The sequence below is a fragment of the Mastigoproctus giganteus genome, unplaced genomic scaffold, assembly GCF_048544385.1.
Source record: "Mastigoproctus giganteus isolate SK-2022 unplaced genomic scaffold, ASM4854438v1 scaffold_15, whole genome shotgun sequence".
Taxonomy (NCBI): domain Eukaryota; kingdom Metazoa; phylum Arthropoda; class Arachnida; order Uropygi; family Thelyphonidae; genus Mastigoproctus; species Mastigoproctus giganteus.
Genome location: NW_028328292.1, coordinates 6851395 through 7139752, shown reverse-complemented (window position 1 = coordinate 7139752; position 288358 = coordinate 6851395). Strand labels below are relative to the sequence as shown.

General features: G+C 36.5%; 3 protein-coding genes across 9 annotated transcripts; 1 reads left to right on the top strand and 2 right to left on the bottom strand.

Annotated features, from left to right (window-relative positions):
- The first annotated feature begins 7139 nt into the window (after positions 1-7139).
- On the top strand, positions 7140-45498 carry LOC150074931 (TP53-regulated inhibitor of apoptosis 1-like). 6 transcript variants are annotated; one of them, XM_090389344.1, is made up of 4 exons: positions 7366-7410; positions 17914-18207; positions 33108-33344; positions 45272-45498. In XM_090389344.1, exons 3-4 carry the CDS (start codon positions 33138-33140, stop codon positions 45380-45382), a joined length of 318 nt encoding a protein of 105 aa, XP_090245470.1. In that variant the 5' UTR covers positions 7366-7410; positions 17914-18207; positions 33108-33137; the 3' UTR covers positions 45383-45498. The 6 variants fall into 6 exon arrangements, with proteins under 6 accessions (XP_090245472.1, XP_090245469.1, XP_090245473.1 ...); XM_090389345.1 differs by lacking the exon at positions 7366-7410 and adding an exon at positions 14661-14700; XM_090389346.1 differs by lacking the exons at positions 7366-7410; positions 17914-18207 and adding an exon at positions 7140-7222.
- Positions 45499-89953: 44455 nt separating this feature from the next.
- On the bottom strand, positions 89954-152498 carry LOC150074930 (voltage-gated hydrogen channel 1-like). The gene is made up of 5 exons (XM_090389342.1): positions 152245-152498; positions 140349-140519; positions 124638-124742; positions 109033-109264; positions 89954-90268 (listed from the first exon to the last, which is right to left on the bottom strand). Exons 2-5 carry the CDS (start codon positions 140505-140507, stop codon positions 90030-90032), a joined length of 735 nt encoding a protein of 244 aa, XP_090245468.1. The 5' UTR covers positions 140508-140519; positions 152245-152498; the 3' UTR covers positions 89954-90029.
- An 18943-nt stretch (positions 152499-171441) lies between these two features.
- Positions 171442-281557, bottom strand: Zdhhc8 (zinc finger DHHC-type containing 8). Of its 2 annotated transcripts, XM_090389390.1 has the most exons (7): positions 281115-281557; positions 265064-265185; positions 234085-234242; positions 197257-197429; positions 187937-188039; positions 184700-184936; positions 171444-173669 (listed from the first exon to the last, which is right to left on the bottom strand). In XM_090389390.1, exons 1-7 carry the CDS (start codon positions 281273-281275, stop codon positions 172437-172439), a joined length of 2187 nt encoding a protein of 728 aa, XP_090245516.1. In that variant the 5' UTR covers positions 281276-281557; the 3' UTR covers positions 171444-172436. The 2 variants fall into 2 exon arrangements, with proteins under 2 accessions (XP_090245517.1, XP_090245516.1); XM_090389391.1 differs by lacking the exons at positions 234085-234242; positions 265064-265185; positions 281115-281557 and adding an exon at positions 209048-209135 and having other exon boundaries at positions 171442-173669.
- Positions 281558-288358: the final 6801 nt, after the last annotated feature.

The window sequence follows — 288358 nt, the reverse complement described above, 5'->3', positions numbered from 1 at the left end:
TTTGCTGCCTCCTTTAATACAATTGGACAGATCCCGTCCACCCTAAGTGCCTTTTTTATATTTAACTTCAAAAATTTCTCCTCCACTTTACTCTCAGTTATTACAAAATCACTTAGCTCCCTGTTCGGATGCCAGAGAATAACTCCTCATGTGTGAATGTAGATGCAAAATAAGCATTCAGTTTTGGAGCTACCTGAGCAGGACATTCAGTAGTCAACCAATCTAGGTTAAGTGGTCCAATCTGATTCATCCCTTTCCTTCAGGAATTTACATAAGTAATGAACTCTTTGCATCCTTTGCCAAAGATTTCTGGTAATCTGCCTTCGCCTGCCTAACCTCCTTTGTGACCTGATTACAGACAAGCTTATATCTGCCATAGGCTTTTGTGTCACCTGATAATTAATATGCATCCCATACATTTTTTTCTCTGCCACGCTCAATTCATTTCACATCCATTTAGACAGGAACTGTGATCAGTATTTCTCGGTTGGAATAAAAACCCTAATAACCTCCACGATTAAGTCGCTGAAAGCTTCCAATTTAGAATTCAACGTTGGTAACATCATCAGTTGATCCCATTGTACAGAATTTTAAAACTGCCTGAGACCCCGTAGTCACCTAATGAAAGCAAAAGCTCTTCCCTTTAGCCTTGATGGTAGTTACATCTTTAAGTAATTCCCATATCAGTACATTGTGATCACTGTCACCTAGTGGTTCCTTTATCTGCAAATTCTCAATGCATGAATAACTGATAATCAGATCAAGAGTATTACACCCTCTGTTTGCCTCTCGAACATGCTATTGTAGAAAACAGTCATCCAATAAATCCAAAAAAAGTCTTTCTAGTGTGCTCGTGACCAACCCACAAGTTCCAGTCAATATCTGGAAAGTTAAAATCCCCCATTATAAGACATTCTGATGTACTGGTCTATTCTATTTCTCTGCACAGTTGCTCATTATACTCATCAGATTCATTAGGTCTATAACACACACCTACTCTCATTTCTCCTTTGAAAGTGATTATGTCACACCAAAGAGACTCAACATTGCATTGTCCACCAACATCAACTGGATGCACTTCCTTAGATTTTATGTGTTTCTTAACTAACAGCATAATCCCTCCTCCCTTCCTGTCCGTCCTGTCTATCTTTTTTGTGGACATTGTACTCTCCAAATTCCAATTGTGCACTACTTATATCTGTGTGACACCACGTCTCTGATATCCCAACAATATCTGCCTTTGGTGTCTTGACTAGCATTTCAAGCTCATCAAATTTATTTACTATACTCCTAGCAGTGGTGTACATGCAAGTATACATGCACCTGTTTCTACTCTTAGTTACCCTAACAGAGCCTATGTATTAATTTGTTTCATTATGACATCCAACCGTCCTGGAAATCTCCATTGCCTTGCTTTCCAGGCTTGCTGCTCATTCTAATAGAAGCAGTGCACGAATCACTTTTGCCTCTGCCTGCGGCCACTGGTATCCTTTTATTCTGTGTATCCTCCCCCCAAGCTAGCAGTTTTCAGATCCACCTAACACTGCCTCGATGGCATCAGCAAATAGTCTTGCACCCTTTCTATATAAGTTTACCCCCATCCCTGTAGAAGCAGTCTCTCCTGTCAACAAGCACAGACCAGAAAAAAAAAAAAAAAAACAACCGGTCAAAATTCACATGTGGAAAAGCCACATGTGATTTTACGACGATGATCGTCTTATATCTCATCTCCTAACACAACAGTGGCGAAGCACCGTGGCCCAGCTAACCACCAGTACAACGCAAGACCAATATCCACATGGAGTGCACCAGTATTCATACTTAATGCGAACACAGAACTGCACCTGCATGGGCATTGTCAACACCAACGCTGGATCATACACCTCTGATAGAGGTGTATATAAAGGCTTTATGGTTTGAGCATGCTCAATGCCGATGGAATTCTACGTCTTGCTCAGAGTAATCACCTAAGAGGGCATAAATTCAAATTGAGGAAAGACAGATGTAGGATAGATGTGCGGAAATTTGCCTTTAGCCAGCGGGTAATTGGTTGGTTGGTGGAATAGACTTCAATCCTTTGTTGTGGAAGTTGATATCCTAAATAAATTTAAGGCTCAGCTGGACGGGTATTTCGAACGAACGGAGGGGTGAAATGGGAGTGGTTGTTTTTTTTTTTTTTTTTTTCTGGCTGATGCTGCATAAGCCTGCTTTCTTGCATCATATGCCTCTACTAATGCGGCTATTTGTCAACTAGTGTGATGAAACCCGTTTCCAACTCTATCGTGCTGATGGGTGTTTCTGCATTTGAAGAAAGCAATATCAGGTATATGCTGGCACTGTTAGTATTCGGCAGGCTGGAGGCGATATGCTATGGTTTGGAGACTGTTTTTGTGGCATGCCCTGGTACTCTAATCACATTAATCATGGCTCAGTGGGAACGCCTACCTTTCTATTGTCTCCGACCAAGTAGGATCTAGGACAACTGGGTGCGGGCGATCATTATAAGACATTCTGATGTACTGATGTACGACTATAGTTAGTATTAGAATTCGACTATAGTTAATGTTAGTATTAGTGGAAAATGATGCAAGAAATCAAGCTTATAGAGCATTTGCCAAAGAACAACTTCTTAAATCCGCTGTCCATCCTTTCTAATAAAAAAAAAATATATATATATATGATATTAGGGTGCCCCTGTGAATGGTTACATCAACTCATGTATTTATTTTGTCTGTAAGTTGCGTGTTTTCTCTGGTCAATTTGCCTATTTGCTTGACGAAAAAACCCCTGTTTCTGGGAGGGGGAACCTTGCTATCTACGCCTGAGACCGACTAACTCAGCACGGAGTGAAAAAAGTCCGCTACAGTTCCTTGCGTCATCGACGAGATTCGAACGCGGGCCTTATTCCACCTGGTCTGGGGACGACGGTGACGATACCACTGTTCTACCGCGCAGACTCCATCCTTTCTAATAGCCTGTTGGTTTCTTCTTTGAATTTATTCAAACTTCCGACTTCTGTAACACCAGATGGAAATTCGTTGCAACAATCAACTACCCGCTGCTGACAGCAATCTTCGACCTATCTATCCTGCAAACGTAATTCCTCGGTTTGAATTTATTTCCATTCACATGCGTAGTCTGAGCAAGAAGAAAGATTCCATCAGCATTGAGCTTACTCAATCCATGCAAAGCTTTAAACACCCGAGTCAGATCTCCTAGCAGATTACTAGTCCCCAGACACTGCAATTTACAGAACCTGGCAAGAGCAGCCTTTTGTTTCTCTCCCTAATCTCGTTGCTGCTCCCTGCACCCGGTCTAACAGATCGAATATCCTTCCCAAAATGAGCCTTCCAGACTTGCATACAGTACTCAGGAAGTGGCTCAATTATTGCCTTATGCAAAGAGATTATCACCTTATATTACCTGATGCAATTTTTCTTGGCTGATGCCATATAAGCTCGTGCTCTTGCATCATTTGCCATTACTACTACTACTTCTACGTGTGTAAAACTTAAGGACCAACTATTTCTAAAGATTACAACCGCAAAATTGAACGAAACAGCCTGTGGCCGTTCAGTAGAAAGCTGGTGCACAAGCAAAAATTTGAATCGTGATGAGAAGGCTCACATAAACACATAAAAGCAGCAGTTCAGCAGTTAAATGCAAATTACCGAATGGTGAGCACGATTGTTACACACATTCGATTGGTTTCATGCAGTACTACCGACAACGAAATGGCCAGTACACAACATCTGGTGATTTTACCTGGAGTCGAATAATTGGGAAGCTCGAGGAAAGTCGAAGTGCGAGGAGTGTGGCTGCAGAGTTCGGTATCGCCCGTAGCATCGTCTCACGTATGTGGTCGGCCTTCAGAACGACAGGTACAGCTGTTCGAAGGACCAGTGGTGGTCGTCCACGAAAAACAATCCCCGGTGATGACCGCTATATACTCCTACAGGCCAAGATAAACCGACACCAGACAGCCCGGATCCATTGCAAACCAGCTGCACAGGACGCAGGATATTATTATTTTATTATAATAAATATTAGCCACATGGTGGAAGGAAGCCTGAGGCTTATGCTGCACCAGCCAAAAAAAAAAAAAAAAAAAAATTGCCGCGTTACCCTGAGAGAGAGAGAGAGAGAGAGAGAGAGAGAGAGAGAGAGAGAGAGAGAGAGAGAGAGAATTAGAAAGGAATCACCAAGAAAGTGAAAAATGATGATATCCAGCTCAGGACCCTGGGTGTGCCATGCCCATTCTCACCAGATGTGAGCCCCTGGGTATATCGCGGTTTACTGTTACTGTGGCCAGGCGACTCCACAAAGGTGGACTGTTTGCCAGACGGCCAGTACACTGGGTCCCTTTAATACCTGCCTATCGGAGACACCGTGGTGCACTGGGGTTTTTCGTCCAGCAAACAGACACATCTACCGTAGAACACACACAATTAACAGATATAAGACACAGCATAACAGATGAATTTAATTATTCGGGTGGCCTAAATATAATAGTTTAGTTTGGTGCCTCGAATACACGGACTGGACATCAGCGTAATGGGGTAAGGTACTCTTTACTGTTGAGAAAAGATTCAGTCTCAGCAGCGATTCTGGACGTCAGCTAATCTGGCGAGAGGTTGGCACACGATATTACTCCGCAAACATCACTGAAAGGGATCGATATGACGGTCGAGGTGTTCTCGTCTGGGGAGGCGTTATCTTGGATGGATGTACACAACTCCAGATTCTGGACAGCGGTATTGTATCCGGTGCACGCTACTGTAATGAGGTAATCCTTCCACATGTGCGTCTGTTCCGAGGTGCAATTGGCTCCGAGTTCGTGTTTATGGATGATAACGCCACTCCCCATCGCACTGCAGCTGTTGATATGTTTTTGGACAGTGAGAACATTGTTCGTATGGATTAGGCTGTTCGTTCCACCGATCTAAATTCCATCGAACACACATGGGATGCTCTAGGGCGACGCCAACCGCACGTCCACAACCACCAGAAAATGTTCACCAGCTGAAAATGGCCCTAACAGTGGAATGGACGATGTTATCCCAAGAACTTATCAACAACATTGTGCTAAGTATGGACAGGCAGTGCAAAGCCAGCATCGACATTAGGGGGGCAATATCTCCTGCTGAGGACCACCTCCTCCCTTTGTTCCATCTTTGGCAGTGATACATCTGTATCATGGCAGCCAGTGTTATGTTGCCATTTTTGAATAAATTCTTCTGTACCGTTTTGTTTCCGTTGTTGTTTCCTTCATCATTTCTGTACCTCACGAGGTTCCTTTGGTATGCTTATCCCATATCCATGCCACTCCTATGAGAAGCTACAGGAAAACCTGACTAGTCGTTAAGTTTTGCACACCAGTGTACTACTACTAAAGTTCCTGTATATTATTAACAAAACCCCATGAGCTGTTCGGGCAGCCTAGTTGCACTGTTCAAAGAACTTCATATCTCATTGCACAATTATCCCCAGGTACCTTTCATTCTCCACTACTCTGAGTGTGATATCACAAAATTGTTACATTAATTTGAGGATTACTGTGTTCACGTGCAGTACCTTACATTTCTCCATGTTGAAATTCAGTTGTTGCTTCTTAGCCTATGTGCCTAACTTTTATAGTTCCTGTTGCAGTAGCTTACTGTGATTAGTCATTAATAAACCTGCCAACCTTCGTATCATATGAAAAATTACACATTAAACCTGATATGCCCTCCATCAGTATCGTTAATAAATACAGAAAATAACAATGGGACCAGCACTGTGCCCTGAGGATTGGCTAATCACAATTGTTCAAGAAGAACAGTGGCCATTTATAACAACTCTCGGTCATCCTTACTCAACCAACCCTTTATCCATCGCAGAAACTTGCCCCTAATACCACATCGCTCCAATTCATATTTAATTCCTTCAGGTTTAAAAATATCAAACTTTTCTGAAATTTAAGTATGTGATATGAAAATTGATTCAGTCTTGGCAGACTCTTTACACCACAAAACAGGAGCACTTAATAATGTTGGCTGTTGTCGAGATACCGTTACTTGTTCTTATCTCACTAATCATTCCGCGTTCGAAGTGGAAAAGACATTGACGCTTACGCATTCTTTCCCGGAGACCTAAACGCCCGTCGTATATCCAAACAGGTTTGCGCCAAATAAAAAAAAACAATGCATCTGATTTACATCGTTGATGAACGTATTCTTCAAACAGTTGCATTAAACAGGCTAAAACAGTAAATGAATGCATGACTAGACGAGCAATATGAACCTTTCAGCACATTATTATATGTTTTCATTAAATTTTATAATTGAAAAAATTGCTAACACGTTTCCGAAAATTTGTAAATTGATGTAAGCTGATTAGATACATAGAATTTTATCTAAAATCTGTAAACTGATTAAATACATACATAGGAATCAAAGCAGCCCAAGTTAAAACGAGGAATCAAATATTGAGATAAAGAAAAAGAGGGACTGTGATTCAAAACTAGATTAAATAAACATATCAAATTTGAAGTCACATCTTAATTTTCGTTCCTTCATAACTCGATTTTTTCCGTGTTGCGTTTGGTACAAGTATTTAATCATTTATTATGGGTGACTTCTACTAGCAAAGTGCTAAGAGAAAGAGAGAGAGCTGAATGGTACTCGCGATCCTAGTGACTTCTTTAAAGCCTTGAGTTGTGAGCATGGAGAGTGCAAGGGATAGCATCTGGACTTCAGCTGCCCTCATACCAGACATGATTAAAGCGAGAGAGAGAGAGAGAGAGAAAGAGAGAGCAGTAATAATTTTCTTTAGGTCAAAACTGTGGTTCTGATCCACGGCAATTCCCAAAGAAAAACCTTGGTTACTCTTCTGCTGGTTGTCATTATCCAGGTTAATACCTGCTCTTAATTTGTGACAAAGCAGTTACAATCACATATACATTTCCAATTATGAGAAAGACAATTCGCTTGTATTTTAAAACGTGTGCATAAAAAGGTTTAAAAATTCGATTAAATCCTGTACCTTCATCAAGCTTCACAAGATTTGATAAGCGACAACCCCCAATCACACCAAACTTGGGTTTGGAAAGTTAAAAAACGTCTATTCTTCAAACCCAACCACTTACAGTTATGAAAATTTTTCATATTTTATTTTTCAACAGTCGGTAAATCGCAGTGACAAGTGCCCGTGTCCGTATCCTCAGGTTGGACTTGGGTTGGAGGTATTATTCAGTGGTTTTTTCAAGTACTATTTTGTTCTTTAATTTTGATGATAGGTGGCCATCAATATTTGTAAACTATCGATGGTATTTGCGTTTTTTTTTTTTTTTTGAGTATTGTGGTTTGATATGTGTATTTATTATATTAAAAAAGGTAGTGTATTAAGTAGATGGTATGGAGCTGTACTTAGGTAACACATGCCGATTTATAAAGAAGGCACATTTTCGCTACGGTTTGATGTCCAATGTAGCGAAAACATGCTTTCTAATGTGTTTCATGCGCTATTTAGGTAACATACCAATTTATAAAGAAGGCACATTTTCGCTATGTTTGACTGTTGGTAATGTGCATTATTTTTTAGTAATATGCAACTTAAATGGAAATATGGTAGTTGATAATATGCAACTTAAATGAAAACCGAAAGGAAATAGAAAAAAAATTACACGTTTCATAACTGACTCAATGCCACGTAGTATTTGCACGTGTTGGTCGGAAAAAATTGTGTAATTACCCAAGTTATTTTATTATTATTATTAATTATTATTAGCCATATGGTGCAAGCAAGCCTGAGGTTTTTGCTGCACCTGCTAAAAAAAAAAAAAAAAAAAAAATTCTGAGTTACCCTGAAAGAGAAAGAGCAAAAATCAGAAGTAGAAGGGAATCACCAAGAAAGAGAAGAATGATGATATCCAGCTCAGGACCCTGGGTGTGGCAAGCCCATACTCACTAGATGTGAGCCCCTAATGAGGATATGGGAAGTGGTTGAAGTTGAAATGTAAAACATTTTTAAAAATGTTACTTCCCTTTTCTTGGGTTGTTAGTAGGGCGACCAATCGTCCGAATTTCCATATTTACTGTAATATTTATTTATTTATTGGAAATTTAAGATGTTTAAACCTGTGTTAGCAATTTTATTTGGTTTCTAACTTTTTTTAGTGTCTTACTTACCAGACTGGCCATTTTTTTTGACTGCTCTACCCCTATCCCTGTTTTTCCCATATGCTCTGTTGTTTTTAATGCTCGAAATACCATAACACTTGGTTTTTAGGAGCATGTGTACTGTGTTATAGCAGAACTGACTGTACTTCTCTTTAACCAGTGACTCCATTATTTTCTCTGAAACAGATGTTAAGCTACCAGGTCTGTAATTACTCATTTCACCTTTTGATCCTCCTTTATGAATTGGGGGATACATTTGCACAACTCCAGTCCATAAGGACCTCCCCTGAATACAAAGGTTTGCTCATCTGCCTCAGGGGCTCACATCTGGTGAGTATGGGCTTGCCAAACCTAGAGTCCTGAGCTGGATATCATCATTCTTCTCTTTCTTGCCTTCTTGGTGATTCCCTTCTACTTCTGACTCTCTCTCTCTCTTCTCTCTCTCTTTCTCAGGGTAACATGGGGAATTTTTTTTTTTTTTTTTGGCTGGTGCAGCATAAGCCTCAGGCTTCCTTGCACCATATGGCTAATAATAATAATTTCCTTTGATGGCCTCCCTTACTATGATTAATAGATACTATCCACCCCAGCTGCCTTTTTTTTTGTTCAGCTTCAAGAATTTCTCTTCCACTTTTCTTTATCACAAAGTCATTTAGCACCCTGTTGGAGTTTGATAAATTTCTGCCATCCCTTCCATAAAGAATTTCTCATGTGAATGTAGATGAAAAATATCAATTTAATTTGTCAGCAACATGAGCAGGGTCATCCACAATTAAACCATTGACATCAAGTGGCCCAATGTGCAACCCCATACCTACTACTGTTAATATAAGCATAGAAGTCTATTGCTTATCCTGGCATTCTTCTCCAGAGACTTCCCATAATCTGTCCTAGCTTGCTTAATCTCATTTGTGACATGATTAGAGACTAATTTATATCTACCATATTCTTCTGTATCACCTGATAATTTATATGCATCTCATGCACTTTTCTTTTCTATCACGTGTCTCAGTGGTTCATCTGACATTCATTTAGGTCTAAGCCTTGAAAAGTATTTCTGCATTGCTTTGAAAAGACTAGTAGCTTCTTTGCTTACTTCCCTGAATGTTTTCCATTTAGAATTTCTGTTGGTTACATCATCAGTTGCTTCCATTGCATAGAATTTAAAAACTATCTGAGACCAATGTAGTCACTCTTATGAAAGCATAAGCCTTTTCCTTTACCTTTGACAGCAGTTGTCTTTAATTAAATTCCTCATTAGTACATTGTGATCACTGCTACCCAGTAAGTCTTTTACCTGCAGATTCTTCATGCATGTAGATCCAAGTCAAGTGTATAGCTTCCTCTTGTTGCCTGACTAATATGCTGTTATAGAAAACAGTCATCCAAGAAATCTACAAAAGTCTTGCTAGTGTGTGTGTGACCAACCACAAATTCCACTCAGCATGTGTTAAGTTAAAATTCCCCATTATAAAACATTCTGATTTACTGGTCCGCTCTATTTCTCTGTATATCTGATTGGTATACTCATTGCAGTCATTAGGCCCATAACACATTGCTACCCTCAGTTTTGTTTTTCCAGTGCTTATATCACACCAGATTGACTCATTAACACTGGTGGTCACCCATGTTGACCGGATGCCTTCCATTTAAAATGCTTCTTAACTAAGAGCATAACCCCTATTGTATTTTCTGTATACATTGTACTCCCCATATTCAAATTTAGCATCACTTATGTCTGAGTACACCATGTGTTTGCAATTCCTACAGTGCTACCCAGAAGTCTTTGATGACTTAATCAGTACTTCAGATAATGTCAAATTTATTTACAATGCTGCTAGCATTAGTGTACATGCACATATTCTTACTCTTACACAGCCCATGAATTCACTGATTCCATGATGACCCACAGCAGAACCTGAAATCCTCGACGCCTTGCTTTCCAGGCTGCTACATTTTCTAGAAGAAGCATTGCAAGAATCATCTTCACCCCTACCCTGCTACTCTAGTTAATCTATTAGTCTGTCTATCCTCCCCCCAAGCGAGCAGTTTTCTGGCTCACCTATCACTGCATAGATAGCATCCACAAATATTCTTGTACCTCTTCTATTTAAGAGTATCCCATCCCTGTAAAAACACTCTCTCCTATTAACAAGCACAAATCATCCTGAGAAAAATGCTACCCCATGAGCCTTGGACGTTCTCTCCAAGGCTGAATTGATTGACAAGGCTCTCATCATGTACTCTCTCCTATCGTGTCTGGGCAGAATTGCAGACACTTTAAAATTTAAACCTAACTCATGATCCTTTTCAATATTGACCTGCACTTGTTAAGTAAGTCTGCAGATCTCCTACTCTTAATATCATTACAGCAGGCCCTTGTTATAACACGGTTCACTCTACACTGAATTGCTATAATGCTGTTTTTATATTATAACCCATATCTCACTCTAATGCAGTCACAACTCACTATAACGCTCTTTTACCTGCGTACAGATTGAATTTTTGGCATGTTTAACGAAAATGTTTCATCTGATGTAGTCGATAGCTTGAAAATGAATAGCAAAGTTTCCCATGCTGACTTGCGAAATTTTCCCACGCTCAGTGATTTTTTCTCCCACGCTAATTTAATTGCACTATGATGACTTGTTACGATCAACATTTTAAAAAAATGATCAAGTATTGCTTGTAATATTTGCTTTATATATATTTATCCGAAGTCTAGTCATCACTCGGTACAGTGTTAGACATTGTCCGTAACGAACAGTTTACTCGAACATTGTATCATAATTAATGCAACGGAGTTACATTTTCAAAGATTAATAATGGTGGATAAGATTTTAAAAAAAGGAACAATGTCTGGACGTGGTACGAAGCCTACTAAGGTAAGAAAAATATTGAATTTGAAAATTAAATTATAGATTTTGAAGCAAATCAATTCCGTTCAGTGACAAGTGGATATGTGCAATTATTTAGGACTGGCAGGTTCAACTGTAAGAGCAATTATAAAAAATAAAGAATTAATTTTAGCAGCGGGAAAGACAGCTGTTCCACTGCAAGCAACTAGGCCGGCTATTATAACTGAAATGGAGAGACCTCTAAAATAATTTTATTGAAGATGATATTCAACGCACAATTCCGTTAAGTTAAACATTAAAGAAAAAGTGATTAGCCTATATGATAATCTGAAGAAAGCTCACCTTTAAAAAAAACATAAAAAAATGTGGAACCATTTAAAGCTAGTAAGGGCTGGTAAGATAGATTTAAAATCCAGGGAGAAGCCACAAGTGCAGATCAAGAAGGAGCCGAAACTTTCAAAAAAGAACTTCTAAAAATTACTGAAGAGTGGTGTTAAACATCTCAACAAGTTTTTAACATAGATGAAACAGGACTTTTTTGGAAACAAATGCCTAAAAGAAGTTTCATATTGAAAGAAGAAAAAAAAAAAAAAAAAAAAAAGCATGTCAGGCTTCAAAAGTGGCGAAGGATCGGTTGACTTTATTGTTGGGTGGTAATGCTGCGGGGATTTTAAAGTAAAACCCCTTTTAGTTTACTAGGAAGACGGCCAAAGTACAACCCAAAATCGGCTAAAGTTACGAAAACTCGACAGCCCAGGGCCATCGGATTAATAAATTTATGATTTTCAGTTGATACGTAATGTAGTTACTTACCACATAATTATATACGTATGTAATGGAGAATATTATAAGTACAAATTTTTAATATTAAATATTTTGACCAACATTTGTGCGTCTTTTCGCTACCATTTATTATTGATTAGAAAATATCCTATGGCATAGGCCACGACTCACAAATACATATGTTACATTACGGGAATATGGCGCTCGCTTACCACTGATTCGCTTAGTGCTCTGTTTTTCAGAACGAATTATCAGCGTTAAGCGGGGGCCACCTGTATTGCCAATGTGTATGACAATATCACCTTTTATGCCCTTAAAAGATGATATCTGCTCTGCAATATCATCTACTTTTGTTCCTCTCAGATGTACCCAGGTCCTATTACACCCATCCTTCTTGCACAACATATTTCCCATTTCCCTGACAATAGCGTCACCGACAATATTCACCTCCTTTGGGACTAGTACATTCTGCCTTGGAGATTGCCACTGTATTGCCTGCTGCACAAGTGTGAGCTCTGTCATTGAGTTGGGAGAGCTTGGTGTGCTCCTATTTTAAACCTTCGAGGGCATCTACCCTACTCTTCAAATTCTCTTAAATGCTAATCAGAATGCTGAGCCTAATTTCTTCACACTCTCTGCACCGAATGCACGCATGCACACACACACATTGGCTGTATCATGTCCTGTTCCAGAAAGATTGGCAAACATTGCACAAGTTGCTCATTTTGTTAGTCTGTGATTCGTAGGAGATCACCACCTTTGGTTCTCCCCTGAGCCACAGCATTCCCGCTACTTTGTGGCCGTTGCTTTTTGCTGCTCTGGTCTGGGGCATGATTTCTGTTTAAATTCAGTTTAATTGATCAACAATGAAAATAAATAAAATTAATCAATTAGATGGCACTAATAGATTCCTAAATGCAGTGATAAGTATTATACTATAAAGTTTTACATTATACTTTGTGCTATCAAGTTCAAGATATATGTATATGTTACATGATACTGTTATAATCACAATGTTAAATTAACTATATCCTTACTGAAAAGTAAAATTTCTTAGCTAAAAACAAAACAAAACAAAAAAAAAAAAATATATATATATATATACCTAACAAGTGATTAAGAACCTTTGAGTTACTTATTTATTACTATTAGACTCTACTGTTCCACTGAACTACTAGTTACGTGAAGAAATTAGTTTATGCATAAACTAATTTCTTCATGTAAAGTGAACTGTGTTTAGAGTAAAGTGTGTTAGTTGTCTGAGGGCACCAGGAGTTTTCCCCCATCTCTGTGTTGTATTCTTTGTGCGTGTGACATAGAACTCTGTGAAGGCCAGAGATTTAAAGATGTATGGAGGGTGGATGTGTGGTTTAATCTAAAAATATTTCTTGGCTAAATGCTAAGAGATAATTTAGCATTATCTCTTAGCATTTAGCCAATTAGCATTTAGAGATAAGATATTTTTAGATTAAACCACACACATACCATCAAGCATCTCTCATACTGTGGACCTGTACTTCATAACTGGGTTGTCACTTTTGCAACAACAGGGTACCTGCCTATCCACCGATGAATATGCCAACAAGCTTCAAAATGGTGCCATCTGAGTGGTGGTATCCACCGAGAATAAGTAACGTTAGTCTTCTCCACTTATGAAGTGTTACTTATTCAAAGCAGTGCAATATGTCGGCCACTCATTGTGAAGGTATTCACAATATATGATATAATTAAATGATGCATTCATACTACCTGGGTAGTAGAAATTTTTTTTTTTTGGTAGTTGTTGGCGCATCGGCTTCTGTGGCCATAATGCACCTCCCAAGGTTTTTGAAGTACTTTGATCCAAGCCCGAGGCAGGATTCGAACCCGCGACCTTTGGGTTGCTGTTATGTTGTTTGGTTTTTTTTAGGAGCATTAGCAACTAAGGCCCTATTGCTCCGCCGGATATACGGTGGTCATTCCTTGACCTTTCCGCATCCTCCATATTTGTTGGTTACGGGCTCGAACCCCAGTCTAATCAAGAAGTGTGTGCACGCACTGCTGCTCCTGCCCACCTGGCTATGGAGGTACCCTTTGGGTTGCCAGGCAGGCACTTTACCCACCTGGCTAGCCCGGTCGGCGGTAGTAGAAATGGTGTATGTGCAGTACCCATGTAGAAACCAACTTCTTCTTACTCTTAGCATTCAGCCAAGAAATATTTTTAAATTACTAGTTACATGTTACAATATTTGCTGCAAATTAGCGATACAATAGTGATATGAATAATAAATCATAATTTACAAAACCACTAGATAAATTTAAAAATAAGCCAAAAATAATGCCTAAGTCAATTAAACTATTTGTCAAACACAATTTAATATGTTAATTAATTAAAATTTCGATAAAAATTTCCAAATAACTTATCCCTACCCACGAGCTTTCTCAATGTCAAGACAGATTATGACAGATCATTTATGAATGCATTCCTGATGTTTGCTATGGCTTTAATCAAATGCTGATCGATTCAGTATTAGTAGTGGCAAATGATGCAAGAAAGTAAGCTTATAAAGTATCAGCCAATAAAAAAAAAAAAACCTTTTCCACATTGCCTGTCCATCTCCTGCAATAATTTTTCTAATTCATCCTTGTATTTATTCAAACTACTCACTTCCACAACAGATGGAAGTTTGTTCCAACAATCAACCACCCGTTGGCTGAAGGCAAACTTCCGCACATCTATCCTGCACCCATCCTTCCTCGATTTATGCCCCCTAATGTGTATGTAGAGTCTGGGCAAGAAGAAGAATGCCATCAGCTTTGAGTTTGCTCAATCCATTCAAAGCCTTAAACACCTCAATCAGATCATCTCACAAGTGCCTAGTCTCCAGGCACTGCAGTTTCCAGAACTAAAGCCTTTCTTGGTAAGAACACCCTTTTGTTCTCTTCCCCAATCTCATTGCTTTTCTTTGCGCCTGTTCCTGCATAACTACATCCTTCCTAAAAGGAGGCCTCCAGATCTATATGCAGTACTCAATTTAAAACATTGGGATACATAAAAAAAAATCTGGGATGCATTAGCTATTATGGTTACAGGGAACATTCTGTCCCACCAAAAGATTGATGCCAAGAACTCTGTGCTATAACTTGGGCTTATGTCCAGAGCCGGATTTAAACTTGTTGTGACCCTAAGCTGCCTCATACATGTTATACCAGTTCACTGTGACAATAATAAAAAAAGAATTTTTAAGGTTGAGCGAGGCCCCTTGTAATATGAGGCCCTAAGCTGTAGCTTGTTTAGCTTATGTGCTTATGTCCAACTTAGAGGACATAAGCCCAAGGTCATATGATAAGATATTGGAACATGGTTCCACCTAAGTTCTAATATCTTTTTAAATTTTATGTTATCACCTGAATAGATGAATCTGCTATGCATTAAAAAATGCCAGGACAGCTGTTTTGAAGCTTACTGGCTTTGTAACAGCCAGTAGGTGGCCTCAATTAGCAAACTTATATTGAACCAGAAATAGGCTGCACTAATTCTATGTGATATAGTAATATGGGATTGCAAGGGGGAATTATTGCATTGGGTGCATGGTCCCAGGGAATGTTCTGTTCCCCTCAAAAGATCAATGCCAGGAACTCACTGCTGTTAACACTTGCACAATATCTAATGTTTCGCAAATTTGTTTGATTTTGACTTGTGTTTATTAACCCCCTGCAACTGCAATCCTATATTACTATATTGCACCTTGGGGGGGGGATGCACACATGTTTTTATGTGTTTAAATGGAGGTTTTCTTCTATAGACAACTTAGACAAAATACATTATTCATATACATTTGCTAATACAGGCCACCTGCTGGCTGATGAGGTCAGTAAGCTTAGAAACAACTGCCCTGGCAGTTGTTTCTGAGTGTCTGAGATTTTTAAATGCATAGTGGATTTGTTTGTTCATGTGCTGTACAGTTTAAAAAATATTACAGTTACTGTGGATAAGTGGTATTTGTGTGTAGGCCATAGTACCAAGTTCTCAGCATCAATCTTTTGAGGAAGCAGAATATTATCCCTGATTGAATACTTAATGCAGTAATGCAACTGTGATCTGTTTGATTTTGATTTCTGCATTTAATTATCCTGCAATTCTATATTATTATATTGGTGACATGATATAAGGTATTAAATAGTTTTGCAAATTATGTACATTCTAAAAATAAAAAGAATATGTATAATTATATACAATAATATCAAATTTGCATCAAAACAGAATGGAAATTTTATTTTTCTTCAGTTGCTTTGTAATCTGGAGAAATGGCAGATTACAAAGACGACCAAAGATTACCATCGACGTCCAAAACGCCTGTTCAAATGGTCACGAATACACACCTTCCATAATGAGCAGGCACTCCATGTTGAAACCAAATGTTGTCTCTCACATTTGCTGGAACATCGTCAAGTAACCCTTGTAGAACTTGTTCAAGAAAGATCCGATATTTAGCGGAGTTCATGCGGGATGGTAACAGGTATGGGCAGACAAAGCAGTCACCAACCATACCTGTCCACACGTTTATTGCGAAGTGATGTTGTGCCACATGGGGACACACAGTGTGGGCTGTCGTGAGCCCACACATGAGCATTGTGCTGATTAAATAAGCTTTCCTGACTGAAATAAGCCTCATCCATGACCAAGACATAGGCTGGAAAATTCAAGTCTTGAACACTTTCTTGGAGAAACCATTGCCCAAAAGCCACACGTGCAGGATGATCTTGGGGGAGTAGTAACTGAACCCTTTGGAGATGAAAGGGGTGTAAGGAATCGTCGTGCCAGACAAGCTGTGCACTGCAACGAGACATTCCTAAGGCAGAGGCAATGGCACGTGTGCTGGTAGTAGGATTATTCTGGATGGCATTCAACACACTTTCTTCCATGGCGGGAGTTTGCGTCGAACGTGGTCTGCTTGCACTACTCCTGTTACCTCTAAATGATCCATAATTTCACAAATTTTGATGCACACGCGCAAACAAATGGTGGTCCGGTACATGTATGTCTGCGAAGCGTTCTCCATAAATTCGTTGAGCGGCTCGTTCATTGCCCTCTGCTAATCCATACACTAGGTGCATGTCTGCCAGCTCACAGTTCGTATATCGATGCATGCTCTTCATGCGGCGACTACTGCTTGAATGAGTAAACCAGAAATTTTCCCTCTCGCAAACTGATGAACAGTGCCGTGTACCGACTTATGGTGACGTTTCTGGTTATGGGTTCCTATGCGATTCACATTCCTTTAGATATTACCTACCTCCCCTAAAAATTTGTACCAATATCTTTGAGACACCCTGTATTTGTTGGATGTTGTATTTAATTAATTATTATTATTAGTTTTTGTTTATATGAAATAGTCACAATAGGACTTTGAAATTCAATGTGAACATCTTGTGTGTAAGTTGTAAGAGTGGAGTTGGGAGAAGGAGTTCACACGAATAAAGAGATGATTAAATGGAATAAAAAGGCTGGTTATAAATAGGCAAAAGTCTGTGTGGATTACCATCTTGACTGGGGTTCTCTGCTTGTGCCATAACACTATTTTGTACATACGTGTATCCCAGAGTCAAGGGTGGCTCCTAGACAAAAGCCCATCTCTACCTAGTTATTCTGTTTTGGCGTAGAACCTCAACAAATCTAGCCTAAAAACATGTGCGAGGTATTTTACCACCGCCAATATAAGACATCTGTTTCCCGGCGCCCTTCTCTATGTCTGGGTTTATGTATTTGTGCTGAATGCACAAGTCCCGCACCCACTGGATGTAGTGCAATACCAGTGGGTGTCAACAAATCAATTACTAGTGGAGAACTTCCACAAATTATCCTCACTTATACCCACTAATTATTATATTAAATGGATATATATAATACTTTTTTTTTAAAAATATGCTCAGAGTCTCTGAATTAGCAGCAAACCCTTGCCTTAAGGGACTATGGAGATAAGGCCTGTTTGCTAAATCCGATTGTCCATTAAACTTGAAAGAAATACATTAATGTTTTTATGCTGTATTTTGATATACTTACAAGTTGTGTGGAGTAGAAGAGCTTGAAATTTTGTTGTTGTATAGTTTTTTTTTTTTTTTTTTTTTGGTAGTTGGCGCATCAGCTTCTGTGGCCATAATGCACCTCCCAAGGTTTTTGCAGTACTTTGATCCAAGCCCGAGGCGGGATTTGAACCCGCGACCTTCAGGTTGCCAGGCAGGCACTTTACCCACCCTGCTAGCCTGATCGGCTGTTGTATAGTGGCAGTGGAAACAGTCTAAAGCTTATTCAGTCTGAAGAGCTCTGAAGTATCCTCACTGGAAGGTGATAACAAGAAAAATACTGGCTCCCTGGTACTCTGCTTTGTTGTGAAAATATAACTGATGGTAAATACTATCGGACTGAGGTAATTAATGTCATTGTATCCCATATAGAGATAGCCCGGTTGAGTGGATGCATTTCTCAATTGTGGACTGTATCAGAATCATAGCTTTATCACTGAAAGAAGTAAAAACCGTCAAGGTTAAATGCGCGTGGAAAAATGTACGGCCAGAATCAGTTCATTCATGAACTGACTCTTGCTGTACATTATTAACATTAGTAGAGGCAAATGATGCAAGAAATCAAGCTTATATAGTATCAGCCAAAATTTAAAAAAAACCTCCCATTTCACCTATTCATTCCTTCCAATAGTTTATCTAGTTCTTTCTTGAATTTATTTAAGCTATCAACTTCCACAACTGATAGAAGTTTGTTCCAGCAAATAACCACTTCCTGGCTAAAGGCAAACTTCCGCACATCTGTTCTGCAGCCATCCTTCCTCAATTTGAATTTGTTCCCCCTTGTGTGTGATCTGAGCAAGAGGAAGAATCCCATCAGCATTGAGCTTTGCTCAATCCATTGAAAGCCTTAAACACCTCAATCAGATCATCTTACAGATCCTAGTCTCTGGACACTACAATTTGCAGCACTGAAGCCTTCCTTGGTATGAGCACCCTTTTTTTCTCCTCAACAATCTTGTTGTCCTGCTCTGTACTCATTCCAACAGCTCTACATCATCCCTGAAACGATGTCTCGACCCGTATGCAGTACTCAAGATGTGGCCTGACTGTTTTCATATACAATGGGATAATCACCTCCTTATCCTTGCCAGCAAAATTCCTTGTATTTCATTGACAAAACCCTATGAGCTGTCGTGGCAGCCTGTCTGCACTGGTCAAAGAACTTCGTATCTGCACAATTACTCCCCAGATCTTTTTCATTTTCCGGTACCCTGAGTGTAGTACCACTTAGTTGGTATATTGCTCTGGGAATACTGCTACCCGTATGTAGTACAGATAACCTTCGTATAACATGGTTATTAGGTTCCTGTAAAATGTCATGTTGTGCAAAACCGTGTTATACGGGATTAAGAGAAAGTACAAAAAGGGGGTTACATTCCAAAAGCTAACAAAAGAAAAAATAGACTGCTTCGTTAACAAAATGTTAACAAAACTAACAAAAATACACATTCTGGATTTTGTGTATCTTCTGCTCTCATAAAAAATCAGTAATCTGTGTTTGTTTGCTTTTGCTTGATTTCACTTTGTGAATTTCATTGTATGGAACTAAGCATTTTTGAAGCTCCCTTTTGAACTTTGGGCTCCTTTCATGCAAGAATCTGCATTCAAAAAATAAGATTCTAATTGCTTGGCTAACTTTATGCCTTCCCTTGTGCTTTTTAGTGTAAAATTTGGAGGTTTAGAATTTTCATCTGCAGTATCATCATCTGAATTGATTTGATTTTATTGCCAATGCCATTTGCAAATCTGCTACGCTGGCTTCTTTTCTACTAGTAATTCTTGAACTTCTTCAGTAATCATATCTTTTTTTATTTTTTAGGAGCATTGGCGACTAAGGCCATGTTACTCTGTGTATATTGTCTATAAATTGCGTGTCCTAAGGTTGATTTTCTGTTTTGTTGGATGAAAAACCCAAGTTTCCGGGAGGAAAAAACCATGCTACCCTTGCCCAAGCCAACTAACTCAGCCACGCTGTGAAAAAGACCAATAAAAATTCCTCCCTTCATCGACGGGATTCGAATTTGAGTCTTTTCCAGCCGGTGTGGGGAGGAGAACCCACGAGGGCTTCAGTAGTCATATCGTCAAAACCTTCCCCTCCTACCGACATAGCAAGTTCTACTATCGCACCGATTCCGTTTTCTGCCTCTTCAATCATATTTCCTGAATGAACTGACTCTGGCCATACATTTTTCCATGCGCATTTAACCTTGACCGTTTTACTTCTTTCAGTGATAAAGCTATGATTCTGATACAGTCCACAATTGAGAAATGTTTCCACTCCTCCATTACTTCAATAGATTTGTAATAAATTTTTTCCAAAATCCATTGTAATGATTTTCTGAAGTAATGAATTTTAAAGGTGGATATAATGCCTTGATCTAACGGCTGAATGAAAGAAGTTGTATTAACCCAGTACAACTGTGGTGGTAGGAACATAACTTCAATGTTTGGATGACTTAAATCTTTCGGATGGCCTGGTGTGCTATCCAATAGTAATAAAACTTTGAAATCTAGATTTTTTCCACAAGTTCAATATCACAGAACGTAACACTGGAATTTCCCAACAAAATAAAATACAGGGATTTCTCAATAATTTTTTTTTTTTTTTTTTTTTTTGACTAGCGAGTCATCAGCGGGGATTCAAAAAGAGTGGAAATGTTGAAAAATTACATCTAACATAATAGCAGGGTTTTCCCCACATAAAAGCTCAAAAATACCCTGTTATGCAAGGTTTACCGAAATTCTCTAACCGTGTTATATAAGTACCGTGTTGTGTGAGGATTGCTGCAATTTATCAATTGTGTTAGAGCGAAACCGTGTTGTTGAAGTACTGTGTTATATGGGGGTTGCCTGTATTTTGCATTTGTCAATATTAAACTTCAGTTGTCATTTCTCAGTCCATATGCCTAACTTTTCTAGATCATGTTGCAGTAGCATACAACCTTGGATATTTTTGCGCCATAAAAAATGAAAATCAAATCAAGCAGTAGCATACTGTCATTACTCACCCTTCCAACATTGTATCATCTGTAAACTTGGGCATTAGGCTTGATATGCTTTAATGAGTATCATGATAATATGGAAAACAATGGGTTGAACCCTGGGGACTCCAACAATAACATTAGTCTATAAAGAGCAATGTCCATTGATTGCCACTTTGTCTTCTCTCGCTCAACCATCCTTTTATCCATAGCAGTAACTTGCCCTTATACCATACTGCTCCAATTTGTACAGAAGTCCTTTATGTTCAGCAGTATCAGAAGCCTTCCCGAAATCAAGTATATGATATCAAAATTATTTTTTTCCACCTGTTCTTTTATGACCACATCATAGTAACCAATGAAATTGGTCGGACAAGATTTCCCCTTAACAAACCATGCTATGTTGGAAGTATAATTGCATCCTTGTCTAGATGATGATCCTGCATTACTTCTTTTACCATTAACTCCATTATTTTCTCTGGAACAGAAGTTAAACTAATAAGTCTGTAAGTACTTGTGCCACCCTTTTATCCTCTTTGTGAATTGGGGGTACTTTTTTGCACATCTCCAATCCATAGGGGCCTCCCCTGAATCCAAGGATGCTCTAATAATTATGGCTAAGGGTTTGCTTACTTCCTTCGCTGCCTACCTTAGTCCAGTGGTTAGGTATGAGAGTGCATAATGCCTTGAGTGATGGGGGGTTCGAGCCTGTGACTTCTAAATATGGTGCTGTTTATTATATTTTCTTTATCTTGTGAATTCCTCTGACCGTGTGGTCTTCCCAGAGTATAAACGGGAAATTTACTTATTTATTAACCCAGGTGCCTTTTTTATGTTTAACTTCAACAATTTCTTTTACACTTTCCTCTCAGTTATTACAAATTCATTTAGCTCCCTGTTAGAGTTTGATAAACTTCCGGCAACCCCTACCCTAAAAAATTCCTCATGTGTGAATGTAGATGCAAAATACTCATTAGTTTGTCATCAGCCTGAGCAGGACCATCAACAGTTAGCCCATCGATTTGAGTGGACCAGTTTGATTTATCCCCTTCCTCCTCATTCAATTAATACTCATTCAGTTTGTCATCAGCCTGAGTAGGATCATCAACAGTCAGCCCATCAATTTGAGTGGACCAGTTTGATTCATCCCCTTCCTCCTAGTGTTTACTTAAGAAAAGAAGCCTTCTCTGTTTTTCTTTGCATCCTTCTCCAAAGATTTTGTGTAATCTGCCTTCGCTTTGCCTAACCTCCTTTGTGAGTTGATTACAGACTAGTTTATGTCTACCATAGGCTTGTGTCACCGATAATTTATATGCATCCCTTGCATTTTTCTTTTCTACCGCAGGTCTGTTATCAGTCTATCTGACATCCATTTAGGCGAGGCCTTAACTTTGAAAAGTATTTCTTAGTTGGTATGAAAATCCTAGTAGCTTTTATGATTAATTCCTTGAATACTTTCCATTTAGAATTTGCTGAAGGTAATATCATTAGTTGATCCCAATGCATAGAATTTAAAAACTTTGTTATATAAAGGATTATTATCTGAAGCAAGCATTATCTGAGACCACTGTAATCACCTTTACGAAAGCAAAAACCCTTTCCTTTACCCCTGATTTAAGTTACATCTTTAACTAAATCCCAAATCGGTACACTGTGATCATTGCCACCCATTGGTTCTTTTATATGCAGATTCTTAATTCATGAATAATCACTGCTGATGATCAGATCAAATGTATTACTCCCTCTGGTTGCCTCTCTAACATGCTGTAGAAAACAGTCATCCAATAAATCCACAAGAGCCTAGTCTGTGGTTTATCTGGAAAGTTAAAATCCCCCATTATAAGACACTCTGATTTACTGGCCTGCTCTGTTTCTCTGCACAGCTGTTCATTGTACTCATCAGAATCATTAGGCCTATAACACAATACTACTCTCATTTTTGCTTTCCCAGTGCTTATGTTGCAGGAAACCCCCATATAATATGGTACTTCTGCAACCCGGTTTTGTTCTAACATAATTGATAAATTGCAGCAATTCTCATGCAACATGGTACTTATATAATACGGTTAGAGAATTGCAGGGAATTTTGTGTGGGGGAAACCCTGCTATTATGTCGGATGTAATTTTTCAACATTTCTATTCCTTTTTTGTGAATCCCTGCTGTTGACTCACTAGTTGTTATGCAAAAAAAAATTATTGGGAAATCCCGTGTTAGGTACTGTGCTATTAAACTTGTGCTTGTTGAACTTGTGGAAAAATCTAGATTTCAAAGTTTTATTACTATTAGATAACACGCCCCACCATCCAAAAGATTTAAGTTATCCAAACGAAGTTTCTACCACCTAATAAAACTACTTTAATTCAGCCATTAGATCAAGGCATTATGTCTGCCTTTCAAAACTCATTACATTGGAAAATTTTTACGCTGGATTTTGGAAAAAATTAATTCCGAATCTATTGAAGTGATGGAGGCATGGAAACATTTTTCAGTTGTGGACTGTATCAGAGTCATATTTTTATCGCTCAAAGAAGTAAAACCGTCAACATTATTTGCGTGTTGGAAAAATGTATGGCCAGAGTGAGTTCATTTGGGAAATATGGTCGAACCGGCAGAAAACGGAATGTGTGCAATAGTAGAACTTGCTAAGTCGGTAGGAGGGGAAGGTCTTGATGATATGACTACTGAAGACGGTCAAGAATTACTGGTATAAAAAGAAGCTGGCAAAGCGGATTTGGTAGAAATGACATCGAAGGTAAACCAAATCAATTCGGAAGATGATAGTTCTGGAATTTGGAACTTCATGAAACTTCCGAAGTTCCAAATTTTACACTATAAAGCATATGGGATGGCATAAACTTAGCTGAGCAATTAGAATCTTATTTTTTGATTGCAGATCCTTTGACTGAAAGGAGCACAAAGTTCAAAAGGGACCTTCAAAAATGCTTAGCTCCATAACATGAAATTTACAAAGATCTATCAAGCAAAAGCAAACAAACCCAGACTACTAATTTTTTTAAAAGGAACAGAAGATACATGAATGCTGCAGAGGGAAGGTGAAGATATTCTGCAATAGAGAAAATATTCTTGTTTGATTGTGCTTAGCAGCGATGAAGAGGAAGAAAATTAAATGAACATACATTATCTGACATTCATGTATCACAGTTTGTAAGACGTTTGTTCAGTTATTACTATTTTTAATAAAAATTAAGTTTCCAATAATTATAAAAAAATGGGTGTATTTTTGTTATCTTTTGGAACATAACCTACCCTCCTTTTTATACTGGTTCTTAGTCCTGTATAACATGGTTTTGCACTACACGAGATTTTACAGGAACATGACTACCATGCTATACGAGGGTTACCTGTATTAGTTTAAACAATGTTAATTAAGCTTTAATACTGATAAATCTAAGGTTCTGTATATGGGCAACAACTGGCCCAGATTTAATTATCAAGTGGCATTACACTTGCTACAGTCAAAGATTAGAAATATCTAGAGGTGGTAATTTATTCGTTCTTTCGATGAAATGAAGGAATTTTCCCACTGTAAACAGGTATTATCCACTGTACAAAATGTTGGTTAGACCACATATTGAATATGATATTTAGACTTGGAATCCTCACTTCAGTATAGAAACTATTAACTTGTTTTGAGAGTACAAAGGAGGCAACAAAACTAGTTCTAGATACAAGTTATTCTTATAGAAGACACCCACTTCTGTGGCCTGAAAATAGACATTATAGACATTTTCTTGGAGTTTTGCAAAGTATGTCATATTTCTACTTTAGAATGCTAATCTATTTATCCAGCTGGCAATAACACATATTACTTTTCTTGAAATAAAAAGTGAATAAAATTAATCAGGACTGAGCTGACATTCCGAATATTCTCTAATCAATTTTTGCATAAAGCCTTGACATTTTAAATTTATATGAATATTTCCATTTTCGAGACAAAGGACAAATGTCATCAATGAAATAAAAGCTATATCATGATTAGTTTTTGTCACCAAGCAGCATTTTCGGAATTGCTTTGTTTCATTTGAATGTTTGCTGATAAAATCATTCCATGAACTTTTGCTGTTAATGGACTGTTGATTAAAATCATTTAACAAATATTTGCTGTTAAAGAACTGTTGACAAAATTACTTAACGAATATTAATATTTTATCATACCAAATCATACTTGTTCTTTTATCTAAAATGGTAATATTAACTAAAAAATGGATAATTTAGAATATATATTTCTTAAGGAAAATTGAGTGACAATAGTTGTGGTATTAGTGAAAGTGATGGTTTGACTGAGAATGAAATTGTGCTTTCTGATTCACATTTGGAGTACATACCATCACTTCATGAAAGCTCAGTGAAAAAGTTATAAACATGCCAATGAAGAAATTGAAAAGAAATTTTAGAGATATAATCTATAAACAAGAATACATAACAGCATAAACGAAGAAAAATTGAAGACAGTGTTACTATTAGTATTAATAGTGGCAAATGATGCATGTAAGCAAGCTTATACAGCATCAGCCAAAAAATTATCCATTACGTTTGTCCATCATCTCTTATAAGTTGTCTGTTCTTCCTTAAATTTATTCAAACTACCTACTTTTGCAACACCACATGGTATTTTGGTCCAACAATCAATTACTCCCTGGCTGAAAGCAAATTTTCAAACGTTGTTCTGCAACTATCTGTTTTCAATTTATGTTCCGCTATGCAGGTCATTCCAGTAAGAGTAAGGATGCCATCAGCATTTCAGTTTATTCAATCCATTTAAAGATTTAAACACTTTAATTGGTCACCTCACAGGTGCCTAATTTACAAGCTGCAATTTATAGAACTAAGGTCTTTCATGGTCAGAGTACCCTGTTTGTTTCCTTCACTAATCTGGTTGCTCTTCTCTGCACACATTCCAATAGATCCACATCCTTCCTGAAACGAGGCTTCCAGACCTTGTGCAGTACTGAAGATGTGGCCTAACTATTACCTTATACAACAGGATAATCACCTCCTTATTCCTGCTGGCAAAATTTCTGTATATCACTGACAAAACCCATGAGTTGTCCTGGCATCGTTTCTGCACTGCTCAGAAAACTTCATGTCGGACTGTACAATTACCCCTCCTCCCAGGTCTTTTTTATTTTCCTTGAGTGCGGTACAACTCAATCAGTATGTTATCAGACAACTCAGAGATGGAGTATCCACTGCTAGTCAGAGAATTTTCAGCTCCAAGAAATGATAATTTTTTGAAAAATTTTGCCGTTTTATTGATCTAATCGTCAAATTAAATCATACTCTATAAGTAGCTTTATAGACCTAGTCACACTTGTTATTTTATTTTTAATTTAGCTAGACATTTTATAGGCTACTACTTAATATTAGTAAAATAATAAGAGGAGTATACCTTAATATACATAGAACCTTTGTATCGTTCAAATCTGCTGCCATTGTTATAATTATAGAGTGAATGGTAGAGGAATTCAAATTTTTTTAATTGTGGTAAATAGGTAGCTCATAGGTTGGTGTTAGCTGGATAATTTTGTTATATATTATAATTTTCAAAGCATAACTGTATAGAATAATACAATTAATGCAAACTTGGTAGCATGGTAATATTATTGCTGCATAATCAGTGTATTGATAAGAACATTAAAATTTCATTTATATTTAATTAATAATATAAACTTTTAGAAAAACCGGTACACAGTGTTATTACAGCATTACATATATTTGTTTAGTGAAGTATTTTTAAATACAGTAGACTCTTGATTTTCAGGGATAGATGGTAAAAAAAAAAAAAAAAAAAAAATTCCGGATAATCGATTTCCCGGTTAATCCAAAAATAGAGCAAGTCCCCGACATATGTAAGAGATACGTTCCAGGACTTTTTGAGTAAGTCGAGTTTTACGTAACTTGGGAATGACTAATAAAATATTGCTACTACTATGTTCACCATTGTCACTGACAAATCTGAATTCCGCACGATACTCATTAATGTTTGACCATTTTCATACATCCTTATTATTTTAATTTTCTGATCCAAATCGATCGCTTTCCTTTTCTTTGTAGTTTTACTAGTGCCACTGTCACTTATTCTCTTAGCACTGTGATAATGGTCAAAATAATTTTCTGTAAAGAACTTCACAGGATTAAAGTGAAAACTCACTATTATCACTCCACGCAAGCTTACGTTTTACTAAAGCACATTTCTGGAGGTCACTACCATAAAACAATAAAAACAAATCGCACTTTCCAGGTTTTTGGGCTTTTCTGTTAGTGCAATTCATTATAAATGGCTAGTAAACTTGATCTTATTGCATTTGCGATAATACCAATAGCTGGAATTCTGTGAGTTTTTACATTATTATGGTAAAATGTGTGTCCCCTTCACTGAAATCTTCAGTCATATAAAAAAAAAAAAATAAATTTTAAGAATCTTCTCTTTTAAGCTTGTTACTCCTATTTCACTTGTGCAATATATGATCGCTTATTATTATTATATATATATATATTTTTTTTTACTGTTTTAAATTTTACAATCCTAAAAAAAAAAAAAAAAAAAAAGCAAAAAAAAATTTACGTTAGTTGGGAACTTACTGAAAAATGTTCAGCAACCTATGTAAAAAGTATAACAATAGATAAAAAATGAAAAAACTTACCACACACTATTCTTGTGTCCAATACAATGCTTCCCTTTATTTTTTACAGTGTCACGTATGGTTTGATCACCAACATTATAATGGATTCCTTAAAGATTTAATGGACGCACTGTTTTCAAACTTTTGAGTAATTTAAAGTTTTTGTTTAAAATGAAAGCACAACTCTTTTGCATTTGCCCATCATTTTCATGATTTCTAAACAAAAATATTTACTATACAAAGAAATTTCGATATCCCTGACATAACGAAACAAAATTTTGTCTTTTTGGGGCGCACTACACAACAAACTAAATGTTTGTTCTCATTTTTCTCACTCACAGGCTAGCAAGACTTTTGTGGATTTATTGGATGACTGTTTTCTACAGCAGCATGTTTGAGAGGCAACCAGAGGGAGTAATACTTTTGATCTGATTATCAGCAGTGATTATTCATGCATTAAGAATCTGCATATAAAAGAACCAATAAGTGGCAGTGAACACAGTGTACTGATTTGGGAGTTATTGAAGATGTAAATACCATCAAGGGTAAAGGGAGGGGTTTTTGCTTTCATAAAAGTGGCTACAGTGGTTTCAGAGTGTTTTTAAATGCTATACAGTGGGACCAACTGATGATGTTACCATCAGCAAATTCTAAGTGGGAAGCATTCAGGGAATTAATCATAGAAGCTACTAGGCTTTTCACGTTAACTAAGAAATAATCTTCATGGTATAGGCCTAAATGGATGTCAGATGAATTGATGAAACTCGTAGCAGAAAAGAAAAGTGTATGGGATGCGTATAAATTATCGGGCAACATAGAAGCCTGTGGTACATATAAACCAGCCTGAATTCAAGTCACAAAGGAGGTTAGGCAAGTGAGGGTAAATTACAAGAAATCTTTGGCAAAGGATGCAAAGAAAAACATCAAAGACTTCTTTACTTATGTAAGCTCTAGAAGGAAGGGGATGAATCAGTTTGATCCACTTGATATCAATGGTTCAACTGTTGATAATCCTGCTCAAGTAGCTGACAAACTGAATGAGTATTTTGCATCAACATACACATGAGGAATTCCCTTAGGCATTCCTCATGTGTATGTTGATGAGTTCTGAATGGGAAGCATTCAGAGATGCAGTCCTGGAAGGTATAGGCTTTTTATACCTACTAAGTGATGCTGTTCAAGGCTTAGACCAAAATGAATATCAGATTGAACTGATGAGACTGGAGTCAGAGAAGGAAAATGGGCGAAGGTAAAAAAGCCCACACGAGAAGTACGCAAAAGTTTGATAAATTTACTGGTAAAAGTACATTGCCGTAACGGCATTTGTATTGTTGCTCGCTCGGTAAACATACAGTGGGTGTTATCAGTCAGGAGTAGAAATTGAATCCCACGGGAGACTGAAACCTTCCCGAAGTGGAGGGGGTAATCTGACCTTTTTTCTTTAGAATCACTGGTAGATTAGTGGATAAATTGTTTATTTAGAAAAAAAAAAAAAGGTTGCCGTGCTTCTCGGCAAACTTCGAAAAAGTTTACCAGTGAAACTACGTTACGAACATTTTTTACGATGCCAGAACTTCCAATATGACTCTGTTCGTGATTCAATTAGTGGTTCCAAAAAAAAAGATCAGGTTAACCCCCCCCCCACACACACACACACTTCAGGAGGGTTTCAAGCTCCCATGGGATTCAACTTCTACTTCAGACCGATAACACCCACCATCTGTTTACCAAGCAAGCAACAATACAAATACGGCAAAGTACTTTTACTGGTAAATCATCGAACTTTTGCCTACTTCTCGTGTGGGCTTTCTTTACTTTAGCCAAAAAATGTATGAGATTTGTATAAATTATCAGGTTATACAGAAGCCCACGAAAGATATAAAGTATTCTGTAATCAAGTCAGAAAGTAGATTAAGCAAGCTACGGCAAATTACAAAGAATGCCAAGAAAAGCAAATCCTTCTTTATTTATATTAACGACAGAAGGATGGGTTTGAATTACATTGGTCCACTAAATGGAAATGGTTTAACTGTTGATGATCCCAACATAATGAATAGGTATTTTGCATCTACATTCACACTTGAGGAGTTCTTTAGGGAGAGGAAATCTAGAAGTTCATCAAAATTTAACAGGGAGCTAAATGACTGTGTGATAACTGAAAGGAAAGTGGAGGAGAAATTGTTGAGGACCGACATAAAAATGGCACTTGGGGTGGATGGAATCTATCCAGTTATATTAAGGGAGGCAGCAAAGGAGGTAAGCAAACCGTTAGCCATAATTATGAGAGCATACTTGGATTCAGGAGAGGTCCCTATGGACCGGAGAATAATATTAGTGGTATATGAATCAAGGAAGCAAGCTCTTTCCCTGCAAGAAAGAAAGAAAGTAAGATGTGCAAATGTATTCCAAATTTACAAGGAGTGTCAAAAGGTGATATGATTAATTAACAGACCTGTTAGCCTAACTTCTGTTCCAGAGAGAATAATGGAGTCCCTGGTTAAAGAATTAATGAAAGACATCTAGACAGGAATGCATTCATACTGCAGTCACAGCATGGATTTGTTTAGGGGCAATCTTATATAACCAATCTGATTGGATATTACAATGCAGTAACAAAGGACTGAATGCAAAAAATTATTTTGATATTATATAAAGTACTTGGATTTCAGGAAAGCTTTTGATAGTATTGCACACAAAAGACTCTACAAATTGGAGCAGTGTCTTATTAAGGGCAATTTACTGGTTTGGATAAAGTGGACACTGCTCTTCGTGGACTAATGTCATTAGTGGAGTTCCACAGGGTTCAGTGCTGGGCACATTGTTGTTTTCTGTAATTATTAATGGCATGAAGGTATATCAGGCTTAATATCTAAGTTTGCAGTTGATACAAAGGTGACAGGGTATAGTTAATGACAGTAATGAAGGTATGCTGCTGCAACAGATCTAGAATTAGGCAGATGGGCTGAGAAATGACAGTTGAAATTTAACATTGACAAATTCAAGGTACTCCATATGGATAGCAGTAATCCCAGAGCAATGTACGAACTGTGTGGTACTACACTCAGGTTAGTGGAAGTTGAAAAGGATCTGGGTGTAATTGGTGCAGTCAGATATGAAGTTCACTGAGCAGTGTAGAGTGGCCCAGTACAGCTCATAGGGTTTTTCAATGATATACATTAATTTTGCTAGCAGAGGTAAGGAAGTGATTATACAAAGGTTACTAGGAAAGTTTTGCAATATGACGCAACAAGAATCACAGGAAGCTGCTTGTTGCTGCATGTTGAGACATGTTTATACGTGCATAGTAACCGCCGCGCCAAGTCGATGGGCTCAGTTATTCATTAGTAGTGAGAGTGTAAAGTGCTTGCGATGGCATCGTGGTCACGAAATGAGATAAGGACAGTTTTGCGGTATAATTTCGTGTGTGGTTTAACCATAGACCAGTGCTTAGAAGAAATGACTCTTGCACTAGATGATGATTGTCCACATCGTACAACGATATTCAGGTGGTATAGAGAATTCCAAAGGGGAAATTTCACTCTGGAGGATTCTGAGAGGCCGGGAAGGCCACGAACGTCAGTTACGGAGGAAGACGTTACTGCTGTGAGGAAAATGCTTGACGAAAACAGGCGAGTGACCTACCAACAGATAGAGGATACTTTGGGCCTAAATGCACCAGCAATTCATTCGATTCTGCAAGATCATTTGCACGTGAAGAAACTTTGTTCTCCCTGGGTGCCGCATCAACTGACTGAAGAGCAGATGACACAACGTGTGACTTGGTGCCGGGAGATGTTAAAAAAGTTTGATAAGGGACAATCTCGGTATGTGAACAACATCGTGACAGGTGACGAGACTTGGCTGTACTATTACGATCTGCCGACCAAGGCTCAAAACAAAGTTTGGGTCTTTGATGATGACGACACACCCGTAATTGTCAGAAAATCCCGATCTGTAAAGAAGAAAATGATAGCTGTATTTTTCAAATCGAGTGGAATTGTGGAACGTGTCGTTTTGGACACGCAGAAGACAGTCACAGCTAAGTGGTATACTGAACAATGCCTGCCTGAAGTCATTGGATCTATGAAGAACCTGCGGCCAAAGTCAAGAATGGAAACCTGGTACCTCCATCACGATAATGCTCCAGCTCACCGCGCCAAAGCCTGCACCGAATATTTGACCACGACAGGACTGAAACTTCTCGAGCACCCTCCCTACAGTCCAGACCTTGCTCCCTGCGACTTTGCACTGTTCCCGCATGTGAAAATGAAGCTAAAAGGGAGGCAGTTTTCCAGTGATGAGGACCTTCTACGGGCTTGGGACAACGAGTGTGCTTTACTCCCTAGTGAAACTTGGCAGAACTGGTTTAAAGATTGGTTTCGGAGGATGGAGAGGTGTATTGAATGTAGAGAAAATTACTTTGAAAAAATTAAATAAACAAAGCTGTATTGCAAAACTTTCCTAGTACCCTTTGTATAAGGTAATGGTCAGGTTGCAACTTGAGTACTGCATACAGGTCTGGATGCCTCCTTTTAGGAAGGATGTAGATCAGCTGGAACAGGTACAGAGATGGGCAACAAGATTGGTGAGGGTTACAATGGGTGCTCTTATCAAGCAAGGATTCAGTTCTGCAAATTATAGCGCCTGGAGACAAGTCATCTGCAAAGTGATCTGATCGAGGGGTTTAAAGCGTTGAATGGATTGAGCAAGCGTATTGCTGCTAGCATTCTTTATCTCACTCAGACTACACATGTGAGGGAGCATGAGTACAAATTTAGGAAGGATGGTTGCAGGAAAGATGTGTGACAGTTTGCTTTCAGCCAGCGGGTGGTTGATTGTTGGAGCATACTTCTAAGTGGTGTGGAAGTGGGAGGCTTTTTTTTTTTTTTTTTGGCTGATGCTTTATAAACTTGCTTTCTTGCATCATATGCCATTACTAACAATATTATGTAATTGTTTTTAGTATATGTTTATGTATTAGGTGATAATCTAAAATTTGTTGATGTGGGATACCTGCTGAAACATGATGATATTGGATAAATTTCTCTTTATACTCCCTACAGCCCGTGAAATTTACAACTTTATTTTAACTATTTTATTGTATCATATCAATCAGCACAACAGTTATTAAGTTATTATGGTCTTGAACTTGTATAAATGCCAGTGTCTGCATACATTACCTTAGAATCACAGCCAGCCCTCATAAAACAATCATCCAAATAATTTCAAATGGGGTATGCAAACTAAAATTTTTTTCTTGTTCATAACAGATAACGATCAGCTTTCCGATATCAGAATTACTAAAACTGTTTTAGAAGTTAACTTCTAAAACCACTTTTTGTTATTTTGCATAAATTGTACCAGACTTCAAGTACTATATTGTGTATAACATCTCATATTTTTGAAATGAATGCAATACAGTGTATGTATCTGTTTGATTTTTATAAATTTAAATTGAACATTTTTATCAAACAAAAGATTTTCAATGCTTATAAATTTTATTATATTAATTAATATTAAACTGATTGAAATAATGTGTTATTAATTAGTATTAATGAAATATATATTTATTTATTAATAGTTTTAGATTATATCTGCTCATATTAAATTTTTGGCAGGTAAACTGCAAAAATAAAGGGATCCTTGTAATGAGCAACTTTGGTTCTCATCCTTTAATGACTCACCAGCTGGACCTGAATATTAAAGAACCAGAAATGAATAGTGTAGGCAAAGACTGCACAGAGTTAAAAAGAGAATATGACCTTTGTTTTAATGCATGGTTTTCTAGGTTCTTGAAAGGAGATAGAGAAGACACCTGTGGGCCACTATTTAAAATATATCAAGAATGTGTGAAAGTAAGCTTTGCTTTGTTCATCAAGTGATAAGATACTTAATGGAAATACAGAACCTACTTTAAAATTTTTTTAGTTATGTCCAAGGATGTGCCATCAGTTAGTTAACAAGGTACTTTCTTGAGAAGAATTTCAGTGAAGGATCATCTCTGATTAAAATATGTTAAATTTTATCAAATTAATTTTTTTTAACAAGGGGATGCTCCTCTGAGCCCCTAATATTCAAATTCCACATGTGAACAATTGGCAGAAAACCTGTTTAAGGTCTGGAATAGCTCATGAGATAGGCTGTGTATCAAATTAGCTACAGAAGGCAACAGGCATATATCGACCTCTTTGTTTTGAAGAAAATTTTCAGTTTTATACTTGAGTACAGATTAAATTAACTCATCAGTTGTGGTACCACCATTGTGACAGTAACATGGAGGCTGAGAGACCCAAAATTTTAATTTTTATTAAAAAAAAAAATTTTTTTTAGTTTTTTGTGTTATGCTTGCAGTAGTGCAGTGCTTGACCTTTTATTGATGGATTGCATTACTTAGTTTGTAATTATTATATATGATTTTTGTCATTTTTTAATGAAAATTTTGAAAATTTAAAATTGTTTTAATTACAATTTTTTTCACCTCTTCATTTTAATTAAACAGAATTTTTATTAATTCTGCTAAAACAAAAATAAAATATAAACACAAAGTTATTAGTGTTTTCCATTTTCAAGTTTATAAGATTATTAAGCATACGAAATCAGCATTATGCATGCACACATATTTCTATGTTAGAATATACTGTGTATGTGTTACTGTAACATCCCAAAATCCAGTAATCCCTAAGATATACAAGTTCAATTTGATAAAAGTCTAAAATTTGGACTTTTGCCAACAGAAAGTGGTAAAATTTACCACTTTCTGTTGGTAAATATCAGGCTTGAAATATTAAAAAATGTTCCACCTCAATGGATCTTTCACTTTTCTTGTAAACGAGGTCATGGAAGATATTACTATTAGTAGAGGTAAATGATCCCAGAAAGCAAACTTATACAGCATCAGCCAAAAAAAACACAAAAAAACTTCCCACATCATCTGTCTGTCCCCTCCAATAATTTTTCTAATTCTTTTAATTTATTCAAACTACCCAGGCAAACTTCACATATATCCTTACTCCTTTTGAATTTATGCCCCCCCCCATGTGTGTAGTTCAAGCAGTAGTTCAGAGAAGGAATGCTTTAAGCATATAAATCAGATCACCTCACAGGTGTCTGATCTCCAAATGCTAAAATTTGCAGAACTGAAGTCTTTCTTGGTAAGACCACCCATTTGTTTGCTTCACCAATCTTATTGCCCTTCTCTGCACCCATTCCAGGAGATCTATATCCCTCCTAAAAATGAGACCTCCAGACCTGTATGAAGTACTCATGATGAAGCCTAATAATGACCTTATACAAAGGGATAATCACCACCTTATCCTTGCTAGCAAAGTTTCTGTATATCATTGACAAAACCCTATGAGCTGTCCTGGCAGCTTATCTGCACTGCTCAGAGAATTTCATGTCTGACTGCATTATTATTAATAAGATCCCTTCTCCATTATTCTAAGTATAGTACCACATAGTCAACACATTTATCTTGGATTACTGCTACCCATATGCAGTACCTTGTATTTGTTGATGTTAAACTTCAACTACCATTTCTCAGCTTATTTTTCTTAATTTTTATAGATTTTGTTGCAGTAGCTTACCTTGATTACTGTCATTAACCACCTTTCTAACCAGTGTATCATCTGTGAACTTAGACATTAAGCCTGATATATATGAGTATCTATAAATATAGAAACAACAATGGACTGAGGGCTGAACTGTGGGACTCCACTAATAACATTAGTCCACAAAATAACCACTCTGTCTTTTCCCACTCAACCATTTCTTTATCTATACTAGTAACTTGGTCTTATTGCTACACTTCTCCAATTTATATAGCATCAAATGTTTAATGTGCAACAGTATTAAAAGCTTTCCTAAAATCCAAGTACAGTTGACCTCTATAAAATGAAATCGATTGTTCGCTTGAAAAACTTGGTTAAACAGAAATTTCGTTATAGGGAAATATGACCTTTTTAACAATGAAAAATACTGTAATTAAACATTCAGAAATAAGTGGGAATGAATAAATTTTCTAACATTTTAAATGATTAATTTATTAATGCATACATATTAAGAAATAACCATGTACATGATGGTGCACAATATATTAGTACACTTCTAAGAATTATTTTGTAAAATATTTGGTTATTTTTTGTTGTACACTGGATTTTACAGTTCATTGTTGATAAAAATGTTCGCATTTGTTTAAAGAGTCAAATATATTTTCTGACACATTTTCTTCACATTGAAGGCCTCGACACAAAGTTCCAAATGCTGCCAATATTTGATGTTTGGTAGGTTTAATATTACCCTAATTTTCATCCAACTCATTGCTAATATTGTCACTAGTTCTTTGAATACTCTTCAGAATGTTGGAGTCACTCGGATATTCAGGTATTATGACATCATCAATTACTAAAAATTTGTCAAGAACAATTTCTCCACTGATCAAACCTCTCGCTTGGAGTTCTTCCCAAAATTGCCCAATGTAGTAGTAGTTCATCCCTCTCATGACTGTTAATTGGCGCTTTAGCAAAACCTACTTTTGTGAAACGATTCTTAATTGTTTCTGTCACATCTTGACTCCACACTTTTGCTAACTCTGATATGTACATCCACAAATCTATAAAAATATCTATAGGTTGGCTGGTTTCTATTCTCGGTATAATTTTTTTTCAGTATGCACCTTCGGTAGTACATTTTCATATTCTTGATAATGCCTTGGTCCATTGGCTGCAGTTTAGACGAGATATTCGGAGGGAAGAAAACAAGCTTCACACGTGTAAGTTTAGAAATTACCAAGTGAAGATGGGCAGGGCAGTTGTCAACAATCAGTGTGATTTTTCTGTTTTCTTTCATCTTTCTATTGATATTTAAAATCCACCATTCAGAAATTTCACTTGTCATCTAAACTTTTTGTGGTAGTTGTAGTCCAACTCTAACAACTTTGCTCCTTTGAAACATCAGGGTTTTTTACTTTTGCCTATTACCAAAAGATTCAGTTTTTCATTACCAGCTATGTTTACACCAACCAAGACATAATTCTCTCCTTACTATTTTACCACCTAAGCATTTATTACATTTAAAAGTCAGTGTCTTGTTCGGCAAACATTTGAAAAATAGACTTGTTTCATCAACGTTGAATATGTCTTTGGGCTCTTAGTCCTCCATATGTTTTTAAAAATTGTTTCTTTCCAATGGGTACAGTCTTCTTCCATTAAAACTCCACTTTCACCATAAATAACTTTTTCAAGTAAGCCATATGGCATTTTTTAAATTTGTCCAGCCAAATAGAACTGGCTTTGAATCTTTTGTGTCCCAGAAAAGATGCGTACTCCATAGCCTTTTCTTTTATTAATGGCCCTAATAGTGGCACGTTTTGGTCTTGAATCAACTTCTTCCACTTAATAACTACTTCATCTACATATAATAACCGTGTAGGCATAATTTTCCATGCTTCCATCTGGGTCTCATTTCTTCAAACAGTTTGAGAATCGAAACACAGTGTTCAGAATGGTTGACACATTACTTGCAGAGATACCAAATTTTAAAGCGTGTTTTTTTTTTTTTTTTTAATGCCCCGATCTACAAGAATATGCCTTAATCTGTGCCAATGGCTTTGGATACATAGATAGCAGTTGACCAGTGTGGCTTCTCGGTAGAGTAGAGGTTGTATAGGTTTTACGGGAAACAGTAAATTATGGAATGTTTTAGCTCTTAATTCATGCTCTTAAAAATTAATCCCTTCAGCTCTTAAAAGCTGAAGGGATTAAATTTTAATCCTTTTAGGTATTAATTTGTGCTTTCTACAGCATCAGCCCTATTGCCTAAAGGCACGAGGTGCGAACAATGCATACCCAGGTCTCTCGAAATTAGTTCATTATATGGAAATTATTTTCGATGTAATGATCAAGGGGAAATCAAAAAAATTCGTTATATGGAAGTTTGTTAAAGAGAGATACGACTGTATGTGATGTCAAAATTATTTTTTGCATCCAGTTCCTTGGTCACTATATCATAGTAACCTATCAGATTGGTTAGACAAGACCACCCTTTAACATATCCATGCTGTGACTGCAGTATAATTGCATTCCTGTCCAGATTATTGTCCTGCATTACTTCTTTAACCAGTGACTCCATTATTTCCCCGGAACAGGCATTAAGCTAACACGTCTCTAATTAATCATGTCACCTTTTGTTCTCCCTTTGTGAATTGGGGATATATTTGCACAGCCCCAGTCCATAGGAAGCTCCCCTATCCAAAGATGATCTCAAAATTATGGTTAAAGGTTAGTTTACTTCCCTTAATATAATTATAGGTCTTCACTACCCTGGGCAGCTGTTTTTGTTTAGCTTCAACAGTTTCTCTTCCAATTTTGTTTTTGGTATCACAAAATCATTTAGAGTTTGATAAATTTCTGACGCCCCCTTCCATAAAGAATTCCTTGTGTGTTAATGTAGATGCAAAATGTCTATTCAATTTGGTAGCAACCTGAGCAGAATCATCAAGAGTTAAACCATTGAGTGAACACATCAAGTGAACCAATGTGATACAACCCGTTTTTTCTAATGTTAATATAAGTAAAGCAGTCTTTGCTGCTTTTCTTTACATTCTTTTCCAGAGATGTCTCTTAGCTTGCTTAACTCTCTTTTGTGACCTGTTACAGACTAAATTTTATCTACCCTAAGCTTATGTATCACCTGATAATTTGTGCATCCAATGCATTTTACTTCTCTGATGCCGACCGGGCTAGCCGGGTGGGTAAAGTGCCTGCCTGGCAACCCAAAGGTCGCGGGTTCGAATCCCGCCTCGGGCTTGGATCACAGTACTGCAAAAACCTTGGGAGGTGCATTATGGCCACAGAAGTCAATGCGCCAACAACTAACTAACTAAAAAAAACAAAACTTCTCTGACACAAGTCTCATCAGTTAATCTGATATCCATTTAGGTCACACAGTATTTCAAGTCAACAGTATTTCAAGGCTTAGACCTAGGCTTTTCATAGTTGGTATGAAAAGCCTAGTGGCTTCTATGATTACTTCCCTGAATGCTTCCCATTTAGAATTTAGTGTTGATAATATCATCAGTTGGTCCTACTGCATAGAATTTATAAACTGTCTGAGACCACTGTGGTTGCCCTTATGAAAGCCAAAGTCCTTTTTACTCTTGACAGTAGTTATGTCTTTAAGTAAACACATCAGTACACTGTGATCACTGCCACCCAGTGGGTCTTTTACCTGCATGTTCTTAATGCATGAAAATTACTTCTGATTATCAAATCAACAATACTGCTTCCTCTTGTTGCCTCTCAAAAATACTGCTGTTAAAAACTGTCTGTAATCCAATAAATCCATGAATGTCTTGATATTGTGCAAGTGCCCAGTCTACAAGTTTCAGGCATATCTAAAGTTAAAATCCTCATTATAAGACATTCTCACTTACTGGCTCACTCTTATTTCTCTGTATAGTTTTGTTATACTCATCATAGGCATTAAGCCTATAACACACCCCTGCTGTCATTTTCGTTTTCCCAGTGCTTGTGTCACATCAAACTGACTGAATATTGCACTGGCCACCCTTATCAACTGGATGGCACTGCCTTAGGTATAATTTGCATCTTAAGTAAGAGCATAAACCCCCCTCCCTGTCTTTTCTGTATAGGAAAGAGAACTGGTCTGTTTACCATTTGTTAGCTTATTAGCTCCTGGCTATCTTATTTGTTTTGTGTTTTTGAGCACCTCCCCCTAATATAAAAGTGTGCTTTAGATGCTGGAACATGTGATGAGTCTGGTGGTACTGTTTTTGTCCTTGGCAGGTCAGGAGTTGCCATATTTTAAGCTATTCTAAAAACTACCTTAATTTGGTTTTATATTGTTGTAGCCTGTCGTTATACTTATTGTAACATGGTGACTCTTAAACTTGTATAATTTTCTTATATATTTTTAGTAGTGTATGACTTTTACTATCCCATTATTTGTAAGGGTTGGTATTTGTGTGATAGCTGATCTTTTGGAAATTCATGGCTGCTTCAAATAGCCTGAGGACACTTTTTGCAGACTACAACTCCTGATGGCAGATTTATTTTTTGACTTTAGCATTTGCCTTTTTACAGTGACTGTTGTTTTAGTATGGCCACAGCTGCTGCTTCCCTCACCACTAACTTTTTTGGTGGGAAAACTACCTCCCTCCCTCTTCTTTTAGAGAGAAACATTACTTGTAATTTGCTGTTTTGCTTATATTTGGTACCACTAGTGAACTAGAGTATTAGTAAATTTTGTAAAATCTTAAATACACTGTATTTTCTGTATTCTTGTTGATATGTTGTGGATGTAGTTCTTTTAAGGATAGTCAAGATGCCTAATAGATGGGTTGTTTATTCTGTTTTTATCTATAAATATCTTATTTTTCATTAATCGTCTTCAAGTTCCATTATTGGGCTACTTTTGGGCTAAACTCTGTCAGCCTGGAATTAAAGTAGGAAAACCTCTGATTACAATTTAAGAAAATGTCAATTTTAAAGAATTTTTTTCCCAGAGATGTCGGGTTAAGGGATGACAAAAATGTAATAAAAATAAGCAGTCTCTAGTAGTCTAGTCATTTAATTTTAGAATTTTGGGTGGGGTGGTTAGAGATTATTCATCTAAATTTTTCATCAGATTATTCATCATTATTCTCAACATCTCCCCTTCCCCTGTAACTTGAAATTATGGCCCCTAGTTCTAGAATCATTTATAACTGTGAAAATTTCAACCTCATTCATTTTACTTATGCCTCTCAGAGCCTTAAACACCTCAATCGAGTCTCCTATAAGGGGCCTCATTTCCAAGCTCTGCAACCCACATATTCAAAGTCTTTCCTCATATGGACTCCCTTTTCCCGATCTCACAAAGCAAGTTACTATCTTTGTACCCTTTCAAGAAGCACAATGTCTTTCTTTAGGTGCGATCTCCATACTTGAACACAGTATTCCAGGTGTGGTCTAACAATAGCCTTATATAATAGAATTGTGACATCCTTATCTCTACTAGTTCAACTCCACTGAATGTATAAGTTATTTTTGGGGTTACTGTTCCTCAGGTGTTGCTACCTTACACTTTGCTGAATTAAAGCATAGCTGCCATTTTTCTGACCATCCCTGAAGTCCATCTAGGTCAGTGTTTCCCAAACTTTTTCAGTCACAGAACACTTTTCATGTCGCAAATATTCATGGAACACTTTTCATCCACAACATATTCACAGAACACCTAGGAAACACAAGTTTAGTGAGAGCCAAAGAACTGTTGCTAATATTTTATTAAATATAGTGCACTGTGCTTCAGGAGCATCTTTATTTCCAACATGTAAAGGCAAAATTCAAATAACTGTCATCACACTTTCGTTTTGGCCTTTTATTAGTTGGTTCCTGTTTTTTCACTTCGGATTTCTGAGGAACAAAAGGCTGCAATTGTTCATCTTCACTTTGAAGTGTGACAATATTGTGTTCGTTTTCATCAGGCAAGTTGCACTACTAGAAGTACTTTGCTTCTCGTTTTAAAGTTCCTTTTTTCAACCACAAATCTCTGATCACATATTTTAGTAATAATATTTCGAAATATTAATAATTATCAAAAAAAATTTATACCAGGAAGTGAGTTTAGTTATGATATCGGTTTGCTTCCTCTTCTCCTTCAACCCGTGTATACATACGAATGGCATATTAGATCACTATATTGCTACTTTTTCATAGGTATCATTACCTCTATGCATACTTCTGTATGCAAAACCCGCCAAAATAGTGTTCCGTGGTCTATTTGATTATTAGTCTATGCCAGTGTATTAATCGAAAAAAAATTATGTTAAATATTATAATGATGCAAAAGTGGTGAACGCTACAAATATGCAAAATTTATTTATTTTATTTTTTTAATTATTAATTACGATTTTTCGTGGAACACTTGTTCACATCTCACTGAACACAGTTTGAAAAATGCTGATCTAGGTCGCTCTGAAGAAGCTCTGCTTGGTGGAGATCATTAACTACTCTACCAATCTTTACATCATCTGCAAATTTAGACATCACGCCCTCTATCCCTTCATCGATGTCATTTATGAAAATCAAAAACAACAGTGGTCGTCCTAATACTAATCCTTGGGGAACCCTACTTCTTACTATCAATCCAATCTGGGAAATAACCATTTATCACAGGGAAATCACAGGGAAAATCCTTTGGATAAAAGGATTTTCCCTATGATTCCAACCTGTTCCAGCTTATAAAAATTGCTCATGTGGGACTGAGTCAAATGCTTTGCTGAAATCCAAATAAACAATGTCGAAATTATTCCCAAAGTCCAGCTCTTGAGTGATTAGTTAGTTAAACATGATTTTTTCTTTACAAAACCATGTTGTGAGTATCCTTCAGAATTCCATTTCTATCTAAATGATCCTGAATTCCACCCTTGATCATTAAAAAATAAATTTTTTATTTTCCCTATTATTGAAGTTAGGCTGTCCGGCCAGTAATTTCCCACTTCACTTTTAGAACCACCCTTATGTATTGAAGATACATTGGCATTTTTCCAATCCAACGGAATCATTCCCGAGTCCAGTGTGCTCTCATAATTAGCCTCAATGGTTCAATGCACTCACTTGCTGCCTCCTTTAAGATTATAGGGTATATGCCATCAGCCCAACTGGTCTGTAGGCTTGAAAGTTTCTTCATTAAATAATCATGTGAAATTTCAACATCATTAATTACATTTTTTTCAACGTCACTCCCATAATTTCTCATTGACACAAAGGGTTTTTCTTCTGTAAATATCGATGCAAAATAACTGTTGAGTTCATCTGCAACTTCAGCTGGGGTATCTAATACTATCCCACGTCCATTACATAAGGGTCCGATCTGGTTTGTCCTTCTCTTCTTTGCATTTATATATGTGAAGAATTCCTTATCCCCACACTTTGCCAGAGATTTCTCATTATCTGCTTCTGCCAGCCTAACCTTTTCTGTGGCACTATTACAGATCAATTTTTAGCTGTTATAGGCTTCAGTACTTTTTATTGCTCTGTAACATTTCCACGCCATCTTTTTCTGCTCAAGTAATCTGGCATCTTCCTTATTCATGCAACTTGGAATCTTTCTCGTGGAGTATTTTTTTAATGGTATATACACATTCAAGGCTTCTGTGATTAATGTTTTAAAGATATACCATAATTCAATTGTATTTGCTCTCTGTGAGATATCTACCCAGTTAATGGAGGCCATGTAGAACCTTAAGGCATTGTAATTTCCTTTTCTGAAATTATAACCCATTCCTTTGCCTTTAACTACTGCTACGTCTCTCTTCATTGTCTGCCGTAGAACTCCGCGATGACTTCTTGCTACTGATTCCTGTACTGTCAGCCCTATTATGTCATCTGGTTCATCGGTGATGATGAGGTCTAAAATATTTTTTTCCCTGACATGCTGCTATAAATAACAATCATCTAGTTGATTTAAAAATTTTGAATCCCATGTAGAGTTTCCTTCCCATTTGCTCTAATCAATTGGAAGCAAATTAAAATCACCCATAAGACATTGATGCTTACTTGATCATAATCTTTAATCACCTGGCCTGTAGATTCCTCCCACTCTCATTATACCTTTGCTTCCAACTATCTCACACCATACAGATTCTTCACTAACATGCAAAGCGTCTGAATCTGAGAAAGCTTTCATTGCACAAGGGCTGCTTTTGATAAGAAGCATGACCCCACCACCTCTTCTATCCTTCCTAAATACATTATACATACCGTACTGAAACTCATCATCCCATCTCCAGGTGGCACCATATTTCCGTAAGCCCTATTATGTCAGCGTTACTTGTCCTAACCAGCAGTTTGAATTAAATCATTTTATTGACGACACTTCTGACATTACTGTATACAATTCTTGTATATAGTTAACTACCCTGACACACCCATTAAAGTTATTTTTAGTTTGTTTCCCTGGCATTAGCTACCTGCTCATTTGAAACGTTTCTGTCCTCAGAACGTCTTACTAATATGTTCTGTTGCAGTAACAAATAAGAACCCTTGAGGTATGTGCAAGCATTACTTTGACCAATATTATCAGATAAATGTGTATCTATATTACCCTTGTTCCACATAACTAGCAGTTTCCCTGAACCCTTAAGGTATCCTCATTAATACTGGCAAAAACTGTTTCACCACCTTTTTTTAAATGTATCCAGTCTCTACAAAACAGATTCCTTCTATCTACAAGTGTGGGCCAAGCTAATAGAAATATCCCCCCGAAAGCCTTGCAGAATCCTTCAAGTCTTGAGTTAATCCACAAGGCTTTCAGCATATAATCCCTCCTATTGTGTCTGGGCAAAATTGCAGACACATAGACATTGTGACCTAACTCTCAGCATTTCTTCAGCATGGTCCTATATTTGTCTAACAAATCGTCGGATCATGTATGCTTAATATCATTAGTCCCCAAATGAATAATAATATTCTCTTTATCCCCCATAAAATATGACAGTCTGTTGGTAACCTCATAAATAGTTGCTCCCGGCAGACATACCCTCGTTCTAGTCCACCTATCCTTATTACAAAAAATATTTCCTGTTTTCCTGACAGTGGAGTCTCCTAATAGAACTAAGTCCTTTTGAACCAGAGTAGTTTGCACTTGGTTATTCTGTTCTGGGGCCTGAATTGTTAGTGCATCACTTGGTAGGCTACTAGAGTCTTGAGTCCCTGATGAGCTCCCAGTTACAATATTCTGCGGGGCAAGCACCTGTTGTTTCAGTGACTCATTGTACTAGCAATGCACCAAATTTTAACTTAAGATCAGTACACTCCTTACAACAGTGACAAAGAAAAGAATTTGCAGGTGAGCTAGAATTGTCCACTAGGTCGACCTTGGAATACATGCTACAGGTTCTGCAAAGGATAAAATAATGACTCACCCGGAAATCACCATCGACTATTTCCGTATGAGTCATGGTACTCTCTGACGAAGTGTTCAAGGTGGATCTTGTAACAACCATTGTAAAATTTACTAAATATTAATAAAAGACTTCCAAAAAATTATATTTATAATATTAAAAAAATCAAACTATTACAGGGAAAAAAAACCTTTCAAAATAAACTTTACAATATACTAAATAACCTCTGAAATTCTTCTCTACTCCACTAATCCTGCTCTAATCCCTGTTAGTATACTTCTTTGCTATCGCTATGAAGAGCTCCAAAAGGCATGTCTGCTCGCCACGAATGCCAACAGTATCTGGATTGTCAGTGGTGTACTGGTGCAGTGCCTAGCCTGCTACTGATGAGGTGCCAACAAGCACCAGTGTGGCTGTTTTTGGGGTTGCACCACATTACTAATAAGTAACACTTCTCTCTTTAGAGGGTTATTGCATATTAGAAATGCAGTGTAAGGCACTACTGATTGGCAACTCGGGGTAGCAGCAGTCTTAAAATTTGAGAGCAATGCCTTTCATTTTCTTTGTCTAAATATATATTTCTTTTTCGTACTGAATCTATAATTATCTGAGATCTCAGAGAATCATAGATTAAGTATGAACTGGCAATTTGTAGTTGGAAGGGGGGGGGGTTATATAAGCTATTTAATGTAATTGTTAGGGTTTTCCTTCCTTTCTTTTGTTTTCTCTTTTTTTTTAAACTATTTGTAAAATCCTATTGGAATTCGTAATTGGTATTTCTTATTTTTTATGTATTGATGTTAGGTTCTTATATTGGGAGTAAAAATCATCATTATGTATGTATAGTTTTTTATTTTCCCCTCTCTCTCTTTCTTTTAGAAAGCCATCAAAGAAAAAAACATAGATTTGTGGGAGATAGAACAAGATATTCTTGGAACGGAAAAAGAACACAAGCCCCCTCCTAAGAAGGATGGAGAATCCAGATCATGATGACCATAGCTATTAATTTTGATCATAAAAGATAGTAAAATATATATATAATTATTTATTCTTGATATATAATGGTCTTAGAAATAAAGAGCCAATCATTATTTCTTGTCTTTTAATTATATCTTTTCAGTGATACTTTTAGAATTTAAGTTAATTATTCTTTCTTAGCAGAAAACAAATACTCTTTTCATTTTCCTGTTTAGATTTCATGATCATGAAGGTGGATCAGTCTGTTTGCTAATTCCCCACCCCCCACAGCTCTCACTGTTTTTCTCAAGGTATTTCATTTAGCTTGATGCATAAAATGAAATGCCTTGTGTTCTGAAAGTTTTTTTTTTTTCATTTTTTAAAAATTAATTTTTCTGTACTTTCTTTAATCAATATTCATGTCATTCTGACTTGTACTTATAACAAATTAGACACTTTGGTTCCCCCCTTCCTTCAGTTACTTTGTTGTTCCTCCCAACTAGAAATTAAACCATTAACATAATACACGTCATCAAAAAAAATGCAACACTTTTTGAATGCCTATATTTTTTGATGGAGAACAATGGTGAGCTTGGTGTAATTAAACATAATAGGATATGGGAGTTTATTATTAAAAAAAAAAAACATTTAGTATGTGGCAACTTCGCATCTAAGACAGATTTCTTTAGAAATGGCCTCCACAGCAGCTGTTGATTTGACATTTAATTTCTTTGTTGGCATGTGGATTATTGTTGTAGACATTTTCTTTCAGGAATCACCATAATAAATAATCACAGATTCAGACAGAATGAGTAGATGGCTCTAATTATATAAGCCCATGTCATCCAGGATATGTTTTAGACATAGCCTTATGATTAAAATATTCTTTCAGGACAGTTTAGGTCTTGTTAAAAAAAAATGGATGCTTTTTTTTTTTTTTTTTTTTAATTCATCTGTTATGACATTTGTTACACAAATTTCCTTGGGTTATGAATAATTACTTCTTGTGCACCTGTAATATTTTTAACTCTTGGACTTCTTTCTCTCAGAAACACACTTCTTACTGTATATCACAGAATCACACTGTTCAAACTTCTTTACTAAATCTTGAAATTGTCGATCTTTTTCTATCTTTTCTGTAACCCAGACCTCACTGTAACAAACTGTCCTTTTCTAACAAAAAACACTACTCAGTAGCATACTCTGGAGCTCTTACGTACAGAATTTTCTTGCTAAGAAAATTCTAATTTTAATGACACCACACTCACCTATGTCAGTCCAATATGACAATAAATATATGTATTCAAAGCTGTTGCATCTTTTCTTGATTCCCATACATGATGTATTCTTTAGATGTATAATTTTCTTATTGGCACTGACCAGATGGGGAAATGACACTGGAATAGTCAGCTGAGGCTATATATATCTGTATGCTGACAGTTTGGCAACTACATGCTAATTTAAAGAAAGAAAATAGAGTCTGCCTATATATCAAGTATAAAGGTAACTGGAAGAAATTTCAGACTTGAAAAATTGAAATGTCTATCACATGGTATGTCTCCTCAACTTAAAACTGAAATGATAAATTTAGAGAAAGAATAAAATAGGGGCTACGTGATGACTGAAAAACCCTTGTAGATCAGGAATTGGATACATGAATAATTCTTGACTGCTCTGACCAGCTTTCAGATTATTTATTTATTGTTAAAATATACAAATAAAATATAACTTTGACTAAAATGTACTATAAAATATTACCACATAATATTTAAAATATAATGAATTATAAATAAGTTAAAAAAATAACAAAATAAAATCTAAAACACAGGAGCTTTTGGCATCTGCATGCTGCCCTTATCAATTGTTAACATTTGCAGGGAGGCAGTGAGTATAAATACACGGAAAAAAAGGAAGGAAAGCAAAGGATAATTCCTGACTGTCCAGGGGTTAGTGTAACCTCTAGTTGCTCGCAAACTACTTGAAAGAAGGGGAGGAATGGGGAAGAGAAGGGGGCAACGTTCTTCTAATTTAAGCAGCACTACAGATTAAAAGGTGGGGGTGTATTTGCATACCATCCTTTCTGTTTGAAGTGTGTCTTGTGTGTGCTGCATATATGGGTGGATTACAACCAGAAATGGATCTTGAAATCTTGTGCACTATCAATAATTTGAACATCATTTGGCTGGAGGTTGTATCCCTCCTGCCAGTATTACTGATTGGTTAAAATCAGCATTGTCAGTCAGAAATAGAAAGACATAAAGAAATAGAATTGAATGGCCCTTCAGAGATGTGACTTTATTGAAAAAGGTTAAATTACTGGTAGTTGCTTTTAATCCAGAAACATGTCACTTTTTCTCCATCATACAACCCTATGTCTGACTCGAACCATGCTTCCGGTATGGCTTGCATTCTTTTCTACCCAGTGGCTCTCAGGGTATTGCTAGGATTTTGTACAGTTATAATATTAGCATTGTACAAGTTCCTGGTAAGAAACTACAAAATGTGTATCCCCTTTAAAAATTCCTATATCAGTTATTCAAAGAAAGTGGGGTGGTTTACAGTATACCATGTAAAGACTGAAATGCAAGCTACATCAGTGAAGCTATTCATTATCTGGAGAACTGCTCAGTGATAGCTGTACACTATTGGCAGGAGGGACAATGACCTCCAGCCAAACAAGTTCAAGTTATTGATAGTGCACGAGATTTCACGATTGGTGGCTGGTTGGAATCTGCCCACATATGCACCACTAGACACACTTTGATCAGAAATGATGGTATATGAATACATCCCTTCTTTGAATTTGTAGTGCCATGTAAGTTGGAGAAACAATGTCCCCAGTCTTTGATTCCCCATTCCTCCCCTTCTTTCAGGTAGTTTGTGAATGACTAGAGGTTACGCTAACCTCGGGATAGTTGGGCATTTATTCTTGCCTTTCCTTTCTTTCCCTTCCTCTTTTTTTATTTATTTATTTATTTTATTTAATTTTATTTATACTCACTCTGCCTCCTGCAAACGTTAATAGTTGGTAAAGGCAACATACAGATGGCACGAAAGCTCCTGTGCTTTAGATTTCACACTTTTCAACACTTATTTTAACACTTTTCATTCAGTATATTTTAAACATATATTAGTAATACTTTATTATACATCTTAATTGAAGGTATTATATTTTATTTGCATATTTTTAACAATAAATAAAACTTGTCACAGTGAACAATTATTCATGTGTGGAAGTGTGCCATATGAAAAAGAAAGAGAATACCCGGGGAAAAAAGTAGAAGAGGAAATTCAACTGACAACACCTCATCTCTTCAGGGGAAACTACAAGCATTCCACAGATGAAGAAAGAACATAACTGCTCAGTCCAGCTAGGATATAAGTTGGGTGGCTATAGCCACTCAACTTATGCTACAACAAACAGTTAGTAAACACATTGCTGGCCAGCAAAGCACTTAAAGTTGTGAAAAACAAACCAAAATGTGTATTGATACAAATAGAAATACAGCCGGATCTCTATACAGGTGACCCCTGCTTAACGCTGATAATTCGTTCCCGAAAAACAGAGCACTAAGTGAATCAGTGGTAAGCAAGCGCTGTATTCCCATAATGTAACATATGTATCTGTGAGTCACAGTCTATGCCATAGGATATTTCCTAATCAATAATAAGTGGTAGCCAAAAGATGCACAAATGTCAGTCAAAATATTTAATATTAAAATTTAGTACATATAAAATATTCTCCATTACATACGTATATAATTATGTGGTAAGTAACTACATTACATATCAAAATTAAACTTAGGATCATGAATTTATTAATCCAATGGCCCTGGACTGTTGAGTTTTTGTAACTTTGGTCAATTTTAGGTTGTACTTTGGTCGTCTTCCTAGTAACCCATGTTTAGTCTCCAGAGCTAAGTTCCGGTCAACCCTTCCCCATCTCTTCCATCATGCAGTATGACTGATGACTTTTGAGGTTATGATGAACATCATGGTGAGATTCAAACTTTCTTACATTTCGAGGGTTCAGCTGTTTGCAGGCTGGCCGCTAGTTAGTACACCGGAACAAACCTATTGGTAACTCTTTAGGAGGCTTCTGAATCAGCTAGTGTATAATCTTGCTACCTCTACTCTGCCAGATAGTGACTGAAGGGAGTCCTAGTAGCGAGTATGTTGGGGGGGGGCACTGTGTCAAGGCGTCGAGGCCACATTATGTCAAGGATTTGGGTATATTCTTACCATGTCTACTCCATATCCAAAAATTTCTTTACTTCATACAGCATGTCACCCCCACTTTTTCTTACTATTGAATACACCATGAATCGTCAAACTAATAGAGTAAGCTTATCTGCAAAAAGATCTAAACCTCCCAAACACTTCCTAGTTCATCCCTAGACCACAAATATACATGATCTCAATTTTAATCTCAACAATGTCCATATCCACTTGCAGTCTGCCAAACACCATGTACTTTTTCTGACAGAATCTCAGTTATTGGTTGATTCAATTACTGCTCATCTCAGTTGCCCAAATTATTCGCTGTATGATTCCTTTCGCCTCAAAGGTGGTACTTGTGCATATGTCCATTCTGATATTCCCTGTCAGAGACTTGGTAATTTGGAATCTCCTCTTTTCAATCTTCTCTGGCTTAAAATCTTTTTACCTCATTCTGTCAAATTCACCTGTTGTCTCTACCGTTCTCCCCAACTCCACTAATCACTTGGAGCTCTTTGACTTCCTCTCTTTGCAATTTGACTTTCTCCAGTCCAACTTTCCTAACAGTGAGGTAATTTTCCTTGTGATTTTAATGTTCACAACTCCAGCTGGCTTCCATTCTCTAGTTACACCTACCCAGCTGGTCGAAATGCTGAGGCTTTTGCAATTACTAATGACCTTGCACAGATTGTTCATTTACCTACAAGAATACTGGACAATCCTAACCATCAGCCAACATGCTTGATCTTTTTCTCACAAACAACCCTTCTAAGTATATGGTCGAAATGAGTGGTCCTTTAGGCACCTCAGATCACAACTTGGTGATTTTCTCTTCTCCAATGGAGCCTTTATCTCATGACAGTTCCCAACCTTGTACTGTTTCAAAACTTCTGATGTCAAAGTTTGCTCAGATCGTGTCAGTGAAATTATTCTTGCAGGAATGGAATCTTTTATCCCACACTCCTCTTTAAAATCTCGTCCTTTATCTAAACCTTCCTTAAATGCCAATCTCCAGATAATTCTCCAGCGGGGCAAAGACAGCTGAGCTGATTTCAATCCTTCTAAAACTGTGTCCTGTCTTATATCTCACAAAAAGGATTCTTTTGGGGATTATCTTGATTTATAATCTCTCTTGGCGCAAGTACATTACAAATATTGCTTCCTCTGCATCTAAAAAACGGTTTTCTCTTTAGCTCTTGGCGTTACTTTTCTTCCAAACAGTCTGTACAAATCGCAAATCCGTCCTACCATGGAATATTGTTCCACATCTGGGGCAATGCCCTCAAAACTTCTCTCAGGCTTCTAGATTCCATTCAGAAGAGGGCAGTTAGGTTAATTAATGACTCCTCTCTAACAGAGTCTCTCCACTCGCTGTCTCATAGACGTACTGTTTCTGCTGCATGACTTTTCTACAGATACTTCAATGGGCACTGTTCTTCTGAATTGGCTTCTATAATTCCCGCTCTCTCTTTCAAAACAGTCCAAACACATGCCGCCATCAGCCAACATCCATTTACTGTCCAACTTCAAACTCACAGAACCAGGTTTTTATCTTCCTTGATTATTCATTCAACAACCATCTTTCATGCGTATTTCCTGAAAATTTCAGTCTACAGAAGTTCAAGTCTAATGTCAACAAATATCTTCTTTTGTCTTCTCAACCTTCAACCCAAGTGCGGTACTAAGTTTCTAATACCTCTCTTGTTTTGGGTTTTCATAAAAAAAAAAAAAAAAACTATAAGGGGTTTTACTTTAAAATCCCTGTATCCCGATTCGTCACCACTTTTGAATCCTGGCATTTTTTTTTTTTTTTTTTTTCTTTCTTCTTTCGATATGAAACTTGTTTTAGGCATTCGTTTCCAAAAATGTCCTGTTTCATCTATGTTAAACTTGTTGAGAAGTTTAACATGGACTTAAATAATTTTTAGAATTTCTTTCTTGAAAGTTTCGGCTCCTTCTTGATCTGCACTTGTGGCTTCTCCCTGGATTTTAAATCTATCCTACCAGCCCTTACTAGCTTTAAATGGTTCCACATTTTTTTTTTTTAAAGGTGAGATTTCTTCAGATCATCATATAGGCTAATCACTTTTTAGTAGTATTTAACTTAACGGAATTGTGTGTGTATTATCTTCAATAAAATTATTTAGAAGTCTTTCCATTTCAATTTAATAGCCAGCCTAGTTTCTTGCAGTGGAGCAGCTGTCTTTCCCACTGCTAAAATTAATTCTTTATTTTTTATAATTGTTCTTACAGCTGAACCTGCCAGTCCTAAATTATTGCACACATCCACTTGTTGTTGAACAGAATCGATTCACTTCAAAACGTATACAGTGGGGCCTCGTACGGTGAACGCACCATACGACGAACTTTTCGTATCACAAACCTGGGTTTTAACCTCTTCCCTTACTATTTTTCACTATTTTCATGTCAAAAAAATACTAATTTTTTAAATAACAATTTTTATTGCTTTTATGCCGTGTAATACAGTGCTTGATTATGGAACAAATTGAAGTATTCAGTGTTGTATATTCTTAGAATTATTATCCCAATCAGAACTGCAATATTCTTCAGTCATTATCCATAATTAATTCTTCATTATTAATTATCCATAATTAATTCTTGAAAATGAAATAGACAACCTTGTGCAGCACAGTGCTCTGGAAAGAACACCAAGTGACAATGTGCAAGGTATCAGCAGGCGTCATCTGACACTTGTCTCAGATAAAAATATTCCAAGAAATGTGCCCACCGGCAAATGGACACAAGAGCCATATTGTGATGAATGCACTACTTTACCACATGCCAACGGCTTCACTCAGGTGACCCTTCACTGCTTCTGACGGCCTCGGGTAAGTATTGAAAGAAATTTGTACATGACCGCGAGATATCTCGTGGTCGTGTACAAATTTTTGTACGAACAGTGGGAACCATGAAGAAGAATAAATAGTGTATGTAAATGCCTTTTTTTTAGTGGAGGGTCCCGTACCAATTAATTTATTTCCCATAGAATACTATGGGAAATGCACGAACTAGCTCATGGTACGAGGCCCCCACTGTAATTTAATTTTCAAATTCAGTATTTTTCTTACCTTAGTAGGCTTCATACTGCATCCAGCCGTTGTTCCTTTTTAATTCTTATCCACCATTATTAATCTTCAAAAATGTAACTGCGTTGCATTAATTATGATACAGTGTTCGAGTAAACTATCCATTATGGACAATGTCTAACACTACAGAGTGATGACTAGACTTGGGATAAATGCCATATAATGCAAATATTACAAGCAATATACTTGATCATTTTTTAAAATGTTGATCCCAGAACTACGTAACAAGTCACCATAGTGCAATTAAATTAATGTGGGAGAAAATTTCACTGAGCGTGGGAAAATTTCGCAAGTCAGCATGGGAAACTTTGCTATTCATTTTCAAGCTATCGACTACCTCAGATGAAACGTTTTTGTTAAACATGCCAAAAATTCAATCTGTATGTTGGTAAAAGAGTGTTATAGTGAGTTGTGACAGCATTAGAGTGAGATATAGGTTATAATATAAAAACAGTGTTATAGTGAATCAGTGTAGAGTGAACTGCATTATAACGAGAGCCTGCTGTATAATGAAATTGATGGTTCCCTTGAAAAAATTCGTTATACAGAAATATGACCTTTTCAACAATGAAAAATACTGTAAATTCAGAAATATAGTAAAAGATGGGAAAGAAGTGGGAATGATTAAATTTTCTAACATTTCAAAACATTATTAATACATGCATATTAAGAAATGAACTTACATGATGCCCACAATATATTAGTACAGTTTTAAGAATTATGTCGTAAAATATTTGGTTATTTTTTGTTGTATACTGTTCTACTGTACACAGTTCATAAAAATGTTCGTATTTGTTTAAACTTGAACACTCGGATATATTTTCATTTGTTTGGAAGGTTTAATATAGCCCTCATTTTCATCCAACTCATTGTCGATATTGTCACTAATTCTTTAAATATGCTCCAAAATGTTGGAGTCACTCAGACATTCAGCCACTATGACATCATTATCAACTCCTAACAACAATTTCTCCACTGATCAAACCTTGCTTGGAACTCTTTCCAAGATTTCTCCATGTCTTCCAGTAGTTCATCCCTCTCATCTCTGTTAATTAGCATTTTAGCAAAACCTGCTTTTGAGAAACAATTCTTAATCGTTGTTTCCATCACATCTTTACCTCCACACTTTCGCCAACTCTGATATGCACATCCACAAATCTATAACAGACTCTGTAGGCTGATTGGTATAATTATTTTTCAGTATGAGCCTTCGGTAGTGCATTTTCAAATTCTCGATAATGCCTTGGTCCATTTGCTGCAGTCATGGCCAGATTTAAACTTGTGCCCTAAGCTATAACATGTATGAGGCCCTTCTCCCTTACTGTTCACCTCTGACAATATTAAAAAAGGATTTTTTTTAAGATGGAGCGAGGCCTCTTGTAACGTTAGGCCCTAAGCTGTAGCTTGTTTAGCTTATATGTAAATCCGGCATTGGCTGCAGTTAAGACTACATATTCAGAAGGAAGAAAACAAGCTTCACACTTGTAAATTTCGAAATTACCGAGCAAAGGTGCGCAGGGCAGTTGTCAACAATCAATGTGATTTTTCTGTTCTTTTTCATCATCTTTCTATCGAAATTTAAAATCCACTGCTCAAAAATTTCGCTTGTCATTCAAGATTTTTTGTTGTAGTTATAGTCCAACTCTAATGACTTTACTTCTTTGAAACATCGGGGTTGTTTACTTTTGCCTGTTACCAAAAGCTTCAGTTTTTTATTAACAGCCATATTTGCAACCAAGAGTGTAATTCCTTCCTTACTGTTTTTACCAGCTACACATTTATCATCTTTAAAAGTCAGTGTCTTGTTCGGCAGACATTTAAGAAATAGACCTGTTTCATCAACGTTGAATGTGTCTTTGGACTCTTAGTCCCCTATAATTTTTTTCAAAACTTTTTCTTTTCAATGAGTATAGTCTTCTTTGATTGCAACTCCACTGTCATCAGAAATAACTTTTTCAAGTAAGCCATGACGCTCTTTAAATTTGTCCAGCCAGCCAAAATTGGCTTGAAATATTTTGTGCCCCAGAAAAGATGCATATTCCATAGCCTTTTTTTTTATTAATAGCCCTGATATTGGCATGTTTTGGTCTCGAGTTAATTTCATCCACTTAAAAACTGCTTCATCTACATCTTCCCAAAGGCATAATTTTGCACGCTTCCAACTGGGTCCCATTTCCTCAAACACTTTGAAAATCGAAACAGTTTTTCAGAATGGTTGACACACTACTGGCAGGAATACCAAATTTTAAAGCAATTTCTTTTTCTTTTTTTAACGCTCTAATCTACACCATTAAGCACTTTCACTTTTTCACACTACACTCAAGGATTTCCTCTTAGACTATAAGGTTACTTGCACAGCAGCTAAAACAAAGCTGAAATCAGGGTTTACTTGTAGCTACCATGTAAACAGACAAGTGAAATTTAGTGAAAGTGTGGATGATTCATTTCTTGGAAACAACAGATGAATTTCCAAGATAAAGGAAAATCACTCGCTCCTAATTCTCTAATAGGATGCTTATGGTAGAAAATAGGTTGACCAGAGCCAATGCCCGCATCCGGAATATGTATTAATCTTTGCCAATGGCTGTGGACAGCTGACCAGCGGGACACCTCGGCATAGGTTTTACTTCTTTTTAGCCATTGCTGGCCCCCCCCCTGTTGGGAAAAGGCCTCTCCCAGAACCTTCCATTGCTTTCTATCCCGCACCGTGGTCAGCCAGTTTCCTCCTGCAGGGTTTTATAGGCACCATTAAATTGTAAAATGTTTTAGCTCTTAATTCGGGGAATTAATGTCTTTAACTATTAAAAGCAAAAAGGATTAATGTTTAATCCTTTTAGCTCTTAATTCATGCTTTCTACAGCATCAGCTTTATTGCCTAAAGGCCAGAAATGCGAACAATGCGGACCCAGGTCTCTTGAAATCAGTTCGTTATATGGAAATTTTATTAGTTACACGAAAACTATTTTTGCATAACGAATAAAGGGGAAATCAAAAAAGTTCGCTACATAGAAAATTTCACTCTATGGAAGTTCGTTAAAGAGAAGTCCGACCGTACCTCCAGTCTCTGTGGTGAGGATATATAAAATTCTGCTTAACATTACGTATGGTAAATATTAGAATATAAATTGACTAAAATGATCTTATAATTTATAAGAAAGGTGAACAAAAAAAAAAAGAAGTTTTGAAATATGATGAAAAAAAAAAAGGCAAATAGTCCTGGAAGTTGGGAACCAAGCAAAAGGGCAGCAAATCTAAAAAGTAGAGGATTTGATCGTTTCCAGTGTCATTTCCCTATTTTTTTTCAGCACCGGCAAGAACATTATACATTTATTTTACTTCTAGCCTCAAGGGCCTTTTTTAGTTTAATAATTCTTTAGCATTGGCAGAGGCATACAATGTAAGAAAGCAAGCTTATGCAGCATCAGCCAAAAAAAAAAAAAAAAACCCTCCCATTTTACCTCTCCATCCATTCCAAATGCCTGTCCAGCTCAGCCTTAAATTTATTTAGGCTATTAGCTTCCACAACAAAAAGATGCAAGCCTGTTCCACCAATCAACTACCCACTGGCTAAAGGCAATTTCCCTACATCTATCTTTCCCAAATTTGAAACTGTGCCCCCTCAGGTTCTTAGTCTGAGCAAGAGGAAGAATTCCATCAGCATTCAGCTTGCTCAACCCATTCAAGGCCTTATACACCTCAATCAGATCACCTTGCAGGTGCCTACTCTCCAGGCAATGTAATTTGCAGAACTTAAGCCTTTCTTGGTAAGAGCACCCCTTTGTTCCCCTCACCAATCTTGTTGCCCTTCTTTGTACTCGTTCTAGCAACTCTACGTCCTTCCTAAAATGAGGCCTCCGGACCTGTACACAATACTCTAGGTGTGGCCTGACCATTGCAAAATATATAGCAAAATTCCTATATATCATTGACAAAACTCCATGACCTGCCCTGGCAACCTGTCTGCACTGCTCAGTGAACTTCATATTTGACTGCACAGTTATCCCCAGGTCTTTTTCACTTTCCACTTCCCTGAGTTTAATACCACACAGTTGGTACGTTTCTTTGTTTTGATATACTCATTACTGTGAAAAGACATCACCTTAAAACATCATAATAAAATAATTCAATAGAATGTTTGAGAAATACACACGAACAATATATTACACAGCATGAAATCAAACAGCCTTCACTTTTTCCATTCTCAAAATGAATATTTCTACTAATTAATCCATTTAAGAATAAAAATGAAAAGCAGCATTTAGGTAATTGTTCTCATTAAAACTATCACTGGTACTCAGTAATATACCATATTTCCCCATGTATAAGATGCGGCTTTTTTCGAAAAATTTGGAGTCTAAAAACTGGGTGCGTCTTATACAGTGGTTGTAGATTTTTTTTTTTAGTTGCATTTTCCGCTTTTTCGCGCTTGTTGTCTTTGCGCGCATTGTTTCGCACTTGTTACCGGTGTATTAGGTTACGTTTGGCCACGTTCTGCCCAGAAATGGCTCAGAAAAGATTTTCGTACAGTGCTGAATTCAAGTTAAAAGTGATCCAGTTTGCAAAAGTGAATGGAAATCGTGCTGCTGAACGTAAGTTTGGTCCTCCTCCAACTGAGAAAACAATCCGAGACTGGCTATGGGAAGAAGAAACCCTACTGAATATGCCACGGCAGAAGAAGGCCATTAGAGGCAAGTCAGCAAAATGGCCTGATTTAGAGAGAGAATTGAAGATATGGATTGAGGAGCAAAGGGCAATTGGAATTCCTGTGTCCACAAAGATGGTTCAGCATGAGGCAAGAAGAATTGCTGATGAAAAAGAAGTTACTGATTTCAAAGGAGAACACAATTGGTGCTTCAGGTTTATGAAACGGAATGGATTAAGCATGCGCACACGCACCAGACTTCCCCAAAAGATGCCTGAAAGCTATGACCAGAAGGTCCTTGAATTTCATTGTTTTGTCATTCATTGTCGGACGATACATCAGTTTGAGTTGGGACAGATTGCAAATATGGACAAAGTCCCCCCTCAATTTGATGTCCCAAGTAACAGAACTGTTGATAAGAAGGGGGTGAAAACTGTAACCGTGAAGACAAGTGGACATGAAAAGAGCCATTATACAGTTGTTCTGGCTTGTTGACGGAACCAAGCTGCCTCCTATGCTGATTTTCAAACGCAAAACAATGCCAAAAGAAGATATTCCTTGAGGAGTGATTGTCCACATTCATGACAAGGGTTGGATGGATCAGGATGGGATGAAGATCTGGTTTGAGAAAGTTTGGAGCAGGAGACCAGGTGGGCTCTTACGCAAACCTGCCCTATTGGTGCTTGATCAGTTCAGGGCACACATAACAAAAAATACAAAGAAGAATGCTGCAGAGCAAAAAACAAAACTTGCCATCATACCTGGAGGATTGACATCCTAGCTCCAACCACTTGATGTCAGCATTAACAAACCCTTCAAAGCTGCCATGAGAGACGAATGGAACCAATGGATGAAGTCTTCTGGGGACAATTTGACACCGGCAGGAAGAGTGAAGAAACCAACTATAGGAGAAGTTTGTACCTGGGTGAAAAGATCCTTGGGATAATATCAAGTTTGAGATTGTTGTCAAGTCATTTAAGAAGTGTGGCATTTCAAATGCCATAGATGGAACTGAGGGTGAGGCAATATATGAAGGCAGTGATTCGTCATCAGACACAGATGAGGACAAGCTAATGGATGGGAGTTTTGACAGTGATGAGTTGTATGAATTTTATGATGAATAAAACTTGAGTTCAATAACTTTATGTAATACATTTTTTTTCAAATTTCGGGCCCCAAAATTAAGATGTGTCTTATATATACATGGGGAAATACGGTAAATTCTTGTGCTTTCCCCAGTGCAGTTTAATTCCTTGTTTCTTGCTGACTTCCTCTGTAGGTTAGACATTTTCAAAGTACTTCCAGGTACTTCCTTTCAAAGTATCATTTGCTCGATTTTGCTTTCAGTCAAATTCTTTGTATAACATAATTTCAATGTGTAACATGAAATTTTTTTTTTGTATCGTTTATCTCTTCTATCATTTAAAGTGATAACACTGGCCAACAACATGACTTTTACCTGTACTAATATAATCAGCTGTTTGCAGTTGATTTCTATTTATAGATGTCAAAAATAATTCTTAATTTCACATCACATCTCAACTTCTACATGTACAGGTTTTTACGATTATCCAGAATACATATATCTTACTACAATTTAGGGAGATACGAGGGGCATTCATTTAATTATCTACCTAAGGTACTTCCCATAGCTATATTTCAATGATTTACCATATTTCTACATATCTCAACTTGAGTCATACTAATTTTGATCCCACTATGTTTTTAGGTTATACTGCTGTAACAGAAAGGACGATACCTGTATCAAATTATGGATTTGCTGAAATTGGATCATTGTTCAGTCATCGAGTTTCTCACCAAAGAAGGAAATGGGCAAAGGCCATTCATGAAATGGGCCAGAAATGGTGGCTGTGTATGGCAACAGTGCATCTTCAGAGTACCAGGTGAAATTCTGGTCAAAACGATTCAAGTAGGGTAGAGTCCATTGAAGGTGATCCACATTCAGAAAAGCCTGTGAGAATAGCCACTCCAGAAATGTGCTAAGCTGTAGAAACCTTTGTACTGAATGTTTAAATACTTAAATGCTTACAGATGTTTAAAGGCTTTCCAAATCCCTAGGGAATATGACATATCTGAGAGAACAGTTATAACCATCCTCCATTAACAATTGGGATGACTAAGGTCAGTGTAAGGTGGGTCCCCAGGTTTCTGACCTCAGTGCAGAAGCAATTCAGAGTATGGTGTAAAGAGAATTTAGAGCTTTTTGGAAGGGATCCTGAAACTTTCATCTCCAGAATTGTTACAGATGATGAAGCATGGGTTCATCACTGGGATCCTGAGACCAAGCAAGAATCAATGCAGAGTGCAAAGTGTGTGTTGTCTGATGGCAACAGGGGGGTTCCCCCATCTCTGTTGTGTACTCTGTTTATGTAGTAGAGAACTCTGTGTAGGCCAGAGATTTAGTGTGTGGGGGAGTGGAAGGATGTATAGTGTTGTGCACTGTTTTTCTGACCATTTAGCAGTTGGGCCCCTGTCGGGACCCACTGTTACCACACTTGGCCCCAGGGGGGGGTCAGGTCAGGTACCCAATCGATTTTATTTGGTACTCTGTCAGGCCCTGCCACCTAGTTTCTGAAGATTTCAGTGGCAAGGGCCTATGTGAAAAAAAAAAAAGAAAAAAAAAGGGCATTAACACTAGAATATAAAAGGCCGAGAGAGAGAGAGCTTTATGTAAGTGGCGCCTCCGTAGCCAGGTGGGAAGGAGCAGCAGCAGTGTGTAGCACACGCTTCTTGATTAGACCGGGGTTCGAGCCCGTCACCACCAAATACGAAGGATGCGGAAAGGTCAGGGAATGACCACCGCATATCCCGGAGCAATATGGCCTTAGTTGCTAATGCTCCTAAAAACCAAATAACAATCAATTTATGTAAGCGCAGTTTAAATTTGGACGTTATTAATTGATAAATTGTGTGGAGTGTACACTGGCGAGTTAGACAGAGTAGGGGGGGAGACTGAAGGCTGGGGGGAAAGACAGAGGTGATCCCAGAAAGTTAGTGAGGCTGGCCCCACATTGATTGCCAATGTGACTTGCGGCAGTGAAGCTGCTGGTGTCTCCAATGTCTGGGTTTGGAGTCTCGCATGGGATCAGGTCCCATCTGGGATTTGTGGTCACTTCCTTGTTTCTTCTAATTATGGTGACAACTCGGTTTCATGAGATGCAGTCCAGTCCATGGTTGTTCTTCTTTTATGTTGTCTTATATTTAGGATCCAGATATGTTGATATACTTGGGACAGAGTCCCATCCAGGGTTTGCCATCATTTCCTTGTTGTCTCATTACATTGTAGAGCCGGTTTAGTGCACTGTCTTTCCTGGGACATAGTCCTGTCCGTGATCGTTGGTCATATGCGTTTTGGCATTGTAGCGATCTAGCTGCCTGATGATTTAGAAGTCTTGCGATAATCAAGAGCTGTTGTCGATTATTATCTCAGTCAGTATGGATTTTCATTATGGCTTTGCTTAGTTATACTAACAGAGGTTTTGGGGATGTAGATAGAGGCATCCTCAAAGAAACAGTGGAAATGAATCCATCAGGTGAGTGTGGTCCAGGGATAAGGGGTAAAAGTACACTGGGCAAGAGAACCCAGTTTAGACCAAGAAGTCAATGATCTGTCATGATGAGTTGAGGATTTCTCTTGAAGGGAGTTTCCCGGGTGTTGATGTTTCCGAAGTCCAAATCGATTCATGTCATAATGAAAATTGTTGATTCTCAACCTAGATACTGGTTTTAGGTATGTCAATCTGTATCTTCTTTCCTGTGAAGGGATAGTCAGGTCCCTTGGTTTCAAAGTTAAAATCAGGTAATATTACGGCCTGATTGATTGATCTTGCCTGCAGATATCATCTCAATGAAACTTGGATGCAAGAAGTGAATCTCAGTTCAGTTGAGCTTCGATGAGGTTGGCGGTTGATGCTACTGGGGAGGGGTGCCCAGAATCTGTCTCAAGTGATTGGGCTTGGTGGTTTAATAAGCACCTTAATGTTCTTCGTCTGTTGAAGACATCCTGTGCAAATGTTGTAAAGTATTTACAGTGGCGGACAGAAAAAACTGCATCACCTTAAAAAAAGTAACATTTGTAGTGAAACTTAAGATATTGTTTGATTACAGTCATTTTGATTGTCGTAAAGCAAAGGTATTGCATCAGCCATTTCTATAAATACAGCATTTGAAGGGTATACACGCTCATTAGTATCCTGTTTTGTGGAGGTGTAAGCATGGCTCCATATGTTCAGTTGACACCAAGAAAAAAAAGTGTAGCTGTTGCTCTGTCCCAGGAAGGGCTTTCTATGCGTGCTATTGCTGATAATATAGGCTGTCAACAGTATCCCGGGTGCTGAAATTAAAGCATGAAACCAGTGATGTGAAGAGAAGACCTGGATCAGGCCATAAGAGAGTGACTATGCCTTCCTAAGATCGATATTTGAAACGGCTATGCCTTCGTAATCGTCATGCTAGTGCTACTGATCTAAAACTGGACTTTGAGGTGGCCTCTGGTGCTGAAACAAGTGCACGAACTATTCAAAGGCAACTTTTGGAATGTGGTCTGCATCGGCCCAAGAAGAAGCCTTTGTTGACCCAACAAATGAGAAAGAGCAATGGGATGCCCTCTTTTCTGACGAATCGAAATTCAACCTGCATGGCTCGGATGGGAAGCGATACGTCAGAAGACAAAAGTCGGAGGCATACCATCCTGACTGCATAACACCGACTGTAAAGTTCTTCTGATTTGTGACAATAGTTGCCCAGTGATACCAGACCCCTGCAGCATATGAGATGGCTGGAGCACAAGGGTTCTCCCCCACCCAAAAAATTTCGGACACAACCTTCAGCTGTTTTATGGCTATCCTTTTTTGGGATGGTGAGGGAATTTCATACATTCACTACTTGGAACACAAGCAGACAGTTCCCAGGGAGTTATATGCATCCCTACTGTACAACCTAAGGGATGTCATAAAGGATAAATGCCATGCAAAACTTTCCAGAGGTGTGTTGCTTCTTCAGGACATTGCACCAGTGTACAGGTCACAATTCTTTTGCTACTGCTTTAAGAGACTGTCACTTTACAGAACTTATCCATCCACCATACAGTCTGTATCTGGCCTCCAGTGACTATTTCCTGTTTCAAAACCTCAAGAAAACTTATGTGAACATCGCTTTGCTGATGATAATGAACTGAAGTCTGCTGTTTCTGCATTCTTTGATGGACAGGACAAAGAATTTTATTTATCTGTTAATTCCTCATTGCCAACAAAATGGAACAAATGTATTGAAGTTCAGGGGAGTTACATTGAAAAATAAAAAAAGATTTTTGCCTATATCTCATTCCCTTCATAGGTAGGTAGATAATTTATTGAATGCCCCTCGTAGATATGACACTGATCTTGCACTACCTGCAAGTAATAATGTATGTTTGCATGTGCTCACAGATGGCAGTAATGTTGAGGGGGTTTAACAAGTTCAACCTTGTCTGGCCCTCACCTCTCTCTTTTAATAATGAAAAGACAGTTGCGTGAGTACGTGTGGAGTTTATATGTCTATCTGTTGCACATTGTTTGTTTCTTCTGTGTCTTACTGGGTAGTGGAGTGTTAAAATGTTTACAACAAAAACTCAGTGGAAGAAAATCTACAGTATTACTAAATGTGCATATTCTTTGTACTTTGCAAGACTCCACATATGTGCTGTATTACCTGCATCACAAATATGAGAATGGGAAAATTTAAAAGTATGCCTTTTACTGTTCCAGTGGTGTGGCAAGAACCACACAACTACATTGACAACTGCTATTTCTACATGGTAAAAATATCAGGGATGTCTAGAAAAAAAAAAAAAACAAGCACAGCATCAAATATCCCAATATACAGTAAACCCCCGCTATTCGCGGGGGTTGCGTTCCTGAGAAATGCTGCGAATACTGAGTTATGGCTCCCATAGTAATAAAGGGGGTTCCATTCCAAAGTATGAAATATATAAGAAAAACTAGTCTAAAATTTTGTCTATGTATGTATTATATGTACCTTCATAATATGACTATGTACATAGACATATTATGAAGTGAAAAAGACATATTACGAAATGAAAATAAGAAACAATTTAATATTAACTGTAATATTTATTAGAAATTTCAAACCAGCAGTGCCTTTGCTAGCTAAAAAAACTTATCCCGCCAGTGCTATCACCAGTTTCGCTAAAGTGTTGATAAAAGAGTTTTGCCTTTTCACGAATGATGAGTGAACTTAACAAAATTTTATTTTGAGTTCGGTCTTCTATCCACAGATTTAAAGCTTTTTCCATTTTTTCTAATTTAACTTCATGAGTTACAGAGCAAATTTTTGAAGCAATTAGCATGTTTTCACGGACACTACGGCGGATTTTTTCTTCAGATTTTTTGATTGATCATACCGTTGACTCATTGATTTTATAATGTTTTGCCACTGAGGAGACACTTTCACCATTAGAAATTTTGTCTAATAACTCAATTTTATTTGCTAATGTCATCATCTTTGATCTTTTCACATTTCCCTTGTTATTCATAGCCATATTTTTGTACGGGTTAGAAAGAACTTGTCCACAATAAAGTCACTTTCTTCCGTTAACACACTCGAAAAAGTCTATTTTACACTGCAAAACGGTAGATTTATCACTTTTGTAAGCATATCAATTTATAAATTGATAAATTAATTCAATTTATAAGCATATAAATTAAATGCAAACGACGAAACCTTCCATGACAAGCTCATAACACATACTGAACAAGGATTAGCGAGAAACATCCATGCTCGCGATTTTGTCACCCCCCTCCCCCCACCCACTGAGCGCTGTTTTGATTGTGAAAGATAATTTTAGCCACGCCCATGTATTTTTATGGCAAAAATGTTCACGGTGCTTTAAACTTCACATTTTTTTAGGTTTCATTTTATATTAAATCAGTGACCGTGAATAGCAGGGGTTTACTGTATCTGCAATAAGGCTTGTTCCACATGATGAGGATCTGCCAATATCAGATCCCCCAAAATCATGGGATAAGAAAGCAGTGATGAATATAGCAAGGATTCTTGTGTTGCATATTTTGCTGGACCACGCACTTCAACAAATTTGGACTGCCAGTCAGAAAATTCTAATTTGCTGCACTTAATCAAAGCAAGTAGAGTTGAATGACTTAGTTGTGATTTAAACTTAACCTAAAGAGCAAGAACTCCTTGGCTCTAAGTTACCACAGTGGAAGTTACTTGAAGCGGGAACTAAAATTAGTGTATCGAAAATTTCACAAGGTGCTTTCAAATATTTCATTATGAAAGACAGTATATCTTTCTGTAAAGATATTAGTGTTCTTCTGAACAAATTGGGCATCAAACACAATCCTAATTAATGGTCTATATTTATTGTATTATATTTAAACATAAGAGCCCTGTTGATCAATTTGGCCCTGGAAAGATTGTGCAGGGCTCAAGGGGTAGAATTTTTTTCAGCCTGGTCTGTACTTGTTAACAGGAGAGACTGCTTCTACAGGGATGGGGTACACTTAAATAGAAAGGGTGCAAGAATGTTTGCTGATGCTATCGAGGCAGTGTTAGGTGAGTCGCAAAACTGCTAGATTGGGGGGATACAAGGACTAATAGATTAACAGTAGCCACTGGCAGAGGAGAAAGTGATTCTTGCACTGCTTATATTGGAATGAGCAGCAGCCTGGAAAATAAGATGCAGGATATTTCAGAGACTGCTGGGAATCATTGGGGTACAAGTAAACAAATGGGTTGTGTTAGGGTGGCTAAGAGGAAGAGCAGGTGCATGTATACTTGCGTGTACACCACTGCTAGGAGTTTAGTAAATAAATTTGATGAATTTGAGGTATTGCTCAAAACATCAAAGGCAGATATTGTTGGGATTTCAGAGACGTGGTGTCACACAGATATAAGGAATGCAGAACTGGAATTTGGGGAGTACAATGTCTCCAGAAAGGATAGACAGGATAGGAAGGGAGTGGGGGTTATGCTATTAGTTAAGAAACACATAAAATCCAAGGAAGTGAAGCCAGTCGACATCGCTGGACAGTGCAGTGTCGAGTCAGTTTGGTGTGACATAAGCATTGGGAGATCAAAATTGAGAGTGGGAGTGTGCTGTAGACCTAATGACTCTGATGAGTATAATAAGAAACTGCACAGAGAAATAGAGTGGGCCTGTAAATCAGAGAGTCTTATAATGGGGGATTTTAATTTCCCAGATATTGACTGGAATTTGGGGGCTGGTCACTCACACACTAGCAAGGCTTTTGTGGATTTATTGGATGATTGTTTTCTACATCAGCATGTTCGGGAGGCAACTAGAGGGAGTAATACTCTTGATTTGATTATCAGTAGTGATTCTTCATGCATTAAGAATCTGCAGATAAATGAACCACTAGGTGGCAGTGATCACAGTGTTCTGAAGTGGGATTTACTCAAAGAGGTAACTACCATTAGGGGTAAAGGGAAGGGGCATTGCTTTCGTAAAGGCGACTACGATGGACTGACACAGTATTTAAATTCTATACAGTGGGATCAACTGATGATGTTACCAACAGCAAATTCAAAATGGGAAGCATTCAAAGAACTTATCTTGGAAGCTACTAGGCTTTACATACCAACTAAGAAATATTGTTCAAGGTTAAGGCCTAAATGGATGTCAGATGAACTAATGAGGCATATGGCAGAGAAGAAAAATGCACCGGATACATACAAATTAACACGTGACAAAAGAAGCCTATGATAGATACAAGTTGATCTGTAACCAAGTTACAAAGGAGGTTAGGCAGGCGAAGGCAGATTACGAGAAATCCTTGGCAAGGGATGCGAAGAAAAACAGCAAAGAGTTCTTTACTTATGTAAACTCTAGAAGAAGGGGATGAATCAGATTGGTCAGATTGGTCCACTTGATATCGATGGGTCAACTGTTGATGATCCTGCTCAGGTAGCTAACAAACTAAATGAATATTTTGCATCGACATTCACACATGAGGAGTTATTCAGCGAGGGGAATGCCAGAGGTGTATTCAACTCTGGCAGTAAGCTAGAGAATCTTGTAATAACTGAGAGTAAAGTGTAGGAGAAATTGTTGAAGATAAACACAAGAAAGGCACCTGGGGTGGATGGGATCTATCCAGTTATATTAAAGGAGGCAGCAAAGGAAGTAAGCAAACCCTTAGCCATAATTATGAGAGCTTCCTTGGACTCAGGGGAGGTACCCATGGACTGGAGATGTGCAAATGTGACCCCAATTCACAAAGGAGGATCAAAGGCTGACACAAGTAATTATATACCTGTGAGTTTAACTTCTGTTCCAGGAAAATTAATGGAGGCACTGGTTAAAGAAGCACTGCAGGATCATCTAGACAAGACTTCAGTTATAGCTTGGACACAGCATGGTTTTGTTAAGGGGAAGTCTTGCCTGACCAATTTGATTGGATACTATGATGCAGTCACATAAGAACTGGATGCAGGGAATAACTTTGATATTATATACTTGGATCTTAGAAAGGCTTTTGATACTGTTGCACATGGAAGACTGCTGCACAAATTGGAGCAGTGTGGCATTGGAGGCAAGTTGCTGCTATGGATAAAGGGGTGGTTGAGGGGGAGAAGAGAGAGAGAGAGAGTGGTAATCAATGGACACCGCTCTTCGTGGACTAATGTTATTAGTGGAGTCCCTCAGGGTTCAGTATTGGGTCCTTTATTGTTTTCTGTATTTATAAATGATATTGATGATGGTATATCAAGCTTAATGTCCAAGTTTGCAGACGATATGAAGGTTGGCAGGGTTGTCAAGGACACTATGCTGCTGCAACAGGATCTGGAAAGGTTGAGCAGATGGGCTGAGAGGTGGCAAATGAAGTTTAACATTGACAAATGTTAAGTACTACATATGGGAAACAGCAACCCCAGAGCAACGTATCAACTCTGTGGTACTACACTGACAGTGGTAGAGAATGAAAGGGACCTGGGGGTGGTTGTGGAGGCAGATATGAAGTTCTCTGAGCAGTGCAGACGGGCTGCAAGAGTAGCTCATACTATATTGTCAATGATATATAGGAATTTTTCTAGTAGGGATAAGGAGGTGATTATTCCATTGTATAAGGCAATGGTCAGGCCACACCTAGAGTACTGTATACAGACCTGGAGGCCTCATTTCAAGAAGGATGTAGATCTGCTGGAACGAGTACAGAGAAGGGCCAACAAGATTAGCGAATGGAACAAAGGGGTGCTCTTACGAAGAAAGGCTTAAGTTTTGCGAATTACGGTGTCTGGAGACTAGGCACCAGCGAGGTGATCTGATAGAGGTGTACAAAGCCTTGAATGGTTTGAGCATGCTCAATGCTGATGGGATTCTTCCTCTTGCTCAGAATAATCACCTGAGAGGGCATAAATTCAAATTGAGGAAAGACAGATGTGCGGAAATTTGCCTTTATCCAGCGGGTGGTTGGTAGGTGGAACAGACTTCCATCCCTTGTCGTGGAAGTTGATAGCCTAAATAAGTTTAAGGCTCAGCTGGACAGGTATTTCGAACGAACAGAGGGGTGAAGTGGAAGTGGTTATTTTTTATTTAACTTTATTTTTTTTTTGGCTGATGCTGCATAAGCTTACTTTCTTGCATCAAATGCCTCTGCTAATGCTAATAAGAAAGGCACCTGGGGTGGATGGGATTTTTCCAGTTATATTAAGGGGAGCAGCAACAGAAGTCAGTAAACCCTTAGTCATAATTATGAGAGCATCTTAGGATTCAGGGGAATCCTCACAGACTGGAAATGTGTGAACGTGTCTCCAATTCACAAAGGATACACTAACAAGTAATTACAGATCTGTTAACTTCTTTTTCAGGTAAAATAATGGAGTCGCTGGTTAAAGAAGTATTGCAGGACTATCTAAACAAAACTGCTGTTATACTTCAGACACAGCATGGATTTTTTTGGGAGAAATCTTGTCTGACCAATTTAATTGGATACTATGATGCATTCACAAAGGAACTGGATGCAAAAAATAATTTTGATATCATATACCTGGATTTCAGGAAATCTTTCGATACCATTATCCATAAAAGACTGCTGTACAAATTGGGGCAGAGTGGCATTAAGGGCAAGATACTGCTATGGATAAAAAGATGTTGAGTGGAAGGAGACAGAGTGGTAATCAATGGACACTGCTCTTCCTAGACTAATGTTATTAGTGGAGTTCTTAAGGTTCTGTGTTGGGCTCGTTGTTTTCTATATTTACTAAAAAGGTTTTAAGCCTAAAAGCCTCAGACTATGGAAATTCACTAATCGAACAAGTTATGCAGTTCGTAGTAAATCACCGAAGTAGGTGAAATGGCATCATTTTTGTTATATCTCATATTGTGTATGCCTTCACAAGTTGCTCTGATATTGCACTACCTTGAATAAGCAATGCTTCACCAGTGGAGAAGGCTAATGTTACTTATTCTTCTCGGCAGATACCACCAACCAGACTTCACCATTTCAAGGCTTTTTTTAGTATTATCATCATAAACATTTTTGAGATGCATATGGATTTCGATAGGCATCACTTCTTCCTTAGTAAGAAATTCAATCACCACTCTTTTCTTGATATGTCTATCTGTAACATCCACCATTTTGAACTATCTGTGTGCTGCACTCACGAGACCGATCAAGCACTACTCAGTATGGTGAAAACAGAGGCCTATAGTGATCACTCAGTGACACGAAATGATCTATGGCACCACATTTGAAAGCAAAATATTAGGAGTTATTACTTTCATACTAGTCCTCATATTAATGATACTGATGAAGGCATTTCAGGCCTTAACATCCAAATTTACAGATGATACAATGGTTGGCAAGGTGGGTAATGATGGTATGCTACTGTAAAAGGATCTAGAAAGGTTAGGCAGGTGGGCTGAGAATTGGCAATTGAAGTTTAACATTGACAAATGCAAAAGTACAACATATGGGTAGCAGCAGCCTCAGAATAATGTATCAACTGTGTGGTACTAATGGTGCTATACCCGGGGCAGTGGAAAATGAAAGTGACGTGGGGTTAATTGTATAGTCAGATGATGAAGTTCTCTGAGCAGTGCAGCCAGGACAGTTCATAGAGTTTTGATAGCAGCGATAAGATGACAATTATCCCATTTTATAAGACAGTGGTTAGGCCACATCTTGAGTACTGCATACAGGTCTGGAGGTCTCATTTTAGGAAGGATGTGGAGCTGCTGGAACGAGTACAGAGAATGGTAACAAGATTGGCAAGAGGAACAAAGGACTCTTACCAAGAACAGCTTCAGTTCTGCAAATTGTAGTGTCTGGACACTAGGCACCTGTGAGGTTATCTGATTGAGATGTTTAAGGCTTTGAATGGATTGAGCAAGTTCGGTGCTGATGAGGTTCTTCCTCTTGCTCAGACTATATTCACGATGGGGCATAAATTCAGATTGAGAAGGATGGTTGCTGAACAGATGTGCGGAAGTTTGTCTTTATCAAGCAGGTGGTTGATTGCTGGAACGAACTTCCATCTGTTGTGGAATTTGATAGCTTAAATAAATTCAAAGAAGAACAAATTATTTGAGGGAAATGAATGGGTGAAATGGGAAGTTCCCCCCCCCTCTTTTGCTGATTCTGTATAAGCTTGCTTTCTTACATCATTTACCACTCCTAATACTAAAATAGGAGAGAAATACTTTGATGAATTTCTTTCAAAGTGACCATAGAAATCATTGAAAAAAAAAGCAAAAGATTGAAATTGAGAAAATTTTGAATGCTGTCTATTTTATCATTAGCAAGGGCACATGATGCAAGAAAGCAAGCTTATATAGCATCAGCCAAAAAAAAAAAAAAACGTTATTTCACCCATCCCCTCGCTCCAGATGTTTCTCAAGTTCTGTCTTGAATCTATTTAAGCTATTAACTTCTACGACAGATGGAAGTTTGTTCCAGCCATCAACCACCCACTGGCTTAAGGCAAACTTCCACACATCTATCCTACAACCGTCTTTCCTCAATTTGAATTAAGCCCTCTCAGGTGATTATTCTCAGCAAGAGGAAGAATCCCGTCAGCATTAAGCATGCTCAAACCATTCAAGGCTTTATACACCTCAGTCAGATCACCTCGCAGGTGCCTAGTCTCCAGACAGTGTAATTTGCAAAGCTTAAGCCTTACTTCGTAAGAACAACCCTTTGTTCTGTTCACTAATCTTGTTGGCCCTTCTCTGTACTCATTCCAACAGCTCTACACCCTTCTTAAAATGAGGCCTCCAGACCTGTATACAGTACTCAAGGTGTGGCCTGACCATTGCCTTATACAAAGGGATAATCACCTTATCCCTGCTAGAAAAATTCCTGTATATCATTGACAAGACACCATGAGCTACTTTTGCAGCCCATCTGCACTGCTCAGAGAACTTCATATCTGCCTGCACAATTAACCCCAGGTCCTTTTCATTCTCTACCACTGTCAGTGTAGTACCACAGTTCATACGTTGCTCTGGGGTTGCTGTTTCCCATATGTAGTACTTTACATTTTTCAATGTTAAACTTCATTTGCCACCTCTCAGCCCATCTGCTCAACCTTTCCAGATCCTGTTGCAGCAGCATAGTGTCCTTAACAACTGTGCCAACCTTCATATCATCTGCAAACTTGGACATTAAGCTTGATATACCATCATCAATATCATTTATAAATACAGAAAACAACAATGGACCCAACACTGAACCCTGAGGGACTCCACTAATAACATTAGTCCACTAAGAGCAGTGTCCATTGATTACCACTCTGTCTTCTCCCACTCAACCATCCCTTTATCCATAGCAGCAATTTGCCTCCAATGCCACACTGCTCCAATTTGTGCAGCAGTCTTCCATGTGCAAGTATTTAGGTAGGATAGGTCAAGTGTGGAAAAATTGTCAGTTGTAGATGAAATTGGAGCAAAACTTCTGAAAGCTGGAGAGGAAAATAGCATTACAGTGGTTATATCGCATTATCCAAAAGTCACTTTCTAAAGGACAAGCACCAAAATATTGGAGAAGGGCATCAATTGTACCAATATATTTAAAAAAAAAAAAAAAAAAAAACAATGCTGAATATGAAAAATTACAGAAGAATTTCACTCCTTGAGGTACTGGATAAATTCTATGTAAGTATCTTGTAAAAGAGGGTTAAGATATTATTGCAATAATCTTGAGAAGAACATCAGGTTTTAGGTGAACCAGGGGATGTTAGGATCAAATATATTGGAACCAAGACAAATTATAGAAAGTTATGGGACAAAATAAAATCCTATTTTTAAAATTTGTTGATCTTGAAGGAAAAAAAAATCGCGTGTTTACCCTGTACACACAAAAGATGTTTTATGTGTAAACATCCTTGATGACACCTACTAAATTTCGAACAGCTAGAACCGAAACCATGAACAATGTAATTTATGCTCACGCCCTCTACTTACTCTACCGAATCAGTGTTAGTGATAAATAGGATACACTCACTCGCTGCTTACTCTGCTGAATCAATGTTTAGAAGAGCTCAGGCCTCTTCCAAATGTTGATTAATTAAGGTTGCGACAAAGCATGACAGTAACATGATCCAACACTTTACTCTGTCATCCTTTGTCGCAAATTACACATGCAGCGCTAATGAGATCTGCAAGAAACGACAGTATCCACGCATAATACACTATCGAAACTATAACTTTGCTCAGGATCTCAACTAGTGCAAGATGGTAACGATGCACATTCCATTTCACGATGAAGAAACAGATACTGTCAGAGATGAAATATGCCAAGATTTATGATGACAATGAAGAGCACGGAGATAGGGAAAACTTCTGGTGGCGTCAGATAAACAACACAACACTAGATCATAAATTGTATGAATCAGACGTGGACATTAGCAAAACGATTGAAATATGTAAGACAATGTGGCAAGACTACGACAACGTTGACCCTGACAAACCATGTGGTAATGACCTGCATAGTCTTGTAACTAGATTGCAAGAAGCCCTTTCAAAACTTTTACAATCATTCAAACAGTGAGATGAGGATTCTAAAGCTTGCCACACTCAACTGACTCAGCACCATTGCAAAGAAACATGAAAACTTGATGACCAATGAGGACTTCTGCAACTTAAAGAGAATGGCAGATGACAAGCAAAAGTTTCTACTCATACATGTAATTTGGAGTCTGTTACCTCCCAATCGTGAACTGATTCAAATATTCTTGACCAGCCCAGCTGGTTGCGGAAAAACATTTATGATTCACCTCTTGGTGGAAATATACAACCACTTCAGTAATACAGACGGGTACTGCAATGCCTACATTACATGCGCTTCAACTGGTAAGGCTGAAGCACATGTATTGTAATGATCTTGGATGTGCTCAGAGCTGGCATAAACCAGCTCTGAGCACATTCAAGATATCCATTTCTCTGTTTATCGGAAGGTTTCTGCCTCGGTTGTTGTTTATTTGGTTTTTAGGAGCATTAACAACTAAGGCCATATTGCTCCGGGATATGTGGTGGTCATTTCCTGACCTTTCCGCACCCTCCATATTTGGTGGTGACGGGCTCAAGCCCCGGTCTAATCAAGAAGCGTGTGCTATGCACTGCTGCTCCTTCCCACCTGGCTACAGAGGCACCCCATGGCTGTGTAGTGGATTTTCCACTGGTTTGGGGTTCCTGGGCTTAAGTAATACTCGAGGCAGAAACAGGATGCCTGTTTCTGCTTCTGATGGCAATGGTTAGCCCAAATCTGCCTAAGTGGTATGCCCCGAATCAAACGTTTTTCTGCAACCAGCTGGTTTATGCCAGCTCTGACCAAATCCAAGATCACCTCCCATGATCCGTTGTGCGATGTCCTCTCCTGACTGTTTTTCTTTGTGACGAAACGGAATTGATGTCAAATTATGTCATTTTTGCATCGCAAAATTGTGACAAATTGATTTTACTACCATCTGAAATTTAGTAGGTGCTGAATGTACTCTCTCAAATATAGGTGGCAGCAAATGTGTTATGATTTTAACATTGTGTATTTCTGGATGTTAGTTGGAAATTGTTGTTTTATTGCTTTAATCCTGTATATATAGGATAGGCCACATTTTTGGAATTGGCTGAAGACGAAAAAGGAAGTTCATATAAATGTGTCCAGTTTTGAATGGTTATTTAGCTATGACTGTTTGAATTTAAAAAAAAAAAAGCTATGGTGTTTTACAGTAGTAAAAAATAATAAAAAGTAAAAATAAGCAAATATAGACATTTATTTTATAATTTTTTACTGTTGAAAACTCCATGGCCATTTTTTAAAACTGACAGTGGTGTTTTCAGTTCCATTTAGAAGACACATTTATATAAAATTTTTTTCATTGTTTATATAATGCCTTAATATATTTTGAAAGTACAGCTCATCACATTATGAAATGGCCTGTATATACATATATTTCTTATATAGCCACTCCTCGGGCTTACGTAATACTCGACTTTACGTGTTTTTGCCAGCCTGTGCAAACTTAAAAAAATTGAATCAAAAATGCATGTAGCTTCTAATTTTGAGATCAACACCTTCACCCACTATGTCACAAAATTACACTGGTGTGCAGATTCTGTGCAACCTTCTTCAAGCATGACCATTAATTACTCAAACCTTATTGAATGATTAATGTACATGGAGTAGATGTGTTCATATTTGTTAGCTCCTAAGAGATTAGACAGAAGGGAGAACCCAAACAAAGGCTTCCTGTTCATTTTGAGATTGCATTCTTAAAATAAAAAAAATGTATGTGGTGTATTTGTGTTCCATTAAATACATGATTTTATAAGGCAGAAGAATGCGGGTCCTCAAACATTTTATACCAATGAGGAATTGCACCATATGCTCTTCACAGATGAATCCAGGTGCAGGCTGCAGTTGGATGCTCATTGGAATTTAATGCTGCTGCATACCATAACAACCTAGTATGGGGCAGCATTATTCTGTCATCACACAGACTTCCACATCATTGGAACGGGACCCTGATTGCATTCAGTTATAGCGATGAGATCTTGTCACTCAGACTTTCTCTGTGCTGGTGCTGTAGGTGAAAGTTCATTATGATAGTCGACAACAGTCAACCCCATAAGGCACAGCTGATGAACAACATGTTGGAAGATGATGGTATTGTACACAAGAATTGGCCTGTCTATCCCCCCCCCCCAAACTGAATCACATTGAGCACATCTGGGACATTTAATCAGTTGGAAAAATCACTTATACAAAGGTAGCAGATGATTACACAAAACTCATCAATACTTTTGTTTTTATCAAGGCATCACATGTATGAAACATGGCTTGTTTTGTTTGTTGTTTGGTTTTTAGGAGCATTAGCAGCTAAGGCCATATTGCTCCGGGATATGCGGTGGTCATTCCCTGACCTTTCCACATCCTCCGTATTTGGTGGTGATGGGCTCAAACCCCGGTCTAATCAAGAAGCATGTGCTACGCAATGCTGCTCTTTCCCATCTGGCTACGGAGGCACCCCATGGCTGTGTAGTGGATTTTCCACTGGTTTGGTTCTAATCATGAAAGATTCATTTGGAAGCAGAAGGTAAAGGACATCTCTAAATATGTATGGGTAAGATAGACTTGTCAAATAATTTTTGGATTTTTGAAAGAGAGCTCCATTACAACCAGTCAAATACCTCTCTCAGTTCTAGTCATTGTAGTTATATTAGGAACTGAAATGGAAAGCAAGTATACAACAGAAAGTCACAACAGAAATTTTTTCAAGCTGGGCTGGAACATGAGTGCTGCCAAATCAGAAGGAAGATGCTAGCGCAAAAATTTTTAGTGAAAATATAATTTGCAGATTTGTTTGCCTGAGATTTTTTACTGATTGAACAAGTAATTTCTCATCTGAATTACTACAGGTATGCAACCTGTTAAATATAAAATTCTTCACAACACCATATTATATACAGTAATGAAATAGTAGATAGGCTGAAAAAATTCTAAGATTCTGTCCAAGTTGGGGAGAAAGAAGACAAAGACCATGTTACTTGCAGCCATGTTTCACGTACAGCCCAATCACTCCATATTTTATTTTGTACCAACAATCTATTTTTTCCGCCAGACATAGCCATAAATCATGACAAAGGATAAGAAAGTACTGATGTGTATTTGGAAGACATATCTAACAATTTCAACAACATAAATAAGATCCATTTATGAATCCATTTAAAATTCTTTGGGACAAAACAGAAGATATATTATTAGATTTCATATAGTAAAGCAAACGTACAAAGTCAGACTGGTGTTTCAGTATTTTTGAGTAACAAAACACTTTGAAATGGGTAAGAAAGAAATTGGTGAAATGCCTAATTTATATTGTGAAACACTGACAATATAAATTAGATATTGAAGTGTGACTTAAAATCCTTCAAAGACTTTAAATATTTTACTGAAATTTAATTACAAATTATAGTATATTTAAAGAGATTTAAGTGTTTAAATAGCTTTGTATAAATAATTTATGGTTTTTCAGTTTTTTTAAGGCACAGGCAATTTCTGTAGTTCATATATAAATAAAAGAGATGTATGACAAGCACACATTGTTGTTATTACTTACCTGAGAAAACAACGTTCTACTGTATCACACTTGACACACGTTTAATAAATACTTATGGCAAGCTTGATTGAGAGAATTTTATGGGAGTACAAGTTGGTAGTGGTATTATTTCCTTTCCTTATACAAATGTGCAGCATCAAGTTTCTAATCCACTTGGGGGGAAGTACGCCTGACTTTTAGAACTTTTCCTTCCAATTTGACAGAAGAAAGACTGGATATTTCTGTTAAGCGACCTTCACTAGAGGCTGATAGATTCAGTCATAGTGAGAAGGAAATCAAAAAGTATCTCTGCCCTTTCCAGTCCAGATTGACTCAATCCCGTGGTTTTCAATAATGGGTCAAAAAAAGGCTGTCAGAAAGCCAGGCAAAGTTTTAAATGGTGAAGAGTAAAGGCCAAAAATATATTTTGTTTAGAATTTAAAAGGTAATCCCAAGTTAATGTTTTTAGGTAAACATACAGTGTGAAAACTGCTAATACAGTATTGAGTGGCTATTTTTATAGAAAGAGGCAATTAAGTTAAATGCAAGAATTTGAATATAAAGCGATTAGGATAAAATGGAATGTTCAGAATCAAAGGATTTCTGGATACATACATATGGCAAATGCTTTAATATTATTATTTTAAATGATAGTCTTTAATAGGTGGCCACTAACTAGCTGTTTAATTAAGTTGGAAATGTTGATTAAAAGGGCTATTTATGTAGAAAATAACAATGACCATTCAAGGTTTCAATATTGTTTGATTTTCTGAAATCCATACTCTTGCTCCGTACGTATTTACAGTAGAACCCGGATAAGAAATTTTCTCCTATACTAGGTGTTTGGTTTCTTAAGTCCCAATTTCAATTGTATACATTGTAATGTATTATTTTCCTGTGCAAAGAGTTTTCCCACATAAAAAGTTCGTGATAAAGAATACATAGTGTATTATTATAATGATGTTATCCCACTTAATGTTTTTTAAATATAGAAATTCTTTATTTTTATATTAAAAAAATATAAAACAATATAAACATTTTGGTAATTGAACAAGTTAGTGCCAAGCATCATTTTAGTTTGTAGTAAATCACCGACACTGAAGTAGGTGAAATGGCATTGTTTTTGTTACATCTCATATTGTGAATGGAATTGCCTGATATTGCACTACCTCGAATAAGCAACACTTCACCAATGGAGAAGACTAATGTTACTTACTCTAGGCAGATACCACTACCCAGGGGTAATGGTGGTCGTATCTACCAAGAATCCACTGTCGAAGCGATATTGAACTACCTTATTCGAGCTAGTTCAGTATCAGGGCAACTTGTTGTGAAGGCACTGATAACAGAAATGACGCTTGGCACTAACTTGTTCGATTAGTGAAATTTCCGTAGTCTGAGACTTTTGGCACTAAAACCTTTTTAGTATAAACATTTTAATATAATGGAGGTGACATATTGCAATTGTTTTCATTGATAACCATAATTGGATAGCGTCGACCATGTGAAGCATTTGCTGCTAAGTTCTACACAGTTCTGAATTACTTAGTGGATTGCTGCTCTGTCTTATTGTAATTGTGACCTTTCAAGGTATGTTGAATCTTCAAAGGAGCTCATTCTTCCAACTTGGTAATGAGTTTAATGAACAGAATATTAAGCAATTGGAAATTCCCAGTTTAATTTCACATAGGCAGAGTAAAATTTTTATAAATTCTGAAATAGTACTTAAAAATCATCTTAAACTTACATATGTGTATCTTTTAATTTTTATTTGTGTAGTTAATATTTCATACCCTTAGGTCATTTGCCCGTCTTTTCTAAACCTCCAGTCCCTTTGAAAACTTCTTATCTGGGTTATACTGTAATTTATTTGCTCAGGTATACTTCACTACTTAATTTTTTTTTTTTTTTTAAAGAGTCTCATCATTTGTCTTTAGGTATTCTGGAAAATTCAAAACAAAGCTTTACTGAGTTAACCTGGACCTGTGTTAGTAATAGTGAGGAAACCACAGACTTGGCCAAACTGTTCAAGTCTGTGGTTTCCTCACAAATACCTTTTCTTAGAGTTCTTCCTTAAGTTAATTATGTTGTTATTTGGTTTTTAAGAGCATTAGCAACTAAGGCCATATTGCTCCGGGGATATGCGGTGGTCATTCCCTGACCTTTCCGTAGTTGGTGGTCGCGGGCTCAAACTCCGGTCTAATCAAGAAGCTTGTGCTACGCACTGCTGCTCCTGCCCACCTGGCTACGGAGGCACCTCCTTAAGTTAAGAGAGGCACAGTTTTAATTTTGTCTGGCATATTAAAGTAAGACTACAACCAAAACTGTATTAGTAACGTTCTACATTAAGAAAAGGGAAAATAATTTTGAGTGTTAGGTACGTACACAGACTGATAATAAACTTTATTTAATTCATTCAATTTGATTATGAATATTATTCTTATCATTCGATTAGGAATGATTAACTTTCTCATTCAAATTTTCTATACTTATACCAATGAGTATAATAATACGAAAAACATATAAACAGGGTAGAGAATGACAAATAGACAAAAATATTAAAGAATTGGAGACTTGCACACAAAGAAGTAGAAAGGTGATCTGTCCTAAACCTGACAAGCATTCTGCTTGTTGGGTTTAGGATAGATCATTTTCCCATCATTTGAAACAGAAAAAGGAACAGGATATAGGAAGAAGAGCATTTCTGAAAATAATATGTACCAAGCTGTTTTTATTATTTTTTTTAAAGTTAAGCATATGTATAGTGCTAAAGAAATGCAACTGAAGTATTCTATCCTATTCAGATATAAGAAGACAAAAGCAAATGATGAGGAACAACTAAAATCCAATTAGCATTGAACAAAAATTTTAATCTTTTAATTTTTAAATCTTGCACACCAAAACACATTTAGCATAGGAAATGACTAGAATTCATTCAGTTCCTTGTTGAAAAACTTGGAATAACAATCAACTAGTGGAAATTGAGTATTTCTGAATTTTAATGTTCATATCAATAAATACACAAGTACAGAAAAAGGAATTACAGTTATATACTGCATTATAAGTGTAATTTGCAACCATCCTTTCAGCAATGGCCTTCAGGGAGTCCATTTTAAATAAAAATAAATGCATATTTAAATCAGTTTAAGCCTGGTGTAATCAACTAGTGAAGTCTCAAATTAAACAATTTGATACAACATATGATAAACTGCAGTAAATACAAAACAGGTAAAACTTGCAACCAAATAATTAAAATCAAGTTAGAGAGAAAAAACAAAACTCCATAATGAAAACCCAAATTAATAAGCAAGAGACAGTACTCACCCAGGGAAGTACAGTAAGAATGCACAACTGCTGCCCAAAATAATGTGAGGAAACCCTACTCATAAGCAAATACAGACAATAAGAGAAGAATAATAAAAGAGTTTCAGGGATTTACAGTGATATCATCAACATGAAAACATATGTGACTGAAAATTAGCAAATTTTCTTTGCAGTTCTGTTAGCACTCAATACCTCTTAATTGTAATTTGTTGTATTTAGCAGCAATTTTCATACATGGTATAAAAGTATTTAATTTCAGACATCATTAAATATATTTTATTGTGATATATATATATCAGCAAAACTGAGGTATACAATTCCCATCATAGTCAGAGGAAATACTAACTCTAGACAAATATATAAAAAAGGACAAACAGTAACTAAAACCTTCTATACCCTCATCGGCTCCTCTAGAGTATGTTGTAACACTCTCCACTTCATCTAGTATTAATTAATTAGCCAGCATATTAACACGATACTAGCTTAATTAAAATCTGACTTGCATATAACTGTACGTATTCATGCATTTGCAACTTGAAATTGGTATACTTAATAAAACTGAGGAACATTACTGTGTTACCTGTTAATTAATGATTAAAAATCTGAATTTTTTTCCCTAGCTTCCTAAATATAGTCAAACTTTTACTGCAATGGCTTTGAATTTCTATTTTTAGTTTTCACAGAGTAAAATAAATGCTGGCATCTGTCAAGTGCCACATCACTGTTTATTGTACTTGGGAGGAGGTAAAATGAAATAACTGATAACAAAGTGACCTAACCTAGCTTACTGCTAGGTATGATTTGAAAGCACTACCTTGTATATGAATTTAAAAAAAAAAAAAAAAAACCTAAATTTAACATTTACCAGCACACATTCTCAAATATCTAAAAATCGAATTTTCAAAATATCACAGATATTAGTAATAAAAAGGTCAAAAATAGGTTCCACTTTAATGTTCAGTAGTTGGTTTATTTAATCAGTAAATTCAAGTCACAGTAATGTTTTTTTTTTATTTATCTCTCTGTCATTTATATATCACTTCATTCGCTTTTTCTCTTACAAGAATCAAGGAAGAGCTAGAGGAGGAAAAATTGCCTACATCTGGATTTGATCATGTATACATGAAGTAATAAAAACATGCATGAAAATCTTATCCACTGCACTATTGGCTCAGCTGTCATTATTGTGCTTATAATATGCTAATTTATAATTTGTGCAAACATATCAATTACTTATTGTATTTAAAAAAATTAATTCATTAAATTCTGGTTAATATAAACTCGAATGATATGTTTTCAAGGCCAGTAGTATTTATAGACAGTTGGCAGTTTCATTGTGATAGCAGTGGTATTTAATCCTGCAGTGGTGGTGGGGGACCTGACAAGCTCGTCTCAAAAATAATGCTCTGGCATTACCTTTTAATTAATTATTAAAAATCTGATTTTTTTTTAGTTTTTGCAGAATAAATCAATTTATTAAAAAATGAAAAGTTATAATAAATATTGCAAGCCATTCAAAAAGGATGAAATATTGAAATAGAATTAACACAAAATATTTTTGGATTTTGTTTTAATTAAAAAAAAAAAAAAAAAAAGTACTGGTCAGATGTTGCACCACTGCTGCCAGGTTAAGAAGAGTACCCTTCAAAATAAGTGCACCCTTAGAAGAACATGATTTCCCCTAGAAGAGTGTTTATTTTGGAACATTATCTTGCAATTCCACAAGACGTTCAGTAATAATATCCAAATAGGCCTGTGCTAAATGAGGCAATCATTCATCACATTATATGGTGGCCTTAGTTGCTAATGCTCCTAAAAAAAAAAACCAAATCATCACATTATATGGTGTTTTCCACGAAACAAGTAATATGAATGATTGTGACCATAACTGCTAGTCAGTAGTTTTAACAGAAGATAAACTGCAGGAAGTTGAAGCATTTTTAGGTCCAATGAAAAATCTCTACTGAAGCTTTAGCAAAAATTCAAGTTGCCACATAGGAAAGTACATAAAGATGTGAAAAAATTTAATATTCATGCATATCAAGTTGAGATTGCAGACAAGCTCTATTTGAGCTTGTGTGCAAGCTCACTCTTGATTTTAATGATGGATATAATGGATTTTATTATTTGTCAAGTTGTATCAAACACTAAAGAGAGCAAATGAGTAGCTACATGAACAAGGTGAATACTTTCAGCACATAGTAATAATAGTTTTAATGAAATTTAACTTGTTTTGAACAAAATTTGTGTAGCAAACTGGGTTACATTTTAACTGGATAACCCTATACATATCACACAATTTATATATAATATTCCACTGTCATTCTAAGACAACAGTGAAATTTATTAACCTGAACTCATGTTCTTACATGACTACATTTCACTACTTGCCCAATCATAAGGAATTTATTTATTCTGCTGGAAATACAAAGAAAATTTTATTTTTAGGTGTGTGTGTGTGTGTGTGTGTGTGAGAGAGAGAGAGAGATATGAACAGTTTTCAGCATCTGGATATACAGGGTTATCACAAAAGAAATTTGTCTTTTTAAAATATAATATCTTGTGAAGTAAAAGACAGAAGTTATGTAATTATTATAAAATGCTGGAAGAAAACAAATACCAAGTTATCCATAATGTTTAATATATTGATGTTGGCACCATCTGTAGCTTTATAACTGTCCATCCAACATTCAATATCAATCTAAATGCACCTGAAACTGTCTGATAGGATTACAATGATTCTTAGATGATCCAAATCAAATTTTCATAGTACATTATGTTTTATGTACCTCCAAACAAAAAAATTAACTTCTTAGATGACAATAACTGGACCAACTCTTTCAGCCCATTGGTTCTATACCTTCTTAAGGTACCATGAACATGGTACTTTTTATACCATGTCAGTAACGACGTGGAAAGACAAAAAAACTTGGGAGTTTTACAGCAACGTACAACTACTTTTTTAATCTCATTATCAAAACTGTTCTTGAATATATATACACAGTGGTCTCAAATTTTGCATCTACAAAGGTAAATCATATACCATTTGAAAAGTCACAACCAGGAGTAGTTTATATTAACCAGAATTTAATAAGTTAATGTTTAAATACAAAATTAAAATAATTGATGCATTTATGCAAATGACTAACTGACCTTTTAATGGATAAAGGGTTTTGTGTGTGCTTTTATTACTTTGGGTGTATGTGACTAAATCTAGAAATACACTTTTTTTTTCTCCTCTCCCTAAACATTCTTTGATTCTTCTGATAGAAAAACTGAACCAAGTGATATAAATGAGAAATATAAATAAAAAAGCATGTCACTGGGATGGGAATTTACTGATTAAATAAACTAACCAATGAATGTTAAATATTAAACCTGAATCTTAATTTTTAAAACAAAATGCCACAGCATTCTGTGATACTTGGATTGCAAAAATCAGACAAGTTGATCACAAAATTCAACATACCTCTGGGTAAAGTAAAATGACTACTTACTTGTTCTAGAAGTGTGCTAAATGTGTAATCATAATATTAACTTACCATTTATAAAATACATTCTCAAATATCTTTGAATATAGTTGATTTTTCAAAAACATTTATTCCCAAATAAAGCATCACAAAACAGTGCTTTAAATCTTACCTGGCAGTATGCCAGATTAGGTCAACTCATAATCCTACATTTTCTCAAAATATTGAGTATAAAAGATTCATGAGAAACTAAAATTGTTCAGTGCACTTGACTCAGATTTTCAAGGACATATGATTAGAAATGACTTTAGCTGCTGTCACAGCTAAAGCCTTGTTTAATCAAAATGAGTAGGTATGAAAATTATCCTAGAAAAGGCCTCAGGTATAAAAATACACTGCACTTAACTGAAACAAACAAACAAAAATAAGTCAAAAATACATAATGAACTATACAGATATATAAATATATTACTGATCATCACTTACAAACTGAGCATTATCAGTGTTCAACACTATAATCAAGTTAATTTCAAATATTTACATATAAAAACTTCTCTATACATGATAAAGAAAATGAGTAATAAATTGTTCCAGCTTAATTAAATATATAAAAATATATATTTCTGTTACATAATTCTTATTCACTTCTGGGTTTCAATATAAAATAGCATTTAACAAAGATTGCAACTGTTCTGAATATCAAAAATTCATCAACAGGATTGTCTTTCCAAATATCAAGATTGCTGTCCTCTTTGATGTTAATGAATATAATTTGTTAGTCAAAATGTTCACAATAATATGCTTCAAGATATATTCAAGAAAAAATTTTTTTTCACTTAACTTTTTTTTTTTTTTCAAATACAAAAATACACTAATATTAAGAATGACAGGATACATTATAAAAAGATGTATTTCTGGTGTATATTTCTTATTCAGTATTATATACCAGTATAAAATAAGTTTAATCAACAGATCATTATTCTAAATAACAAAAAGCTTAACAAGATTACTATTTCCAAAAATTATTACTCTCTTTAATATCAATAAATATAATTTGTTAATCAAATTATTCATAATCATATACTTCCATAATCAGAGATATTCATTCCCTTTTCTTAAAACTTTTAAAATATAAAATTACATTAGAATTACAACTTCCATAGACATATATTATAAAAATATATATTTACTATACATATTTCTTATTCAATATTGTATATATCAATATAAAATACAATGTTTAATGAACAGATCATTATCATTCTGAATAACAAAAGTTTATAAACAAGATTCAAATATTATTATTCTCTTTGATATCAATAAATACAATTTGATAATCAAATTATTAATAATTTGCTTCAATAACCAGATATATTCATGAAAAGTTTCCCCCTTTACTGGGTTACATGTAACACTTTTAAAATACAAAATTACACTAAAAAATTCCTGTGTTAAAATCTTCACCTTGGACTGACTTGCTTAGTCTTAAGCATTTTGCATGCCATCTGTGGGACACTGACAAATTCATTATTTTCAAAGATCATTCAAATGAAAACTGCAAAACCAACATAAAATACACATTACAAAAAACTGATGAAAATGTCATCACTGAGCATTCACATGCACCGTTTGCCAGTGTTATTTGGAAATAATCAATTTAAGATGGTAGCACCCTTAAAGTCATGCAGCAAGGTACAGATATAATTTTTTTTAATCTAATTTTTTTAAATGCACAAGAAATAAAACCTGCTGAATTTTATTGCAGAATATTGGCTCAGTATGGTGAAGTGTGAATGAGTCAACAGCAAGTCTATGGGTGGGTGAATAAATTTAAGAATGATATTGAAAAGCATTGAGGATTCTTCTTAACTAGGGGAGGCATGTCACAATTCCAGAAGTCATAGTTGCATTGGAAGAACTGATACAAGGAAACTGCTGCAGTACTATTGATGAAATTGCCACAATGCAAAATTGTTGTAGGTTCAGCAGATACTATCATTAGTGCAGAGCTGACCTTTCAAAAATTGTGTGCTCCATGGATTCCTCAGCATTTAACATCAAAAATGAAGGAACAACGTGTGTTCCATGCTTCTTGGGTTGAGTATGAAGAAGATGCCTTCCTAGAACACACAGTGAATGGAGATGAACCCAGGATGCGACAATTATAAACTAGAAAGCAATCGTGCAATTTCAGAGTAGCACCATACAGGCTCACCCTGACCAAAGAAAACTCTTACCGAAGCATCGACTGGAAAGTGTTACTCGTATTTTCAGATTATAAAGAGTGATTGTGGAACATTATCTAGAGAGAGGAGAAACAGCTATGGATGATGAATACTAATGAATTCTGGACCAATTAAAGTAAAACTAGCAATTGGAAAGAAACATTGTGCGCTACTGTCTTCAAGTATGTGCCTGCAGAATAATAATGTCTGTCCTCACACTGCCCATTCTGTGAATCTGATACAGGAGATGAAGTTTGAGGTATTACCCTGCATGTTCACCAAACTTAGTTCCATGTGATTATCACCTTTTTTGGCCATAAAGGATGCACTAAGAAGACATTACTTTTTGTCAGACAAAGAGGTTAAGACAGCAGTGTGTGAATGGGCTTCAATACTAATCACAAAACTTTTCTTGAGGAATCCAGGCAATAGTGCAGCATTTGAGAGATTTTGTTATTGTTATGTTTGTTATTAGGGGCATTAGCAACTAAGGCCATATTGCTCCGTGAATATGCAGTGGTCATTCCCTGACCTTTCTGCATCCTCTGTATTTGGTGGTGACGGGCTCGAACCCCGGTCTAATCAAGAAGTGTGTGCTGTGCACTGCTGCTCCTTCCCACCTGGCTACAGAGGCGCCATTTGAGAGAGAGAGAGTGTGTTGAATGTAATGAAGACTACACTGAAAATTTACTAGCATGGTTTCTTTGTTGTTTGTGAAATACAACTTATTAAACTTTTGTGGTTTTCATTTGAATAACCTTTTTATGAATTACACGAGTTGTATAACTAGCTTTCTAAAATGTTAATTTTATTACCACAAAGTGTTTTCACTGATGTTCTTTTAGGTTTCACTGATGTGTTTTTACTGATGTTCACTGATTATCTAGGCACCTCCATAGCCAGATGGGCAAGAGCAGCAGTGCGTAGCACACGCTTCTTGATTAGACCAGGGTTCGAGCCGGTGATCACCAAATATGGAGGATGCGGAAAGGTCAGGGAATGACCACCACATATCCCAGGAGCAATATGGCCTTAGTTGCTAATGTTCCTAAAAAAAACCAAATAACAACAACAATAACAACACTGATTATCTGCATGGGTAAAATGAAATGAAGTGGAAAATTAAGCACTTCAATCTGCATAAAGTAAAATAATTTCTATGTAGAACAGATAATCAGATAAATATCAGTGGTCAAACATCCAAAAACTCTACTTCCCTAGAAATTATGGATGCCCTACACAAGCACAGATATGATAGTGTTCAAAAAATACAAGTTCCTGTTACACCACAGAAAAATTTCACAGCTTAGATCAGATAGAAGCATATACATCAATAAACCGAATGAAGGGAAAATATAATCATGAGTAAGTCACTAATAATTTCACAAATATTAATCTCATGGCTTTTTAAAAATTTCCCAGTGAAGCTCAAGCACAGTAAAAATGTTTTTGGCTCTGAGGTGAGATTTTCTTCCCACACAATCAATTCAATGTGCTGCTTGGACAAATTTCCAATCTGACAAAAAATTTGCCAATTCTAAAGTGGTTTGCTGAATTCACCCATTTTTCTAAAAGTACTTTGTACCTGATGATGGATTGCCAGATTTTGGAGGTTCAATCATAGTTCTACCAAGTAAATATATCTTCTAAATACTTGAAATAAAAGCACTTTACTTGTGTAACATTCAGAATCTGTTCACTAATAGAATCTAACAATCACACTTTTTTCCAGATTTTTTCCCCCTCTGCTGTTAACAATATCAAAAAAAAAAAAAAAAAAAAGACACCTCAAGGGAGAAAACATCTACAAGGCACATGATCATTAGATTCTGTAAATGTATCACAAAGTTTATGAATTAAAATAAATCTAATCCCAAACCATTAAGAGGCTTTATTTTGATTAAGCAACACAAATATTGAAATACTACAATTTGTAGTTTGTTAACCAAAACTGCCAGAAGGGGTTATCTTATAAAAATTCATTTTCAACAAAAAACTAGAGGAAGTCCAAAGAGGATCCCATTTTCATTTTTATTCTTTATGACATAATGAATATTGTTTATCAGTCAATTGAGTTCTTTTATAGAAAACTGACTTTATAGGAAAGTGATAGGGATGGGGATTATATCTGGGAAGGCAGCTTAACAATTTGGCAGGAGCTTTACCCAGGTGATATCTCCCCTCCCAGTAACAATAGTGTCTGGTGAAAAGGCTATCCTTGTGGACTTTAATGTTAGCAAATATTTAGAGATTCTGAATTACTGGGATTAAGTCTTATAAATGCTATGATCTAATTTGTTTGCTTTTTTTTTTTCTAATAGATTTAGTCTAATCGTTCTTCAGTAGGCCATAAGTGTAAGTGTTTTTTTAACAGGGTTATCTTTTCAGAGTGTATTAGCATTAACATTATTAGTGGCATATGATGCAAGAAAGCAAGCTTATACAGCAAAAAAAAAAAACAAAAAAACCTTCCCATTTCAGCTATCCATTTCCTCCAATAGTTCATCTAGTTCTTCCTTGAATTTATGCCCCATTGTCATATGTGTGTAATCTGATATCTCATTATCTAGACTCACAATTATCATTTCCTTTATCCACTTTGAGGTTAACATTAACAGCCTTCCTCTCACTATTGTTAAAGGTTTTTAACCCATCTAGTGTAATCATTCATGGCATCCCTACTGAATTTATGAAGTGCTTGTATTAAGTCTAAACTCAGAATTTCTCTAAACGAAATGTTTCTTACAGAGGTACCAAGATGATGCATGCTGGGTGACTTTACTTCTGACTCCACTTGAAATTTTATTTACAACAAAATGTCAAAAATTGTGAAGACTCAAATTTCAGATGCTAACCACAAAATGTCAGGCCCTTTTAATTAAAATGCACCACAAATTATGAAGTAAGTTTTTCAGATTGATTTCCTCCCTTGTTCTCTTTAACAGATATGGTGGCATTATCTATTAGAACTTCAGAAGTTAATGCTAATTTTTTTTATTCAGGTCTTACCATCTTCTCCACCCTAAATGATACTCTGGCACTGATATCATCTCCTTTTGGTGGTGGTGGTCCTATGAGGTGCCATTGTAAGCTGGTTGTTCTCTACAGGAGCTACTTTCTATCATTTCAGACATCACTTACAACTACAGTAGTGGGTTATTTTGAAAGCCGACATTGTCATTCTTTGCAGGGATATTCAGTTTACATCCCCAAAGCCTCCCTTACAGATATTATAGTGCATATGGGGATCTTGAAGAGGAGTTTTGCTGAACTACACTACTGAGCCCTAAATTTAGAATGAGTGTCCATTGATGAGCTGTTTCCAATAAACCTTTCATCACAAAAAGTCAGCGTGCAGCAATGACTGTAATGGTGTCATTAATGAAATGGAAAAGGATTAAAATGCACCACAAATTATGAAGTAAGTTTTTCAGATTGATTTCCTCCCTTGTTCTCTTTAACAGATATGGTGGCATTATCTGTTAAAGATTATCCTGTTATTTGCTGTTTTCATTAGATGGAAGAATTTTGATGTGGCATCAATACAAAGAACATTTTGAAAAGAATTTCACCTTACTATCTTAAGAATGGTACATTGAGCAGTATGATGACTTGAATCCACCCTTCATGTTATGGTGTTGGAATGATGTATTTCATGGATGGTACCTTGTAGAAGTGGCAATAATATGACATCCTTGACAATGTCATTCCCCCAATACTGATGTAGTTTTATGGGAATGGATCTTATATTTCTTAATTGGACAATCACCCTCTCCTCCCCATCACAAAGTTCAGTGTATGTGCGTTGGTTTTGTCTGGGGCGAGTAATGTGACAGTGAAGGACTGACCAGCTTACAGCTCCAATTTCAGCCCAACAGACCTACTGTGGGATAAACTGAAAAAAAATACAAGATAAGTGATTATCCGTGGAGGCCAACATCACTTGCCTAGTTAAAAACTGTTCTAATGGGGTAGTGGAGAAATATTTCTGTCAACACATGTCAAATTTATGGAAAGTTCTCCTTAAAGATTCAGTCTATATTATAAGACAAAAGAAGCCCTACACTGTATTAATATCTGATCTATAAGCTTATCTTTTCTCTTATTTCCCCCCAATACTTTTGGTAATATACTGTACCCTATCCTACCTAGATTACTCAGATCCCCAATGTAACACTGAAGAAAATAACTGTGTTCCAAGGCAAAGGTATGTTATACTTGTATAACTTAATTAGAAATAAGCACTTTGTCAGAAAAGAAAAGTTTTAAATTTCATTAATCAACAGAGCTTTTTAAACACATCTAAGAAGTGAATCTAAAAGAAATTAGTTGGTATACTATTAAGTGGCAAAGTAAGACTGCATCACCAAACAGTGGTCAAGCAAGAGCTAATAAAATTCAACATTAATTCATTGGCAATTTTTTTTTTTTTTTTTTTACAGAACACATTATTATTATAAAATTTTCTGTAAATGAAATTCCATTCTTTCTCGATGGTTTTTTTTTTTTTTTTTTTGACATATTCCTGTTCTAATTTATAAGAAAAATTGTCTAATCTTCCTTAATGTTAATAACAGTATTAAAATAATTTTAATGAGTTATTTTTTAAATCTAATTTCTCATAAGATGGAATCAGTTATCACAATTATATGCAGCATGCTTAACACATATTGCAACCTAAGAGCATAAATAAAATCATCAAAAATCAGACCTTCACTTTGTTATAAGCATATGTGCAAGACATATGTACTATGTATTACTATAAAAAATGATGGAACCAAACTACCAAATTTTTTTTTTATGTTTAAAAATAGTAGAGTCCTCAGTTATATCCATACATTCTAAAAATATATTAGTTACTTTCCTTTCTTGTATTTCAAGTTAAAGTGCGTTATACTACATCTTGGAAAAATCAATAACAATGATAAAAAATAAGGATTTGGCACAAAACATACATACACACACATATATATATATTCATTACATGATATATCAAAGATATATTACTGTACAGATTTACCTATTACTCTACACCTCATATCATAGCATCCATAATAAACATATGATATATACAGGTGTTATATGTACCTCATAACAATGCTTTCAGTTAACATGATTTACTTCTGCTACAACAGTCAAAGGCTGATTTTTGATCTCCACAACAGTTGGAGGCAGTCTTTTTATGCCATTTTGTATTAGTAATAATCGCAGCGACTCGACTTCTTGCTCCAAGGCACAACTATAATCTCTGCACTTTATCAACTCTTGTTCCACTGCATCCCGATGTTGTCTTTCCTTCAAGAGCTTATGCTCAGCTTGTGTTTTTACAGATAATACTATGCCTGTTTTTTTTTTTTTTTTTGTTTGAAAGGAAAATAACAATAAAAAAAATCAATATGCTTACTTGAGAAGATAATATTGTTCATAAAGTTCACATAACATATAATATACATGGTACTGTCTAAAAGAATAGTTCCCAAACTTGCCTATTAAATGCAACTAAACCTAGATATTGCCATTCTCAATGTATTCTTTTCAAACCGTAATGCACTTTTACCACTGTTAGTACAATTACTGGTAGCCTCTCTGGAAATGTTTTGGCTGGATAGTGTAGAGAGCTTGAGTTGCATCAATAGCCTCCTGTTCAGCTAAGGGAAGTGATGACCTTGTAAACATTTCGTTTTCAGGAAAATGGAGGGGAAAAAAAAATCACATGGTGAGAGAACATGTGAGTAAGGAGGATATGGTAGCACAACACTATTGTGGGAAGTGATGACCTTGTAAACATTTCATTTTCAGGAAAATGGAGGGGGAAAAAAATCGCATTGTGAGAGAACATGTGAGTAAGGAAGATATGGTAACACAACACTATTGTGTTTAGCTCTTATTTCATGAGAAATGTGCACTATACAGCTGCACTGTTGTGCAATTTCTAATCTTTTGCCATTCTGTATGCTTTTGCTGAATTTCCTCTTGCAGCCATTGCAACATATCTCTCCTTATTCACAGTGACAACCTGAAGAATGAATTCATAGTATGCAATACCATATTGATAAAAAAAAAAAAAAACTTCTGACATCACTCTCCCTTTTGACCAGTCTTTCCCAATTTTTTTTTGATTGTGGCAAATGAGATAATTTCCAAGTCTACAAGTATGATTCTCACTTTGTGAGCTGCAAAGAATGGCAAGTCACAATGATGATGAACTCTGTGAATAATGAATGGACTGTTACTTGATGTCACTATCAGATTGGGTAATAATTGGGTAGTAATACTGTGATTGGGTAATAATCCTTCATTCCGTGCTTTGATTGCAGTAAGCATCTGAGGCACATGCTGAATGATTCATGATACATATTCAAATCATCACTTAAAATTCCTTGACAGCTTCTGTGTGAAATGTTTAAAGTTTTTGCAAGTTTATCAACAGTCACAGAGTAGTTTCAACACACAATTTGCCTAGCTGTTTTATTTTTTTGGCATATGAGCAGTCAAAGAGTAGGTAAAGACTAATCTTTCAAAAAAAAAGTCATTTGCTAAATTTTTCTCTACCCTCGCTGAATCTATGATGCCATTCAAACATGGGAGTACAAGAGGAGACTCCTTCCTTAAAGCTGACATTCTTTTAGATGCAGATTTCCCCAGAGCATATAGCAATATTTGATATTTTTCCATACTCAAGCTGATAAAATAAATGTATACAATGAAACAGTTATTGTATGATTAACTGCACAGCAGTCTGGGAACTTTGACTGTACTAAGTATTATAATACCTATAAAAATATACTACAATAAAACATTTATGATTTTTTAAATTTGTTTATTTTTATGGTGATACTAAATATGAAGGGTATCGGGACCTTAGTACTCTAGAACTGTATATGAGCATAAAGGTTGAGCAGTCAAAAGATAATTGTTCATATGGTCTTGAATTTCAATAGATTGTATTTTTTAAAAAATACAATGATTATTTTGTAATTAATGCAGAAAAATATTGCAATATGTTTTTATGGTTATTATCAATAATAAATGAACACAAACATCTTAAATGTATGTACAGACACACATTTAAGATGTTTTATGATTTGGACTGGTAAATACAGTATTATTTATTATCTCGCCCATCTGTATTACAGTTTAATACTGGATTATAATATAATTTATAATATTGTTCCTGTGAGAAAATGAGTTTCATTATCTGATAAATAATCATCCAACACATAATGGAGGAGCATTAGCAGAGGCATATGATGCAAGAGAACAAGCTTATACAGCATCAGCAAAAAAAAAAAAAAAACATCCCATTTCACCCATCCATTTCCTCCAAACGTTTGTCCACTTCTTGGACAAACTTTTGGAGCAAATGAATTTATCTAAGCTTTCAACTTCCACAATGACAGAAGGAAGTTTGTTCCAGCAATCAACTACCCACTGGCTAAAGACAAATTTCTGCACATCTATTCTACAACTGTCTTTCCTCAATTTGAGTTTATGCCCCCTCAGGTTTATAATCTGAGCAAGAGGAAGAATCCCATCAGCACTGAGCCTGCTCAAACCGTTCAAGGCTTTATACACTTCAATCAGATCACCTTGCAGGTGCCCAGTCTCCAGATGCTGTAATTTGCAGAACTTATGCCTTTCTTTGTAAGAGCACCCCTTTGTTTCCCTCACCAGTCTTGTTGCCCTTCTCTGTACTAGTTCTAGCAACTCTGTATCCTTCCTAAAATAAGGCCTTCAGACTGGTATGTAGTAATCAAGGTGTGGCCTCACCATTGCTTTATACACAGGGATAATCATCTCCTTATCCCTGCTAGAAAAATTCCTGTATATTATTGACAATACCCCCCCACGGCCTGCTCTGGTAGCCTGTCTGCACTGCTCAGAAAACTTCATATCTTACTGCGCAATTACCGCCAGATGTTTTTCATTCTCCACTACCTTGAGTGTAGTATCATTGTGGCAAATACCTGAAACCTTCCTGTACTTAAAGAATAAACTCTGGAAAATGTCAATTTCCTGTAATATTAGTAATTACTAATGCAAAATGATGCAAGGAAGCAAGCTTATAGAGCATTAACCAAAAAAAAAACCCACAAATCATTTGTTCATCTGCTCTAACAATTTGCCTAATCCTTCCATAAATTTACTATTCATTTCCACAACACAAGATGGAAGTTTGTTTCAACCATCAGTTACTCTCTGGCTGAAAGCAAATCTCCACACATCTATCCTGCAACCATCCTTTTTCTATCTCAATTTGTATCCCCTTATGGTATCATCCAAGACAGAGTATGGAGGCACCTCCGTAGTCAGGTGGGAAGGAGCAGCAGTGCGTAGCACACCTTCTTGATTTAGACCGGGGTTCAAGCCCGTCACCACCAAATACAGAAGATGCGGAAAGGTCAGAGAATGACCACTGCATATCCCCGGAGCAATATGGCCTTAGTTGCTAATGCTCCTAAAAACCAAATAACAAACAAACAGAGTATGGATGCCATCAGCATTTAGTTTACTCAATCTATTTTGGATATGGGCATATACAAGAATATGCCAAGCTCTTTGACATAACATGGCTGCAACAATGCCTCCCACATACACTACTTGAACTCAATCCAGTCACTAACTGGCAGAATAGAGGTAGTGAGATTATAAGTTAGCTGATCTCGATGCTCCTATAGAGTTACCAACAGGTTTCATCCTGTGGACTGCCTAGCAGCCGGCCTGCAAAAACTGTTTTTGATCTGTATCCTCAAAATGTCAGAAATATTGCATCTCGCCACAATGCCCATTATAACTTCAAAAGGCATGACTTACACTATATGAGAGAGAGGAGATGGGGATGTGGAAACTTTGATCTCACCACTTCAAGTCTTCAATAAGAAAAAAGGCGATACTGCACCTATAGAGTAAATCTATGTGGAAAAATTCCAATGTTAAACTTGTGGTTGGCTATATACTTGGAGTCCCATGTTTACAAGTCTGTGCAGCATACGAGATAGAGTCATAAGCTATATGATACATCTACTTATATTCATAAATACAGACAAACAAAAGTTAAGTAATCCCTTCTTTTCTTTACATGTACTTCACTACAGATTTCCTCCATATCACATTTTCTTATTTACTTATTTATTGCACAACCGAATAGAGTGATATAATTATATTATATACATTTATAAAGGATAAGGTATTTCTTGAATAACTAGTTTAAAAAGTTTAAAGAAGGAATGGAAGGAACTGAACATCTATTTGATGAAACGAAGATGGATGAAGTGGGTATCTATAACTCAACTCAAAACACTGGAGATGGTCAAAGGGTGAGAAATTTGGTTCATTAATACATCTAATGTCATAACATCAAGTTAAATAATCAGAATAATTTCGATGGAAAATGTGAATGTGAAGAAATTTCTACAAAAGTTCTACGAATTTTAATCAAAAACCAAAACAGTAACAAAGAGGAAATGTTTTTGATCTTTAAACATTAAACAGTTAAAGAAGATAGCAGTTCACATAAAATTATAACTGGCATCATAACATAGGAGTTTAAATGTGATCCAGAAACAAAATGTCAGAGTTTTAATGAGAAACTCCTCAGTCAAGGAAACATGTAAAGAAAGTGAATATATAAAAAATTATTTTTGATATTAATAGAACTGTTCGTTCAGAATTTATAACTGATGGTTAATCAGGCTTATTATTTGGAAATTCTGAATAGTTACAGGATTCTGTTCAATGCAAAAAGATTTTTGGTTAAATGAGCAAGTTCTTCTTTATTACAATGAGCTAGTTTAATGTGCCTTCCATAATACAGTTTTTATTAAAATGAAGAAATCACACAGCTTGAGTGTGAAAAGTGCCAAAGTAACTAAGGCTATAAGGTATCGATTTTCCCATTTTCTGAATGAAAAACCATAGTTTTTGGGAGAAGAAACATGCAGTCCTTTTTCACACTGTCTGTGAGGCTGACTAACACAGACAGTGTGAAAAAACCAACCCAATAAAAATTCCTTGTGTCACTGACCGGATTCAAACCTGGGCATTTTCTACTGAGTATGGAGAGAACAGTGATTATATTCACTGATTACTTGTGATAATATGGCAAGCATTACATCAAAATGTATAAATATTTGAATGAAGGCCTATTTCCTTCAATTTGGAAATCCTCTCTGCTAAAATTAATTCCTAAATTATCTAATGCAACTGCAATAAAATCTACAGACCTATTTGCCCTTCTATCCCATTAGGCAAATTTCTTGAATCATTGATCTCTATGAGCCTCATTTCTATTTTCATAGACAAATCACTTACCTTTGTTGGTCAGTATGGCTTTCGCCAGGGTGTGGCACTGAGGAAGCTCTGGTTGAGCTTCTCTCAGGTGTACAAGATCATGACTCCAAATATGTCTTTACCATCTTTAATTTTACCAGTACCTTTGATCATCTTTAGTGGCCCAGTTTACTCGGATCATTCCACATTTGCATCAAGCTCCTTGTCTAGTCTCTTTATATAATCCAACTAAAAGCTGGATTATAAAGCAACTTTGCAGGCCAATCTGTTACTGTTCTCCCAGATTCCAACTCCATCATTAGGCCTGTCAGTCATGGTTTTCCACAAGGTTTGGTGTTAGGTCCACTAGTCTGGAATCTTGTTCTTGATGAGTGGCTCCTTAGGACTGCTCATAACATTTTTAGGGCACCTCAGTAGCCAGGTGGGAAGGAGCAGCAGTGTGTAGATTAGACCGGGGTTCGAGCCCGTCACCACCAAATCCGCATATCCCGGAACAATATGGCCTTAGTTGCTAATGCTCCTAAAAAAAAAAAAAAAAAAAAAATCCCAAAAACCAAATAACATCTTTAAACTGGCATATGCTGATGACCTCACACTGCTTGTAAATGGATCTTCTTGTTCCTGCAAATGCTATTATGACCACTCTATCTCAATGGTGTATCATCAACAAGTTGTCAATTTCATCAACCAAGCCTATAACGATGATGCTAAAGGTATTGCTTGATCCTTCCTGGTCTCCAGTGGTTAAACTTTGAAATAATTCGTTGTCTTTGGTGGCCTTTCATAAATTTCTCAGCATGATCATCAACTCCAAACTCAATTTTATTAAACATTTGGAGTATCTTAGTGAAAAAAATAAAAAAATTATACATCGGTGCCAATTTTCATTTCCAAACAATCTTGGAGTTTGAATTCTCGTTCTCTGCATCTCATGTATAAAGCTGTATTTGTCCCCAATGGTACCAATGGCACTGGTGCCTAGTTTTGGCATGCCCATAAAATTGGTGTGCAGAATAAGTAATCTTCCATTCAGTGGTCTGTGCTTATGGCGATGTGTCGGGCCCGCAGAACTTTGTCAACCCCAGTCTTGCAGATCCTTAATGGTTGTTTGCCCCCTTGCTTTACTGCCTGTTTCCTGTGATATTAGTTTTTATACAAAACATGGGACCTCTATTAAATTTTTTGGTTTTACAGTTAACACTGCCACTGATACTAAGGTTGAAAAGTCACATTGTTGGGAGTTTTTGATTAAGTGGTGGCAAGATAACTGGAATAACCCCCACTTAAGGGATGGGCAACTTACAAATTCGTTCCAAATGCTCTTTTTGCATCTGTGGAAAATAATTCCCATTGGTTTACACAAACTTGTATATGTTATTTGTAATTTCTGGACTCAAGTTGCTAAATGCCAAACTGGCTGAATTCCATCTTACCAGGGCCAGGTTTAAATTTGAGGACCCTTTAATATATATATAATGTATTAATAACAAGTGGTTGTAGTGAAACAGTAATGGCTTGAAATGAATGATATTAAAAAATTTGGGATGGTTTATGGACAAGGGGCATATGGACATGGGTCCTACTATTGGTATAGGTTTTGCAACCCTGGACTGCCCGAGTACTCCTTCTTCCAATTACTTTTTACTGTTCTTATATCCTTTGTTCTTTATTTCCCGCAAGCGATTAGGTTGACCGAAAGCAATATTCGAGATGCTATTTTTCTGCTATCTCTCACTTTTTCGTCTCCAACAAAGTTTCGAGGTCTCTTTACGCTACTTTGTCAGTTTTATATTTCTCCCCTATACTGGGTCGATATGCTTCATTTGTTTAATTGCCGACCTCCCTACTACACTGGTAAGGTTAACATTGACCTATTTACACCTCCTCCCCTCCCATACTTAGGGTTACTTTAACATGTTATAAATACACCAAGAACTAATTTGCTAATTTTTTTGGTTCACTGATACAGCTTGGCTGACATTGGCTCCCCTCAGCCCATTTCACTGGCTTCTGCTTGGCACCACAGTAAGTTGTCTGCCTTTGTCTATATCCTTTTGTCTTCATTTTACATTACTTTGTTTAAATTCCTCTTGTGTGGCTTGCTATTTTATTTTATTTGATCTTATCTTAATTTTTAAAGTAGAGCGTCAGTTATCCGGAATAATTAATGTGACACCTTCTGGATAGCAAAATTTTCCGGATAATCAAACGTAAGGTAAAATTAAATAAATTCTGTTATAACGTATTAAGGTAAAATAAAAAGACTTTAAATAGCATAAAAAATACGAATTTCTTTAATTAAAAATAACAATAATAACTTATACATAAAAACTCACACATTTACATATGTATGTATATTCGGATAGGTCATCATCATCATCATCATCAGCCATTTTCAATCCACTGCAGGATGAAGGCCTCTCCAGCAACTTTCCAGTTCCTTCTGTTTTGAGCACTGGCCAACCATTTACTACCCACAAACTCATGAATTTCATCTATCCATCTCCGCCTTTGTCTTCCAGGTTTTCTTCTAGCTCCTCTTGGATACCATTCTGTTATTTTCTTAGCTCGAAGACATGATGACAGATGGACTATGTGTCCTGCCCAAGACCATTTTAGTTCTTTAGTTTTGATAAGAATGTCCTTTACTTGAGTTTGCTGCCTAATCTATGTGTTTCTCTTCTTATCTAACAGTCTGATTCCCAATATAATTTGTTCCATTCTTCGCTGTGTAGTTCTCAGCTTCTCTTCCATTCTTTTGGTGAGTGCCCAAGTTTCACTTCCATAAGTCACGGTGGGGAGTATACATTGGTTCATTATTTTACGTTTCAGACAAACTGGGATATTGCTCTTCAGTATGTGACTATATTTCCTGAATGCTATCCATCCAAAATTTATTCTTCTCTTGACTTCCAGCCATTTATCATTATTACAGCTAATAACTTGTCCCAGATAAGTATATGACTCCACCTTTTCAATTACTGCTTCTTCAATCATTAGGCCTGACGTAGCCGAGTGGTCAGGGGCGAGAATACATAGCACGCGTTCCTTGAGTGACCGGGGTTCAAGCCCGTGACTACTAAATACGATAAATATTTGTACTCACAATTTATTGTAAACTCTACTGACTTGGTTGTCGTGCCGGAGTATAAACAGAAAATTTATTATTTTATTATTATTATTTCCCTTTCTGTTGCATACTTGTTCATCATTACTTTTGTTTTAGCCATATTCATCTTTAGTCCAAAATCCTTACTAACTGTGCATAACTAATTAAGATTTTCCTCTAATTCTTTGGGATCGTGGCTTATGACAACAATGTCAACTGCAAATCGTAAATGGTTTAGATACTCTCCATTCACATTGACTCCTTTCTGCGACCAGTCTAATCTTCTGAAAGCTTCCTCAAGGGCAGCAGTAAACAGCTTTGGGGATATTGTGTCTCCTTGTCGAACTCCTTTCTCAATTTTAAATTTCTTACTGTCTTTGTCTAGTCTAATAAAGGAGGTAGCACTTTCATATATTTTCTTCAAAAATATAATATATGGGGTATCTATGACTTGTCTTTGCAGTGTCCAAAACATTGCCTTATGATGTTTTTTTTTTTTTTATTTTTTATTTGGTAGTTGGCGCATCGACTTAAAGGGGAACAGGTATCCTGTGTGTTATCAGACACTCAGCCTAAAACACTGATGGATCCAATATCTCTCTATTACAGAAGATTTAGGAGAAGTCCGGTTGGCCTGCCTCCCTAAAATCCACTCATGCACACCTTCTCGATGGTAAGCCCTGTTACGTCACTTAGGTGGCAACGAACGTGTAGAGTGGTTCTCTTCAAGACGCCTGGTCAGCGTGAAGAGGAAAAGACCAAACCCTCCAGCAATGAGAACACAACAATACAAATGGCCCTCAGTCCCCAGCAGCTTTCACTCTCCCTCTTACGGCAGTGAGAGGATCAGAGTGGAACCAGGCTGCCATGCACGGAAATTGAACTTGGCCTGTTATAACGTACGATCACTCATCGGTGAAGACAGGATATTAGAGCTGGAAAAGGAATTAGAAAATGTGAATTGGAATATCATCGGTTTGGCTGAAACAAGAAGAAGGAATGAATCACTTATAAGTTTATCAAGTGGAAATCTGCTGTACACCAATGGAAACAGTGAAAGGAGTGATGGTGGAGTTGGGTTTCTGGTCCATAAAGATTTTAAAAACAACATTTTGGAATTCAAAAGTACATCACCAAGGGTGTCAAGACTAATACTCAAGATTTCTAAGAGGTACAAGCTAAAGATTATAATGATTTATGCACCAACATCGAGCCATGATGATGAAGAGGTTGAAGAAATGTACACTGAAATTGAGAGTCTTCTAGATGAGCAGAAAACCCACTACACTATTATTATGGGGGATTTCAATGCTAAGGTTGGAAAAAGGCAAAACAGCGCAGAAAGAGGAACTATAGGAAATTTTGGAATTGGTGAAAGAAATAAAAGAGGTGAAAGACTTGTGGAATTTGCAGAATCTCAAGGAATGTCAGTAATGAACACTTTTTTCAAGAAAAGGGTGAACAGAAAGTGGACATGGAAGAGTCCAAATGGATTAACAACTAATGAAATAGACTTCATCCTCACTAACAGAAGATATATTGTGAATGATGTTACCGTCCTGAATAAGGTAAATGTTGGAAGTGATCACAGAATGGTAAGATGTACACTTGATATAGATGTAGGAAAGGAAAGGAAAAAACTGACTCGAGTAAATAATACAAAGGTCTTTGAAATAACAGAGGAGGAGAAAAAGCAGTATGTACTGGAACTTAAGAACAAGTTTGAGCTTCTGCAGACTGCTCAGGACCAAGATATCGACGAGGAATATTACAACTTTCTGAAAGTGATAAAGCCCAAGAAACCTATAGGGAAACAGAAATCCAAAGAAAAAAAAATTAGTCAAGAAACACTTGTCATGATGAACCAAAGACGACAAATGAAGAGCAAGAAAAACACTGACAGGGAGAAAATTGAGTATACTGAGTTATGCAAAGCAATTAGAAAGAGACTCAGAGAGGACATAAGAAGATTTAACACAAGAAAAGTAGAACAAGCATTAAGGGAAAACAAAGGATTTAAATCAGCAGCCATGAGCAGTAATACAGAAAGACAAATGATACTGAAACTGAAGAATAGCGGTGGTGTACTTATAAACAGCAGAGAAGGCATAATTCAAATAGCAGAAGACTACTATAGAGAATTATACAAGGAGCGAGGGAATGATACCAGCAGTGGGGAAGATGGATTGCAAAGTAGCAACACATACGACATACCCGATATTCTTCCTGATGAGGTAGAACATGCATTGAAGAAAATGAAGAATCGGAAAGCCCCTGGGGAAGATGAAGTTACTGTGGAGTTGTTAAAATTGGGAGGAAGAGACATAACACAAAAACTGGCAAGGCTCTTCACAAAGTGCATAAGAAAAGGTGTGATGCCTAAGCAGTGGAATAATGCAATCATAGTTTTGCTGCATAAGAAAGGAGATAAATCAGAAATTGGAAATTATAGACCAATTAGCTTGTTATCCCATATCTACAAGTTGTTCACAAGGGTCATTACTAACAGATTAGAAAGAATACTTGATGAGAATCAACCGAAAGAGCAAGCTGGCTTTAGGACAGGATTCTCAACTATGGATCACCTTCACGTAATATCACAGCTAATGGAGAAAGCAAATGAATATAAAACACCATTATGCCTGGCATTTGTGGATTATGAAAAGGCATTTGACTCCATACAGCATAAGGCAATGTTTCGGGCACTGGAAAGACAAGGCATAGATACTCCATATATTATGATTTTGAAGAAAATATATGAGAGTGCTACCTCCTTTATTAGACTAGACAAAGACAGTAGCAAATTTAAAATCGAGAAAGGAGTCCGACAAGGAGACACAATATCTCCGAAGCTGTTTACTGCTGCCCTTGAGGAAGCTTTCAGAAGATTAGACTGGTCGCAGAAAGGAGTCAATGTGAACGGAGAGTACCTAAACCATTTACGATTTGCAGATGACATTGTGGTCATAAGCCACGATCCCAAAGAATTAGAGGAAAATCTTAATCAGTTATGCACAGTTAGTAAAGATTTTGGACTAAAGATGAATATGGCTAAAACAAAAGTAATGATGAACAAGTATGCCACGGAAAGGGAAATAATGATTGAAGGATCAGTAATTGAAAAGGTGGAATCATATACTTATCTGGGACAAGTTATTAGCTGTAATAATGATAAATGGCTGGAAGTCAAGAGAAGAATAAATTTTGGATGGATAGCATTCAGGAAATATAGTCACATACTGAAGAGCAATATCCCAGTTTGTCTGAAACGTAAAATAATGAATCAATGTATACTCCCCACCATGACTTATGGAAGTGAAACTTGGGCACTCACCAAAAGAATGGAAGAGAAGCTGAGAACTACACAGCGAAGAATGGAACGAATCATATTGGGAATCAGACTGTTAGATAAGAAGAGAAACACATGGATTAGGCAGCAAACTCAAGTAAAGGACATTCTTATCAAAACTAAAGAACTAAAATGGTCTTGGGCAGGACACATAGCTCGAAGACATGATGACAGATGGACTAAGAAAATAACAGAATGGTACCCAAGAGGAGCTAGAAGAAAACCTGGAAGACAAAGGCGGAGATGGATAGATGAAATTCATGAGTTTTTGAGTAGGAAATGGATGGCCAGTGCTCAAAACAGAAGGAACTGGAAAGTTGCTGGAGAGGCCTTCATCCTGCAGTGGATTGAAAATGGCTGATGATGATGATGCATCGACTTCTGTGGCCATAATGCACCTCCCAAGGTTTTTCCAGTACTTTGATCCAAGCCCGAGGCGGGATTCGAACCCGCGACCTTTGGGTTGCTAGGCAGGCACTTTACCCACCCGGCTAGCCCGGTCGGCTCCTTATGATGTATGGAGTCAAATGCCTTTTCATAATCCACAAATGCCAGGCATAGTGGTGTTTTATATTCATTTGCTTTCTCCATTAGCTGTGATATTACGTGAAGGTGATCCATAGTTGAGAATCCTGTCCTAAAGCCAGCTTGCTCTTTCAGTTGATAGCTATTTTACTGCAAATTTTATGTGGAAAAATAATGTTTGATCATTTTTTGTTTCGTTTGTTGTGACCTTTATTTTTTTCTGCTAAATCTCTCTCTCAAGTTCCTTAATAATATTGATTTGATTATATTACATTCCTCATGAATTTTCTGCCCATTACAGTACCATTTCTTTTTGTTGACATTTTACCGTAAAAAACTGAGAACAATAATAAATCACACAGTTTCGGGCCAATATTACTGTATTCTTACTGAATCTGGACCTAAAGTAAACATAACATGAAATGAAGAGAACAAAATATGTCATGGAAAATTGGGTTCGTGGAAGCAAATACTAAACTCTCATTCATGGTTTTGAAGAAAATCCATTAGTCCTAATCCAACATTTCACCAGATATATGACATAAAAAAAAAAAAAAAAAAAAAACACGGACAGAAATACTCTTGTAGCATAATAAACATTTGTCTCAAATACTATCATTAATAAAAAAAAGAAGAAGAAAATCGGCCTTTCAAATTATTCCGGATAACTGACTTTTGGATAACCGACGTTCTACTGTACTTTTATTTTTATTTTAGATTTGATCTGGTTTTTATTCCTTTCCTTTTTGGTCTCTGTCAGGTCGGCTATGAAATATACATCAGCCTACTTTTTTACCTCGTGCAATGCATATTTCATATCAGAGGACTTGCTTCTTGCTATATTTCCTTTGGTTACTTAGTTATTTGGTTTTTAGGAGCATTAGCAACTAAGGCCACATTGCTCCGGGATATGCGGTGGTCATTCCCTGACCTTTCCGCATCCTCCGTATTTGGTGGTGACGGGCTCGAACCCCAGTCTAATCAAGAAGCGTGTGCTACGTACTGCTGCTCCTTCCCACCTGGCTATGGAGGCGCCTCATTTCCTTTGGTTTTGGCATCTCCTTTGGTCTTAAATTCATTTCATTTCCTTTCCTTTGGTCTCATTTCTCATTTCCTTTCATTTCCTTTGGTCTCATTTCCTTTGGTCTTAAAATCATTGGATCTATAGCATTAAGTACTATATGTAATTTTTATTTTATTTAATTTTACTTGTACTCATTTAATTTTTTCCAATGTTACTACATTTGTTGGGGTCAGCATTCCTCCATTTATACTCTAATCTACTTTGTGTGTGTGTCGCTAACGTGGCCCTGCATCTTACAGCTTCACCTCTGTGTATTTGTAGTGATACAAAATTGGGAATGTCCTTTTTCATTGTCACCTGGGTGCCTCCGTAGCCAGGTGGGCAAGAGCAGCAGTGCGTAGCACACGCTTCTTGATTAGACCGGGGTTCGAGCCCGTGACCATCAAATATGGAGCATGCAGAAAGGTCAGGAATGACCACCGCATATCCCAGGAGCAATATGGTCTTAGTTGCTAATGCTCCTAAAAACCAAATAACAAACAAACAAACATTGTTACCTGTATGCAGATTTATGGCTGCCTATAACACAACTTTTTTGCTTGCTCCTGGTCTAGAAGAAACTCTGCTAAGCTTCAAGGAGAAGCTTTCTACTTCTTCTGGTACCAAGGTTTCCCTTTGCGAAAAACAAGTTCTTGTTTATACTCTGGCAAGACCACCAGGTCATAAAGGCCGTTGCACAAGAGCTCAAGATGAGTGAGGACGTTAAGTCTGAACTTATGAGAACTGTGAGGACGTTAAGTCTGAACTTACGAGAACTGTGAGACCCGTGTTGAAGGATACGAAAGTTGTGAGTGTCAGACCAATACGGGATTGGAGTGTTGCTTTGGAAGCAGCAACTGAAAGTGATTTAAATAAAATCGTTAAATGTGCCAAATTTAACGAATTGGGACTGGAGGTTGAAAAGACTCTCAAGTCGAAGCCAAAGTTGGTGGTCTTTGACCTCGAAAGAGAAGTAGACCACGAACATTTTATTAACGAATTGTGGGCCCGTAATCTCAGTGATACTGGGATTACGGAAGAATGTTTTCGTAAAGATATGATCGTGTTAACAAGAAACAAAGCCAGAAGTAGACCTGGCTACAATTTTATTATTCAGACCTCTGGGGAGATAAGGAAAATTCTTGTCTCCAGAACCAGTGTATGTTGATTGGAGTTCCCACAGGGTGAGGGATCTCACCGCTCCAACGCAGTGTTATAACTGTATGGATGGCCTTTGGACATGTGGCGAAATACTGCAGGAGTGACTCATTCTGTGGTCACTGCTCAAAGCGAGATCATTCATACAAGAATTGTGTGAATCGTAATGATGCCCCCAAATGTGTCAACTGCTGGAGGAGAAAGCTGGCCTCTGACCATTCAGCTACTGACAAGACATGCCCTGAATTTTCTCGGGCACTAGACAATAGTCAGAAGAAGAACAGATTATGGTGACTAAGATCAAAATCCCATAACTTGGTCAATGAGCCGGGGGACCTGGCAGTTGGCACTTGCAGGATGGAGGTTTCCTTCCTGCATATCGTTGAGCTAATGGAATAAGTCATTACTGAGGTGGATGTAGTGATCGCAGGGTGGTTGCCTGCAGTGCTACAAAATCTAATTGGCTAGAAAGACTTGGATTGTGAACTGGGTGAGGTTTCTCTCTCTCTGGCAATTCCAACACTGAGTGTGGTCGTAGCCAGAACCTGTCTGTGACAGGCGGCTATTTAATCATAGCAGTTAAATAAAGGAATGTTAACACCAAGAATGTTTTAAATACCAAGAATTGTGTAATGGCATGCTTGTGTTGATAAGGCTTGTCGGGAATTGAGCAATACTATAGCTAGAAAGTAGAGACCTACCTCCCCATGGTGGGGATGGTAACTTGTGGTGAGGCTGTGATTGTCCATCCTCACCACAAGGCTAAAAGTCGACTAATAATCTAATAATTAACAACTTATTATCATTTGAGTTGACTGGTAGGGTCTTTGTATTTATTTTCTTTGTTGATAAATTAAACAACTAACCAAGTTGGTAGAAAAGGTACGAATGAGACTAAGTCACATATGGGTGAGAACCCCGGTAGTGACTTGGGAAGGAAGCTCACTCAAATGACAAATGGTACTAAGGTTTTCCTTTGCCAAAAACAAGTTCTTGTTTATACTCTGGCACAACCACCAGGTCAGTGGAGTTTACAATAAATCATCAATACAAACATTAATCATATTTAGCAGTCACAGGCTGGAACCCTGGTCCACTCAAAGAGCATATGCTACTGCACTCACGCTCCTGACCACTCAGCTATGTCAGGCCTACCACCTATTGGCTACTATTGATGCTTTGATCCAACTGCAACTGAATTCCTTTTCCTTTAGGGCTCCAGGGGCCGGGATTGCCATCCACTGGTCACTCACTTCACCAATGGATTTTTTTTTTTCTCCTTCTTTTTTGCTAGCCTCTATGTTCTTTTTTGAGGTTCTGACTGGGTTTGGGCTCCTCCCTGAGCACAAGATAGCCTGTATCCACTGGTCTTGCACCCCACCAGTGGATATGAGATTTTTTAAATTATTTATTTTTAATTAATTAACTTTCATTTTACTATTTTGAATGATCTCAAAGTTGCTTTGAGCATTCAGTATGGGACAGTTGGGGGTCCACAACGATTCACACTTAGTTGTGGTCCACCTCCTCATGGTGTAGACTGGCACTGGGCAGGCTTTCCAAGTGATCGCGTTCCTGGTGGCAAAGTGGCCAGAAACAACTAAAACTAAAACAACTAAAACAAGGTTTGAGCTCCCATTGCACACTGCACAAACATAACACTACATACATTTCTGGTTGTATTCAGAGATCTTGGTACACTGTTTTCATCACAGTGTACCAAGGCAGAGTTGAATCAGAGTCACTACATGAGATACTATACATATCCACATGATAAAAACGAATAGCTTACAAGGCAACTACTTTGAAGAAGATAAAATTTACCAAAATATACTAATAAAGTTGTTTAGTATAAAGTTAATATCATTAAATTTACTGCCTCATCTAGTACACCCAGTCTAATATAACCACAGCAAGGCATATATTATCAATTTGTAACTTTTTATAATTCACTCTTTCCTTCTCACATATTTGCTGTAAAAAAAAAAAAAAGAAAAAAAGTGCATATTTGTGGATATTTACACTGACTTTACACTAACAACACCTAACTAATACCTCGTGGGCCACCTTTTGCCTGTAATGCAGCCTATACATGCCTTAGCATGGAATCCACAAGGTGTTACAATGTGTCCTATGTTAGTGCTACCCATGTGTTGTACAATGTATTCAGTAATGCTCATACATTGTCAGGTGGATGGTCATAACATCAAATGCCCTTTTCCAATAAGTCTCAACTGGGTTGAGCTCAAGTGAGTTGGGCAGCCATGGGAGGACGAAGTATTCATTGTCATGCTCCTGAAACCAGTAAGCAACCTGTTGGATCTTGTGGCATGGCACGTTGTCTTGTTGATAGATTCTAGAGTTGTCTGAATACAGTGTCATCAAGGGGAATACTTGGTCGGTAACAATAAAAAGGTAATCATTCCCATTGAGCCATTGCTTAACAGTGATCAGAGGACTCAGGGCTACGGTCAATATAAAAAATTGTAAAGCAAATAAATTTGCATATATTGCTAAGGTTAAAAATTAAGAATATAATACACAACACATACATATTCTAATAATACACTTATTATTTTTAGCATTAAAATCAGGTACAAGTATAAAAATAAATATCATGGCACATAAATAATAAAATAATACGTTTTAATATTTTAATAATATATAACGTTGAATGTAAAACAAAACTTAAATTCTCAAAAAAAATTCTTTATAAAAAGGAACATTATGCATTATTATGTATTTATTGATTTTTTCCTTGTTTTCAATTCTGCAAATTTATCAATAATTGAATCTGACTTAAACAACTCCTTAAGCAATTTTTCACTCATTTCAAAAGTAGAAAACAACCTTTCATCACTAGCATTACTTATGGGTAATGATAAATACATTCTTAGTAATGCTTCTATATTCGGGAATGTAGATGCTAATTTATTTTCTAAAATAAAAATTAACATTTCATGAGGTGAATTTTCCAAATTATGCTCTTTGCATATTGAACTGAATTGTACTAGTTCACCATACATCTCATCAATATCTGTCTTCATGATAATATTTATTTAGCACTTCAAGAAGAGTTCTGATATTTTCATTCTCTATGTCTACAAAAAAATTTTAAAGATCTTATTGATTGACAAATATACATTTTTTCTATAATTGACCTCATTTATAAGCCTGCTGCAGATAACAAAATTTGCTTTTCCCAATAAACATGCAAGTTTTGAGGCTGTTTCATCAGAAAAGCATTTTCTTTTGTAGTTCTTTGATGTGCCAACTTTGTAGGTATGACCTTGACTAATCTGCTTGGCTTCAATTTCTATAGTATCAAAATTGCTTCTTAAATTTTTTATAAATACTGAGAGACTCTCATATAAAGTACAAGCAGTGTTTAAATCACTTTCTACTTCTTGAGATTTATTGGTTGCATTAAAAATTCTATTTAATATTTTATTCCACATTACAGTCAGAGAAAATTTGAAATTTCCCTTTGAAGTATGATATTTTTTGAATCAAGTTGTCTGTTTCTTTTGATCTTCAGTCAAGGTGTTCAGAGCAGATTTTTAACATCATTAGCATCGGCATAAAACTGGCTGCCACTTTTGAAGATATCGGCAGCACAAGCCTTTTGACCAGAAGCTACAACATTTCAATTTCAAAGTATTTTATTTGCAAATTTTATAAGGAACACAAGTTGTCATGCTTATTGTCAAGCTACTGGATATCACTGATTTTGGCTGTGTCCATTGCTATTTATGAGCCCCTCAAAGTATAGGCTCTAGGCACACACTAAATTTGCTTAGGCCTAAGATAGGCCCCTAGCCTCCAGAACACCAATGCATCCAGGTGTCATGGCATCATATTGCTTTCTCCAAATACAGATATGCCCATCAGCATGATAGAGTTGGAAACGGGATTTCATCAGATCAGGTGACAAATTTCCACACAAGTGGTCCAGTGTTGGTGTTGACATGCCAAGCAAGGTGCAGTCTTTTGAGTCTCGCATTGAGCATGGGTACCTGTGATAGCCGACAACTGCCACAACCAAAATGGCTAATTTCTGGTGCATAGTGTATGTGGATTGGTTTTCTATTCCTACTTTGTACTGGGCCACTGTGCTGCACTGCTGCTGCTGTATTACAAGACACAGGACACTCACCACAGGCATCGACCATACGTGGTTAAAGCAGCTAGTTGTTCAACTGTTGATGAGCCAGCCATGGTAGACTCGTGACATCATAGAACAGGAGCACTTAGCCATGTTGGCTGTTGTCAAGATACTGGCATCTGCAGATCTTATCCACATAATCATTCCACATTTGAAGTTGGAATTATCTCAAAGTTGACCCATTCTTCCTCGTAGACACTCAAAAACTGATTGCTATGGGTACAAATTGCAATCTTATATCAGTTGTTCCCAAATGAGCCTTCCCCAGCATCAAAGACCATCCCAATCCCACACAAGGGAGTATTGCTAATGCAAAACTAAATCAGTATAAATACAATTTTTGACATAACTATGATGTATTCTTCCTATATGTTAAACATATATAACAAATATCAAGGAATAAGCAGAATCATAAAATAAAGACAAGGAGAATTATTAAAATATTACCATTCAGTATCCTTGCTACTCTCCACAACCTTAACACGATAAAAAGACCTGCACCGTTCACTGCAGACTCCTTATCACGAAATGCAATATCCAATGCGAAGGAAAGAAATACAACAAAGGCATCAAATACTTCCATCTTATGGTGGAAGAAATCAAGTCGAAATGCATATAGTTTGAAACTAATTTCTATAATAAAAATGCTAAGAATAGCAATGCTTATATAATGTAACACCTATGAAGAGAAAAAAGAAAAGCAAATTAAAACATTGACTGAAAATGGAGATTGCATAATTCATATATTTTATTCAATGCAATATAATATTAATGCCAGTTACAGGCATTAATTAAGGAACTATCATAAGGAACTATAATACTCACAATCATAGCAACTATATGAGCTGAGAAATGACATTTGATGTTAAATATTGATAAACTTCAATTGACCATTTCTTGACCCATCTGCCTAGAAAAAAATAACACAATGATTTGGTGCATCTTTACACACTTTGTGTAAAGATGCACCAAAACTGTCCAATGTGTGTGTGTGTGTGGTGAAGAATGAACATCATATATAACCACATTGTTTTTGGGTTTTTTTTTTTTTCTTAAAAAAACAGATTGGTTTTGTTTTACATTCATTTCACAAGTTCAGTGAAGTTTTAAATTAAACCAAGGATGGAAACAACTTTTCCAATGAGAAAAAAGCAGTTCATTACACAAAATTTTAATTTAGAAATCTAAAACCTAAATCCCACTCAGTCCCATTTTAACATCAAATTCAAAAATTTCAGTCCAAATAAGATAAAAAAAAAAAAAAAAAGCCCATATAACAAATAAATAGCCTACACCTAAAAATAAGCAAGACAGACTCCAGTACATTTTAATTGGAACAACCCAAATATTATGTTATTATTTATTCTTTTACTCCGTTGAATTTTCAGTAAAAATTTGGAAATGACAGACACAGTGAAGTTATCGTAAGTAATTACATAAGGTTGCTTTATTAATGTTTTATTTCAAACAATAAAATAACCAGGAGAAAAAAATAAACAAATGTTTACTGTATAGGATATCAGTGGTCCAAGAAGATTTGAACACAGGAATAAAAGCAAACAATTTTGCATTTTCTTTCCTACCCCTCCCACAATTGATATAGAATAACTTTCCCTACTGCAGAAGGGTGTTTAGCAATCAGAGCACTGACTGCCCCAAAATCAATGTGAAAACACTCACTTCAGGAATGTGGAGTATGGATCATAATTTCTTGGCAATATAGGTAAAACAATTTATCCAACAAGCTTAGGGAAAAAAAGAAGTTAGTTTTCTGAGTCATCAGGTTTTCTGAATACTCATACCTTGTTTGAACATTGATGGAAAGCGGCCATCAGGTCTGAAGTTCTCTGCAGCTGTGTTCGGATACCTTTAATGCAGCACACTTGCCTGTTTCACTAACAAATATTAAACAGCTATACACAGTTTTAAAAAGGCAAAAGTAATGAATAATAAAACATCTGAGAAGAGCCAGCTGTGACTGTGCAGTTAGCCATCAAACAAACTTTGCTTTGGGGTTTTTTTTTTTCAGGCAACACATACAATACAAAGCAATAAAAGTTTATAAAAATACAATACAAAGCAATAAAACTAATATAAAGATTAATAAAAACATAATAAATATATCATTAAAAACAAATATAAATAAATGCATGGGATGGCAACTAGTCTAACTTGGGTTGTTTTCAGTTGGAAGGCTAGAAATATGAGTCAAACACCACCCTCCCCTGTCAATCAGCTATTGAAGACCAATTAGAAATGGAAAGAAAGACACCATGAATGTCACAAGTTATGAAGTGATAAGAATACCTCGATGGAATCACACCAAATGTACATCATAAAAAAAAAGAGTTGTATTAGTTGCACAAAATGAGTATATGCTGATTTTATTTAATGATATAAAAGAAATAAGAATAAAACTGATAAACTGTGAACTTAGTTTGACTTTCTTATGAATTTCTATCACAAGTTCATAAGAATATAGCACGTTTACTTTACAGACGTTGGCCTTCTGGTTGCAAAATAGAATTAACAGAATGCAAGTTGCCAACTAATGCTAATGCTAACTGAGTTACATTTAAGTTAATATAAATGTATTCAGAAACTAGTTCATCATCCACTGGTACTGTTCACAGAGCAAGCTTTATACCAAATTGGGGAGGGAAAAAAAAAAATCTTAAAAATGTGGTTTTTTGGAAAGCTGAATTTGAAATGCATCTGTATGGGCTATACCTAAAGTCACCTAATATTTGCTTTTAAGTGTACATTGTTAAAAACCAAATGTAAGCTCATACAAATTTAAATCGCCTACACTTCTTGGCATCTTTCATACTATGAAAATGTCACAAGTGGGATGTCAACTCTTAATGAGAGTATACATAGTTACTACTCAATGAAGGGACAATAATCCTTGAAATTATTCTCTCTGTATTAGTGGCATTCACTGAAAATATATAGCAATATATTTTTTCTTTCTGGGAAAGTGAAATTATAACTATATACAGAATGACATATTTGTACTATAAGCTATCTCTATCTCTCTCTCTCCACACACACTTTTCTCCAGTGAGTCACCCCACCTGTAGAAATCGACAAGTGGCACCCCACTAGTAAGTTGCCTAGCATGAACATGTTAACAACAGATTAACAAAAAATGGAAATAAGAAGGCAGAAAAATGGGATAGTAGTCTTGTATAGCAACATCCTTATTTTGTCAATTTTGTAATTATTTATTTCTTATTATGCATATTTTATTAGTTATCTCTATCTCCCTCACTTTCTTTCTTTCCTTTTTTTTTTTTTTAATCTCTCTTGCTTTATATATAACCTCTTCAACCTCTTATAAATACATTGTATTTATAAGAGGTTGAAGAGGAGTATTTACAATATATTTATGTGGTTTATGGCCCAGGGACACTGCTAATAACCAACGACCATAATGGATATATAAGTTGGTAGATTGAGAGGAGGAGAATAAAAGAAGCAAAGGATGTAGATCCTTTTACTTACACACCTTAAATACAGAACTCAATTCTAGTGAAACATATAAGCCTATAACAAATAACAATAATATTGTAACAAAAAATTAAAGCTTAATATCAATAATTATAGATTTCCTTACACATATTTCATACCCAAGTTTCATAAGAATTCTACTGACTTCAGATTCATTACTTCTTGTAAAAACAGCTATGCACATAAACCTAATAAGGCCTTGGAGCAGTTACTCAAACCCATTATGAATATCCTACCTGACGGTAGAATTATTACTAACAATTTACCTGTATTAGAAAGCCTTGCATAATAGCAATTTATCTCACATACAAACTTTTGATTTCCATAGTCTATTCACCAGTATTAATCAAAATAATTTGAAGTCTGTCTTAAATAACCTGTACAATAAATACAATCATATAATAAACTGCAAACCAGGATACTGAAATAATTTAATCAACCTTTTTATCTCCAATAACTTCATTTTTGATGGTAATACTGTACCAACAAACTATGGATAGTCCTGCTAGCTGTGTCATTGCTAACCTCTACCTATACAGGTCAGAAACTTCACTACTGCCAGAACTCTATGCTAAGATACACTGACAATTTATTTGTAGGAAACTGCAGCAATTCTTACAAGATTAAGCAAATATATATCCTCCATAACTTACCCTGAAAAGAAACAACTGCAATAACCTTACTGCTAATTACCTAGATTTGGATATTGATCTTAAAATAACTCACAAATTGCCATCAATATATACAATAAATGTGATGCCTTCAACTTTAATGTAGTTAATTTCACCCACTGGCACTAAAATTTCAAAAAAAGGTACATTCTCTCACAATGCATCAAGATAGCCACTACATGAAACAGCAACATACTGATAATTCATAACATCAGAAATCTCTATCACAAGCTTCTGGACAACCAGTTTCCACCTGCTTATCATTTCAGTAAAGCACTCCTTATCATCAAGCATAAAAAGATGATTGACAACCTAATTTATATCCATAATATAATAGTAAGCTCATATTCTACTGCTAATAAGGCTTGTACAGATTATACTCCCAGCCTCTTTGGTGTCTTACAGTCTAGAAAACTTGTACCCACAGATTGGCTACCAAAGGAGTATTGGTTTTATATATATTAATTTTATCTTAATTTAGTTTTAACTTTTTATACATAACTGATTTAAACACATGAAGTATACTCCCAGAACTATGTTCAGAGTCCTAACTACAGGAACAGAAAATACAACCCTGAATTGCCTGAGCCCATCTATTTCCCTCTTATTTTGAACTCTTTTCACTTTCCTACTATTCTATATTTTTATTTCTTGTGAGCTGTTTGTTTGTTTGTTTGTTTTTTAGGAGCATTAGCAGCTAAGGCCATATTGCTCCAGGGGGACATGCGGTGGTCATTCCCTGACCTTTTCGCATCCTCCGTATTTAGTGGGCACAGGCTCGAACCCTGGTTTAATCAAGAAGAGTGTGTTACGCAATGCTGCTCCTGCCCACCTGGCTACGGAGGCGCCTTTCTTGTGAGTTTACCGAATGCAATATCGAGATGCTATTTTTCTACTATAACACACTTTTCTCACCTATGCAAAGTTTAGCTACTATTTACCGCTACTTTTAAGTTTATTATTTCTGTTCTATCCTAAAATACTATTTCAAATATTTAATGCCAATTTCTCAACATACATTCGTAATTTTTAATTTTTGTTTAACTTACTGTCTCTGAATTCTGACATATGGGGTACCATTGCAGTATACTATAAATACAGGTAACCCTCGTATAACACAGTAGTTAGGTTCATATAAAATCTTGTGTAGTGCAAAACCATGTTACACGGGACTAAGAACCAGTACAAAAAGGGGGGTTACGTCCAAGAGCTAACAAAAATACACCATGTCGTAAACAAAATGTTAACAAAACTAACAAAAATACACCATTCTAGATTTTTTATATCTACTGCTCTCTTTAAAAAATCATTAATCTGGGTTTGTTTGCTTTTGCTTGAGAGATCTTTGTAAATTTTATGGTATGGAACTAAGCATTTTTGAACCTCCCTTTTGAACCTTGGGTCCTTTCAGTCGAAAAATCCGAATTCAAAAAATAAGATTCTAATTGCTTGGCTAACTTTATGCCTTTCCATATACTTTTTTGTGTTAAATTTGGAAGTTCTGAATTTATCTGCGCTGTAATCCTCTGAATTGATTTGATTTGCCTCCAATGCCATTTCCACGAAACCTGCTTCACCAGCCTCATTTTCTAACAGTAATTCCTGAATGTTTTCAGTAATCATATATCTTTTTTTTTTTTTTTTTTTTTTAGGCGCATTAGCGACTAAGGACAATGTTGCTCTGTGTATATTGTCTATAAATTGTGTTTTCTATTTTGCTGGATGAAAACATGCTACCCTCACCTGAGACTGGCTAACTCAGCCACCTTGTGAAAAATACCCCTAAAAATTCCTCCCGTCATCGACAGGATTCAAACTTAGGTCTTTTCCACCTGGTGGGGGGGGGATGGCGATTCTACCAACTGTGCTACCCCCGAGGGCTTTAGTAGTCATATCATCAAGACCTTCCCCTCCTACCAACTTGGCAAATTCTACTATTGTACCGATTCCATTTTCTGCCAGTTCAACCATATTTCCTGAATGAACTGACTCTAGCCATACATTTTTCCAAATTGCATTTAATGGTTTCTTTCTTTTTTTTTTTTTTTTTGTTAGTTTTGGCGCATCAGCCTCTGTGGCCATAATGCACCTCCCACGGTTTTTGCACTACTCTGATCCAAGCCTGAGGTGTGATTCGAACCTGCGACTTGAAAGAAGTTGTAATAGATGGCAGGAACATTACTTCAACGTTTGGATGGCCTGACATTACCCAATAGAAATAAAACTTTGAAATTTAAATTATTGCACAAGTTCAATAGCACAGAACCTAACACAGAGATTTCCCAGCAAAGTAAAATAATACGAGGATTTTCCCTTTTTTTGCATAATGATTAGTGAGCCAAAAGCGGGGATTTGCAAAAAAGAATGGAAATGTTGAAAAATTACATCCAACATAATAGAAGAATTTTCCTTGCACAAAAGCTCAAAAATACCATGTTATGCAAGGTTTGCCCAATTCTCTAAATCCTTGCATAACATGGTTTGCTCAATTCTCTAATCGTGTTAGAGCAAAACCGTGTCATATGAATACCGTGTTGTGCAAGGATTGCTGCACTTTATCAATTGCATTAGAATGAAACCGTGTTGTAAAAGTACCGTGTTATACGGGGGTTGCCTGTACTTTGACTTGGCTTCAAATAAATCTTTTACCTTCACACCTCTGCAGTATGGACACTCTCCTCAGTCTGTATACAGTCTCGACTTTGGTAAGTTATTCCCTTTTGATTTTAATCTTTCTTTTTTACGTATGCTTTTACACTTGTTTATCACTACCTTTAGGCCTAACTTCTGCTAGATACAAAACTGCTTTACAGATTCTACCATGTGCTACGTATATTTCATGTCAGAAACAGAGACCTTGCTTCTTTCTATCTTTCCTGTGGTTTCGATGGTTGACTGTTGATGAAAACTTTGAAATCATAAGATTTTCAGCATTAAGTACTTCTTTTTATTTTTTCCTTGTACCTTCCATAGTTCCAATTCCTGTTTTGCTAGCTCATTTCCTATTCTCTTCCTCTCAATCTACACACACACACACACACACACACACACACACACACACACACACACACACACACACACACACAGTTATAAAAGAAGTGAGGCATGGATTAACACATTCACATCAAGCTGTAAGTCACACATAAATATCCCTCTATTTTTACAAAATTTGTCCATTCTGCTTTTCTAATGTATTTGATCCCCTAAAATGAAAAGCAGTGTAATTTTGCACTACTTAGAACTAGTTTCTTTGCAAAAGAAGTATTAATTACAATGACCCACCAGTGGGGTTGCCCTACCAGATAAGCAGCTATGGCAACCAACTTAAGATAAACCGTCACTGATGTAATGGATGCTGAGATTTATTGGTGTTCATACACGTTTAATGCTTTTTCTGTCATGATCAGTTCTCACACTGTTTAGAAAGTAAAAAGATAGAGAAGTTTAATGTGCTTTGTAATGTATAGTAACAAATAATGATTTCTGTAAAAAACTGAAGACCCACCCACCTACCAGAACAATTCACCCACCGGTGAATTGCCCTGACAGCCTGAAGGTACCGATATAAGAGGGAGAATGGCCTCCACATGTCCAGTCATCTTTTATATGCTGCAAAAGAAGATATGATTTGTATTTATTGTTCAGAAAACACATCAGTGTTTAAAAAAAAAAAAAAAAAGTGTCTCACATTGCTTTCTTTGTATAATAAAAAAATAAAGCTATTTTGTAATATATAAAAGGTTTGTTCCATCAGGGCAGATGCTTGTACAGAAGAACAATCGCAGAAGGAAAATTATCATTCCCGTGTAATAATTCATTATTTCTATTAAATACTTGCATAACTGACATAAAAAGTGCAAGAGAGTGTTACTGCATTTTCCTATCATATTCCTACAACTATATTTTATTATAAGTTGAAAAGAGTAATGACAATTTGTGGCAATAAATACAAATTTCAACACTTTGAAGCATTTAGCAGTTCGTATGTTTTCAGATTTTATGGGGAAAATCATACCTCCAACTTGTTGGAGGTATGATTTTCCCCATAAAATCTGAAAACTGAAATCTGAAACCCCATAAAATATGATTTGGAGGTATGGAGAAGAATTGTAGTTGATGTTGGAAGAACAGGTCAGAAATATTTTAAAATTTTTAAGGAAAATGGAGAATTTAAAAATTGCTAAATTTTCACTGCAAACATCACAGTAATTTTTTTCACAATATTTCAAAATATATGTAATTTTATAATGCTAAATTGACAGTATATAAAATATACTGTACTACAAAGTGCAGGAGGCAAATGTATAGTCACATGGATTGCTAAAGTTTGAAATACAGGTAGTTCTCGACTTTACGAGTTAATTTGTTCCTAGCATGTGCTCGTAAAGCAGGAATTTATTTCCCATAGACATAGACACAATTTTAACATAGACACAATGTTAAAAATAAGGGTTACTTTATCAACAATGAAATTAGTTAGCTAATTAGTTTATGTTTAAACAATAATTGATTTATTCAAAGAAATGAAAACGTAGCCTGTAAAAATCAAGCAAATTATAATAATAGAGAAATTATTTATAACTTACAAATGTTGAAGAAAGTCTATTCTTCATTATCAACTAAATGCACACTCGTTCATCACTCATTCATCAATCATGAGAGCTTGAAGGACAGGGTGGATGCCCTCAAAGGATCTAAATTGAGGGCCCATCAAGCTCTCAGCTGCCTACATTAATGCCAGAGCTTGCACTTGGTCATCATGCAACACAGCGGCAACTCCCAAGGCAGAATGTGCTGGTCCCACAGTAACTAGTAGTTGTTGGTGATTCTATTGTCAGGGAAATGGGGAACATGCTTTGTAAAAAAGGATAGGTGGAACAGGACCAGGGTATGTCTGCCAGGGGCAAAGGTTGATGAATTTGTAGAGCGGATATCATCTTTTAAGGGCTCAAAAGGTGATAGAGTTGTACATGTTGGCACTAATGATATTAAGAGTAGGAGACCGGCAGAATTACTTAACAAGTACAGGTCACTGTTGAAAAAAAGCCTTGAAATAGGGTTGAATTTGAAAGTGTCTGCAATTCTGCCCAGATACGATAGAAGGGAGTATATGATGAGAGCCTTGTCGATCAATTCAGCCCTGGAAAGATTGTGCAATGCTCAAGGGGTAAAATTTTTTTTCAGCCTGGTCTGTACTTGTTAACAGGAGAGACTACTTCTACAGGGATGGGATACACTTAAATAGAAAGGGTGCAAGAATATTTGCTAATGCCATCGATTCAGTGTTAGGTGGGTCAGAAAACTGCTAGCTTGGGGGGATACAAGGACTAATAGATTAACAGTAGCTACTGGCAGAGGTGAAAGTGATTCTTGCACTGCTTCTATTGGAACGAGCAGAAGCCTGGAAAACAAGATGCAGGATATTTCAGCGACTGCTGGGAGTCATTGCGGTACAAGTAAACACATGGGTTGTGTTAGGGTAGCTAAGAATAGGAACAGGTGCATGTATATTTGCATGTACACCAATGCTAGAAGTTTGGTAAATAAATTTGTTGAATTTGAGGTATTACTGAAAGCATCAAAGGCGGATATTGTTGGGATATCAGAGACGTGGTGTCACACAGATATAAGGAATGCAGAACTGGAATTTGGAGAGTACAAAGTGTACAGAATGGATAGACAGGATAGGAAGGGAGGAGGGGTTATGCTATTAGTTAAGTAACACAAAATCCAAGGAAGTGAAACCAGTGAACATCGCTGGACAGTGCAGTGTCAAGTCAGTTTGGTGTGACATAAGTATTGGGAGATCTAAATTGAGAGTAGGAGTGTGCTATAAGCCTAATGACTCTGATGAGTCATTAGGCTTATAGCACACTCCTACTCTCTTATAGCACACACTAGAAGGGAGGAGGGATTATGCTATTAGTTAAGTAACACAAAATCCAAGGAAGTGAAACCAGTGAACATCGCTGGACAGTGCAGTGTCAAGTCAGTTTGGTGTGACATAAGTATTGGGAGATCTAAATTGAGAGTAGGAGTGTGCTATAAGCCTAATGACTCTGATGAGTATAATGAGCAATTGTGCAGAGAAATAGTGGGCCAGTAAATCAGAGAGTCTTATAATGGGGGATTTTAATTTCCCAGATATTGACTGGAATTTGTGGGTTGGTTACTAACACACTAGCAAGGCTTTTGTGGATTAATTGGATGATTGTTTTCTACATCAGCATGTTCAGGAGGCAACTAGAGGGAGTAATACTTTTGAGTTGATGATCAGTAGTGATTCTTCATGCATTAAGAATCTGCAGATAAAGGAACCACTAGTAGCAGTGATAACAGTGTGCCGAAATGGGATTTACTCAAAGAGGTAACTACCATCAGGGGTAAAGAGAAGGGTTTTTGTTTTCGTAAAGGCAACTACGATGGTCTGAGACAGTATTTAAATTCTAAACAGTGGGACCAACTGATGATGTTACCAACAGCTAATTCAAAATGGGAAGCATTCAAAGAAATTATCTTGGAAGCTACTACGCTTTACATACCAACTAAGAAATATTGTTCAAGATTTAAGCCTAAATGGATGTCAGATGAACTAATGAGACATATGGCAGAGAATAAAAATGCATGGGATACATATAAATTTACATGTGACACAGAAGCCTATGATAGATATAAGTTAACCTCCTTTGTAACTTGGTTACAGATCAACTTATATCTATGATAGATATAAGTCTGTCCTTTCTGTAGACGTTGTACTCCCCAAATTCCAGTTCTGCATTCCTTATATCTGTGTGACACCACATCTCTGATATCCCAACAATATCCGCATTTGATGCTTTGAGCAATACCTCAAATTCATCAAATTTATTTACCAAACTCCTAGCACTGGAGTTTCCCAGATTAAAATGTTTACAAAATAAACATTTTAAAAGGCTGTGATTCAGAGGGCAACTGCCCCCCTCAGTTCTCCTCTGAGCCACAGCACTCCCATTAGCTTGAGCCTCTTGCTTTGCTGCTCTGGTCTGAGTCATGATTTCAATAAAATTTCAATTTCAGTACAAAATTATAACCCTAAACTTGTATCTCAACACAGTTATAACGCAAGAATACAAGCACCTGTTCTTTTTCTTAGCTACCCTAACACAACCCATGTGTTTACTTGTACCGCAATGACTCCCAGCAGCCTCTGAAATCTCCTGCATCTTGTTTTCCAGGCTTCTGCTCATTCCAATAGAAGCAGTGCAAGAATCACTTTCACCTCTGCCAGTGGCTACTGTTAATCTGTTAGTCCTTGTATCCCCCAAGCTAGCAGTTTTCTGAACCACCTAACACTGCCTTGATAGCATCAGGAAATATTCTTGCACCCTTTCTATTTAAGTGTATCCCATCCCTGTAGAAGCAGTGTCTTCTGTTAACAAGTAAAGACCAGTCTGAAAAAAATTCTACCCCTTGAGCCTTGCACAATCTTTCCAGGGCCGAATTGATCGACAAGGCTCTTATCACATACTCCCTCCTATCGTGTCTGGGCAGAATTGCAGACACTTTCAAATTCAACCCTAATTCACGGCTTTTTTTCAACAGTGACCTGTACTTGTTAAGTAATTCTGCCAGTCTCCTACTCTTAATTTCATTAGTGCCAACATGTACAACTATATCACCTTTTGTGCCCTTAAAAAATGATATCCGCTCTACAACGTCATCAACCTTTGTCCCTGGCAGACATACCCTGGTCCTGTTCCACCTATCCTTTTTACAAAGCATGTTCCCCGTTTCCCTGACAATAGAGTCACCAACAACTACTAATTCCTGTGGGACCAGTGCATTCTGCCTTGGGGGTTGTCGCTGTGTTGCGTGATGACCAAGTGCAAGCTCTGGTGTTGATGTGGTCAGCTGAGAGCTTGATGGGCCCCTCAATTTAGATCCTTTGAGGGCATCCACCCTGTCCTTCAAGCTCTCATATAGGCCCATAACAACGCTGAGTTGTCGCCTGATTTCGTTACACTCCTTGCATCGTGCACACACAAAGACATCCCCCATGGCAATATCATGTCCCGTACCCGATTGCTCCACAAATATCATGCAATCAGTGCATTTTAAAAGGCTGTGATTCAGAGGGCAATTGCCCCCCCTCAGTTCTCCTCTGAGCCACAGCACTCCCATTAGCTTGAGCCTTTTGCTTTGCTGCTCTGGTCTGAGTCATGATTTCGATTTAATTTCAATTTCAGTACAAAATTATAACCCTAAACTTGTATCCCAACACAGATATATAACGCTATTTTTCAGTATCAAATATTATCTGCAAGTTCCGTTTATATAACTTCCATATCAAGTTATGTATTAATGAATTATGTTACATTCTTAATCTAAGTCGTTATATGTATTTAGTTAAAAGTACAACTTAATTGACAACGAAGTTTAACAAAATTAATAGCTTTTGCTGATTAATTGACAATATTATATTATATACTAAACTATACTAACGCTATCTAGTTCGGGATATAACATTGTATCGTATAACAATGGCGCAAGTTACGAACGGTAAATCTACAGACATTTAAGTATTAATTAATTTCCAAATCTTGCTGTCTCAATTCAGAATAAACTAATGATCCTGACTAGGTCTATGAGCTACTTATAGAAAATAATTTGATGTATTAAGTGGTCAATAAAGCGGCTAAATATGGCTAAAAAACTTCTCGTTCAGCGGAGCTGCAACTTGTAACACGTGGGTATGATACTCTTACCGATACTTTTATGCAAGTACAAGGCCGAGTAAAGAATAAATACACCAGGTTAATCAGAAAATTACAAAATAATGTTATACTACTAAATTTAAATCAAAAGTTTTAGAAAAACAATAATTTCAAATCAATAAATAAGAAGATCCACTTAGCGGCTTTGAACACATCTGGCTCTGATAGAGGTTTGTTTGTTTGTTTGTTACTTGGTTTTTAGGAGCATTAGCAACTAAGGCCATATTGCTCCGGGATATGCAGTGGTCATTCCCTGACCTTTCCGCATCCTCAGTATTTGGTGGTCATGGGCTCGAACCCCGGTCTAATCAAGAAGCGTGTGCTACGCACTGCTGCTCCTGCCCACCTGGCTATGGAGGCGCCCTGATAGAGGTGTATAAAGCCTTGAATGTATTGGGCATGATCAATGCTGATAGGATTCTTCTTCTAGCTCAGAATAATCACCTGAGAGGGCATAAATTCAAATTGAGGAAAGACAGATGTAGGACAGATGTGTGGAAATTTGCCTTTAGCCAGCAGGTAGTTGGTTGGTGGAACAGACTTCCATCTCTTGTTGTGGAAGTTGATAGCCTAAATAAATTTAAGGCTCAGCTGGACAAGTATTTCGAACGAACGGAGGGGTGAAGTGGAAGTGTTTTTTTTTTTTTTTTTTGGCTGATGCTGCATAAGCTTGCTTTCTTGCATCATATGCCTCTACTAATGCTAATGCATTATTGCTTGGCACTCGTTGGTTTGTTGCACAAGGAATCGTCTTATTCAAAAATTCTTCAAGAGGCGTTTGTTTCCAAGATAATCTCTTTTCTTTATAAATTTCTATAGCATGCATAAGCATTTTTTAACTGAATGCACAAATTGCAACTAACACAATTTGCACAGAGTAACAAGTTTATGAAGCTTAAGAAAGGAATGACGAGAAGATTCTGAAAATGTATGCATGTTTTTTTTTTATACGATTGAAGGTTTCAGTAAAAGGTAAACACATTTCACCATAATAATGCAAAAAAAACCCACACAATTCCAACTATCGGTATTTTTGCAAATGCAATAACATTGAGTTTACGACCCATTTATAATTGCTTGCCGTAACAGAAAAGCCCAATAAACCAGAAAGTGCAAATTGTTTTATGGTAGTGACCTCCAAATATGTGTTTTAGAAAAATATCACAAAGCCATTCAAAATTTGTTCTTATAACAGAACGTATGATAACAATGAAATAGTGTGTTTAATGATCTGAATTGGTAACTAATACAATTTACACTATAAAAACGACCTTTTAGAGAGTTATATAGCAAAAATTTCAACTTCTGAGGTCGTGAAGTGAATCACCAAAAAACAATGTGTTACTGGGTTCACATTAAGATATTTTTGCAATACGATGGTAACGGATTAATATCGTAAAGCGGGATACACTGTATTGTATAGCTACACACGTGGTTTGAAATGCAGTATTTATGAATGTTTAACATTCATTTTTTGCAATTAATATTCATATTTTCGATTTTGTTGATACTTGAAAAAAAAAAAAACTTTGTAAAGCCAGTATTTAACACCCCACTAGTGGTCCACTTTGCCCACAGAACTATATAGTTTGCGACTCACTAGTAGATTTTCTCTATCCAATAGCCAGTTACTAAGCACAGCATGTTCATTTTGTAATAAAAAATTTACATCTCCTGTACTTCCATCACCCCGGGGGCTTACATCTGCCGAGTATGGGCTTGGCAAACCCAGGGTAATGAGCTGGATATCATCATTCTTCTCTTTCTTGGTGATTCCTTTCTACTTCTCTCTCTCTCTCTCTCTCTCTCTCTCTCTCTCTCTCTCTCTCTCTCTCTCTCTCTCTCTCTCTCTCTCTCTCTCTCTCTCTCTCTCTCTCTCTCTCTCTCTCTCAGGGGGTAACTTGATTTTTCTTTTTTCTTTTGGCTGGTGCAGCATAAACCTCAGGCTTCCTTGTACCATATGGCCATTAATAATAATAACTCTCTGTGCTTTACAGAGTGTAAAAAAAAAAAAAAAAAAAAAAAAAAAATTTTTCTTCAGACACTAGTAAAGCAGGCAAAAGAATATATTTAGCACCAGGCAATCCTAGTGGGTCACCCCAACTATAGAACTAGACAAGTGGCAACCACCCACCAGTAGGTTGTCTAGCATGAACACGTTAAAAAAAAGAAAGGTTGGTGAAGGGAACAAATGGGTGCTCTTACCTAGAAAGGCTTTAGTTGTGCACACTACAGCATCTGCAGGGGTGATCAGATTGAGGTGTTTATGGCCTTGAATAAACTGAATGTGAATGGCATTCTTCCTCTTGCTGGGACTACACGCAAGGGAGCATAAATTTAAGTTGAAAAGAATGGTTGCAGGAAAGATGTGTGGAAGTTTGCCTTCAGCCAGCAGGTGGTTGATTGTTGGAACAGGCTTCTATCTGTTGTACTGGTAAATTCAAGGAAAAACTAGACAAATTCTTGGAGGGTATGGATGTGTGAAGTGTGTAGTTTTTTTGTTTTTTTTTTTTTTTTGCTGATGCTATGTAGGCTTGCTTGCATTATTTGCCACTACTACATAAAAAGTTGCAGCCAATGGCTTTATACAGGGACCAACAAGCCTAACTGCATTTGGACAACAGGCAGGCAAGCTTCCTTCCACTGATCTTTTTTGAAAAGTTTGATTTTATTACTAGCTTGTTTATGACTACTGCAATCTTTAGTCTAGAAAGAAATCTAAGAAAGAGATTTTAATCTTGAACAGCCTTAGCAGACTTGCTGAAAACTAAGGTTTATGTTCCAACAATAAAAACAGAAATAATAATCATACAGATCAACCCATTTGTTATAGTTGTAATATCAAATAGCTCATGGCTGGCCAGTTTATGGACTTTTATGTTTATAAAATTAAAATATTTTATACATTTTTTAAAGATCTAAAAATCTACTGTAGCTGATATTAGTGTGTTGCTTGATATAGAGGCAAGCTCTGACTGACTGTCAAGTCAGTCAGAGCTTTGACGGTCAGAAATGTCTGAATGTCAAAAATGTAGTACCTAGAATGAGGAATCAATAAATCAAATTGGCAAAATCTTCTTGATGGCACCTTGTTATATATAGAAAAAAAACTTACATGGGGAGCTATGTGTTCTTCGTGGACTTGCAGAATCTGTATATCTATCATCAACTCAGCAATTACCAACAGGGAATCTATGATTACTAACACTATAATGATCACCTGAAAAGGAATAGATCTCTTTTAATACTATTATAAAAAAATAATAGAAACGAAAAAAAAAAAAGTGCTTTAATTAATTTGTTGTTCCCTACAACTATTGATCCACTAAGCACATTTCATACATTCTCCTGTACTCCCATTAAATGTTTACCACATAACTGTCACACTAATGTTTTGAGACATGGATGTTTTATCATTGTTCACTGAGAATGAAATTAATGGTTAGTTGATGTTAAGCACACGAATATGAGAAAAATAACTTTATCATAAGCTAGGTTGAAAAAGATTTGTTTTTAACTACCAAAATACAATACTTTAACCAAATTGCAAAGTTTTAAGACCAATGCTGGATCAGAACTCTAAAATGTCACCATTTGATTAAAGTGGACAACTGCAGTAGTTTCAAACTCACCTTTGAAATTCAGCTTACAATAAAGTTATTTCACTCATACAGTGGTACCTTGGTTTGCAAGCATAATTTGTTCCGGAAACGTGCTCGTAATCCAAGCACTCGTATATCAAAGCGAATTTCCCCATAAGAAATAATGGAAACCCAGATTATTTGTTCCAAAACTCAAAAATATTCATATACTGTAAAAATGATTAATACAAAATACATACATACCTTTTTATATTACATAAAGCAATCTAATTTATTAATTATTGGGTAGGATGACTTTCACTGTCACTAACGGAATCACTGCTATCTGTTGACTTTTTTTTTTTGTGCGACTTTAACAAGGAACCTATCCAATGACACTTGCTTTTGCCTCCTTTTGAGGATTTCACGGAAATATGACATTGCATTGTTGTTAAATAGATTCATTGCTCGCACTGCTACAGCCTTTCTTGATTATTCCCTTGTATAAGGCAATGGTCAGGCCACACCTAGAGTACTGTATACAGGTCTGGAGGCCTCATTTCAAGAAGGATGTAGAGCTGCTGGAACGAGTACAGAGAAGGGCAACAAGATTAGTGAATGGAACAAAGGGGTGCTCTTACGAAGAAAGGCTTAAGTTTTGCAAATTACAGTGTCTGGAGACTGGGCACCAGTGAGGTGATCTGATAGAGGTGTATAAAGCCTTGAATGGTTTGAGCATGCTCAATGCTGATGGGATTCTTCCTCTAGCTCAGAATAATCACCTGAGAGGGCATAAATTCAAATTGAGGAAAGACAGATGTAGGATAGACGTGCGGAAATTTGCCTTTAGCCAGCGGGTAGTTGGTTGGTGGAACAGACTTCCATCCCTTGTTGTGGAGGTTGATAGCCTAAATAAGTTTAAGGCTCAGCTGGACAGGTATTTTGAACGAACAGAGGGGTGAAGTGGAAGTGGGTTTTTTTTTTTTGGCTGATGCTGCATAAGCTTGCTTTCTTGCATCAAATGCCTCTACTAATGCTAATGCTAACTGAATAAACAACACCGTAAAGGCAGAGATACACTATTAACACCTCACATTTTACTAAAGCACATTTCTAGGGGTTACTACCATAAAACAATAAAAACAATTTCCAGTTGCGTTCCTGCTAGTGGAGTCTGTTATAAACTGGTAGTAAACTCAATCTAATTGCATTTGCAATTATACTGATAGCTGGAATTGTGTGGGTTTTTACGTTATTATCTTGAAATGTGTTTCCCCTTCACTGATATAAAAAACAAATACATTTTCAGAATCTTCTCTTCATTTCTATTGTGTTGCGTTCGGTTGGGGTGATTCTGCATTCGACTGCCATTTCTTGTAAACACAAAGGCGAATCATGCATAAGCCAATTTGGTTCGTGTTATATAAGATATCGTTCCCCTATTTATAAATCGTGTCTGATCGAATTCGTGTAGTGTAAATATGTGTTATACGAGGACTGACTGTACTCGTATTGTAAGACCTCGCTCGTTTATCAAGTTAAAATTTATTAAAAATTTTTGCTCATCTTGAAAAACACTCTCAATCCAAGGTACCACTGTATTTGCATGGTTTTATTATTGCCACTAATCATTAAGTTCACATTAACTATCACATCTGTTATCTCCAACTGTTCAACTAAACAAACAAACAAACAAACATATAGTACATTTGTGAAAAGAAACTATTTTCTAATGAGCTATTACCTCTATAAATGAGAAATCACACAGAGAGAGAGAGAGAGAGAGAGAAAATGCTGTGTTCTACAGTTCTTCAAAGACAATAAAAGCACATTTACCAGGTGAGGCTGCAATGTTGCATGACAATACCTTTGCCCATTTTCCACTTGTTGTGAAGACATTTCTAAAAAAACATGGTATTGCACCAACCATTCACCCTACTCTTCCGATGTAGCACCAGCAGACTTCTTCCTCTTTCCCAAGTGAAAACTGCCCTCAAAGAAAAGATTTAGGGATGAGGACATAAATAAAATCATAACTGCAGAACCGAACATCATCTCTTTGGATGTCTTCACTGATTCTTTTCAGAAACTTCTATAACAATGTAACAAATCACTTCCATCAAGGTGGTGATTATTTTGAATAAAAATAAAACCATTTTTGAGCTCCTTCACCCTATTTTCTTCTTATTGCACCAGTCCAGGAATTCTATTGCCACACCTCTTACACAATGGCACAGTGAATAAACTTGAAAGCATTCAAAAGGTTACTGAAAATTCTACAATAGTTATGGCTGATAAACTCTCTTCAGATGGGTTGAGAATATATTCATTATTTAATAGGATTTATATTATAAAAAAAAAAAAAAAAAAAAAAAAAAAGATGCCAGTCATGCAAATAAATAACTGTATGAGTTAAAGGAAAATCAAATAACTTGCTATGTGGTATTTCGGCTACATAAACTTTCTTATTAGCATTAGCAAAGGCACATGATGCAAGAAAGCAAGCTTATATAGCATCAGCCAAAAAAATAATAATTTCACCCATCCACTCGCTCCAAATGTTTGTCTAGTTCTGTCTTGAATATCTTTAAGCGATCAATTTCTACAACGACAGATGGAAGTTTGTTCCAGCAATCAACCACACGCTGGCTAAAGGCAAACTTCCGCACACTGATCCTACATCTCTGTCTTTCCTCAATTTGAATTTATGCCCTCTCAGGCAATTATTCTGAGCAGGAGGAAGAACCTATCAGCATTGAGCATGCTCAAACTGTTCAAGGCTTTATACATTTCAATCAGATCACCTCGCAGGTGCCTAGTCTCCAGACACTGTAATCTGCAAAACTTAAGCCTTTCTTCGCAAGAGCAACCCTTTGTTCCATTCACTAATCTCGTTCCAACAGCTCTATATTCTTCTTAAAATGAGGCCTCCAGACCTGTATACAGTACTCAAGGTGTGGCATGACCACTGCCTTATACAAGGGGATAATCACCTCCTTATCCCTGCTAGAAAAATTCCCGTGTATCATTGACAAAACACTATGAGGTACTCTTGCAGACTGTCTGCACTGCTCAGAAAACTTCATACCTGCCTGAACAATTACCCCCAGGTCCTTTTCACTCTCTACCACTGTCAGTGTAGTACCATACCGTTGATACATTACTCTGAGGTTACTGCTTACCATATGTAGTACTTTATATTTGTAAATGTTAAACTTCAGTTGCCACCTCCCAGCCCATCTGCTTAACTTTTCTAGATCCTGTTTCAGCAGTGTACTGCCATTAGTGTCATTAACAACCCTGTCGCCTTTGTATCATCTGCAAACTTGGACATTAAGTCAGATATACCACCATCAATATCATTAATAAATACAGAAAACAACAATGGACCCAACACTGAACCCTGGAGGACTCCATTAATAATGTTAGTCCACAAAGAGCAGTGTCCATTGATTACCACTGTGTTCTCTCACTCAACCATCCCTTTATCCATAGCAGCAATTTGCCTCCAATTCCACGCTGCTCCAACTTGTGCAGCAGTCTTCCATGTGCAACAGTATCAAAAGCCTTTCTAAGATCCAAATATATAATATCAAAATTATTCTTTGCATCCAGTTCCTTTGTGACTACATCATAGTATCCAATAATATTGGTCAGACAAGACTTCCCCTTAACAAACCCATGCTGTGTCCGAGCTATAACTGAAGTCTTGTTTCGATGATCCTACAATGCATCTTTAACCAGAGTCTCCATTAATTTCCCTGGAACAAAAGTTAAACTAACAGGTCTGCAATTACCTGTGTCTCCTTTTGATCCTCCTTTGTGGATTGGGGTCAAATTTGCACATCTCCAGTCTATAGGTACCTCCCCTCAGTCCAAGGAAGCTCTCATAATTAGGGCAACGGGTTTGCATACTTCCTTTGCTGCATCCTTTAATATAACCGGATAGATTCCATTCATCCTAGGTGCCTTTCTTATGTTTATCTTCAACAAGTTCTCCTCCACTTTACTCTCAGTTATTACAAGATTATCTAGCTTACTGCCAGAGTTTAATACACCTCTGGCATTCTCCTCCCTGAATAACTCCTTATGTGTGAATATAGATGCAAAATATTCATTCAGTTTGTTAGCTGCCCAAGCAGGATCATCAACAGTTGAACCATCAATAACAAGTGGACCATCTGATTCATCCCCCCCCCTTCCTTCTAGAGTTTACATAAGTAAAGAACTCTTTGCTGTTTTCCTTTGCATCCTTTGCCAAAGATTTCTCATAATCTGCCTTTGCTTGCCTAACCTCCTTTGTGACTTGGTTACAGACCAGATTATATCTATCACAGGCTTCTGTGTCACCTGTTAATTTATATGTATCCCATGCATTTTTCTTCTCTGTCACATGTCTAATTAGTTCAACTGACATGCATATAGGCCTAAATCTTGAACAATATTTCTTAGTTGGTATGAAAAGCCTAGTAGCTTCCAAGATTAATTCTTTGAATGCTTCCTATTTTGAATTTGCTGTTGGTAACATTATCAGTTGGCCCCACTGTATATAATTTAAATACTGTCTTGACCATTGTAGTCACTTTTACGAAAGCAAAAAACCTTACCTTTACCCTTGATGGTAGTTACCTCTGGGTAAATCCCACTTCAGCACACTATGATCACTGCCACTTAGTGGTTCCTTTATCTGGAAATTCTTAATGCATGAAGAATCACTACTGATAATCAGATCAAGAGTATTATTCCCTCTGGTTGCCTCTAGAACATGTTGCTGTAGAAAACAATCATCCAATAAATCCACAAAAGCCTTACTAGTGTGTGAGTGACCAATCCACAAATTCCAGTCAATCTGTGGAAAATTAAAATCCCCCATTATAAGACACTCTGATTTACTGGCCCAATCTATTTCTCTGATATCCCAACAATGTCTATGATGTCTTGACTAGCACTTCAAGCTCATGATCAGTATTGGTAGTGAATAATGATGCAAGGAAGTAATTATATACAATGGTGGTTCCCAAACTACTAAGACCTACGGACCCCTTCAAAAATGGAAAGAGGTTCGCAGACCCCTATATATATATATATATATATATATATATATATATAAACTTAAGTGAGAATAATGATAAAAAAAAAATGCCAGCAGCATGGCAAGACAGAAGAGCGAAAATTGTGAAATTATACATAACGATTAAACCAACAGGGAGGGAAGAGAATAAAATTATTGCAGCAGAAACTCTCGAAGATAATTTAGAAGTCTAAACACAAAGATAATAAAATATAATCAATTAAATTTTGAATAGCCAATTAAATGAAATTTAATGGCACCCCCCTCTGACGGGCACCAGGTTCAAATTTATGTGAACCTGGTGCACGAGCAGAGATGTGAACTACAATAAAATAAAATAAAACAAAAACAGAAATAGACTGGCCATTATGCCCCATCTCAACAGAGGACCACAAGGCCAATAATGGTCAGGGAATCACTGCATTTCGATCGCTAGACAAATCGCCGCAAAGGCGAATCGATCGAAAGATCAGTCCACCATCCGATCCCCAGATCAAACCGCCAATGCAGAGATTTGAATAACGGTGGTCCTGATGTAGCGAAAATTAAAAATAGGACAGATAAAAGCACTCAAATGCAAAGCCACACCACTGACAAAAGTAATCTTAACCAGATTATATAGGCAAAACATGAACTATGGATGGCAGCTCAGGCGCAGCGTTAGCAAATCAGCCCACTACTGTCATGTGATATACTTATATTTGAATAATGTTTGAAATAATTGAAAACTGAATCCTACATAAAAAAGGGGTAAAGCATACATCAGAGGCAGCAAAAAAGCGTTTTCCCCTACATCAGGGGTGGGCAACTTTTTTGTCAGTGGGCCAAATGAAATTTTCGTATCATGATGTGGGCCGAATGAAATTTTCGCATCATGATGCGGGCCGGAATAGATTGAACGATTTAATAAAAAAATTCAGGACCTAAAAAATGTTATATTACTTGAATTACCAAATTATTAATGTATTTTTAAAAAAAATATCTGAATGTCCAATTATCATTGAAAATGCGGCATTCGGCATCAATTTTTCTTTTTTTTTTAATTGGCTCATTTTATGGGCTATAAATTATATTAAATTAAAAATTGTAATAATTAGAAAAGGCATAAAACATAAAATATCTCGCACCAATATTATTTTTTTCAATAAGAAGTCAAACCCAAAGGAACTTCGATCGATGCTACAATAATAATTAGGAAATAACTGTTTGATGCTGCGTAGAATCACTTGGTTACTGTTGTACTGGCCGCGATTCCCGATTGAACCGAATTAAGCCGAACGTTTACGGCGAGTGTAGTCAGGTATGGATTTTCTATATTTATGCATTTACCGAGGGGGCCAGATTCAACATCGTCGCGGGCCAGATGTGGCCCGCGGGCTGGCTGTTGCCCACCCCTGCTCTACATGATGCTTGAAATATAAATTTAAGTAAGAATATTGATAAAAAATAAAATAATAAATAAATAAATAAAAATGCCAGCATGGAACATTTTTGCAGCAGAAACTCTCAAAGATAATTTAGAAGTCTAAATACAAAGATAATAAAATATTATCAATTAAATTTTGAATAGCCAATTAAATGAAATTTAATTGGCTATTCAAATCTATCGCTAGGTTTGTCTAGCGATCAAAATGCAGCGATTCTCTGACCATTATTGGCCTTGTGGTCCTCTGTTGAGATGGGGCATAATGGTCAGTCTATTTCTGTTTTATTTTATTGTAGTTGTTCACATCTCTGCTCGTGATATTTCACATAAATTTGTACCTGGTGCCCATCAGAGGGGGGTGCCGTTAAATTTCATTTAATTGGCTATTCAAAATTTAATTGATTATATTTTATTATCTTTGTATTTAGACTTCTAAATTATCTTCGAGTGTTTCTGCTGCAATAATTTTATTCTCTTCCCTCCCTGTTGGTTTAATCATTACGTATAATTTCACAATTTTTGCTTTTCTGTCTTGCCATGCTGCTGGCATTTTTATTTATTTATTTATTTTTTTTTTATCATTATTCTCACTTAAGTTTATATCTCAAGCGTCATGTAGAGGAAAATGCTTTTTGCTGCCTCTGATGTATGCTTTACCCCTTTTTTATTTAAGATTCAGTTTTCAATTACTTCAAACATTATTCAAATATAAGCGTGTGTGTATATATATATATACACACACACAATATATATATATATATATATATTTCTTTGCTATCCCGAAAGTTTGAGTATCATGTACTTAACTTGAACCTAGCGTAGCTCCACCGCTTACGTAAATTACAAAATTACAAAATATACATACACCAAAATTCGTCTAACGCTAGGTGCCGCTAACGTTTCTTCACATATATACACTGTTTAGCCTCCGGCTCTTTCTTTTTTGTCGACCGGTCACGTAGCGGTAAGTTATTGACATTCTTGTCATTCTTGTCATTCGGACACTCGCTTCCTTTGTCTTCTCTTTTTGGCGGGTTACTTACTTCTGTAAGGTCATCCATGTTCTGCATGTTATACTTCGGCATAATATTTTTGCTTAACTTGCATTTTATTTTTTCAAAATTTATATTCTAAATTATTTTTTACAACGTGTCCGCGTACACGTGTTTTTTGACATACAGAACATGTCAGAAACAGAAGTAAGAGTATTGCTGTTCTTTTTCATAATTTAGGTGGATGACCTCTGAAGAAGACACAGAAATTATGAAAGATACTGCAATGCTATTTCTACTTTGGTCGTTCTTTTCAATAATCTGCTATTTCTATTTTCGTTCTTTTCAAATTTTGCATTTTTCAAAATTCGCACTTTGTTTATAACGTTACTCTTTTCCGTTCTTCCCCCCTTTATTCAACATACATCGCTCCCAGGGTACACGGTATTTTCATTATTAGCATAAGTTAAATTAAAGATTTGCAAATAACATTAAAATAATTTTCTATATATATATATATATATATATATATATATAAAAAAACAGCCACTCCCAAGTTTACGTAATACTCGACATACGAAAATTCGACTTTACGTAAGTTTTTGCTGGCTGGTGCAAACTTAAAATCGTGGAAACCTATTTTGCATCCTGCAGGAATAAATGGAGGTACATATCTTGAAAATATTGCAATGTGGATTTGGTCTCACTGCTTCAACAGTGAATACTATTTTAAAGGGCAGTGCGCGTATAAAAGAACATGTCAAAGGATCAATGCACTTAAGATCAACAGGGATCACAAAATAGCATTCAGGTGCTATATCGAAGATGGGACAGATGTTAATATTATGGATGAAAAATCAGATTCAGAAGCGAGTGCCCCTGAGTCTAATGACTAAGCAAAAGCAACAAGTATTTATAAAGATATTAAGGATAAGTACGGCAAACCCCAACCCAAATTTGTGGCAAGCAATGGGTGGTTTAATACGCTCAAGCATCACACTGAAAAAGTATACAGTGAAGTCGCCAGTGCTGATTCTGAAGCTGCAGAGAACTTTTGTGATGTTTGGGAAAAAATTATTGATGAAGGCGGCTATTCAATGCAGCAAATTTTTAACGTTGATGAGACTGCTCCTTATTGGAAAAAAAAAAAAGTCAGATTGAACATACATTGTTAAAGAGGAAATTACAATTCCAGGTTTCATGGCATTAAAAGATAGGGCCACACTCTTTTTGGGGCTAATGCAGCAGGAGATTACGGATTAAAACCACTACTTGTGTACCATTCTGGAAATCCTTGTGCATTTAAGGGCATCAATAAAGCCACCCTACCCATGAATTTCCGACTAAACCAGAGAGCAGGGATAACAATATCTTTCTCTGAGAATTGGTTTAAATGCTGCTTCACTCCAGAGGTTGAAAAATATTGTAAAGACCACGACGTTCCCTTCAAGATTTTGCTTCTATTAAGTAATGCTCCTGGACATCCTACATCTCTAGATAATTTCAATTTGAATGTGAGAGTCATATTTATACCGCCAAACATAACTTCACTCATCCAACCTATGGATCAGGGTGTTATTTCGAATTTAAAAGCATACTATTTAAGCAGAACATTTGCTCAGGCATTGTCTTCAGTAGACGATGAGAAAAATTGTACGTTAAGACACTTTTGGTAATCTTACAATATTTACCACGCCATCTTAAACATTAATAAGGCCTGGGCAGAAATTATTAAAAGTTGTTTAAATGGCTCATGGAAGAAAATATGCCCACAGCACATAAAAGGCTTCGAAGGTTTAAAAAAAAAAAAAGATGAATCATATGAAGAGGTTACAGATAAGTTTGTAAACATAGCAGAACTACTTCAGTTGGAGGTTGTTGCCAAAGATGTGGAGGAGTTAATATAGGAAGAAGAGAAGGAATTACCTAATGAAGAACTTATTGCCTTGCAGGCAGCCATAGTAAAAGAAAAATGCTGACAAAGCTCAAGATGAACCAAATGAGCCGAGATGCTTCATCACCAGAGAGATGGCAATGGCAAGGTTTGAGAAGATGGATCCTGACAGCGAACAATTCTTAAAAGTTAACAGAGGGGTGAATGACATGTTTGCTTGCTACAAAGAAATCTACGATGAAAAGAAAAAAGCCACCGTCCAGTCATTCATTAATATGTTCTTTCGTAAGGTTGAGTGGCCAACCCCTTCTAAATCTCCACAGCCCTCAAACCTCCGCAGTGGTGTGCTTATCAGCTGGAGAGTTAATTCTGGCAATGATGCTCGAAAGGTAAAACTTGCTGAAGTTATGCCTGTCTCCTCTCTCTTTTGGTAATTTTATAAATTTTTTCTGCGCATGAGATAAAAAAAAAAAAAAAAAAATTGAATAAATAATTCTATTTACATGTTAGTCGAATATTTCTTTTTTTGCTTCAATCAAATTTGTGAGTGTTCGATAAGCATTTAGGGAAATTCTGACTTGTGTAAAATTCTGACTTACATAGAGTTCTGCAGAATGCAACCCTTACGTAAGTCAGGGAGTGGCTGTACAGGAAAAGGCAACCAATGTAATTTAAATGAATGCTAAATTAAAAAATAGTTTAGTGTGAAAATGTCAGTTATGTTTACATGACACTCATTTTCTGTTCACTTTGAAGTTATTTTATAACAAATTTATGAATATAACAAAATATGCATCAATCCTCTCCTTTGAGTTTGTTATAAATGAATTTGATTATGATAAGAATGCTGCTTGAATGATGTAATGGTCTATTTTAAGAGTTTTAATAAGTGGACAGAATTCTTATCAGATTAAATCTCTGAAAATATGTCATGGAGTAATTATTTAATTAATCCATAGCGTCCTCCAAGAACATGAAATCAAGCCAACAATCTCTGTCTGTCTGTCTGTTTGTTATACAATTACAATTCAGCAAAATCAAAAGTGATGAAGAGATATTCACAAAAGAATAAGAACTATATAAAGGCAGGTAAACTGAACTGTACAGTATTCAGTGAGAATCTTTTATGGAACTGTGAAAATCAGTAACCAACCAAACTGTGATGTGCTCCAAAACTTTGATGAGGTGTTGAGCAAAATATGTAGAGTTAGTTAGTTATTTGGTTTTTAGGAGCATTAGCAACTAAGGCCATATTGCTCCGGGAAATGCGGTGGTCATTCTCTGACCTTTCCTCATCCTCCGTATTTGGTGGTGACGGGCTCGAACCCCGGTCTAATCAAGAAGTGTGTGCTACGCACTGCTGCCCCTTCCCACCTGGCTACGGAGGCGCACAAAATATGTAGAAATGGAGAACAATCTATTGAATCAAATGATGAAAACAGGAAGCATCTTCTCTGTATACATCTGCAGATTGTTGGATTGTATTTATGTAAATATGTATTTATATATTTGTGCTGTGTGCGCTGTATAGTGAACTGAAGAAAATTTTCAGGAAGTACAGATTAAAAACAATAGTGTCTACTGTGATGGATAATGGGTCTCACTTTGCCAAAGCATCTGATGTCTTTGGTTTATCTGCAGCTGCCAAATGCAGTCCTAAAGATGAAGTACATATTGTGTCACTAAGTGAATTTCTGGATCTGGGTGATGATACTTTGCCATACTATCGAAGGCCTTATACCTTAATGTTTTTGAATGTAACTAAGTTGCATTCGGAAACATTATACATATAAGACAAGAGCAAAGCCCCTTTGCTAAATGTCTATGAATTGATACCAAAGAACAATTAGGGGGCGCCTCTGTAGCCAGGTTGGCAGGAGCAGCAGTGCGTAACACATGCTTCTTGATTAGACCGGGGTTCAAGCCCATGACCACCAAATACGGAGGATACAGAAAGGTCAGGGAATGACCATCGCATATCCCCGGAGAAATATGGCCTTGGTTGCTAATGCTCCTAAATACCAAATAACAACAATTAGGACTTGCCCTCACTGGATGAAAAGAATTTGCTAGACTCTGTTATCTGCTGAATGAAAGAGAGGAAAAGGTCATAGTTTTTGAATATGCCACGGGCTTAAGTCACCACAGTGCTCCTGAAATCAATTTTTGAAAGAGTTTAGTGATTTAATGGAACCGTTGTTGTCAAAAGCTTTAGATATTTTGTAGGGTGACCATGCAACAGTTGGTTTCCTAACTGTGCGACAGTTTGCTTGCAAGTTCAACTAGCAAACAGTGTCAATTAAGATACTATGTCTTACTAGCCAACAGGGCCGTGCCGAGCCATTTTAGTACCCAAGGCAAGTATGAAAAATTGTGCCTTACTGTTAATGATGGTAACGTTGGCAATTATTTAATCTTTCTTTTGGCACTCCTTTCAGCTTTTCACGTGAGGCAAGAGCCTCATTTGCCTCACCCTTGGCATGGCTCTGCTAGCCAAGGCTTTACACAGAGGAGTGAGGGTCAAGAGTGTCAGCTGATAATGAATATACTTTGGCATCACATTTCCATAATTTAACTAGCTTGGAAAAATTATGTAAAAAAAAGTGACAATATGCTCCAGAAAATGACAACTTTTCTAAATATCACCTTACCAACTGAGGCACCCTTACTTGCTGAGCCACCACACAAAAAAAAAAAAGAGATGGAAAAATGTTACTAGTTTCTTTAAATTTATCTTGAGAACTTCATAGTACTGAAAGTGATAATGAAGTACAGGAACCAAACTGCTTCCTCTCCAAACCTAATTGGTCCACTTCCACCCTAAAATCATTTACTCACATTAAACTATAGATATTAAACTAATGTACATAATGTATCATGCCATACAAAAAATGTATTGTCAAATGGTCAGTTGCCATTTATGCCACCTAATACTTGAAGTGCCCTACAACCTTTGGACAAGGTGTCACAAATATGTTATAGGAAACAGATTTTGACAACAACAGTTGCAAAAACAGACTGCAGAAAATTAGAACTGATAAAGCAAATTAATATTTGTGTTGTTGAATATATCAAAGAGCCATGGTAAGCAGTTTTGAAAGATACCATGAAAAAATGTTTTCAAAATTGTGGAATTAATATGGGAAATATGGAAAATTACATAAAAAGATATCACCTCTTGAGAAGGGGTGAATCATAGTTAATGCAGATAGGAGAAGTGGCAAATTTTCAAGTAAATTTAACTTTTGAGAACAATGTACATATATGCAATGTTTTAAAATTGGGAAGAAAAAGCTTTCGATCACCAAGACATGGAACCAGATGACAGCAGACAAGAGGAAAAGCATAGTGGTGAGATAAGGAGTGAAACAGTAATAGCACTGAGTGAAAGTTTAAGAATTGTTGATGACAGCTTTTTCAATGCAATTAGGAAATGAAACATTGTTAAATTTATTATTTCAGGTGGAAGATAATTTGAAAAAAGAAATTAAGGCAAAACGTGTTCACACAAAACAAATGACTTGAAAAGATTATTTTGATCAACATCCTTAAACTGCTTTTTAATGCTATAAGTACCAATCAATTTTTAATGTTGCAATTGCATAAATAAATAGTAATTATTGAAAACATTTAATTGACTCCTTACATGCTGCTTATAATATTAAAGTTTCTGTACATATTTCATCCCAATTTTTGTAATTCCCACAGCAAAGTCAATTACTTAAAAGAAAATAATACAGCAATACGTCCTCCCTCCCTAAGGCAACCACCTCCCCAAATGACTGATTTTTTGTCAGAATATCAGGTGGTCATTTTAGGGAAGTTTTACTGTATATTAATTTTATTTAATATCACTGACTGATAAAACTTTCCTCTATCCTACAATTATGTATTTAATATGCATGTTAATTTATATGGTACAATTTATACTGATCCATACAAGCTCCTCTGAAATCAACCACACAAGGTATTCTGTATGTGAGAGTTGTTGTTGTTGTTGTTTGGTTTTCAGGAGCATTAGCGACTAAGGCCATATTGCTCCGGGGATATGCGGTGGTCATTTCTTGACCTCCCGTTTCCTCCGTATTTGGGGGGTGACGGGCTCGAACCCCGGTCTAATCAAGAAGCGTGTGCTACGCACTGCTGCTCCTGCCCACCTGGCTACGGAGGCACCCCGTATGTATGTGAGAGTATTCTCACATACAGAATTTGCAATTCTTCTTGAGAAATCAATAAATGGATATTTATTTGACCATCTTGTAAGTGAATTGTAAAAGTCAAACTAGCAAGCACAATGGTGTATAAAATCCACTGTTCAGTTTTTTTTTTTTTTTTTTAATTTGGCTAGAATAGTTTTAAAAGTGTGCAATTTACAATGCTATCCATTATTTTAAAAACATAAGGGATAGAATTACATTGAACCCATTTCTTGACTGAAACAATGCAATAAGGTGCCAAGACAGGACAGACCTTTTAGTTAACATGGACAGTGTTACAGAAATAGTGTACTGATGTCCACTGTATACAACTCAATATACTTTTTGAAAATAAAACTAAAAAATAAAACAACAACGAAATAGAGGATATTATTTGTACTTCATTATTTTAACATAATTTAAAATTTTTTAATAGAAAAAATCTTCAAGCCAACAGCCAAAGAGAATACCCCTATGTCCAGGAATAAAAGTACAGCAGAACTATTTAGTCTTTTTTTTTCTCTTTTTCAAAAAGTGGCAACTGTGGGAACTATCAGAACACTTTTCAATTCTATGTAACAAAGCAAAAAAAAAAAAAAAAAGAACCAACTCCAGAGAAGAAAACACATTGTGATGTGGCAAGAATGCAGCATCCGGATCATAAATCTCTTGACATTACAAGGTATCAAAAAATTTATCTGGAGATGCAACAAGGCAGTTTTCTGAACAGTATCTACACAATGTATGCACCATTGGCCAACTGTGCTCTTGAACAGTGGTAGGAAGGGTAATTGGTAATGAAGTTCTCTATATTTTGGATAAATTTAAGCCAGGTACATATTTGCCTATTACTAAAATAATTTTATGAATTATATGAAGTGCCTAAACAGGTTGCCCTAGACCAGGGGTGGCGAACCCATGGCAGTGTGCCCAAATTGGCATGCATATAAATTTTTTAGGCACTTGGAATTCAGAGCATCCCAAAAAAATTTACAATCATGCAGTGATTTGTTTGAAGCCGAAGTGGTGAGACGTAATAACAAAATTGTGAAAAGAAATTAAGAAAAAAATTTGTATATTTCACACATTTATTCAGAACATAAGTTATTGGTAAAGTTATGTGAGATATATTATCCACATTCAGTGTTTAGTGTAGCCTCCATTATCAAATTACAGTTTGTACGTGGTGTGGAGATTGGAGATTATTCTTCATTAATTTCCATAAATTCTCATAAATATTTTCACTGCTATTTTTCCTTTACAGATTGTTTAGAATGTCAGCTCAATCAGCAAAGAAACAAAAATGTCTAAATGAAGCGGGGCATCAGAGAATTTCAAGAATCTTAGAGTGAAAGATTTGGTATGACTAAGAAGAATAATAAAGCATTATGCATTTTGTGTTCTGAAATGCGGGGATAGTTTTTTAAAATATGTAACTAATTTTGGCATGTGATTTAGCCAATTCTGTGTTCTGGGCACAGCATGCAAGAGTAGTTTTTTAAAAGATTTAGCCAATTTTGGCACGTATCCTTAAAACGATTCATCACCTGTGCCAACTTCAAAAGTGAACCTTAAAAAGGTTCACTTTTCAGTTGGCACAGACAGTTAAAAGTTAATTCTTTCTGAAAAACTTAAATCATGACAGGGGAAAAACAATTATTCATACCTGGAATTTATGTGAATGTAGAACTTTACTCAATCGCTCTCTAAAAGTTATTAAAGGCTTTAGTCCCGGATCTTCCTCACTATCCAGTGTTACAGTACTTGATTTTAAACTAGGATCCCTAGTGTCTAAATTTCCTTTCATGTTCTGACTGACATCCATTATCAAAAATTTCTAGGGTAAAAAAAAAAAAATAAATAAATAAAAAATATAACAATCATTATGAATATTCATGACATGAATTTGCTAACAAACTACAGCCGTGTCTTCATATTTGCTGGGGTTACGTGTCAACACTTCCAGTGAAAATGTGAAATTCCGCAAAAATCTGTACTCTCACCGAAATAGCCCCAGATGTTTTCTATGTATGCCTAAACACTTATGCAACTATTTACAATTAACAGAAAAATGTTTAAATGTGGTTAATTGTATTTTACAATAATGAGTAATGTTTTAGACACGTTTCGAAAATACTGTATCAAAATTTTATTACATAGTTAAGAACAAAGCATGCACCAGGGTATTCAACACAAGATTCAGTAAGCCACAGTAATAGGGATCTCAGAGGCTGGAGAAGGAAGGTTGGCTCACATCGAGACTTCCAGTTCAAGGGTATGGGGAGTTTTAGGCATCGTTGTAGAAGTTGTCCTTTTCAGGAACATTGTGATGGGAAGCTGCTTCTTTTGTTCGAACTCGTTGAACATATGTGTATGGTGTTAAAATATTGGAGAGGTTTTTGCTTGAACTTCATTGCCTGCACTAGGTTTTCCAAGTTGAACTTCTCTTGGCGTGGTTCTTCCTCAACCTCATCCTCAGAGTTGGAACAAACAAGCTCCTCAAATTCATCATCCGTTAGTGTTATTGCCTGTCCATCAATTAAATCGCTGATGTCCTCCTCTAAGTCCTCAAAACCTATGCCCCCTATTCTCCTCGCCAACTCCTTTATTTCTGCAGTAGTTTTCTTGCGCTGTTCATGCAGAATGGCTCGTAGTTCATCTGGACTGAAGTCATGCACAACCTTGGGCCACATGTTCTTCCAACAGACGTTTACAGACTTGTCCTTGATGTCTACCAGCACATTTTATTAGGAAGAGACTGTAATTTATGGTGAAGTCCTTCCAAAACTGAATAACATTGAGGTTGCAGTTGCCATCCATGGCCTTAATGATTCGGTCCATATACCTCTTTATGTAGTTGGCCTTAAAGGCCTTGATTATCCCCCTAGTTGAGTGGCTGGATAAGGGAGGTAGTGTTAGGAAATAGAAAGACCACCTCTAGGTCTTCATTTGCATAGTCTTGTGGATCACCTGGGTGTCCTGGGGCATTGTCCAGCAGGAGGAGGTCTTTAAATGGAAGCCCTTTTCCTTCAGGTATTCCTTAACTTCGGGGATGAAGCAGTGGTGGAACCAGTTCAGGAAGAGTTCCTTCGTTATCCAGGCTTTTGCATTCCACATCCATTACACAGGCAGTATATTCTTGTTACATTCTCTAAGAGCTCTTGGGTTCTGTGCACAGAAAATTAGGCCAGGCTTTGTCATATGGCCTGATGCACTGCTGCAAACTAGCAGCGTAACCTAATCTCGTGCTGCCTTGAATCCTGGGGCCTTCTTCTCTTCGACAGCTATTTAGGTGCACTGAGGCATCTTCTTCCAGAATAATGCCATCTCATTGGCATTGAAAACGTGTTCAGGTTTATATCCCTTCTCCTCTATGAGCTTCCTAAGTTGCGCAGGGTAGGCCTTATCAGCCTTGTGATCAGCTGAAGCAGACTCGCCCATAATCTTCATATTACTGAGTGAATAACATCTCTTGAATTTCTGGAATCAGCCTTTGCTAGCAATAGAAGTGGTTTCACCAATGCTGCTGGTACAGGGGGTTTGTTGCTTAAATCTCTTCTAAAGAATGAGGGCCTTAGAGGAAATCATACCAATGTTCACATGCAAGTTTTTCTTGTGCTGGTCTTCGATCCAAATAAATAAATAAATTTTCTGTTTATACTCTGGGACGACCAAACGGTCAGAAGAGTTCACAAGATAGACAGAATACAAGAAACAGCACTGTATTTAGCAGTCATGGGTTTGAACCCCAGTCAATCAAGGCACGTGTACTTATGCACCCGCGCTTGACCACTCGGCTATGGCAGCCTCTGCATTCTCCATTTTAAATGAACAGTGCATTCTCTATTTTTAACTTCACGTTATTTACTAGATATGAGCTGCATATCTAGCATTAAGAATTCCGCCAGTTTGCACTGCCTCTCTGATCTCAGTTTCTTGTTTCCTTATGTATCATACGGTACTTTTGTTGATAACCAAACATGTGGCCTATGGCTGCATATGCGAGCCCTTCTCACCATTTATCTAGAATCCACACTTTCTCGTTCAGTCATCACTTTCATGGCCCTTTAGGCTTTTGTCCATCACTAGATGTACTTTGTTCAGAACCATGGGTATTCACATAAGCACAGTAATATTTTAAGCACAAATAGCTTAACAGAGATACACACAAAGGTTGCAAGCCATGCTACTTGGATGACACTCACTGCGAGACTAAAGACATGAGTGCCCCACCATCACTCACGGTGAATGAAGCGAGCTGCAGCCAAATTTTTAGTATGATAAATTTTGCAATCGCCAACGTGAAAACAGATCCCCCAAATATGGAGACCCGACTGTATCGGTTAATTCTACATACAAAATATGATCTAAAAAAGTCCCTGAATTATATTTAAGAAAAAAGAAAAAAAAAAAAATGGGTATTTCATTCTGCCAAATCCATAGTCCCTTTGAGACATGATAAAATGAGCCCAGAAAGATTCTGCTCAGTTTCCCAGAAATGCTTTGGAAACACTGTTATTTGAAGAATTTCCAAAGGGTTTGTCAAAAAAGTTTTTGAAATATTTCATTAACACAATCACTTAAAACACAATTATCGGAAAATTGATTTTTTTTTTAAATGGCTAAAAATAATAAAAAACCAAACTCTATTTACAGTAAGCAACAGTTTTTAAACAATCGTAGATATTCTTGGTCCATTTGGATGTGCTGAAAAGTAGTGAAAAGTAATGTCTCTTTCTACTCTTTACAAGAAATTATGTTTCTATATAACAGCTCACTTTAACTTAACTGCATCTCATATATTATATAAAAAAAAGACAGGTCTGGCTTTATAAGATAACATAACACACCCCCAACTTCTTTGGCACCTTTTCAGACATTATACATATCTGATTATATACTGATACATATTTTGTAATTCAAATTGGCCCTACAAATGGTGGCTGTTGTATCTCTGAATTTTTAGTTTCCTATCCAGTATTCATTTGGATTTTTGTTGCAAGCTGAGATGTCAGCTGCTTGCTGAGCTTTCTGGTCTGAACCATTCAGAGAGTTTGGTTGGCCCTAATGTTTCATTCCAGAAACAAGAGATATGAGTTTTTATGGCATCTTGCATTTTCATTACTAGGTTTTCATCATGCAAGCAGAGAAGGTACTGATGTCAGCTTTGGTTATGTCCACACACATTGCACAGGTGCCAAAGCACTCTGAAATTCCATTCCAAACTACAATGCCACCAGTTATCAAAGTGCAAAGTGTGTTAGTTGTCTGACAGCACCAGGGGGTTCACCCATCTCTGCGTTGTGTACTCTGTTTATGTAGCACAGAACTCTGTGAAGGCCAGAGATTTAAAAAGTGTGTAGGGAGTGGAAGGATGTGTAGTGTTGTGTACCGTTGTTCTTCTGACCATTTAGCCATTGGGCTCCTGTTGGGACCCACCGTTGCCACACTTGGCCCCGTTAAGGCAGGTCAGGTACCCAGTAGATTTTTGTACTCTGGCAGGCCTTGCCACCTAGTTTCCAAAGATTTCAGTGGCAAGGGCCTATGTGAAAAAAAAAAATAAATAAATAATAAATAAATAAAAAAATAAAGAAGGGGGTTAATGCTAGAATATAAAAGGCCAAGAGTAATATGTAAGCGTGGTTTAAATTTGGACGTTATTAATTGATAAGTTGTGTGGGGTGTACACTGCCAGATAAACAGAGTAGGAGGGAGTTGAAGGCTGGGGGAAAAAAGACAGAGGTATGGAGATGATAGAGAAGGCGACCCCAGAAGTTAGTGAGGCAGGCCCAGGCCTCACAAGGCAGAAGGAGGGGGTAGCAGGGGGGGGAGACAGGAACTAATCTCCTCCCCCAGCCGGGGAGTAGAGTAAAAGAAAACCAGGCTAGTTATAAGTGGGTTTTCATCTTACACAACACCAACAGCAACCTTACAGCAGCGCTTCAAAGGGTACAGGGCACATCCAACAGCCAGCAGATTTGGCCATTCTGGGGCCTTAGGTGCAACTTCAAATTCATGCCCCCATCAGTGGTATTTGAAAATAGTGGTTACTTTATTATTATTTATATGTCAAAAAAGCAAGCAGCGAATTTCCAGCTCCAAGAAATTGACATTTTTGAAGACTTTTGCTGTTTTATTGACTTAACTGTCATATTAATAAATCATACTCTAAGTAACTTTATATTCCTAGTCATACTTATTAATTTTATTTTAGCTAGATATTTTGTAGGTTACTACTTAATATACATAGAACCGTTGTGTCATTCGAATTTTGCTGCCATTGTTATAGTATAGAGTGAATGGTAGAGGAATTCAAATTTTTAATTGTGGTAAATAGGTAGTTCTAAAGTTTGAAACAATTAGCTTTGCGTTAGTTGGATGATTTTGTTATATATTATAATTAACTTATAACTCCAAATCACTTGTTGAGAATATATATATATATATCTTTGTGTTTAGCTAAGGATATAACTAATTTAACATTATGATCCTTACAGTATTGCGTAACGTATATTTCAAACTTATTAGGGCAAGGTATAACATAAAACTAGATAGCGTAATATATATCACTGCATTTAGGAATCTATTAGATTAGTGTAATATTGACAATTAATTAATACGTTTATTAATCTTATTAATTTTCATTGTTATTCAATTGTATTCAAATGTAAATCGTGCCCCAGATTACAGCAGCAAAGTAAAGTGCACAAAGTAGCAGGAGTGCTGTGGCACAGGGGAGAACATAAGGGGTGATTCTCCAATGCATCACAGCCCAAAAAAATGTGCAACTTATGAAATGCTTACAGATCTTTCTGGAACAGGACATCGTCTAGCCAAGGAGGATGTCTTTGTGTGTGCTAGGTGCAGAGAGTGTCAGAAATTAGGCACCAACCCAGTGTTCTGATGGACATCTATGAAAGTTTGAAGAGTAAGGTTGATGCCCTCGAAGGATTTAAAATGGTGGACCATCAAGCTCCGAGCTGCCCAACTCATTGCCAGAGCTCACGCTCGTGCATCAGGCAACCTTCAAGGTAGAATGTGCTGGTCCCGCAGGAGCTAGTTATTGTTGGTGACTCAGGGAAATGAGTAATATATTGTGTAAAGAGAGGTGGAATAGGGCCAGAGTATGTCTAAGAGGGGCAAAAGTTGATGATATTGTCATCAACTTTTGATGACAATATCACCAAAAGGAAGTGATTATCTCTTTGTATAAGGCAATGGTCTGACCACATCTTGAGTATTGCATACAGGTCTGGAGACCTCATTTTAGGAAGGATGTAGAGTTGCTAGGACGAGTACAAAGAAGGGCTACAAGATTAGTGAGGGGAACAAAGGTGTCCTCTGACCAAGAAAGGCTTAAGTTCTGAAAATAGCATTTGCGAGGCAATCTGATTGAGGTGTATAAGGCCTTGAATGGTTTGAGCAGGCTCAATGTTGATGGGATTCTTTCTCTTGCTCAAATTATGAACCTGAAGGGGCATAAATTCAAATTGACAAAAGACAGTTATAAATTCAAATTGAGGAAAGATGGTAACAGATAGATGTACGGAAATTTACCTTTAGCCAGCAGGTAGTTGATTGCTTGAACAAACTTCCATCTGTTGTTGTGGAAGTTGATAGATTAAATAAATTCAAGGAAGAAGTGGACAAACTTTTGGTGCAAATGGATGGATGAAATGGGAAGAAGTTTTTTTTTTTTTTTTTTTTTGGCTAATGCTGTATAAGCTTGCTTTCTTGCATTATATGCCTCTACCAATGCTAGTATAGTATTAAACAAAGAAATGTCTCTGATTTGCTCTCAAATTTTTACATACATGTGATATATGTAAAAGAATACTTTTAAATCTTTGGAAGCCTTTGAACATGCATACCTTTTGAGAACCTAGATAATAAATCCATTTCTGCCAACATCTGCTCTAATTGCATGAACCTTAAAAGACTTGAACCTTTTGAAGAATTTTCCAGAGGTGCTGTTTTGTGATCAACTGCAATTAAAACATGGTTTTCCCTGCATGCAAAAGTTTAGGTTTGAGAACAAGATGGAATCAAAGAACTAGATCTGAAGGAAACAGACCATAGCTATGGTCTGCAAATCACTACATTCCAAATAGTGTGATTGGTAATCAATTTCCAGAAGTCATTTTTCAGACCTCTTGGAACACATCAATATCAAGTGGACGAATCAGATTCATCCCCTTCCTTTTATAGTTTATATGAGCAAATAAATCTTTGCTGTTTTTCTTAGCATCCTTTGCCAAAGATTTCTCATAATCTGCCTTCGCCTGCCTAACCTCCTTTGTGACTTGATTACAGACTAGCTTATATCTGTCATAAGCTTCTGTGTCACCTGATAATTTATATGCATCCCATGCATTTTTCTTCTCTGCCATGAGTCTCATTAGTTTATTTGACAACCATTTAGGCCTAAACCTCGAACAATATTTCTTAATAGGTATGAAACTTTTAGTAGCTCCCACGATTAATTCCTTGAATGCTTCCCACTTAGAATTTGCTGTTGGTAACATCATCAGTTGATCCCACTATACAGAATTTAAAAACTGTCTTTCATACCCTGCTTATAACAATAACTTCTTGTGAAAGGTCCATCAGTAAACTTAAATTGATTATAAACCACTTTAGATCAACAACTGGACAAGAATCACAAAAACCAACATATCAATTATGATAAAATTGATGATTTTGCTTCAATTTCAAACATAAATTATGATAAAATTGATGATTTTGCTTCGGCAAAATTGAGAAAAATTCAATTAAAGTAATACATCTTCATTACATATTTTTAGTTTATGTTTAATGTTAAAATTACTGTATATTATATTTCACAATATTTTATTTCTACGACTTTATTCTAGATATATCAGCAAACTATCTGTGATTTTTTAAATTTATTTTAGTTATATTTATTTTCCTTGTAGTTTATATAGAAACAAAGTCTAGATATAAACAAATATTTGTAAGTTTCTATCTCTTTGATATTTTGTTTTGTTATATTCATTGTGTTATTTAAATTATTAAATTATTTTATTAATCTTAATTAATTAGCATATGCAAATCATAGATTGCTGCAAGTCATTTTTATGAATTCATAAAGATTGACTACTTGCGTTTCTGCCCACTGTATATAACTTGAAAACTGTCTGAGACCACTGTAGTCACCTTTATGAAAGCAAACCACCCCTTTACTCCTGATGGTAGTTACATCTTTAAGTAAATCCCACATTAGCACACCGTGATCACTGCCACCTAGTGGCACCTTTATCTGTAAATTCTTAATCCATAAATAATCACTGCTGATAATCATATCAAGAGTCTTACTCCCTCTGGTTGCCACTCTAACACGCTGCTGTAGAAAACAATCATCCAATATATCCACAAAAGCTTTGCTAGTGTGCGAGTGACCAACCGACAAGTTCCACTCAATATCTGAGAAGTTAAAAATCCCCCATTATGAGACAGTCTGATTTACTGGCCCACTCTATTTCTCTATATAATTGTTCATTGTACTCATCAGAGTCATTAGGCCTATAACAAACTCCTACCCTCATTTTTGCTTTCCCAGTGCTTATGTCACACCAAACTGACTCGACACTGCACTGTCCATCTATATCAACTGGATGCACTTCTTCCTTAGATTTCATGTGTTTCTTAACTAACAGCATAACCCCTCCTCCCTTCCTATCCTCTCTATACACATTATACTCCCCAAATTCCAATTCTGCATTCCTTATATCTGTGTGACGCAATGTCTCTGATATCCCAACAATATCTGCCTTTGATGTCTTAACTAGCACTTCAAATTCATCAAATTTATTTACTATACTCCTCCTAGAATTGGCGTACATGAAAGTATACATTCACCTGTTCTTACGCTTAGTTACTCTAACACAGCCCATGTATTTACTTCTTTCATGACAGCCAACAGTTCCTGAAATCCCCAGCAGCTTTCTTTCCAGGCTGCTGCTCATTCCAATAGAAGCAGTGCAAGAATCACTTCCACCTCTGCCTGCAGCTACCGTTAATCTATTAGTCGTAAATTCCCCCCAAGCTAGCAGTTTTCAACTCACCTAACATTGCTTCGACAGCATCTTGCACGCTTTCTATTTAAGTGTACCCCATCCCTGTAGAAGCAATCTCTCCTTAACAAGCACAGACCACGCTGAGAAAAATTCTACCCCATGAGCCTTGCACAATCTCATATACTCCCTTTTTTTTTTTTTTTTTTTGGTAGTTGTTGGCGCATCGGCTTCTGTGGCCATAATGCACCTCCCAGGGTTTTTGCAGTACTTTGATCCAAGCCTGAGGCAGGATTCGAACCCGCGACCTTTGGATTGCCAGGCAGACACTTTACCCACCCGGCTAGCCCCATCAGCCATATACTCCCTCCTATCGTGTCTGGGCAGGACACATAATATAAATATGATACGATATAAATACGACAGAATATATAAATACTGTACATAACTGAAAGCATTTTAGCATATATTGTTAGACCATAAGAAATCTGAGGCCTAATTTTAATTCCACTGCTTCTCTCAGTCTGCCCCCCCCTCCAAAAATCTATAAACACTGTGTCCAGTTTATTATGTACACCATGCCCTCACCATTTAAAGAATTGACCACTATGCCCACACCATGCTACCTTAATTTTGTTATAATTCAGTGAAAGAATAAGCCAACAGCCCAACCTAAACGACTGAGCACACTATGATGTGCTATGTCAGATAAGCCAGCACAAATATCAGCCATTACAGTCCTGCTGGGATGTTCATAAACAAGTATCTATAATGTAACAAGAATGCCCCAATAACCAGAAAGCATCCAGCCAAAGGCAAGCTATTTCTGTAGCCAGAAACAGCTTGCTGAAATAAAAGACCAATTTGTGAAGTGAAGATAAATATTGAGTCTGAAGGATGGGGCAAAACCAGTCAAATCACAATGCAGGACAACAATGATACTCTGAATTGTTATTTGACTGATTTTGTCATTTGTGTGTTCCCATATACCTCCCAAAGAGGAATGTGGGAACAGACAATGTGCCAGATCCTGTTATGGATAGTTTATAGTAGCAAAGGACTTCACTGGGTTCCACTCTTCTCAGCTAAAAAAAAGTGAAGTCTATATACAGTGAGCATAAGAATAGAGATTATGAACATTTGAAGAGTGGAAAAAAGTTGCCTGGTCTGATGACAAATCCCATTTCTAGTTGTTTCAGCTGACTGCAGGACCAGAGTATGGTGACAAAAGCATGAATCTGTGGATCCACTGGGCCAGGTGTCAATGCTGTAGGATGGTGATGAAAGTAACAGTATGGGGGGAGCATTTTAATAGTACATGTTAGGGCTTTTGATACCAATGTATCAATGTCCAAATGCTACAGCCACATGAATATTGTTGCCAACCAGGTAGCATTCTTTCATGCTCACGGTTTATTCATTTTGTAAGGTTACTTTCAGCAGGATAATATATCACATGATAAGGTATTTAGGAATGACTCTGGATCATGAATGTGACTTTGCCATACTCCTTGGGCCTGCTCGATCACATGATTATGCATCAGTGAGATGAGGCAGCATGAGTTGTTCATGGTAGGAAACCATTGCCATCCAATCTGATAAAACCACAAGATAAGACTAGATGGATCAGCATCCTTTTGGACATTACTCGGGATGAAAAAGTTGGATTGGCATGGCATTTTTTAGTGTGTATTATGATTCCCTGAGACGGTTTCAGGCCCACTTCCCTATAGTCGCCCCCATTCCCTCCTATAGAAACATTACAATAGGAAGTTTTAGTAAATACTTCAAGCACATCATAAGTTTTTAATAATGATAAGTGCTATATGAAGTTTTAGTAAACACTTCAAGCAAATAAAAGTATTTAATTTGCTTGAAACATATAAAAGTATCCAATTTACTACAAATAACACTATACACTATTTTTCAAGTGTTTGGACATTATTCAAGATGAAAAATTTGGAGTGGTATGATATTTTTAGTATTTGTTCTGTGATTCCCTGAGATGGTTTTACGGCCACTTCCCTATATTCACCCCACCACCAACACACACTCCCTCCTAGAGAATCATTATTATATGAAGTTTTAGCAAACACTTCAAGCACATTGAGTTCTTAATTACTAACGTATATTATTTAATAATGATATGTGAAACCCAATGCAGTGCTACATTACCTAACTTGTTTGGCATATTCTTAAGTCTAAGATTTAACAAAGAAACAAAAGCTCTAAATTATTCTTTTATAGTTTCACTAATAAATTAACTTCAGTGCATTTATATACAATTCTTATATAAATGGTATTATATTGATTACTTTTTAAAAGTTTATTAGCATTTTATTGGTACCACACTAGCATGCATCAAGCAGGTCAGCCACAAGAACTGTGGGATATCTATCATTACTAATCACATCTAGGCCAATTGGTTGGTTTTTGGAAAAGACCACAGTGGTGGTCCAAGGTAGAGGCTATAACCCCATCCCACCCCACCCAAGATCAAATAGTATGGAGTTTTTAACTGCTACAGGATGATTAAAGTTTAATGATTCCCTGGAAGACTGCTTTAGACACCCCCCCATTCGAGAAAATCCTGGAACTGTACGTTAAAGACCAAAGCAAAAGTATTTCAAGCAATCTAGAATTCTAATTCTGTTCTATATCAACTCAACAGAAATAAATTTCTTTTCCTGGGTTATTAAAATTGGGTGTAACATGAGACATCCTACACTGCACATTAGTCCCAAGAACTGTGGATCGCCTGTCATCCCTGATGACACCTAGGCTAATTGGTTGGTTTTTTGGAATTTTCAACAAACATCAGTAAGTTGTGTCTGGTTGGTTTGCCTGTTTTTCAAGATGAAAAACCATCTCCAGAATAAAAAATTTCCTCCCTCGCCCAACTAATTGTCATGTGAAAGAGCCAAGAGGATTCAACCTTTTGGGATGGGGGGGTAAACAGCATAGCAAATTGATGTTTACGTATAACACAGGAGAAATTACTTTTAGAATTATCTGTTGGGGAGCATGTTGTTACCCACATTATCGCCTCCCCCTCCGATCTACCCTCGGAAAACGTTCAGAAATTCCTGCCCACCGGCCAAAAATGTAAAATTTGTATTGCATTAACTTGTAAACGTTGACACCAACAGGACCAATTGAGAGCCGTGTTGGACACACAACCTCTCTCATATGACAAACTGCACTGGAATAACATTTTACGGTTTACTAAAGTAATCATTCTTTTCATCCTTACGTTCCAGTGGTTCATTAACCACCTTATTTATCACTTAATCGTGTATTTAAAGAGTTATATAAACAGTTTACATCCTAAAAACGATATCAAAGTAATTCATTTTTGTACATCAAAAAGGAAGAATCAAAATTGTGTAAAATAAATCAATGCTAGTTAGAGCTTTATAGAGTTTGGCAACGTGAACAGCTGGCATCTTCAAAAACACATATTCTCCAAATATCGCAACACATTCTATTTAGCCAAATGTCAACTAAAGCACAAACAGCTTACTTTACCTTCAATTAAACTTCAAAATATGTTGTGGAATTCAATGCATCCGACGTCCATCAGCGACAATCCAAACAGCATTTTTTAGCTATCTCTAATTTCTGTCACACATAGCTACGGTACTTCACACATAGGATCCTTTTCATGTTACCTGTTTCCCAAAGCATATCTCTTATATGTCAGTGATGTTTATCCAGCTACTCCCCCACTGTTCAACCTCTTCAGTGACCTTACTTCGTACCAGATCATTTGCTGGGTCAAAAGTCAAAGATGACGGATTATACGTAATAAATTTCCCTCTATATAGCAATAATTTCCCTTTTCCATCAAATCTCTTTCTCAATTTTCATTTCAACTCAACCTCTGTATGTATTTATGCGTGTATCATGTAGCATTTGAGTATCGATGATCGGTTCAGAAACACAAATCTATTTAATAAAAACTTTCTGATAATTAATGCATTAAATTGTAGAAAACAAGTTGATATTATATACACCGACATCAACTCTGCTGATGCGGTTTACATAACATCACTCCTAATTTGGTTGACGGGCAATTACAGTATAACTTTAAAAAATTTAAAAGATTTTCGAATATCTCTATTCTAGAAATCTTTTTACATTTGTCAAAGATGTTAAGCCACCCTTCGTTATTTCAGCAGACAAACCTCAAGGCGGCATATTATCCGGCCCTACTGCAATCTTTACTTCTGCCCTTATACAATGATCTTTTCTATGCAGATGATGTCACGATTATCACAATGTGATTTTCTTTTGTGGCTGAACATTTTCAATTTTTATTTGTAACACACCTAACGAGTTTTCATCCTATCTTAAATCTTTTAAGCTCTCTATTAATCTTTCTAAATCTCAACCTCTCCAATCATTTATAAATTGATTTCCTTTTAAATTTCTCCTTCTTTGACTCTAAATTTCCTTTGCTCATCATTGCAACTCTTTGGCCAATAAATTCACAATAACAATTTAGTCTCTAAAGCAAGGGCTGCAATATGTTCTCCCCTATAATTTAATCAATAGATACTTCAGCAAAATGCCTAATATTTTACACGCCTCCCCAATCTGGTCTATTGTTACTCTATCTAACTCTAAAGAGATTTCTTCTCTTAAATATTGGTTTGTACTCTGGATATCTTGAAATCTAACTCTGTACCAGTAAATCAGAACACTCATAGTGGAATGTCTTGATTATACGGAAATTCGGATTTCCATTATCAGGCAAAATTTAGTCGTTTTTGTTAAAATCCACAATTCGGAGGTGCATAATACTCTTTGTTACTAATGCGGCAATAAAACTGAAAAGCTAAACCATAATTAGGACATTGAATACCGGAGCTGCAAATACTCCCAGGAATATTTAGAACTTAACCATCCGTAATTCCTATCAACAAAGATCAATTAGAACTAAACCTTCCCTAATTCTTATCAACAAACTTTGGTCCACTGTCCAAAGTTTGTTGACAAGTTTGTCACTTGCCTTTGCAAATTATTAAAAGATTTAAATATCGTTGACATATATTAATCCGTCTAATCATTAATAGGAGAATCCTGGATGAATTTCCCGAGATTTTTTTTTTCACAAAGGCATAAATAGCTATCAAATTGATTAGTAAAACCTTCGTCCACTCTCTCTCTACATATGATCGTGTAACGTTAAATTCCTAGTTAACTTCACTAGGTCTTTGTGTTTAGTAGTTAGTTTATTTAATGTTATGTTCGTCCCACTTGTCATTTCATGGCTGTTACAGGGCTCAGTCTTAAAGTTCTTATAGCTTTTATACTATTGGCAGTGCTAGGTTTTCCTAGCTGCTATTCGCCTCAGGACATATCTCTTGGTGTTCCCCTTTCACCTTCACCTTTGATTTCCCCTTCTTCCACTGTCTCCATTTTTCTCTAGATTTGGGGCTTCCCCTGGTTCTGCCAGGGACCAGGCTCGTCGGACGTGCTTATCTGCTTCTGGTTCGGCTCCTTGTGCCGTGGACGGATGCTGGGATGTGCCTTCCTTGGTGACCGCATGCATCTTATGCATGCGGTATCTTATGCAGGGTGACTCCTGTAATAGTTCAACTCCGCGATAATATTATGTTCATATGGCCTCTTAGTAACTAAGAGGCCATATGAACAACACAAGCGACATATAACTTAAGGTACCCAACACAATTCACACTTATCTGGCTTTGCAGAGTCTTGCATCTTCACAGTGCCACGAAATGCGGTTTTGTGGGAAACCACTGACACCACCTAACAAGGACACTATGTCCAGTATTCACTCTTGACCTTTCACAAAGGTCTGTATCATCACATAATATTATCGCGGAGTTGAACTATTACAGGAGTCACCCTGCATAAGATACAATGTATATCCATGCTTTCTTTATTGCTCATGAGAATAACGCATTAGTTGCTTGCACGGACAATAAGAAAGCATGTGAGTATCACAATAGTTATAATCGCTGTCCTCCCCACAGCGAGTGGTAAAGGCCCGGGTTCCAAACCCGTCAATGATGCGAGGAACTTTTATGGGCTTTTCTCACTCCGTGGCTAAGTTAGTCGGTCTCAGACAAGGAGAGCAAGCTTTTTTTCATGTAAACGCGGATATTTATCTCGCATGACAGACAAGCCGGCCAGAGAACATACAATTTACGGACATGATACAAATGGGTGGATGTAGTTGTTCTCGGATAAAGTTAAATAAGTGTTTTTTTTTTTTTTTTTTTTTTTGCTCTTTCTTGTTTGCACTGATAGGACTTGTACTGCTACTTATAATTATGGGTTTCAATCCATTAAGGATAGAATGTCCACAGTTATGGCGTCCTCGTGGCGCGAACAAGCATTGTGAGACAACCATTCTGGTGATTGCCACTTCTTGGTATTAAAGTGCCAAAAACCACTATTCAACATAATGACACACACTGCATTACACTCATTTCTGGCCATTTTACAGTGTTCTATATATTATCAAACTCAGGGCTTTGCAAAGATATCTGGAGGCGCAGGGGGAAAAGCTCCATTCCAAGGTCCTTCCAATATTTTTGATACTTTTTGTTGTTGTTGTTGTTGTTATTTTTTCTCCTTTATGGGACTCATTCCGTCCCGTGACAGCTACTCGTATCAAGTGCATAGGGAGATTGAATGTGAACTACTACTGTTATTATTACTGTTAGTCGAGAACTCTCATACTGTCCTACAGGTGTTCATGATTACCGCTTTCTACAATTCAATGTAAGGTGTTCTCTGGGAGACATACTGCTACTAGGTTCTTATGGATGCTCTTTGGCTCCATGATAGTGGTGACACGGTGATCGAGATAATAATTACTTGTTCCATATACCACATTTCTTTGACTTCCTGATCTTTTCCTCGTAGGTTTTTGGAGGTTGCTGGAGTTGGACATTGTTATGCCGATCAGATTGGTAGCCATTCTTCCTTGTCAATGAGGGTTATATATATGGTCTATTGTGCAGAATCATCTTGTCTGTTATTATGGCATGGTCCCATTATAGATTGTGCATAGGAGTACGCTCTGAGGTTAGTACTGTTAATAAGGTACACTCTTTTTTGATCAAACTGGTATTTTATTTTCGTTCCAGCCTCTGAAGTATTATCCTGGTGGTGGGCCATGTCTGTGAATGTACTAAGCCTGGGTGATCACTCTACATCTCGCGGTGATGTACTAGATTTTTGATGGGTCCACGTGGCATCATCGACAAATGTCATCTGTCACTCTAGGATCCTTGGTGATCTCTTTCCTGTAATTCCTGGTGTTGATTACCTGGATGGCAAGCATGAATCCGGTCTCGGGGAAGAGCTTCCCGTTCATTAAACCATGCGGTGCAAACCACCTTATCTATGTATACTTTGTGGAAGTCATTGTAGTGTGTGCCATGGCCTGCCTTCTTCGCCCGTCTTTCTGTCGTTGTTTTTTCTATCTGTGTGAGTTGTATAAGGATGAGTGCTGTGTGCCGTTTGTCTAACTCTCTTAAGACAGTTGATTGTTGCTGTATTTTCCTAGAAGTAATTCTTCAGGTTCTTAAACGCATTTTTCAGTTGTTCGATGAGGTATGACAAACAGCTCCTCCTTCTTGCAGTCCTAAAGTCAATCTCTCGATGGTCAGCTCCGGGTGGTGTTGCCGACTCTTTGTCATCATTATACTGGTCGATCTCATAATCTCCTGCAGGTCAGTGTTGGTCCAATCTATGACCCCAACGGGTATTAGTACTGTGATAGAATAGGTGTTTAGGTTCTGACCATATTCCAGCCATTCAGCTTTTTTTTAACGGCCTAAACTGTCTTGATGGCATTTTTCATTCAGGAGGCTCTTTATCTCCTTGTGTTCTAATTAGTAAGTCTCCATCATCCCCAAATATTTGTTGGTCTCTCCCACTGCCATGGCTTGAATCTCCCCACTGGTTTTCAGCTGGTGTTTTGGCTGATTGAATGTTCTTGATGCAGTCCATGTCCATGGATCTTGCATTTGTCTAGGCCAAATTGCATCCTGATATCAGTGTTGAACTCTTCAGTAATCTGGAGTACCTGTTTTAGTAGATTCTAGGTTGTGGCATAGTTTGTTGTTATCCACGTACATCAAGAGAGACAAGGTGTACAGGTTCTTCCTCTATTCTTTTAGGATATATCCATACTTGCTGTTGTTGAGCATGGTGGCTAGCATGTTGATTGTAGTCCTTCGTCTCTCCATGGTTGCGTCTAGGAAGTGCGTCAGTGTCAAGTCGGCCTTATAGATCTTCAGCGTCTTTATCAGCCAAGTATGCAGCAAGGAGCAGAAGGCCTTGCGGTAGTCAATGTAGACCATGTATAGGTTGCGGTGCTTCTTGTTAGGCTTGCTCCATAACTGCAGTGTTAATGGTGAATTGCTCATCTGCTGCTCGGCCATGTTCTGGTATCTTTTTAGTCATAGCGTTGTTGGGAGACAGGTGATTAATCTGTACTTTGCCGCTTTCTGGTGTCTTTGTCCTTAGTTTTCTCTTAGGTGATTCCTTGGGTAAACTCTTGGATTGTTGGTTGGTTGTTGTTGGGTTTTAAGAGCATTGGTGATTGATGCCACGTTGCTCCGTGTACGTTATCTGTAAATTGTGTGTTGTGAGGTCGATTTTCTGTTCGCCGGACGAAAAATCCGAGTTTCCGGAAGAAAAAATCATGCTACCCTCACCTGAGACCGACTAATTCAGCCACGTTGTGAAAAAAAAAAAACCAATAAAAATTCCTCCCTTCATTGACAAGATTCGAACTTGGGTCTTTTCTACCCGATGTGGGAAGGATAGCGATCGTACCAACTCTGCTACCCACGATCACACAATCCAAGCTTTCTTGGATTGTGTCAGGGTGCCTTATCACCTTGGTGAGATGCTTATACCTGCCAGTATTGTGGATGTTATCTATTTCGAGTTCATCAAATGTGGGAAGGACTTCCTGATCGATTCGATTTGTATAATTCTTCCTCCCGGATCTCCCATCTCTTGTACGTCTTAGCATCTAGATATATCCAGAATTAGAGTCGGTATGGCTAACTTTACTGCTCTAGAGGTTACCCCAGAACTCCTCGACTGCCTTCTGCTCAGGGAGTTCGTTTCCTTCACCTGTTGTCCAATATTCCTGTAGCTGGGTCTGGTTTTCATTGAATATCAAGTACTCTGTTTTCCTCTGGGCACTCTCCCTATATGAGCAAAGGCTCTTACTGACTGCAAGGAGGAGCTGCTTCAGGATGTCCAGGTATTATTCGATTCTCTGATTATAGGTATTGCCTTTGCTGTGGATGTCTCTCTTAGCATTAGTAGAGGCATTTGATGCAAGAAAGCAAGCTTATGCAGCATCAGCCAAAAAAAAAAAAAAAAAAAGAATAAAATAAAATTAAATAAATAAAAAAATAATAAATAAAATAACCACTTCCACTTCACCCCTCTGTTGGTTCGAAATACCTGTTCAGCTGAGCCTTAAACTTATTTAGGCTATCAACTTCCACGACAAGGGATGGAAGTCTATTCCACCAACCAACCACCCGCTGGCTAAAGGCAAATTTCCGCACGTCTATCCTACATCTGTCATTCCTCAATTTGAATTTATGCCCTGTCAGGTGATTATTCTGAGCAAGAGGGAGAATCCCATCAACATTGAGCGTGCTCAAACCATTCAAGGCTTTATACACCTCTATCAGATCACCTCGCTGGTGCCTAGTCTCCAGATACTGTAATTTGCAAAACTTAAGCCTTTCTTCGTAAGAGCACCCCTTTGTTCCATTCACTAATCTTGTTGCCCTTCAGTGTACTCGTTCCAGCGGCTCTACATCCTTCTTGAAATGAGGCCTCCAGGCCTGTATACAGTACTCTAGGTGTGGTCTGACCATTACCTTATACAAGGGAATAATCACCTCCTTATCATTGCTAGAAAAATTCCTATATATCGACAATACACCATGAGCTACTCTTGCAGCCCGTCTGCACTGCTCAGAGAACTTCATATCTGCCTGCACAACCACCCCCAAGTCCCTTTCATTCTCTACCACTGTCAGTGTAGTACCACAGAGTTGATACGTTGCTCTGGGTTTGCTGTTTCCCCATGTGTAGTACTTTACATTTGTCAATGTTAAACTTCTTTTGCCACCTCTCAGCCCATCTGCTCAACCTTTCCAGATCCTGTTGCAGCAGCATAGTGTCAATAGTGTCCTTGACAACCCTGCCAACCTTTGTATCGTCTGCAAACTTGGACATTAATCTTGATATACCATCATCAATATCATTTATATATACAGAAAACAATAATGGACCCAATACTGAACCCTGAGGGACTCCACTAATAACATTAGTCCACAATGAGCAGTGTCCATTGATTACCACTTTGTCTTCTCCCCCTCAACCACCTTTATCCATAGCAGCAATTTGCCTCCAATGCCACTGCTCCAATTTGTGTAGCAGTCTGCCATGTGCAACAGTATCAAAAGCCTTAATCGAATCTAAGATCGAAGTATATAATATCAAAGTTATTCCCTGCATCCAGTTCTTTTGTGACTGCATAATAGTATCCAATCAAATTGGTCAGGCAAGACTTCCCCTTAACAAACCCATGCTGTGTCCGAGCTATAACTGAAGTCATAGGTAACTTCAGTTATAGCTTCTTTAACCAGTGCCTCCATTAATTTTCCGGGAACAGAAGTTAAACTCGCAGGTCTATAATTACTTGTGTCAGCCTTTGATCCTCCTTTGTGAATTGGGGATCACATTTGCACATCTCCAGTTCATGGGTACCTCCCGAGTCCAAGGAAGCTCTCATAATTATGGCTAAGGGTTTGCTTACTTCCTTTGCTGCCTCCTTTAATATAACTGGATAGATCCCATCCACCCCAGGTGCCTTTCTTGTGTTTATCTTCAACACTTTCTCCTCCACTTTACTCTGAGAGATTACAAGATTCTCTAGCTTACTGACAGAGTTGAATACACCTCTGGCATTCCCCATCGCTGAATAACTCATGTGGGAATGTCGATGCAAAATATTCATTTAGTTTGTTAGCTACCTGAACAGGATCATCAACAGTTGACCCGTCGATATCAAGAGGACCAATCTGATTCATCCCCTTCCTTCTAGAGTTTACATAATCCATTTAGAGTGATGGCAATGTGAATTTTAATATTCAGTCAGTAAGACACTGACCATTGATTTGCATCACCAACTATATTAGAAATTAAGGATAACTATGGAAAAATCAGATAACTATTGCTAACATACACATTGTTATCATACTCTCTACTGAATGCATCTGGCTCTGTAGGCAAAATCAATATGTGGAAGAACCCATTTTGGTGCATCTGCTCAATGTGTTTATCTCAGAGCAGGTAATTTGGAACACTGTACACCAATATATTTTTATTTTAAAATTACTTTAAAAATGTTTGAAATGAAAAATATTTGCAATGTTAAAATAAAAAACAACATAATTTTAAACTACTTCCTAGACATTTTAAAAACATCGAATGGTGTACAAAATGTGCTACATGCTAGGACAGTTAAAAAATTTCATGCACCCACTAGAGTTAGAGGAATAGTAATTTCTTATACACAATTTTAGACTGAAATAGGTGCTAGTTATTTGAAAAATATGGGCCAGATAAATAAGTTTGTTATAATTGCTACCAGCCTGTGTTCTCGGTGTTTCAGTTTTTCTGAAGTTTATTTTTTAAAACATATAGAAGTCACAGGGGAGTCCATGATTGTGCCATCTGATTTTAAACTTCATTATGATAAAGTATTTCTTAAATGAAGCAAAATGACCAAGCAGTATGACCCCATATTGAGAAACCCAAGAAAATCAAGAGATGGGAGCATTGATAAGGTATCTTGCACCTTATCACTGCTTGAAGTTCTTATGCTGTTATCAACACTTATAGCTTAAAGAATTAAAATGAAATCTTTGCTCTGAAAGTTATTTTTGTAACTTTTGTATTTTAGTTTTTTTCTTTCTTTATAATAATAAAAAATTAATTCACTTTAAAAATATTTGCAACACAGCAATGTGACAATTTTTATTGATTGACTTAAATATTCTTTTAGCAGAATGGTGTGCAGGTATATGAAGAACTGGAAATTGTGAAGTAATGAGCAATTAAACTTGCAAGGAGGGTAACCTTTCTTTAACAGTTAGATTATTCTGGGACATTTAATGGTTCTTTCTGTACCACTTCTTCAGTAACCATAAAGACAGAATGGTGAAATATGTATTTTAATTACTTGCCCCATAGTAAAATTACAAATTCTGCTCAAAAAAACCAACTCCTCCCCAACCCTTCACCCTCCAGTGGTAGACCTGGTTCTAGATATGGTTGTTTTGCCACTTTATTATTTATGAACGTGCTCTTAAAGAAGTTGATAAATAGTAAAGTAAGAAACATGCAGTGGCTACACAGAAAAGTGTTGAACTAATGAGCAGCTAAACCTGCACATGGAGTGTAATCTGCCTTTACCTTTTTAAAGAATTAGATTATTCTTAGACGTTTTGTGATATTTCCTGCATACAGACAGCAGAGCCTGTAAATTATGGTGACTTATCCATTAGTTAATTTAACTACACATTTCTTATTTGTTAAAGTTTAGTCTTGAATTAGTTAAGAAATAGCTATAGCAAACATCTGGTAAAGCTTAAATTTTAATAGTTTGAAAATATGTATGTTATAGGTTGTCTGTCTGCATGCCTTTTATTTCAGTTAATATTGTTTGTTATGCTAATAATGAAGGATTTGTTCTATAGTCTGCATTTTCTGTACCTGTAAATGGTTAGGACTAAAGTGTTCTTGAAATCAACTGGTGATCCCCACACCAGGTGTGGAAAGCTGGATCTGATTTTCTTACTGATCGTGAGCTACATCAAATTTACATTTTTTAATTCTTTTGAATAATCTACTGGCTTGAACAACATATGATTTTTGGTAATTGTTCAATTGTAAATTTATACTGGGCATTTGGTGGAAAGTCTTCATTGAGGGTGAAGTGGCAGAGGGAGTTTTTACGGTATTTTAAAGTGTTAGTTCTTGTAAATCTGGCATTGCAACACATTTTTTGGCTATGCTTTTAATCTGTTCACTAATTTATTATTATTATTATTACAATTAGCCATATGGTACAAGGAAGCCTGAGGGTTTCGCTGCACCAGTCAAAAAAAAAAATTCTGAGTTACCTCGAGAGAGAGAGAGAGAGAGAGAAGTAGAAGGGAGTCACCAAGAAAGAGAAGAATCATAATATCCAGCTCAGTACCCTGGGCTTACCAAGCCTATACTCACCAGATGTGAGCCCCTAGGGGAATTTGGGGAAGGTAGGGGATGGTAATGGTAAAAAAAAAAAAAAAGAGTGCATTGTCACCCACAATACCACCTACAATTTACAAAGAAAAAGACTGCTAAAAATCATATATTGGACAACTGGTAGATTATTCAAAAGAATTAAATAACATAAATATGGCAGCCTACAGCCAAATAACAAAATTGGATCCAGCTTTCCACACCTAATGCAAGGATCACCAATAACGCCTCAGTCCTAACAACTGACAGGAATAGAAAATGCAGACTATACGAAGAATCCATTATTGGCATAGCCAACAATATTAACCAAAACAAAAGCATGCAGATACACAATAACTACCTTACATATTTTCAAAATTATTAGAGCAGATAAACAAAAGTAAGAACTATAATAAGTATACCTCCCTTTCTAACGTAATCTTTAATCCACCCACAAAATTAAGGATTAGCACAACGATTAGCTGCCAAACAGATAGCTAACGCTACAATATCGAAATCACTATTGTTCTAAATAACCTCACCCTCAGCTGCAAACTAACCTGTGACTGGCAGTAGGAGACATTAATCAGTTTTATTCAAAACATTTAGTTTGAGAGTACTGTACAGAACATATAATGAACTGTAAACCACTGTTTTAGTATATGAGGCTGATGGTGTTGTCGTAACGTCGGTATTAGAAGAACGTAAATATTCATAGTTATCCATTTTCTTATAGCTAATTTTAATTATTCATCTTATTAAATTAATAACTTATGTAAAATTATTTAAAACTGTTAAAATTTAATCTTTACCTGATGTTTGCCAATAGCTATTTGTTAATTAGTTCAAGACTAAACTTTAAAATAAGAAATGTGTAATCAAATTAACAACTTTATGTAAATCAAATCACTAAAATTTACCGGTTCTGTTGTCTTTAATCACTGAAAAAGCATTACAAGAAGTATCACCAAACGTCTGAGAATAATTTGTAATTCTCTGAAATTTGAAGGTAGATTGCATTCCACAAAGGTTTAAGTGCACATGATTTCATTAATTTCTAGTTCACTGTTACTTTTAGTTCAATGCTTGTAGCCATTGTATGTTTCTTACTCAATCAACTTCTTTAAGAGCATGTTCGCAAGTAATTAAAGTTGAGTAAAGTAGCAAAACAACAATATCTACAACCAGGTCTACCACTGTGTGTGTTTTGGGGGGGGGGGATGAAGGGCCAGAGGACTAAGCAATCAGGGAGTTGAGAAATTTTTTGGCAGAATTTGTAATTTCTGCCATTGAGTGAGTACTTAAAATACATAGATCACCATTCCTTTATTTTTTTTTTTTTATAGAAAATTAGTAATGAAAAACCATAAAATTATAAAAGAAACATAATTTGTACCAGCATGTTAGAAAAAGTACTAGAGGTGAGAATATTCAATACTAATAAAATCAGATGACATCACAGGGTATAAAGTATAGAAACCATTGTCAGGAAGTGATCATGGTTGTTATTTGGTTTTTAGGAGCATTAGCAACTAAGGCCATACTGCTCCAGGGATATGCAGTGGTCATTCCCTGCCCTTTCTGTATCCTCCATATTTGGTCACGCGCTTGAACCCCGGTCTAATCAAGAAGCGTGTGCTACGCACTGCTGCCCACCTGGCTACAGAGGCACCAGTGATCATGCAGTCATCAGTTGGAAGATGAAGAAAGATGTTGCAGTAGTTAAAGGTAAAGGCACGGAGTTTTAATTTCAGAAGAGGGGATTTTGACAGTTTAAGGTGCTATATGGCATTGTGAATTGGGCTGATCGCTGAGGGCTGGTGAATACATTTGAATTATGGAATACTTTTAAAGCAAAAATCACAGAAACCATGAACACATACATACCTTTAAGAAAATATTGCAGGAGGAGGATGCTGAAATGGATGACTGCAGAGCTGGCTGGTCAAACAGAGCAGAAAAAGATAGCACGGGACAGTTACAGAGAAAAAAAATGTACTGAAGCCTACAACTAGGTACAAGTTGTTCTGTAATAGTGCCAAAAATAAAGTCTGACGCCAAGACTGCGTATTAGAAAATATTGGCTAAGAGAGCAAAGAACGGGGAAAAGGAATTTTCAAGTATGTGAATACAACGAAGAAGAAAGCTAATCAAATCAGTCTCCTGTGCACTGAGTGTGGGAAAGTCTGAGATAATCTAGCTGATATCACAATTGAATAGGTACTTTGCATTGGTCTTTACTGACGAAAGACCCTTCATGCTAAAAAGAGGCTGTGCGAGTGAGGCTGAGCTATATGAAATTAGTAATGTTATAATTACAGATAATTGTTTATTATAAAAACTTTTGTGCATAAAGACAAGTAAGGCTCCCGGAGTTGATGGCATATATGCTGTAGTTCGAGGGAGTGTATTGAACCATTGAGATTAACCATGAAGGCAACTTTGGACTCTGGGGAAATTCCTTTGGATTGGAGAAATGCCAGTGTATCGCCAATACATAAAAATGGTTCTAAGAGTGAAGTTGGTAACTACAGACCAGCTAGTCTGACTTCAGTGGTAGGAAAAATCCTACAGGCAATTATTAAGAGTGCAAAACATGGACATTTAGATAGATATGGCATTCTGAAGGACAGGTCAGGGAATGACCATACATCGCTTTGTTAAGGGAAAATCATGTTTAACTAACTTGGTAGGCTATTTTGATACAGTTACTCATGAGCTGGATTTAGGGAACAATTTTACATAGTTTATTTGGAGTTGAGCAAAGCATTTGACTCTGCCTTTCATGAGAGGTTACTGTATAAGCTTGAAAAGGTTGGGATTACTGCTAAAAATTCTAAGTTTTGATTAATGTATTCTTCAGAGTGGTGTAATGTCAAGAGCAGTCCCTCAAGAATTGGTTCATGGACAATTGTCTCATTTTCATAAATGAGATCAATGAAAGGATAGAAGGCGTAATGTCAAAATTTGCAGATGGCATAAAGGTTGGCAGAGTCATAATGATCAGAGAAGTGGCAGCTATGTTTTAATGCTGCTAAATGCAGGGTCTTACACTTGAGAAATAGCAACCCCCAAATAAATTTGGTGGGGTTGAATTAAAAACAGTGGAGAAGGAAAGGGATCTGGGACTTGCAATATAGGCAGATATGATGTTTTCTGAACAGTGTAAACAGGCAGCCAGGAAAACCCACGGTGTCCTACTGATGATTTATGGATGGAGCATTATCCTGCAGAGAGAGAGGGAGGTCATAATCCTACTGTATAAGGCAATTGTAAGACCACATTTGGAATACTGTGTTCAAGCATGGAGACTTCATCTGAAAAAAGACATTGAGCTTCTTGCAAGGGCTCAAAGACAGGCAACTTGAATGGTGATATTGACAAAAGGAGGACTGTATGGGAAAGACTAATTATATGAACTATAGAGCTTGGCAACCAGGCAATTCAGAGGTGGCCTGATTGAGGTGTATAAGTCTCTGAGAGGGGTTAGTAAAATGAATGCAGGTGGAATTTTTACTGTTGTAAAGAATTACAGAACTAGGGGCCATAAATACAAATTACAGGGGTTGAGGTTTAGATTAGATTGTAGGAAGTTTTCTTTTATAGCCAGTGAGTTGTTGATTGTTGGAACAAGTTGCCCTTGCAGGTAGTTGAGGTTGACAGTGAATAAATTCTAAGGTCAACTTGATAGTTACCTGTGTGAAGAGAGAAGCATATAATTTGTATTTTCTTATCTACTTTTTTTTTGCCAGTGCAGCAAAAGCCTGCAGCTTTCTTGCACTATATGGCAAATACTATTACTATAAGAAATATATTTAGCAAGGACTGAACCTGCAGAAACTGGACTGATACACTCTCCTTTAATTCCTGAATCACAAAGACTAATACCAAGATGTGAATTACAAGCATTGATAAAGAGCAGTACAAAATTTCTCTTTTTATTTTTCTGGGGTTTTTTGAATATGGAGGCCAGACTGCTTGGTCATTTTGCATCATTTAAGGAATACTTTATTCTCAAGGTTTAAAATAGATCAAAGATGACATGATCATGCATGTCCCTTTTCAGTGAGCATGAGTTTCTCTCCTGTTAAATTTGTACGGTATTTATGTTATATACTAGAATTAGCAGCAGCAGTGTTGAATTCAGGAGGAGTGAGTATCATCTCTGGTGGAATACCCCTCCCCCTGGAAAAAAGTAGTAATTTTTATTTCAATATTCATTCCAAGTCCTTGGATGTTGAAATTTTCGCCACATTTTTTGTTTAATTTTAATTGATTTTCTTCCCACTAATTCTTCTAATTCTCTTTAGAGGCCATATTATCAGTTTACCCAATGTTATAATTCTAAAACACAAATTCAATAAATTTATGTGAAATAAACACAACACAAAAAAATTGCATCAACTAAAGCAGTGTTTCCCAAAGCGTGGTATGCGGCAAAAATAAATCACTAAAATTCAAGACATGAAATTTTCAAAGTAATTAAATGGGCAACATTTCTGGCTGCACAAATTATAACTAAAAGCCACTATTTCAAGTGTCAGCAGTTTTGTTTTATGGTGTTCAGGTTCCCTTTATTTTCACACAAACCATCTCTTGATGGTGCTTCACAGGCCATGAATTGGTTCCTCAGTGACGAATGCTACTTGTAATTAGAGTGTCCCGTGACTTTTAGGGGAAGGGCTAAATAACGTCTGGGCAGAGAGAGGGGGGGGGAGATCTACTGCAGCAACTATTTCAATCACCAGCAGTTTTGCTTTATGGTTTTCAGGTTCCCTTTATTTGTTTTTTTTTTTTTTCATAGCAAACAAGACAATAACTTGGTTGCAGCCTATAAACAATATAACTTTTTTTATTATATATGTATCTGTAGTTGGATCGTATGTTGCCAGGTTACCTTGATGAATGCCCTTCGAAGGACAAAGAAATAATAAAGCTATATACATTATGGAAAACAAAAACAAAGAAAAACGAAGAAAATGAGTGGGAACTGAAAGGAAAAAAATTCAGCCGATTACAGGGATTTCCAATCTTTGATCCTTTTATCCTCGCTGCCTTTTACAAATACAGTCGGAACTTGGTTATAACGAGCATCAAGGGACCGACAAAATTTCCTCGTTATAACCGTTACTCACTATATCCATGATGAGTTAAAGTACCTATTTTTTTTTTTTTTAATTCTCGATAACTTGATAAAAAAGATAGATTCAAAAAACAAAAGAAATATTTCAGTATTAGTATATACAGTACTACATATTATTTGTATTAATATGTTTTTATTCGGGTTTTTAAACCGATCTAGTTGTTACACACAAAATAGTCACGTCCAAATTGAGCCTTTAAGATTGGACCATCCAACACTTCTTTGAGTAAAGTGTGTTTAGGGACTCATGGCACTAGGGGTTTCTCCCATCTCTGTGTAATTTTCATTGTGAGTGTGAGACAGTACTGTCAAGGTCAGAGGTTTTTAAAATGTGTGGGCTATGTGTAGTGTACCATTGTTCTTCTGGCCATTTAGTCGTTGGGCCCCTATTGGGACCCACCATTTCCACACTTTGCCCTATGAAGGAAGGCAGGCCAGGTACCCAGTAGATTTATATTTATCCTGCCAACTAGTTTGAGATTTCAGTGGCTAGGGCCTTAAAAAAAAAAAAAAAAAAGAGGGGGGGAGGTTAAACACTGGGAATAGAAAAGGCCAAAAGAGGTTTATACAGGCATGATTTAGATTTGAATGCTATTAGATTTTGATAGCTTGTGTGGGAATACACTGGCGTGTTGGGGGTAGAAAGACAGATATATGTCTGTCTATACAGGTATAGACAGAAGTATGAGGACAATAGAAAAGAGGAGCCCAGATGATCAGTGAAGCAGGCCCGTGCCCACCAGGCAAAAAGAGGGGAGGAGACAGAAAACTGTCTCCACCTGCCAGGGAAGATAGCGACATGCAACGGAGTGTGGTTTGGAGGGCCAATACAGCTGACAGCAGGGCTGTGCCAGGTCTTTGTCATGTGATCTTCCTAGGTTCAGGTGTAGTGAACCATTGAAACAATGCTTCTTCGGTGTTTGTAACCTTGCACTTTCTAATTCTTTTTTTCCAGTTATGTTCTTTTCCAGTGCCAATATGTAAACATGTGGTAAAACTTGGGCACTAGTCCATATTTCAACAAACAGATATTAACAAAGCAGTGATTGGTAGGTGCCACTCACTGCTTTCCCCGCCCATTGTCCTCTTAGATTGATATGAATCTTTGATCTTAGAGTGTTTACCCCCACACTTGCGGTTGTTTTTAAATCACAAACTCATTTTCAGATTTTAAAACAGCTGGATAGGCAGGATAAACACCCTACCTAAGCTAAACACTCCCCTCTTCGACGACACAGAACTAGAAAACGGCTTCACAATAATCACCCAACCACACAATCACTCCGTTCTACGACTGCACCCAATGCACGGAGACAAGTAGTACCCAAATAATGGAATTTAGCCAAACATGTTTATTCTTCCACAATGTCATTACTGTAGAAGAGGACAAAGAAACTTTTGACACACTTCTACATTTTTTGCACTACGTTCTAACTCATGAATAATTTCGATCTTTTTGTGAATAGAGAGACACTTTCTTTTGTTAGTAAACAAGTTTTCAAAGCAAGTGATATGCATACAAAATTCTTAGAAGTCCCGAAATGCATACAAAGTCCTTAGAAGTTAATTTGACAAAATTCTTAGTAGTCATAAAAGCTAAGTCGCCCTTTTCATTTTTGTCTATTCCAAGAATTGAGTTTTTTCGACTACTGAGCAATTAAGAATGTTTGCACAGTTACCAAAATTTGTTTGGTATATCTGTGTGGTACGCTCGTTATAACAGTGAGCGACTGTATGGGAATACATGTAAATTAAAATTATTATGGCTTTTTTCTTGTTACAGCCGTGATCTCGTTATAACCAACTTCGACTGTAATATCACTCAAAGTTGTGTAGACTTTCTCTTTTGGTGAAGTTAGGATTTGGTCGACAGTGAAGTTTCAGTGGGTACATCATAAAGTGAGAAAGCAGTTATGAGTGCAAAAAACCAGTTCAAATCATTAAAATGCACTACAATTTCATTATTTATTAGAATCAATTTTGAACGCCTTTGTGTTATTTTTCTGAAGCACATTTCTGGAGTTTACAACCATAAAACAAAAACAATTTGCAGTTTCTAGTTTATTGGGCTTCTGTAAATATTAAATAATAATAAAAAATATACACGTATACTACATGTACTCTCGAAGTTTACACCCCCCCCCCACCATGGTGCACAAACTCTGGATTCAACACTAAGCAATAGTAACATGCACATGTGCATGCGTACACACACACACACACACACACACACACACACACACACACACACACACACACACACAGCTCATTCTATGTAAGTACAAAGTAAGTAAAAATGCAGTTCTTCAAAACATATTTTGGAAATAATTAATCTGTAAAGTAACTCAAGTAATCCACTACAAAAATGGTTATTTAATCTGGGCCTGGGAAACCTTCATCAAGTGGCATGCTTACACAGTATAAAAGGGTTTATCATTTTTTCCAGAGACAAAATGGCCTGAACACAAAGAATATGAAAAATAAACACCAATTCTGTATTTCCAAGAACAGGATTAAATAATAATAAATGAAATTAGAATTATATTATAATATTAATTAATAATTTTAATATTAGATTATAAAAATAAAATATAAGTGTGTGTGTACTACTACTGTGAGTTATATGTATGATCTTGCCCTCCTGTTTTTTTGCAGTCAGCTGGATGTAAAGTGCTTAGTTAAATGCAATAGTCTTAATTAATGCTGATAGCATAACAAACTTTGTCTTCATAAGTTACACTGGTATCACAATACTTGCAAACAAATGAAATCACAAAATGATTAATCTCTGATTTATTTAAGAAATGGTTAAATAACAAATTAACCTTTTGGAGATGTAATGTCACCTGAAACAGTTAATCTGCCCACTAGTTTTAAAACAAATGAGTTGAAACCAGTGCAATGGCAAGGCAGCTTGGTGTGAAGAAAAGCTTGTTCTGTAGCTTGAGGCCACATTTACCATATCCTACTTATGTTACACATGTTAACGCTAATACAACAATAGTAGTGGTAAGTGAATATATATCACTGTTGCCCATTTAAAGAGAGCTATGTGATGTGCAGAAAAATGACCTGAGAAAAAGTAGTCTAAAGTATTTGATGGTTTTCAGTTCTTATGAGTAACCTTTCTATGGGTGGAGCATGTATAATTTCTAGGGAGTGGTAGTCAAATTTGTGGACATCTGGTAACCCTAGGGTAGAGATCACAGAATGACCAACTCATATTTTAACAAAAAACAAGAGCAAAGTAACTTGCTAAGTTGTGACAATTTTAATTAAATCATTTAACATTCAAGTCTAGTATTTGTGATTTTAATTCATATTGCAAAACTACAAGCAGCAGAATTTGTAATAAGACTGATATTTTCCCCCTACCCATTTATAGCCAGGTACATTGCTGATGTCATATGCAGGAGACTATATCCATGGGAAAGGTCAGATGATTCAAATAGACCTTATTTGAAGTTCACATTTTTTTGGTCCCTTGAACTCTGAATTAACAAGGTTTTACCATATTATTTCAAAACATTAAATGTTGTGCCTCAGTCTAGGTTTTTTCCCATTATAACATTCAGATTTCATGATCATAAAATATAAAAGACACTATAGTATATATTCAAATAAGACACTGCAAGTATAATTACTAAAGTGTCAACGTAGCTGCAATTTTATACAGAAAGTAATCCATCCAAAATATGCAGTGACAATTCCCTCATCAATATATACTTTAGCTGCAGAAGTTACAAGGTAGTCAATTTGTGTATTTAGAAACAGTTTATTTAATACAAGAAGAATCTAGCAAAATAAGTGATAAGAAAGGAGATGAAAAAAATCTCAGAATAAAAAAAAAAAAGAAAAAAGAAAAAAAAACCCTCAAAATTTGTTACAAATGGTTAAAAGTACCATATCTCAGATTATCACATTAATTTTTTTCCCCCATTAAAACATTTGTATTAATAAATATCACCTAATTAATATAATTTTTTTTGTATATGTAATTTACATCACTGCTTGAAAGTAGTAAGTAGAAAGTTAAGTAGCTATTAAAAAGAAATGTCAATGCAATTAAAAAACTTCTGCATTCTACAAATTGTTTCTTTTTCAATGTAACAATGTAGTTAACTTTAGAGGAAAGACCACATTTTTTTTTTTTTTTTTTGACTAGGCAGTAATTCTTAGTACACAAAAAAGTCAAACCTTTCTTTTGAGGTTTTCTCATTTCAAAAGAAATGATAATGACATCATAAGTGACATTCCTGATGTTATAGGAATGTGCTGCAGAATCAAAGGCATGGAAAAGATTACACAGTAATTATTCAAATATCTTTGGGCAGTTAAAGTTGAATTATAGGTAAAAGCTGCACTGTTAAATTTAAAGTCAGGCATGTTTATAACATTATGTAAACTTAAAATATAGACACTATTAAAACAAGGCATTTTAATATGGCTCTAAAAATGATTTCTTTATTGACACATGCACCCTTATTCATGCTGATCCTTATCAGTTTTGTGGTTAGTGCTGGAAGAAGTCGCAAATGAAACAAAACTTATTTCCAACAGGATAAAATTCGCCCATTATACTGGATAAAACCAGTAATTATGGTGTCATGGTGCATAATAAAATAAAGCAAGGAATAATCAACAAAACACAACAAACTTGGGAACAACAGCAATAAAATAGACATAATATAGAATTACTGGTAATTTTATGTACAATTCAAAGCTGTTAGTGTTACATAGCTCACATTAACAATTAAAATTTTGAATTTAATTTACAAATAAAAAATCCTTTATCATAGGAAACAAATATTCATATTTATCTTTTTGAACTCACCTTCAAGTTTCTGGTACTTAAAAGCACAGCTAGTCAGTTTTAAGAAATGATTGAAAGTAACTGAAAGCAATTATAAACATCAGAACTGAGCATATTTACTATAAGAAACAATTTTTTATGTCCAATTACAGTTACGAATTTGTAACTTTTTTGTCTTGTAGTTGAGTATCAATAAATAAATTCAAGATTTCATTCACTCTAGTAAACTGACTTTACAATCTCACACTTCACTGGCCTTTTATGCTTCCATGATTCAGATTACTTCAAGCCTGCAACCTAAAATCTTTAATTTCAGAAATTTTAAACTAATTTCTTGAATAGTGTCAAATTTGTACCTCCCTGATTAAGTCTATATAAAACAGAGCTCAAACAAAAGCTCTTCGGCATTTTTAAAGAGGCCATAATATGAATTAAGCTAAGACAGTATTACTATACAGAAATCTCATAGTTCATTTCATATAGACTCCTCCTGTCTGTGCTGTCTGGTTGTTGAGTTTGTGGCAGGGTGACTTTGGACTGAACGCACTGACCTTGTCTGTGCTCTGATTTTGGAGTACCTGCTGTCCCTTTATTTTTATCTAAAGAGTCTGTCATCTCTAAGGCTTTCACAAATGACATGGGTCTCTTGGCATGTGGGCGGGATACAGCTGGTGACATTTCTAAAGGGGGAGTTGCATGACCCATAACAGTACGTTTGGACTGAGGTGAAGCACTGCCACTGTGACGTCTGCCATATATACCAGCATGTAAACCAACTGGTGGAAGGCCGTGATTTGGGTGATAAGTAATGGTGTGTGAAGTTGGTGTATTAGGGCTTGAGCCATGATGGTCAGTACGTGAGTTACGCCTACCAGGATGATGTCCAACAACAACAGGATTATCACCCCAGTGGCCAGTTAACACTGTCCTATTGGCCAACTCCTGTATGTTGTCAGCAGTCTGGTTGCCAATGACACGGTTGTCATAATTACCATTAGCTTTATCTGCAACTGCACGCACTAATTCACTCTCTGATGCAAATTTACGATTAGGACTGATACTACGTGAACCAGCTCGACTGCTGCCACTAATATTGTAGCCATAATGCTGTGCTGGACCACCAGGTGGCCTCACTGATCCAGATGGTATTCCAGCTGTTATACCAATGTGACGTTTTCCTGTAGCAGGTGATTGGCCAGGAGTGAGAGATGTTGGGGAACCAGGACTTGATCTACGTGATGGAGAAAATTGTGTATAAGAGATTCCAGCTCTACTATCAGTTGAAGTACTTCCAACAACAGGGCTGGTCATACTTCGAGGTGGTGTACGAGTTGTGCGAGGACTATTCATATTTGGCCATTGCGGCTGTGCTCCTTCTGGCGAGCGAGGTAAAACTGACTGTACGCCACGCTCTTCCACACTAATAGGAGCCCGTGGTGCTCTTGGAGTAGGTGGCCCAGCACTATCATAAGGTGACCAAGGTTTACCCTGAGATAAGGTATGGTTTGGGCGGGCAGGGCTGGATAAAACTGTTTCATGCATGCCTGGATTGAAGAAATTTGTTTTAGATCCATGTCGAGGAATTGGTGGAGAAGGTTCACAATCACGTGACTGACTCTGGGTTGTTTCAAAGGAGTCCATAGTTATATCCACATCTGAGAGATCAGCTACACCTTGAGACATCTGCAACAAAAGTATAATACATAAATAAAAACACAAAATAATCAATTACAAAATAGACAAGGTAACATACTTGTCATTCTTAAGAAATCTAAAGATATGATACAGTAACCTCAAAAATTTTATAGCAGATTTAATTGTTGTTTCCCCTCCCATTCTAGGTGTCGTGTCATAATAGTTTAAAGTGAAGTGAAGTGAAGTTAAGGGCAGAAAAGTGATTTTGTTGAATGCGATGGCACTAATGATATTAAGAGCAGATCTGAGAACTTAACAAGTACAGGGCAATGTTTGGAAAAAGTTTGGAGTTCAGTTACAATTAAATTTGAAAGTTCTGCAATTCTGAATAGATATGATAGGAGGGAGTATATGTTGACAGCCTTGTCAACCAATTCGGCTCTGGAGAGATTATGCAAGGTTCATGGTATAAAATTTTTCTCAGGGTGGTTTCTGCTTGTTAACAGGAGACTGTTTTTACAGAAATAGGATACCCTTAAATAGAAGGGGGGTGCAAGAATATTTGCTGATGCTATTCAGGCAGTGATAGGTTGGTCAGAAAACTGCTAGTTTGGGGGAATGTGCAGACAAATAGATCAACTGGAGCCACAGGCAGAGGTGAAAGTGATCCTTACACTGCTTATATTGGAATGTTCAGCAGCCTGAGAAGCAAGATGTTGGGAATTTCAATCCCTGCTGTACATCGTAATGAACAAGTAAACACATCAGCTGTATTAGAATGACTAAGAGTAAGAACAGGTGCATGTATACTAATGCTAGGAGCATTGTAAATAAATTTGATGAATTCCAAGTACTAACTAAGTCATCAAACACAGACACTGTAGGAATACTGGAAACCTGGCATCACTCAGACATAAGTTAGCTGAACTTGATACGGGGAGTACAATGCATACAGGAAGAAAAATTTTTCTTTTTCAAATTTATTATGCTAGTATACACACAAGACGGGAGGGGTTATGCTCTAAGTTAAGGAACATTAAATCTAAGGCAGAACAATCAGTTGGCATGGGTGGCCAGTGCAATGCTGAGTCATTTTGGCATGACATAAGCACCGAGAAAATGAGAGGAATGTGCCATAAGCCTAATGACTGTAATGAGCATACCAAACAATATAAGAGAAATAGTGTGGGCCGGTAAATCAGAATGCCTTATAATTGGGGTTTTTAACTTTCAGATGTTGACTGGGGTGGCCACTCACACTATAAAGACTTGTGAATTTATTGGATGACTGTTTTTTTACAGCAGCATGTTAGAAAGGCAAATAAATGAAGCAGTACTCTTGATTTGATTATCAGCAGCAGCAACTCTTCATGCATTAAGAATCTGCAGTTAAATGACCGACTGGATGGTGGCAATCAGAGAGTACTTATGTGAACTCTACTTAAAGACAACTGCTATCAAGGGCAAAGGGAAAGGCTTTTGTATTCGTAAGTGTGACTACAGTGGCCTCGGGCAGTTTTTAAAATTCTGTGTAGTGGGACCAACTGATGATGTTACCAATGGCAAATTCAAAATGGGAAGCATTCAGAGATACAATCATAGAATCTACTAGGCTTTTCATATCAATAAGAAATGCTATTCAAGGCTTAGATCTAAATGAACATTACATGAACTGATGAGACTTGTGGCATAGAAGAAAAATGCACAGGATGCACATAAATTATCAGGTGATACAGAAGCCTATGGTAAATATAAAGTATGTAATTGAGTCACAAAGGAGGTTAGGTAAGCTAAGACAGATTACAAGAAGTATCCGGCAAATAATGCAAAGACTTCTCTGATTATATTAACAGCAGAATAAAAGGTTGAATTAGATACTTGGTAGCCACTTGATAGCAATGGATTAACCATTGACGATCCTACTCAGGTTGCTGACAAACTGAATAGGTATTCACAATGAAGATTTCTTTAGGGAAAGGGATGCCAGAGGTTTATCAAATTCTAACAGGGAGCTAAATGATTTTGTGACAATTGAAAGATGAAGAGAAATTGTTGACGCTAAACATAAGATAGGCTCCTGGGGTGGATGAGATCTATCAAATTATATTAAAGGGAGGCAGCAAAGTTGGTAAGCAAAACTTTAGCTATAACTAAGGAGAGCTATGATTAAGGATTTAGCTATAGCTATGATTAAGGAGAGGTTCCCATGGACTGGAGATGTGAGAAAATATCCCCAATTCACAAATAGGGACCAAAGGGTGATACAAGTAATTACAGATCTGTTAGCTTCCCTATGTTCCTGAGAAAATAATGGAGCCATTGGTTAAAAGTAATGCAAAATAATGTACACAAGAGTGCAGTTATACTTCAGTTGCAGCATGGATTTGTTATGGCAAATCCTTGTCTGACCAATTTGATTGGATACAATGATGCAGTCAGAAAGGAACTGGAGGTAAAAAATAATTTTGATATCATATACTTCAGATTTCAGGAGAGCTTTTGATACTATTACACATAAAAGATTGCTGTATAAATCAGTGCAGTGTGGCATTAAGGACAAGTTACTGCTATGGATAAAGGGATGGTTCAGTTGTTAACCATTACAATCCTACTCAAGTTGCTGACAAACTGAATAGGTATTCACAATGAAGATTTCTTTAGGGAAAGGGATGCCAGAGGTTTATCAAATTCTAACAGGGAGCTAAATGATTTTGTGACAATTGAAAGATGAAGAGAAATTGTTGACGCTAAACATAAGATATCAATGGACAGTGCTCTCTGTGCTCCCTACCACAACAGTCCCCCAAATGTTCAGTGATGGGCCCAGTGTTTTTCTTAATTGTTATTTATTAATGATCTTTAATAAATGATTTTTATTTTCATTAATGATTTTCATATTCATCGTTATTTATTAATGATATTGATGAAGGTATAATGGGTTTAATGTTTGCAGATGATGTAAAGGTTGGCAGGGTGGTTAACAACAATAATGATGGTATGCTAGTGCAACAAGATCTAGAAAAATTAGGCAGATGGGTTGAGAAATGGCAATTGAAAATGAAAAAAAGTCCTAGGGGGGTAACTGTAGTCAGATATGAAACTCTTTGAGCAGCTGCCAGTAGAGCTCATCAAATTTTGTCAATGATATACAGAAACTTTGCTAGCAGAGATAAGGAGGTGATTATCCCATTTATGAAGCAATGGCTAGGCATCTTGAGGTACTGTATACAGGTCTGGAAGTCTCATTTTAGGAAGGATATAGATAGATCTGCTGGAATGGGTGCGGAGAAGGGCAAAGATATTGGTGAAAGGAACAAAGGGTGCTCTTATCAAGACAGAGATTCAGTTCTCTAAATTGTAGCATCTAGTGACTAGGTGCCTGTGAGAAGATCTTGCTGAGGTGTTTAAGGTCTTGAATGGATTGAGTAAGCTCAATGTTGGTGACAAATTCATATTGAGAAAGGATGTTTGCAGGCCAAATGTTGGAACAAACTTCCATCTTTTGTTGTGGGAATGGGTACTCTGAATATATTCAAGAACTAGAAAAATTCTTGGAGGGGATGGCTGGATGAGGCAGATAGTTTTTTTTTTTTGGCTTATGCTCTATAAGCTTGCATTATCTGACACTACTAATACCAACACTAAATTAAATGTATGCTTCCTTGTGTGTGTTGTTACTAACTGTAAAAATTTCCTTGGTATTCAGTTTACTCAAAAATTTTAAAGCCATTATATACATCCCAATCAGGTCATTCACAGAAACCTGGGTTTCTAAACACTAGTTTATAAAACAAGTCGCTTTTGATAATAATATCTCCTTTGTGTCCTCAACCAATCTCATCACACATCTCTGCATCCTTTCGAATAGGTCCATTATCCTGCACCATGCCAACATGGCAAACTTTAAGCATCGCTGGAATTGAGTGGGGCATATGCAAGGGTACCTTTGACTCTGGCAGCCCCTATGGATGAGGGTTCCTTGGATTGTGGTCTTGGGAACTCTGCTGGTCATCCCCTGGTTAAAATCTATGGTCAGCCATTCCATTTTCTGATTACAGGCTCACACAAGGCAGGACAGTCTACGTTTGCCACAATCATCAATGAGGCATGGGCACCCAGCACTGACCCAGCAACTGCTGCTCTATCCATTATCTGTCCACTCTTGGAATACCTTAATTGCAGCATTCTGCAAACAGGCCATGAGATTCTCAGTTTCCATAACACTGCTACTTTTCAACCAATACCTGACAACGATTCCTTTTCAAAGTTTCTGGCACAATCCCAACAGTATTGAGAGGGGCACATTGGGTGGCCTGTGCTTGTTTATGTGTATCTCATTCAATGAAAGACTTACATGAGCAAGCACAGTGTCTGTGAAGTGTTCTGGCTGCCACTTTTTTTTTATAAAGTTATTTAAAAAAATACATTTCCAACTTAAGAAAATTTTAAAAAGTAGATTGTTCATAATAGATTGAAAATACTAGGTGACATAAAAAAAGTAAACTATTTGAATTTATTTTTTAAGATGCTAAAAAGGAAACAAGTGTGTTTTTTTTTTTGTACAGCGTACCCACTAATTGTGGGCAAAATAGGTGCACCAGATGAAGGGCTCGTCCAAGGTTGCTACTGTTTTACCAATGTAGTTACATACTGAATCAAAGACAGCTGTGTACACATGTTTCAAAATTTTTCCCCCCTTCAGTGGCATGAATCAGTTGAAATTGTTTAAATCTTTCTTTTTAGCACTTCTTTCTAGATAGTAGTATATTTTCACTTTCACAAGAAGGCTTGCAGTTCCCTTTTCAGCATACAAATTAATATAATAACAAGGACAGCCTATTACCATAAAGTTCTTGATCTCCTCTTTTAATACCTTGCTATTCCAGTTTTGGACCTACCACAACAGGTGCATTATTGACACTAAGTGCTAGACAATTTTTTTAAAGAATCTCACATTTTCTGGTTGTTCAGATATTCAATGTTATAACCTGTAGAATCACCTTCTATTCCGGCACCGATAGTAGACTGCTTTCAAATTGAGCTTATTATTATTATTCTTATAATTTTAAACCACTTTGATTACTGCCATCCGTAGAAGTCAAAAATGGTCCATTTTTTCACAGCCATCAACTACCACTTCTTTCCTTCTCCTTGCAATTTCACTAACAAAGTTTGTTATTTTTGTTCTTCCACAACTGTATTTTTTTTTATTATTTCACTATCAGGAAACATTTCTGAACAAAATGTTGCACAATCAGCACAATTCAGAGAATATTATGTTCATATGACAAAAGATGCAAATAAACATTCAGCATGTATGACATTGTCTCCATGAAATGCAATATCTATTTTTACATTTCTCGCCATGCACTGCATGCTGTCCTTATGCTTATGTGTTTCCAAATATCTGATTATATTGCATTTCCTGCTTCTTGAAAATGAAAATTCACATTTAAATACGGTACACAAGGAAAATGTGCTGCCCTTTTCAAATTTTCATGCAAGATTTTCTTGTGAAAAAACAAATTTTATTTGGCATCTTACTGAAAGATACTGCTGGAATACACAAATATGCATTTTGTGTATGGGTTTTGCAACTGTAACTCCAATGTTACGGTCGAGGAATATTAGCAATGAATTTATCAATGTCTGACAAGTTTTGTGAGAAATTGGCTCATTCCTGAGTGCACTGACAGTTGAACATTCAAAACATCAGAATGTGGAGGAAAATATTACTGAAATCACATGTTGTAGTGACCGAGTTAGTACTCTAACAATTTTTGTGTGCCTCACATGTTCCAGTCCTAAGTCTAGACAATATTAAACACTGAAGAATTATATCTGTACGTATCCAATAAATTGAACGTCATATACCTAAAGAAATGGATAACTAGCTGGAATTATACCTGTTTGCATCACTACATTTTTTTTTTGCTTACAAGGCACATTTTACTTGCAATGTAGTCAACTGCATCAGAAATCCCTTTTTATGGGCTTTTAAGAATCCACATGGAACAGAGGAAATAACTTTGAAATTTTGAACATAGGTCTTCCCGCAACATCTGACAGGTAATATTTATGCAAATTTTTGAAAAATGAACTGCCAGTCCCCAGAGAAGGTTTCTCTGAAAAAAAAAACTGCAGATGTACTACAATGACAGAGTATCCCTCCACATTTCAGCAGTAATGCATTATTTGAATGAATGGTTCCCTGCTGAAGGGATTGACTGAAGTGGCATGTTGAATTGGCTACTATGTTCATCAGATCTCAATCCCTTAGATTACCATGTATAAGGTTATATCAAAAATATGTTAATCAGATCTCTCAATAGCTACTATGTTCATCAGATCTTAACCCCTTAGATTACCATGTATGAAGTCATATGAAAAATACTGTGTATGAATGCAAGAGGGACACAAGTGATGAAATATTTCACCAAATTTTCGATGATGTTAATAACTCTGCAGCTCTTTATAAGGTTATACAAAGGGTACTAGGAAGGTTTTGCAATATGACGCAACAATGAATCACAGGAAGCTGCTTGTTGCTGCATGTTGAGACATGTTCATACGTGCATAGTAGCCGCCGCGCCAAGTCGATGGGCTCAGTTATTCATTAGTAGTGAGAGCGTAAAGTGCTTGCGATGGCATCGTGGTCACGAAATGAGATAAGGACAGTTTTGCGGTATAATTTCGTGCGTGGTTTAACCATAGACCAGTGCTTAGAAGAAATGACTCTTGCACTAGATGATGATTGTCCACATCGTACAACGATATTCAGGTGGTATAGAGAATTCCAAAGGGGAAATTTCACTCTGGAGGATTCTGAGAGGCCGGGAAGGCCACGAACGTCAGTTACGGAGGAAAACGTTACTGCTGTGAGGAAAATGCTTGACGAAAACAGGCGAGTGACCTACCAACAGATAGAGGATACTTTGGGCCTAAATGCACCAGCAATTCGTTCGATTCTGCAAGATCATTTGCACGTGAAGAAACTTTGTTCTCTCTGGGTGCCGCATCAACTGACTGAAGAGCAGATGACACGACGTGTGACTTGGTGCCGGGAGATGTTAAAAAAAGTTTGATAAGGGACAATCTCGGTATGTGAACAACATCGTGACAGGTGACGAGACTTGGCTGTACTATTACGATCTGCCGACCAAGGCTCAAAACAAAGTTTGGGTCTTTGATGATGACGACACACCCATAATTGTCAGAAAATCCCGATCTGTAAAGTAGAAAATGATAGCTGTATTTTTCAAATCGAGTGGAATTGTGGAACGTGTCGTTTTGGACACGCAGAAGACAGTCACAGCTAATGGTATACTGAACAATGCCTGCCTAAAGTCATTGGATCTATGAAAAACCTGCGGCCAAAGTCAAGAATGGACACCTGGTACCTCCATCATGATAATGCTCCAGCTCACCGCGCCAAAGCCTGGACAGAATATTTGACCACGACAGGACTGAAACTTCTCGAGCACCCTCCCTACAGTCCAGACCTTGCTCCCTGCGACTTTGCACTGTTCCCGCATGTGAAAATGAAGCTAAAAGGGAGGCGGTTTTCTAGTGATGAGGACCTTCTACGGGCTTGGGACAACGAGTGTGCTTTACTCCCTAGTGAAACTTGGCAGAACTGGTTTAAAGATTGGTTTCGGAGGATGGAGAGGTGTATTGAATGTAGAGGAAATTACTTTGAAAAAATTAAATAAACAAAGCTGTATTGCAAAACTTTCCTAGTACCCTTTGTATATCAGAAATTGGTGAAATATAAGCACTTCAACCTGTGTTGCATGTAATCTGCTTTTAATTTGTTAAAGAATTAGCAGTTTAAATAGTTTTTAAATCAGTTAATAATTTAGTTAATTAGATTAAATTTAATAAAATTAAATTTAAGTAAATAGTTATGAATACCTATATTCTTGCAATGCTGTCCTTATAACACCATCAGCCTCACATACTAAGAATTTTTTAATCAAAACTCAGATTAAGGTCTCCTGGAGCCAATCACAGTTTTGTACCTGAGGGCAAGGATATTCAGAGGGGGAGAGAGAGAGAGAGAGAGAGAGAGAGAGAGAGAGAGAGAGAGAATAGGGGTTTGGATGTTGTAGGATCAGACAATCGTTTGGTGGCTAATTTTTGCAAGGAGTGAAGGGGTGATTAGCAAACTTTGATTTTCAGATTAATTTTAATTTTAAACAAAAGTAATCATATAAATGTATAAAATCGATCCTGATCTCATTTCGATCTAAATATAATATCTGTATTCATCCTTTCTTTTACAATTTCACTAATCCCTCTACATCTTAAATAGCTTGTGTATGGTGGTGACCTTGAATCCATTCTTGTGGTGGCAGGACTGTGTGTGTGCACGCTTTACTAGGTTACCCTAGACCTAGACCCAGCAGTCACTGTTATTTGACTGGCTAAAATTAAGTCAACAGGAACTTATCTGCTCCCCCCCCCCCTGAAAGTAGTTCCCTCAAACATGAAGGCATTCACCCCTGTCATGAACGGAAGCACTTGTAGAACTCATTTACTAATAATGATTTCAGTGCCCTTTACTTGCTGGGCTTCTGAACGAGTATCACGCAAAAACCCTAAAATTCGTTGTCTGTGTTTACCTTCATTTGCGCAACTCCTTTTCCAAAGACCCTAAATGTGTCCCTTTCAATGAAGTTTTCAAAAATACTAAGGAACAGAAAAAAAGTCAGATCAAGCCAAATCAGGGGAGTAGGGAGGAGATCCCATCTAGAGGATCCATTTTGCTGTCAAAAAACATGGGGGGAGACCACCCAGAGAGTAATTTAAAAAATTTTTTTTACAAAAATTATACATTTAAAACCAACTAATTTCCACAAAAATGTCAAAACAAATAAAAGAAATAACGAGGAAATGGTCTGAAAATTATCCATATGACCGCAAAAAAAAAGGTTTTTTTACTATACTTAGCAAACCAGATTATCTCTTTCAGCCTGATGAAAGAAGAGCAGTCACCATGCCTAGTAAATCCTGCAAATCTCATCAAGCCTGATAGCCAGATACAAGTGCACATTACTGGTAGGTCGGGTCCTAGTTCCCACCCTGCTCAAGAGGTATCCAACTCTCATCAGCCACCCTCCTCAAGGAAAGGAACCCTAGAAACCTAATCGAGATCAAGTCACCAATGATAAACATGTGAAATTCTTCATGCAGAACATCTGCAGCCTAAAGAACAAGCTTAGTGTTCTGATTGACAAGCTCCTAAGTGGATTATGACTTTGTTATCCTTACTGAAACCTGGCTTTGTGACAACATGGACACATCACCTTTAACCACAAACCTCAGATACCAGCCTATTATGGTGAACAGGAAAGGAGGTTTTAATCTGCCAAAGGCAACAAGTTCCCTCTTATCAACCTTGGGCATACCCTGGTAGTGATTTTGAGGCCGTTCTGGGCTGCTATCTAGTCAGTGGATTTCAGTTGCTAGTATGTGCAGCTTACTTATCCCCACCTGTTGCAGATCAATGCATTACTAATTTTTCTGCCTGGCTCCTAACCTCTATCAAGTGCTGGGAGCAAGGCTATGTTCTTCATGCTGTTTTTCTGGATTTGAAAGTGGCCTTTGACTCAGTGCAAGTTAAGCCTCTTATGTGGCCCCTGGAGAACTACTACAGTTTCACAGGTAATGGTCTTGAAACTTCTCAGAAATCTACTATCCAAGAGGTTTCTTACCTTCCAGCAAGGGAAGAACTGCATGACAAGACAGGTGGAAGTCGGTATTCCCCAAAGTGGATCGTTTTCAGCACTGCTATTTATTCAGCGATATTTATTTCACTAATGAATGAGATACCTGTGTTTATGGCCTATGTCAACGATATTGTATGTTACCTCCCAAGCCCTGCTAACACCTCGCCAGGCCAGGCAAAGGAATTATCGAAGTCAGTTATCCTGAACAAATATTTGTTCTCTTTCTGTGAATATGCCACCTATTTTGAGCTTAAACCAAACCCTGGAAAATCCAAATATATCATCCCACCTAGAGTACAAGCAGACCTCAATCCAGCAGCCTCTCTATAGCCCTCCATTGCGGAACATGTTCTCATCACCACTCATTCAGTAAAATTCTTAGGAATGGTAATGGACGAAAACCTAATGTATAAGGAACAAATCCAGCAACTGTGTTCTAGAGCATTATGGGCTTTCTGGGGTATGAAACTTTATATATCTCTGTAGAGTGCAAAAGGAAAGTCAGAAAATTTCTCCTCTACTACTTTAGTTCCATCATCAGTTATGGTATTGAAGTTTAGTCTGCTGCTCCTATGTCCAGTCTGTAGACACTCTGGGGTTTAGAATTCTGGGTCCTAAAGTGGGCCAACAGTTGGGCTATACAACATCAAAATCACAACTCTGTATAAACCTCAGATACACCCTAGCCCAGCACTTGGCATATGCAAGGAAGCTCACAATGACGCTTAATCTGTGCTCTGCTGTTCTCGACTTCATCAACATCTGGGAAATCGTAGGCTGGAAAATCCCGGGTAGAGCACTCAGAAAACCTCCAGTGCTCTGTTCTAACCTGCGGAAGCTCTCAACCTTCAAGTGGCACTTTCCGAACAGCATCACTGGTGCGCTGAACTCTGCCAACATTGATTTGGATCTGTAGTCCAGAGATTAGGCCTACAGAGGAGAAAAGCACAAATCCATATTCATGTGTGGTCAACATTCCTGCAATTATCAGCGGAACTAGTAATAACTCCCAGCGAAAGTTTTCCAGATTGTCTTGATGTGTATTATATAGTTATATAATAACTATATAATACAATATAAGCCCTGTACAATCACTATTTTAGAAGAACCAGCTCAAATTGTACATTAGCTTTCATTCAAATCTGATTTTGTTGGCTAATGTTGATGAAAATGAGGTATTAGCAGTTTCTATGTATTTTCTATGTACCTACATAGTTTTGTATGCACTTAACATAGTGTCCAGTTAATCATTAGATTCCTTGGATGCATGTAGTGGGAATCGTGTCCCTATATATTTCTATGAATAAAGAAATTTATTACTATTAGAAATTGGCAAAAGAAACTCACCTTATTGTAAGCATTAGTATTACCCGTGGTACGCAATGTGTTGCTGTTATCCATGTAAATCTTAACCTGGTTCTCAGTCATACGTGCAGATACAGACGGAGCAGGCACTGAAATGTTTTTAGAGCTTTTCTTTCGTCCTCTGTATTTAGGATATTGAGGCCCACATAACGCATGGCATATATTTTTGCAGCAGCCTTTAGAAAATGGGTTGTACCCACCACGAAACTTCCCTGTTACCTATAATGAAAAATAACTAATTAGTATATTTTTTAATTAGAAAATATAAAAAACATATTACAGTGTATTATAAATGTATTATAAACTGTACAAATGCATTACAATCACCACTGATACAAATGCATTACAATCATGATTCAAGCAAATTACTCCAAAATAATTGAAGACATCCAGTTTCACAGATACGACACACAAAATGAGTGCAAAATATGAACCTTTCGTTCAGGTATTGATGTTGTCACTTAATGAATGCAACATTTCTACAAAGACCATAAAATTAAGTTGAGTGGATAAATTTGCAAACAAATAATTAGAAATGCAAAATGATCCATTTTTAAGATGCTGTAAGTCACCGAAATGATAACTTAATACAGGTATGCAACATCAACAGTATTTTCAAGCTACAGCCTTTAGTGTATTTGTCAGTGTTACACATAAAGAGATAGGGTAAATCCAGCTACAAAGAATAGTTTAATGAATATTTCACTATAACAAAAGTATTTCCAGGTCCCAGTCAATCTTCCCCTATTAACAGCATGTCATAAATTTCACTTAAAGTTTTGCAAAAAAATGAGTATAACGAATTATTTTAAAAATCCGCCAAAGTGTAAATGTTTGTCTAGGAAGAGAAAAAAATTCGTGAAAATCATGAAATACTGCAGGACCAAATAACTTTGGTTTTGGTAGTCTAATCTGGAATAATCATATAATAGTCCCCATGACAGAACAGTGGGTTTAACACTTTACTTGTTTGAAGCAGTTTTGGCTCAAATCCTCTTTAAAAGAAAAGGCTTGATAAGACTTTTAAGAATTCCTCCCACAATGGAGGAATTCTTACAGGCCTTTTCAACTGAGGCTGTAGTTAGCCAATTTCAGACAGGAGAGGGGAACCCCCCCTCCCACACTTTCAATTAACCAGATTTTTTTTTCAGAAAGCATAATATACAAATTGGTACGTAGACACCCACCTGTACAGATGCAATACACATGACAAAAAATCAGTGGAACAAGCACACTACACGAACTGGTGTACCACGACCAAAGTAGGCAGCATTCCAAAAGCAACCAACAGCAGTGTGTAAGTGTTAACAAAGGAATAGAGAAATGAAGTTAACTTTTGTACAAAGTAAAAACAGTATCCCAAAAGCTGTAGATTATGAGGGAAAAGAGAAAAAAAAAAAAAAAAGAGAGAGAGAGAAAATACTGTTGACTGTGGCAAAACAATCCCGCATCACATGCAACTAAACCAACAATCAGCAGTCTTGGGGGCGCTGAGTTAGGTACAGTCTGGTGTGGAGGCATTGGTGATTTGTTCACTCTAATAGAGTGATCTATGCCAACACTGGATTTCTGAAATCAGAGTATGTACAGAGAAATTATGAATGCACTCAGGAAGGGTTGGGTCTTTGAAATCGACTGAAATAAGAACATGTCCTCTGAAGTAACTTTCATGGCAATGCCATTATGATTAAATGAAACTGTTTTGTAATGCCATTTGGGACAGTCTTGGGTGTAGCTGCCAACCCCAGCTCTAATATTATCTACACTTCTGAAGGATAATGGTCAAATAGAAGAAAAAATAAGAAAATCAAATATTGGATCACAATGCAAGTGGATGAGTTGTTACAGTAAGGCTGTGTTTTCATAGATTCCAGATGGCTGCTGATTCAGCAGAATGTGTCAGAATTATGTTAAACATTAGATTGAATCAACAAATTAATGTTTTCTACACATAACATTTCAAAATTTGTGATTCATCAAATAAAATATGATTTTTAAAATAATCTTTTTTATAAAAAATTATATACTTTTGTAGAACATGCAGGCACACTTGTCTGTTTAAGCATATTCTCAGGTCAATTTGCAAATTGTGCAGGCAAGAAAATCCAGAATAACTCATTTGGGAAATTAATCCTCTAATATTTTAAGTATAGCACTAACTGAAGATGACTTTAAGAATTCTTCCAGTCTGCAATGCAATTCTAACTAAGCACTCTCTAAATAGGCAATAAAACCGATATATTTCACAGAGAATTTATTTTGTCCTCCCTTTGTTTATTTATTATTAAACTTAATATTTAACTAAAAGCAATGGTGGTGCTCACAATTACAACAAATATAATGGCAGGAGTCTGACAGGCATACCAATTTCTTTTTTATTTCTGAAAAAAATTTTTGGTTTTATGAATTCTGCTTACCGTATACTTTTTATGACTTAAAAATGTGTTTTTTATACTTATTTTAAACAAAGTTTTAATTTTTTTTTGGAAAAAAATTTATATAAAATATAAACATGAAACTATTAGTCACTTCCATTTTAGAGTTTATAAAACCATTAAATGCGAGCAAATTCAAACCAATGTATGTGCATGTTATGTTTTGTCAATTAAATAAGTGCATAAATAATAATGGAGACAAACTATTTTATATAAATCATAATTAAAATAGAGTACCTAACTTCTGTTGCAGTAGCACCAGCATTCATTTAAAAAAAAAAAAAAAAACCCAAATGTGTTTACATTTACACTGAAACCAAAAATCGTAGCACTTCATGCTGCTATTATTGGTTTCAGTGTAATGCAAACAAATATAATGACTTAGATAATTCCTTAACTATCAGACTGTTTCACTTGGCTCTACATAAACAGCACGTCACTTCCAAACTACTCAAGTACAACTTTGGGTATACTCACACCAGTAGATACAGACAAAGGAAAAGCCATTAATTCCAGCGCTGGCAATTAGCAGAATAGATATTCAGAATTCACACTGCCACTGCAAAGTTACAATAAAGCAGAACTGCTACCTGTGTATACTGGAAGGGCAGGACAGAACTTAGCTGAATAAATAATTGATCTTTTAGAACCAATTATCTATTCAGATATAATATTAAAACAAATGTTCAGTATAATGGCATAATTCAAGATTCAAAGGTGACTGTAACAGAAATTTATTGTACATTATATATTTTTTTAAAACACAGAAACATAACCTACTAACCTGTTCATTTGTAGTCCTCCCTCTAGATACCAAAACAACATGAAACCCAGTAAGACCCAGGATAGGGATGAAGAGTAACGTGATAATAATCACTATAACCATACTATACAAAAAAGTTGAGGAATACATATATGTGAACGAGGTTATAAATTTTAAAGTAAAACAAATCTTACTCAAAAAGACAGGGCATATCAAACGCCAAATGCATAGGCAGATTCAAATATTTACCCTTTCTTAGTGTTTAAACTGCATACCATGAACTTACATTCATATATTAAGTGGACATTTTTGCCTCTGAATATTTCTTAATGCTTCCGACTGTTAATTACAAAGCAAGCGCTGAGGATAAAAACCATGAATTCTTATCCACAAAATTCAGCCACAGTATGAAAAACAAATGAATCAACATCACTTTTAACAAGCTGTAGAAATATCTCATACTTTTCTTTAATTAAATGAATAAATTTCCATTTATTCTGTGCCAAATTTTCAGTAGCACATTTCACACAATGGCATGTAACTTTTTTATGGCAATGTAAACATTCAAATATGCAGCTGTACAGATACAGATTTGCAAAGGGCAAATACTATTTGCCCTTTGCAAACCTATGGTTGCTCATGCTAACTAACTCCACTTGTTCTCAAAACCTGTGCTCTTGAACGTACTCCCATTCTTTGCCGCCTTTTTTCACTTTCTTATTCCAAAGGTGTTTTTCCTTCTGTTTGGAAATTTGCTCATATCCAGCCAGTTGCTAAAAAAGGGTGACAAATCTCTTCCATCCAATTATCGTCCCATTGCAATTACTTCTACTCTTTCTAAAGTAATGGAGAAATCAATTAACTGCCAACTCTTAAACTACCTAGAAACCTTCCGTCTGATCAACGATAGCCAGTATGGATTCAGTCAGTGTTGATGCACTGGTGATATTCTGGCTTATGTTACCCATTTATGGACTAATTCAATGGAAAGGTTCAGTGAAATACAAGTAGTTGCTCTTGATATCTCAAAGGCTTTCGATCGTGTTTGGCATAAAGGTCTTCTAAACAAGCTTCCATCTTATGGTTTGCAAACTGTTTTTAGTAATTGGTTATCCAGTTTTCTCTCTGATCGCTCACTGAGGATGATGGTAGATGGCTCTCTGTCTCCGCACTTCTCCACTAATGCCAGTGTTTCCCAAGGTTCAGTTCAGTTCTTTCCCCCACTCTTTTCCTCTTGTATATTAATGACTTTCTTCCATTGACTGGAAATCCTATCCATAGTTTTGCCGATGATAGCACATTGCATTCCATTTTGAGAAACCTTGTCCTGCTCAATCAGCTTCAACTTCTCGAAAATCTGCTACCAATTCCTTAAATGCCGATCTCAGGTAATTCTCCAGTGGGACAAAGACAACTTAGTTGATTTCAACCTTTCTAAAACTCAGTCTTGTCTTATATCTCGCGAAAAGGATTCTTCTGCTCCTATGCTTATCTTTAGTGACACTCCGATTTCTAGGCAAAATGATATATCTCTTTTGGAGATTACCCTGACTTCTAATCTATCTTGGCACAAGCACATTACAAATATTGCTTCCTCTGCATCTAAAAAAAAACTTGGTTTTCTCTTTCGCTCTCGGCGTTACTTTTCTTCCAAACAGCTGCTCACTCTGTATAAATTGCAAATCCGCCCTGCCGTGGAATATTGTTCCCACATCTGGGGTGGTGCCCCCAAAACCTCTCTCAAGCTTCTTGATTCCATTCAGAAGAGGGCAATTAGGTTAATTAATGATTCATCTCTAATAGAGTCTCTCCACTCGCTTTCTCATAGATGTACTGTTTCTGCTGCACACCTCTTCTACAGATACTTCCATGGGCACTGTTCTTCTGAACTGGCTTCTATAATTCCCGCTCTCTCTTTCAAAACAGTCCAAACACGTGCCGCCACCAGCCAACATCCATTTACTGTCCAACTTTTCATCTTCCTCATTTATTCATTCAACTGCCATTTTCTGGAACAACCTTCCTTCATACGTATTTCCTGAAAATTACAGTCTACAGAAGTTCAAGTCCAATGTCAACAAATACCTTCTTTCGTCTTCTCAACCTCCAACCCAAGCATGGTACTAAGTACTGTAGGTTCTAATACCTCTCGAGTTTGGGTTTTTCATAAAAAAAAAAAAAAAAAAAAAAACCGCCGACAACCATTAAGCTCAGTTCTTATGTTAATTAATTCTCAATAATACATATAAAATTTTTTTTTTTTTTTTTTTTTTGATTTCCTTATCTCCTTTCACTGGTCACAACCAAAATTGAAACAGCAGGAAAACTTGTAAAATTTAACTAATTTAATTTCTCGTGTGAGAGGCATGTTGATCTGACTAACTAGAAATTAAAACACTTCACTCCATTTAACTGTTTGGGTGTAAACATAAGTTTATTAGTCCAAGGTAAAAGGCTATAGTGGCAACCAAAATCTTCCTAATTCATTTCAGAAATATATAGTGTCAGGTCCAACCTCAATAATGCCATTCCATTTATAAGCCTTACTTAATTTTTCTGACACAATCTGAATTACTGGTTGCCCCAACTACCACTCATATCATTTGTTGCAATTATTAACTCTATGATTCTTTCAGCAGCAATATCAGTGTGGATATATCCAGATACTTCTGGATATGTCCACACTGATATTGCTCATCAGAAACTTCCTAATCTGGAATCTCCCTTTTTGATCTCCTCTGGATTAAATTCTCTTTAACCCATTCTGTTATTCAGTCACTTGTTTGCACCTATCACTCTTCCAACTTGACAAATCACCTAGAACCTTTTTGACTTTCTTCAGTCTAACTTTCTCAACGGTGAAATAACTCTCCTTGGCAATTTTAAAGTTCCCAACTCCAGCTGGCTTAAATTTCCCAGCTGTATAAATCCACCTGATAAAGATTCCAATGCTAATAATAATTTACTTTATAAAACTTGATTTATTTACTACAACCATGTCAAAAGAATATATGTATATATGAAATAAAACAAAATCACACAAGAGTTAAAAGTACGATATCAAGTATGTTTAAGCAGGTGTAAAGATTTTAAAAATGGAAAATCTGTTGATATATGGCCATTGTGAGATGATCAAAAGCAGTAAAAGATAAATGTCATTTATCTATAAAATCATGGCATTTGACTGATTTATGATAGGATTGCTAAAATGGTGTAGCAGTTCTCACACATAGGAGGAGCATAGCCCTCAGCAAAAAGGAATGTGTGAATCAACTTTCCTATCCGGGAGAGAGGAAGATGTGTGGGTGGGGGCAAACAACTTCCCCTGTATGATTACTGCATAGATTAGACTGCCACATTTTGATTACAAGCTTGATCTGATATGTTTGTGGCCTGTCTGTGCCATGAGTATTGTCACCGGGAGTGTAGTCCATTATGTATTACAGGCATTCCCTACTAAGACTTTTAACTGGAGGCTTAAAAACAGTGCTAAGCATATTGGTGTTAAGTGGGGAAGATTTATCTGTAGGAAATAATGTAAATAATTTTAACCGGTTGGTGTGACCAGCATTTCTAATAGATTTTAACACCATTTCCCTATATAACAATATTAAATTTAGCAGAAACATTTAAAACTTGATATATAAATTATAAAATAAAACAAATGCAGTACAGGTAGCCCTCGATTTACATCGGGGTTAGGTTCCTGGGGGGACAGGTGCAAATGGAACCCTTTATATAACGGAGTCAATCAGAAATCACAGGGTTAGGTTCCGGGCTCCAAAAATTTTACCTACCACTTTGCATCGATTTTTTATTTTATTAGCATTCTTCATAGTTGTAGTAATAGTCTATGGAGGCATATTCATAGCCCTACACACATTAGGGTGGCTTTCATCAGATTCTATCCTCCGAATATTGCACTAGGATTCAATGAACTTCTTTTACCAGACATGGCATTTCTTTATTCTATTAAATTAAAAACTTTATACCACGATTGGCAAAAACTGCACACGTATATCACTATTATTTTTATTTAATTTATTAATAGCACAATTAATAAAAAAATGCTAGCATAATAAATTTACAACACGTGTAAATAGCGTAAACAACAACCAACTGAATGGTTCACCACACTGACCTTTACTACCCGCATCCATGAGTGGTTACTTTGAGGGGGGGAGGGAGGAATTTTTCTCGTCTCTGATACGGATGTGCTAATTGCCGATTGCCTCAGATTGTCCTAAATCACGTGACCAGTGGATAGCACAGTATAATGCCGATAAATTTTGTCTGACGATTTTAAACTTTCAATTTATAAAAAATTTGCAAAAATAAATAAATAAAAATGGCGCCGTGGTTAGTGATCGGCGCTATTGCGAATCAGCGCAAATCAGACCAGCGCAAAACAAGGGCTACCTGTATACATTCAAATGAATATGCAAGAAAATTTATTTTAAAATTATGGAACCATGTATATTGTATTCACATTATTTACAATAACAGCTTGTAATACTGTTAATTTTCAATATTACAAGCTGTTAATTCGAAACCACTAAATGCAGTGTAAATCTAATGCTCTCCCAAATCCAATCTTTTTTTATGATTTCCAATTTGGTTCCAATTACAAATTTTTCCGACAGCTTTCATTCAAGTTATTAGCACTAGCTGACAATTGATCTCCAAGGCCATTTAAAAAAAAGAAAGAGAAGTTAGAACTACATGTAAACTAAAGTCAATTGCTGGGACACAACAATACACAAACAATATGTATACCAGAACTGACTGAAAGTTAAAAACAGCAACACTGAGCAGTGTACAACTAAACTCCCTGTAAGGAAACAACAGTTCCTGAAGGGAAGTTTTGTAAATAATACTTCAATAAACCTGAGTTAATAGAACCTCAGAGTGGACACTCCCTTTTCCATAGCACCACTGGGTGGGGAGGATGTATATTATAGTGTACAATTTTGCAATATGCAAGAAATTGTGCATGTGACCATAGCATTTTAGAGACATAGTCACAGGAAACTAACCACAGTACAAACAGCTACAAAAAATTAACAGAACAGTGAGATGTAAATTGCTCATGGACACAAAATGTAAAACTTTTGAGACAATAAACAGACAGCTTTCCAAGTGTCTTCTTGTCATAAATTGGAAATGCTTTGCAGCATTTCAACTGTTTTCTTGTTAAGTTCTGGCTTACACTACGGCAGAAGAGTTTACATTTATTATTTGGATGATGAATACAATCATTAACTATGATTAAAGAGGCCTGTGCGCTCTGGATTCATTATTATTACTAAATTACAGTTGCTCAGAGCGAAACGGATACAAAATTATAGATTGTGACAGATTTAATAATAGGAAATATACATATATTAGATTAGATACATACAAATAAAAGCTTTCGGTTGTTTAGTTAACCTTCTTCAGTTGAAATGAAATGACAGTTAGAATGGAGGTGTGTACTGCCAATCTTGTACGTGAAGTGCATGGCTAACTGTTTGATGTTGAAGCCTGTGGCTGTGATGTATGTGGACGTGGCCAGCGTTTGTCAATGGACAGGATCGTTGCTTTGGTGATAGGGTGGACTTGACAACCACTGTTCCTGTTCACTGAGGTATTGGAGCATTTGATGTTTAATGACTCCAACCAAGCACGGCGCAGATAATGGCAGGACTTATCCACAATCACGACAATGCGGTGTGGGTCAATGTCACGGTGGGTTGCCCAAACGTGTTCGGCAATAGCTGAGTGCTTCACATCCGCTAAGCGGATTGCTCTTTTGTGTTTGGAAAGGCGTTTGGGCAACCCACCACGACATTGACCCACACCGCGATGTGATTGTGGATAAGTCCCGCCATTATCTGCGCCACGCCTGGTTGGAGTCGTTAAACATCAAATGCTCCAATACCTCAGTGAACAGGAACAAGTATTCAAGTATTATTGTTTTATAGAGCGGTTACCAGGGTTGCCCCTATATGCCGCTGTGTCGTCTAAAAGCATTTAAGCTGAGCCAGCAAAGAAGAGAAAAAAAAAAAAAAAAAGAGAAGGTAAAGAAAAGAAATTTTTAACTTTTGAAGATAGGTCAGAAAAAGAAAGATCTAATAAAATGTTTGTCCTTTAATGTAGTGTTAAGTGCATGTTATGTTGTGTGTTGTATGCTGGCTCCTGGCATTTAGCAGTCCAGTGGCAGAACAAAAGTTCGTCTACCACCGGACTCCCATCCCTAGCCACGTGGAGGCAGCCAGGAAAATTCTACTATATTGATGCACGCATCATATGTGAAAGGAAATAGAGGGAGAGAAAAGGGAAATTAGGGAGGGGGAGGGGGACAGTTAAGAAGAGGGCTAAGAAGAGACGCCCTCTGAAAAAGAAGAGAAGAGACAATAAAAGAGTGGACTTTCAAAATGCAATTTTACAATTTTTATACAGTAATATGGTAATTTCCATATTTTAAGTAAGTAAAATAATTGTAGCTAAAACCGGATTAAGACATTAAGTACATCATTCAATATTTACATAAGAATCAACCAGAGACACAAGACTATACAAAATTAATGGAACTAAAACACCCGAGAGATTTCAGGCAGGAACATCTAGGTAAATCGCCATCACCTACTCAACAAATTTTTTTTTTTTTTTTACTAAATTATGAAATTATGAACAAAATTATGAAAAGCCACTGCCGAAACACACTTGGCATGCAGCAGCGGCAGAAATTAAATAAACAACACTAAGTAGAATAAACTTCGTAGAGAAGGCTATAAGTAGCCACAGCTGAGAACAATCCTAGTATTCAGCTGCAGCAAAAATAAATCCAGAATACAACTGTCAAAATAAGACCAAGATTAAAGTAAAATCCTAACAATTAACTATGTCAAAGTTAAACATACAAAACAGCCTCCTGTACAGAAAAATTATATCTACAAACAAAATTATTTAATACTGTTTTTTTTTTTTTTTTTTTTTAACAGAGAATTAATTATACCACAGTTGAGAGACACACTTGGCTCTCAGCAGCAGTAGATACTGAAAGCACAACACTAAGTAAAATAGTTAGTTGAAATAAGACAATAAGTAGAAAATATTTAAAAACAGTGGTTGTCAAGTCCACCCTATTACCGAAGCAACGATCCTGTCCATTGACAAACGCTGGCCACGTCCACATACATCAAACAATTAGCCACGCACTTCACGTACAAGATTGGCAGTACACGCCTCCATTCTAACTCTCATTTCATTTCAACTGAAGAAGGTTAACTAAACAACCGATATTTGTATGTATCTAATCTAATATATGTATATTTCCTATTATTAAACCTGTCACAATCTATATTTTTGTATCCGTTTCGCTCTGAGCAACTGTAATTTAGTAATAACAATCATTAATTGTATCTAGCAGTCACAAGAGCTTGAACCACAGTCCGCTCAATGCCCTCACATTAATTACAGTATCAAATTTTGTATCCCCTATACAGACTTGCAGACTATACAGTCTGCAAGTCTGTATAGGGGATTAACAAGCTGTGATTGTTTAGGTAGCAGCACCTGCCAGGCCAATAGCCCTGATCACAATGCAGCTTTCATATTAAATGTACGTGCGCACGCACACATCATAGTATTATATATATATGTGTGTGTATTATAGTGTATATATATGCCTTTATATATAGTAACCCCTCCCCCAAGCAATTCTGAGACCTTAAGCAGCCACTTACTCCATTTACACTTGAATCTGCTTTTGAACTTCATCAGGATGGTCAGAGGGTTTAAACACAAATCATGAATAAAGAACACTGGCAATTTAAAGTTTAATATCTGGTGAAACAAAGGACATAAAGAGAGAATTTTGCATAAAATGTTCAAAAGCCTATGAATTTTTAATTTGCATATGAAAAATCACTGCTAACCAATTTTAAACTTTATAAGTTTTGGTTTCAAAATGGGGAAAAAAAAAAATAATAATAAATAAAATAAAATAAAAATCTAAAGTGATATTCAGTTGGAACGTAAATCTACAGATAAAGAATTCTTTGGGAACCATTATTAATGTTCAGTATTTCACAGCAAGAAGTGTTATGATGAAATCTTGTTTGTGTGATGCACTTGTGCAAAATTACATCTTTGAGCATGGATAAGGCTAGTTTGGATAGGCACTGAAGTAACTAAGGCTTTTTTTTCTTGTTCAAAAATACCTACTACTAAAAATTGGACTGTACTAAGTTCCATATCAAACCTATTACATTTTCCAATATTTTACAACACTCCAATCATGTTTTCTATTTGCTTTACTCTCCACTGATCCTATGAATCACCTGTTATAACATAAATATTTCTTGAAACAACTTATTTGTCCCGAAAGTTAACAAAACTATCTATCTATCCCTGGCAGTTAACCTGTCCAATAAGAATGCTGAGCTGGCATGTCAGATGACTGGGAAGCATAGGATAGGAATATATCATTTCAGTTAACCAGCTGACTGAAAACAGGTGCAAATGAACTCAACAAGCAGAAAGTCAATGCACTCATCAAATTGGGCCAAATGATAATGCTGAGGGAAATCTCATTGGGATTTAGCATCAGACACCTGCCATACAGAAAATGACAATGGGCTCAAAATATCAAAAATTTTGTCCATTGTGTTCCCAGATTACTTATGGATGAACAAAAATAGGAATGCAGATATGTGTTACAGTTGCTTCAACAGTATGATACCACATATGACTTCCTGTTAAATTCATCACTGGGAAACCCACACAGTTGGCAAAATTTTTATGATAGTCTTTTAGTATATTAATCAATTTTCTGATATAAGGGGAACCGTGCCTTTTTTCTGTTCAATGAAACAGCACGTCACCACACAGAGCATAGCAAACAACACAGACAACTGCAAACTTCAGATGGAAAGTACTCTTCATTCTCTCACAGTCCTGGCCTGACCCCCACCCCCTCGAATACCACCTGTTCAGACATTTGAAAAAACGTGAGGGGTACGCACTACAAGGATGATGATGCAGTCAAAGTGTGTATGTGTGGTTTTGAGAAACTAAAACATGTGAAATACAACTAGGGTAAAAGTTGAAAATAAAAGTTCTACCCACAATGGTATGTATTTTCAGCCTTCTCCAGCAGTGGCAGAAATGAGTGGAGTTTTCTGGTGATTGTGGGAAGAGAAAGGAAGTGTTCCAGTATTTATGAGACTGTTTCTATTTTTGTACTTTCCATTTTCATGCAAAATAAATGTACTCATTTTATTTTGCCGAAATTATTTTCAGTACAACCCTTGTATATAATATTCACTTTTTATGATTAAATATAAAGTAAAGGATACGTAACAATAGTATCTCGTTCCTGGAGTTTATCACGGTGATCCAAGATGAAAAGAATACATAAAGAAAATATTGAGATCATGTGAATGCTAAGAAAAACAAGAAAAAGGAAAAAGTAGCGGTAATTTCTGCGGCCGATGCAGTTGTTCACCCATGGACAGTGATGATCAAAAGTCTGAAATAGAGAATTACAAGATAAGGTTAGAAACAAAATGAAATTAATATTAAATCACATATTACATAATAAATGAGTTATATTTCAAAACTACAATTTTAATTATTTTTAATGAAATCATGTATCATCATCTGGTTTATTAACACCCAGAGCATGATAAACCAACATGAAATTAAGAATATCTGTTATACCATTTTAAGATGCTCTAACAAAAATACGAAAAATAATTTCCTTAAAAACTGAAAGGTTGATAAAAATCAGTCCTAAATGATGTCTCATATGAACTATAAAATTTCAAAATGGAATTTAAAATCTTCAATTCTTGCCTCTCTAAGCTATGATCCAATATCATCAATTTTATTTTTAATAACTGTTCTTCCATATACATAGTAAAGATACAGTGAAACTTGTATAATTCAAATTCAAAGGGGCACTCCCTCTCCAATTTTACTTATCCAAGATTGGTTTTTTGATTAGGTAGAGCTACAGCAAATTGGATAAACAAATTTTATATTGTGGTTCAATAATGACAAAAATGTATTCAAGTCATAGAATCCTTATAATAAATATCAACAACTTATACAAGATAAGAATATTATTATTAGCTGTATGGTGCAAGGAAGTCTGTGGCTTATGCTGCATCAGCCAAAAAAAAAAAAAAAAAAATTCCTGAATTACCCTCTGAGTGAGTGAGTAAGAGAGAGAGAGAAACCTCCCTATCATTCAAGAATAACAGTATGCTGTGCATACTTGGGTCACTTGTGCTGGGATCTAATTTTTTATTCTACTTCATCCTCTTTTTTACTATCTCATGTAGTAGAGACAGTACCTTCCCTTATTATTTGATCATCAATAAACTCCAGTGACCTAAATTTTCATAACATTAACATTAGTAATGGCTATATGGTGCAAGGAAGCCTAAGACTTATGCTGCACAAGCAAAAAAAAAAATAAAAAATTAAATAAAATAAATAATAAACAAAAAGGAAATAGACAACCTATGTGTTTCCCTCCACCTGTAGGTAATCCAGCTGACCTTTGGATTTTGCCAAACTGTCAGCCTCTACCATCCATGCAGGTAACTTATTCCAGTAATTTATAACTTGCTGGCTAAAATAAAACTTCCTGCAACCCAGTCTAAACATCTTTCCCCCGGTAACTTGATTTTAAGGCCCCTAGTTCTAGAATCATTTATAACCGTGAAAATTCCATCCTCATTCATTTTACTTTTGCCTCTCAGAGCCTTAAACACCTCAATAAAGTCAATAAAGTCCTCTAAGGTTCCTAGTTTCCAAGTGGTGCAACCTACTTTTGAAGTCTTTCCTCATGTGGATGCCCTTTTGCCGATCTCACCAGGCGAGTTATCCGTCTTCGGACCATTTCAAGAATGCTCAATGTCTTTGTTTAGGGGTGGTCTCCATACTTGAACACAGTATTCCATTCCAAGTGTGGTCTAACAATATCTTTATATAATGGGATTATGGCATCCTTATCTCTACTAGCAAATGTTCGATAAATCTTCAATAGGATACCATGGACCTTCCTTGCAACCTGTCTACACTGCTCAGTAAACTTCATGTCTGACCGTATCGTAACTCCCAAGTCCCTCTCTTCCACTACTGACTTTAATTCAACTCCACCAAGTGTATAAGTTATTTTGGGGTTAATGTTCCCCAGACTTATCTTAGCTGCCACTATTCTGACCAGTCCTGAAGTCTATTTAGGTCACTCTGAAGAAGCTCTGCTTGGCAGTGATCATTAACTACTCTACCAATATTTACATCACCTGCAAATTTAGCCTTCTTTCCCTTCATTGATGTCATTTATGAAAAGCAAAAACAAGAGTGATCCCAAGACTGATCCTTGGAGAACCCCACTTCTTACATTTACCTAATCTGAGAAATAACCATTTATCACAACCCTCTGTCTCCTGCCCTGACTATGTTAAAGCTATTAAAATCATAATATGCATTCCTTGGGTTGTTCCAGCTCTTCTGAATGCTCCTCAATTGTCGAGTCGAGACACTCACCTTCATGATTAAAACTGGCTTTTCTAAAACAATTTGAAACTGTTTTAGCAGAGAATTATTGCCAAGCTTGGTTAAGCAGCCTGCATGCTTTCAGTAGCTTGAAATCAACTAAGTCATCATTCCAGTTTATTTTATGCTGAACTTATTCATAACAGGGTGCCAATAAGAATTAAAAAAAAAAAAAAAAAAAATCTGGAACATTTCTCAAACTGTGGGGTGAACTTTATATGGGGGGGGGAAAGAAACCCCACACTATACAAGTAAAACATCCAAAAATTGGCTAAGAGCTGTAATAACCCAAAATATGAATGTTCGTGCATGTTTTTTTTTTTTTGCAAAATTTGGTAATTTAATTTTATACATAAGTTGTTTTCAGAATTTGAAGAATATTTAATTTAATTTAATGTTTTTGAAGACTTCCATATTAGCATCAGTTTTGTATCTATATATTTTTTTCCCAGCAACCACAACTGCTGACTGTCAAAAGTAAACACAATATACTCTTATTCGCAATAGAAAGTCTGCTGGCTGTCAAATGAAGTCCTTATTTTATCAAATATATATATTTAATTATCTGTATATACATTTTTTGATTGTATATGCATTGCTTGTTCAGATTACAAACCTAAGGGGGACATAAATTCAAATTAAGAAAAGACAGATGTAGAATAGATGGGCAGAAATTTGCCTTTAGCCAGCGGGTGGTTAATTGCTGGCACAAACTTCCATCTGTTGATAGGTTTATAGGTTAAATAAATTTAAGGAGGAACTGGACAGGCATTTGGAGGGAATGGTGTGATTTTTTTTTTTTTTTTTTTTGGCTGATGCTGCATAAGCTCATAACACTTGCTTTCTTGCATCACATGCCACTACTACTACATCAGGTGTTATGCTTCTGGGCCTACCTGTTCGTATTCCATGTGCGAAGCGCCCATGTTCTCTAAAGCGTCGATGTACCCTGATGAATGTGTGCCTGTCGGACCTTCGGCGGGGGAAATGCTTCTTGGTACAAACGTGCAGCCTCGAGTGGACTGCCATTGGCTTTACCATAAATGAAGTGCATGTTTGCATACTCTTCGTTGCTGTAACCTCTTTCCACGTTGACTATCATTTGACAAGTACTAGTATGCCTGCTACATCTCAGAGCATTGAGAGAGGGGAAAGGGAGAGAATGAGTTAACTGTCATTAACTACTCACCCTGTCCTAAACAAGTCAGTGGTGGATCCCAACTAGAAATGTGCAATATGACGAAAACAATTCACTTAAGGACCCATGTTCACTAGGCTTTTTTTGCATATTGTAGTCTGTACAATTCACCTTTAAATTATTGACCATCACTTTTGAAACACCCTGTATAACTAATATTTTTTCTTTCTTTTTTTTTGGTAGTTGTTGGCACATCGGCTTCTGTGGCCATAATGCACCTCCCAAGGTTTTTTGCAGTGCTTTGATCCAAGCCCGAGGCGGGATTCAAACCCGTGACCTTTGGGTTGCCCAGGCAGGCACTTTACCCACCTGGCTAGCCCGGTTGGCAAGTAATATTTTTGCAGTTAATTTCTAATGGCAACTATTATTACTCTTGTTATCATTATTATTCATTCCACTTTGGCTATTATTTTTTATGCAGTTAACTACTAATTTCAGCTATCTGGACACTAACATAGTGTGCTATTTATTTTAAATACTTCTAACTTAAGCTATTATCATAATCCTATTTATAGGCTTGACAATGGGAAACAGTATTCCTGAAACAATACCAAATTTGTTTGGGTGTTGGTATTGAGGTCTTTTTAATTTAACTGACATTTCAATAAAAACAATTTAATCTATCATATCATGTGATATATTTAGTGTAGAAGTATTAATTCTTCCTCAAATGATTTCATGTTTGTTTGATTTATTATCAAAAATTGGTAATCTCCAAGCCCCAAGGTTGCTGGATTTTGGACATTCACCTGTATTTTTTGATGTTAAACTGAATCTAACAGTGTGCACTGAACAATTGTCTGCAAAAAAAATTGTATAACATTTCTCTGCACTCTCATTTGTTTATCAAACTTTTGTCAGCCATTTTTCATATGGTTCAATGACGACCCTGATCTGTTTCATTCGTAGTCTCAGTACAGATTTAACACTTTTAAAACACCTTGGCCTTGATGATTTACCAATGAGTGCTATAGTATTTTTCCAGACTGTCCCCATTAGCCCAACAGCACTGTTCACTTTTGAATGTAGATGTTTTGTCTGACAAACAAAAAAAAAAAAAAAAAAAACACCTTGTCCATTAAAAACATCATTGGTGGGGGATATAGTTCTGGATCAAACTCAGCAATCTGAACAGCTATCTTTCATATTTGTTGCTGTTTACTGATGCTCCACAAACATTAAGTGATTTCATTTTATTTTTATTTATTATTATTTTTTTTTGTTTGCCACAAGTATACCACCCAGTACTTGTTTTAAGTTTTTAAACACAAGCTGTTTTCCCATATGATTCAGCCTTGCCTCAAAGCAAAGTTTATAAAAATGGGGGACTGAACCATATTAAAAGGCAAACAACATTCTTGTTAGTCTCTTCCAAGTTATGCTTCCACCACAGCTTTGCAAAATGTTTATTTCATTTTTAAGTGTTGATAACAAACTGATCAGTATTACAAACTCCTTGGCACTGTCACATTCTTTCTTCATACCATTTCTCCACCTCCTCATTTGTGCCTTCACTGATATATTCAAACTGGTTCAGATTAAAAAAAAAATAAAAATAAAAAAGCCCCATTCAAAAATGTTGCTCTGCATACTATACCACAAGAACATACAAATCAAAATAATGTTAACATGGAGATTATCTTACTTATTATTGAATATTACATGACACTATACAGTCTTGCTGATGCTTACTTTGTACTAAAAAAAGATCTTTATTCATTCACTGCTGAAGCATTTCCAAAATTAATCAGGTGATAATGATAAAAGCATGTAAACAGCAATTTGAAAAAATAATGGAAAATATATATGCCGTGTTATAAACATGAGCTTATATTATAAACTTCCGCTTAAGTGCTATCCTCCTTTTAGTCCAATGTAAAATCCTGTGAAATGGGCGTCCCCACTTCTGGGGGGGCGGGTCTCTTCAAAAGCACTATAAAAGGAGATTACTGTATTTGTGGTTACAATTTTGATCTTGTTTTTGTTGTTTAATAAATTATATGTAAAGCAATTTTCACTCTAGCTCTTGAAATAAGTCTGCTAAGTGACTTACTACTCACCCTGTCCGCGTGCGCACGCACACCTTCCTTGTAACGTTTGCTGTATCAGGATTAGTTTTATAACGACCAAAGGATACAAGGAAGCAAATTTATTCTGCATCGGTTAGGGGAAAATATAATTATTATAACAATAAAATAAAACATTCCTCAATCACTTATATTATTTCCAATTCCAGAAAGTGCACCCCAATTTTGAACCAAATACTAAATCCAGTCTTCTGTTACTCTCTAATATTCTTATAAAAGAACAGGAGAAATTTATCTCAATATGATACGTAGAACACTTTCGTATGATACTCTCCAGAAATTAAAACGAAAACAGTTAAAAAATTGAAAATCTTTACTTTTATTTTATTTCTTACTGTAATGTAAGATTTTCGATTTTTTAATTGTTTTTGTTTTAATTTCTGGAGAGTATCATACGGAAGTGTTCTACATATCATATTGAGGAAAACTTCTCTTATTCTTTAACAAATATTGATATCAACGTAGAATGTATTGAGCATTATAGTTCTGGTTCATACAATCTCTAATATTCTATATTTTTGACCCATCAACACAAAGATTTCCTGATTCTTGTATCAACAGATCAAAGATGTCTAATTATAAGGCATTTCCTGCCACTTGAAACTGAAAAAAAAAAAAAAAAAAAAAAAAAAAATCTACAATAGCACACAAAGAAAATGTGTTATAGTTTCCTGATTTTATAATGAATGTATAATTTTGGGTACATCTTATTAAACAGTACATCATATTTCTTTGGCATTTCACTGAAGTAATTGTTAAATTAAATTTTGCTTCATGCCACATATACAAAGAAAATACAGTTTAACATTACAGAATATCTAACATTTTATTTTGCATGTTTTATATACAGTGAAACTTCTCCTAGCGGACACCTCTCTACAACGGACATTTTCAAATTCCCCAACTCTCCTCTATTGGTTTTAACGTGTTTTCAGCTTCCGTCTAGCGGACATTCTCTGTAATGGACGCGGACAGGCAATCTGCACTGTTTCGTTTAGATTAGCACTTAATTTGATCTCCCCATAACGGACAGCGGGCGAGCTCACGGCGCCCTTTCTAGGAACGTTTCTTCCATGTACTGCCTCAATCGTGTGTTTATTTTCTATTTCCGATTCTCTGAATTTTATCAAGGTTTACGTCGCGGTTCTAAACCCTTTTTCAAGAATTTTAAGGCACGTGTAAAACTTCTGATGAATTCGGTGTGTGCAGGGGGGGGGGAATTTTGTCGGCCTTTTGTCTTTTGAGTTTCAGTTTTGTTCAGTGTCGTGTGAAGTGCACAATGTCTTCTCGTAAACATTTAACTTTAAAAGATAAAGTCGAACTCATTAATGCGTATGATCGGCAAAAAAATAGTGTTCGCAATCTAGCTGCAAAATTCAAAATCGGGAAGATGCAGGTAAGCGACATCCTAAAGAAAAAAAATGAGCTGCTCAAACAATTTTGGCAACACGTAAATGATCAGGTTCAAAAATCATTCCAGAAAACCGTTGGACTTCAAATTGACAATGTTATGTATGAGTGGCTTTGTCACACATGTGCTAAAAAAATTCCCATTAATGGGCCTATTATTAGGGAAAAGGCTTTGGAGGTTGCGAAATCTATGGGAGTAAATGAGTTCAAAGTTTCTGTGGGATGGCTCGACAAGTTCAAAACTCGGCATAAAATTTCTTGGAAAACCGTAAGTGGTGAAGGTGGATCTGTTGATACTGGGGTTGTAACAGAGTGGACCGTCAAATTGGAAGATTTATGTCGTGATTTTGAAGCTAAGGATATTTACAACTGTGACGAAACAGGGTTGTTTTTTAAAGCTCTTCCTGAAAAAACAATGAGTCTAAAAAACGAAAAGTGCCAGGGCAGAAAAATTTCTAAGGAACACTTGACTGTACTATTGTGTACAAATATGCTGGGAGACTTTAAATAACCTCTTGTTATAGGAAAACCACAAAATCCTCGTTGTTTCAAGGGCATAACGTTGAATCTTTTGAATGTTGAGTGGAAGTCTAATAAAAAAGCGCGGATGACACGAGATATCAATCATGAACAAATGGATAAGTCACTTTAACCAAAACATGATTCGTCAAAACAGAAAAATTATTCTTTTCATGGATAATGCTGCATCTCACCCACACATTGAATTGTACCATTCAAATCGTTTTTCTGCCACCAAACACATCTGCAGAGTGTCAGCCCTTGGATCAAGGGATAATAAAAAATTTTAAACTTCACTACAGAAAACGTGTTTTAAGACAACTCATTGCAAACATGAACGATGTAATGTGTGAGTGACCTTGCAAAGAAACTCAGCATCCTAGATGCGATTCAATGGATTTCCTCTTCAGTAAACGCAATTAGAAAACAAACTGTCGTGAACTGTTTTGTAAAGTCTGGCTTCTCAAACACAAAAATTTAAGTTGTGAACAGCAATGTGGAGCACCAAGAAGAACAAGAACTTCAACATATATTGATAATGTACGATACTTCCGCTACAAGTGACCCTGGCTACAAAGATATAGACTCGAACCTCACTACAGAAGATGGTGCTCTAGATATCAACGACATTATCATCGATATTTTTCAAGAAGTTCCTCATGAGGATGAAGAAATGGAAGGAGGTCATTCTGTCGAAGAACATTAACGACGAACCACCAATGAAAATAGAAGAAGCACTCATACAAATCAATCGTTTAAAAATGTTTTTCACCGCTGAAGAAGATACTGAAGGTCTTTCGATGGTTTCTTCACTCCAAACAAATGTTGAAAACAAAATTATCAGCCGGAAGAAGGTGCAGAAGAAAATAAGTGATTACTGTATGTATTTTTCTTAAGATAAAGTCATAATATGCATAGCACAATTGCATGTATACTATTTAAAAAATATTGTGCAAAATCTGTATATAATTTAATTTAATTTTACATTAAATGTTTAACGATTTTTCTTTCTCTTGTGTATGTAATTGTATATTATTTACAAAAATATTGTTCAAAATCTGTATACATTTTAATTTAATTTTACATTAAATGTTTAACGATTTTTCTTTCTTTTTTTTTTTTCTCTCTCAGACGTCTTGTTAGCGGACACTTCTCTCTAACAGACACATTCTCGTTCCCAATGGCTGTCCGTTAAAGGGAAGTTTCACTGTATTTTATGCAGTGTAGATTCAGACATCATATGACAGTCAATACTGAAATTTCACGCATAAATATATAGCAAAGCTTTAGGTTTTTCTTTTTATTATTTTTTTGTGTGTGAGAAGATGAAGAAAAACCAGTGTGAATAAGAGAATGCGTAAAAAAAAAAAAAAAAAAAGATTTTCTGTCATAAATCGGGAGAGTTGGTAGCTATAAAACACAGCTTCACTGGATTGTTCTGTACAAACTGAAATGGTACACAAAATAATCAATGCTTTCTACTATCTTCTTATATACTAATGCCACCATGCAATGAACATTCTCAACACTTCTGGAAGTTTTCCAGTTTGGAATCATACAGAAAAATTAGGTCATTGAACAGCAAATAGCAGACCAGAGACAGACCACTGTCATGAAGAATCTGATAGCTTCTGCAATCTTGGGGAAAAAAAAACAAAAAACAAGCAGGATGTGAGGTACCAACGACAACGAACAATGAATAAACTCAATCAAACCAGAACTGAAGGAGGAACACCAAATACAAGAACTATAACCAAGAGCAGCCAAAGTGGAAACAGAAGAAGGCCATAGCAGAATCTGAAGGAATGAACAACCCTACAACAGAAGATAGAAGAGATGAGAGTAAAAATAGGCCAACTGACATCACAATATCAACAGGGTAACATAAGTAAGAAGCTGATCAGGAAAGTGAAAACCAACCGAGACCTATAACACCACTCTGCATGGTTTTCAATGTTTGTAAACTAATAGCTGTTTTTAACTAATTTTTTTATGCTGAAATATTCAGAAATATTATTAGTTTTTTCTATCACATGTGGTTTTTTCACAAATCACTTATCGTGTAAAACTTTTGCTGAAAAGTGAGTAACACTTATCTTCATACAAGTGTTTGAACAATCTGAACCTTTTTGTTATAGTTGTGGAAGTTATGTAGTCCTCAAGCAAAGACAAGATATTATAGTATTTGTAAAAAAATGTGTATTGTGCTTATTTTGGAGTGAAACTCTGTGACCAAGATAAACAATGGGCTGCACATAAAGTTTGCCAAACCTGTGTCGAAGCATTGAGATTGTGGGAAAATGGTAAAAAGAAGGCTAAGTCATTTGCAATTCCCATGATTTGGCAGGAGTCTATAACCCACTGTAATGACTGTTACTTTTCCTTAGTTAACGTAGAAGGATACAATGCAAAAAGAGTAAGAAGGGAACCACGTATCCTAATATTCTACCTGCCATTAGACTAGTCCCACATGGAGATAACCTGCTGATTCCATGCTCTCCACTTATATTAGAGAATGTAGCAGCAGAGAGTGCTGAAAGTGAAGCTTCTGAAGATGAAACTGAAATCTACATGCCTGGACAGATAGTCCAGCCCACAACTGTTTTCATAGCACGAACTCAATGATCTGGAAGGAGATTTAAATTTACCAAAGGAATCTGCAGAACCCTGGTTCTAGACTTGAGTCAAAAAATCTTCTAGAACACGGGACTTTTTATCATGGTACAGACACAGAGAATGAGAGCTAGTCCCTTACCTTTATGAGGACAATTCTAGTTTTTTGCAGTAATATAAAGGACTCAATGAACTATTTAGGAATTAGTTACAGTCCCACACAGCAGAGAATAGACTTTTTATTGAATGATCAAAGAGGAGTCCCAAAGGTGCATTGCTCCACAATGGAAATAAACATGGGTTCATTCCAGTTGCTCACTCTGTGCATTAGGGGTCCAGTGGCTAAATGACCAGATGAACAATGATACACGACACCACACATGCACAATATCCACACACTTTTAAATCTGTGGCATTTCCAGTAAACTGGCATACCCATCACAATGCAAGCAACGCTGAGATGGGGGGAACCCCTAGTGCCACTTGACAATGAAACACACTTTACCTTTGTACTAAATTCCCACTGATCACCAGTGTGCTTCAAATTAGCACACTGATGGGGGATCCAGATTTTGAGAGAACTATGAATAAAAGAGAAAAACAGGCATGGATTAGCTTCAGATCTGTTGTTGAGAAAGTCTTTCTTAGGAAACAAGGATCCTGACTACAAGAATATAGTTGAAAATATGTTGGCAAACTTCAAGAAGCTGTGTTGCAACATGAGTTGTCAATGTATATTTTTTACACTCTCACATCAACTATTTCCCAGAAAATCTAGTAAGTGAAGAGCAGGTAAAGAGGTTTCACCAGGACATTAAAGACATGGAGTTGAGGTACCAGGGAGATGGAATGTCAACATGACAGTTGACTACTGCTGGATGCTGAAGGTGACTATGAAGTAGAAGGATCTACAAGAAAATCAAAGAAACAAAAATTTTACCTATCGTAGATCAGTTATTAAAATGAGAGGCGAGTGTTTAGTGGACATATTACCACTGCCCTTTTTAATAGTGTTTTCAACACATATTTAAATATAAAAGTCTGGTAAAAGAGGCATTTTATTAAAATTTCAGCACACAAATTCTGCTAAAATTAATAAAAATTTGTGAAGAATCAAATTTTCTTTCATGACTTTTGAAGGAACATGACAGAAACAAACAGAAGTCATTTTTGGAATCAGCATTAGAAAATAATTTAGATCCCACTCCCCACCTTTTTTTTTTTTTAATTTTTCCCCCAAACACTACAATGACTTCCATTAAGACTATATAGATAAAATGCCTTCGAATGCAAGCTACGAATGGGAAGCTCTTCCCGAAAGACTGAAGAATGCATGCCATCATTCAAGACCATGTTGGAATGTGTTATGGGAGAGATTTTGGACTGGGTATGAGAAATTAAAGTGGCTGACTTGTACAATTTTGTCAAGAGGAAGATCTAATGACTGCAATTAATGATTACAGTGAAACCTCATTTAACGAACACCTCTTGTTGCAGACACTCAAGCTTGTGGTCCTGTCCAGAAATTACACGGCTAAAAGACCTCTCCAAGCAGGACATGTACACTTTAATAGTGTGCCCTTTTATTTTTAACTTCTGACTAGACACTCAGATTCTTTCAAGGATAACATTTAGGGTTAACAGATTCACTGCAAATGATGGTTATTACAGTAATAGTGACACTAATTAGACTTGTGATGGCTATGGATTACTCAGGAATTAGATTGGACAATATGTCATTAACAGACTCACCACTACCGGCACAGTATGCTTAAAAACTTCATTTGGACTATCAGATACAGCTTCACTGGAGCACATCGCTTAGCAAGGCAATAAAACTGTCAAAATGAAATACCACTGTTGAGAAAAAAAGGATAATAGCAAGTCTGTATACACGATTCAGTTTGTGTTACATAAAAATAATAATAAAAATAAATAAATAATGAAATAAAAAAAAAAAAAAACAATTTACCATAGACTGCACAGATAATTTGGACCATGAGGATTTTCTGAATAAGTGAATAAACTTCAATAAAAACAATGAGGCATGACATTATACATCTGCCTATGCAAACAACACACTACTTTCACTTGGCACTGAGAAATTGTGGTCATTTAATTACACACAAAGGTTCTATTAAAGCTTGTCATTCACACTGGTTTACCTCCTCAAATATTTGTCAAAATTTTTTCTATTTTTTGCATTGATTGTGGTGCTTTTTTTTTTTTTTTTTTTTTGACAGTAGAAATTTCTTCTATTTTGTGGAAGAATCATATGCAAATACAGTAAACCCCGCTATTCGCGGGGGTTACGTTCCTGAGAAATGTCGCGAATCCCGAAAACGCGAATACTGAGTTATGGCTCCCATAGTAATAAAGGGGATCCGTTCCAAAGTATGAAATATATAAGAAAAACTAGTCTAAAATTTTGTCTACGTATGTATTATATGTACCTTCATAATATGACTACGTACATAGACAGTACAGAGTGAAATGCAAACATATGGCATCGAAATGAAAATAAGAAACAATTTAATATTAAATGTAATATTTATTAGAAATTTCAAACAAATCTTTCAAACCAACGCCTTTGCTAGCTAAAAAAACTTATCCCGCCAGTGCTATCACCAGTTTCGCTAAAGTGTTGATAAAGGAGTTTTGCCTTTTCGCGAATGATGAGTGAACTTAACGGAATTTTATTTTGAGTTCGGTCTTCTATCCACAGATTTAAAGCTTTTTCCATTTTTTATAATTTAACATCACGAGTTACAGAGCAAATTTTTGAAGCAATTAGCGCGTTTTCACGGACACTACGGCAGATTTTTTTCTTCCGATTTTTTGATTGATCGTACCGTTAACTCATTGATTTTATAATGTTTTGCCACTGAGGAGACACTTTCACCATTAGAAAGTTTGTCTAATAACTCAATTTTATTCGCCAATGTCATCACCTTCTTTGATATTTTCACATTTCTCTTTTTATTCGTAGCCATATTTTTGTACGGGTTAGAAAGAACTTGTCCACAATAAAGTCACTTTCTTCCGTTAACACACTCGAAAAAGTCTATTTTACACTGCAAAACGGTAGATTTATCATTTTTGTAAGCATATCAATTTATAAATTGATAAATTTATTCAATTTATAAACATATAAATTAAAAGCAAACGACGAAACCTTCCATGACAAACGCATAATACATACTGAACAAGGATTAGCGAGAAACATCCACGCTCGCGATTTTGTCACCCCTCTCCCCCCACCCACTGAGCGCTGTTTTGACCGGGAAAGATAATTTTAGCCACGCCCATGTTTTTTATGGCGGAAAATATTCACGGCGCTTTAAAATTCACATTTTTTTAGGTTTCATTTTATATTAAATTGGCGATCGCGAATAGCGGGGGTTTACTGTATTTAAAAAGGTAGGCTTTGACCATGGCGAGATAAACAGTGAATATGGACTAAAACTAGTGAGTGATATGATTATCTATAATTAAAATGAAATTAAATGAAATCCAAATACGTACAATGATAATCAATGAACTGTGTAAGCAACTAGTCACACTGAATTTCATTTTTCCAAATAATTGAAACTAGCTATGCTGACCTCTTCAAAGGGATACTTCTATATAGTGAACACACTCTTCTGATCAAATGCTGCCCACTTTAAGAGAGATTTCACTGTACATACATTTGAGCATGCTGGATATAACAGAGGAGCTAACTTGCACCTGCGGCGAGCCTGAAACATGGCATCATATTATGCATGACTGTAGGTGCTATGAGGAACACAGATGCATGCTAATAACTAAAATACAGTACATACCAAGAAACCAAGAACACCATCTCCTGGACACAGAAGATGATCAAGACTGCAAAGAGGAGGAAATCAAAACGGGCAAGGAAGAAGACAACCTGGACCGAAGTGAGCCCAGAAATGGATCAAAGGACACAACAAAGATCAAAGAAAATAGCCAAGTGACTGAGAACCTGGTTAGACACAACCACAGGAACTATCCGACGAAGATGTGCATGCAAACAAACCAAGTGACAAAAAACCCAGACTGGACACAAATGCAGGAACTACTTATTCAGACTGCCATATGCAATATGGGAAGAAGGAAACAGTTTTCCTGTTTCCTTCTTTTTCTCTACTGGTGGGGCATGGGCCTGCCCCACTGCCTTTGGGGGACCCCTACCCTATTGTCCCCATACTTCTGCTTTTCCCCCAAGTCTTCAGTCTCCCCCTACTCTGTCTACACAAGCGCAAGTCCCACACAATGTCAAAAATTAAAACATGTCCAAATTGAAACCACGCACGCAAAACCATTTTCAGTGATTACTCCCCACACAATATATATATATTTTATAGGCCCTAGCCACTGAAATATCAGGAAACTAGGTGGCAGGGTCTGCCAGAGTAAAAATTCAAACTACTGGGTACCTGGTCTACCTTCACAAAGCCAAGTGTGGGCAATATTGGGTTCCAGCAGCTAAATGGACAGAAGAACAACGATACATAACGCTACACTTACAAAATCCATACATCTTTAAATCTCTGGCCTTTGCAGTGAACTGTTACACCCACAATGAAAGCAATGTGGAGATGGGGGAAACCCCTGGTGCTGCTAGACACGAATACACTTTACACTTTGTACTTACACATCTATGGCAAATAAACTGGGAGCAGGAAACCAGAAGTGTGCTTACCAAAAGGTTTCTCTCACAGGTGAGAATGGATAGCCCAAAGCCACCAAAATGGTATGCCACTTTGTGGCTTTGGACTCTTTTTTACTGCCTTTATATTGACAGGTCACTGCTCCCTAAAGGTGAAATTAACCTGCTTAGGGCTGACTGATGACCCAAACTGTACCTGTGGTGAGAGTGAAGACTGGGCATTTATTCTATATGAATATAGAATTTGAGATCCCCAGAACCCATAGCATAGATTGGGCCCCTTCTCAGGGGAGAAGAACATCTATTCATAATGGAAGAAGAAAATTATAAAGCATTCACAACCTTCGCACAGAAAGTATTTGAAATGTGTAGATCTATCAAAAGAAGGAAAATTCAGCATTACCAGCAGAAACAGTAATCAATAGCCAAAAATGCCTATGTTGAAAGATAGTGACCCAGTATGAGAGCAAGAGAGAGTGAATGAGTGGGTGATATGGTAAATGGGAATGAGCGAATGTAATTGGCCGAATGAATACAAACTTAATAATAACTCACATTAGTTTTTATATACAGGATGATTCAGGAGAAATAGTAAATATTTTGGGAGGTTATAGTATCAATTATTCTGAGCAAAAAAGTTCATATAAACATGTATCCACTTCTCAATGGATACGGAGATACAGCTGTTTGAAACTGGCAAGCACAAAGCCATTATGAGAGGTATTAAAGAATGATAAATGGCTTGTTTGTATTTATTGACTTTTTGAATGATACAAAACAAATAATTCACAATTTTTTTTACGGTTCACAATAAATGTTTGAAAATCCCACCGCCAACCTCAATGCACTTTGCAACTCTTGTGGTAATATGACGAGTTGTCCTTCTGAGGTCATCTTGGTGTTCCTTTATGAGGGCAGCAGTATCCAAATTGCGAGCAAGCAATTAGTTGCTTGTATTCACCTTTTCTTTGTATACTGTGCTTTTCATCAATCCTCACAAACAAAAATCTAATGGAGTGAGGTTTGGAGACCTTGGTGACCAATTAGCAGGACCACCGCAGCCGATCCATCATCCAGGGAAAGTTCGATTTAGATATTGTATCACCAGATGGGTATAATGTGCAGGAATGCTGAAAGTACATACCAATCCTTGTAGCCAAGGGAACAACCTCCAATAGTGGTGGAAGTTCATTTTGCAGAAATTCTATGTAAATGGGCCCTGTAAGACAATTCTGTAACACAACAGACCCAATCAACTGATTGTTAATGATAATTCAGGGGGCCGCAACCACACATTTACAGAGAAGTGATGTTGAGAATTTCTATTTCTTTCTACAGCAGCATGTAGATTTTCATCTGACCACCTATGAGAGTTACAGGTGTTGTTGATACCGTCATGGGTGAAAGCAGCTTCATTGCTGAACGGTATTAATGGAATTAATTGATGATTAACATTTACCCACCAACAAAATTCCAATCATCTCCTGGTTGAAGGTGTTGCATCCACTGTATGTAAAATGGATACAAGGTGTAATGTTTGCCATACTCTTGTCTGTGGAACACTGATACATGTAGAAATTTTCGTGTGGTAATAGTAGCACTACGTTCTACCGACTGAAGAATGTGTTCTATTTCATCCACATTTTGTTCATTTGCACATTCAAAAGAAATATGAGCACTGGGAACTGTACCAGTCTCATGCAGTTTGGTGTAAACACTAGTAAATGTCCTTGAATCTGGTATTCTGTAGTTAGGAAACTTCCAACGGTATTTCCTACAAGCAGCAGTAGCACTTCCACCACAAAAACCGTAGACAAACACCATATCGGCATATTCAGCATGTGTGAAGATGTGAGGCATTCTTAACACCACCAAACAGCATCAGGTTATAACTGCTTCTTGGTCACATCTGATTCAGGGGGCCGTGCGTGCCAGTTTCAAACAGCTGTATCTCCATCCATTGAGAATTGAACACATGAACTTTTTTACTCAGAATACAGCTGTGCCCCCGTATCCGCTGATTAAGTTACCCGCAGTTAACCACAAAAAAAAAAAAAAAAACACTTAACACATACTACTCACATGTCCAATATGATGCTTCCCTTTATTTTTTATGATGTTGACTTTAAATCGAATAGCTTTCCGTTATTTTTTACAATGTCGCGTATGGTTTGGTCACCAACATTATAATGGTTTTTTGATTTAATGGATGCACCGTTTTCAAACTTTTGAATAATTTCAAGTTTTTGTTTAATTTGAAAGCACAACTCTTGCATTTGCCTATCATTTTTGCAATTTCTTAAAAAAAAAAAAAAAAAAATCTGACATCCCTGACATAACAAAATTTTTCCTTCTGCAGTGTGATGGAACACAACAATCGACGCAACACACTAAATCAAACTAAACATTTGGTCTCTTCTCTCTTTTTTTTTTTTTTTTTTTTTGTTTTGAGAGATAGGTGTAAAGACAGCAGGGATTGCAAGATAATAGGTACACTAATCTCCCAATGATGACTTATAACGCGGTTCTTGTCGCTTACTTACAACTTCCAAAAATATATGTTTATACCTATTCTAGTTATTATTTGAATTTTATGATTTCTGGTTGTTTTTTTTTTTTAAATTTTGAGTCTTGAAGTGTCCCGGTTAATCCAATCCCAATAAACCGAGTTTGCTGTACTTTATTATTACCGTATTTAATGTTGGTAATGTCTTACTGTGTGTTTCATTTACCAATTAAACTTTATTATACGTATGTATTAGGGCTTGCAACGGCCTCCGTAGCCGAGTGGTCAGGAGCGGGAGTGCAGTAGCACATGCTCTTTGAGTAGACCGGGGTTCAAGCCCCTGACTGCTAAATACGGTCGATCTGCCAACCTGCACTGGACCAGCGTGGCAGATTATGGTCCATTTCCCTCAGCATGAATTGTTGAGGAGGCTTCCATCCTGCAGTGGGTTGATAATGGCTGCACTTTTTTTTATTAGGGCTTGCAAACCGGTTTTCATATTGAGTTGTCGAAATCGAACCCGAGCTTCTAAAACCGGATTCGAATATTTTCTTAGTTAGCCCTCGAATATAGTTTTTTGTTACGCACATTTTCTTTTTGTTTGTTCATTTGTCTAGTTCGTTCAACTGCTTTATGTTTTAAACATGTTTTTTATTTTATTTTATTTTATGTTTAGGTACGAATCTCATGGGCAAGTGGCCCAAATCTAGAAGGGGTACCTTTTATCTTCCCACCTGTATCATGGCACGATGCAGGTGTACTCATTTATGACTGAGTGAGTTGGAGCGATAGCGTAAAAGAAAATGCCCAACATTTCTCCATTCCATCTATCTTGTTCGCTAGGCAAGTTATGGAATGTGCCCTATTGATGGTTACACACTAGTAACAGATTCACTGAATATGGCATCAAATTTCAATCGTAGAAAGTTTTTTGCTTCTTTATTCATATTAAATTTGCGATCAAATGTTCTCCAAAAAGCAGCTTCACCAAATTTAGCTTTTATGTACTTTTGAAAATACAATAGATTTAATTAGGGGGAAAAAAATTGGAAGTAAATAAATAAAAAATTTCTTTCGTGAAAATTTTGAACCTTGCCTCGTTTAGACTCTTCATTCAGTGCTTGTGGGAGTGACGCATAGTATTGTGCCTTTGTTATCTTCAATATTTTTATTTAAAATTGTGGGTGATATAAATTCCTACTAAGTAATATTTATTACTCTTAATATGTCTAAGATGAAATCAAATGTATGGAATTATTTTCCTCGAAAAAGCAAAGATGAAGCACAATGTTAGAAATGTCAGAAAATAATGAAGTCGTCTGGAGGATCTACATCATCTTTGATGTTGCATTTAAAGAAAATAGTAGTAGTAGCATGTGATGCAAGAAAGCAAGTGTATGAGCTTATGCAGCATCAGCCAAAAAAAAAAAAAAAAAACACACACACCATTCCCTCCAAATGCCTGTCCAGTTACTCCTTAAATTTATTCAACCTATCAACTTCCACAACGACAGATGGAAGTTTGTTCCAGCAATTAAACACTCGCTGGCTAAACGCAAATTTCCGCACATCCAATCTACATCTGTCTTTTCTTAATTTGAATTTATGCCCCCTTAGGTTCGTAATCTGAACAAGTGGAAGGATCCCATCAGAACTCAGCGTGCTCAACCCATTCAAGGCCTTATACACCTCAATCAGATCACCACGCAGGTGCCTAGTCGTCTGGCCACTGCAATTTGCAGAACTTAAGCCTCTCTTGGTAAGAGGATTCCTTCATTCCCTCACCAATCTTGTTGCCCTTCTCTGTGTAAAGTAAATCTACATCCTTCCTAAAATGAGGCCTCCAGACCTGTACGCAGTACTCAAGGTGTGGACCATTGCCTTATACAGAGGGACAATCACCTCCTTTTCCCTGCTAGCAAAATTCCTACATATCATTGACAAAACCCCATGACCTGCCCTGGCAGCCTGTCTGCATTGCTCAGAAAACTTCATATCCGACTGCACAATTACTCCCAGGTCTTTTTCATTTTCTACCACCTTAAATGTTTAAACGTACCACACAGTTGGTACGTTTCTCTGGGGTTACTTCTACCCATATGCAGTATTTTGCATTTGTCAAGGTTAAACTTCAGCTGCCACTTCTTAGCCCATCTGCCCAAATTATCTAGATCCTGTTGCAGTAGCACACTGCCATTACTGTCATTAACAACCCTGCCAACCGTTGTATCATCTGCAAACTTCAACATTAAGCCTGATATACCTTCATCAATATCATTGATAAATATACAAAACAACAGTGGACCTAACACTGAACCCTGTGGGACTCCACTAATAACATTAGTCCAAGAAGAGCAGCACCCATTGATTACCACCCTCTGTCTTCTCCCACTTAACCATCCTTTTATCCATTGTAGCAACTTACCCTTAATACCATTCTGCTCCAATTTGTACAATAGTCTTCCATGCGCAACAGTGTCAAAAGCTTTCCTGAAATCCAAATATATGATATCAAAATTATTTTTTGCACCCAGTTCCTTTGTAACCACATCATAATAACATATCAAATTTGTCAGACAAGACTTTCCCTTAACAAACCCATGCTGTGTCTGAATTATTGCTGCAGTCTTGTCTAGATGATCCTGCAATGCATCTTTAACCAGTGACAATTATTTTACCTGGAACAAAAGTTAAACTAACTGGTCTGTAATTACTCGTGTCACCCTTCGATCACCCTTTGTGAATTGGGGATACATTTGCACATCTCTAGTCTGTGGGAACCTCCCCTGAGTCCAAGGATGCTCTCATAATTATGGCTAAAGGTTTGCTTAGTTGCTTTGCCGCCTCCTTTAACATAACTGGAGAGATCCCATCAACCCCAGGTGCTTTTCTTATGTTTAACTTCAACAATTTCTCCTCCACTTTGCTTTCAGTTATTACAAAATCATTAAGTATCCTGCTACAATTTGATAACCTTCTGCCATTTTCAAACCTTAATAATTCCTCGTGTGTGAATGTAGATGCAAAATATTCATTCAGTTTGTTTGCTATCTGAGCAGGATCATCAAAAGTCGAACCATCGATGTCAAGTGTACCAATCAGATTCATCCCCTTCCTTTTAGAGTTTATATAAGTAAAGAAATCCTTGCTGTTTTTCTTAGCATCTTTTGCCAAGGATTTCTCGTAATCTGCCTTCGCCTGCCTAACCTCCTTTGTGACTTGATTATAGACTAGCTTATATCTGCCATAGGCTTCTGAGTCGCTTGATAATTTATATGCATCCCATGCATTTTTCTTCTCTGTTACGAGTCTCATTAGTTCATTTGATAACCATTTAGGCCTAAACCTTGAACAATATTTCTTAATAGGTATGAAACTTTTAGTAGCATCCACGATTAATTTCTTGAATGCTTCCCACTTAGAATTTACTGTTGGTAACATCGTCAGTTTATCCCACTGTACAGAATTTAAATACTGTCTCAGACCATCGTAGTCGCCTTTACGGAAGCAAAAACCCTTTCCTTTACCCCTGATGGTAATTAAATCTTTAAGTAAATCCCACATCAGTACACTGTGATCACTGCCACCTAGTGGTTCCTTTATCTGCAAATTCTTAATACACGAATGATCACTGCTGATAACCAGATCAAGAGTATTACTTTCTCTGGTTGCCTCTCGAACATGCTGCTGCAGAAAACAATCATCCAATAAATCCACAAAAGTCTGACTAGTGTGTGAACCCACAAGTTCCAGTCAATATCAAATGACATTAAACATTTGACATCAAATGTTTAATGTCAAATGCATCAGATTGACATTAAACAAGATAACAGTGAACCTCCTGTAAAAATGGTAAGAACATTAGAAAACTTTATCGTTAAAAAATCTATGGAAGAAGAGATTTCAAAATTAGCTGCTTTAGATGGATTTTCTTTTAATTCAATTGCCAGGAGTGAGTTTATACAATCAAGCCTTCACCTTCAGAGAAATAAATACGATAAATTACCACCAGCCTCGGTGAATGGAATTAAAAATATGGTTCTGAATTATTATAAAACTAAGAAAGAAGAACTCATTATTCAGAATTTCAAAAATTCACTGGTTTTGGGTGCATGGTATTCTTTTGACTCTAGACGAATATGCGTCTATACAAAATAAAAGGTATATGAATATAAATGTGCATTCGCAAGACAATCATTGGTCATTAGGTCTTATTGAGATTAATGGTTCACTTGATAGCAGAAGAACTGAGCAAATTGTGAATGGACACTTGAAGGAATTTGGTTTGAACTTGGATGAGGATATTGTTGCCTGCACCACCGATGCAGCAGCAATGATGATTAAGTTTGGCAAGAAAATTACGCCTAATCATCAACAATGTATAGTCCATTGTATACATCTGTCAGTTATAGATGTACTTTATGAAAAAGCAATCAATTATGGTGCCACAGTCTCTGAGTCTCCCAAAGACAATGAAGAAAATAATGAAGAAAGTAGTGATGATGAAGAAGTTGAAGAAAGACAGCAAGGCATGCTTTATCAAACCGACTTTACCGATGAGTTCATTTATTTCTTCAATCCAATGGCCAATATTGCACAAACTATTAACAAAGTCAGAAAAATTTGCAAGCTTTTTCGAAAATCGCCTACCAAAAATGACATATTACAAAATTTTGTTAAAGCAAAATTTAATGGGAAAGAATATAAACTTATATTAGATTGCAAGACTAGATGGGATAGCACATTCGATATGATTGAGAGACTTTTGAAATTGAAAAATTGCATTCCAAATGCTCTATGTGCAGTACTGTGTACTGAAGCTGTGTCTGACGATGACTGGAAAACACTCGAATTGCTATGTGAAACTTTGCAACCAGTTGAACTGATTCTGAAAGCTATATATAACCTCACAAGATACAGACTTACTTAAAGCAGAGTCTTCAATAGAATTTCTGCTTGCTAAGCTTGATACAGCAGAAAATCCATTTGCTTTAAAGTTTCACCAAAAGTAACGCTGCAAAGCCTTTTGCAGTGTTACAATGCAAGACGAAATTGCCAAACTGGTTTTGCTGAGCTATCTACACAACCCCAAAAAGTTTAGGAAAGAAGATTCAGGTTCAAGAACTTTTGATTTTCCAAGTAAGCAAGTTTTGAAAAAGCATGCTGAAGAGATTTATCAGAGATTATTTGCAAAACATTCCGAAGGAGTCTTAGCGTTGAATGAAGAAACTGAAAATAAACAAACTGTTCTTTTAGAAGAAAACAATGACTCGTCTAGTTCCGATGTTGGAGATACACTCATGCGAGAGTATGATAGTGTAATAAAGAGATTAACTGAAGAGCTTTCAAAATATCCGAGTGAATTGGAAATCAGCAAAGAATTTAAAATTTTGGAGGCAACTAGCAGTAGAAGTGAAAAGCTGGAGAAAGTTTATAGAGCACTGCTGACCATTAAACCAACAAGTGTCCAATCTGAGAGAGTTTTTCCGATCACTGGTCTCTTTAGCACAAACATATGGTCAAGTCTATCAGGAAAAATGCTTAATATACTGTGTTTTTTAAAGGATCATTTTCAGAAAAAAACTGAGCAATAAATAGTCAAGTAATTTCCCCAAGCTGTTTTTTTTCCACGTTATTTTTATTTATTTATTATTATTATTGGGCTTATTATTTTTTTTTGTTTACTATACGAGAAGATAGTTTTTATTCAAAGGATATGAATACAATTTGTAATTTGTATAATCTCAAGCTGGTTACTTTTTTAGAGCATTTTAATTTTTTTATTTTTTTTACTATGAGATGATAGATTTTGTTTAAAAGATTTGATTACAATTTGTACAATCTACCCAAAATAAAATAAATACCAGTGTTATAAGCTTTTAATTATTTTCCCCAAGTCTGAGAAAATCGGTTTTAAAACCGGTTTTAAGAGTAAACTTCGGTTAAACTCGGTTTTGTGCAAGCCCTAGTATGTATGTACAAGAAAATCACGTTATATATGGGGTCAGCAGGTGTTCGCTTATATCTGCGGTTTCAGTCACACATGGTAGGTCTTGGAATGTATCTCCAGCGGATACGGGGGGTCTTATTGTAATTGATACTATAACCTCCCAAAATATTTACTATTCCACCAGAATCACCCTGTATCCTAACAAAAAAATTATTCTAATACTACAACACAAACATACCCACTGCATTCTCCCCTAGCCTGCACCTCAACTGAAGAATAATAGTAAGTTGTGGTGCCCGCAGAGTACAGTACAGAAAGAAAGAGTTGAACAAATGAAATGAAAGACAGATGAATTAATGAGAGTGTATATGTGTGAGAGAAAGAATACAAACCATAAAATGGTATAGTTTAGTGTACACTAAACCTAGTTTTTAATTTCCAATAACTCTACTTCCTTAACCTTAATCATTATGCATTAGTATATCAATTTACACTACATACCATTGCACTCTCCCCCTGAGAAAGAGGATGAATGAATGTGAAAAAAAAAAAAAAAATTATATATATATATAAAACTTAAAAGAAAATGTAAGAAGAAAGTACAAAAATGAGGATTATGAGTGCAGCAAATGAGTCTCTCCCTCCCATAGGATGATGGGTGGATGGCCTAGGCCCCCTGCCCATCCAAGTAGACACCATGCCATGGGCTACTTAGCTGGTTTGTTTGTTATTTGGTTTTTAGGAGCATTAGCGACTAAGGCCATATTGCTCCGGGGATATGCGGTAGTCATTCCCTGACCTTTCCGCATCCTCCATATTTGGTGGTCACGTACTTAGCTGGTATGGCATGGCGTGCCCCCAGCCAGTGTTGGATAGAGTACCAATGAAGGCACTCCTACATGGGGATCCTTTCCCAATGTTCCTCCATTCTTATCACCTGGGTTGGTTGATCTCTCGTCCCTCTTCCCCCAATCTAGGTGGCACCCCCCTTTGCCTGGTGAGTTCCCCACTAGCAACGATCATATTCCACTCCAGAACAGGATGGACATTCTGACCTGAGGGTTCTCCTTCTGTCCCCCATCTATCCTACTGCTTTCCCTCTTTCACCTCCTATCTCCCCACTACCATCTTCTAACCTTCACTGTTTTTGTTTTTTTACTGGGCTCTCCCTGTCTATAGCCTTGGCTGCCACAGGGTTTGCCCTACCAGCGTTTTACACTCTCTACTGCCCCACCTCCCCATGGCACTGGATGGTAACTAGAGTTTTTTTTTGTGAAAACACAGACCTTTAGATAAGAGGCCGGATGAACTACACAACCCCACAAAAATGTTCATTAACCTACATAGATGTGGCCTTTACAGTTTTGTATTCGTCACATTGCTTGATGCGGAGTTGAGGTAAACCCCCGGAGCTGCATTAAAATTAACATTATACACTATGTACATACATATATAAAATCCTTTTGCCAAAAATAGATAAAAAATAATAATAATACATATATAGGACAACACATGACAGTTACCCTTTACAAAATACTAGGAGGTTTCAGAACATCTAGATATTATCTATCCACACCAGCAATAACATGATAATGCTCCAGCAAGCACTCAGGATTCAAATCCCATAAATCAGAATCAATTAAAGTTTTAATTATCTCAAAACTTTAGTCTGTGAATTGGTAACCAAAGTACAGAACTAGAATATAGCCAGTTCTGAGGAGTCCTTAATGCTAACAGATTGAAGGAAATCAGACTGTCTTTTTTAAAGCAGCAATTTGCTGCTTTAAACAGTCCTGAGGTCAATCAAGCCAAGATTCCATAGAATAATGGTTCTTGAAGAAACATCGTAAACCAACCTTACAACTGAGAGCTTTGAGGAACCAATATTCAAGCCCTCAACACAGGTCTAATTGAGGAGAGGGACTACTGACAAATGCACTATGTACAGAGAGCAGAGATGTAATTGGCAACAGATCTTACAAAGTGAAATACTTTCTAACAATCTCCTCAGTTGGCACTTGGATGAGAATGTTTCAAGTTCCAATAAGCATCAAACAAAGACTTTGTAAGCACAGCAGTGTATTCCCAAAACAACAATTTGGTATTTAGCTTTATATAATCTATTCAGGAGCTCATGGTTTGAGCTCCTGAATAGATTATATACATCAATATCTATGAAGACCACAGTTATCACAGTAATCAGGAGTCAAATTGACTACTTTTTGACCAGCAGTTCCAAAGAAGGATAAAAACCTATCCTGGTGTTGATGCTGCTTCAGCCCATAATCTAGTGGTAATATAACTTAAGACTAAAAATAATCCAGAAGGAACATAAGGCAAGAAAACTCAATGTAATGAACTTTGCAATCCAAAGCAAAATGAAAACCTCAACAAGAAGTTGGTTTAATAAATGGGTTGAATGTGAGAGACACCGAATAAAATATCCTATTGGAAGTGTTGAAATGTCGGGGTACAACATATTTGAAATATTGTATTGACAAATATATTTGTCATCAAGAAGATTCTCATTCTCTCTCTCTCAGGGAAAATAAGAATCAAAATGTTATTAAATACAATGAGATATAGCAGATCAGCTCTAAAATCAAAGAAGTTAAACAAAATTTTATGAAAGAGAAATATGAAGAAACTAAACTTCTACAAGAAAAACATAATAACTTCAATCCCATAAACAAATTTTTAAAAAAATCTCAGAATTATACAATGATGAAGTGACAATGAAAGATTCTGAAAAAACTAAATGTTGGACGAAATATATAAAATCATTATTTACCAATACCAGACCAGTATTTATGGAAACAAATACTGAAGTGTTGGTTAGCATACATTCAAATCTGAAGCAGAAAGGGTGATACACTTAATCAAAAAATCAGAAAGGGATAGAGCTGAACAAATACAAGCAAAAATTATAAAATTAATAAATGAACGACAATAGTGAAATTGCAAAATTGTTTCTTATATTTAAGATTTGTGATAAGGGCATAGTACCTTAACACTGGTTAAAACAGCATTCGTCACAATTCCCAAGGGACCACACCCAAAGACCTTTGGTGATCAGGCTGATAGTCTTATAAAACGCTCAATGATGTTCTTTGGCATTACTCAAGAAAGAATACAGGAACTACCCAACTAACGTAATACTCGACTAATGCAAATTCGACTTATGTAAGTTTTTGCTGACCAGCGCAAACTGAAAAAAATATGGACACGTATTTTGCACCTGTAGGGATAAATAGAGGTATTGTGAAAATATCATAATGTGAACCCAATAACGTAGTAGTTGTTTTGTTTTTTTGCAATTCATTCTAAGTCCTTGGAAGTTGAAAATTTCTCTATATTACTAAGCTATTTCTCTCTCTAAAAGGTCATATTTATAATGGAAATTGCACTACACTTTCATTGTTACCGTATGTTCCTGTTATAAGAATTAATTTTGAACACTTTTGCGATATTTTTCTAAAGCACGTTTCTGGAGGTCACAACCAAAAAACAATTTGCACTTTCCGGTTTATTGGGCTTTTCTGTCAGCACAATCTATTATAAACGGGTAGTAAATGCGATTTTATTGCATTTGCGATAATCCCGATAACTGGAATTCTGTGGGTTTTTACATTATGGTATTAGGGTGAAATATGTTCCCCTTCACTGAAATCTTCAATCATATAAAAAACAAATTTTCAGAAACTTCTCTTCGTTCCTTTTTACGTATTACAATGAGGAAGGGAAAGGGATCAACAGAAAGTGCAAGTGCTGGCAGTGCCAGGAAACGAAAGAAATTTGATTTAAAAATGAAGATGAAAAATTATTAAGAAGTACAAAGCAGGACAAAGTTTGTCATCTATTGAAAGGGAATTAGATCTCACTGCTTCAACAGTGATTATTTTAAAGGACAATGCATATATAAAAGAACATGTCACAGGATCAATGCACTTAAGATCAACAGCGATCACAAAACAGTGTTCAGGTGCTATATCAAAGATGGAACAGCTATTAATAATATGGACGGAAAATCAGATTCAGAAGCAAGTGCCTCTGAGTCTAATGACCATTCAAGCAAAAGCAACAAGTATTTATAAAGATATTAGGAATAAGTACAGAGAAGAACCCCAACCCAAGTTCGTGGGTGGTTTAATAGGTTCAAGCATCCGCTGGTTTCCACAATGTTAAAGTATGCAGTGAAGTCACCAGTGCCAATTCTGCAGCTGCAGAGAAATTGTGATGTGTTGGAAAAAATTATTGATGAAGGCAGCTATTCAATGCAGCAAATTTTTAACGTTGACAAGACTGCTCTGTATTGGAAAAAAATGAGGGATCGAACATACACTGCCAAAAAGGAAAAAACAATGCCAGGTTTCAAAGCTTCAAAACATAGGACCATGCTCTTGCTTGGAGCTAATGTGCAGGAGATTACAGATTAATACCACTGCCTGTGTACCATTCTGGAAATCCTTGTGCATTTAAGGGCATCAATAAAGTCACCCTACCCATGCATTTCCGATTGAACCAGAGAGCATGGATAACAATATCTCTCTTTGAGGATTAGTTTAAATGCTGCTTCATTCCTGAGGTTGAAAAATATTGTAAAGACAACGATGTTCCTTTCAAGATTTTGCTTCCATTAGATAATGCTCCTGGACATCCTACGCATCTAGATGATTTCAATTTGAACACGAGTCATATTTCTTCTGCCAAATACTACTTCTCTCATCCAACCTACGGATCAGGGTGTTATTTAAAATTTAAAAACATACTATTTACACACAACGTTTGCTCAGGTATTGTCTGCAGTAGACAATGAGAAAAACTTTACGTTGAGACTTTTGGAAATCTTACAATATTTACCACGCCATCTTAAACATTAAAGCCTGGGCAGAAATTATTAAAAGTTGTCTAAATGGTGTATGGAAGAAAACATGCCTACGGCACATAAAAGGCTTCGAAGGTTTAAAATAGATGGATGAAGAGGTTACAGATAAGATTGTAAACATAGCAGAACTACTTCAGTTGGAGGTTGTTGCCAAAGACGTGGAGGAGTTAAAAGAGGAAGAAGAGAAGGAATTATCTAATGAAGAACTTCTTGACTTGCAGGCAGCGATAGCGAAAGAAGAAAATGCTGACGAAGCTCAAGATGAACAAAATGAGGAGCCGAGATGCTTCATTACCAGAGAGATGGCAATGGCGAGGTTTAAAAAGATGGATCCTGACAGCGAACAATTCTTAAAAGTTAACCGAGAGGTGAATGATATGCTTGCTTGCTACAAAGAAATCTATGATGAAAAGAAAAAGCCACCGTCCGGTCATCCATTAATATGTTCTTTCCTAAGGTTGAGGGGCGTACTTATCAGCTGAAGATGTTGATTCTGGCAACAATGCTTGAGAGGTAAAACGTACTGAAGTTATGCCTGTCTCCTCTCTTTTTTTTGTAATTTTATAATGTTTTAAATTGCATGCTTTTGTAATTTTTCCTCCGCATGAGATAAAAAATTGAATAAATACAATAAATCATTCTATTCATATGTTTGTCGAACATTTCTTTTTTAATTCAATCAGCGAGCACAGTTGCAAGTGCTGCACAAGCATGGGGGAAATTCCGACTTATATAGTGTTTCGCAGAATGCAACTCTTACATTAATCGGGGAGTGGCTGTATACAGAAATTATGAGATCACTGGTAGTCGGGTTATGAGATCACTGGTAATCACTGGTAATGAGGTTTAGAGACAAATTAGTAACAAGAAGTACTATTTTGTGCACAAATTTTAACACATAAGGTGAATATGACAAGACTGATGTATCTGTTTCTTTCATAAATTTTAAAAACCTTTTGATAAAGTCCAACAATGCAAACTCATTGAAATTCTGGAGAGCAAAGGCCTAAACAAGGGGTATACAAACCTTTTTTTTTGGCTGGCACACAAAATGGGGTAAAACTCCGAACAGCAGAGTCTGTACAGTCAGTAACAGTTGGTGATAAATTACTACTAATTTTTTAAAAATGACTACGTTTTGTTATCAATGTTTATATATATATATTTTTTTTTTACATTTAATAATTAAATATGAAATTTAACAATTATTACATAACATTCTTATTTATATGATTATAATAACACTGTTAAACATTGAAAAAGGAAGAGATATATAAATCATGAGAAAGCAATACAGAAAAATCAAATATAGTAGAGCATCGATCTGAACTAACTGGGACCGGGGGTAGTTCAGAATTCCGACTTGTTTGGATTTTCGAACTTATCAAAATCTCTCACTCTTTTCAGCAAGAGTAGTTGGGTTGGATAGCATTCAGTTTATTGAATGTTTGCCAATTCAGCATTTTGTCTGTAATTTTCCCAGATTATTTAATTTTATTAATTATTAAGATAATAAAAGTGTAAATTTGTGCTTTATATCTTCATTTTTATAGCCTGTGGATAGTATTCCTCCAATTTCCACTTATTAGAATTGCACCCAAACCTGATCACACCAGCACAAGCATAGAAAAAAAAAAATAATAAATAAAATAATTGAATGCTGGCTCATTCGGGTTTTTGATGCTCTATTGTATTACTAAAAAATCAATATTTTCAAGTCAATGTGAACCTATATTTTGTGATAACTAAGATGCATGCATAACACTTGTGACAGGGCACTTATTGCCTTGGCCAGGAATACCCCTTGCCTAGACAGACAATAAGGATATCATGATAATTAAAAACCTGTACTGGAACTACAGGGCATCACTTTTAATGGAAGGTATAGCTGAAAGCATGAAACTGAAAATGGGGGTAAGACAAGGCAGCATGCTATCACATTTTCTGTTCAATATACACTCAGAAGTCACTATTTTCAGGACAATAAGACATGCCAGACCATAAGACACCCACATTTTGGAAGGTATATTTTGGGAAATATTTTATTGAAAAATACAGATTTACAAGTAGTTACTAAACAAAAATGAAGCTTTTAGTCATATTACACCAATAATATGTCACTGCTGGTGTCATATTCATCATTACCGAAGTTATGGTCTGAACTTTAACTTGCTTTGAAGGATGCATCACTTTCAGGCCACCAAATACATTGCTGATGGCACATTTCTTGAAAGACATAGTCAAAGCTCTTTATAGAGACCTCTTTTTAATGTCCTATGTAGTTGGATCTGGCCAATTTCTCATTAATCTTATGCGCTATTTTACTTAAGTATAATGACCTTGGAAATAACAGGATTTCTCTATAACAACCATAAATTTCTAACTCTCAATCTTTTAATTTATTACAGTATTTGCATTTAAAAATAACAGAATGCTTCAAATATATTGAAGTAATTGCAGCCTGACCATGAAAATTTATTTGTTAAGATTTCCCATGCTCTTTCTTGCAGTGTGGTAATGAAATGAACATCGGCTAGAACTTCATCTCAGTAGTATTAGCAATGTCCACATGGTGCAAGGAAGCCTATGGCTTATGCTGCACCAGCCAAAAAAATAAAAATAAATAAACAATAATAATAATATAACAAAAAAATAAATAAAATGAAATAAGAATAAAATAATAATAAGAAGAAGAAAAAAATAAAAAGAAAATAATAATAATTAATAAATAAGAGAAAAGGAAATGGACAACCTAAGTGTTTCCCTCCAGCTGACCTTCGAATTTCCCCAAACTATCAGCCTCTACCAGGTAGGTAACCTATTGCAGCAATTTATAACTCGCTGGTTCAAATAAAACTTCCTGCAATCCAGTCTAAACATCTCCCCTCATAACTTGAAATTATGCTCCTAGTTCTAGAATCATTTATAACCGTAAAAATTTCGTCCTCATTCATTTGCTTATGCCTCTCAGAGCCTTGAACACCCCAATCAAGTTTCCTCTAAGGTGTCTCGTTTCCAAGCTGTGCAACCCACATACTCGAAGTCTCCTCATATGGATGCCCTTTTGTCAATCTCACCAGGCGAGTTACCCGCCTCTCGACCCTTTCAAGAAGAACAATGTCTTTCTTTAGGTGCAGCCTCCATACCTGAACACAATATTCCAAGTGTGGTCTAACAATAGTCTTATACAGTGAGATTATGACGTCTTTATCTCTACTAGCAATTGTTCGATACATCATCAACAGGACACCATGGGCCTTCTTTGCAACCTGTCTAAAATGCTCATATCGTAACACCCAAGTCCCTTTCCTCCACTATCGGCTTTAGTTCAACTCTGCCAAGCGTATAATTTATTTTGGGGTTACTGTTCCCCAGGTGCAATACCTTACACTTTGCTGGATTAAAGCAGAGCTGCCATTTTTCTAACCATCCCTGAAGTCTATCTAGGTCATTCTGAAGAAGCTCTGCTTGACAGCAATCATCAACTACTCTACCAATCTTTACATCATCTGCAAATTTAGACATCATGAAAATCTATCCCTTCTATCCCTTCATCGATGTCATTTATGAAAATCAAAAATTACAGTGGTGCTAATACTGATCCTTGGGGAACCCCACTTCTTACATCAACCAAATCTGAGAAATAACCATTTATCACAGCCCTCTGCCTCCTGCCCTGTTCCAGCTATTTTGTGATTCCAACCTGTTCCAACTTATAAAGTAACTGCTCATGTGGGACTGAGTCAAATGCTTTGCTGAAATCCAAATAAACAATGTCAAAATTATTCCCAAAGTCCAACTCTTGAGTGACCCTATCAAAATAGCTAACCAGATTAGTTAAACATGATTTTCTCTTTACAAAAACCATGCTGAGTATCCTTCAGAATTCCATTTCTATCTAAATGATCCTGAATTCCACACTTGACCATTGTCTCCATGATTTCAACCTACTACAGAAGTTAGACTGACCAGCCAGTAATTTTCCACTTCACTCTTAGAACCACCCTTATGTATTGGAGATACATTGGCACTTTTCCAATCCAACAGAATCACTCCAGAGTCCAGTGATGCTCGCATAATTAGCTTCAATGGTTCAATGCACTCACTTGCCGAATCCCTTAAGATTATAGAGCATATGCCATCAACTCCAGGAGCCTTACTGGTCTGTAGGCTCAAAAGTTTTTTTTATTAAATAAACATGTGAAATTTCAACAGTGTAGTTACAGTATATATTTATTGGAATGGCTCCCAGAAAGCAGATAGCTTTGCCAGATAAAATTAGGATTTTGCAGTCTGTAGATAATGCCAAACAGCTTGGCATTCCTAAGAATACTCTGTTCACTATTCTGAAAGATCAGAAAAAGATCGAAAGTGCTGCACCAGGTAGGACTTGAGCATGAAAGGTGAAGTATCCGGATCATGAAAAGGTACTTTTGGAATGGCTAATGATTGTGTGCAGAAAACATTCCCATAGATGGTAATGTTTTAAAATCTAAGGCTGAATTATTTGAGCATCAAATGGATATCGAAGAATTTAAAATTTCAGATGGATTGCTTCAGAAACTTAAGATTCGCCATGGCCTGTCTTTCAATAAAGTGTGGCAAAAATGTAGCCATGGATTTGACACTACAAACAAATGGAAGGAAAATAGTTAAGAAAAACTAGCCAAGAATGGCATTAAACAAAAAATGCTATTAAACAAAACTGTCTTGAAAGCAAAAATCAATGCAAAATCGACATCCTGCAGGCAATGTTTTATGAGTTTCACAGCATGCAATGAAGTGATGAAAAAGTGATCGCCGACTACTTCAAACATGCTCGATTTACCGCCTTGAATGACGCAATGTGTGAAGTTTAGCATACTTCTTTCTGTTAATTGAAAAGAACAGCCCAATAATAGGGAAAAAATAGTTGAGTGTGTGCGTCATCACCTAAACTTACAGGAAAACTTAAGCTTCAAAGATTATGCAGAAGTGGATGTGGATGTTTAATTTTCAGGATATGCTGTTTGTTTTGTTTGTTTGTTATTTGGTTTTTAGGAGCATTAGCAACTAAGGCCATATTGCTCCGGGGATATGCGGTGGTCATTCCCTAACCTTTCCGCATCCTCCGTATTTGGTCGACACGGGCTCGAACCCCGGTCTAATCAAGAAGCATGTGCTACGCACTGCTGCTCCTGCCCACCGGGCTACGGCAGGATATGCGTGAATGAAGAGGAACTCATTGCAGACGTAACGGAATCTTCTGAAATTTGTAGTGATGAAGATGAGAAACCTACTGTGGTTGAACAAGAAGTTTCAGTGAAAGATGTTCATCAAGGATTAGAACCTGTACATGGATTTTTTCAAGTGCAGCCAAACTGCAAAAGTGAAAATAACTGCTATTGTGCACCTTCATAATTCTCTTTTAAAACATGCTCTACCATTGAAACAGCATGTTTTCAGAGATTATTTTAAAGTATGAAACAGTTCTCTTGTTAAGTCTTGATAGGTATGTAGCCTATGTAGTGAAATTTAAAATTTAATTGTAACCTTACAGCACTCTACAATCATAATTTTCCGGTATACACCAATATATGGTGCACCCTTGTAATTGGCTGTCAGAACAGGGGAAAGAAGTGATTGACAGGTTGTGACTCCGCCCGCGGACTTTCGGGCGGACGTTTCAGGAGTGCTGAATGTGAAATTCGTTGCATTTACTGTACTTTCATTTGAATGCTAGTTTCTGTTCTGTTCAGTGCTCTGCTGTTCGCTTGCTGGTGTTAATGTTATTTTGCTACTTGCCACGTGGTCCTGAGTTTCTGTGTCGTTATCCCGTTCCATCCTGCAGGCAACTGTTTCTTTGTTTTTTACTGCCATGTGTTGCTGTCACATTTTTTTTTTTATTTCTTAGGTTCTTTTTGTGTTTTTTGTCTGCGTTTTGTGTTTTTTTTTTTGCCTTTGTTCAGTCCCAATAGAGCGAGTGAGTGCGAGAATGTTGCATATTAACCTAGTATTGTGTAAAAAAAAAATCTATGTTGCTGTTTTATGGTTATGCAAAGAGCAATTTTATTGTTTATTGCATGTGTTAATTGACTTTCGTTTCTGTTTCGCGAAAAAAGGTTAGGTTTTTATGACTTCGGCAGGGATTCAAGCTAAAATTGGTCATTGGATGAAAAACAATTATAACAGGCATCATGTTTTCAATTGACTTTCATTTGTTATTGTTATTTAAGAGCATTAGCAACTAAGGCCATATTGCTCTGGGGATATGCAGTGGTCATTCCCTGACCTTTCCACATCCTTCATATTTGGTGGCGACGGGCTCGAACCCCAGTCTAATCAAGAAGCATGTGCTATGCACTGCTGCCCCTGCCCACCTGGCTACGGAGGCGCCACTTTCATTTGTGTTTAGAAAAATGGTTAAGTTTTTACGTGACTTTGTGAGGGATTCAAGTGAAAACCAGTCGTTGGACGAAAAATAAAATTGCAATGGGAATAATATTTTTCATCGACTTTCATTTGTGTTTAGTGAAAAATGGTTAGGTTTTTAGGTTACCTTTTTACGTGACTTCGGGAGTTATTTAGTGAAAATTGGTCGTTTACTGCATCTCATTAGTTTGTTTCGTTTTGAAAAAAAAAAAAAAAAAAAATACTAATATTTTTATGTATAATTATTTTAGTAGCTGCTCCAAAAAAAACTGCCATATTGCCGTTAATTTCGTTGTTTTTCAGCTCCACCATACTGTTATGTTGCGTAACGTTTTCCATGTGCAGTCGTCGAGAAGAAAAGGGGGAATGCAGTGAGTGGGCGGAGTTACGAACCATGCACCACTGCTTTCCCCCTCTTCTTCTTGATGTGATTTTCAAAGGGGCATTACCTAATGGAGTATTACCTAATTTTCTTGTTTAATATTGTAGTATATATTATAAATAAGATTATACTGTATTGTATTAGTAGCATTACACTAAATTTTCAAGCTTGTACTTGTTTTGTTGCTGATTTTATGAACGATCGATATAACATCCTTCCGATATGACCATTTTTCTCATTCCCTTATGGGGTTATTATATAGAGCTTCAATTGTTAGTAATTGTCTCATATTTCACTAACTCCCATTAATTATTCATCCATTTATACACCTGGGAAAGGGTTGGTCATGTCAGTTGTCCTGTTGGTTTCAAACCAAATCACGGTTTGACACCAACCATTTGGTCCATTCCTCACATATAACTTAAAGGGTTTGTTAGCCGACTGGTCCAATTACAGCAGCTGGGTATGGCCTCTTGAAATTACAGCTAGCTCAATATTTATTTTAGTAACCATCCTTTTTGTTGCCTATGTTACGTATGATCTAAATTGGTCACAAAATAAAAGAACTATTTTTTTTTTTTTTTTAAGAAGGTAGTCTCCTGGACATTTTGCCCATACTGTCACTAGTCACAGCAAAAGATAGACTGCTGCGTGCACCTCATATATACCTTCAGATCATAAGACAGTGGCGCCTCCGTAGCCAGGTGGGAAGGAGCAGCAGTGTGTAGCACACGCTTCTTGATTAGACCGGGGTTCGAGCCTGTCACCACCAAATACGGAGATTGCGGGAAGGTCAGGGAATGGCTACCACATATTCCCGGAGCAATATGGCCTTAGTTGCTAATGCTCCTAAAAACCAAAACAAACAAACATAAGACAGTAGGATTTAAGGCAACACTTTTCAGGGGGAAAAAAAAAAAAAAAAAAAAAAGTCTCTTATGGTCTGGAAATAGAGTATATTTAAAAAGATGCTTGAAGGAAAAAAAAAAGGGAATAGCTGTGACTGAGGAAAAAAAAAAAAAAAAAACACCATGTCAATGACATGGCCTCATTCACAACTAATAGCAAAACATCCAAATCCTTCTTAACCACAAAGAATGCTTAAAGATGAGTTTAAAGATTAATATCAAGCAAACTAGGCTTATGATACTCAACAATAGAAATAATCCCAATACACCAACAGACCTACTTAAAAAAAAAAAAATTAGAGTAAATAGATTTATATCTGGGATGCTGAATAAATGACAATGTGGACTATAATACAGAAGTAAGATCTGGAATTAAGACAGTAAGATACCATTTCAATGAGATGAAGTCATTGCTATGAAGCAACAATTATATTTAACAGTTAGAACACATATGATGAAATGCTACGTTTGGTCAATTTTGCTGTATGGAAAACATACAACAAAATCTCTCCCGAGGACAGTGAGAAATGAATTATTGAGAAGAATGGTAAAAGATCACAAGTTATTAGGTATTATTAAGAAAAGGAAAGCAGCAAATTTTGAACCAATAATGGACAAACAAAATTAACACATTTTGAACCAATAATGAATCTTCCCACAAAATTTTATTTTTCAATTCTACAATTACTACTTCTCTTCCATAAAAGTTTCCTCAAGTCACTCTGTATAGATACTATTAATGAACATGTACATTTCAACTACTTTACAGTTAAAGCAGCAGCAGGAGTAAGAAAAGCAACTGCAGAAATGAACAGGATATTTCTATCCAATATGCAGATTCAGATCAGAATCATTAATGAAATTATACACAGAATAAACAAAACCTGAAAAATTTGCAAGTGCAACAGTAAATTAAGGTAGTAAAATCATTTTCAAGAATTTATAAATAAAAACTAGGGAAAAACAATAAGATTGGGTATTTTATGATATAAATGAGGGAACTAAAAAGTATATTACTATACTAAAGTTTTCATTAACATTCTGAATATTATTAAATTTTTCAAATAGCTACCTCAATACACCCATTGCAAACACTACAATGGGAGCACCTTGGTGGGCGGTAGAACTGACATGTCACACACCACTTCATTCTTACTGTGATTCCATTTATTTCTACATTTTTATATAATGGAGCTCGGAAATCATCATCTTTGTCTTCATCTGGACTGGCTGTAACAAAGATAGTAAAAAAACCTGTTAATGTTTTCTATGATTAATTACAAGTTTCATTTCAAAAATTTTATTCTTAAGTCACCTATTAAGAATATTTTCAAATATGACTATATCAAGCATTAATATTCTAATTAGATATTGTTATACATTATGGACTACATATATAATTTATTTTGGTGATTAAGCCAGCCAAAATTATTACATATTATAATTATAATTTGCAGACATCAAATTGATTTTAAGTTCCCAGTATATAGATCAAGGGTGATCACCTTTCAAACAGTACACTGAAATGCAAATATATTTTTAAGCCATTAAAATTATCATTAAACCAGTTTAATTGGCTTTTATTTATCCAAGAATTAAATTTAGTGTTTAAGATTATGACTTTCCTGGAACCAATTCATGATAAATATCGAGGACCAGTTGTGGTGTGGTGTGTGTGTGTGTGTTAAGTAAACATACATGTATAAAATAAAGTGAACTTCCATCTCCTGTGTTTATTTTTACACTGTTCAAAATGGACTGAGCAAAGTGCACTCTGAAATGCTAGTAGTTTCCTTTTCTTTTTCAGGTCTCTCTAAAATTCTTGCATTGTCTTCTTTAGAAGCATTACAGGTGGCTGCTCTACTATTCTTCAATATCAATCATTCCACTAAATCATAATTAAGTTAAACATTTAACTTTAAAATCATTTAAAAAACTATACCTAAACTTGAATCAATAAGAAACCTTTCGTATTGATTCAATTTTGAAATATAAGATGCTTGAAAGTTCTGACATATGACGTGGTCTAAATATAACATGTGTCAATGATTAAATTATAAGATCACTAAACGTTTTGATCACACACGGCATGATCAAAACGTTTAGTGATCTTATAATCCTTGAATGCATAGGAATAGCTAAAAGCTTGCACGCAGGGACATATCAACTGGTTGCTATGTGCCAAGTCTAGCGGAAAGCTGCTTTGAGTGAACACGTCTTTTTTTCCACCATCTCACATACAGTAGAGCATCAAAAATCTGAATGTCAGTAAACCAAATGAGCCAGCATTTATTTATTTATTTATTTATTTTTAATGCTAGTGCCATAAAATAATTGCATTAAGCACCGGTTGTTGTGATCATGTTTGCGAATTGAATTTTGATTCTATTAAATGGCAATTCTAATTATGTAAGCATAAATAAATTTATGCTTAAACATAGTTTAATTAACATACATACAGTACTAACTAAACATAACACTTTGAAATGTGATATGTTTGTTCATTGACATTTATTATTTTTTTTGGGGTTGTAAAATCTAAAACAGTAAAAAAAGATAAGCGTCAATCAATAACAAAGAACACGGCACAAAGAAACTGCAACTAACACGATATGAGCAAGTGAGATATGGAGTAAAAAGAGAACACAGGTTTTACAGTTTTATTTTACTGTACTATAGTTTTCTTAGGCTTTTAAAAGGAAGCAGAACTTTTCAACAATTGAATTGAAGATTGAGATTTTAAAGACTTTCAAAGGGAGAAAGCAGGTCTTCGTTAGCAAAATTTTACGAGGTTGGATTTGGATGAATCATAACAGACATTAAAAACAACAAGGAAAAATTTTTAAAATTCGCATCGAAACTGGATGCAGATGATGGTGCAAAAAAATAAAATAAAATAAAATAAAAAATATTTATATTATCCCTCAAAAATGCCGTTTATTTGTGGTTCACACAGAGATGAAGTTTAGGAGAACCCATATCTGGCCCTCTGTTGTGTGAAAAGGAGCTGGATTTTAACAAAAAATTGGGCAATCCCTCAGATTTTAAAGCCAGCATTTTTATTTCTAAACTTACTAAACCTTTTTTTTTAGACTCCATAACAGTTTTTTTGACAAGTTCAAAAATCCAAACTATCCCTGGTCCCAATTAGTGCAGATTATCAATACTCTACAGCAGTGGTCTCAAACTGAAATTGCATGCAGGCCGAATGCACGATCTGAAAGCAGCTGACGGGCTGGAATTTTTTTTTTTTTTAACAAAATGAGAGTGAATATAAGCACCGTATTTGCAACAAATACATAATTGAAATGTATTTGCGGGCCGTGTAAAATTGCTTCGGGAGGGGGGGGGTGCGACCCGCGGGCCGCCAGTTTGAGACCACTGCTCTACAGTACTAAAAATTATGAAATCTGAACATGAGAACGTTTAGTGAAACACTAGATATAAATTTTTAGTATGTGGGTTTGACAAGTACATTTCTTTAAAGTCATGTCAAATAATATCCGTCATAGTAAGACCCATCTTGAAATCTTTTAATTTTGTCATACTGTCACCAGTAGCTTTGAAAATCAGGAGGTTGCAAAAGTTGGTCTCAGTTGTCTCAAAACAAGCTGTCTGAATCAAGAGATAAATACACAGATGCCAGTGATTTTTTCCTTATACAGTCAGTCCTCGTATAACACGTGTTTACACTACACGATTTATAAATAGGGGAATGATATCTTATATAACACGAACCAAATTCGCTTAAGCACGATTCGCCTTTGTTTTAACAAGAAACGGCAGTCGGACGCAGAATCACCCCAACCGAACACAACACGATAGGAATGAAGAGAAGATTCTGAAAATGTATTTATGTTTCTTATATCAGTGAAGGAGAAACACATTTCACCATACTAACGTAAAAACCCACACAATTCCAGCAATCGGTATAATCGCAAATGCAATTAGATCGAGTTTACTACCAGTTTATAACAGATTCCACTAGCAGAAATGCAACTGGAAATTGTTTTTATTGTTTTATGCTAGTAACCCCTAGAAATGTGCTTTAGTAAAATGTGAGGTGTTAATAGTGTATCTCTGCCTTTACGGTGTTGTTTATTCAGTTGCTACACGCGTGCAGCTTTGTTTATGTGTATCAAGCGTGCCTCCTCATTTTCTAATTGTGCTTTATTCCCTAAAAATGAGTAAAATACTTAATTAAAAGGTGTGAAAAGGAAGCGTCCTGGTGAAGACACTGCAGAATCAGAGAGAAAAAGAAAAGCAATATCGATAAACAGAGGCGGACTTGGTCAAAAATTCTTACCCGGGAAAATTTATAGTGGCCTCATACTATGGTTTATGGCCAAAATCACACCAGCCCCCGGCCCACCGGGGTTTCCCCGGTAAGGCTTATGGCCAGTCCGCCTCTGTCGATAGAGAAAAAATATGAAATTGTGAAACGCTTTGAGCGAAATGAAAGACCGTGTTATATTGCACGTCCTAAATGAGGCAATGCCGAGAATTACAAAGAATGCAGAGAAAATAAAAACTTTCATAGCAGAAACAACTCAAAGTGTAATTAAAATCCATTAGATTAAGACCCAAAGAATTGGAAGAGATGGAACGGCTGTCATCTGTTTGGATAGAAAATCAAACAAAAAACAAGTTTGCTTAAGATAGAAGCAAAAGCATTAGCAATATTTTATTACGTAATAGTCGTGATAAAATACGTATTTTATTACGATTATTTATTGTGTTTGGTAATGTTTTGGTTACAAATGTGTGTTCGATCTTGGGTAGTCGGCACCTAACCCTATTTTTCCCATAGGGCCTGTTGTTTATATTGCACGAGGGTTTCTAGGAACACAACTATCGTGCTATACGAGGACTGACTGTACTTTCCTTTAAAAATTCTGATCTGATTTGACAACTTCATTTTAATGCTAACCAACTGTGATTTTTTTCAAAATTCCACAAAGAACCCATCTGATTTGACAACTTCATTTTAATGCTAACCAACTGTGATTTTTTCAAAATTCCACAAAGAAATCCACTCCACACAGCCAGCCCCTAATGGAAAACTCGGTCCAAATCCATACAACTAGCAACCATCTGAAAATGGTGGGGATTACAACCCGAGAGCAAAAGTAAAAAGTAATAATCAATCAGAGACTTGATCTGAAGTTCACATTGTCTGATGAATTCACAAAAATGTATTCAGCTTTTACTCTAAAGCTGTACAAATTATGTGATGAAATTGTAGTAGTAATGGAAAATGATGCAAGAAAGCAAGCTGATATAGCATCAGCAAAAAAAAAAAAAAAAAACACAGTTCACACTCATCCATACTTTCCAAGAATTTGTCTAGTTCTCCGTAGAATTTATTTAACCCATCCACTTTCACAATAACAGATGAAAGCCTGTTCCAACAATCAACCGCCCACTGGCTAAAGACAAACTTCCATATATCTATCTTGCAAACATCCTTCCTCAACTTGAATTTATGCCCCCTCATGTGTAGTCTCAGCAATTGTAAGAATACCATTAACATGGTATTTAGCAAGTACAGGTCACTGTTGAAAAAAAAGCCGTGAATTAGGGTTGAACTTGAAAGTGTCTGCAATTCTGCCCAGACACGATAGGAGGGAGTATATGATGAGAGCCTTGTCGATCAATTCGGCCCTGGAGGGATTGTGCAAGGCTCAAGGGGTAGAATTTTTTTCAGCCTGGACTGTACTTGTTAACAGGAGAGATTGCTTCTACAGGGATGGGATACACTTAAATAAAAAGGGTGCAAGAATATTTGCTGATGCTGTCGAGGCAGTGTTAGGTGGGTCGGAAAACTGCTAGTTGGGGGGGATACAAGGACTAATAGATTAACAGTAGCCACTGGCAGAGGTGGAAGTGATTCGTGCACTGCTTCTATTGAAATGAGCAGAAGCCTGGAAAACAAGATGCAGGATATTTCAGAGACTGCTGGTAGTCATTGCGGTACAAGTAAACACATGGGTTGTGTTAGGGTAGCTAAGAATAGAAACAGGTGCATGTATACCTGCGTGTACACCAATGCTAGGAGTTTGGTAAATAAATTTGATGAATTTGAGGTATTGCTCAAAACATCAAAGGCAGATATTGTTGGGATATCAGAGACGTGGTGTCACACAGATATAAGTAATGCGGAACTGGAATTTGGGGAATACAATGTGTATAGAAAGGATAGACAGGACAGGAGGGGAGGAGGGGTTATGCTATTAATTAAGAAACACATAAAGTCCAAGGAAGTGAAGCCAGTCGACATCGATGGACAGGGCAGTGTCGAGTCAGTTTGGTGTGACATAAGCATAGGGAAATCAAAATTGAGAGTAGGAGTGTGCTATAGGCCTAATGACTCTGATGAGTATAATAAGATATTGTACAGGGAAATAGAGTGGGCCAGTAAATCAGAGAGTCTTATAATGGGGGATTTTAATTTCCCAGATATTGACTGGAATTTGTGGGTTGGTCACTCGCACACTAGCAAGGCTTTTGTGGATTTATTGGATGATTGTTTTCTACATCAGCATGTTCGTGAGGCAAGAAGAGGGAGCAATACTCTTGATCTGATTATCAGTAGTGATTCTTCATGCATTAAGAATCTGCAGATAAATGAACCACTAGGTGGCAGTGATCACAGTGTGTTGAAGTGGGATTTATTCAAGGAGGTAACTACCATCAGAGGTAAAGGGAAGGGTTTTTGTTTTCGTAAAGGTGACTATGATGGTCTGAGACAGTATTTAAATTCTATACAGTGGGACCAACTGATGATGTTACCAACAGCAAACTCAAAATGGAAAGCATTCAAGGAACTAATCTTGGAGGCTACCAGGCTTTACATACTAACTAAGAAATATTGTTCAAGGTTTAGGCCTAAATGGTTGTCAGATGAATTAATGAGACATGTGGCAGAGAAGAAAAATGCATGGGATACATACAAATTAATGGGTGACATGGAAGCCTATGATAGATATAAGTTGGTCTGTAACCAAGTCACAAAGGAGATTAGGCAGGCAAAGGCAGACTACGAAAAATCCTTGGCAAAGGATGCAAAGAAAAACAGAAAAGAGTTCGTTACATATTTGAACTCGAGAAGGAAAGGGATGAATCAGATTGGTCCACTGGATATTGATGGTTCAGCAGTTGAGGATCATGCTCAGGTGGCTAACAATCTAAACGAGTATTTTGCATCTACATTCAAGCATGAGGAGTTATTCAGGAAGGAGAATGATGTAGGTAAAGTAAACATTGGCAGTGAGCTGGATGATTTTGTAATAACTGAGAGGAAAGTGGAGGAGAGATTGTTGAGGATAAACATAAAAAAAGGCACCTGGGGTGGATGGGATCTATCCAGTTATATTAAAGGAGGAAGCAAAGGAAGTATGCAAACCCCTAGCCATAATTATGAGAGCTTCTTTGGACTCAGGGGAGGTACCCATAGACTGGAGATGTGCAAATGTAACCCCAATTCACAAAGGAGGTTCAAAGGCTGACACAAGTAATTATAGACCTGTTAGTTTAACTTCTGTTCCAGGTAAATTAATGGAGGCACTGGTTAAAGAAGCACTGCAGGATCATCTAGACAAGAATTCAGTTATAGCTCAGACGCAGCATGGTTTTGTTAAGGGCAGGTCTTGCCTGACCAATTTGATTGGATACTATGATGTAGTCACAAAAGAACTGGATGCAGGGAATAACTTTGATATTATATATTTGGATCTTAGAAAGGCTTTTGATACTGTTGCACATGGAAGACTGCTGCACAAATTGGAGCAGTGTGGCATTGGAGGCAAATTGCTGCTATGGATAAGGGGATGGTTGAGTGGCAGAACACAGAGAGTGGTAATCAATGGACACTGCTCAACGTGGACTAATGTTATTAGTGGAGTTCCTCAAGGTTCAGTGTTGGGTCCGTTGTTGTTTTCGGTGTTTATGAATGATATTGATGATGGGATATCAAGTTTAATGTCCAAGTTTGCAGATGATACAAAGGTTGGCAGGGTCGTTAAGGACACTACTGACGCTATGCTGCTGCAACAGGATCTGGAAAGGTTGAACAGATGGGCTGAGAGGTGGCAAATGAAGTTTAACATTGAAAAATGTAAAGTACTACATATGGGAAACAGTAACCCCATAGCAATGTATCAACTCTGCGGTACTACACTGACAGTGGTAGAGAATGAAAGGGATCTGGGGATGGTTGTGCAGGCAGATATGAAGTTCTCTGAGCAGTGCAGACGAGCTGCAAGAGTAGCTCATAGTGTCTTGTCAATGATATACAGGAATTTTTCTAGCAGGGATAAGGAGGTGATTATTCCTTGTATAAGGCAATGGTTAGGCCACATCTTGAGTACTGTATACAGGTCTGGAGGCCTCATTTCAAGAAGGATGTAGAACTGCTGGAACGGGTACAGAGAAGGGCAACAAGATTAGTGAATGGAACAAAGGGTTGCTCTTACGAAGAAAGGCTTAAGTTTTGCAAATTACAGAGTCTGGAGACTAGGCACCGGCGAGGCGATCTGATAGAGGTGTATAAGGCTTTGAATGGTTTGAGCATGCTCAATGCCAATGGGATTCTTCATCTTGCTCAGAATAATCACCTCAGAGGGCATAAATTCAAATTGAGGAAGGACGGATGTCGGATAGATGTGCGGAAATTTGCCTTTGGCCAGCGGGTGGTTGGTTGGTGGAACCGACTTCCATCACTTGTTGTTGAAGTTGATAGCCTGAACAAATTTAAAGCTCAACTGGACAGGTATTTCGAACGAACAGAGGGGTGAAATGGGAGTGGGTTTTTTTTTTTTTTTTTTTGGCTGATGCTGAATAAGCTTGCTTTCTTGCATCATATGCCTCTACTACTAATGCTAAACATCTAGCTTACTCAATCTATTCAAAGCTTTAAATCACAATCAGATCTCCCTGCAGATGTCTGGTCTTGAGATGCTGCAATTTGCAGAACTGAAGCCTTTCTAGATAGAAGCACCCTTTTGTTTCCTTCACCCATCTAGTTGCCCTCCTCTGCACCAGTTCCACCAGATCTACATCCTTTCTAAAGTGATACCTCCACACCTCTATACAGTACTGCAAGATGCAGCCTAAACATAGCTTTATACATAGGAATAATCACCTCCTTATCCCTGCTAGTAAAGTTTCTGTATATCATTGACAAAATCCTAAGAGCTGTCCTGGCAGCATGTCTGCACTGCTCAAAGAATTTGTTTGACTGCACAATTACCCCCCGGGAATTTTTCATTATCCACTATCCATAGTGTAGTACCACACAGCTGATAAGTTACTCTGAGGTTATGGCTATCCATGTGCAATATCTTGCATTTTTCAAACTTCAACTGCCATTTATTAGCCCATCGACCCCATTTTCCTACATTTTGTTGGCAATAGCTCACCTGATGACTGTTGTTAACCACCCTACCTAACCTTTGTATCATCTGCAAACTTAGACATTAAGCCTGATATACCTTCAATATCACTTATAAATATTGAAAACAACAAAACCCAGCACTGAACCCTGGAGAACTCCACTAATAATATTAGTCCACGAAGACCAGTGCCCACTGATCTGTCTTAGCACTAGCATGGCAGATGCAAGAAAGGAAGCTTTAGCATCAGCCAAACAAAAAAAATAATAATAAATAAATAAATTCCATTATTTATTTAAACTATCAACTTCCACAACGACAGATGGAAATTTGTTCCAGCAATCAACCACTTGCTGGCTAAAGGCAAATTTATGCAGTTCTATTCTGCAACTGTCTTTCCTCAATTTAAATTTATGTCCTCTTAAGTGTGTAATCTAGGCAAGAGGAAGAAACACATCAGCACTAAGCTTACTCAAATCATTCAGAGACTTTTACACCTCACTCAGATCACCTTGCAGGTGACTAGTCTCCAGTTGCTGCAATTTGCAGAATGAACTCAAGCCTTTCTAGGTAAGAGCATCCCTTTGTTCCCCCTCACAAATCTCGCTGCATCTCTCTGCACTCATTCCGGCGGCTCTACATCCTACCTAAAATGAGAACGCCGGACCTGTATGCAGTACTCAAGGTGTGTCCCGATCACTGCCTGATAAGGGGATAATCACCTCCTTATTCCTACTAGCAAAGTTCAACACCCCATGAGCTGCTCTGGCAGATTGTCTGCACTGCTCTGAAAACTTGATATCTGACTGCACAATTACCCTCAAGTCTTTCTCATTTTCCATTACCCTGAGTAGAGTACCACATACTTTGTACATTACTTTAGCAGTAACCCCACATGCAGTACTTTGCATTTGTCAATGTTAAACTTCAGTTGCCACTTTTCGGCACATCTGCCCAACTTTTATAGATCCTGTTGCAGCAGTATAGTGCAATTACTGACAATAACAACCCTGCCAACCTTTGTATCATCTGCAAACTCGGACATTAAGCCTGATATACCTTCATCAATATCACCGACAAATATAGAAAACAACAATGGGCCCAACATGGGACTCCATTAATAACATTAGCCCACAAAGAACAGTGTCCATTAATTTCCACTGTCTTCTCCCACACAACCATTCCTTTATCCACAGCAGCAACTTGCCCTTAATGCCATACTGCTCCAATTTGTACAGTAACCTTCTATATGCAACTGCATCAAAAGCTTTAATGAAATCCAAGTATATGATATCAAAATTATTTTTGCATCCAGTTCCTTTGTGACCACATCAGAGTATACAATGAAATTGGTCAGTCAAGATTTCCCCTTAACAAACCCATGCTTTGTCTGAATTATAATTGCAGCCTTGTCTAGATGAGCTTGCATTGCATCTTTAACCAGTGACTCCATTATTTCTCTGGAAGAACTGCCCCTGAGTCAAAGGATGCTCTCTAATTATAACTAAGGATCTGCTTGCTTCCCTTTCTCTTGCTGCCTCCTTTAACAAAATTGGATAGATCCCATCCACATCTGGAGCCTTTTGTATGTTTAACTTCAATTTCTCCTCCACTTTGCCCTCAGTTATTACAAAATCATTTAACTCCCTGTTAAAGTTTGATACATTCCTTGCTGCCACTTCCCTACAGAATTCCTTAATGTGTGAATGTAGATACAAAATACTCTTTCAGTTTGTCAGCTATCTAAGCAGGATCAACAGATAAATCATCAATATCAAGTGAACTAATCTGATTCATCCCCTTCCTTTTACATAAGGGAACAAGTCTTTACTCTTTCTCTTTGCATCCTTTGCCAAATATCTCTCGTAATCTGCCTTTACTTGCCTAACCTCCTTTGTGACTTTATTGCATACTAGCTTAGACCTAAGCTAGTATGCAATCCATTTAGGCCTAAACCTTGAACAGTATTTCTTGGTTGGTATGAAAAGTCTAGTAACGTCTAAGATTAATTCCTTGAATACTTCCTATTTAGAATTTGCTGTTAGTTAACACCATCAGTTGGTCCCACTGTATACAACTTGAAAACTGTCTGACACCACTACAGTCACCTTTATGAATACAAAACCCCTTCCCTTTACCCCTGATGGTAGTTATAACTTAAAGTAAATTCCACATCAGTACATTGTGAGCACTGCCACCTAGTGGTCCCTTTATTGGCAGATTCTTAATGCCTGAATAATCACTGTTGATAAGCTGATCAATAGTATTACTCTCTCTGGTGGCCTCTCGACATGCTGCTATAGAAAAACAGTCAATCAATAAATCTACAAAAGTCTTGCTAGCCTGTGAGTGACCAACCCACAAGTTCCAGTCAATATATGAGAGTTAAAATCGCCCATTATAAGACATTCTGATTTTCATCCTACTCTATTTCCCTGTGTAGCTGTTTGGTATACTCATCACAGTCATTAAGCCTATAACACACACTCCTACTCTCATTTTTGCTTTCCCAGTGCTTATATCACACCAAACAGACTCAACGTTGCACTGGCCATCCATGTCAACTAAATGTTTCACTTTTGTAGGCATTGTGCACACTATTTACATACATACACACATTAAATCAATCTATCCAGTGGGTGGAATATATAAAGTTCTCAAATCCAAATAATTTGGCAAAATGTTCTGCTGTAATCACTAAAAGTGAGCCACTTACCACGATATTTTCACTCCTCTGCTGCTTAAATTACTTTAGAAGAGCCTTCTAAAGAATGTTTTAGAAAGCCTTCTGTAAATTCTGACAGAAGGCCTTCTAAAGCCTTCTGTCAGAATGTTTAGGTTTACATATGCATTACACTTTGTTACATTTCTTTTAAATTGCTCTAATTTTTTTGTTTTGAATTCCAAATTGTGTGAGCTGTTCAGTTCAATATGTTAAATTCATGAGCAACAAGACATTTCTTCCTCCCATTTTCTGTTCTCTACTAACTCATCTTATCACAAATAACTTTTCATTTGCCATCCATAGTAAAAGTATTGTACTGTGTTGTGTAAAAAGTGGCTCAATCTTTGCAAGAGAATAATGCCATCTGACTGGAATTCAAAATGAAAACAATGTTCTCAAGCAGAGGTTAAGTACATATATATGTGGGTGATATTAAATCCTTGTGAGTTTACTCCCAAAAATAAACTTTCCAGATCCGTCAATTTCTTAGCGCAAGCATAGTTCCACATTTAGGCAATGTTTACAGGGAAGCCAATTTGCAGTGCAGTACAGTACTAAAAAAGCCACACAGAATGGCTCAGTCACATAATCAAAATCTCTTGTGAACACACATAACAGCAATGTGACATCAACTATGCCTGTTTTGGTTTTGTGACCTTCTGGTCACAAAATTCTTTACTACTTTTATTTGAATTCTTAGCCACTTAACACTTTCCATAATCTCTCACCATAATTTATAATCATTCCATGCATTTTTCTTCTCTATCATTAGGCTCGTCAGTTCACATGACATCCACTTAAGTCTAAACCAGTGGTGCACAAACTGTGGGGTGCAACACCAGAGGGGTTGTGGAAATTTTTAAATAAATTTATTTTTTTTTGTGCACATAGAAGCTAAAAACCTGTTGTTAAAATTACTTTTTCAATACTGTACGTGTAGAAATCTTACTACTGGAGCTAAGTCTGAGATGAACCCTACTGCTTCTGAAATTCGCGTTAATTTGCTCACTGACCATGGATAAAAAAAGCGGCTGGCTAGTGCAACTTCTCAGTATATATTAATACTTCTCAGTACAACTCAGCAACTGAGTAGTACCCAGAAGTACTATTCATTTAATCCCTTTAGCTCTTAATTCGTGCTTGCTATCCTACAGCACAAATTCTCAAATTTCCTAAAGGCCAGAGGTGCGAATATAAGTTAGCAGTAAATAGCAAGTGTGTTGCGTGTGCATTTTATTCTGCTTCATAATTCGGTGCATTCATATCAATTTGGATGTCTTTTTCCATTCTCCTGCTACTTTTTCTATTGTATGTTTCATTATTATTATCGTTGTTTTTAAGAAGAAAAAAATACATTTTACCAGGGACAACTGGGTAATCAGAACAAAAAGGCCGAGGAGTGACGACAATAATATTGCTACAGGTACTTCAGAACCTATATAAGGTAAGAAATATTATATCATGTGAAAATTTGGACACTAAGTTATTTCAAGTGTAGTGCAACCACCAATTTCTGGTAGAGCCATCATATTCCAAATCAAAAGGAAAAAAAAAAAAAAATAGAAAATATCAAGAGGAATTTATGAAGAATGGCTTCACCTACAGTGTTGTTGATAATGAGCAACATCCTGTGTGCATAATATGCTATGAAAAACTGGCTAACGAAAGCATGAAACCTGTTAAATTAAAAAGACACTTGCATACAAAACATCCAGAGCTAATATAAAAAAAACTGAATCCTTTTTCAAAAGCCACACCGACGCTATACAAGGTCAGAAATCTTTCATGAAGAAACATATGGCAGTTCCTTATAAAGCTTTAAGAGCATCGTTAGAAGTTTTGTATTTAATAGGAAAAAATTTGAAATCACATACTATTGCTGAATCCCTTGCCGCTGCAATAAAAATAATTTCAATTATGCATGGAGAAAAGTACAGCAACAATTTTAAAACTATTCCTCTGTCCGGAGACACAGTCTCGCTGCATATTGCAGTTATCGTGGACAACATAAAATTCAATTTATTAAATCGATTGAGAAAGTCCAATTTTTGCAATGCAGCTAGATGAATCCACAGATATTTCAAACATTGCTCAACTAATTGTATATGTCAGATACTGCTACGAGGGAGATATTTTGGAGGATTTTCTATTTTGTAAAGCTGTTTAGAAGGAAGAATGCTGGGCGAGAATATTTTCTTTCAAACAAATAATCTGACGTGGAACAAATGTGCTGCGATTTGTACTGATGGTGCAGCTGCATTAACAGGAGAAAATAAAGGTTTAAAAAGCAAAGTAAAGGAAATTGCTCCAAATATAGTTTTTAATCATTGCATTATACATAGGGAAGTATTAGTAGTGAAGAAAATGCAAACAGATTTACACGAAGTTTTGAAAGATGCAGTAAGTGTGATCAACTTTATTAAAAGTGGAAGATTAAATAGCAGACTTTTCACAATACTTTATAATGAAATTGGATCCGCTTATGAAATGCTTCTTTTATATAAGAAAGTGAGGTGGTTGTCCACTGGAAAAGTGTTGCGACATCTTTTTGACCTCAAACATGAAGTTTTATTGTTTTTATCAGATACAAATCAGAACCTTGCACAATTGTTTACAAATTAAAAATGGCTTGGAAAACTTAGTTACCTTGTTGATATATTTCAAAAACTTAATGATTTAAAATTTAAGTCTTCAAGGAAAGGGAACAAATATATTAATACTCAATGATAAAATAGAAGCTTTCAAAGAGAAGCTTAATCTTTGGAAAACTGAATTTCAGCGTAATAACACTGAAATGTTCTCATGTTTTTCTGATTTTGTTAATAGCAGTAATATTGACATTTTACAATTTAGAGATATCATTGTCATGCTAATTAAGAATTTTTCCAAAACGATTTCATGTTTCTCCAAAAAAAAAGTTGAATTGGATTCGTGATCCCTTTGCCTTTGATATTTCTTCATGCCCCAAAATTACCATTGAGCAAAAGGAAGAGCTTATCGACCTGTTGTGTGATGAAGCATTACCTGCTCATTTCAACACTACAACTTGTGAAAAATTTTGGCTTTCTCTTCGAGGCGAATATCCAGAATTATCAAAAATGGTGATACAAACATTGCTACCTTTCGGGTCTACATATTTATGTGAGGTTGGTTTCTCAAAATTAACAGCTATAAAAACAAAACAGCATTCCAGACTTGATCCAGAAAATGACATGAGATTAGCAAATATCCAGCCAAATATTATCGGTTATTCAGGCTCATCCTTCTCATTAATTGTTTTGTAACTGTTCATTTTTTATCGTTTTGTAATTTTAATTGAAGGATAAGAATTTGATTGGTTGTTTTTACTGTATTCAATTAAAATATTAAATAATTATTTTAATGTGTAAATTAAAAAGAAAGAAATGTTTTATTCCTTTCTCAGTACTCAAATAAAATTTTCTACTATCCCACCTCGGTATTTACATTGTGGGGTCGATTCTATATTATATTTTATATTTAATAAGGGGGGTCACTTTTATATTTTATATCAATTTTATATTTAATAAGTGGGGGGGGTCACAAGCGAAATAGGTTTTCATGCCACTGGTCTAAACCTTGATGAATATCTCTTAGTTGGTATAAAAAACTAAGTAGCCTCAATGATTATTTCTCTGAACACTTCCCATTTAGAACCAGTTTAGTTAATGTTGTCAGTTTGTCCCACTGAAGGGAATTTAAAAATTGTATTCAACCACTGTAGCCATCTTTACAAAAGCAAAAATTCTCTTCCCATTACCCTTGACAGCTGTTATAAATTTAATGGGATCCCACATTAATATATTATGTTCACTGCTGATAATTAGTATTAATAATGGCTACATGGTGCAAGGAAGTCTGTGGCTTATGCTGCACCAGCCAAAAAAAAATAATAATAATAATACAAAAAATAAATTTAAAAAATTAAATAAAAATAAAATAAATAATAAGAAAATTAAAAAATAATAATTAATAAGAGAAATGGAAAGGCAATCTATGCATTTCTCTCTTCACGTAGGTAATTATGCAGTTGATCTTTTAAATTTCCCCAAACTGTCAGCCTCTACCACCCACATAGGTAGCTTATTCCAGTAATTTATAACTTGCTGGCTAAAATAAAACTTCCTGCAATCAAGTCTAAACATCTCCCCCCATAACTTCAAATTATGGCCCCGAGTTCTAGAATCATTTATAACTGAAAAATTCATCCTCATTCATTATACTTATGCCTTTCAGAGCCTTAAACAACTCAATCAAGTCTCCTCAGGGCGCCTAGTTTCCAAGCTCTGCAACCCATATATTCGAAGTCTTTCCTCATATGGATATCCCTTTGCCGATCACACCAGGCGTGTTGCCCATATTAGGACCCTTTCGAGAAGCACATAATCTCTACTAGCAATTGTTCAATAAATTATCGATAGCACATCATGGGCCTTAATTGCAACCTGTCTACAATGCTCGGAGAACTTCATATCTGACTGGATTGTGACACCAAAGTCCCTTTCCTCTACTACCGGCTTTAGTTCAACTCCACCAAGTGTATAAGTTATTTTGGAGTTACTGTTCCCCAAGTTATTGTTATTTGTTTTTTAGAAGCATTAGCAACTAAGGCCATATTGCTCTGGGGATATGTGTTAGTCATTCCCCGACCTTTCTGCATCCTTGGTATTTGGTCACGGGCTCGAACCCCAGTCTAATCAAGAAGTGTGAGATACGCACTGCAGCTCCTGCTCACCTGGCTATGGTGGTGCCTGTTCCCCAAGTGTAATACCTTACACTTTGCTGGATTAAAGCGTAGCTGCCATTTTTCTGAACAATCTTGAAGTCTATCTAGGTCACTCTGAAAAAGCACTTCTTGGCGGTGATCATTAACCGCTTTACCAATCTTTACATCGTCTGCAAATTTAAACATCACACTCTCTATCCCTTCATCGACATCATTTATGAAAATCGAAAACAACAGTGGTCCTAATACTGATCCTTGGGGAACCCCACTTCTTACATCAACCCAATCTGAGAAATAACTGTTTAACACAACCCTCTGCCTCATGTGATTCCAACCTGTTCCAGCTTATAAAGTTATTGCTCATGTGCAAGTGAGTCAAATGCTTTGCTAAAATCCAAATAAACAATGTCAAAATATTTTCTAAATCCAGTTCTTGAGTGACCCTGCCAAAATAGCTATCCAGATTAGTTAAACATGATTTTCACTTTACAAAATCACACTGAGTATTCTTCAGAATTCCATTTCTATCTAAATGATCCTGAATTCTACTCTTGATCATTGTCTCCATGATTTCCCTACTACTGAAGTTACACTGACCAGCCAGTAATTTCCCAATTCACTCTTAGAACCATCCTTATGTATTGAGGATGGTTCTTTTCCAATCCAACGGAATCACTGCCGAATCCAGTGATGCTCTCATAATTAGCCTCAATGGTTCAATGCGCTCACTTGCCACCTCCCTTAAGATTCTATGGTATATGCCATTAACCCTGAGCTGGATATCATCATTCTTTTTCTTGGTGATTCCTTTCTACTTCTCTCTCTCAGGGTAACTCGGGAATTTTTTTTTGGCTGGTGTAGCATAAGCCCCGGGCTTCCTTGCGCCATGTGGCTGATGATGGTAATAATAATAATAATCTCAGGAGCCTTACTAGCCTGTAGGCTTGAAAGCTTCTTCATGAAATAATCATGTGAAATTTCGACATCATTAATTACATTTTAACTTCACTCTCACAATTTCTCATTGGCACAAAGGGTTTTTCTCCTGTAAATCGATGCAAAGTAACTGTTGAGTTTATCTGAAACTTCAGTGGGGGTATCAAATACTATCCCATGTCCATTACATAAGGGGGCCCCCGATCTAGTTTGTCCTCCTCTTTTTTGCATGTATATATGTAAAGAATTCCTTATCCCCACTCTTTGCCAACAATTTCTCATAATCTGCCTTTGCCAGTGTGACCTTTTCTGTGGCACTATAACAGATAAATTTGTAGCTGTTATAGGCATCAGTACCTTTTACTGCTTTGTAACTTTTCCATGCTATCTTCCTCATGGAGAGTATATTTTTAATGGTATATATGCATTCAAGAGTTCTGTGATTAATGTTTTAAAGGAATACCATAATTCAATTGCATTTGCTCTCTGTGCAATATCTACCCAGTTAATAGAGGCCATGTAGAACCTTAAGGCATTGTAATTTCCTTTTTTCAAATTATAACCCATTCCTTTGCCATTAACTACTGCTACCTCTCTCTTCATCGTCCACTGTAGAACTTCGTGATCATTTCCTGCTACTGGTTCTTGTACTGTCAGCCCTATTATGTCATCTAGTTCATGGGTGATGATGAGGTCTAGAGTATTCTTTTCTCTGACATGTTGATACGAATAACAATCATCTAGTTGATTTAAAAATTTTGTCCCCCATGTGGAGTTTCCTTCCCATTTGCTCCAATCAATTAGAGGCAAATTAAAATCACCCATAATAAGACATTGATGTTTATTTGCCCATTTCATTTCCATGTAGAGGCTGTCATCATAATCTTCACAGTCACCTGACCTGTAGATTACTCCTAATCTCATTATATCTTTGCTTCCAACTATTTCACACCATACAGATTCCGTACTAGCATGCAAAAGGTCAGAATGTGGGAAAGCTTTTGTCACGTTCAGGCTGCTTTTAAAAAAAAGCATGACATTATACATACTGTACTGAAACTCATCTTCCCCTATCTCTGGGTGGCACCACCTTTCTGTAAGCCCCATTATGTCAGCATTACTTGTCCTAACCAGCAGTTCAAATTCACTCATTTTATTGATGACACTTCGGCCATTACTGTATAAACAATTAAGAATTAGCATTCTTGTATAGTTAACTACAATGACACACCCCTCAAAGTTATTTAAGCTCACTTCCCTGCATTAGCTATCCGCTCATGGGAAACATTTCTGCCCTCAGAACATCTTGATATGTTCTATTGCAGTAACAAACAAGATCTCTTGAGGTATGTGTAAGTGTTACTTTGAACAATATTATCAGATAAATGCGTATCTATATTATCCTTGTCCCACCCTCCAAACTAGCAGTTTCCCTCAACATTTAAGGCAGTGTTTCTCATCCTTTTCGCTGTTGCGGCACACTTTGAAAGACACTAAAATTTTGCAGCAAACTTTGAAAGACACTAAAATCTTACGGCACTATTCAGTAGCTATTATACTCATATATATATAGGGTGTCTCAAAAATATTGGTACAAACATTAAGAGGAGATAGGTAACATCTAAAGGAATGTGAATCGCATAGGAACCCATAACCGGAAACGTCACCATAAGTCGGTACACGGCACTGTTCATCAGTTTGCGAGAGGGAAAATTTTTTGGTTTACTCATTCAAGCAGTAGTCGCCGCACAAAGAGCATGCATTGATATACGAACTGTGAGCTGGCAGACATGCACCTAGTGTATGGATTAGCAGAGGGCAATGGACGAGCTGCTCAACAAATTTATGGAGAACACTTCCCGGACAGACATGTACCAGACCATCGTTTGTTTGCACGTGTGCATCAAAATTTGCGATTATGGGTCATTTAGAGGTAACAGGAGTAGTGCAGGCAGACCACATTCGACGCAAACCCCGACATGGAAGAAAGTGTGTTGAATGCCATCCAGAATAATCCTACTACCAGCACACATGCCGTTGCCTCTGCCTTAGGAGTGTCTCGTTGCAGTGTACAGCATGTCTGGCACGACAATTCCTTACACCCCTTTCATCTCCAAAGGGTTCAGTTACTGCTCCCCCAAGATTATCCTGCATGTGTGGCTTTTGCGTAGTGGTTCCTCCAAGAGAGTGTTCAAGACTTGAATTTTCCAGCCTACATTTTGTTCACGGATGAGGCTTATTTCACTCGGGAAGGCTTATTCAATCAGCACAATGCTCATGTGTGGGCTCGCTCACGACAATCCACACGGTGTGCGCCCCCATGCAACATCATTTCGCAATAAATGTGTGGGCAGGTATGACTGATTAGTCAGCCCATACCTGTTACCATCCCGCATGAACTCCGCTAAATATCAGATCTTTCTTGAACAAGTTCTACCAGAGTTACTTGACAATGTTCCAGCAAATGTGAGATGCAACATTTGGTTTCAACATGACAGGGCGCCTGCCCATTATGGAAGGTGTGTTCGTGACCATTTGAACAGGCGTTTTGGGCGTCGATGGATTGGCCGTGGTGGACCCGTTGTCTGGCCCCCACGCTCACCTGATTTATCGAGCCTTGATTTCTTTCTGTGGGGTCCTCAAATCTATCATGTATGAATCGCCTGCGGATACAGAAATGGATCTCGTGGCGAGACTCGTCTGCCCTGCTGCCACTGTCAAAGGAACTCCAGGTGTCAAAGAAACTTCGACTGTGTCCGCCAATCCATGATGCGTCGGTGTCACACATGCATTGCGTCTCACGATGGAACCTTCGAGCATCTGTTGTAACATCACGAAATGCATCCATCTCGTACTCCATTTTTAATATTATGTCAAATAAATGTTTGCCACTAATTACTGTCTTGTGTCATTTCTGCTACTACTTTCCCGTGACGTTTCCGGTTATGGGTTCCTATGCGATTCACATTCCTTTAGATGTTACCTAAATGCTTAGATGTTTATAAACATTACAAATATTTATAAATAAAAATTATATATATATATTCACAACCTGGAAGTTATTCCTGTTGGGTATATTTAATAATGCATTTATTATTTGTTTTAAATGATTTAATTTTGAATATAAATGAAATTTAAAAGAAAATATACAATTATAACATTTTAATAAGTGAGATGGTTGGGTTTGATGGAGGCACAGTTTTTTAATACGAGGATTTATTGTGGATAGGCTTACTCTCAGCTCCTCTTCTACAGACTTTAATCTCTCTCTCTCTCTCTCTCTCTCTCTCTCTCTCTTGTTTAATCTTGTTTAAAGCGGAAAACCCTGTTTCGCACAAGTAGGAAGTGGAAAATGGCAATAAAATTCTAATTGCTTTTTTTGGAAATTCGTGGATATTCATTTTAATTCAAAATGTGATAATATTAGCATTATTGCAGGTTAAATTCTAACATCAGAAGGTTTCTTGTTGCAAATGGGTCTCTTACCCACAAATATTTTTTGGTATAAGGGGATGGGGAGTAATGCTCAATTTTTGTCTTTAACAGCTCTAATGTTTTGCTTATTACATTAATTATTTTAGTATATTTTGTTTTGGCAGTCAATTTTTTTCATTTACATATTTTTTCTTATACTCAACTTTTCTTTAAAGGCGAACAACTTGTCGGTAGAAGCGAGTAAATTTTCCTATGGGCTTTGCATACTGATATTGAATTTATTTAGCTGCACGAATAAACCTGCTAGAAAAGCTAATTTACAGCACCAAATTTCACCACTTAAATAATCACAAAATTCTGATTGCTCCAGTAAAAAAAAAAAAAAGAGCATTTCCCCATGCAACTCATACATTTCCTTTCGCTAGCCACCGAACCTCAGTATGCATCATTAAAGAGAAATGATCAGACTCCAGTTCCTCTCATAATTTTCCAAAAATGTATTTTTTATGGTCTAATTTTGACATACAGTAATTGACTATTTTAACCACTTGATCAAGTACAAGTTTTATATCAGGTACGACTGTCTTCACTACTAGAACTTCTTTGTGTATAAAACGGCGTGTTGTAATATTATTTGAATTGCATCGTTTTACTAAGTTTACAAATGCTTTTAGTGCTCCTGTCATTGCAGGAGCACCGTCAGTACAAATGCCAATGCACGACTTCCATAATATACCCCACTGGTGTAAATAATTAATATCTTGGCAGGTTGTTCTTTCAGTGAGTTTTCACAAAAAAAAAAAAAAAAAAAAAAAGCATTAATAATTGTGTCGTTTTTGATAAACCTGACAAATGCTATTAATTGGGCTTTCTGCTAATATCTATAGAATTATCTCCTTGCAATGCAAACAGCTGCCCAAAATTATTAATACATTGAACAACTTCTTCAATATCATCGGACATTTCTTTTATACACCTGCTAATTGTGCTGTTCAAGAGTGGTACTCTCATAATTTTTTTTTCAGCTTCCTCTCCAAAATGCTTTTCACAATTACCCAACATGCTGGTAAAATCAGACTTTCTGCACTCAGGTGAGATGAGATTTCTTTTTTTTTGCCACCAGTTTGGATACTAAATAGCTGCTTTCTTCCACTTCATCAGATACTTTAGCCATATTATAAAATTCTGTACCTTGTTTTCTAGTAGAGGCCTGCAGTCTATTAAAACATTCCATAGTTTTGAACGATAATTATAGTGTTTTATGGAAAAATGACACTGCAATTTACTCGGCGCCATTTGATTCATTTGACAATTTTAAACCACATACCACACACAAAGGTTGAGGACAATCTTGGGTACCAGTATAAGAAAATCCCATCCCCAAATAATCATCATCATATTTACGACATGTTTTCTTCTTTTTTGATTTTGATGGTTGGTCATTTTTGTTTTTGTCATTTTCTCCAAGCTCATTGTTATCAAGTTGCCTCTTCTCATTTCCCTTCAATAAACATTTATCCAGCACTAGTACGTTTTTTTTTTTAAATTAAAGTTACTTCTAGAAACTAAAATATAGTTAACTGAAAATACCTGCTCTATATGAATTAACTGAATATGACATTTTATAGATAAAAACACAAAGGAAATTTCTTACTATGCTGCTTACAAGTTGGACTCATAAAACTGTAGGGTGCCAATGGGAGTCTCTCAATTGATAAGAATGGCTGAATAAAGGTGAACAGATCTACTACTAGGAATCAAAACGTGACGTCACATTGACCGCTGGAAGGGGCTGGGATTGGTGCAGCATAAATAAACAAATTTTTTTTATTATAAAACTTGGATTTATTAATTTTTTTTATTTGAATTTTCCACGGCACACAGGTTGAGAAACACTGCTTTAAGATATCCTCAATAATACTGGCAAAAACTCGATGCACCACCTTTGTTTAAATGTAACTCATCTCTACAAAACAGATTGAAGATTCCTTCTAACTACAAGTGTGGCCAAGCTAATAGAAATTTCCCCCAAAAGCCTCAGAGTCCAAGTCTTGAGTTAATCCACAAAGCTTTCAGCACATAATCCATCCTATCATGCTTGGGTAGAATTGCAGACACATAGACATTGTGACCTAACTTGTGGCATTTCTTCAGCAGTCCTATATTTGTCTAACAAATCATCAGATCGTGTATGCTTAATGTCATTAGTCCCCACATGAATAATAATATTCTCTTTATCCCCCCCCCCTGTTAAAATCTGACAGTCTGTTGGTGACATCATTAATAATTGCTCCTGGCAGACATACCCTGGTTCTAGTCCACCTATCCTCATTAAAAAAAATATTTCCCATTTCCCTGACGGAGTCTCCTAATAGACCTAAGTCCTTTTGAACCAGAGTAGTTTGCACTTGGTTATTCTGTTCTGGGGCCAGAATAGGGAATGCATCACTTGGTAGGTTACTAGAGTCTAGTCCCTGACGAATTCCCAGTTATTTATTCTTGAGGGCAAGCACCTGTTTTTTTCAGTAACTTAAATTGTTGTAGAAATGCACCAAATTTTAACTTAAGATCAGTACACAACGGTGATAAAGAAGAATCTCCAGGTGAGCTATGATTAGAGCAAGAGTATTCATTTACTGTGGTAAATTACTAAGTTTTGCTGTATAACTTTAATTTTTGGCTTTATTCTTTTGTATATTTATTTTTGTATTCTATATTTTTCAACCGAATCTAACATTTAAGGTCATGTGCATTGCACATGACCTTAAATGTTGGATCTTTTTTTGAGTTTCAATCTAAAATGGTTATGACACTAGACATATGAGCCACCACTGACTTCTATTTTCCTAAATTTTTTTTATAGTTCTGAAATTGTTATGGCCCCAAGGATGGATAAGATACTATTTTTTTTTTTTACGACAACACCTTTCCCTTCCCCTTTTCTAATGTTCAGTAAATTTACCTTACTACTTAGTAAGCTATCAATCATTATCTCCTAATCTGAGCTGGGTTTCATTATGTCCGACCTTACTTTACACACTGCAAGTGCTCGGTTACTTTATTCCTACACTACACTATTTTATTTTATTCACCATTTTCTTAATTTACTGAATACAGAACAGAGGTCTTTCTTCTCCACTTTAGATTGCTACTATCCCTTTGGCACCATGTTCATTTTCATTAACGAGTTGCATGTGGAAATGTACAGTGGTCAGCACTCCTCAGCTTGGAAACAGCTGAATTTTAACATTCACTTGTTAAAATGGAAATGTAAATACTGGTCAACAATAATCAGTGTATGCATGCAAGAATTGTAACAGTATCTCAATAATGTTACAATTACTTGATATCTGCTTGGCCTAACCATGAAAATCGAAATTCTAAATTTAACATATTGCACATATATTGCTGCATTCATAATGGTAATTGCAGAAGGAGAAGGCATACATATTGCAGTTTTTTATCTCAATCTTGTTGGTTAACCCTTAGGAAAAAAAAAAAAAAAAAAAAAAAAACGCCGAAACTGGGCAGTAAGCAGTAATATGTCATGTACATATACAGTCGGTCCTTGCATAACACGTGTTTACATTACACGAATTCGATCATACACGATTTATAAATAGGGGAACGTTATCTTATATAACACGAACCGAATTCGCTTATGCACGATTCGCCTTTGTGTTTACAAGAAATGGCAGTCGAACGCGGAATCACCCCAACAGAACGCAACATGATAGGAGTGAAGAAGATTCTGAAAATGTATTTATGCGTTTTATATCAGTGAAGGGGAAACACATTTCACCATAATAACGTAAAAACCAACACAATTCCAGCTATCGGTATAATCGCAAATGCAATTAGATGGAGTTTACTACCAGTTTATAACAGATTCCACTAGCAGAAACAAAACTGGAAATTGCTTTTATTGTTTTATGGTAGTAACCCCCAGAAATTTGCTTTAGTAAAATGTGGGGTGTTAATAGTGTATCTCGGCCTTTACGGTGTTGTTTATTCAGTTGCTACCCATGCGCAGCTTTGTTTATGTGTATCAAGCGTGCCTCCTCATTTTGTAATTGTGCTTTATTCCCTAAAAATTAATAAAATACTTAAAAGGTGTGAAAAGGAAGCGTCCTGGTGAAGACACTGCAGATTCAGAGAAAAAAAAAAAAAAAAAGCAATATAGATAAACAAAGGCGGACTGGGTCAAAAATTCTTACCCTGGAAAATTTATAGTGGCCTCATACTACGGTTTATGGCCAAAATCACACTGGCCTCCGGCCCACCGGGATTTCCCGGGTAAGGCTTATGGCCAGTCCGCCTCTGTCGATAGAGAAAAAATATGAAATTGTGAAACGCTTTGAGCGAAATGAAAGACCGTGTGATATTGCACGTGCTGCAGACCTAAATGAGGCAACCCCGAGAATTACAAAGAATGCGGAGAAAATAAAAAGAACTTTCATAGTGGGAACAACTCAAAGTGTAATTAAAATCCATTAGATTAAGACACAAGAATTGGAAGGGATGGAACGGCTGTCATCTGTTTGGATAGAAAATCAAACAAAAAACAAGTTTGCTTACGATAGAAGCAAAAGCATTAGCAATATTTTATTACGTAATAAAATACATAAGCATTTTATTACGACTTACGTATTATAATTTATACTTACGGATTATAAAATATGTAAGTATTTTATTACGACTATTTTATTTAAAATAATAATTTTTTTACGAATAAAATACGTATTTTATTCGTAAAAATACTTTTTTAGTATTAAAAAATACTAAAAATACTTTATTATAATATAATAAAAAATATTTTTTATTATTTATTATATTATAATAAAAAATATATTATATTTTTTATTACGCATTTTAATCGTTATAAAATACGTAAGTATTTTATAACGATTAAAATTACCCAATTATTTATTGTGTTTGGTAATGTTTTGGTTCCAAACGTGTGTTCAATCTTGGCTGGTCGGCACCTAATCCCACTTTTCCCATAGGGCCTGTTGTTTATATTGCACGATTTCGCATTGCACGAGAGTTTCTAGGAACACAACTATCGTGCTATACGAGGACAGTACTGGCATACTGCTTTCACCACAAAACTTAAAGTAATTAGCCAAAAAAAAAACCATACAAAGAGCTCAAGTTATTTATACAGTATGTTTTTACCAAATCCATACAATTGCATATATCCCTAGTTTCACATGCAGGAACCAAATATGATAATTTTCTTGATGTGTAAATCAGAAGCTGAATGACAGATGTGACATCACTGTGCATGTACTAAACCACTCGTGAAATAATGTCATTCATTTCCTGAGTAAGCTATTACATTAATTATACAAAAGAGATGCTTTATTCTGGATTGATATTTAAAATTTATTGGCTTGGCTCTCTTCCTTTGGTGGGTATGAAGGTGCATCTCCAAATATAAACCTAATTGTTGCATTAATATGCTGTGTTAGTTTTGTGGTATATAGATGTTTATACACACACAAGCATTTATTTTTAGCATAGATATAGCAAATTTCTTTTTATTTTAAAATGTGTTAAAATATTGAAATGAAGATAAGTGCAAATTTTTGGGAACATTTTGCAGAATGCTCATTAAAAAACACTGCATTAGAGGGTTAACAGAATGAAACTGAAATACAGTAAAAGATCCCATTTTCATTTCAAAGACCTCGTGAATTTCTGTTATCAGCTATGGTAACCATCAGTCTTTTCTGAAATACTACTGCACTAATAAATGTAGTCAAGTTAGACTTATGAGTACAGTTGTTATCTACAGATGCTTCAGATGGTCGTGGTGTGTGTGTGTGTGTGTAACTCTTTAACTGACCCCCCCCAGCGTGCGCACACATGCTGGGGTAGGTCAGCTAAAGAGTTATTCATAAAAATGCCAAATTATACTTAAGTATTGGGTTTTCCCAGGGCTTTCAGAACATTACTACAAAACAGTGGAATAACTAATATACAAGTTAGTGCATTCGCATCATTTCTGTACATAGCCAACTACATAAGTAGTTATATATTGACATCATTAAGTATATCTCAAATTGTGAATGCCTTCATGAGTTGCCATGATATTGCACTACCTCGAATAAGTAACGCTTCACCATAAGAGAAGACTATTGTTACTTATTCTCAGCAGATACCATCACCCACTGAGAATAAGAATCTGTTGAGAATAAGTAACAATAGTCTTCTCCTATGGTGAAGCGTTACTTATTCAAAGTAGTGCAATATCATGGCAACTCGTTGTGAAGGCATTCACAATATGAGATATACTTAATGATGCCAATATATATAACTACTTATGTAGTTGGCTATGTACAGAAATGATGCAAATGCACTAACTTGTACATCAATTAAACTATTTACGTAGCCTGAGGCTTTAGCCCTAAACTATACCGTAAAACAGTGGAATGTAATCATGATTAACATCATGGACTGATTGCAGAGCTGTTTTTGACAAATATATTTTAATGCCTGGTCAATAACAGGGGGGGGGGAGATTTTATCTAAATTAGTAATTCTCAATGTGATGCTTGCTAGTGTATTTCCCGACTTGTCAGGAATCTCATCCACTGACCAAGGCAAGATAAAATGCACTGTTAATTTGGCACCAATGGGGATATTTTTGCAATCCTTTATTCTATTAGATTTCTGCTGTTAATCATCATATACTTTAAGCATTTTTTCCCTATGTTGTTTTTATGTTTATGCCTGTCTCCCACTTAAAGAATGCCCAAACTGGAGATAAAAGGCTGTACTGCGAATCACTGGTCTAAATAATTAAACTCTATTTTTTTTAAATTAACACTGGCATGATCATGAATAAATGAAAAGCGTAATATACAATTCATAATGAAAAAGAGAGAACTTTGAAAATGCAAAGATAAACAATAACACAGTAAACTTATGTAAAGTCTGGCACATAACATAAAACATTTTACAATCCAGAACAATTAAAAAAAAAAAAGCAATTTTTGGCACTTGTATCAGTGATTGCATTTGCCCTTAAGAATCCATGCGAAAAAAGAGAGACGTTTCTTTCTTTATAAGATGCCTGCAAGACAAGAATTCGATTTAAATATATAACACAATATCTTCATTCTCAAAGGACAACAAACTTGCCCGGTTAAGGTAAAGAAATCCAGCACGAGAACGATGGCAGACTTCGGGAAACTTACTGGACAAACTGGTTTGCCGCTACCACAAGTTTCTGCCTGCATTCTCAGTAAACAGACTGTGAGTATTATCGGTAGTGAAAGTAGAAGTCGAGAACGATGTATTGATTGACATGTAGGCATGATAGACGATGTAATGATCAGTTTTTTCTCATTATTAAAATCAGATCACTGGAGTTCACGTGCTGCAGACGTGTTTGGCTATTAAAAAAACCATATTACTGATTTTTTCGTACGTTTTTAATGTTAGGAAAGGAAATACAGTAAAATCTCATTAGTACAAACTTTGTTTATATGAAGCACATACCAATCCTCTGCGGCTTTTCTATGTAAATATATTCATTTATTACAAAATTCGGTTAATATGTATTACAAACTTCTTTTTCACCACCCCGTGAGAAATAAATATTGTCATTTTGTATGTTTAATACAAATCTTGGCAGAGCGATCCAATTATCGCTCCCAGCCACCTGGCTCCCTACTTCCCAAAGGATGGCACTGACTTGTCAGAAATTAGTTTTGTGTAAATTAAAGCAGTTTATGGTAGTAACAACATCAAGTGCACTCTGAAAAACATCTTTCTGAAGGATGAGTTGTTAAATTAACAAAAGAATAAAAAGGTTTTTTAAATTGTTTATATGCACTCCCTCACTCTCCACGGGAATATGGTCAGTTGCAATTGTTACCCCAGTTCAAAGTGTCTTTTGCTATCATATACAGCAATCTATTTTTTGTGCCATTTTATCTGAGTTGATGTCTTTTTCAGAACTTGTCTTTAAATTAATTTAAAATTTGTTTATATTAAATCTTATCTAGCAGTGTTATGGTGATGACAAAACGTAGACAAACAGAATTAAGCCTGGAAATTAAACTAAAAATTATACAAGAGGCTGATAGGATGGAAAGAAGCAAAACAGACAGTGCAAAGGAATACAACATCCCTTTACCTACTTTATCTACAACACTGAAAAACCGAAAAAGACTTGAAGTGCATGACACTGGAGCAGCGATGATGGAAACGAATTCGTGGTGCAACACACGAGCAGCTTGAAACAAAACTTTCCTTTGAGTGGTACCAACAAATGCGTGCATCTAATCTGCAAATATCAGGTCTGAATATGCAAGAAAAAGCAAATTATCTAGCTCAGCAAAATGGGATTAGCAACTTCAAATGCAGCAGTGGCTGGCTCCAAAGGTTTAAAGACAGGAATAACTTGGTTTCGATAAATGTTTGCGATGAGTCTAGATTAGTTGACAAAGAAAAGGCTACAGACTGGTTGTGTCCTGTACAGTCCATCCGTGAAAAATATGAGCCAAAGGATATTTTTAATCTTGACAAGACAGGTTTATTTTATAATTTGCTGCCAAACAAAACATTTGCTGTTCGAGGAGTCTTGTCATGGTGGAAAATTAAGTAAACAAAGACTCACTGTTCTCTTATGCTGCAATCAGATGGCAGTACAAAACTATGCTCACTTGCGACTGGAAAGTCACAAGTGGGCGTAGTTTTGTACTGCCATCTTGGCTTATGATCAAAATTTTCAGTCTTGGTTACAAAAATTGGACAGAAGAATGGCTTCAGAAAAAAAGGAACATTCTGATGATTCTAAACCGCTGTACAGCACATTCTGCCGAGACACTTTAGTTGACAAATATACGGCTGTTGTTTTTACCCCCTAATACCACCAGAGTAATGCAACCACTGGATCAAGGCATTATTAATAACCGCAAGAGATCATATAGAGCCCACCTGATAAGGTACTTTATCCGCAACACAGGAGGAGGGAACAATTTGCAGCCAAATTGGAATGTCTTGGATGCTATCCGTAATCTTGTTATTGCTTGGGAAAGTATTACATCAAGTGTAATAATCAACTGCTTCAGAAAGAGTGGCTTTGGAGAAAACATCATCAATAAACATGGTCCAATAGACGAACATGATAACAACAGTGAGGAATGAAGAAATTTGAAGGAGCATATGGATTTTATTGGCGAATTTGAAGGTGGATGATGAAGTAGCTACCACTGCAACACCAACACCAGAAGAGCTGCTGGGTACCAAACAAAACGATGATGTTTTTGTTACCAGCAACAGTGAAAGTGAAGAAGCGTGCACACTGCCATCTAAAAAAGATGCTCAAAATGCATTGAACATAATAGAGAATGTGCTGGTCTACAGTAACGTTGATAAAGAAACAACTATTGTGCATTTGATAATGTCTATGCTATAGTTAAAAATGCATATAGGACCAAAACTGTGCAAACAACATTGGATTTTTTCTTTAAATTATATTAATTTATTAAAAAAAAAGTTAATGGTTTGTATGTCTCCTTTTATATTAAGATTGTGATTCTTTTTACTGTGATACTAAAATATTGTATATATCAAAATATATACTATACAATATTTTCATTTCCGTTAATATTGCTTTTCTCTTAGTTTATCTTACAAATAAAATAAAATCTTTAAAAAAAATTATTGTATTGTTAGACAAGGCTTTTGTTTTTATTTTAATTATTTTATTTTATTAATTAATTTTTGATAATATTATTTATTATTATTCTTAGATATACAGTATGTATCAAAAAAAAAAAAAAAAAAAAAGTGGTAAAATTTTGACACTTTTGGGGGATCCCGATACTACAAACCTCGTTATCACAAAACGTGAAAATTTAGGTCCCTTGAACTTTGTATTAACAAGATTCCACTGTAATAGGAAAAGAAAGTCTTTATATATATATATATATATAAAGACTTGATACACGTTATGATACACACACGTATCATAACGTCAATCAATCACTTAATGCTATGATGTTAACGTCTGTCATGCCTACATGTCAATCAATATATCGTTCTTGACTCCTACTGCCACTACCGATAACACACACCATCTGTTTACCGACAATGCAGGGAGAAAGTGTGGTAGCAGCACACCAGTTGGTCCAGTGAGTTTCCCGTAGTTTGCCATGGTTCTCACGTTGGCTTTCTTTACCTTCGCCACTTGCCTTTGCAATAAGTTGCTCTACTATTGCTATTTTCAAAAGATGAGACTGCTATGATAGCCTGTTTCAGGACTAACTGGACCCTCAGACAGGTAGTCTCTGGTGGCAACATGAGGACAAAAACAGTTGTGGAGAAGTTGCTCGATGAGAGTAGCCACGCTTATGAAATTAGTTTTCAAAATTGTAATATAGTTAAAGCTATCTGTTGAAAAGCAGTGCAATATCAGGGAAACTTGTCACAAAGGAAAACTTGTACTGCTATGAAAAATAAGAACATTTGCATTATTCATGCAGTTTAAATCCTGCTGGCGGCAATAAGAAATGAAAGGACAAGGTAATCATTATAAACATTTATAAATATAAGTTCAGTTGTTTATGATTAATACTTAATGAAATTTACTCCTCTAAAACTGTGCAACCACTAAAATCTAAAAAATTTTAAAACCCAACACCTTTCAATTCCTGACAGTGGCAGAATTTGAAGGGTTTGCTATAAATAACCATAATAATAGGCAACTTGCAATACACATCAGATGATTTTTTAAACTCCCAGTTGGTTTCTACCATTTAACCTATCTGCACTATCTAAAATTTTAAATTTGAATAGTTACCTTTAGGTATGACTCCAGGATCCATGAAAGTTGCAAGGGTGAAGTTGGCAACAACAAAAAATGTAATAATTCCTTGACATATGGGGATAGCAATGTGGTAATAAGAAGTTAAATAAGTACACCTAAAGGGAGAAATAAAAATAAATAAATATTATATATGTGAATCTTTGAAATGGAGAAACTGTTTCCTAATCTCCACGTTATTACGTTAATTATTCTAACAAAGTTTATGCATTAATCATGTGACAAAATATACAGGGTCATTGCAAAGTAGCATAACTTTATGCTGATAGCAGTATTGAGCATATGGTGTCATGGAAAAATAGCCACAATAGTGATTGATTTTTTTTTTATTATTATTAGTAGCTGTCTAACCCCACCAGAGGCACTATAGTAGAGTCAACAAAATGGTGGAAAGTGCCGTGTATCTTTCAGCTTGAGGGAGCAAAGTTAGCAGCAACAACAGTTCAGAGACAATTTCACACTCGTTTCATAAAGAATCCTTTTAGCAGGAATGTCATTATCAGTGGCACAGAAATTTCATGAATACAGGATGTTTTGTGATTCATACAAAGAAAACAGGCAGACCAAGTGTGAATGATGACACAGTGGAGGAAGTAGGTTCCTTGGAAGCCCAAGAGAATCAACATTGTGTGCAAGTCACAAACTGGGTCTGTCACAACCAAGCATTTTGAAAATGCTATGGAAATATTTGCAGCTAAAGCTTAACTGCTATCAACAAGCACAAGCAATCACAAATGAAGACAAAGTGAAGATATGCCAATTTCTGTGTGGAAATGCAGGCAAGGCATGATAATGAAAATTACCTGCTTGGGCATACTGTGTTCAGCGATGAATCCATATGTCATGTTAGTCGTTATGTCAACACACAATGTTTGTGACAGACCAAAAGTCAATGTGAAAGAAAGAAAAACCTGTAAACATTCTCTGAAAGTTTATGGTCCTTTCTTTTTTCATGAGTGGGGAAAAAAAAAAAAAAATGAGATTATCTTGATATGCTTGAGAATTTTCTGATACCACAAATTGGCACTGAAGACCCCAATGGACAACTAGTCATACAAGTTGGCATTCCACCTCATTATCATTGAGAAGGGACAGCATGATTGGATCAGCACTTACAAGGAAGATGGACTGGTCATTCAGGTCCCATTCATTGGCATCCACAATCGTCAGACTTGCCACTGGATTTCTATATTTGGGTTTTGTTAAAGTTGATGCCTATCAACTACCATTACCAAGGAAATGAACTGAACTGTGATTGAACTGAAGGCCAGAATTGCTGCTGTCATAGATAAAGTAAACCCCAAAAACACTGCATAAAGTGTAGGAGGAGGCACTTAAATTTTGGTGGGACGCCCGTCAAATAACCAGTAGTACCCATTGAGAATCTGTAGCTGTAACTCATCAAAACTTTAGATGTTCCTCTTAATCTGATGTATTTATCTCCCCTCAATTACTCTGTAGTAACTCTGTATATAAATCCCACAATATTTCCTTTTAAAACACCAAATTTTGGTATTTCAGTAGTTATAAGATATTCAAGAATGGCAATGGGAGTGCATATTTTCATACACACTGAATAAAATTAGGTATAATAACAAAACAAACAGCAAATGAGGAGGGGGAAGAGTCAAGTCTATCTCACAGATGCAACCTAATACAAACAACTCTTAATTAAACCCCAGGGGCTCACATCTGGTGAGTATGGGCTTGGCACACCTAGGGTCCTGAGGTGGATATCATCATTCTTCTGTTTCTTGGTGATTCCCTTCTCTCTCTCGGTAATTAAAAAAAATTTTTTTGGCTGGTGCAGTATAAGCCTCGGGCTTCTTTGCACCATATAGCTAATAATAATACTAATAATAATAGGCTTTTAATAATATTTTATGAAACTCTTGCTAAAATTTTAAAAACATCTAAATAAATTACTAGTAAATCAGACCTTTGGGGGAAAAAAACCTTACTGGATCTATTAAGGTGTACCGTAATGAATATTTTTATGATGTAACTGTAACAAATGCTTTCGTGGTGTAGCCTTAGCCACTCTGCACGTGCACATATTAACTTTAACTGTAAACTTCAGATTAACAGTACCCTATTATGATGGAATCAACAGGAAAAGACTTGCTTACACAACTGGCTACAAATTACAAGTCATCAGTTACACAAAGGCACATGGAAATAGCTGTATAAAGCCATTTTGGGCCTCTACCAATAGAGATGATCCAGGAGGGGCAGAAACAAGAGGATAAACTCGGTAGGGCAATCAAAAATAAGTAGTTATAAGATATACAAACAGACAGCAAAATGGATGGGTTTTGAGAAAGAACTGAATAGCTGGGTAATAGGGCAGAGGAACTGTGGCATGTCTGTGTCAAAAAAAAAAAAACAATTTTTGAGGCAAAAGTCAGGCCAGCAGCAAAGGAACTTGTTGATTTTGCTAGCATAAAAAATTGGTGTTAGATTTATGAAGCAAAACAACTTTGCTATTAAGGACATGAACAAAGATAGCCCAGAAAATGTCAGTACAATATGAAGACCAAATCTTGGAATTTCACAGATTTATATTTAATGCTAAAAAGCACAAACTGCGAGCTTGGCCAAATTGGTAATATGGATGAAGTATCTTTAACATTTGATTACCCTCAAATAGAAATGTGGATGTTAAAGGTACAAAATCAGTAACTGTGAAGACATCAGGCCACAAAATACACTTGTGTTATTTTGCCCTGTTGTGCTGATGGAACAAATCTTCCACCTCTCTTCATATTCAAGAGAAAAATTCTGCCAAAGGAAATTCCATCAGGTATTTTTGTCCATGTTCAACCTGGGTGGGTGGGGGGGGGGGGGCAGATGGAGTCAAACAATGGCTGGTATGGGATCAATTTCATGCACATAAAACAGAGGCCACAAAAGAGGGGGATGAAAAGTTAAAATCATAACTTGCTATAATTCCAGGTGGGCTTACTGGCCAACTGCAACCACTAGATGTTTCTATTAACAAGCCTTTTAAAGCATTCATGAAAGAAGAATGAACTAAATGGATGAAGGCACCACAACTTAACACCTATTAGTCATATAAAGAGACTAACAATTTCTCAGGTGTGCTAATGAGTAAAAAATTCTTGGGAAGCAGTAAAAATGAAGACAGCTCTGAAGTCATTTAAGAAGTGTGGCATCAGTAATGCCTTGGATGGCACAGATGTTATTCTGTTTGATGAGAATTCATTGTCATGGTCACTGCTTTCAGTGACCATGACAATGAGGAGTAAGATGATCATAATGATGAAGATGACAGCAGTCTTGAAGTTTTGAAGATGAATGAAAAGATGTTTTTTTTTTTCTTTTATTAACCATTTGCTTATTGTTCTTTAAAGATGAATAAGAATAACATTTTTGCATATGAATTTGAGATGATTAAAATATTTTGGGTTCACCTTATAATGTATGGTATTATAAAAATATTCATATGTTTAATAAAATGCTTTGTTTAAAAAGAATTGGAAGTAATGTGATATGTACAATAAAATAAATCAGTTATTCAAAAATGTTATTTTCCCCCCTAAACAATCTTTGCTAAATTATAGGTGCATCTTATACATGTACGACAGGAAACACAGTTTATAATCTGTACATTTAGTAAACTAACAACCTATGTATTGTCTCTGCACTAAAATCACCTGAACTAATTCTTTTACAAGGTCAGGGAATGACCATCGCATATCCCCGGAGCAATATGGCCTTAGTTGCTAATGCTCCTAAAAACCAAATAACAAACAATTCTTTTACAATGCAATATGAAGTTGTGCTGTAAAAGAATTAATGTAAGTATCAATAAAATAATGCATAATCAGACAACAAACAGGAAAGTTGGACTCTAGAATGGAAATCGACGGCAAAATAACAATAAGAATTGAATAAAATAACTACATGATTACCAAGCGAACAAGAATACTGCACTCTGAAATTGAAATTAGAGTAGTCTCATGGAGGACTATTGTCCCACAGATCAACCTGGGCCCAATTTAGACTACTGACACATCTAAAATTGGCACCTTCTGAGTGCCAGCCCTGCAAGGGTAAGTAACAATCATGGGCAACAATTTTAAAAAAGCTGGGGGGACTACAACCACACAATAATTCCAGTGTTAACCACCTTACCAATCATCAGCAAACTCAGATATTAAGCTTGATATGCCTTTAACAATATCATTAATAAATATTGAAAACAGTAAAGAGCTAAGCACTGAACTCCGATGGGCTCCACTAATAACACTAGTCCAAGAAGAGAAGTGCCCATTTATAACTTTTCACTTCTCCCACTCAGTCATCCTTTTAACCATAGCAGTAACTTTCCCCTAATGCCATACTGCTTCAACGAAATCTCAGTATATATCAAAATTACTTTTTTGCATACAGTTCCTTTTTACTGCATCATAGTGGCTAATCAGATTAGTCAGACAAGATCTCGTCTTAACATATCTGTGCTGCAATTACCATATAACTGCATTCCTTTCAAGATGATCCTTCATTACTTCTTTAATTGCTGACACCATTATTTTCTCAGGAACAGAAGGGAAACTTACAGGTCTGTAATTACTCACTACACCCTTTGTTCTCTCCCCTCCACCTTCAATGAAAAACAGGCTTTCAATCAGTAGGGACCTCTCCAGAATTTAAGGATGCTCTTATGCTTCTTTTGATATAATTTGAGAGATTCGGTCAACTTAAGCTGTTTCATTTAGCAACTTTATAACTTGGTATACATCTGGTTATTTCCATCCATAGAAACTTTTTCATACTTGCATGCAGATGCAAAATATTTATTCAGCTTCAGCAATCTGAACAACATGGTCAATAGTTATAATGCCATTCATATTAAGCGACAATGTGGTTCATCCCTTTCCTTCTAGTGTTAACTTTTAAGCCTTGATACTTTTCTTTGCCAAGACTTCTCCCTAATTTGCCTAATTCACAGTGACTTGACTGCAAACTAGTTTGTATGTATGTAAGCTTCTGCATCTCCTGATAATTTATAATCATCCCATGCATTTGTCTTCTCTGCCACTAGTCTCACCAGTTCCTCTAACATCGATTTACGTCTAAATCTTAAACAATTTCTCTTATTTGGTATAAAACTTCCCTTAACCATATTTAGAATTTGCAGCTGTTAACACCATCAGTTTGTCTCGATGAAGAGAAACTGCCCAAGACCTTTACGAAAGCAAATCCCTTCTCTCTACCCTTGACAGTAAATCCCACTAAGTGGCAGTGATCACAGATTATGATCACTGCCACTTAGCAGTTCCTTTATTTGGAAATTCTTAATGCACGGAGCGTCACTGTTGATAATCAAAGTAAGAGTATTGCTTTCTCTTGTTGCCTCCCTTTTTACTATACTTTACTAGTATAGTAAAAAGTCCAATAAATCCAGAAAAGTTCTGCTACTGTGTAAGTGACCAATCCACAAGTTCTATTCAATCTGTGGAAAGTTAAACTCCCCCCCCCCAGATAAAACAATCTGATTTACTGGCCTAATTTGTTTGTACAGCTGTTCATTATACTCATTGCAGTCATTTGGCATATAACACACTCCTACTCTTAATTTTGTTTTCCCAGTACTTATGTCACACCAAAATGACTCTGGCAGCCCATGTCAACTGGGTGCACTGACTTAGATTCTATGCTTCTTAACTAAGGGCAGCATAACTCCTCTTCCTGTCTTGTCTTTCTGTATACAAAATTCCACATCCCCAATGTCTGAATATTACCACATTCCTGAAATTTTCAACTGATGAGAAAAAGTTTTAAGTTATTAATGAAAAATGTTTATACTGTTGAAAATTAAAATTGTGTGTGATGCACTAATTGTCACATGCACTCAATAAGGTTGGATGTGTCATACTTGCTGTATGTTATTAGAGGTCTATCTACTTTAAATTCTCAACTGAAGGATCAAAATTGCAAGTACCAAATTTGAGGTCAGGCAACTTACAATCATGTTTCAGACATGTTTGATTGGGGTCAAATCTGTAATTCCATAGGAGGATACTGACTTCATTAAGAGCCAATCTGGTAATCTTGGTGATATTTTGTTGGTGGATGGACATTATCCTGCTAAAACACTGCATTATCCATTTTCACCAAAAGCAGAATGACCAGTGGTTTCATACTGACATTTTCATTATAAGAATGGGCTGTCATACTTTCCTCCATAAACATGAGAATGTATAGCATTCTTATGTTTGATTTTCACAGGTTCTACACAATGGTTCCCAAAAGCATTACACCACATTATTTATTTTTTTGTTATTTATTTATATTTTTATTTATTTATTTATTTTTTTTTTTTGGTTGGTGCAGCATAAGCCATAGGCTTCCTTGCACTATGTGGCCATTGCTAATACTAATACAAGCTTGCAACAAGTGTCCCTCTCTTATATACTCTGCTGTTCATTCCCGCTCTGCTCTCTCTGGTATCTCCTGACCTTCATATGTCAATTACTCGTACAAAAGTCAAACAGCTCTGATCATTAAACACTACTGAATGCCATTCCAGTCTCCAATCAACCTCTGCATGACCCCACTAAATACATTCATTAGTAGGCCTGAGAGGCAAAACATTGACACATCACTGGATAGGCTGGTTCTGCCTTTCATCTGTGCTACTGGAAGATCCTGTGTGTTGCACTTCATGCAACTAATGAAATGACGTTCTGCCCTTACACAACCCAACCATTTGTCCTCTCTCAAAATCAGTCAGCTGGATGTATATCAGACACAGCAGATTTGGCAATTATGTTGAGAATGGTATTTACTGACTTCACTCTAAAAAGAGGAGCTGCTGAAAGTATTTCCTATGAAACATCAAACAAAAGGTGGTGATATTTAAAGAATATTTAAAACCAATGGCTGGAAATCTGTTTGCCTCTGCCCAAGCTGTCTGTGATGCGTGCTGTTGTTGGGTAGCATCAATCAATTCATTGTCCTCTGTAAAAAGAATGAATCATTTCTGGACTTCATATCTTATCACTGTATTATCCACCCAAAAAGTCTGTGTTAATATACTTCCATTTGGACAGTGTGAATTTTTATAAAAAAATAAATAAATAAACTCTATTCACCTGGTACCTCTGCAACGCAGACTTTTTAATGCCCTGCTGGAGGAAGTTTGAAGACAGACATTCGTGAGCTTATCTCATATGCAGAAGTGCAATGGCTGAGCAAAGTTAAAGGTCTTGCATGGTTTTAAAGCTTGATTGAAAAGATAAAAGATCCTTTAAAAACTTGTGGATGTCACATATGAAGGTGAAATCTCTTGTACAATTTTCAAATACGAAGAAGATAGATGGGATTGATTCTGACCCACCACCCTTTGTTAGTAACCTTCAAACACTTGTGAAGGAATTCAAAAAGAGACCAACACTTCACCCCATCTCCCTTTGAACCAGTGGTAGTTTTTTAGCACTGAAATGCGGTGATAAAGATGACACTTATTTAATGTGAGTAATAATAAAACTTATAAAACTATGTAATTTTTGATTGTATGGTGAATTGTATCATTAAATGTGTTGTCTTGTGTATTGTTTAGCATTAGTAGTGGCATATGATGCAAAAAAGCTAGCTTATACAACATCAGCCAAAAATTAAAACACTTCCCATTTTACTCATCCATTCTAACCAATAGTTTGTCTACTTTTTGAATTTATTTAAGCTATCAACTTTCACAACAGATGGAAGTTTGTTGTTTCAGCAATCAACCACTCACTGGCTAAAAGCAAACTTTTGCACATCTATTCTGCAACAATTGTTCCTCAATTTGAGTTTATGCCCCTTGTGTGCATAGTATTAAACACCTCAATCAGATCACCTTGCAGGTGCCTAGTCTCCAGATGATGCAATTTGCAGAACTGAAGCCTTTCTTGGTTAAAGCACTCCTTTGTTCCCCTCACCAATATCATTGCCCTTCACTATACTTGTTCCAACAGCTCTATATCCTTCCTAAAATGAGGCTGCCAGATCTGTATGCATTACTCAAGGTGTGGCCTGACCATTGGCTTATACAATGAGATAATCACCTCCTTATCCCTGCTACCAATATTCCTATATATCATTTACAAAATCCCATGAATTGTGCTGGCAGCCTGTCTGCACTACACAGAAACTTTATATCTGACTGTACAATTATTCCCAGTTCTTTTTCATTTTCCACTACCCTGAGTGGAGTACCACACAATTGGTACATTACTCTGACAATGCTGCCGCCCATATGCAGTACTCAGTATTTGTCAATGTTAAACTTCAGTTGCCACCTCTCAACCCATGTGCCTAACTTTTCTAGATCCTGTTGCAGTAGCATACCATCATTATTACTGTTTGGTGCCGATACCTTTATTTGTCCTGAAGAAAGTAATATGAACTGAGTTATAAATCTGGAATTTTTTCTACCTTTTTAATTCCGGTCAAAATTTCACTCCAATAGTTTCTGAAATGATTTCAGCAGAGTAACTGCACATGAAAACCTATCAATTTCCTGGCCACATTTTTTGCATGTAGTGGGAATATGCACAATGGGTGTTTATACTGTTAAGAAGTTTCAAATCATGCATTTTTTATATAGTTCAGGGTTACTTCAACTATAAGCAAATGTAATAAAGTTTTTCCATTACCAGTTGCCAATGGAAAATGCAAATTTCTTAAAAAAAAAAAAAAATTTTCACAGCATCAAGTTAACACCTGTAACATGTGAAAATAGAACTTATATAACATTTTTGACTCAAAATCAGCTATTTTACTACATCCCTTTTATAATTAACATCCTCCTGTAATTTGGTTATAGTCTGCATCTGTTTAAATTTGTATGCTATATGCATACGTGTATGCTTGCGCGCGCGCACACACACACACACACACTAATCCACCCCCTCCCCATTAATTTGGCATTTTTTCTTAGATTCCCTGTCAGATGCACCCATCTGTGTTTTCAACATGGAGGGCACCACCACTGCTGGATTAATGGGTTAGTGCCTGCAAGTCTCTTGTAAACTCTGAAGTGTGACCATAGGTATAAAAAGGGTGGGGAAAATCGCATTAAGCCATCACCAGTTACATGAAGGATTGTTCTTATTGTGTGTGCAGGGCAATCTCAACATATGCGCATTTGAAAAAACAGCAAAAAAAATAATAATAAATAAATAAAATTTTAAAAAAATTAATAATTTAAATTTCACTTTTTTTTTTATTCCACCTTCATTTTCAATCTTTTTTGAACACAATTGTGAAAAATTCATTTTTATTTTAAACACTTATTTTTTTTTATTTTTAAAATTAAAATTGCCTTTAGACCTGTAGATGAGTGATGCAAATTGAAAAGCCCACACACATCAACACATGTGCAATCAAATGTACCAGTGCATGAAAATGTGAAGCACGTGCATTAACAGTTTGATTCCAGATGACACTTCAGATGCCACAATGCTAGATTTGTGCTAAATATCCCCCCCCCAATTCTATATATAATGATATTGCATAGGGTTAGTGAAACCTAGTTATTGGGGAATGCACACAATGGTTTTATGGGTTTAAAAAGAAGTTTTTCTTCCAAAAACCACTTGCGTATTAACTTAGATTAAGTACAATTGTACAATTGTCATGGCACCTGGATGAATCAGTGTTTGGCAGGCTGGAGGTGGGGGCATTATGGTTTGGGGGACTGTTTTCATGGCATCCCCTGATCACAGTTAATAAATGGCTCAATGGGAATGGATACATTTCGGTTATCACCAACCAAGTATACCCATTCATGATTACAGTATATCTAGACAACTCCAGCGTCTATCAGCAAGACAATGTGCCATGCCACAAGGCCCAGCGCCATTTGCTAACTGGTTACAGAAACACGGCAGAGAATTCTCCATCCTCCCATGGCCACTCAACTCGTGCAATTTCAAAACCAACGAGCATGTCTAGAACCTACTGGAAAAGAGCATTTGATGCTACAATCCTCCACTGACAATGTGCAAGTATTAATGGACACACGTGCAATGTCTGGGTAGCACTACCACAATACCCTGCAACATCTTGTAGTTGTTACAGGGTATACTGTGGATTCCTTGCTAAGAATTGTACAGGCTGTGTTACTGGGAAAAGTTGGCTCCACGAGGTATTAGGTACATGTTGCTAATTCAAAACCAACTCAGCGGCTTTGAATTAGCAACTTAGAATTTGAATCATGTGGGGAACTTAACATAAGTTCCCCACATGTGACACAGTAGTGCATCCTGGGAGTTGGAATATTATAAATCGGTTACCTTCTTCCATTATCATGTAAACCAAATGATGATGACAATATCAAAAGCCTTTGCGTTGGGACTCAGTTCTTGATACCATGTTCCAGATCTTTCTTTTATAAACGGCAACCTGGAGAAAGTGGTGCACCCCTCCTTCCTCAGGGCATGTTTTATATAGTTTTTTTCTTTTTGTATTTCACTTCCCATTAATTTCAAATTTTAATCATAGATTTTGAGGTGAGTGCTGCTATAATAAGCATTGCTGAATGAATTAATGAGTTAAATGCATATTTATTGAACAAAACCCACATGCCACTATCTCACACCATTTCTCTCACTAGCATCATTGCAGTTTATGGCTGTCTGCTTGCAAATGTTGTGTATAAAGAAGAAAGCTTGACTGAAATAAAAATTGAAGTTTTAGTTTTAGTGAAAATGGTTTCTGATGTGTTTGTGAACATCAAAAGATGGTACAAATTTAAAATTATTTTATATTTATAGATTAATTTAAAATTAGTTACAGATTTATTTTAGAAAAGACAAAAAAAAGTTTAAGAAAAAAAAAAAAGCAAGCTAAGCAACTGACCTTCGATTGACTTAAGAATTAAAAAAAAAACTTGCAATACAGTACAAGAAGATTACCACCCTCCCTCCTCCAATCAGTAAAATTTGCTCAATAGAGAAACATTGTTACCTATTCTCAGTGGACACCAAAGCCCTGGGTTATTTGGCCCTTCATCGGCAGGTGTGGAGGTACCTGGCAGTATAACAGTTGTGAAAATAATCCACAATATAAGAGATGACAAATGGTGTTTAGTAGTTTTAAGACTTAATAAAAATTCAGGGCTAAAAGCCTCAAACTATAACATATTAACAATATGTTATGTTATTTAACAATTATATCGCATTATGCATTGATAAAAATTAGATTGAAATGGGATGAACATTGATAATATATAACTTTTATGGAACCTAACCCTATTATATAAAAATATGAATTTCTAATATATACCAATTTTTCAGAACATATGTCACATATTATAGCATGAGCTGCTCTATATAAATCTTAAGGCAGGCCTAGTTTGGTCCATGGACTGCTACTTGTGGAAATCCTTGTACTAGTGAGTTAAGAAATTAGCAGGGAAAATGCTAACTTCAATCTGACTGTGCAGTTACCGTGTGTGGCATTTCAAGTGATGAACACATAAAAAACAAAATTATGCCTCCCCAAAAAGATTTTCATATGTATCCCTTCTTTAAAAACTGCATCAATTACATCAGATCATTGCCCTTTACTCTTTAGGCCTCTCCACACAGGTGAACCTGAGTATTTCTGTCAGTGATACTGTATCATCCAATGCTTGGAATGCTGGTGTGGTGAGGTAGGATTATCAGCTGAAGAACCTATTACCGACTCATTTTTGGCCATTGTTATTTGTACACTGTTTTTGGTTTTATGCTGGTTAATTGCACTATGAAGCCAAATATGTTTTATTCAATTCTCTTGGAAAATGGAAATAATGTTGCTGTATTGTCTTCTATGTCAACCAAAAGTGAAATCTTTGAATTCACTCAAATATATTTCTGCAGCAAACTTGAGGCAACATATTCAAGTATGCACCATTTTATTAAATTTTGTAAAATTACTCTTTATTTATACTCTGGGATATGGCTAAAAAGTCAAAGGAATTTACAACTAGAATGATTAAGGAAATGTTTCTCAACCATCAGTCCACAAAAAATTTTTTCCACTCCAAGGAACTTTTACTGCCATAGACCAAAATTATTTGCTTTACTATTTACAACTGCTTTACCTGCCTGCAGGAGAAAATTCAGAAAATCCACTAATACAGCAGCACCACCATCATCATCTTCTTATCAGCAATCTTCCAGACTTTGTTTGATCTTTCATAATCATATTTGGACACTTTATGAATGCTATTTTATTTTATTCAAGCTTTCTAAACATAACTCTATCTCTTATTTTTAATATACATGAAGTTTTTCATTCTTTTTGATCCATAAAAATTAAAACCTTTTAATTTATTATTAAAATTATTATTGCTATATGGTACTGTTAAATAAATTAGTAAATTTATTTAACAGTAACTAGTAAATAAATTTGATGAATTTGAGGTATTGCTCAAAACATCAAAGGCAGATATTGTGGGGATTTCAGAGACGTGGTGTCACACAGATATAAGAAATGCAGAACTGGAATTTGGGGAGTACAATGTCTACAGAAAGGATAGACAGGATAGGAAGGGAGGAGGGGTTATGCTATTAGTTAAAAAACACATAAAATCCAAGGAAGTGAAGCCAGTCGACATCGCTGGACAGTGCAGTGTCGAGTCAGTTTGGTGTGACATAAGCATTGGGAGATCAAAATTGAGAGTAGGAGTGTGCTATAGGCCTAATGACTCTGATGAGTATAATAAGAAACTGTTCGGAGAAATAGAGTGGGCCAGTAAATCAGAGAGTCTTATAATGGGGGATTTTAATTTCCCAGATATTGACTGGAATTTGGGGGCTGGTCATTCACACAGTAGCAAGGCTTTTGTGGATTTATTGGATGATTGTTTTCTACATCAGCATGTTCGGGAGGCAACTAGAGGGAGTAATACTCTTGATTTGATTATCAGTAGTGATTCTTCATGCATTAAGAATCTGCAGATAAATGAACCACTTGGTGGCAGTGATCACAGTGTGCTGAAGTGGGAGTTACTCAAAGAGGTAACTACCATTAGGGGTAAAGGGAAGGGGTATTGCTTTCGTAAAGGCGACTACAATGGACTGAGACAGTATTTAAATTCTATACAGTGGGATCAACTGATGATATTGCCAACAGCAAATTCAAAATGGGAAGCATTCAAAGAACTTATCGTGGAAGCTACTAGGCTTTACATACCAACTAAGAAATATTGTTCAAGGTTTAGGCCTAAATGGTTGTCAGATGAACTAATGAGGCATATGGCAGAGAAGAAAAATGCATGGGATACATACAAATTAACACGTGACACGGACGCCTATGATAGATACAAGTTGATCTGTAACCAAGTTACAAAGGAGGTTAGGCAGGCGAAGGCAGATTACGAGAGATCCTTGGCAAGGGATGCGAAGAAAAACAGCAAAGAGTTCTTTACTTATGTAAACTCTAGAAGGAAGGGGATGAATCAGATTGGTCCACTTGAGATCGATGGGTCAACTGTTGATGACCCTGCTCGGGTAGCTAACAAACTAAATGAATATTTTGCATCGACATTCACACATGAGGAGTTATTCAGCGAGGGGAATGCCAGAGGTGTATTCAACTCTAGCAGTAAGCTAGAGAATCTTGTAATAACTGAGAGCAAAGTGGAGGAGAAATTGTTGAAGATAAACACAAGAAAGGCACCTGGGGTGGATGGGATCTATCCAGTTATATTAAAGGAGGCAGCAAAGGAGGTAAGCAAACCCTTAGCCATAATTATGAGAGCTTCCTTGGACTCAGGGGAGGTACCCATTGACTGGAGATGTGCAAATGTGACCCCAATTCACAAAGGGGGATCAAAGGCTGACACAAGTAATTATAGACCTGTGAGTTTAACTTCTGTTCCTGGAAAATTAATGGAGGCACTGGTGACAGAAGCACTGCAGGATCATCTAGACAAGACTTCAGTTATAGCTAGGACACAGCATGGTTTTGTTAAGGGGAAGTCTTGCCTGACCAATTTGATTGGATACTATGATGCAGTCACAAAAGAACTGGATGCAGGGAATAACTTTGATATTATATACTTGGATCTTAGAAAGGCTTTTGATACTGTTGCACATGGAAGACTGCTGCACAAATTGGAGCAGTGTGGCATTGGAGGCAAGTTGCTGCTATGGATAAAGGGGTGGTTGAGGGGGAGAAGACAGAGAGTGGTAATCAATGGACACTGCTCATCGTAGACTAATGTTATTAGTGGAGTCCCTCAGGGTTCAGTATTGGGGCCTTTATTGTTTTCTGTATTTATAAATGATATTGATGATGGTATATCAGGCTTAATGTCCAAGTTTGCAGACGATACGAAGGTTGGCAGGGTTGTCAAGGACACTACTGACACTATGCTGCTGCAACAGGATTTGGAAAGGTTGAGCAGATGGGCTTCGAGGTGGCAAATGAAGTTTAACATTGACAAATGTAAAGTACTACATATGGGAAACAGCAACCCCAGAGCAACGTATCAACTCTGTGGTACTACACTGACAGTGGTAGAGAATGAAAGGGACCTGGGGGTGGTGGTGCAGGCAGATATGAAGTTCTCTGAGCAGTGCAGACGAGCTGCAAGAGTAGCTCATGGTGTATTGTCAATGATATATAGGAATTTTTCTAGCAGGGATAAGGAGGTGATTATTCCCTTGTATAAGGCAATGGTCAGGCCACACCTAGAGTACTGTATACAGGCCTGGAGGCCTCATTTCAGGAAGGATGTAGAGCTGCTGGAACGAGTACAGAGAAGGGCAACTAGATTGGTGAATGGGACAAAGGGGTTCTCTTACGAAGAAAGGCTTAAGTTTTGCAAATTACAGTGTCTGGAAACTAGGCACCAGCGGGGTGATCTGATAGAGGTGTACAAAGCCTTGAATGGTTTGAGCATGCTCAATGCTGATGGGATTCTTCCTCTAGCTCAGAAAAATCACCTGAGAGGGCATAAATTCAAATTGAGGAAAGACAGATGTAGGATAGATGTGCGGAAATTTGCCTTTAGCCAGCGGGTGGTTGGTGGGTGGAACAGACTTCCATCCCTTGTCGTGGAAGTTGATAGCCTAAATAAGTTTAAGGCTCAGCTGGACAGGTATTTCGAACAAACAGAGGGGTGAAGTGGAAGTGGTTATTTTTATTTATGTTACTTTTTTTTTTTTTTGGCTGATGCTGCATAAGCTTGCTTTCTTGCATCAAATGCCTCTACTAATGCTAATGCTAATTAAAATAACTTTTGGAAAACGTAAAGGCAAATAAAATAAAAAAAATGTTTTGCACACAAAACCAAATCTTAGCCGAACTTAATAAGAAACTGTTCTATTTCTTTTTAACGGGAACCTGGCTTTTTTTTTTTTTTTTTTTTTTAAGCAAAGCTAAAACATGAAATCTTCACATTTTGGGTGCATTGTATACTAGTTCCATTTTGGGAAATGGAACTAGTATACAATGCTTGGAAAATTACTGTTTTCTGTAATTTCCCAAGCACTGAATTTATTGCATTCTGGTGGAGCACCTCTCCGCTCTTCTTACCAATTAATAAGCGGATTGATAAAAAATCTCGAAAAAATACGGGAAAGTGAATTTCAAGATATTCTCGGATATGCTGAGCAGAAAAAATGGTTATACCAGCTACATTTCCAGATGAAAGCTTTTAACCGTATTAGTCATCGGTTGGGTTTAAATATATATTAAGTATAATTCATGGCTGAAAGCGAGGACATTGAAAGATTTCGACTGAAGCGTCGAAATTATGTCTGCACATAATGATTTACCATTTCAATTTATCTAAATTAGTTTTACTGTCTAAATTTAAAAGATCAGTAGAATTAGATGTAACAGCAAACAACAAAACTATACTACAAAGTGAAAAGCAACCGTTTATATAAATAGCCGATAGTAAGAAAATTGCAGGCAGCGTATGAATTTATGTGCAACTGGGTAACTGCTAAAGAATATTTCATAATTTTATATAAAAGATAATAAAAGAAAGTCGACAATGTGTCAAATTACTTACGGAAACACGAAGAATAAAGTTGTAGCGGATATTAACAGCGTCCACGCACAGGTCGCAGGAATAAATCTTGTCTTCGATTTACATTTAGGCATCTTCTTCCTTTTAAAATATTTCCATACAGATGCCTGGATATGCCAAATTTTCCACCATTCTACAATCATTAAACTGCATGATTACACTGGCCGAAGGCCATCATAATAAGTCTGCATCATCCTCCATCTTGGAAATAAGCGTCCCTATTTGCGTTAAGGAGATGTCAAAATGAAATCGGGCCATAGGCCTATCCAAGAAACAAAATTTTGGTCCTGCCTCATGTGACGTTCGCCTCAATATTTAATTTTTCTTCCATGTCAAACATAAATTAACAACCACAGAATTTGATACCATGTAGATTACTCAAAGTAACACCGCTAACAACAAAATAAAAATGCTTATAGTCAATGCTAGCTTATTTCTGAACCGAATGAGACGCCACTGTTGTAAAAATAATTTTGTTTGGTTTACATTCAAATTTTAATTATAAAGATTTTTGTTAAAATTCAGTTTCCTTTTTCACATATTTCATTTGCGAAATATTTATTGCTTTTTTAAAATTTTCTTTGTGCAGAAATTCTTATTATAAAAAATTCATAATTAGAAAAAGATTACAATATTCAGAAGTACAATCAACATGTGTTGCGTACAAATAAGCTGATAGACAAAAGTTTGCATTACACGCGAAAAGGTTGACTTTTACTTAACGAAATATACAGTATATCTGTACTTGTTAGTAATTTGGATTGGACATCGGGAGGAAGGGCATGCACGCCATCCAGCTACTTCCATAGTTGTTATGACCTCTACTGACGTTACTGGAAGTTGCAGCTATATCAGAGGTGAAATCAGATAGCTTTACTTAAGTCGATATGAATCAGTGGTGATAAATGTTACGGGCAATAACTGAAAATAAGCTGGAAGTATTTGCTGCAATTTACTGTCTGCCCTGTAGCACAGTGGTATCATCACCGTCATCCCACACCGGGTGGAAAAGACCCGGGTTCGAATCCGATGACATGAGGAACTTTAATGGACTTTTTTTTCACTCCGTGGTTCAGTTAGTCGGTCTCAGGCATAGATACAAGGTTTTCCCCTCACACACTGGAGACTAGCACCTGCGTGGTGATCTGATTGAGGTGTATAAGGCCATGAATGGGTTGAGTACGCTGAATTCTGATGGTATCCTTCCACTTATTCAGATTACGAACCTAAGGGGGCATAAATTCAAATTAAGAAAAGACAGATGTAGAATAGATGTGCGGAAATTTGCCTTTAGCCAGCGGGTGGTTAATTGCTGTAACAAACTTCCATCTGTCGTTGTGGAAGTTGATAGGTTAAATAAATTTAAGGAGGAACTGGGCAGGCATTTGGAGGGAATGGTGTGTTTTTTTTTTTTTTTTTTTGTTTTTTTTTTTTTTGGCTGATGCTGCATAAGCTCATACACTTGCTTTCTTGCATTATGTGCCACTATTACTACTACTACTGGAGTTTTTTCGTTCAGCAAAACAGGCAAATCGACCAGAAAACACAAGCAATTTACAGACACAAATACGGGTTAAAGTAATTACTTTCATTGATTATAATCAATTACGGGTAACCCTAATATAATAATTTGAATTTGATTTTCTCCAAAACAGACTTCAGGAAGGCAAGGGTCCTATGCATCGGCCACTGGTCTATCCTCAAAAAACAATGTAATTAAAGTAGATTCAGAAACGAATAACTATACAGGGTGTTTCAAAAATGATGGTCAATAATTTATGAAAACTACAAACTAAAATAAGGAAAAAAAGTCCCAGTGAACATCAAGCTGCAAATGAACCGTTTTCGAGATAATGCACATTTTCTGTTTAGATCCGCCACTGACTATGGGAGCACTCTGGGAGGGTAGTCCGTATTGCTGAGACCTTGTACACGATGGATATGGTAGGGGTACAGTAAGTGGCAGTGTGAAATTCGCCACATACTGCTATGACTCAGTACATGCTCTTGCAGAGCAACCCTCCTTGTCGAAATTCCTGGATTTTTTTTTCTATTCTTTCTAACACTCCTCAACATCAGGTGTTAGGCTTCTGGGCCTACCTGCTCGTACTCTATGTGCGAAGCGCCCATGTTCTCTAAAGCGTTGATGTACCCTGATGAATCTGCGCCTCTTGGGATGCCTTTGGTGGGGAAATGCTTCTTGGTACAAACGTGCAGCCTCGGGTGCACTGCTGTTAGCTTCACCAAACAGGAAGTGCATATCCGAATACTCTTCTTTGCTGTAACCTCTTTCCATGTTGACTATTTTGTGACAAGTACTAGTATGCCTGCTACATCTCAGAGAACTGAGAGAGGGGAAAGGGAGAGAATGAGCATAACCTAACCTAAACAAATAAGTCAATGGTTGATCCCAACTAGAAATGTGCAATATCTCGAAAACGATTCACATAAGGACCCATGTTTACTAGGCATTTTTGCATATTGTAGTCTGTTCAGTTCACCTTTAAATTATTGACCATCACTTTTTAAACACCCTGTATAACTCAGAAAGTGGGTGGGGGATTTGTCCAAGCTCAGACAATTCACTTATACACTGAGTAATCACTGAATTATGACCACCTACCTAATACTTCGTAGGTCCTCCTTTTGCCCTCAGTACAGCAGCTATCTGACGTGGCATTGATTCAACAAGATGTATCCAGACGCCTGATATGCCTTTCCATAGTGTCCCACGAGTGCTCTATGAGATTGATATCGGTGGAGTTCGGTGGCTAATCGATATGCTGGAAGTCAAAACTGTGTTCCTCAAACCATTCCTGCACAAAAAGTGCCCGATGGCTCAGCGCATTATCATCTTGGAAGACACCATCGCCATTCGGGAAAAAGTGTAACGTAGCGGCGTGTACCCAGTCAGCAAGCAGTTGATAGCGGAGACCACTGACACGTTGTTCCACATGCTCGAGGGGTCCAAGTTCCTGCCAGTGAAACATGCCCCACACCATACAACCGCATCTACCGGCCTGCACTTTTGATACCATGTATGATCCGTACACGACCATCTGTTACATTGGTGTTTTTTTTTGGGGGGGGGGGAAGGGGAATAATTCATTGCTATGCCAGGCTGGGCTTCATTGTACTGTATACCCGAAATGCCACGCAATCTGCCTAAATACCGAGAATGGGTTGGATGCTATAAAATATCAATTAAAGCATGCTCCAGAAAACACCAATGAACTTACGTGACTGTCTAGTGACTTTAATAATAGGACAATGATCTCGAGCTGTAAAGATCTATTTAGCCGCGTGGGGAATAAAACCTGCAGCTTCAATCAGCCTTGTGTTTTTCACTACAAGACCCTATCTATTATAGTCAGATGTGGAAGTGTCACAATAATAGTTCCTTATTCTAAAACTTCTGTTTACGGCTAACGTGTAGCAAGAGAATAGGTCTGAGGCAGAGACACTCAAACGAAACATAATTTATTATCGAACTATTTGTGTTCTATATATATAAGCTATATATGGGTATAATACATCTTTTTTATACTCGTAACCTTGACAAGCAATAGGCAGTTACCTTATGTGTCCTAGACAGTGATGTGAGTTAGAGCCATGTTTGCGTTCTTTGTGTGATCCTTCTGCGGTATCGTGTTCATTTCTGGTTCATTTATGTACTAAAACAGAGTAAGAGTAAGATAAAACTTACCAGTATAAATAATGACTCGATCCACTGTATCTCGAACGGCGACTGTATCGTTTCAATCAGTTCGGCTGGTGGTCTAAGTGTGGTTGTTGTAATGGTCTTAGCCATCGTCGTTTCTTCCATTGATCATTTTATCGCGTTAGAGGAGCTGCAACTGTTGAAAACAAACTGTTAAGGCGTAAAAATGATAATACTATTAAATAATCCCAAAACTCCATCACAGGTTCTAAGACTTTTTTCTCTATCTCCGTGTTCTACCCTGTATACATATAGGTCCCTTCTCATATATACTTCCCACGCTCCCATTGATCTGGTGCTTGTTCTTCCGGGGGTGGGGAGACTAAACTTCAGGGCTGATAACTGGGGACAAAAACAGAGAGGGAGTTACAACCATGTGTAAACGAAACTCATATTTGTTCGGGGTGAGAGATCCCAATCTCCAGACTCGTGAATCTAATTTCTTCGAAAGGAACTGATATCTGGGGGGGGTCAAAACAGCAACAAAATGGAAGTTGCAACTGCGTGAAACGAAACTCATATTAGTTCAGGGTGAGAGTTCCTGATCTCTGAACTCGGGAATCCAACTTCTGCGGAAAGAACTGATTGTACAATCTACTCTGCAGTTATCAGATCCAGGTTTTGCCTTAAGAGTCTGTTTTAAACAGTTGCAACTCCTTCTAATGTGATAAAATGATCAAACACTTTTTCTCCCAAAAAGGAAAGTATAGGAATAGCTTGTAGGCAGATGACAGGTAAAATGCACGCATTTTACATTCTGTATTTATAAATGGTATATCAAGTTTATAAATAACGTGACTCATCCGACCAGCACACCTTCTTCCAGTCTTCTAACGTTCAACTTGCATGCTCTTTGCACCAGATGAGTCTTTTAAGGTGATGAACCTTGGTCATGAGAGGATGCTGTAGGAGTCGTCTACGGGTATAGCCCATACGTGCCAGCGTACGACGCATGGTCATGCCAGATATTGTTCCGGGTTGGCCAGGTTGTATTGGGTAGTCAATTCTTCAAAAGTTCTGCGCCTGTTTGCCTGTACGAGTCGTCGGACCCGGCGCTCACCTCTAACATCAACCTTTCGCTGACCTTTCCAGATTTACTGTCGGGTCGTTGTTAGACTATTTAGACGCCAGTCCTGGTACACTTTAACAACTGCGGCTCACGAACACCCAACCAGGGCAGCAGTTTGGAAAATCGAGGCACCGGCTTGTCGAACACCCACAATCTGTCCTTTATCAAAGTCCAATAAATCCTTCCTTTTACCTATCACGCTCGGAATTTTGCTACCTACTGAACCACTGACACCTTATCTATGCTACGTAAGTCGACTAACTGCGCACACTCCTACCTCACGTGGTCACCGGGTCACATTCAGTTTTCCATAGTGGTGGTCATAATTCAGTGATCACTCAGTGTATATACAAAGTCATTGAAAAAGGTGCCCATGATTTCCCTTTTAATTATCTTCGGAAATCTTTGATCGATTGCTGTGATCGTAGCAGCAAACAGTGTGGTAACTTACTAAGTTTTATTTGACACCTCAACAATGACCTTGGCTCCACCGTGAGTGTGCGCAGAATGACTCTTTATAAGAACACTCACGGCGGTGCCAAGTCATTGTTGAGGTATCAAATAAAACTTAGTAAGTTACCACACTGTTTGCTGCTAGGATCACAGCACTCGATCAAATAATTTCCGAAGATAATTAAAAGGGAAATCACGAACACCTTTATCGATGATCCTGCATATATATATATATATTTTTTTTTAATACTATTATTATTATTATTTTTTTTTTTTTATTTATTTTTTTCTACTCTTTCTTTAGCCAGTATCCCAATCTGGGCAACTAGGGGACTGATTTTATTTTATTCATCTTTTTATTTTTTTTTCTTACTTTTATTTTTAATTTTTTTATCTTATTTTATTTTACTTCACCTTCATTTTATTTATTTATTTTTACTTTGCATCTATATATTTTTTATGCTATTTTATTTTTATTTTTTTAATATTATTTTATTTATTTATTTTTCTACTTTTTTCTATAAATTTTTTATTATGTTATTTTATTTTCTTTATTTTTAATTAATTTATTTATTTTTTAAATAAATGTATTATTATTATTATCCATATGGTGCAAGGAAGCCTGAGACTTATTCTGCACCAGCCAAACAAATATTCCCCGAGTTACCCTCAGAGAGAGAGAGAGAGAGAGAGAGAGAAGACGAAAGGAATCACCAAGAAAGAGAAGAATGATGATATCCAGTTCAAGATCCTGGGTTTGAAAAGCCCATACTCACAAGATGTGAGCCCTTTTTATTATTTTCTTTTTTTTTTTTTTTTCTCTCTATGCTGGTACCCTAAGTTTGAATATCTGTGGGTACTGGATTTGCTGGCACCCATTGGTATAGCACTACATTGAAAGGCGATATAGTTGTACCCGTTGGCAATAATGATATTAAGAGTAGGAGACCGGCAGAATTACTTAACAAGTACAGGTCGCTGTTGAAAAAAAGTGTTCCGAAGTCTTTTCTGTAATAATGTAGGGCGCCTGCTGGGCAGCGTTTAATACGGATATCAAGACTCCCAGGCAGGTTTCCAGCACTAAAATGAGAAACCAGAAAGACTAGGATTTTATATGAGCGTCTAGCGTTAAATTAGGACAAGATTCTGTGCTCTAAAACTCACCCAGATGGACGTTGGGCAAGAATGCAGCAACGAGAATTGCGTTGTGATGATTAACTCTAAGGCCCTTTGTGTATTGGCCTTTGAGCCCGCCTTTAATGATAGTCTATTTAAATATATATATATGCTATCAAAAGTGTGTATTTCGGAATAGTCCTGAAGAAAGATAGATCAACAAACAAGGTATAGTTTATTATACATACATGGACTTGTGTATTTATTTACAGTAAAAGAATTAATAAGTAAAACAGGGAATTAGAATTATATTATGTTGTAAGTGTTAGCTTTACTCAGGATAGCTTTACATTTTCTAGTTAATGGATAGTAGTAACATGGCACCTTTCTGCCATTCTGTCGACATTCTTCATGTAGTTTCGGTAAACAATCGTTGTTAATATACAATAAGTAGAAGAGCATCCAGCTATTCGAATTTATAGGTGAATGTGTAAGATTGACATATAGTTATGTTTACCGTTACTGGAAACGCAGTATCCAGTAGTTGGTACAATAGATGACACATTCTGGCCTTAATATAGAAAATACATATGTGAATTTAGCTGGGAGGAGAGAGGCTAGTATGTGATATTAGGCGGAGAATAGAATAGTAGCGGTGGTCGTTCAGTAATTCCAGATACCCGGTCGCTAAACTAAAAGACGAACTTACCCAAAAACTTTCCTCGCGACTTGCCAGGTACGACTTCTTCTTCGCTATTTCTCATCATGGACGTTTTTAACTCTGTTTCCATCTTCATCCCACCAAAAGACCCTCGGTTTTCCCATAGTCCCAATATATACATCCCTTTCCCCTTTGGATGGCCCCTT

Excerpts from the sequence above, each read along its gene's own strand:
- LOC150074931 (XM_090389343.1), top strand. Across the intron at positions 33,345-45,271 it reads TATATCAAGAATGTGTGAAA|AAAGCCATCAAAGAAAAAAA; the intron begins GTAAGCTTTGCT and ends TCTTTCTTTTAG.
- LOC150074930 (XM_090389342.1), bottom strand. The coding sequence starts at position 140,507 with ATGGATGTCAGTCAGAACATGAAAGGAAATTTAGACACTAGGGATCCT. Across the intron at positions 109,265-124,637 it reads AAGAACACATAGCTCCCCAT|GTGTTACATTATATAAGCAT; the intron begins GTAAGTTTTTTT and ends TTCTCTTCATAG. Across the intron at positions 90,269-109,032 it reads AGTAGCAAGGATACTGAATG|GCATAGTATTATCTGTAAAA; the intron begins GTAATATTTTAA and ends AAAAAAAAACAG.
- Zdhhc8 (XM_090389390.1), bottom strand. The coding sequence starts at position 281,275 with ATGATTGTAGAATGGTGGAAAATTTGGCATATCCAGGCATCTGTATGG. Across the intron at positions 265,186-281,114 it reads ACTTTATTCTTCGTGTTTCC|GTGTACTTATTTAACTTCTT; the intron begins GTAAGTAATTTG and ends TTCTCCCTTTAG. Across the intron at positions 197,430-234,084 it reads TTTGCAATGGGTGTATTGAG|ACTTTTGATCATCACTGTCC; the intron begins GTAGCTATTTGA and ends TCTCTATTTCAG.